A 272,842-nucleotide genomic window follows, 5' to 3' on the forward strand; every position below is an offset into this window, starting at 1 on the left:
TATGCAACAACGTAAGCTAGTAGTAAACTCCTTGGGCTTATAGCACACATACAATTGTAAAACCTAAAGAAATTTATAAAATAAACACGAAAAAGTGACCAAACCCAGTATAATTCAAGTTGACATCTCCTGGGATATGGTGCTGTTGTGCGTGAGAATACCGCTGCCTGTCCCCGGTGCAGTCTCCACTGCTGGATGTGACATGATGACTTTTTCGCCACCACTGGTCTCTAGCAAACTACAGTGAAAGCTTCTCACATAGAGGTAGCTTTGACAGTCATTTGGCCTTTACTGGGCAGAATGCATCATCTCATATTCATGGTATCCTCCCAGTTCTTGTCTAATTATTTGAGGCATTTAATTTCTGTCACCAACACATCAATAAACACATGTAAATATGGTCACTCAAATCCCACCGGCTAGCAGGACGTCATTCAAATATTCATGAATTCATCAAGAATATAGCTATGTATTTTTAAAGAAGGTGAATAATGGAAATGAAAACAAAATTAATAAATTTCCATAGAACATTCATAGATATTCCAAAACAAATTTAAGGAACATAGGGTTGGGAGTCCAGTTTGAGAAACATTGTTATTGGCTATTCTTTGATGCATTTAAAAATATATTGGTTTCTTTTATGTTTAGACATGGCTAAGTGCTACATTCAAAGGGAAAGGTGAGTGGGCCTGGGGAAGAGGACCCCAGCAGTCAGTTCAATGTGAGAATGCAGTGCTAGAGTCACGGTGCCACAGGAGTGCCAAGTAGCCTGAATGGCCCAAGAGCAGAGCAGTGAGAATAAGCTTCACGGGAGGAGCAGCTGAATGGAGCCTTAGGCAGACAGTACAGAATGAAAGGGGGGCTCAGGGCATCCCAGGACTCATAGAGAAACACCACACAAAGAAAGATCTGGTATGGCCATCAGAGTAATGATGCCAAGGCTATGCTCAATTTTGATCATTGAGGTCAACATATTTTACCCAGTCAATTAAATCAATGACTTTCCTTCACCCCTTCTTCTCTCTACCCAGTGAATCAACAACTGTGTAGCAAGCAGAATTAACTGACAGGTTGCTTTGCCAACTGTAGCCCTTATACCACATTAGACCATATTAGATTCAATATTCTACCCCCAGCAATCAGGTTCCTGGGAAGAGTAGCCATGACCGTGCTTTAGGAATGCGTGGTCCTCTTATGTGTTACTTCGTAGTGAGTGAGTTGGGAAAAGTCCTTACCGGGTGTATTGGTTGTGGTCCCAGGCATTGAAGGTTTGCCAATGACATCAACACAGGGACTTGATTAAGGTTTCTAAAGCTTAGTTTCAGCTAATACTGATTAAATTCTTAATTTTCAAGCTTTAATTTTTTGAATAGGCTACACATTTATATGGTATAACATTCAGAAGATATAAAACAATATTTAGTGAAAAATCTTCTTTCCACTGGTGTCCCTAACCACTCATTTCCCCTCCCTGGAGGCAACCAATATTGCAGTCTTGGTCTCCTTCCAGAGATAATTTATGCACAGACAAGCAATCACATATATATTCTTAAAGAAAATAATTGACTAGCATCAGATTTTCTTATTGTAAATATTAGGAATGTATTTTCTTTCATTTAAGGGGGAAATGGTTATTAGTTTTTCAAATTCTAAAATAGCACATATTTATTATAGAAAATCTAGAAACTACAAAAAGGAAAAGGAAGAAAATGAAAATTCCCCATTATCATACCATTTGGAGATAACCTCTGCTGACCTACAATGATTTATACTTCCTTCTAGTACTTTTACTTGGTACACACAATGTATTACGCTGAGGTCTTTTTGTTTTCACTTATGATAGTGTTTCAACCTTTCCCAGTCATTAAATGTGACTTCTACACACCGTTTTTAATGGCTTGTTTGTGTAGACCATAATTTATTTACCAAGGCCTCTTGTTTGCAACTCAAGTTGATTACAATTTTACACCATTATAAACCTTCACTTGTTATATGTTTAGTCTTTATTGATGACGTGGTAATTTAGGTGCAAGTTTCCTAAGGGAAAAACTGTGCTTATCTTGATTAGTTATCTGCCTACAGCACAGTGCCTGGCTGTGTGAATTTAACTAATAAAAGACCAAATTTGCAATAAAAATGCAATTTTAAGGGAAATTAAACCTCAAAAAGTATTTATCTAAGTGAAATTAAACATCAGAAAAGATTAGTTTTCTGATTTCTTATGTAAATTGCTTTTTGGATGACTGGACAGCATTCTTTCACCAATGGCTACAAATCCTGTTGAAGACACACCAAGGGTTTGCTTATTCTCTTGCATAAAAAGAAGAATTGTGACCAGGGCTCTTAAATACAATAACAAGGTCACAAAAAGGGTCTTCATTTTTGGTAAGCAGCACTCTCTGTGATTCTTACTGTAGTAGGACAGAAGGGTACACTTTACACCACTGGAATAAACAGGCTCTAGGGCACCCATATCAGCTGAAAACATCACAGAAAACACTCTCCACATATGACTGTAAGACAATGCCATTCAACACATTACAAAAAGCTACTTTCTCAAAACAATCCCCTGTTCCTCAGGGAAGGTCTGTTTTAAAAGATGGTCACTAGACAATGGTGGTCTTGTTTACTTTTCTTCTAAGCCAGGCAACTGACCCCTTTTAGCTTGTTCAGTCTGCAAAGAAATTTTTTCCATCCTTAACTGTGAGTCTCCGCGGTGGGAACAAAGAAGGATGCTTCCAGGGCAAAAGGCAGACAAGGAAAAGAGGAGGGCAGATAGAACAGGACGTCATGGAAGTTCCACTTGTGACTCAGCCAAAGGTTAACACCCGAAGTTAAAAAGAATGTCCGGAGACTGCCCGACCATGTGTTGACAAAGCCTTTGCCCGGCCATAAAGACATCCACAAAGACCAGGGACACTGAGTGCTTGGTGGTAACAACAGTGTCAGGGACCATGGCATTGGGGCTCCTCCTCTCAAGGGAAATGTGCACAGTCAGGCCCAGGTCTAGGTTTACCCCTGAGCATGTGAAAAGAAGTCCCCTGCAAATCTTTGACTTTGAAAACATTTACAGAGAGAGAAGAGAAACAATCGCAGGCTATTTTCTTCTCTGGCAACTAGACGTTTGACTATGCGTAAAAGGAAGCTCTTTCCTGCGTCTGTCTTTCCCTGAAGGTTATGAAAAGCACCTCCACTTCTCGTGAATTTTTTTATGATGATCCTTAAGATGCTGATAGAGAAATTTCCAGTAATCCCGGAATGATACTTTTAACCTTAACTTGGCCCATGTGTACCCCAAATGCATCTGACTTCACAATGGATCCAACACACCAGAGAAATTACAGTTCTGCCTCTGTCAGCAAAAGTTCATAAAGTCAGCTCTGTAAACTTTGAAACACGTGCCACCATTCTTTTTTTTTTTCAACTTTTATTTTTAAATAATTATAGACTCACAGAAAGTTTTAAAAATAGTAGAGAGTTCCCTGTAGTTTTCCCCCAGCTTCCAATATTAACATCTTATATAGCTATATCAAAGGCAGGAAATTGACATTGACGTTGGTGCTATTGCCACTATTCATTTTGACTTCTGACAGCATAAGAACTGAAAAGTCCTAAAACCTAAGAAAACGAATAAATTCCATCTTCTGATAAGATCTACTGCTACTAGGTTCAAGTTCTCCACACTTTAACCTGCTCAGACTACTTTGGTTTTGTAATACCCAAGCCTTCTTTAGGCAGAGAAATGCGGTTCTTATAATCCCTCATCTTGAATACACAGAGCAGACCTCCCTTGTTCCTCACTCCCTGTGCCCAAGAGAGCTTTCCATCGTTCTACCAGGAAGGGAAGGTGCAATCTTTAGGGAGGTCTCTCCTGGTGCTGTACTTTAATGGTCTTTTGCTTTTTAACATTTTTGGGGAAATAATTATAGATTCACAGAGAGTGGCAAAAATAGTACAGAGGAGTCCTTGGTACCCCTCACCCAGTTTCTCCCGGCGCTTACTTTAATGTTCATTTGTTAGGTTACAACGTTTGGAAAAGATAATCAATTTGTTTGTTTGTTTGTTTTTAACTACAAAACATAGAAACTTTCCTTTAAGTCCTTTCATCCAGTGAAAGAAAATCTATCATACCCAAGACTCTCTTATTCAAGAGACTGGGGCTAATTATTAACCAGTTAATTGAAAATGTTGGAACCATAAAACGATACACAGATCTTAGATACCTCATTTTAATTTGGCTCATGTCAAGATGTAAAATCAATCTTTTGGTATAGGGCTGTAGAAAAACTATTTGTACCTCAATGGAAAATGATGTGTTGCCTATAGTGTACTTTTCTGCCTTATCAGATTGATTCTGTAAATCTATAGTGTGGGTAACTGCTAGACATGCAAATTCTGTCCCATCTGGTAGAGATGGGCTTCCCCCTCTCCTGTGGAAGAGCCAGTCTGTGTCTATTTGTATATTCAATTCAAAATTACTCCATGTAATTTTAAAAAATTTTTTCTTTGAAGCAATTTCAACATCCACCTTATAACATCCACCTGGTTCTTTCATTTGATGAGTTTAATAGAATCTTAACGTGTGTTCATTTTTATATCTGAATGAGAGTCATGATTTTATCTTTTTTTTAGGGTCAAGGCTATTTCCTTTGAATATTTGTCCACTGTTGAGAGTTACTTCTCTTTTTTTCAAAAATCACACTCATAACATGTCACAGACAACAACGATTTCCAGTTTCACTCTCTGTAAAGTGGAAATAGAGCTTAAAGATTGGCAAGCTGAGTACTTCTAGATTTGTAGAACTGCTTGTCCCTTCCCCCAGTCATTTTCCCCCAGGGTGGGTTTTACCCATTCCTAACTCCATAGCAATGTTACTTAGTGACTCACCTCCATCTAGGACTTCCAAAGCATTCATCCTAAGTTTCACAGAAATAAGAACTTTTTTCTTTTGAGACAGGCTGTGATCTGGGACCTGGGACCCTTTGCTGCAGTGCTTGCACCTGGACAAATGTCTCCTCCAGCAACAGAATACAAAGAAACTATCAGGGACTAAAAATAACTGCACGCATGCGCAGTTGGGGCGAATTATGAACAACAAGATACAAAAGGTCACCAATCAACTGCCGCTTCTGAGGAGCTTGGAGCAAAAGCAGGGTCCTGCGCATGATCCCTGCGCACGGCACCACCAAGGGGGTGGGCAGACCACCTAAGCCACCCCTCTGGCCCCCACAGATCCACCCCTACCCTCGCCCCATTTAATGAACCAGCTCACCCCTCCCCCCGCCCCCAGGGAGCAAGCAAGGGCACCTGTTACTTGTTTTCGCTCCCTCCTGCTGCCGGGAGTCCTAATAAAGGCTTGCCTGAATTCCTCATCTGGCCTCTTATAATTTCTATTGATTAAAGAGTCCAATATAGATACGGCGTGAGGGGGGGGAAGGGGGGAGGATGAATTGGGAGATTGGGATTGACATATATACACTACTATGTATAAAATAGATAACTAATGAGAACTCTATTCAGTGCTCTGTGGTGACCTAAATGGGAAGGAAATCCAAAAAAGAGGGATATATGTGTATGTATAAGAGATTCACTTTGCTGTACAGGAGAAACTAATACAACGTTGTAAAGCAACTATACTCCAATAAAAATTAATAAAAAAAAATAAAGAGTCCAAGGACCCGTTCGGTAACACTTTTAACACTTATATTTCATTAATTTATAACTTATATTTCACTATCTGGGGAAAGAATATTTCAGGAGGACAAACAGTAAATATAAAGGCCTGTTCACTCAGGGTAAAATTCTACTTCCGTTACCCAGTTTAAAAAAATCAAATCTGGGTTGGGATGGGAGGAGGATTTTGTCAGTCACTGGGCCCCGAGCATGGCTACTGGTGATGTTTGCTTCCTCTGTTGCCCTCTGGACCAGCATCTTGGGTAGGTTCAAGGGCACAAGGAGACCTGGCCACGGTGAGAGTGGATTCTGAGCTGCTGGGAGTGTACCATCCAGGGCAGCCCTGGCAGAGTTGGCTTCACTGGGCCCCCACTGCTGGTGTCCATCGATTTGACTGTCTTCACCCTTCTTGCCAGGCTGTGGGACCTCCTTTAGTCTGTTTGCATTCCATCCTCTGGTTCACAGCCAGGCTCCTTCCAAGTCTGTTCCATGTCTGTCCTAGCAGCTTGGCGGACACCTATAGGAAACCCAGACTGACCAGCCCCTTCCCTGAACTTCTTTATTATCTCTCTGCAGCCCTTTTCCTCCAGGTGCTAATTTCCTTCCAGGTGTATGTCCCTGTGCTTTTCCCTTTGGGTCCGTACATTCAGGGTTCTCTGAATCTACAATTTGCTTTCTCCTCTGCAGCCATGCTCATCGCTCTGGGCCCAGAAAGAAGTCTCCTGACTCCGTCTCCAACTGAGCCCTCCTTTCTTCAAAGGCAATGAGCTGCAGTTAAAGGCCCACCTCATATGCACACACGAAAGTTCATCCAATTCCTGTCCTAGAGAGTTGAGTTCAGATACATGATGTTATTTTGTTATATAGAATTTAAGAAGGGTAGTTTGTTTTCTTTCACATTTGTACCTTACATCACCCTGGGAGGTATGAAGGCATGTATGTTTTATGATCCCTGTCAAATGAGACATGACACGTGAGAAAAATGATCAGAGACTGTAATTAACCTGACCAAGGTCACACAGCTAGTAGGTGTCTTTATTCAGTGCATGGGCCCCTTGGCCCATCATCTCTGATTCCTATACCCTACAACTTTCCTTTTGGTACACTTTGGATAGGATAGGTGTGGCCCAGGGGCATAAATTATTTTATTTTATTTTTTTTTAGAAATTATTTTATATTTATCAGTTTTCTGATGTTTGGTTTATAAGCCCCCTAATTGGAAGTTCTATTTAAAATGAAGGGTCGTTGATTACAATAATCAATTATGTAGTCACTGAGATACCCATGTGTATCGAAATAGATGAGGGAATAAAGAGCAATATGTCCCAAATACTGGGCACCTAATTTTATACAACTAACAGACACCTTTCAGTAAAGGGAGACACAATCACCTTTTTGCTTCTCTTATGTAAATAAATTTATTCTTTCACAGAATGGTTCTGTGGAATTTCTTTTTCACATTAGTCATCATTTACTCCTTGTCCTGTTCTTTCAGGAAATGTAGTTGGGATCTTAAAGACTTAGGCTTGCAGCTTTGCATTAGCACTTGGCCTTCATCAAGAAGTTGGAAAAGTTTTCAATAGAAGGAAGAAGGCTACTAATTATGTATTCTTTAGAAGCCATCCTTTCAGTTAAAGAGTTCTTCAAAAGACAAAAATATGGCATTCAGGTAATGACTTTCTGGAGTTTTGCTTAAAATTTCACTGCAGTTAAAAATCAATACTTCTCTGTCCATTATCTGCGAATGATTCAAGAACCAGGTTAATTTATCGGTCAGGAGGAAGGACACGTGTGAAACTGAGTGGGGTGAGGGGGAGAGCAGGCTCTGGGGCTTGGAAGGTGGGGGAAAATTCCTGCCAACTTGAGCAAAGAGGTGGGATCACCTGTAATTAACCTGACCAAGGTCACACAGCTAGTAGGTGTAATTCGTTTAATGTTATCCTCTTCCTCTCTTTCCTCTCTTCCCTTCACTCCTCAAGAAGTGTGAGTATTGATCTAATTGGATCAGATTTCAGGATGCTGCTGATGCCAAGGTTAGAGTGTGAAGCTGTCCACCAGGTATGTGGCTCCCTCTTGTGGGGGGGCTCTGGGTGAGTGAGGCCTGGGGGGCTCAGCTTGCCCCATGGAAGCCTCAGTCACAGAGGGATTCTCCACCTCCAGCAGGGTGGGGAGCTGGGGGAAGGAGCCTCAAGTAAAGAAAAAGGCAGACGCCTTTCTCCCCGGGACTTCTGAGCTCTGAAATCTGAGTGCCCATTGGCCCATTCCCAGAGGCGGAGCAGTCATCGTGCCCCACCTCATCTTGCAATTCCTGCTCAGCCCCTCCCAGCAACCATGCAGGCTTTGGAGGGCATTGTACAAAGATGCCTCCATTTTTCTGTCTAAGATTTTATTTATGCTCTTCTCACTTCTTGAAAGGCACCGAGCTACAGTTAAAGGTCCTTCCCACACACACTTTCAAAAATGTTGAGACCAGAGTAGAATTATAACAGTTGAGAGGTGAAAGATGGGAGGGAGGCCAATAACCTCAGAAAGATACTTTAGGTGAGCCTGAGGCATAGCCAGAAAAACCCCACAAACAAACAAAAAACAACCCGACAAGAGGCACACTTTTCCATAGCACTAAATTCCTAGAGAAGTTTGTAGGGCATTTGAATTGGGGCTTATGGCAACATAATGGTCTTTAATAGATACTTTTAGAACATATAATCTTCAAATGATCATTATTATATTAGCATTTTACAGAAGCCCTTGGCATATAATATTATAAACCCTGTCTCTGTGACAGCATTTCTATTTGAGTAAGAAACTCTTAGTATATAATTTTAGATGAAGCTGGACCGTGTGTGTGTGTGTGTGTGTGTGTGTGTGTGTTTTCTGATTTTCCGTATACTCCATGTGCCCTTGCTGCCACATTCCACCAGGCAGCCTCTTCTCTACTTTATTTCCATGTAGCACAGTGGAAAGTAGAGTGTGTTTGCCTGCAACTCTTTCTGACTGCTGTTCTCCAAAAGCCCAAGCCTTGGTTTATACGGCAGAGAGAAATTCCCACTGCCCAGTGATTATCCTGTGCTTCCCAAAGTTCCCCATCTCCTAGTAATGAGGTGGGGTCATGTGACTTGCTCTGGCCAATGAGCTGTGAGTGGAAGCAAACATATGACTGCCTCAATATAATTGTGTGTGTGTGTGTGTGTATACGTGCATATTAACATAAAATGTTTGCATTTGTTCTGTAACTTGATTAAAAAATAACTCAATAACATACCTTGGAGATCTTTCTACATTATTACAAATAAACTTATTTTTTTAAACTACTATATTACAATGAGAATATACCATAATTTCAACTACTTCCTTATTGATGGACATTTAGATGATTTCCATTATTTTGCTATTATAAAAACACTTTTACATATTCTCAAGGAAACCAAGTGGAATCGCTTGGTAGAAAAGTATGTACTTTTACAATTTTTTAAAAACTGATTTAAAAAATATTCTATTATATTCAAATTACTGGTATTTTACCTGGGATTTTCACAGTTAGATTCATCAGTGAGAATGTTGTAATTCGTTTAATGTTATCCTCTTCCTCTCTTTCCTCTCTTCCCTTCACTCCTCAAGAAGTATGAGTATTGATCTAATTGAATCAGATTTCAGGATGCTGCTGGTGCCAAGGTTAGAGTGTGAAGCTGTCCACCAGGTATGTTTCTCCCTCTGACACTTAGCTCTTTCGCAAAGGGGAGGAGAGGGCAGCAAAACCAGAGCTTACCTCTTCTGGTGGGCAGACCCTCTTCTCTCCTCCTCCCACCACACATTTGCCCCTCCAGGCTTGGCAAGAAGCTGGTAGAGAGATCTGAGCTTAGAAGGAGAGAGAGGCCCTAGCCTTGTGCCCAAGTCTTGTGCACACAAAGTGTTGCCAGGTCACACTGCCCTAGGGTTAGAGGGCCCTAAAATGAGGAAATGTCTTATCTCCCATTGCCATTTCCAGTTTGTCTACTCCTCTCCTTAGGAACCACAAGACAAGGATGACTCAACCAAGGCAAGATTCAGGCCCATTCCTGAATATCGCTTCCATATGATCAAAATCTCATCCCAGGAGTGTTGGTTTTGCCAGCTTTTGGTGTAAGTATCTATTTCGAAGAGTTATTTAAAATTTTCAAGTGTTTGGGACTTCCTGCTTAGATAAAATATTGTTGTTCAAGTCTTAATTCAGCTATTGGGATATGACTGTAGACTCAAAGGCATCCAGTTCATTGAAAAGCCACACTGAGTTGCAAAGGGGTTGATTAACAGGAAGTGTGGAAGGCAGAGGCAATTAGAAAATGGACCTGCTTTATGCCATTTAAAATTGAAATGTGTTCTGTTAAAAGCCCATTCAAGTCCAGTGAGGTTTTCATTGTGGCATTAATACCCAGTTCTAAATGAATACTGTACAGCTGAGACAGCAGAACATTTCTTTTGGAGAAAACTAAAGCCAACAATTGATCATCACAGCACGTAATTACGAGGGTGGGGTGTTGAGGCAGGCTGCCTGGGTTCAAATTCTCCAGCCCCCCTTTACTTGCTGAGTAGCCTTGGAGAAGTTGCTTGATCTTATGTCTCAGTTTCCTTGTCTGTCAAATGGGGATAATCATGGTATTTCCCTCCTGGAGTTTTTGTGAGGATTGAATGAAGTGATATATTTAAAGTGCTTAGAGCATTGTCTGGCCTTCAAGAAATTCTAGCTATTATTTTTAAATGTCGAGTAACAGTGAACATAGTAATTGTCAAGGGCAGAAGAGTTATCCTTAAAAGCTCTGTTCCTCATGAAAGGTGTTAGGTTGAGAGCCGCAAGCCTACATTCACTCCTCAAACAAAGAACAGTGAACTGAAGAACATCACAATATATACAAATGTCTGTTTGGACTTCGCCCACCCCAACTATCTCAGGCAGCCCCTGGGCAGCCAAACTCCCTGGACCAACAGTGCCAACCAAGGTTCAAGAGCAACTGCTGCCTGATCCAGGTGCTTCACTCCCCACTTCCTCCTTTCTATTTGGGAATGCTACTGTGTTAATTCTCTCTCAGACTCTTTCTCATACATACATACAATTCTCTGGAATAAACATTCTAATTTTTCTCTGGTTCCAGTTTTTGTGGTGGGCTCAGGAAAATTGCTTTTCCTCCTTTTTTTCATTTATCATCATCCCTGCCCCTTGCCCACCGAGATTCTAATCATGATCATAAGCCCAGCAGTGCCAGTGATAGGCTTGTTTAAGGAAAAGGAAAAACCATTCAACCTGAAAAGTAACCAGCACAAAGGTCAAATAACAATGTAAGGGCTGTCACAAGGCAGGACGCAGTGCCAGGAGTGTGGCACTGACAATTGATGCTCTGAGTCTGGACAGGTGGAAAGAAATGATTGGGGCTGGTGTGTACCCAAGGGCCAAGTGAAGACGGAGGAGCTTGAGCTCGCCCCGTAGGCCCTGGGCAGGTCTGTGGCTCCCAAGTTGTGGTAATTCAGGTGAAGGGGGTGTTGGAGTAAAGGCACGTGTGGTCAAAGGCAGGGACCAGGTTAGTCTCCCTGCTGAATGGAGGGTTTGAGTTGTGGACAAAGAGGCTGAAAGTACAATACGGGCCCTGAATGATAAACTCAGGTTAGACATTACTTTAAGGATGGGAGTGAAATAATAAATGTCAACTACTGAGTTTGATGGTAGGATACAAAATATCTGTAAAATGTAAATTCAAAACAAACGTGTGACAGTTCAGTCCAATGGCATATCACAACCGTGCTAAAGGTATTCTTATGCCAGACCAGCAAACAAAAATGAGGTGAACCATCCTGTGGCTGGCTGAACTGAAGTCCATATCAGCTTTGCAATACTTCAAAATGGCCTAAACTTCTGCTCACTTATCTGTCTACAATTTAAATAATTAATATTTAACATTTCCTAAGAATTTATGCTTATAGGCACATAAACATAAGTGACAGAAGCATAGAGTCATCTGCAGTGACTTGCATGTAATTGGCAAGTGTCCCAGGGAAGGGAGAAGGCATGGGGTGAAGGTGGAGACAGGAGCGCCTGGCATGACAGCTTGAGGCAGTGGGTTTGGCTCAGCGCATGCTGTGTGCTCCATCTCACCCACCTGACCCAGGAATATGAGTCTGGCAGGGTGTGCACAGCAGGGATTAAGGTGGCATTGGCAAACGTGGGTGTGGGCGTGGCCGTTGTGCTACTTGCCTTCTGAACAGAATCTTCAGTACTGCTGAGTTTTTGTTTGTTTTTTGGGGGTGTGGTTGGCAGATGTCATTTGCAGGGCCAATGGTACACAATCTACTACCTTTGCGTAATGATTTATGATCTGAGATCAAACCTTTCCGTACTTTTAAAGTTATAAAGGCATTAAAAGAATGTAGGAAAAGTAAACCCCTGTAGATGAAGTAGACTTTTCTGTCGAGGACAGAATTATTCAGTTCTAATATTAACTATGTTTTATTAGATCTTTGAGCCTACAAATAATCTGGTCACTTTTTGAGTTTTAAAATCTAAGACACAGTTTAATATCCCAATACATATAGTAAAACAATTCTTGCCTGTGGGATCTCCTCTTAAGGATTTAAAGACGCTTTTCACAAGCACAATTTTATTTCCGAGTGACTGAAAAATCACAGGCGCATATTTTGAGCTCTTTGCTTACTCGTTAAGGTACAAATAAAGTAAGAGAAAATAATGCCTATAGGAATACTTATATCCAAAGACATGAGGAATTTTGGTAACTGAAGCGCCCTCCCCCACAATTGCAAATTTGCAAAACTGCAGCTCAGTGTCCTTCCAATCCGGCTGTCTCAGCTGGACCCGGTACCCAATCCCGCGCCGCCCACCGTGGGAACCGCCTGGGAGCCCCGCCCCCTCCGCTCTGGCTCCGCCTCCACGGGGGCCGGCTTGGGAAGCCGCGCCTTGATTGGCGGTGTCCGAGCAACCGCGGCGACGCAGTGGTCAACAGGTCGCGCTCGGGTCACAGAGATATCGAAAGGCTGGAATCCTAACGCGCCAAGCACGGACCCTGCGCCAGCTTTATCAACCAACGGGATGCGTGGCTCGCCCGTCCTCTCGGGCCAGACGGCGCCCCGAGCATGGGAGGGTGGCTGCTGAACAGGAATCGCCTTGTCTTTCATCTGACAGGTTGCCTAGTAAGTGTGGGATGCTATCCCCTCACGTCAGAACCTCTGAGGTGCCGAGGTTTCCAGCAAGCTGCGTAGGGAAACCTTGGGATCATACAGTTTACGAGCTGGACTAGCCCCTGCTTACAGATGCGGAAAGAGGCCCAGAAAAGCGCAGCGACTTGCTCTGACTCACTTAACTAATTCCTACGAGGGTCAGACCCAGAAACAAGGAACCGACCCCTCCTATTTCAGAGCTCTTTGCACCATACCTCACTCCCAGGGAAAGCTCGGTCGCTCTGGTAGAGAACCAGCTTAGAAAATTTTGTCTGTACTATAGGCCAGCAGTAATAAGGTGAAGCAGGTAGAGTTTTCCAAATATTTAGCTGAATTGATGCATAATTAAGTCATGCACGGTCCCTCAACCTCTGACCATATAGGACTTGCTCTCTTAAGGCGTCAGGACTTCCACAGGGGCTCACCGCAGGACAGCCCTGGGGCAGCTCTTGGCCGCCTAGAACCGGCAGACCCTAGCAGCCCCAGGCTGGCTGTACATGGAGCCCCTAGTTACCTTGGTTGGGACCTTTTGGACTGTGCCAGCTTAATCAACTTTATATTTTTTCCCCAAATTCTGCCTGCCCGACCCTGCCTTCAGCTCAGACTTTCACTTCTTTTTTTTTTTCTTTTTTTCCATTTATACTTCCTCTTTCTATTTAGGAAACCCCTTTCTATTTCCCCAAACTTTGGCTCTTGGGATAGCTTTTAAAACTTAGGGAAGTGCTCAACTGGGATTTGTTGTTTCTGACTTCTGGGTTTCTCTATATTGCAATAACCTCAGAAGAAGAAACTGAATTATAATAGTAATAATAATAGCATAGTAATATCTGGGAAATGTCTGCTTAAAGAGACAGCTGTTTCCTGCCCTGAGAATCTTTGCCTTGTTTGAAGATCAGGATTCTCAGTAATTCTGAGTGATCAATTTAATTCAACTCAACACCTGTACAAAGTACCTGCTGTATATAAGGCACTTTGCTGAGGACATTCATGTAGTTTGTCCCTGTAGTCATTGAACCTTCTTTCAATCTAGGGAGGACAAACCTGAAGTGGCCAAGGCCATACGGGTGAAGTATCAAAGCAAAAACTAGGGCTTTCCCAGGGGGAGGATGCAGAAGGTTGGTGAGGGGATCTGGAGAGTCTTAGTGGAGGAGCAGGGTTGGAAATGGGCCTTCAAGGCTAAGATTCCACACAGGAAAACGACCTGAGAGCAGCTTAGATGTAGGAAAGCAGGAAGGCTGTGTGGAAGGGTTGCTTTGTCAGTTTACTTGACAACTTTACTCTCGAAGGCTTCCTTGCTCTGACAGAGTAGCTCTTATCCCATCTGAGTAAATGATCCCTTCTGTTGGAGGTGCCCTTTCTCTCCTTCCTTCTTTGTGTTCTCTGGATAAGTTCAACTTTCCAAGCTTTCATTTCCAACAAAATGGGTATGCTCAAGCTAAAAAGCCTGAAGAATGAAGATCTGAATTAGAATGACTCATGTAGGTTCTCTGATCCAGTAGAGCCAACCAGACTTAAAAAAAACTTTTATTTTAAAAAAATCTTTCGAGTACAAAAGGGACTGGGGCATACACCTTAGCTGGAGGATTCAGTTGCCTTTTGTTTGGAATTGAGAAAACATCCCTTTGGCTTATAAAGAAAAGCTATGACCCTTCTGAAATCTTCTTTAAGGTTCCAAATCCAGTTTAGTAGTCTCAGTAGGACAGTTTATGTAGCTGTGCTCCCTTTTTAACCTAGGGCGTGTAGCTTCCTCTAGTAAGAAGACTACAGGAGTTGGATGAATGTGTTTGAGACGGAGAAAGATTAACTGGAAATGGTGAAATAGTGAAAAATATTCTGGAACTTCCTTTTTCTTGTTTCTGTAGGAACCACTGGCCAGATTTAAAAGTTCTTCAGCTGGCAGTCTCTGTTGGACAGATCTCAAAAAGAGAGTAGAAGCATATTAGTCTGCCTTCCTTGCTCTTTTCATGTTCTGTGATTCTAAAGGAGGAGGAGGAGGAGCCCAAACTTCATAGCTCTGGGGACATGGTGGGTAAAAAGAGGCTTGGAGAAAAAGTGGGTATATGAAACAAAGTACTAAAGGGTAATGACTTTTTTTTTTTTTTTTTTAAGCTTAAAAACATCCATGTATTAGCTCACAAACATGCAGTAGTATAAAGGGTAATGACTTTTAAGGAATTTATTTGTACATAGTTCTTTCCAATACATCAAGTGCTCACCCACACGTAACTCATGTATTGCCACATTTGTTCCTTGCAGTGGACCTGGGAGTTAGGGTGTATTACCAATGTAGAAAGGAGGAATCGCTTGCCTACAATGGCAGAATGGACCTACACAGAGTTCTCATTCTAAATCTTCCCACTCCTACACGATGCTCTCCAGATACTCTTGTAACATTCCCATCAAATTGAGCCCTTGTAGAAAGATCTTCACCACTAGCATGAGTTTGTGTACCTTTGGAATTCAACATATATGGGCAATACATATTCACATAAACCTTCAAATAGAAATCATTATCTTTAAAAACTTGAAAATGATAAGCCAGGAAGCTTACTGAACCTGAGCTCTGATAATAAAGGTTAGTGCTCTGTCTTCAGTGAGGACCCAGGAGCCCTGATGGACAGCAGTCTTACTGGAAGCAATCCATAAGCTTGTACCGTAGGACCAGGCTGGAGGTCACTTATCACCATGGCAGAGTGGTTAAGAAATGGCTTTGACGTCTGCTTCTGCTTTACTGGCTATGGGTGCTGAACAAGTTCTTTAAATTCTTGAAGCTTCCAATTCCTCAAAGGTAAGTGGGGTGATAGCAGTGGGTAACGGATACCATGATGAAGAATTTGTGGGTAGTGTCTTTAAAAAGCTCAGTTCCTGGCCACCAAATGGAAGTTGCTGCAGTTGGTTTTATTACTGTAAAGTTCACAGAACGTAGACTCTGGAGCGGGTTAGAATCTCAGCTACACCCCCCACGGGCTGTGAGAACCGGGCAAGTTAGTTAAGCACTCTGTCTTGGTTTCCTCATCTGTAAGATGGGAATAATAGTACTACCTACTTCATAAGGTTATTTTAAGGAAAAGTATATACTACACAGAACATATATAAAGTTAAATAAATGTTTGCTAATAATAATACTTCTAACTTCTTTTCACAAAACCTCCCCAGCGTGGGTCCGATTGATTTCTGTTTGGCTGAATTTGCATGTCATAACACTGATACTTTCAGAAAATAGGGTTAGAGTTTTAGAAATGGGAAAAGCGAGTTTTTCCATTGTTGAAAAATGTTACATTCCAGGGAAACACATTTATATGCATTGCACATTCTAGATACAGAAGGAAGCAGAGGTTTCTACTCTTTCTCCAAGTCATCAGGCCCTGCCTGAAGTTGCAATGAGTGGGTTAAGATTACATTACAGTCAGGCTCTTCCTTCCCTGTGTGTACACCAGCTATGTTTAGGCAGGTCTGGATCAGTTCAGTGTGTTGTATATTGCATTGAGTCTGGTTGGTCCCAGAACAGCTGGCTACATGAGTCAGAACGTTTAAGTACAACTTTCGAGTGAAGTCCCAGAGAATGAAACATGGGACGGTGAGCCCCTGTATTCTATCAGGGCTGAGCTTCTGTCTGGTTCCCCCCGTGTCCCTAGCTCCCAGTTAGCCACTCCACCTGAGAAAAGGTTTGTTTCCTTTCAGCGTTTTATCCTCTTTATCCTCTTTGGAAGAGAGAGGTCAGGTGTGATTATAACTGGCATACTGATGTGTCATGAAGGTTCAGGAGCGAATGTTTATTTTCCAAAATGGAAGAGTTTTGTATTTTTCTGATTATAAAAGCAAATCTTGTTTTAGAAATGTTTAAGTAGTGTAAAAGTTTAAACAATATATAGAAAAGGCGAAGACTACACATGCTTCCACCACACAGAGAAAACTACTGTAAAAATTGGCATATATCTTTCTAGATGTTTTTCTGAGTGTCTGTGGGTATACGCCTGTAGATATTGAGTTTTATGGATACCTTTTAGCCATACACGTAGATATCTTCTGTGCCAACAAATATACAGTTTGTATTATAATTTTTACCTGATAGAATTCCACTGAATGGTTGCACTGTAATTTATATTAAACCAATCCTTGGTTGATGTTAGATTGTTTCCGAGTTTTCGGGAAGTCTGATGTTGACAATTGCGCTTACAGGAGGTCCCTATGACTTAGATCCTAGCTCAGAGATGGAGGTCCCAGGCTCATCTTCCACCATCTCTGAGCAGCAGCTGCGGCGGCAAGAGGGAATGAGCAACACCAGAACAGACTCGGCCAAGCAGAGTCTCATCTCTTCTGAGGAATGGCTTCAACTGCATGGGCTTAAGAGCAACAGATTGACCTTGAAACAGATCTTGTCACAGATTGGATTTCCACATTGTGAAGGTATAATACTCACAAAGCAACACTGGCTGGAAAACCCAACCAGCACGTCTCCCTTTAGCCTTTGAGGAGGTCGCATCAGTTCTGAAGTTCCCTCAAAAGCACAGGTCTCTGAGTTTATTTTGATCTCACATCCTTATGGGTAAAAAAGGTTTGTGCACGGACCCCCAATATATGTATCAATATGTTATTTAGATGTACAATCATCAATCCACATATTAAATATTAATAATACCTAATTTCATTCTTTCTTCTTTGAAAGATGAAATAAAAAATAAATAGGAGTTATACCCCTTGTACCCTGCAGATGTCTTGCTCACCCCCTGGCATATGCAAACCCTTTTGGAGGCTATTGATTAGAACAATAGCTGTGTGTGGTTTCAGGGAGAACGTGCTATTTTCCTGTTGTGACCTGCCTGTTAATGGTTCAGTATTTTCTTAAATGTCTTGGTTAGAATGTTAGTTTTCCACTCCCAGGAGTACCGCCCTCCAACAGGGAGTATGGAAATGTGTGAGGGTTTTTTTTTTTAAATGACATGTTGACTTGAGTCGCTACTGAAATGTAGGGCCTGGGGACCAGGGATACTGAGTGTCTTACAGTGTGTGATTGCCCACCCATTGGGACTGTGCTGGCCCACATTTCAGTAACACCCCACCTGAGGGGAACACTCCTTCAATCAGGGCAATTTTCATTACTAGGATTTTATTCTGAATTTGTCAATTAATTAATCAATTAAACATATTTTTTGAGCACCCATTAATACTGTGTTTTTCACATTTTTCACCAGTTCCCTTGACAGCTTTGTTCCATGCTGGTAATAAGGAAGATCTAGGGGATGTGGGTGTTACAGACTGATCTGGGGGCCCATCCTAACGGCAAGGCCTTGCTCTTCAGGGCTCAAGCTGTGCTTTCTTTTCTTTTTTTTTTTTTTTTGTGCTTTCTTATTTATCCTTCCACAAAGGCTAGTACAGCCGACCCTGTACCATCTAAATACCTTTTAGATGTGGGGGAGTCTGCCAGAGTCAGGGTCTGTGGGATTCCTGTATAAAGAAACAAACTGAAAGCAGTTTTATCTCATGTTTCAAATAATTATAATTCAGTCATTAATATTAGCAAAATAGCAATTCTTTATATTTTGTCAAGGATTTTTCCATTTAAGATCATGAAGGCTATTGCTCCATAATTTTCTTTTCATGTCCTTGTTAGGTTTTGGCATCAGGATTATGTGGCCTCATAAAATGATTTGGAAATATTCCCTTCTCCTCTATGTTCTGGTGGTGTTTGTATATGATTAGTACTATTTCAACTTTAAATGTTTGATAGAACTCACCAGTGAAACTTATCTGAGCCTGGAGTTTGTAGGAAAAGTTTCATAAGAAATTCAATTTCTGTAATTGACGTAGAACTATTCAGGTTTTCTGTTTCATCATGTCAGTTTTGGAAAGTTGTGTTTTTCAAGAAATTTGTCCCTTTCATGAATGTTTTCTAATATATTGGCAAAACATTGTTCAAAATATTCCCTTAACATTTTTTAAATACCTGTAGAATCAGTAGTGATGTTCCCTCTTTCGTTCTTGATATTGATAATTTGTGTTTTCTCTCACTTTTCTTGATAAGTCTTGTTAGGGGTATATCATACCTGTTTTCAAAGAATCAAATTTTGGGTTTGTTGATTTTTTTTTCTATCCCTCGTTTTCTATTTCATTGATATCTGCTTTGATCTTTATTACTTATTTCCTTCTACTTACTTTGAGTTTAACTTGCATTTCTTTTTCTATTGTAAGGTGGAAACGTAGATAATTGATTTTAAATCTTTCTTCTCTTCTCATATAGGTATTTAAAATTATAAGTATTCTCCTAAGCATTGCTTAGGCTGAATCACAGACATCTTGACACGTGGTGTTTTCATTATTATTGAGTTTAAAGTATTTATTTCCTCTTTTTCTTAGATTCATATTCTTAGATTTCTTAGATTCATAATCTTTTTTTTTAGATTCATATTTTGTAAGATATGCGTTTAATTTCCAAATATGTTAGGACTTTTAAAGATATCTTTTTTGTAGTTGGATTTCTAATTCACTTCTATTGAGGTCAGAGAACATCTATTAGTCTTTGAAATTGACTGACATTTAACTTATGGCCCAGCGTGTATCTTGCTGCACATTTCATACATGCTTGAAAAGAATGTGTATTCTGCAGTTGTTAGGTGGTATCTATAAAGGTTAATTAGGTCAAGATGCTTGATAGTATTGTAGAGATGTTCTATGTCTTCAGTGTTCTTTTTTTCTAGTGGATTTGTCCATTTCTCCCTTTAGTTCTGTCAGTTTTGTTCATGTAGTTTGAAGCTCTAAATGCATACACATTTAAGATTTTCATATCTCTCTGATGAATTGGCAAATTTTAATAATTTTGAAATGTCCATCTTTATATCACATGGTAGTCCTTGTTTTGACATTTACTTTGTCTAATATTAATATAGCCACTACAGCTTCCTTGTGCTTCATTTTTACATGGCATATATATTTAGACTCTTCACTTTCAAATTATCTGTACTCTCTGTCTTTAAAGAGTGCCCCTTTAACCCAGTCTCATAATCTGTCTTTTAATTGTAGTTTGGGTCTCTACATTTAATGTAGTAATTGACTTAGTTAGATTTAGGTTTACCATTTCTCTGTTTGTTTTCCATTTGTCCCATCACTTTCTTTCCCCTCTGTTTCTCCTTTCCTGCCCTCTTTTGGGTACATTGAATATTTTTGTTATTTCATTTAATTCCATTTTTATTTTCCATTTGAATTGCAATAGGATTTTAAGGTATACCATTTTTTTTAAAATAAAGTTTTTTTGTTTTTTGTTTTTTTTGGCTGTGTTGGGTCTTCGTTGTGGTGCGCGGGCTTCTCATTGCGGTGGCTTCTCTTGTGGAGCATTGGCTCTAGGCACGCAGGCTTCAGTAGTTGTGGCACACAGGCTCAGTAGTTGTGGCTCATGGGCTCTAGAACGCAGCGCAGGCTCAGTAGTTGTGGCGCGCGGGCTTAACTGCTCCGCGGCCTGTGGGATCTTCCCGGACCGGGCTCGAACCCGTGTCCCCTGCATTGGCAGGCGGATTCTTAACCACTGCACCACCAGGGAAACCCAAGGTATACCTTTTTGCATTGCATTTTCAGTGGTTGCTCTAGTGATTATATCCTTAACTTGTCATGGTCTGGTAAAAGTTAGCTTTGCACTACTTCATGTAAAATGTAAGAATCTTATAACAGTATAGCTCCACTTATCCCCCACACCTGTCCTTGGTGTTATTGTTTTAATATATTTTATTTTTACATATATCATAAACCTCACAATCCAGTGTTATAATTATTGCTTTAAAAAGTCATTTGTCTTTTAAAGAAATTGAGTGGGAAAAAATAGCATCTTAAAATCCACATATTTACTGTTTATAATATTCATCCTTCCTGTAAGATTTGAAATTCCATCTGGTGTTTTTTCCTAAAGAATTTCTTTTTAAGCATTTCTTGTAGTGCTGGTCTGCTGGTGACAGATTTTTCTCAGTTTTTGTTCATCTGATATTGTCTTTATTTTTTTTCTCTTTTTTTGGATGATTGAGTGATTGATTGACATTTTTTAAATTCTGAAGCGATATATTCACAGGAAGTTGCAAAGATAATATAGACAGATCCCACATACCCTTCATCCAATTCTCCCACTGGTTACATCTTATAAAATCATAGTATAATACCAAATCCAGGAATTTGACATTGATACACTGTGTGTGACTAATTCTATGTAATTTTATTTCCTGTTTAGTTTTGTGTAACCACCACCACAATCAAGACACAGAACTGTTTATCACCACAAAGATCTCCCTTGTGGTACCCCTTTATAGGCATACAGATACTCTATCTCCCAAAATCCTTAACTCCTGGCAACCACCAGTCTGTTTTCCACATCTATAATTGTTTTCCAATCTATAATTTCCACATCTATAATTAGAGACTGTTTATATATATGGAATCATATAGTACATGACCTTTTGGGATTGGCAGTTTTTTCACTTGGCATTATTTCTTTGAGGTTCATGCAAGTTGTTGCATGTATCAATAGTTTGTTTCTTCTTATTACAGAGTAGTATTCCATGGTATGGATGTACCACTGTTTGTTTAACCAGTCACCCATTAAAAGACATCTAGGTTGTTTCCAGTTTGGGGATATTACAAGTAAAGCTGCTATGAATAATTGTTTACAGGTTTTTATGTGAACATAAATTTTCACTTCTCTGGGATAAATGCCCAGGAATGCAATTGCTAGGTGGTGTGTTAAGTGTATGTTTTGTTTTTATTTTGTTTTGTTAAGAAACTTGCCAAACTGTTTTCCAGGGTTGTTGTACTATTCACATCAGTAATATATGAGGGATCCAGTTTTTCCACATCATATCAGCATTTGGTATTGTCACCATTTAAAAATTTTAGCTGTTTTAACAGTTGTGTAGTGATATTTCACCGTGGTTTCAATCTGTATTTCCCTAATGTCTAGTTTTGTTGAATACCTTTTCATGTGCTTATTTGCTATATATCATCTTTGGCAAAATAAATGTTTCTTCATGTCTTTTGATTGTTTTCTAATTAGATTGGTGTCTTAAATGTTCATTATGTATTCTAGACAGAAGTCCTTTGTCACATACGTGTTTCACAGATATATTCTCCTAGTCTGTAACTTCTTTTTTCATCCTTTTAACAGAGTTTCTCAGTGCACAGGTGATGAGATCCAATTTATTTTTTTTCTTGTATAGATCTTGCTAAGTCTCAGAGTTTTTCTCCCCCCTTTTCTTCCTGAAACTTTTATGATTTTACACCCTACATTTAGCCTGTGATTAATTTATTTTTTGTATAAGGTTGATTTTTTTCGACTATGGATATCCAATTTCTCCAGCACCTTTTATTGAAGAGACTATCCTTTCTCTTTTGAATTGCTTTTCTATCTTTGTTAAAAATTAGCTGGTTGTACTTATATGGGGCTATTTCTGGGTCCTCTGTTTTGTTCTATTTATCTGTATGTCTGTCTCTCCACCAAACCCCATACTCTTGATTACTAAAATTATATAATGTCTTGACATTGGGTAGACTGATTCCTCCCTCTTTATTCTTTTTCACAATTGTCTTAACTACTACTCTATTTTCTTTGCCTTTCCATATAAATTAGAATAACCATGTCTGTCTACAAAAATATTACTGGGATTTTGATAGGAATTACGTTAAACCAGTATATCTATTTAAGGAGAATTGGCATCTTTACTATGTTGAGTCTTTCAGTCCATGAATATGGAGTATCTCTTCATTTATTTACATCTTTGATTTCCTTCATCACCTGTCTTGTAATTTTCAATGTACAAGTATTGGACATGTTTTGTTAGATTTACTGTGTATTTCATTTTTCTGAGCAATTATAAATGAAACTGTATTTTTAATTTTGGTTTCCACATGTTCATTGCTAGTATGTAGAAATATGGTTGATTTTTTAATGTTGGTCTTCTATCCAGTGACCTTATTGAACTTGCATATTAGTTCTACGAGGTTTTCTTTGGTTGTTGTTGATTCCTTGGGATTTCTAGGTAGACCATCATGTCACCTCCAAATAGGGAAAGTTTTTATTCTTCCTTTCTGATCTGTATGCCTTTTATTTCCTTGTCTTGTCGTGATGGCTAGAACTTGCAGTATTATCTTGAATAGAAGTGGTAAGAGTAGACATCCTTACCTCATTTCAGATCTTAGGAGAAAGCTTTCAGTCTTTAACCATTACGTATGATGTTAGGTCTTTCAGTAGATTAAAAAAAAAAAATCAAGTTAAGGAAGTTCCCTTATATTTCTAGTTTTCTGAGAGTTTTTATCATGAATGGGTGTTAGGTTTTGTCAAATGCTTTTTCTGTGTCAGTTGAAAGGTTCATGTGATTTTTCTTCCCTAGCCTGTTAATTTGGTTGATTGTATTGATTTTTGAATATTGAACCAGCCTTGTATCCTGGAATAAACATGACTCCATAATGTTGTATAATTCTTTTTATACTATATATTGCTGAATTCTACTTGCTAATTTTGTGTTAAGGAGTTTTGCATCTGTATTCATGAAGGATATTGGTCTGTAGTTTCTCTTTTTTTATACTGCCTTTGTCAGGTTTTGGTATCAGGGTAATTCTGGCTTCATAAAATGAGTTGGGAAATGTTCCCTTATCTTCTATTTTCTGGAAAATATTGTATAGAATTTAATTCTTTCTGTGTTCAGTAGAATTATCCAGAGAACCTATCCAAGCCTGGGGATTTCTTTTTCTAGAAGTTTTTAAATTACAAATTTCTTTCCTTAATAAGGTATAAGACCATTCAAATGATCTATTTTGTATTGAGTGAGTTGTGGTAGTTTGTGTTTTTTGAGGAATTGATTCATTTCATCTAAGTTGTTTAATTTATGTGCGCAGAGTTGTTTGTAATATTCCATTATTCTTTTGATGTCTGTAGGGTTTTAAGTGATAGTCCCTGTTTCATTCCTGGTATCAGTAATTCATGTCTTCTCTTTTTTTATCTTTGTCAGTCTTGCTAGGGGTTTGTCAATTTTATTGATCTTATTAAAATACCAGTTTTTAATTTAATTGATTTTCTCTATTTTTCTTTGTTTAATTTCATTGATTTCTACCTTGATCTTTATTATTTCCTTCTGCATGCTTTGGATTTTATTTTGCTCTTCTTTTTCTAGTTTCTTCAGGTGGGAGCTTTAGATTATTGATCTGGGACTTTTCAGCTCTTCTTATGTCAGGATTTAGTGCTATAAATTTCTCTCTTGAGACTGCTTGAGCTGTGTCCCTCAAATTTTCATATGTTGTATTATCATTTCATTTCATTATCAATTCATTTCATTGTATATCATTTCAGTTAAGAAAGTATTTTTTATTTCTGTTGAGACTTCTTTGGTTCAAGGATTTTTTTTTTTTAGAAGCATGTTATTTAGTTTCCAAGAGTTTGGAGATTTTTCTTATCTTTTTGTTATTGATTTCTAGTTTGTTTCCATTGTGGACAGAGAACATACTCAGTTTCAATTCTTTTAAATTTTTTGAGGTTTGTTTTCTAGCCCTGGATATGGTTTACCTTGGTATATATTCTGTGGTACTTGTATGTGTATTCTTCTGTTGTTGTATGGAGTATTTTTTAAAATAAATGCCAATTAGATCCTGTTTATGATGGTGTTGTTGAGTATTCTTGCTGATTTTCTGTTTAGTTATTCTATCAATTGTTGACAGGAGTGATATTGAAATCTCCAACTATAATTGTGGATTTGTCTGTTTCTACTTTCAGTTCTATCAGTTTTTACTTTACATATTTGCAGCTCTATTGTTTGGTGCATGTACATTTAGAATTGCAAAGTCTTCCTGGTGGATTGACACTTTTATAATTATATAATGTCCTCCTCTATCCTTAGTAATATTCTTTGCTCTGTAGTTTACTTTTTTTACATTAATATGGTCAATCCTGCTTTCTTTTTTTTAATATTTACATGACTTATCTTTTTTGTCCTTTTACTTTTAACTTACATATCATTACATTTGAAGCAAGTTTTTATAGACACCTTATTATTGGGTCAGTTTTTAAATCCTCTTTGCCAATCTCTTTTAATTGTTGTATCTAGACCAATTATATTTAATGTAATTATTTATATGTTAGAGTTTGTCTGACATTTTATTTTTTGTTTTCTGTTTCTTTCCTCTGTTTTCCATTTATTTCTTTTTCTTGCCTATCTCTGGGTTACTTAAACATTTTTCAGAATTAAAAAAAAATTTATCTATAGTATATTTTGAGTGTATCTCTTCACACAGCTCTTTTAGTGGTTGTGCTAGGTATTACATTATAAATATGTAACTTATCAAAGTCTACTGGTGTCAGCATTTTATCAGTTTGAATGAAGAATGGTAACTATTTCCCTTTATGTCCCTTTAATCTCCTCATTTATAATATGCTTTATTATTTTTCTTCATACATTGAGAATCACATTAGGCTGTACTATACTTTTTTTTTTTTTTTAAGTATAGTTCTCTTTTTAAAAATTTTATTTATTTATGGCTGTGTTGGGTCTTCGTCTCCGTGCGAGGGCTTTCTCCAGTTGCGGCAAGCGGGGGCCACTCTTCATCGCAGTGCGCGGGCCTCTCACTATCGCGGCCTCTCTTGTTACGGAGCACAGGCTCCAGACGCGCAGGCTCAGTAATTGCGGCTCACGGGCCCAGTTGCTCCACGGCATGTGGGATCCTCCCAGACCAGGGCACGAACCCGCGTCCCCTGCATTGGCAGGCAGATTCTCAACCACTGCGCCACCAGGGAAGCCCCTGTACTATACTTTTTGATTCAACCATCAAGCAACTTAGAAAATTCAAGAAGAGAAAGTCTGTTTTATTTACCCATATTTATGCTTACTGTGTTCTTCCTTCCTGATGTTTCAAGTTTCTTTTATCATCTCCTTCCTGTTTATAGAACTTCCTTTATTTATTCTGTAAGAATAGCTCTGCTGGCAACATTTTTTTTTCTTTGTCTGACAATATCGTTATTTCTCCTTCATTCCTGAAGAATAATTTCACCAGATATAAGATTTGGGGTTGACAGTTCTTTTCTTTTAGCACTTAAAAGACATTGTGCCACTTCCTTCTGGCCTCTGTGATTTCTGATGAGAAATCCACTGTCATTAGAATTGATTACCTATATTAGTATGTAAATGTTTTTACCCTAATGTTTTTTTATTCAGTTCATTACATCTCCTTTATACACTTTCATATCATGTCCTCATTTTTAATCTCTTACAAGAATTTATGCATTTTACATCTGTTGATATTTATCATATTGGAAGTTAAAACTAAAACCCTTAAAAATATTTATTAATTCATTTAAAAGTAACAAACCCATTATATGTTAACATAACATTTTTAAGAAAAATATGTTTTTTAAAATAAAAATGGTAGTGAGAAGCGTGGCACTGTTTTACATTTTTGCAAATCCCTTTAATATTTGTCCCAATAGAAAACAGCTAGATTCTCATATCTGCTTTTTAAAAAATAACAGCTTTATTGAGATGTAATTCACATACTATATGATTCACCCATTTATTTATTTATTTATTTATTTTAACTGACAGGTAATTTTATTTTATTTTATTTTTAATTTTATTTATTTTTGGCTGTGTTGGGTCTTTGTTTCTGTGCGAGGGCTTTCTCTAGCTGCGGTGAGCAGGGGCCACTCTTCATCATGGCAATTCACCCATTTAAAGTGCGCAATTCAATATTTACAGATATGTGCAACCATCATCACAGTCAACTTTAGAACATTTTCATCACTGCAGAAAGAAACCGTGTACTTCTTAGCTATGCACCCTGCCCATCACGCCCCAGCCCAAAGCAGTCTACTTTCTGTCTCTATAGATTTTCTTGTTCTGGACATTTTATATAAATGGAGTCATATAATATGTGGTGTTTTGTGACTGACATCTTTCACTTTTTTAAAAATAATTAATTAATTAATTAATTAATTTTTGGCTGAGTTGGATCTTCGTTGCTGCACGTGGGCTTTCTCTAGTTGTGGCAAGTGGGGGCTACTCTTCATTGCGGTGCACGGTCTTCTCATTACGGTGGCTTCTCTTGTTGCAGAGCACGGGCTCTAGGTGCGTGGGCTTCAGTAATTGTGGCACACGGGCTCAGTAGTTGTGGCTTGCAGGCTCAGTCGTTGTGGCGCACGGGCTTAGTTGCTCTGCGGCATGGGGGATCTTCCCGGACCAGGGCTCGAACCCGTGTCCCCTGCATTGGCAGGGGGATTCTTAACCACTGCACCACCAGGGAAGTCCCTGACATCTTTCACTTAATGTGATGTTTTTCAGATTCATCCATGTTGTAGCATGTACCAGAACTTTATTCATTTTATGGCCAAATAAAATCAGGAGATGAATTGTATGGATATTCCACAGTTTGTTTATCCACTTACCAGTTGATGGGTGGAGAACTGATTCTTATTCTAGCAAGCAGTTAACTTGGTTGGACTCAGACTCCAAACTCTGCCTCCCTTATTAAATAAATGCAAATCTCACCAATTTCCTTTCTTCAAGGATTAATGCTACTCCAGTTTCTGCCTGTTCTTGATTGCTCTCTAGTGCCTTCAAGTAGCTATTTTAATATTTTGTCCAGGGCTTATAATTTTTTTCTGTGTGAGAGTTAGCCAATAAAATCTACTTCACCATTATTGGATGGGGAATTCACAATGCCTTAATTTTAATTGGCAATACAGCTATGGAGCCTTATATAGGTTCATCTTCTTCAATTCTCAGAAAATAGCCCTCTCTCCTGACTCCAGATAAATGTCTTAGGTAAAGAGAGAATGCTGCTGGTGATTTGAAGCTGCTCTGTAAATGTCAGTCAAGATGTTGAAATCTTAGAAATGAAGATTTTAAAGACTGAGAGATTTATTGAGTGAGGTTATTGCTGATGGGATTCAAGTATCCATTCTTTGCTCTTTACTATTATGGACATTGAACTTCAAGACTTGTGAATTTTATCATTCCTGGTGATTTGGGACCAAACCTGGTCTCTAAAATTCAGCCTTGCCCCTTCTGCCTTTCCCAAGTAGGCTGTGATCCTGCCTCCGTAGAAAGGCAAAGGAAAGGAAGTGTTGGATCGAAGAGTACCACCACTTTCTCTACCACCTTTGGGACTTAATAATACTAACAATAACAACAACAATAAAATAATTATCACAATAAAACAGCTCCATGAAACCTTACCTCATCTCTGTCCTGCCAAGTCATAATTAGTCCTTGAAACCTTCTGTTAGTTCTGCGAAGGAGTAAACATATGTTTCAGGAAGCACTGTACTCCCATTCTGTAAGCACTGTGTCTAGCACATAGCGGGTGCTCAATGAGTGTTTATGGGATGGATGTTGCACAGCTGAGCATATGCTCTGAGAAGAAAGTGGTCTTGACATCCTGTATGAGTGTTCTGACTCGATTCCCTACTTGCTTCAACTCACTCATTTATTCACGAATCCCCACTCGAGAGAACAGTAGATAATATCTAAGTTTAATTTTTAAAATTCTGGAAACTAAGCCCAAGTCCTGAATAAAAGATTTCCAGAATTAAACACAGTTTCTATGTCATCTTTTTGACCTCTGCCTTAATGATTCTGGACAAAAGAACCAGGAGACCAAGAAAAAAACCCTGTTCTTCCTCGCCGTTCATTCATGCATTACAGGATTTCACATGTCATAAACAGTCACATTTATCATAGCACCTAGAAATACTTCATTATCTAGAACAGAATACTAAGCATCACGGATTATTGGTGTCCCTGGGGATATAATCTGATGTCAGAGAATAGCATTTTGAAATAAAAATAAGTGTGGATAATGTACCATTTTGACTGCTTTTCTTTATAAACATGCAGATTATGTGACGTCTCTGGGGAGACTTGTGGCTTCCCGGTATGCAGACGGCCTGTTTCCACGGATCTACACAACGGAAGATGGCAGAGTGTACAATGTAAGTCAGAGTTCCCTCGATGGCCAGGTCCTGGGACACGCTGCTGAGGTCTACATGGAGAGGCAGGCAGGCCAAGGCCTTATCAGGGCTGGAGAATTTCTTCTGACTGTGTGTAGACAGTGGTGAATGTCACGGCCCAGGAACTGGGGAGAGAAGCACTTGACCCATTAGAGATGAGAGCAGAAAGGTCTTGACCAGAGGTGAAAACCTTTGCATATCAACACTTTGTTTTGCCTGGAAAATAAAGAAACAAAGTAGTATGACAGAAGTTAGCTGAAAGGCAAGCGCAAGCTGCTGTTCTCTGGTAGATGCTCTAGGAATAGAGGACCCCTGATGCAGGTAGTAGTGGACAGAGATTGAGCGGCACCTCTTACTGGAGTCCTTCATTCCCAGCAATTCAACATGTGATTCCTGCGTGCCCTTAACACGTCAGGCGCTGTGCACACCCCGGCCACCACAGGGAGCTCCAGAGACACACGTCCCATCATGTTGCTTCATGGATACTTTTTCATGTCACTGTACATTCATGTACCACCTGGATGGTTATTTCTTAACATTTAAAAACTGTACATTACTTTTATTTTTATTTTATTTTATTGTGGTGGCGCCGCGCAGCTTTTTTATCTGAACCACCTTAAAATCAATGTGGCAATGTTGAAAACGTCTGTCTTTGCCATCTAATTCCACCCGCATGGGCCCTATGACATGGTCCCACCCTGGTTTCTGTGTTATGGTAGAGGTGTGTAGTAAGTTCCGTGAACTCTGGTGAGGGAGTTAGGAATTCTGCATTAGGGAGCCGTGGAAAGCAGCAGAAGGCAATGCTGGTGCTTCAGGAATAAGCTTGAGAGACACGGGGGCGCAGGGAGGGGGCTGGGATGAGAACGAAAGGAGTTGAAGGCAGAGGGGCCAGCATGAAAATGTAGAATTATATGGTGTGTTCCGAAGACACATTTTCCTTAACCATTTAGGTGTTTGGGGGTGTTGTGAAGATTATTAAAGTTGTTTTTTTGTTTTTTTTTTAAGTACCAGATCTTTTAACGTCTGATTCTTCACAGCATAGGGCACACTTTTTTCTTATTCCTTTTGTCTGTCTCCTGCCTCCCTACACCCTGAAAGGCCTTGCACGATTTTGCCTGACCTGTGTGAACGATGCTTTATTTGTAAGTCACCTTTCAGGGGCAGCCCCTAGAGTGTTGGTGGCAGCTCTGGGTGATCAAGTAATCCAGGTACAGGGGAGCTTGGCCTGAGAGACAAGAGGACATAGGACAAAGGCTGTGAGCGGGAGGATGGGTAGTGGGGTGGCATCCCTTAGAGGAAGCCAGGCAGATGTGCTGGCATGTTTAGAAGCATTTTCAGAAATATTTTTGGCATATTATGCTAAGGCAGATGTTTCAGTGAGACTTTCTTTTTCATCTGCCTTTGCTGATCTCTCTTTTCTTCTACCTAATTTCTCCCCCAGCCCAACCCAGTTTTCTCTGGAGTCTGAATTTTATCTAGATTTGTTGAATACAAATTTTTTAAATTTAATTTTTATTTTTTATTTGAGTACATTGTTGATTGACAATGTTGTGTTAGTTTCAGGTGTACAGCAAAGTGATTTAGTTATACATATACACATATCCATTCTTTTTCAGATTCTTTTCCCATATGTTTTTACAGATTATTGAGTAGAGTTCCCTGTGTTATACAGTAGGTCCTTGTTGATTTTATATATAGTAGTGTGTATATGTTAATCCCAAACTCCTGATTTATCCTCCCCCCGCCACCTTTCCCCTTTGGTAACCATAAGTTTGTTCTCAAAGTCTGTTGAGTCTGTTTCCGTTCTGTAAATAAGTCCATTTGTATCATTTTTTAAAATTCCACATATAAGTGATACATGATATTTGTCTTTCTTGTCTGACTTCACTTAGTATGATAATCTCTAGGTTGAATACAAATTTGATGTCATTTATGAAATGATACAATTCAATGCCAGATGCAAATATGATACAGATGCATTTTTTGTTATATTCATTCATTTGTTTTACTTTTCAGATTCCACATGTGATTACATACAATATTTGTCTTTCTCTGTCTGACTTATTTCACTGAGCATAATACCCTCCAGATCCATCCATGTTGTTGCAAATGGCAAGCTTTCATTATTTTTTATGGCTGAGTAATATTCTATTTATGGCTGAGTAAAATTCTACCTGAAAAATATTCTATTCTATTGTGTGATATATGTATATATATATCACATCTCCTTTATCCATTCATATGTTGATGGATACTTAGGTTGCTTCCATATCTTCCATTATCTGGCTACTGTAAATAATGCTGCTATGAACATTGGGCTGCATGTATACCTACAAATTAGTGTTTTCATTTTCTTTGGATATATACCCAGGAGAATTGCTGGATTATATGCCAGTTCTATTTTTAGTTTTTTGAAGAACTTCCATACTGTTTTTCATAGTGGCTGCACCAATTACATTCCCACCAACAGTGTAAGAGGGTTCCGTTTTCTCCATTTCCTGAGCATTTGTTATTTGTGGTCTTTTTGATGCTAGCCATTCTGACAGGTGTGAGCTGATATCTCATTGTGGTTTTGATTTGCATTTCTCTGATGATTAGTGACGTTGAGCATCTTTTCATGTGCCTGTTGACCATCTGTATGTCTTCTTTGGGAAAATGTCTATTTAGATCTTCTGCCCATTTTTTCAATTGAGTTTTTTTTTAATGGAGATTTTTTTCTTTATTGAGAAACTTAAGACTTGGGTACATCAAATAAAACCAATTTCTGGGGGGGGAAAAATCAAAACTCACAATAGAAAAAAAAAAGTTAACACTGTCTGCACCATATCAGAACCAGAGAATATAATCTTTCAATTGAAAAATTCTAGGCGCTTCATAATTGACCTTTTGATACAAAATGACCTATTAAATTTGCAATTTGTGGTTCTTGGTGTTGAGGTCCACAGGACAAGCTAGGGCGTCTTCAAATCTTGAGGTGAATTCCATGAGGGTTTATTTGGCTTGTGAATCGTTTTGTCCTTGTCTAAGAGGTAGCAGCAGCAACAGCGCCCACCTTCTGGGCACCTTCTTTCTTGGCATGATGAGCCTGTAGGACCGTCACAGCTTCATCCACGTTGGAGCGGAGAGACTCGGGGACTCCAGCATGTGCAGCAGCTCCGAGCTGTCAATCTCCAGCAGCATCCCCGTAATCTTCCCGGCCAGGTTTGAGTGCATCGTCTGGATGAGCAGGAACAAACGTTCACCCAGCATCTGCTTCTGTTCCTGGGGGGGTGCTGCGGCCAGCATGGCGGCGGTCAGCGGCTCCTGCCCCTGCACATGGACCGCAGGCTGGGGTGCCTGCAGGGGCCGGATGGCAGGGTGAGGGCTGCGGACACCGGAGGCGTATTTGTAAGGTGCAACAGCCCGAGGAGCAGTGACAGCAACAGCAGCACGAGGCGGTAGGTTCTGCCCAGCTGTGGGAACACCTCCAGACTGGCAGGTGTCAGTCGGCCCTTGCTGGGTGGCACCAGCCCCACCAAAATCCATAGCCAAGCGGTCTGGGCACTCAGATCCGACTCTCTGAGCGGTAGTAGGGAGGCCGCGAGAGGCCGGAGCATTACCAGCTGGAGCCAGATGGCGAAGAGCTGGACGACGCCCAGACTGGCGTATAGCACTTGGCATTCCTTGGAAGCCTTGAGGTCTCCCACCTTGCTGCCAGCGTGGATTAGGCCTCATCTGTGCTAATTGGTTAGGTAATACGGAGGTCTTCCCTGAGCCTGTCGAACTGCTGGCACAAAGTAGCCCCCAGCTGCAGGCTGGAACTAATTTAAGATGGCATTGACGGGGACTGCTCTCATCCCGACCACCTGATGCATATACTGGTAGGTCAGGTGAGCCTTTCTCTCTTCCTTTCTCTGGGCCAGGGCGATATACAGTGGCTTGGAGCCCACGATGCGTCCGTTCATCTCTGTGACTGCTTTGGTTGCCTCTTCAGGGGATGAGAAGCAGACAAAGCCAAACCCTTTGCTTCTCCCATCCTCCAGCATTACCTTAGCACTGGTGATTGATCCAAAAGGAGAAAACTCTTTCCTTAACTTCTCGTCATCAGTGGCGTCATCCAAGTTCTTAATGTAGAGATTCACCCCCTGATAGCGACTAATTCTCTCCTGTTTCAGCTGTTCAAATTTTCACTTTAACTCGGCCTGCTGTTCCACTTTCTTCAGTGCACGGCCGACGAAAATGACTTTCCCACTGATTTCTTTTCCATTCATCTCTTCCACGGCCTTATTGGAATCCTCGTGCTTTCTGTAACTTAGAAAGCCAAAGCCTTTGGATTTCCCACTGGGATCTCTCATCACCTTGACACTTAGAGTCTTACCAAACTGGCTGAATAGCTCTTTCAGACTCTCATCATCCACCTCTTCCCCAGAGTTTTTGATATAAACATTGTTGAATTCCTTGGCTTTGGCTCCAAGCTCAGCTTCCCGCTCTTTTCGAGACTTGAATCTGCCCACAAACACTTTGTGGTCATTGAGAAGCATGCAGTTCATCTTCTTGATGGCCTTGTCGGCAGCCTCCTGGGTCTCGAAGTGGACAAAGACGTAACCCTTAGAGCCGTTCTCATCACACACCACCTTGCAGGACAGAATGTTTCCAAAAGCAGAAAAAGTATCATAAAGTGCCTTGTTATCTATAGATTTGTCCAGGTTCTTGATGACGTTTCCCATGCCAGATTTTCTCAAAGAGGGAGCCCTCTGAGACCACATGATACGGATTGGCTTTCTCTTAATCACATCAAAGTTCATGGTATCCAAAGCCCGCTCAGCGTCAGCCGGCTGCCGGAAGTTGACGTAGGCATAACCCAGGGAGCGGCGGGTGATCATATCGCGGCAGACCCAGATGGACAGCACAGGCCCCGCAGGACAGAACTTTTCGTTCAGCATGGCCTCGGTGACGTCCGAGTGCAGGTCACCCACGTACAGGGAGGCCATGGGTTAGCTGCTGGCCGCAGCGTTCATCTCCCCACCACCCCGAGCCCTGCCAGGAGGACTTCTTAGAGGGACCACACAGGACAAAGGGGGCTCCCCTCCGAGGCGTGGCCCGTGCCGCGGCTCACAGGTGGCAGTGAAGCTCAGAGAAGCTGGAGTTGGCTCCGCGGGCTGGAGAGGAGTCTGGGGGCAGCTCGGAGGAGACTGCCAAACCGCAGACAAAAGGCTCTCAAAAACAATATGGCCCTCCCTGGGAGTTTGCAATTTTCAGCTGTCCTGGTCTGGAAGCTCCTAATTTCAAAAAATGAAAAAAATTAAAACGGGGACTGTCCTCCAAATTACAAAAATTCTTCCAGAGGCAATCCCATGGTGCCCACGGCGGCCTCCGGAACGTGCATTTCTCTATAAATATAGGCCTCGGGCTCCCAGCGGTTTAAGATTACAGCAGCCCGGGGAAGAGGGAAACCAAATATTTGTCAGTGCCAACTCGGCAAGCCCCCGGGCTACCCGAACGCGCAGGCGCTACCCACGCGGGCAGGCGAAGGGCAGCGCGGACACGTGCAGCGCGGAGGCCGGCGCGCTGGGGGCGGGTGTGGCGGGCGCGGGGCTGTCACGCGGCGCTGCCGGGCGGCGGGCGGAGGCGCGTGGACGCAGGCGCGCGAGCGGCTCACCACCGGGCCGACGGGCGGGGACCGACGGACGCCCAGGGGCGGCGGCGGCGGCGGCGGCGGCGGTGGCGGCGTGGGGCAGGCCGGAAGCGTGCCGAAGTGACTTCCCCGCGGGTTCTCTGAGGAGGATTTGCCCTTTTTCTTTCTTTCTTTCTTTTTTTTTTAAAGAGTTAAAAGCGTTTCCGGGTTTTTTTTTCTTTTTTTATCTTTTTCTTTTTTTTTTTTCTTCAGGCTGGTAGGCCTGAAAGCGGCAGAGGCTGCGGCGACCCGGGGCGGAGAGTGAGTTGTTTGTTTTTTTGATATCGATTTGTATGAGTATATATTTTGGATATTAATCCCTTATCAGTCATATCATTTGCAAATATTTTCTCCCATTCAGCAGGTTATCTTTTCATTTTGCCAGTGGTTTCATATTCTGTGCAAAAGCTTTTCAGTTTAATTAGGTCCCATTTATTCACTTTTGCTTTTGTTTCCTTTGCCTTAGGAGACAGATTCAAAAAGATATTGCTGCGATTTATGTCAAAGAGTGTTCTGCCTGTGTTTTCCCCTAGTTTTATGGTTTCCAGTATTACATTTAGGTCTTTAATTCATTTTGAGGTTATTTTTGTATGCGGTATGAGAAAATATTCTAATTTTATTCTTTTACAAGTAGCTGTCTAGTTTTCCCAGCACCACTTATTGAAGGGAGTGTCTTTTCCCAATTATATATTCTTGCCTCTTTTGTCATAAATTAATTGACCATAAATGCATGGGTTTATTTCTGGGCTGTCTGTTCTGCGTCATTGATCTATGTGTCTGTTTTTGTGCCAGTACCATACTGTTTTGATTGCTGGCTTTGTAGTATAGTCTGAAGTCAGGGAACATGATACCTCCCGCTCTGTTCTTCTTTCTAAAGATTGCTTCGGCTGTTCGCGGTCTTTTGTGTTTTCATACAAATTTTAAAATTATTTGTTCTAGTTCTCTGAAAAATGCCATTGGTATTTTGATAACACTGGCATTAAATATATAGGTTGCCTTGGGTAGTATGGTCATTTTAACAATATTAATTCTTCCAATCCATGAACACAGTATATCTTTCTGTTTGTGTCATCTTTAATTTCTTTTTTTTTTTTTTTTTAATTTTATTTATTTATTTATTTATTTTTGGCTGTGTTGGGTCTTCATTTCTGTGTGAGGGCTTTCTCCAGTTGCGGCAAGCGGGGGCCACTCTTCATCGCGGTGTGCGGGCCTCTCACTATCGCGGCCTCTCTTGTTGCGGAGCATAGGCTCCAGACGCGCAGGCTCAGTAATTGTGGCTCACGGGCCTAGTTGCTCCGCGGCATGTGGGATCTTCCCAGACCAGGGCTCGAACCCATGTCGCCTGCATTGGCAGGCAGATTCTCAACCACTGCGCCACCAGGGAAGCCCTTAATTTCTTTCATTAGTGTCTTAATAGTTTTCTGAGTACAGGTGTTTTTACTTTTACCTCCTTAGATTTATTCCTAGGTATTTTATTCTTTTTGATGTGATAGTAAATGGGATTGTTTTCTTAATTTCTCTTTCCGGTAGTTCATTGTTAGTGTATAGAACTACAACAAATTTCTGTATACTAATTTTGTATCCTGAATTCATTGATGAACTCTGGTAGTTTTTTGGTGGTGTCTTTAGGATTTTCTATGTGTAATATCATGTCATTTGCAAATAGTGACAGTTTTACTTCTTCCTTTCCAATTTGAATTCCTTTTATTTCTTTTTTGTCTGATTGCTCTGGCTAAGACTTACAATACTATGTTGAATTAAAGCAAGAGCAGGCATCCTGGTCTTGTTCCTGATCTTAGAGGAAATGCTTTCAGCTTTTCACCATCAAGTATGCTGTTAGCTATAGGTTTATCATATATGGCCTTTATTTTGTCGAGGTATGTTCCCTCTATATCCACTTTGTGGAGAGTTTTTTTTTTTTTTTTTTAATCATAAATGGATGTTAAGTTTTGTCAAAAGCTTTTTCTGCATCCTTTGAGATGATCATATGATTTTTATTCTTCAGTTTGTTTAAGTGGTGTATCACATTTATTGATTTGCAGGTACTGAACCATCCTTGCATCTCTGGGATAAATCCCACTTGATCATGATATATGATCCTTTTAATGTATTTTTGGATTTGGTTTGCTAATATTTTGTTGAAGATTTTTGCATCTATGTTAATCAGTGATAAGCCTGTAATTTTCTCTTTTTGTGATAATCTGGTTTTGGTATCAGGGTGATGCTGGCCTGGTAGAATGAGTTTGGAAGTGTTCTTTCCTTTGCAATTTTTTTGGAATAGTTTGAGAAAGATAGGTGTTAACTCTTCTCTAAATGTTTGGTAGAATTCACCTGTGAAGACATCTGGTTCTAGACTTTTGTTTTGGGGGAGTTGTTGGGTTTTTTTTTATTACTGATTCAATTTCATTACTGATAATTGGCCTGTTCATATTTTCTATTTCTTCCTGGTTCCATCTGGGAGATTTGTGCATTTCTTCTAGGTTGTTCATTTTATTGGTGTATAGTTGTTCATAGCAATCTTTTATGATCCTTTGTATTTCTGTAGTGTTGGTTGTAAGTTTTTCTTTTTCATTACTGGTTTTATTGATTTGGGCACTCTTTCTTTTTTTCTCTATGAGTCTGGCTAAAGGTTTATCAGTTTTGTTTATCTTTTCAAAGAACCAACTCTTAGTTTCGTTATTTTCTCTTGCTTCTTTAGTCTCTATTTCATTTACTTCTGCTCTGATCTTTATGATTGCCTTCTTTCTACTAACTCCGTGTTTTGTTTGTTCACCTTTTTCTAGTTCCTTTAGGAACTTTCTTCCCCTCTGCCTTTGCTGATCTCTCTTTTCTTCTACCTAATTTCTTAAAGTACTCCTGAGCATTTTCAGATAAAAATAATTCTGTAACTAGAAAGATTAAACACAATCTGGAAACACATTTTTTTAAAAAGAGTGCTATATTTTTGAATAGATTTCATCACCATGTTTCCTTCTATGGGGAATTATCCAAGGGTTTTTCAGTTGAAAGATTGGAAGACTTCCTCCTGGATTATGTGGAGTTTGAAGGATCATCTATGAAACTGTTATTAATGTACAGTTCTTGATGGCATAGCCCATGACTCAGTGGGCCCTATTGTTCCTGGCTGCAGTGTGGTTCAAATGACTTGATTTGGTGTGCTTTTATTAATTTTATTTTATTTTGTCACTTTTATTTTCATTAAGTTGACAGCCAAATCAGAACTGATCTATCAGTATGTGGAACACTTAACACAAGCTGTGGAGAGCTACAAGCAGCGGATGGACTGGCTCACCAGCAACAGCCGGCAGATATTCGGTGTCATCTTGGAACAGTGCATCACCATAGTGCTGGATTTTGGCGGCATGCTGGAGGAGGAGCTTAATCTGTGCCAAGATGCTCTAATCATGGTCCTCCAGGAGCAGGTGGCTCACATAGCCAAGTTCAATATCATATGGTGAGTTCCCATAGGAAAGGAGTATTTCCCTGAAACTTCATGAGTAATTTTCATGTATTTGGAGTTAAGGAGCATAACTAACACAGATCTGTGGGGAGAGAGGAGCTATAATCTTGTAATTTCCTAGAATATATCATTCCAGCAGAAAACCCACAATGAATAAATCTTAAAAACTTTTATCTGCTTTGTATATGGCATCTTAGTTTTCAAATTAGAAGAGACTTTAAAACATTCTTTTCTTCAGTGTATGGTATGGCAAGGTCAAAATATAAGAATATAAATTGTTAAAATTAAAATTCCTTCACACGTTTTACACTTTAGGTTCAATAATGAATTCCAGTGTCACAAATTTCACTGCTTTTCAGATTGAGTTTGCAGCTCAAATTGATTTCCCCTGTAAGTTGACCCCCTTTAATCAGAGCAACAGGTGGCTGGCTTTATAGACTTTCCCATATTTCAGAGTTTTCACAATCAATTTTTTACAGATTCTTGGATTCAAGAGAATTTGGACTTCAGCACTGACTTCTCATGTGGAACAGTGGCTGTACTTCCCTGACAGAAAACATCTGGATGATAGGGACATCTATCTAATTGAGTTTTTCTTTTTTAAGTAAAATATTTTCAGCTAAACAGATGACACCTTTCAGGATGCTGCCTAATTGTGTTCTATCCCAGGTTTCTATTTCTGTCGCAGTTATATTATTGAAAGAATTAAGTGATTAAGTCTACAGTGCTTTAGCTTCCTTGGAAATGTGTGCTATAGCATAGATACCACTCAGCCAGATTCTCTACCCAATGGGCCACACAGAGGTAAGGCAGCCTCTGTATCTGGAGGTGGGCTAGGAGGGGCAAATCAGGCTGATTCATTTAGTCCAGCATTCACATAATTCTTATAATTACAAATTCATAAGTGATTCATAAAATTCATTTAATTATAAACACAGAGATAAACTCAAGTGGCCCTTGTTTTCTGGGGGTGTTCCATCACATTTCTAAGCTCAAATTAAATGATTGAATCAAAATGTCCCAGGATTTAAAAACTTATGCTCTGCTGAACTCAAAACAATACTATTTTTGATCCAAAAAAGGTAACTGATGGGAATCTTTCAGAACAATGAAAACAATGTAATAAAAGAATTAGAAGTAAAATTGTGGAGTAACAAAATTGTTGATGATTTGCAAATCTTAATGCTGTGAATCCTTATAAACTTCTATTCACAGAAGACAGTTGCATCTAAACCTTCCTATTTTTGAAAATAACGTTCCTCAATAATTTTTTTGACATTAAAATTTTTTTATTGAAATATAGTTGATTTACAATGTGGTGTTAGTTTCAGGTATACAGCAAAGTGATTTAGTTTTATATACGTATATATATATATTCCTTTTTAGATTCTTTTCCATTATAGGTTATTACAAGATATTGAGTGTAGTTCCCTGTGCACGTTCCTCAGTAATTTTAATGCAATTGTTAATGTTCGAATTTTTGAGATTTTTAAATTATCCTGTAAACGTTGTTTTTCCCAGTCAGTACAGCTTATGGAAGGTCCTAGTGCTTTGGAAACCTGCCTTAAACAGCTCGCCTGTTTTCTCGGTAACTTTGAGAGGGCTGGGAGCTGTGTTTTCTTTCTCTCAGCTCTGGTGACATTGGGTGTCTTGCTGCTCGTAGCTGTGAGACTGAGGGCTGACAGCTGCATTGACCACTGCCAGTGACAGCCCCATGCGGTCCCTTTCAGGGTTTCTCAAGAGCCTGTGAAATGGCAGGAAGGTGCTGTTCCTGTGACGGCACAATCCATAGCCGCTGCCATCAGCTGGGTTGAGAAATCGCCTTTTGAGCTGGCTCTGAGCCAGACTAGCCGCTTAGACGCTCTGCTGGAGGCGGGGAAAGACGATTCGGTAAGTGTGTGTCCGTGTCTGCTCCCACGTCACGAAGGTGGCTTCGTGCTTATTCCTTCACACTCAGTATCCGCATACTGCCTTCCAGCTGAGCTTGGGCCCTTCCAGTTGCATCCCACAGAGACTGCATCCTTGGCATTCAAGAGCCCCAGCAGTCTTAATCCTGTTCACCTCTGAATTTGGAACCAATTGATAAATAGGCGACAGGCCCCAGATGGGGATCAAAAGAGCATCTCTGGTGATGGCAGAGCTGGACCAACCAAAATGAGACTCTAACACCTGAGCCTGGCGGGGCTTCCCCTGGGGGGCGTCACTGGGGCCGCAGGGCAGACCCTCATTTAGCCGCTGCCAGGAGAGCCACGTGCTGCTCACAGCCCCCGAGCGTCGAGAAAGGAAGGGAGTGAGGCCGTCAGTGTGCATCTCTAATGCTTCAGTTCCACTCTTGCTCTCCTAACAATTAGACAAACCCATCTCTTACGGGAGGAGAGGTTGGAAGACTCCTCACTGAACCTTGAGGATGAGGAAATAGGGTTTCCCCAGCATCCATGCTCTGAATCTTTCCCAGTTCCTCTTCTTCACAGATGGGTCCATCATGTGCTTTCCAAGGTGAAGTGTATCCCAGCCAGTGTGTCATCCGTTCTTGAATGCTGATGCATTCACAAAAGCTTTTTGATAGGGACCTTTCGGATATAAAGCTTTACCTGGAAGAAGTGATTAACTGGTGGTGTTTTATATCTCTTTTAGCCACAAGAGTGTGTGTTTTTGTGAGCAGCTCTAATGGTGGGGCTGTTAAGGGTAGTGACAGGCTAGAGAGGAAGTACTCTGGGCACATGAGGTCCTTAGGCCAGCCTTACTCCCCAGGTAGGGATAGGTCTGCTTTCTTTTGGGATACAGATGCTTAACTAATCCTTACTAATTGATTAATATTAATTAATACTTAATTGCTTCTTCCACTCTGGAATCCCGGGGATTCTGCAGTTTTCAAGCTTTACTCTGCTGCATTAAGAAGTCCTTTCTTGGGCAAGGTGGCCATGTGCTGGCACCTTGAAAGGAGAGCTCCCAGTGGTCACCGGACTGTGTTTATTGATACTGAGGGTGATGGTTTGAAATTGGAAACATACTGTTTATCCTCAGAAAGCCAGAGGAACAAATGTTTCCCATTAAAGAAGAATGAAATGCAAGCAACTTTGTTCTTTGGCCTTTTAAGTTTGTTTTAACATCTGTAAAATTTCAAATGTTTGGACACCTTAATAAGCATTCAAGAAATGGAATATTTCACAGGCTCTTGGATGTGTGTGTGTGTGCGTGTGTGCGCGTACATGAGTGTTCTCCTTCTTTGTCTGTTCACCTGGCTCCCCGGTCATAGGTGGCTCTGGCAACCCGACCTGACTGCAAGATTTCCTGGTGACCTTGACTTTCTATTTTACTTCCCTCTGGTTTGTATGTCTCCTTTCTCTGGGAGGTTTTTCCCTAGCCCAGGAAATGTGTAACAATTTAGTGAGTTCCAGGGAAGTTCTGTAGAAGAGGAATAACCAAGAAGGTAGCTTCCAGGCACTGGTCATCAAATGCCACGCGAAAACTCTTGAGAAGAGACCACGGGGTATGAGAGATGCTAAACATATTCAGACCATGGTATTCTCCACCCAGAGCTTATATCTGGCTGTGGTCCTGAGGAAAAGTTTAGTAAATGCACCTGCCTCATATATAAAAATGCCATGCTCTGTGTCTTATGAGGAGTAAAGAAAAGCATACATGAGGACTTCCCTGGCAGTCCAGTGATTAAGACTCCGCGCTTCCACTGCAGGGGGCACGGGTTCGATCCCTGACTGGGGAAGATCCCACATGCTGTGCGGTGCGGCCAAAAAAAAAAAACAAACATAAATAAGATGAGACTTTAAAAACAAAAACAAAACTATTAAAAACTGGAACTTCCCTGACAGTCCAGTGGTTAAGACTCTGCGCTTCCACTGCAGGGGGCATGGGTCTGATTCTTGGTTGGGGAACTAAGATCCTGCATATCTTGCAGAGCGGCCAAAAACAACCCCAGAAACGCATGCATGTGTTAGGGGTGGGGAGAGAAACGGTTCCCATAAAGACCTGCTGCTCTGCCCTGAGCCCCTCATGTCCACCCCAGTGAGTTTCCAGTTGATCCATGTGGCTGCAGTTTGCTATGAACAGAAAGGATTTAAGGCTTAAGAAATGTTTTGAACAGTAAATCTAGAACCCCAGTCTTTTCCTGCTCATGATAACCTGCTTTGAGTTTTCATCTCCCTCCGTGAGTGGATCCTGAGAGGAACTGAGAAAGTGGGTATTGTCTTGTGTTCAAAGATTAACAGGGAAGTAGGGTTTTTGTACCCGTTCCACGTGAAGAGGGAGGGCTGACTGTTGTGCTTGGTTACCATGGAGGAGGATGCCCAGAGGCCACTGGCCTCCAGGACTGGTCTTTGTAACCGTGGGTGGGCCAGGAAGATTTACCAGAGACAGATGACAGAGTGTGAGCCTTCGGGTCCAGGAAGAGCCCGGGCAGAGTGTGGGGTCTGTTTAAATCGTGTATCTCATAGCGGCACATGAGGAGCACTAGTGATGCATGAATTACTGGTGTACCCTGTAAAACAGAACCTGGTTCATGGGAAGGGCAGCCCGTGGAGTACTGAGGAGATGTTTAGAGGGGCTGGTGTTGCTTTCAGAGCCCAGGCTGTGTCTGGCACAGGGTTTCTACTCTGCAGCGTCCTCTGGTCTCTGGATGCGTCTTTTGGAAGTTGGTAGCTTCCCTGGCCTTTTTTTTTTTTTTTTTTTTTTAATTTTTGGCTGTGTTGGGTCTTCGCCTCTGTGCGAGGGCTCTCTCCAGCCGCGGCAAGCAGGGGCCACTCCTCATGGCGGTGCGCGGGCCTCTCACTATCGCGGCCTCTCCTGTTGCAGAGCATGGGCTCCAGACGTGCAGGCTCAGCAGCTGTGGCTCACGGGCCCAGCCGCCCCACGGCACGTGGGACCTTCCCAGACCAGGGCTCGAACCTGTGTCCCCTGCATTGGCAGGCAGACTTCCAACCACTGCGCCACCAGGGAAGCCCTTCCCTGGCCTTTTTGAGGAGGGCTGCTGTGTCAGGAGGCCCTGGATGGCCTGCTGACCCAGGACGAGAAGGGTCCTTAGGAAAGAGATGGCTGTTTATCCAAAGCCCCAATTCCCAGCTACCTAAGGGAGGGACCTGCCTTCTGCTTTCAAAGGCACCTGTATTTCTCTTTGTGTTCTCTCATCCTCTTCCATCTACCTGATAGGCACAAATTTGTTTACTTTTTTTAAAGAAAATCATATTGACTGAGAGACTAAGTGGGTGAATTAGAGGCAGACCTACATGATTCCATAAGGAACCTTCACCATTGGGCAGTGAGAAGGACTGGCCGCATCAGTCATGACCCTGGCATTTCATTTTCTTCCTTGCTGCGGCTCAGACAGGCATCACATCTTTTCATCTTTGCCTTAGCATTGCCTAGCAATGGCAGTGCCTAGCATGGGCTCAATAAATGTTTGTTGAACAGTGAAGGAATTAGAAAGGAAATAATGTCGATATTCTTGAGGTTGGGGGTTAGAGGTGGATCCAAGAGATTCCCATCCCCAAGCTATGGTACAGATTTGAGTTTTTTTGAATTGAAGGGAGGTGGCCTGCATGGGACCAGGTGGGTGAACTTGCTGAGCCTTGTATGCCTGTGATGGGGATGTTGGGTTGGAATAGGGGTCCTGAAGCCCAGGAGGCCGGAACGTTGGTGGTGGTCAATGGTGTTAGGAGGAATCTGAGAAGGGAGCTGGCTTAATAGCAAGGGGCAGTCACCACCTTGGGGGGGGTGGGGGCGGTCAGAAAATCCAAATGGGCTGAACCAGGGAGGGCGGCCACAGGCACAGAGAAGATCTGGAAGTTAGATCCAAGCTCTGGAGTTGGTCAACACTGTTGTTATGGTCAAAGTTATATGAAGGATAAGACAGAACTTGCCGGACCTCTCGCTGCTGTTCTGGGTGACTTCCATTTTTGTTTCCTTGCAAAGTGGGAATTTTTACACCCGGAGGCCTTGGGAGCTTCTGACAGGCTGGAGCAGACGGCGGGCAGAGTGGAAGCAGCTGCTCCCAGTTTGGTTCTTCTTTTCCCCAAAACCCATGTCTGGGAAGATGACAAGGCCTCCTTGGTCAGGTGGATTGCAGGTTACCTTGGGAAGCTGCAGAACATGTGGCCCGACAGAATAAGACATTTCAAGTGAAAACATAAAGGCTCCAACCTATTTTACGTAGTATAAAGTGGCAAGAGTTTTTGAGTCATGGTTAAATAGCTGCATGGAACCCAAATATTTTCTATGTCTGGTGTTACCAAATTCGGTACAAATCAGCATTTAAGGCGATGCTGGTCAGTGAAGAAGCTGCTCCAGGTCCCCTTGCCCTCAAGGAGCACAGAGGTACCGGTTAAGGAGTGAGGATTCCCATGAGGGTAATTCCCTTGAGCCAGACAACCTCCTGGACCCAACTTTTGGTCAGTGGTAGTGAGATTGGGGGTAGGAGCCTTGGATGGTGTGGGGACCAAGGAGATGAAAACAGCACCCACCCCTGGCCACCTTCTTGTCGCATGATCTCGCCTCTCCAGTTCTGGGATTCACCGTCATCTCTAACACATGAGGACCAGTCTTGCCATGATGAGCTGACAGAGTGCAGTGGCTGAAAAAAGCAAGGACAGAAGTTCGTGAGGTCAGGCAGGCTGGGTTCACTGGCTGCTCACCCGGGTCAAATAACCTGTCCAGGCCTCAGTTTCTTCATCTGTAAACTGGGCATGATAACAGGAATTCAAATTTATGTTAGCTTATCATCCCCAATAGCAGACGACCTCAAAGCCATTTCACTTTCAAAGGCATTTTGCCAAATTTGGGGGGACAGTAGTAGGTGGCATATTTATCGTCCTCTCTGTTTTTCTAAATGTCATTATGCGAGCAGAAAGGAGAGGCAGAAAGGCAGTGTGCAGATGGCGGTGAGGTAGCTGGTCTCTGCGAAAGCATATCCCTGGAAATCTGGAGCACGGATAACTGAGAGTTGACCGAAAACACAGGCAACTAAGAAGCTGAGTAAGGACCTTAGTGAATAGTGAATAACCCCATAGCCTTAATTAATGAAGGAAAGGAAATCCTGACTCACTGCTGGCTATAGCAATTTCTAGTTTGCTGAAGTCTCGAGGGAAAAAACATCTCTGCGTGAGGATTTCAGGCTCTTGGGTTATTGCCAGAGCAAAGAAGCTGTGTTTACACAGCATGTGCTGGAGACAGAGGGAGTCAGAAGCTGCCGACAGACCAGCCAGAGTTGTTTGTCCTCACTCACTTCCCTGTTGATCTACCAAACCCTAGAATATGCTCCCTGGGTCTGTTCCCCTGTCTTGAGCCATGTGTGTTCTTAGACCCTCTGAGAGGATGAAGCTGTCCTCATGCTAAACTTGGGCACCAACACAGCTGGAAAACTAGTAACTGCAGCTCAGTGGAGCCTATTCAAGACGTCTTACAGAAGGTAATGTCTAACACCGGGAAGAGAACAACATAGAATGCATTTTCTGGAAGAACAGTATTAGTTGTATAATTAGGAATCTGGAGAACACTTTCTTCCTCCTGTCAGTGTTTTTTCTGCTTCTCAGGTGACTGACTGGGAGAAATGTACAATCTTCCTCAGTCTTTACCTCCCATGAGGTACTTTTGAAAATCAGGGACTTTGTGATGAAAGGCCTGAGAGAGAGTGTCATGGGGGCAGGAAGACTCTTTGTGCCCAGCCTGGGGAGGAATGTTGCTGAAGTAGGCTGGGCTCAGCTCCCACCCCGGCCGTCTCCTAACTCCCAGCCTGCCCCCTGCTGCCACAGACCGGGTGTCCTAAGCAGCTGCGAGCTGACCCTCAGCCCACCTCTCTCTGGGCCAGGTAGCTTTAAGTCCCAGCTTTGAAGTCGAGGTGAGGTAATTGACTGTTTACCTTCAGCTAACTGGGGATGTGTGATTAGAAGCTCATGAATCCTAAAGGGCTGGTGACATCTGTTTATCCCTTAAAACACAATACAGGGACTCCCCTGGTGGTCCAGTGGCTAAGACTCCCCTCTCCCAATGCAGGGGCCCACTTTTGATCCCTGGTCAGGGAACTAGATCCCACATGCATGCCGCAACTAACAGTTTGCATGCCACAACTAAGACCCAGCGCAGCCAAATATATAAATATTTTAAAAAACACAATATATTTGCTGGGGGTTTCTGCCCCAGTTATCTGTGGAGACAATCACTTAGGGTGCTTTTAGGGGCAGGTTTAGATGATACGTGTTCCTGGCTTTACCTGTGGTTTTACTTTCTGTGATTTATATACATACATAAGTGTACACCATCTTGTTTAAGCTCAGTCATGAAGTCAACTGCATAATCTCCCTTTTCACAAGTGAAGAAACTGAACCTAAACCACTTGCCCGAGGTTACAGAACTCCTCAGTGGCAGGGGAGACCCTTAGAGCAGTGTGGTTAAGGGTGGGGCCCAGTGGATGGCATCGACATCTTTAAATTAAGCAGGGACCACTTTGGCACCGTCTTCTACCTGGGTGAGGTATGCATCTCCCAGGTTCCTGGTTTAAAGCTGGTGTGTGTGTCTGTGTGTGTGTGTGTGTGTTTCCTGACTCCTGGCCTGGCGTGGCTCCTGACTGGCCGTGTGAAGTCAGGACAGCCTCACCTCCCCAGGCGAGTGTGTGTCCCGGAGGTGAGACCAGCTGGGAATATGCCCTCCTTCCCACACGCGGCCTCAGACTGAGGATGCCTGAGCCGGCACTGCAGAATTCTGGCACCGCCATAGGGAATTGCTAATAAGCTTCCTGCCCCCAGTGGCCGGGCCGACACTTCCTTCATTCGTGGACTTGAGAATAGCCGCTCCTGACCTGCATAATTTATTCGTGGGCTCAGAGGAAGCTCTTCTCCAAATCCACCAACCATATCCTTCCCATGCAAAGCCTGACACTTCTTAGCACCGGGCCTTGAATATCTTACTTCCTGACTTTGGCCCCAACACATCGTCATGAAACATTGAGCAGTGCTGCTCTTCTTTCTGCCCACTTTTTTTTTAAAGAGGCAGCTTTATAGAGAGTATATTGCTGATGAGTCTGGTTCACGGCTAGGGTGCGTCAGGGAAATAAACTGTTGGTGTCACTGTTCTGCAGGTTGAATCCATTTATTACTTTGTGGTGGGGGATGTTCCAGAGGAATCCAAGGAGCTTCTCCTTCAGAGGGCTTTGAAGGTCCCATATCCTGTCTGCACGGTGTCCTTCAATGCCAGACGAGAGGGCACGACAACTTTCTTAAAGGATCTGAGTGCCAAGACCCGAAGCAGGTAGGCAGAAAACGTGCTCTGGGAAGACCACGAGCGAGCTGCGTGCTTGCACGTAGTCGACAGTGGGTCTTGATTCCTAGCGGTCTTCCTGACCAGTCGGTTGCTGTGTTCTCCTCTTTCCAGTAGTCTTTAGTCTCCATTCACCTTTGCTCCTCTACCTGGCATTAATCCTGCCTTTTTTTCTGATGCTTTGACATTTTGGGGTCTTGCTGACCCTGGACAGACCGTGCCTTCCAGGTTAGCTGATTCCTAAAGACAGTAAAAGACTCACCTGGGACGGAATGCACCTTTTATGTGCAAACTAACCAATCCAGCCCACACTCTCAATCCAGGCTCACATACCCTAAGCACTGTCCCCTGTCCCAGTCACCCCAGGGCCAAGTACCAGACAGCTCAGGACAGCCCCTACACTCCAGCACCCGCTGAAATCATTCAAACTAGCCAATCCTAAGCCTGCTTACTCTGCCTCACCCATTTCTTTCTGCAGAATCCACAAGAAAGACTTGCCCATGTTTTCCCCTTGTTCTCTCTGCTTCCTGACCAAACCTGGGGCTTCCCTGTGTGACCCTGTGTGGTGTGGCATGCCCCCATCTCTTTGGAAAAATATTAGTCAGTTCTGGCTGCCACAATAAAACACCACAGACTGGGTGGCTTAAATGACATATTTATTTCTCACAATTCTGAAGGCTGGGAAGTCCAAGATCAAGGTGCTAGCAGATTCTGTTTCTGGTGAGAACTCTCTTTCTCTCTTGTAGGCAGCTGCCCTCTTGCTGTGTCCTTCCATCCTTCCATGGAGGACAGAGAGACAGAGAGAGAGAGAGGGAGACACAGACAGAGACAGAGAGAGAGGGCATGTAAACTCTTTGGTGTCTCTTCTTAAAAGGATACCAATCCTATTGGATCAGGGCCCCACCCTTATGACCTCATTTAACCTTAATTACCTTCTTATAAGTCTTATCTCCAAATACAATCCCATTGCAGATTAAGGCTTCAACACAGATATTTGGGGAGGTGACAGGCAGAGGCACAATTCAGTCCATAGCAGAAACTGTGAGTGGCAAACTATCTTTTCTTTTTTTTAACATCTTTATTGGAGTATAATTGCTTTACAATTGTGTGTTAGTTTCTGCTTTATAACAAAGTGAATCAGGTATACAAATACATATATCCCCGTATCTCCTCCCTCTTGCGTCTTCCTCCCACCCTCCCTATCCCACCCCTCTAGGTGGGCACAAAGCACCTAGCTGACCTCCCTGTGCTATATGGCTGCTTCCCACTAGCTATCTGTTTTACATTTGGTAGTAATAAGTCCATGCCACTCTCTCACTTCGTCCCAGCTTACCCTTCCCCCTCCCCGTATCCTCAAGTGCATTCTCTACTTCTGCGTCTTTATTCCTGTCCTGCCCCTAGGTTCTTAAGAACCATTTTTTTTTTAGATTCCATATGTATGTGTCAGCATATGGTTTTTGTTTTCCTCTTTCTGACTTACTTCACTCTGTATGACAAACTCTAGGTCCATCCACCTCACCACAAATAACTCAATTTCATTTCTTTTTTATGGCTGAGTAATATTCCATTGTATATATGTACCACATCTTCTTTATCCATTCATCTGTTGATGGACACATAGGTTACTTCCATGTCCTGGCTATTGTAAATAGAGCTGCAGTGAACATTGTGGTACATGACTCTTTTTGAATTATGGTTTTCTCAGGGTATATGCCCAGTAGTAGGATTGCTGGGTCGTATGGTAGTTCTATTTTTAGTTTCTTAAGGAACCTCCATACTGTTCTCCATAGTGGCTGTATCAATTTACATTCCCACCAACAGTGCAAGAGGGTTCCTTTTTCTCCACACCCTCTCCAGCATTTATTGTTTGTAGATTTTTTGATGATGGCCATTCTGACCGATGTGAGATGATACCTCATTGTAGTTTTGATTTGCATTTCTCTAATGATTACTGATGTCGAGCATTGTTTCATGTGTTTGTTGGTGATCTGTATGTCTTGTTTGGAGGAATGTCTATTTAGGTCTTCTGCCCATTTTTGGATTGGGTTGTTTGTTTTTTTGATATTGAGCTGCATGAGCTGCTTGTAAATTTTGGAGGTTAATCCTTTGTCAGTTGCTTCATTTGCAAATATTTTCTCCCATTCTGAGGGTTGTCTTTTTGTCTTGTTTAAGGTTTCCTTTGCTGTGCAAAAGCCTTTAAGTTACATTAGGTCCCATTTGTTTATTTTTGTTTTTATTTCCATTTCTCTAGGAGGTGGGTCAAAAAGGATCTTGCTGTGATTTATGTCCTAGAGTGTTCTGCCTAGGTTTTCCTCTAAGAGTTTGATAGTGTCTGGCCTTACATTTAGGTCTTTAATCCATTTGGAGTTTATTTTTGTGTATGGTGTTAGGGAGTGTTCTGATTTCATTCTTTTCCATCTAGCTGTCCAGTTTTCCCAGCACCACTTATTGAAGAGGCTGTCTTTTCTCCATTGTATAGTCTTGCCTCCTTTATCAAAAATAAGGTGACCATATCTGTGTGGGTTTATCTCTGGGCTTTCTATCCTGTTCCATTGATCTATATGTCTGTTTTTGTGCCAGTACCATACTGTCTTGATTACTGTAGCTTTGTAGTATAGTCTGAAGTCAGGGCGCCTGATTCCTCCAGCTCCATTTTTCATTCTCAAGATTGCTTTGGTATTCGGGGTCTTTTGTGTTTCCATACAAATTGTGAAATTTTTTGTTCTAGTTCTGTGAAAAATGCCATTGGTAGTTTGATAGGGATTGTGTTGAATCTGTAGATTGCTTTGGGTAGTGTAGTCATTTTCACAATGTTGATTCTTCCAATCCAGGAACGTGGTATATCTCTCCATCTCTTTGTATCATCTTTGATTTCTTTCATCAGTGTCTTATGGTTTTCTGCATACAGGTCTTTTGTCTCCTTAGGTAGGTTTATTCCTAGGTATCTTATTCTTTTTGTTGCCATGGTAAATGGGAGTGTTTCCTTCATTTCTGTTTCAGATTTTTCATCATTAGTGTATAGGAATGCCAGAGATTTCTGTACATTAATTTTGTATCCTGCTACTTTACCAAATTTGTTAATTAGCTCTAGTAATTTTCTGGTAGCATCTTTAGGATTCTCTATGTATAGTATCATGTCATCTGCAAACAGTGACAGCTTTACTTCTTCTTTTCTGATTTGGATTCCTTTTATTTCTTTTTCTTCTCTGATTGCTGTGGCTATAACTTCCAAAACTATGTTGAATAATAGTGGTGAGAGTGGGCAACCTTGTCTTGTTCCTGATCTTAGTGGAAATGGTTTCAGTTTTTCACCATGAGAAGGATATTGGCTGTGGGTTTGTCATATATGGCCTTTATTATGTTGAGGTAAGTTCCCTCTATCCCTACTTTCTGGAGGGTTTTTATCATAATTGGGTGATGAATTTTGTGAAAAGCTTTTTCTGCATCTATTGAGATGATCATAGGGTTTTTCTCCTTCAATTTGTTAATATGGTTTATCACATTGATTGATTTGCATGTATTGAAGAATCCTTGCATTCTTGGGATAAACCCCACTTGATCATGGTGTGTGATCCTTTTAATGTGCTGTTGGATTCTGTTTGCTAGTATTTTGTTCAGGATTTTTGCATCTGTTTTCATCAGTGATACTGCCTGTGGTTTTCTTTCTTTGGGACATCTTTGTCTGGTTTTGGTATCAGGCTGATGGTGGCCTTGTAGAATGAGTTTGGGAGTGTTCCTCCCTCTGCTATGTTTCGGAAGAGTTTGAGAAGGATAGGTGTTAGCTCTTCTCTAAATGTTTGATAGAATTCACCTGTGGAGCCATCTGGTCCTGGGGTTTTTTTTTTGTTGAATGATTTTTAATCATAGTCTCAATTTCAGTGCTTGTGATTGGTCTGTTTATATTTTCTATTTCTTCCTGGTTCAGACTCGGAAGGTTGTGCTTTTCTAAGAATTTGTCCAGTTCTTCCACGTTGTCCATTTTATTGGCATATAGTTGCTTATCGTAATCTCTCATGATCCTTTGTATTTCTGCAGTGTCAGTTGTTGGTTTCCTTTTTCCTTTCTAATTCTACTGATTTGTGTCTTCTTTTTTTTCTTGATGAGTCTGGCTAATGGTTTATCAATTTTATTTATCTTCTCAAAGAACCAGCTTTTAGTTTTATTGATCTTTGCTATCGTTTCCTTCATTTCTTTTTAATTTATTTCTGATCTGATCTTTATGATTTCTTTCCTTCTGCTAACTTTGGGATTTTTTTGTTCTTCTTTCTCTAATTGCTTTAGGTGTAAGGTTAGGTTGTTTATTTGAGATGTTTCTTGTTTCTTGAGGTAGGATTGTATTGCTATAAACTTCCCCCTCAGAGCTGCTTTTGCTCCATCCCATAGGTTTTGGGTCATCGTGTTTTCATTGTCATTTTTCTCTAGGTATTTTTTGATTTCCTCTTTGATTTCTTCAGTGACGTCTTGGTTATTAAGTAGTGTATTGTTTAGCCTCCATGTGTTTGTATATTTTACAGATTTTTCCCTGTAATTGATAATCTAGTTTCATAGCATTGTGGTCAGAAAAGATACTTGATATGATTTCAATTTTCTTAAATTTACCAAGGCTTGATTTGTGACCCAAGATATGATCTATCCTGGAGAATGTTCCATGAGCACTTGAGAAGATAGTGTATTCTGTTGTCTTTGGATGGAATGTCCTATAAATATCAATTAAGTTCATCGTGTTTAATGTGTCATTTAAAGCTTGTGTTTCCTTATTTATTTTCATTTTGGATGATCTGTCCATTGGTGAAAGTGGGGTGTTAAAGTCCCCTACTATGATTGTGTTACTGTCAATTTCCCCTTTTATGGCTCTTAACATTTGCCTTATATATTGAGGTGCTCCTATGTTGGGTGCATAAATATTTGCAATTGTTGTATCTTCTTCTTGGATTGATCCCTTGATCATTATGTAGTGTCCTTCTTTGTCTCTTGTAATAGTCTTTATTTTAAAGTCTATTTTGTCTGATATGAGAATTGCTACTCCAGCTTTCTTTTGATTTCCATTTGCATGGAATATCTTTTTCCATACCCTCACTTTCAGTCTGTATGTGTCCCTAGGTCTGAATTGGGTCTCTTGTAGACAGCATATATACGGGTCTTGTTTTTGTATCCATTCAGCCAGTCTATGTGTTTTGGTTGGAGCATTTAATCCATTTACATTTAAGGTAATTATCCATATGTATGTTCCTATTCCCATTTTCTTAATTGTTTTGGGTTTGTTATTGTAGGTCTTTTCCTTCTCTTGTGTTTCCTGCCTAGAGAAGTTTCTTTAGCATTTGTTGTAAAGCTGGTTTGGTGGTGCTGAATTCTCTTAGTTTTTGCTTACCTGTAAAGGTTTTAATTTCTCCGTCGAATCTGAGTGAGATCCTTGCTGGGTAGAGTAATCTTAGTTGTAGGTTTTTCTCCTTCATCACTTTAAGTATATCCTGCCACTCCCTTCTGGCTTACAGAGTTTCTGCTTAAAGATTAACTCTTAACCTTATGGGGATTCCCTTGTATGTTATTTGTTGTTTTCCTCTTGCTGCTTTTAATATTTTTTCTTTGTATTTAATTTTTGATAGTTTGATTAATATGTCTTGGCATGTTTCTCCTTGGATTTACCCTGTATGGGACTCTGCCTTCCTGGACTTGATTGACTATTTCCTTTCCCATGTTAGGGAAGTTTTCAAGTGTAATCTCCTCAAATATTTTCTCAGTCCCTTTCTTTTTCTCTTCTTCTTCTGGGACCCCTATAATTCAAATGTTGGTGTGTTTAATGTTTTCCCAGTGGTCTCTGAGACTGTCCTCAATTCTTTTCATTATTTTTCTTTATTCTGCTCTGTGGTAGTTATTTCCACTATTTTATTTTCCAGGTCACTTATCCGTTCTTCTGCCTCCGTTATTCTGCTATTGATTCCTTATAGAGAATTTTTAATTTCATTTATTGTGTTGTTCATTATTGTTTGTTAGCTCTTTCATTCTTCTAGGTCCTTGTTAAACATTTCTTCTATTTTCTCCATTCTATTTCCAAGATTTTGGATCATCTTTACTGTTATTACTCTGTATTCTTTTTCAGGTAGACTTCCTGTTTCCTCTTCATTTGTTTGGCCTGGTAGGTTTTTACCTTGCTCCTTCATCTGGTGTGTGTTTCTCTGTCTTCTCATTTTACTTAACTTACTGTGTTTGGGGTCTCCTTTTCACAGGCTGCAGGTTTGTAGTTCCCGTTGTTTTTGGTGTCTGCCTCCAGTGGGTAGGGTTGGTTCAGTGGGATGTGTAGGGTTCTTGGTGGAGGGAACTAGTGCCTGTGCTCTGGTGGATGAGGCTGGATCTTTTCTTACTAGTGGGCAGGACTGCGTCCAGTGGTGTGTTTTGGGGTGTCTGTGACCTTATTACGATTTTAGGCAGCCTCTCTGCTAATGGGTGGGGTTGTGTTTCTGTCTTGCTAGTTGTTTGGCATAGGGTGTCCAGCACTGTAGCTTGCTGGTCATTGAGTGGAGCGGGGTCTTAGCGTTGAGATAGAGATCTCTGGGAGAGCTTTTGCCATTTGATATTCCATGGAGCCGGGAGGTCTCTGGTGGACCAATGTCCTGAACTCGGCTCTCCCACCTCAGAGGCACAGGCCTGACACCTGGCTGGAGCACCAAGACCCTGTCAGCCACATGGCTCAGAAGAAAAGGGAGAAAAATAGAAAGAAAGAAAGAAAAAAATAAAATAAAATAGAATAAAGTTATTAAAAAATTTTAAAAAATTATTAAAAATAAAAAAATTAAAATGTAATTAAGAAAAAGAAAGAAAGAAAGAAGAGAGCAACCAAACCAAAAAACAAATCCACCAATGATAACAAGTGCTAAAAACTATACTAAAAAAAGAAAAGGACAGACAAAACCCTAGGACAAATCGTAAAAGCAAAGCTATACAGACAAAATCACACAAGGAAGCATACACATACACACTCACAAAAAGAGAAAAAGGAAAAAAATACATATATATATATATATTTAAAAAAAAAAAAAGAAGAGAGCAACTAAATCAAGAAACAAATCTACCAGTGATAATAAACTCTAAATACTAAACTGAGATAAACATAAAACCAGGAACAAATTAGATGCAGAAAGCAAACCCCAAGTCTACAGTTGCTCCCAGAGTCCACCACCTCAATTTTGGGATGATTTGTTGTCTATTCAGGTATTCCACAGATGCAGGGTACATCAAGTTGATTGTGGAGATTTAATCTGCTGCTCCTGAGGCTTCTGGGAGAGATTTGCCTTTCTTTTCTTTCTTCGCACAGCTCCTGGGGTTCAGCTTTGGATTTGGCCCTGCCTCTGCATGTAGGTCGCCTGTGGGCGCCTGTTGTTGGCTCAGACAGGACGGGGCTAAAGTAGCAGCTGATTCGGGGGCTCTGGCTCACTCAGGTCGGGGGGAGGGAGGGATATGGTAGTTATAACTGGAATGTGGGGCGAGCCTGTGGCGGCAGAGGCCGGCGTGACGTTGCACCAGCCTGAAGCGCGCTGCGCGTTCTCCCAGGGAAGTTGTCCCTGGATCACGGGACCCTGGCAGTGGCGGGCTGCAGGCTCCCGGGAGGGGAGGTGTGGAGAGTGACCTGTGCTTGCACACAGGCTTCTTGGTGGCTGCAGCAGTAGTGTTAGCGTTTCAAGCCCGTCTCTGGTGTCCGCGCTGATAGCTGTGGCTCATGCCCATCTCTGGAGCTCGTTTAGGCGGTGCTCTGAATCCCCTCTCCTCGCGCACCTTGAAACAATGGTCTCTTGCCTCTTAGGTAGTTCCAGACTTTTTCCCGGACTCCCTCCTGGCTAGCTGTGGCGCACTAGCCCCTTCAGGCTGTGTTCACGCCGCCAACCCCAGTCCTCTCCCTGGGATCCAACCTCCAAAGCCCGAGCCTCACCTCCCAGCCCCCACCCGCCCCGGCGGGTGAGCAGACAAGCCTCTCTGGCTCATGAGTGCTGGCCTGTGCAGGAATCTCTCCGCTTTGCCCTCCGCACCCCTCTTGCTGCGCTCTCCTCCGTGGCTCTGAAGCTTCCCCCCCGCGACCCCCCGTCTCTGCCAGTGAAGGGGCTTCCTAGTGTGTGGAAACTTTTCCTCCTTCACAGCTCCCTCCCCGAGGTGCAGGTCCCGTCCCTATTCTTTTGTCTCTGTTTTTCCTTTTTTCTTTTGCCCTACCCAGGTACGTGGGGAGTTTCTTGCCTTTTGGGAAGTCTGAGGTCTTCTGCCAGCATTCAGTAGGTGTTCTATAGGAGTTGTTCCACACATAGTTGTATTTCTGATGTATTTGTGGGGAGGAAGGTGATCTCCACGTCTTACTCCTCCGCCATCTTGAAGGTCTCCTTGTAAAGTATCTTTTCAATGGTAGCTGTCTCCTGATCTGTTGGCCTCACTATACCTAAATAATAATAATAATATCTACATTTCAAAACAACCCCGTTTGTGCATGTGAGAGAGTTTGTGTCTCTTGTAGAGAGAGACCAGCTACTTATGTGGTTACAAGGAGAATGACTGAGTTCTTTCCTAAGTCAGCCTGTCTAAAATGGGTAAAATGCCCACTCTTGAGCGTTTGTTCTCAAATTTAGGTGCTCATCATATTGGCCTGGGGAGATGTGGGCTTCACCTTGCAGGCTGATTTTGCACAGTAGAGGGGACTCTAGGAATATGCAGTTAGGCTTTCACTTTGCAAAGCCTTTCACTACCTAGGAATCTTGATTAAAATGTAGATATCTTGACCACAGTCCCAGAGATTCTAATTTTCAGGGTCTAGGGAGGAACAGGGATATGCATTTTTAACAGGATCCCTGGTGATTCTGAAGACCCCTGCTCTGGCTGCTCATAAAGCGCTTTGAAATCTTTTAACAGCAGGTGCTTGGCTTCAATTCTGGGCTCTTGAAACCCCCAAATACAGAAGGGGCTCACTGCCCCCACTTTCGCTAGTGGAGAGAGAAAAACCCAGCTGGCCGGGCCACCTTTCTTACTGGTCCTCTGCTCAGCTCATGTGGAGACCCTCTGGGAAGGTGAGAGGCCAGGGAGTAATTTAACACGGGAGAAGCTGCAGTTCAGCCCCTGACTTTCAGGCCATGCTCCGTGGCGTGTGGGTTCTGCATAAGAGGACGGGGTACACCCGGGCCCTTGTGTCCCTCCTCTAGTCCCGGAAAGTGAGGCCAACCCACGACCAGCAGTGCCGCTGCCTGCTCTGCTACCTGCCAGCCCACCTCCTCCCGGGGGTCCTGGATGGTCTCAGTGCATCTTTTGCTGTTCAGCCCCAGCTGAAGAGCAGTTATTATCAAACTGTAAAGGGCATGTCCTGAGCATTTCAGCTTGCAGGGAGGCTGGACTCTGTGTCTGGACAGAGCCACCAGCTCTCAGGCACAGCGCTACACTCCTCAACTCTCCAAAGAGCCTGTCTTAATGGTGATATGCTTTCTGCACAAGCGAGGCTGTATTAGCCAGAGGAAATGTCTGCCCTGTTCTCTTTCCTAATCTGGAGAACAGATCAGAGTAGAAAATTCTGGGCAAAGGCTTTGGCACTCAGAGTGTGAGGCCTGTCAGGACAAACCTCGATCATCCCCCCATCTGTCCTGCAAGGAGGTCATGGTGAGACAGGTGGGGACCTGGGACCCTTTACTGCAGTGCCTGCAGCTGGACAAACGTCTCCTCCAGCAACAGAGTACAAAGGAACTATAAGGGACTAAAAGTAACTGCATGCATGGGTAGTCGGGGCATATTATGAACAATAAAATACAAAAAGGCCAAAACCCAGCTGCCACTTCTGAGGGCCTGGGAGCAAAAGCAGGGTCCTGAGCATGATCCCTGCGCACAGCACCACCAAGGGGGTGGGCACACCACCTAAGCCCCCCCTCCAGCCCCACCCACTGATCTGCCTCCATCCTCACTGCTTAGCAAGGGAACCTGCTACTTTTTTCATGCCCTTGTGCTGCAGCAAGAGTCCCAGTAAAGCCTTGCCTGAATTTCTCGTCTGGCCTCTTTTATCAATTTCTATTGATTAAAGAGTCTGAGAACCCAGGATGGTAACAATGGGATGAAGGAAACTGGGCATTTCTGTTTTGGAGGAAGCCCCTGCTTTCATTGTCCCATTGTCACCTGAAACCCTTTAGAAATAGACAAGACTGAGGCCTTCTATGGCCCAGGGAAGGCCCACAGACCTCTCCCGCCATCTGCCCATCCTGTCCATCCCAGCTCGTGTTTCAGGATTCTTTTTGCATCATGAGTGGCGATAGGCAGGGGTGGTACTCTTGAGAGGCTGGAGGAGCATTACTCAGAGATCTCCTCTGCCATCTGAAAGAAATTTCCTGCTATTACTGATTTTTTGGTTTCCAGACAACTGGCTTTGAGGGTGCGATTTAGCCCATCATCACCTGGAACACTACACCAGTGCTTAAAAAAATTTTTTTTAATTGAAATATAGTTGATTTCCAATGGTGTGTTAGTTTCAGGTATACGGCAAAGTGATTCAGTTTTATACACATATATGTGCATATATGTATACATGTATATATATATATATTCTTTTTTAGATTCTTTTCCATTATAGGTTATTACAAGATATTGAGTATAGTTCCCTGTGCTATACAGTAGGTCCTTGTTGGTTATCTATTTTATATACAGTAGTGTACATATTTTAATCCCAAACTCCTAATTTATGCCTCCCCCCCTTCCCTCTTTGGTCACTGTAAGTTTGTCTTCTATGTCTATGAGTCTATTTCTGTTTTGTAAATAAGCTCATTTGTGTCTTTTTTTTAGACTCCACGTATAAGTGTTATCATATGATATTTGTCTTTGTCTGGCTTACTTCACTTCGTATGATAATCTCTAGGTCCATCCATGTTGCTGCAAATGGCATTATTTCATTCTTTTTTATGGCTGAGGAATATTCCATTGTATGTATGTGCCACATCTTCTTTATCCATTCATCTGTCAGTGGACATTTAGGTTGCTTCCCTGTCTTGACTGTTGTGAATAAGTGCTGCTATGAACATTGGTACGTGAGCGCTTTTTTAGCTTCGCTGCTCATGAATGCCCTGGGGATCTTGTTAAAGTGCATATTCTGCCTCGGCAGATCCAGGTGGGGCTGCAGGGAATGTGCATCCCTAGCCAGCTCCCAGGTACTGCTGCTGCTGCTAGGACCACACTTGGAGGGGTCGCCTTAGAAACGTGCCCACACTGAGTTCTTTTCATTAGTGCTGATGCTCAGGTCCTGGGGAAGTGTGCATTTGCCAAGTGGAAGTTGACTGAAGCCCATCAGCAGTGGGCAGATGAGCCAACGCTGCCTCTTGTCACCAGCTTTCAGCAGTGAACCCGCAGGGCTCTGGGCACTGTTGGGCCCCTCATTAGCCTCTGGGCTTGTCAAAACTGTGTTTACATGATTGAACCCTGGGAACAAAAGAATAAGTTTAAGCACAGGGTATCATTTTTCCAGGGTCGATAAATACCATTTGGTTGAGCTGAGTATCCTCTAATGAACAGAAGAGTCATCAGTTAAAATCCCAATGGCTCCTCAATTCTCTGGTGTCTTCCACCTTCCTGTCTTTTGTTTGTGGGAATTGACAAGGCACAGGGAAAAGCAGTGAACACTTGGAAGATGCTTAGCACCACAGAAGAGCAAGTTCACAGTCTTGGGAGAATGAATAGTAATGCGCAGATACCACTTACTAACCTAATGTGGCATATCTCTTCCTGTTTCAGATTCCATGCATTTGCAGAGAGAACAGAGTGCGTGGAACTTCCTGTCTTCCCCATTAAGGATGGCGACAGTGTAATTACTTGGAATTCAAGGAAACTGAAAGGAAAACTCCCTCCAGGTACCTGGGATGGAAAAGAAACAGTGTACTTTATGTCTTAATAACTTCAGATGATCCCTAGCCTTAGCACTAGGGCGGGACTCACTGTATCTTTTGTATTATTCATGTGGTGCAAGGGCAGAGTTCATGGATGTTAATGGGGAATTTGGCAGCCTGGCAACCAGGCATAAGTGTATGACCTAGGGAAGTGGCCTCAGTGAGATGTGTTTCCTAACTTGGGAAACTTCTGGAGACGTGGCCCCAGGCGTGTCAGCGCACTCTTAGTTCTTGGCAAGGCAGAGCTGCTCTGTTGCCCAGGTTGGCTGGAAGCTGTAGCGAGGATGCCCGCACTTCTTGTGGGTTTTCTGCTGCCTCCCCATCAGTGATGGCGGTGTTTCTAGATGCACATGAGGGATGGACCTGCCTCCTGTGAGGGCCAAGGCCACACAGGAACCTCTGTGGAGGCTGAATGAACTTCCCCTTTCATTCAAAGGATGTGATCAGAGAGTTTAACAGGCGTAGAGAATGAGGTCAGGAAATCAGTGAGAGGTAGTTCTGTGATTCGGGAAACCAGGACTAGAAGGTTCCTCAGAAAGCAGGAGATGGGAGTTTCTTTGGGGAGCTGATGAAATTGCCAAGTGCCAAATACACTGAGTAAACGCCACCGAGAAGAGCAGGGAAGGCAGCTCCTGTGGGACTGTGGCATGCTGCAGCGCAGGGGTAGTTAGAAGTCTGAGAAAGCCCATCCCCTCCTCCACCTTGCTGCTCATTTGTACTAATCAACAGAAGGATTTCTAGCTTCAAACAAGGCAGGAATTACTCTTTGGGGGTTGTCTGGGGCTGGGGGAGAAGCTGCAGGGTACACGTGCTTGCAAGTTTCCTCTGTTTACATAACAGTGTTGCAGAGGCTCCTGGGAGAAGGGCCCTGGGACTGGGTAGGAGGCACTTGCAATCCTGGGCTAGGGGGTCAGGTGGAGACCCAGGCAGGGGGTTGAATCACAGAGTGTGTCCTAGACACACACTTTGTGGATTCAGATTCTTAGTGCCCCAAAGCAGAGCTGGGGAGAGGTTCCCGTCGAGCCCATCAGGGCCGCTACCTTAGGTAACTTACAGCTTTGCTCTGATGGTGAGGTGGACATCTCCAGGGAATTTGAGAAAATGTCAGTTGATAAGCAAGATTGATGCTAATCTAAGAAAAAATATTATTTAGGATATATGCCATGCCTTTGGAAGTAATTTACAAGATTAAGCCTAGTGTGCAATGAATCAATGAAGGTAAAGAATGTGAGATGTCACCAGCTCCCCAAGGTGTGCCAATGACCATAAATGGGGTTTAATTTGGGCCTATGTGTTCCTTGGCAACTTAGTTATAGAGGGAAGCATGTCTGGCTGCATAGTTTACATTTTCAACAACTACCATCTTTCCAACCCTTGTGAAACATACAAATCAAATTACAGATAAAAACATTTTTCTTAGAGTGAAGTGCTCAGAGCGTGGCCTGCCATTCTAATGCCATTTCAGTGATCACATGTTCTGAATTTAGGAAGAGTGTCCCAGATCCTAAATATGTGATCTTGTCTCCTCAATCCATCAGAATGTCCCAGAAATGCCAACATTTCAGAGCCTACCTCTCCCACTCAAAAACTGGCCAGAAATCCTTGAGACGATTTTTGTTTGGAAAATGTGTGGTTTTCAACCTCACTCAGGCTCAGAGGCAGTTCTCCAATCTTTCCCTGATCAGTTTCCCCTCCCTGCTTCTCCATCATTTGTCAGTATGAGTTTCCTCAGGCCCTCTCTAGTTTGGGAAGGGAGGGTGTCTCCTCGGGAGATAATTTTGCCTTCTGTGGTGTAGAAAAGACAGACTATCAAGTGAGGGGATAGAGAAGCATTGCTCAGAGAAGTGAACTGGCAACTGAAAGAAATGTCCTGCTGTTTCTGACTTTGAGGTTTCTAGGTAATTGGCTTTTTAGCCTGTGAGTTACCATCACCCCATGTACCACATCAATGCAAAAAACCTCTGTAGTCAAAATAATAGTTTTAAAAATTGTTGTGAAATGTACATAACATAAAATTTACCATTGTAACCATTTCTAAGTGTTAAGTATATTCCCTAAATTCAGTAGTGAGGTGTCAAGTACATTCACCTTGTTGTGCAACCCAGTCTCCAGAACTCTCTCCATTTCGGAAAATTGAAGCTCTGTACCCATTAAACAACTTCCCATTTGTCCCTCCCCACAGCCCTCAGCACTTAACATTCTACTTTCTGTCTCTGAATCTGACTGCTCTAGATACCCCATATAAGTGGAGTCATACAATATTTGTCATTTTGTGACTGGCTTATTTTATTTAGCATAATGTTCTCAAGGTTCATCCATGTCATAGCATGAGTCAGAATTTCCTTCCTTTTAAGGGCTGAATAATGTTCTGGGGTGTGTGTGTGTGTGTGTGTAGGGTGCAATATCTCATACTACCTCATGACATGATCCCAGCCATCCACATCTCCTGAAGCAAATCTCTCGGTTTCTAGAAAGGAATGGCTTCTCACCTGCACGAGGGTGGGGCTGGATCACTGGCTTGCACCGGGATCCCAGGACGTTGGCAGCACTTGGCTGGGTGGGTCATAATCTCAGGCTCCCAGGAGTTGAGTTCATGAACCTGGGCACTGAGTAGACTTCTCCCCTTTCCCTTCCAGGGATGACTTTCTGCCTTAGAAATTCTGCTTTCTTCCGGCGCAGGCTCCATCCCATGTAGGAATGCTCCATCAGCCTCGGATGGATTCCCCTCACTGCGGGGAGCAGGATCTGTGATTTAGATGTAAGAAGCATGGGGGATTTAATAGGGCAGGTGAGGCTGACCTGAAGCTGTAGCTCTACACTTTTCCTCCTCATAGCCATCCTTCCCCTTGGCTTTCTGCCCAGAATTGGCTGGGTCCCTGCTCATGTTTATATTCACGGGGCATACAGCAGGGGGATGGCTGCTCTGTTGTGTAGCCAGCACCTTCCATGTAGGTGTCCTTGCCTCTTTCTCTGTTTAACTACTCTCTTTGCCTATTTACTGGGGAGGGGAAAGGGTACCAACAGAGCCTAGATTGCTATGGAACCAGAGTGATGATGCTACCTTCTGGAGCTCCTCTGTGCCACCCAACCCCCTGAAGTTTGGCTTTCCTTCCCTGTTAATGAGTGTGGGTTCTCTTCACAGTCTCTGTGTACTGTGAAATATTCATCTCACTTATAAGCAAAATAAAACAGAGGCATGTTGACCTTCCCTGAACTCCAGGCATTTTTCCTTGGAAAAGATTTCTCTCCAGGACTGAGCAACACTTTCCCCATTCTTGCCCTGGGTCTGGGCTCTCCCTCCCCCACAGTCTCCTAGCAGTCACTGACCGCAGGTTAAGGAGCAGGCCTGATGGGCAGGTAGCGGGGGTCTCCTTGTCTTGGCACCTGGCTTGTAGGGATCTGTGGACAGTGCGCCTGCCTATCTTCCTAAAGTCTTTAAACGTGGTGTTACTGAATGCAAGTTCATGTGCCTGATCCATAGTGAGGCCAAACAGTACTGAAATGTCAGAGTTTGGAGCAGAGAAAGGTTTACTGCAGGGACACACAAGGAGATGGGTGGCTTGTGCCCAAAAAAACCCCGAACTCCTTGAAGGGTTTCAGCAAAGCACTTTTAAAGGCCAGGTGAGGGAGGGGTGTGGTTAGTTGTTGCAGACTTCTTGGTGTTGTATTCCTTTGCTCTTGCAGCTGTCCACATAGGTCAGGTCACGATGTTCCTGTAAACCTCCAACAAGACAAATGTTATTCTCTGTTCTGCAGCTTTTTATCTCTGTATGAATGGACTCTTAAAGGTCAGAGCCCTGAGAGCAGGGTATCCTGTATGCTTCAGGCTATAGGCAACATTCTTTTACAAAAGGTGCAGAGCCAGCATGATTAAGCACAAGCAGCAAAGCACAAAGGGTTAAAGTAAAAGGAACAGATCTAACATGGAGTCAGATTTGTTCTTCCCTATTACAGTGGCAGCCAGGGCTTGGCTGCAGTGATGGTCTTCATCTGTCCTGTCTAGTAGAGCTTTGGCTGCTGCTGCTGCTGAAATAGTCCTTCTTTCCTCAGAGTCTGAAATAGTGGCCTGAAAATCATCTTCTACACCCCTCTATTTCTGGGTCTTCTCAGGGAGTCAGGGAAACTAATCATTTAAGCAAACTCCAACAAGTGGTCTTTTTGCTGATTGCTTTGTGTCTGATCAGGACTTAAAAGTATTCTGTGATATTCTTTGAAACTCGGTTTCATCCCAGGCCACCGGTGTTCCCCAAGTCAGCAGTGACTTCTGAGAGGGCACACCCCTCACACTCCAGTTCCTCCTGGGTTACAGCCATCCACTGGAGATGAAATGGCTCTGGTGTAATGGTTTGTGGGGGGACACTGCCCACTGCTCCTGGCAGGCTCAAGTGAGGCCCCCTAAGTGGCAGATATGAATGTCTGGTCACAAAAACAAGTCCAGCCAGACACTTTCTTTGATTTCTAGAATTCAGTTTAATTTTTGATTCCAGTGCCCTTCTATCCCAGTGCATTGGGGGGAAATTAACCCCAGTCATTCCCAGGGACTCCTCCTGAGCTTTTCCCACAGCTTGGAGATCCTAGGCAGTGCTAAGGCATCGGGAGGGGTCTCTAGTAATTAGACATCTCTTCCTGCAAACCGCCCTATAAATACCTATTGTCCCTGTCTCACGGCCACTCCAGGTTGAGCAGTTCTCTGCTGCTCCCACGCTGGCTTTGGATGTGGGAGTCGTTTGCAGACTCTGCCCCACCCCCGTTCACCCTGCGCCTTCCTCCCAAGGTGCTGCAAAGACACGGAGCCAGTTCCCACCCTCTCCTGGGATGCTCTCCTCCTCTCCCCCAAGCCAAGGGGAACCTCCTTCTAATCTGGGATGACTCCTCTCTACCTCCTGCTTCTTAAAGCTGCCTGCTCTGTAAACCCCAGCGCCTCTCCTCAGGGGTTAGGCTTAAAAAGAAAAAGCCAGAATGTCTTGCAGCCTATTTCATCTTTCTGCTCTGCCTTTGGGGCAAGGAGAATGGCTGCTTGAATGTGGAGGGAGTGGGTGGGGAAGAGAAAGTATAGGGAGAACAGATTACCATCAAAAGTATGATCCAACGACACGCATAAATACGACCTTTTTATAAGAGTGAAACCCTAACCCCAGGATGGGTTTTCTGTGGAGGTAGATAATATAACTAGTTACTTTGTTTTTTGATTTTATAAAATAACACTTCAGGAATCAATGTTGGAGAATGGAAAATGGAGAGTTCGTGTGCTATTAAGTTGGTGCCACATGTAGCTTTGGAGCTGCTCTGTTAAATATGGGAGCCACTGACCACATGTGGCTACTGAGCACTGAAATGTGAGTCCAATTTGAGATGTGCTGTAAGTATAAAATACACCCTGGATTTCAAAGACTGAGTGAGGAAAAAATGTAAATTATGACATGAATAGTTTTTAATATAGATTATATGTCAAAATGATAATATGAACATATGGGTTATATCAAATATATTAATAAAATTAGGTTTTTTCTAAGATTTGGCTACTAGAAAATTGGAAATTATACATGTGGTTCACCTACTATTGAATTAGTATTGGATAGCGCTGCTCTAGAGCCATGCTAGCTGCCCCGTCGATTAAGTAGCTGTGTAACTTTGGGAAAGTTATTTAACCTTTCTGCTTCCTTTCCTCATCTATAAAATGGGAATGATAGATTGTTATTATATTCTATTATGCTATATTATATTATATTATATTGGTTGTGTTAAATGATGAGGAGACAGGAATAAGGCACTGTCCTATGTTCAATGAACTCAAATGCAGTAAAATCAAGAGGCTGGGCTTTGGAGTCAGGCCTGGGTTTGGATTTGTCACTTAGCTGTGTGATCGTGGTTAAGGTACTTAACTAATCTGAGCTTTAGCTTTCTTATTTATGAATGGGGATGATGATGTTTACCTTATGGGTTGTTAGGAATATATATATATATATATGCGTGTGTGTATATATGTGTATATGTGTGTATGCACTGTATGAAACACTGTGTGTATACACACACACACACACACACATACACAGTGTTTTATGTATTACCTGGCACATAGTTAGCCAGTCAATAATTATAACTGCTGTTATTGCCATGACCATCATCATCCTGTGGGTTACCCTACTGTTATTACCACTAGGTAAGCAACTTAAAGACTAAGTTTTTTTATCACCTTTACTTTTCTTCTGTCATCCCAATTCTCATGTTTGTTTTAGTTTTAGTTCTGCTATTAAGTATATTCTGTTCTCACTTGTAGTCCATCTCCTTTGGTTTCCCCAGCCATCTCTTGGTTGGCTAAAATTTATCTTCTAATAGTTTCCTCAAGGAGGGAATCAGAGGAACAATAGTCCCAGGGTTTCCAAATGTTCTTTTCTACGTCTTTATACTTAAAGGACAACTTGGCTGGATAGAAAGCCCTTGGCTCACTTTTTGTTTGTCTTGTGTGTGTTATGGGTTGTGCTGCGGTGTCTTCTCATAGTGTGTGCTGCCGAGAAGAAATCCAAGGCCAACTTGATTTTTTTCTTTTGTAAGTGACTTTATCTTTTTGCCTGGTTGCTCAGAGGTTTCTTTTATTCCACCAGCTTTATTGAGATAAAATTGACATATAGTATTGTGAAAATTTAAGGTGTACAATGTGATGAGGTAATACACATATATATATTGTGAAATGATTATCACAATAAGCTTAGTTAACACATCCATCACCTCACATAATTACATTTTTGTGTGTGTGGTGAGAACATTCAATTAGCAACCTTCAAGTGTATAATACTGTATTGTTAAATATAGTCACCACGCTGCACATTAGATCCCCAGGACTTATTCATCTAATAACTGAAAGTTTGCACCCCTTGACCAATTTCTCCCCATTTCTCTCAGCCCCAGCCCCTGGCAACCACCATTCTACTCTCTCTTTCTATAAGTTTGGCTTTTTTTGTTTCCACATGTAAGTGAGATCATACAGTATTTGTCTTTCTCTATCTGACTTATTTCACTTAGCATAATGCCCTCAAGGTCCATCCACGTTGTTGCAAATGACAGGATTTCCTTCTTTCTCATGGATGAGTAATATTGCATTGATATACTTCAAATTTTTATACCCATAAAAAAATATATAAAATCACATTTTCTTTATCCATTCATCTGTCAGTGGATGCTTCGGTTACTTCCATGTCTTGAATATTGTAAATAATTCTGGAATGAACATGGGAGTGTAGATATCTCTTCAAAATAGCGGTTTCATTTCCTTTCGCTATATACCCAGAAGTGGGATTGCTGGATCATATGGTAGTTCTATTTTCAATTTTTTTGAGGAACCTCCATCCTGTTTTCCATAGTGGCTTCACCAATTTACATTTCACACCAACAGTGCACAAAGGTTCCCTTTTCTCTACCTCCACACCAACACTGTTGTCTCTTGTCTTTTTGATAATAGCCATTCTAACAGGTGTGCGGGGATATCTTTTGCATTTCCCTGGTAATTAGTGATGTTGAGCACCTTTCCATGTATCTGTTGGCCATTTGTATGTCTTTTCTGGAAAAATATCTATTCAAATCCTTTGTCCATTTTAATTGGATTGTTTGTATTTTGCTATTAAGTTGTATGAGTTCCTTATATATTTTGCATATTAACTTCCTCTAAGATAGATGGCTTGTAAATATTTACTTCCATTCTGTAAGTTGCCTTTTGTTTTGCTGATTGTTTCTTTTGCTGTGCAGAAGATTTTTAGTTTGATGTAGCCCCACTTGTTTATTTTTGCTTTTGTTGCTTGCTCTATTGGTGTCATATCCAAAAAAATTGTTGCCAAAACCAGTATCAAGGAGCTTTCCCCCTATGTTTTCTTCTAGTATTTTACAGTTTCAAGTCTTATGTTTAAGTCTTTAATCTGTTTCAAGTTAATTTGGTAAGTGGTATAGTATAGGCGTCCAATTTCATTCTTCCGCATGTGCATATTCAGTTTTTCCAACACCATTTATTGAAGAGACTATAATTTTTCTATTGAGGATTCTTGGCTCCCTTGTCAGGTATTAGTTGACTGTATATGCATGGGTTTATTTCTGGGTTCTTTATTCAGTTCCATTGGTCTGTGTGTCACTTTTATGCCAGTACCATATTGTTTTGATTACTATTCTGTTGTAATAGAGCTTAAAATCAGGAATCATGATGCCTCCAGCTTTCTTCTTATTTCCCAGGATTGCTTTGGATATTCAGGGTCTTATGTGGTTCCATATGAATTTTAGGATTGTTTTTTCTATTTCTGTGAAAAATGCCTTTGGAATTTTTTTAAATTAATTAATTAGTTAATTAATTTAATTTTTGGCTGCGTTGGGTCTTCGTTGCTACTCACGGGCTTTCTCTAGTTGCAGCGAGTGGGGGCTACTCTTCATTGCAGTGCATGGGCTTCTCATTGCGGTGGCTTCTCTTTTTGGGAGCACAGGCTCTAGGCGCGCGGGCTTCAGTAGTTGTGGCACGCGGGCTCAGTAGTTGTGGCTCGTGGGCTCTAGAGCACAGACTCAGTAGTTGTGGCGCACAGGCTTAGTTGCTCTGCGGCATGTGGGATCTTCCCGGACCAGGGCTAGAACCCCTGTCCCCTGCATTGGCAGGCAGATTCTTAACCACTGTGCCACCAGGGAAGCCCCCTTTGGAATTTTAATAGGAATTGCCTTGAATCTATAGATGGCTTTGGGTAATATAGACATTTTAACAATATTAATTATTCTGATTCACAAACGAGATATTTTTTCATTTATTTGTGTCTTCATCAATTTATTTTATCAATGTCTTATAATTTGTCAGTGTACAGATCTTTCGACATCTTGGTTAAATTTGTTTCTAAGTATTTTATTATTTTTGATGCTATTATAAGTGGGATTGTTTTCTTTATATCTTTTTCAGATAATTTGTTGTTAGTATATAGAAACACAACTGATTTTTGCCTGTTGATTTTGTGTCCTGCAACTTTACTGAATTTGTTTATTAGTTCTAACAGGTTTTTTGGTGGAGTTTTTAGGGTTTTCTATATATAAGATCATATCATCTGCAAACAGACTATTTTACTTCTGCCTGTCTGATTTGGATGTTTTTTTTTTTTTTTTCTTGACTGATTGCTCTTGCTAGGACTTCCAGTACTGTGCTGAATGGGAGTAGTGAGAGTGGAAACTCTTTTCTTGTTCCTGATCTTAGTGGGAAAGCTTTCAACCTTTCACCACTGAGTATGTTAGCTGTGAGTTTGTCATATATGGTTTTTATTATGTTGAGGTATGTTCCTTCTGTACCCAATTTCTTGAGAGTTCACTTCGTGTTCATTTATCACGAAAGAATGTTGAATTTTGTGAAATGCTTTTTCTACATCTATTGAGAGAATCATGATTTGGTGTATCACATTTATTAATTTGTGTATGTTGAACAATCTTTGCATCCCAGGGATAAATCCTACTTGATCATGGTGTATGAACCTTTTAATGTGCTGTTGAATTTGGTTTGCTAGTATTCTGTTGAGAATTTTTGCATACATATTCATTAGTGATATTAGTCTATAGTAAACTTTTCTTGTAGTGTCATTATTTGGCTTTGGTATAAGGGTAGTGCTGGCCTCATAAAATGAGCTTGGAAGTGCTCCCTCTTTTTCAATTTTTTGGAAGAGCTTGAGGAGGATTGGTATTAATTCTTAATCTGTTCAGATTTTCTTTCTTTTTTTTTTTTTACAATTTAGATTGGTTTAATCTTGAAATGTAATCCAATAAGACTAAAAACTAAACATTTCAGGTCCTGTACCAAATAGTAAAATACTCGAAGGCCTTCAGGATCCTTCGACTGATTAAACATCAATAAGAGAACCTATTTTTGATGTGGTAAAAGAAACGTGTTCATCTCCAATTACAATTTCAACCTCCTGCTGGCCAGCCCTGTCAGAGGGAGGCCACAAAGCATCATCTTCTTTTGTAATTTACTGTCATCAATAATTCTCTTCAGTTCTTCCATTACACTCTTGTATACATAAGCCTCCCTTGTGATCATGACATCATTTTTATAATTGCTGTTGTTGGCATATCTAAGTTTTCCATCCGGCCAAAACTCAAACTCCAGAAACTCATATCCAAACTTGCCCTTGTGCCCTACATAGTAGCGTAGGTACAAATCACTGGCCATAGCCATCCTTGTCCCCGAAAAGCCCACTGAAGGCCCAGCCGATGTGCCTCCAGGCACCTGGCCCAGATTTTCTTTTTCTTCATGATTCAGTGTTGGTAGTTTCTATATTTCTAGGAATTTATCCATTCTTTTAGGTTATCCAATTTGTTGGCATGTGATTATTTGTAATAGTCTCTTATGATCCTTTGTATTTCTATTGTATCATATTTAGATTTCATTTCTAATTTTATTTGAATCTTTGCTCTTTTTTGGGGGGTGGGGGGTGGGTCCATATAGTTTATTGAATGGATGGATGGAGAGAAAATGATGATGATGAGCAGCTGCCAACTCAAGAAAAAAACTCTTGGTTATTGAAGTCATCCAGGCACAGCAGAGGGACCAGGGCCAGCCTTCCCTGTCCACGGCTCTCCAAGGGTACTGCTGTCAGGACTCAGAGCCAGCCAAAGGGGATGCCAAGCCCCCAGTCACAGCGCTTTGCCCCTGATCTCTCATGCTGAGTGAACAGTTCTCCTGTGATGCTCTGAGCAGGCAGCAGGGAGCTCTTCACGTGGAGACCTCACTGTCCATTCTCTGCCCCACTGGTGTCCACGAACTATAGGAATCTTGGGGAGAAATACCAGCAATCCCAGATCCCAAGTCACCCCAAGGTCACTGACTCATGGGACTTCCTCAGCAATCTCCAGATCTAAGGCTGACCTGTTATCTGGGAGCCAGACATGCCTCTTGGGGGCACCATGTTGCATCTGTGGATTCTGCTAAGCAAAGGCACTGTCACAGGGTTTCTACCTCCCACCGAACCGATCTGAACTCGTTCCAGTGTGAGATCCAAATATAGATGTATTGACTGGTTTCTGCCAAGAGACTCCTTAACTTCAAAGACAAAGTGAACCCCTGCAATCTGGGCACTAGCCTGGTCACCATATCACAGGGGGGCCAGCAAAGGCCTGAGCTCTGAAGGGAATGGCAGGAGAAAAAAGATAGTGTGTGAAAGATCCAGGGTTTGGAAGGGACAACTGGGCCCTTCAAACATGGAAAAATGTCTTTCAGTAACTCCTCTCCCTGCACTATCGATGACCAGGGCACAGGCAACCCATGATCACTGAGTCTTTGCTCTTTTTTTCTTAGTCTAGCTAAAGGTTTGTCAATTTTATCTTTTCAAAATACCATCTTAGTTTTGTTGATCTTTTCTATTGTTTTCCCTGTCTATATTTCATTTATTTCTGCTCTGATCTTTGTTACTTCTGCCATCTTTGGACTCATTTAGTTCTTTAGTTCCTTGAGGTGTAAAGTTAGGTCATTTTTCTGTGATCTTTTTATCTTTTAAATGTAGGTGCTGTTGCTATACACTTCCCTCTTAGAATGGCTTTTGCTGCACTCCATAAGTTTTGATATTTTTTTTTCTGTGTTTCCATTTCTATTTGTTTTGAGATATTTTTTGATTTCTCTTTTGATGTCTTCTTTGACTCATTTTTTGTTCAGGAGTGTGTTGTTTAATTTCCACACATTTGTGAATTTTCCATTTTCCTCCTTTGATTAATTTCTAGTTTCATACTGTTATGGTTGGAAAAGATACTTGGTATGATTTCAGTTTCCTTACATTTGCTAAGGCTTATTTTGTGACTTAATATATGATCTATCCTGGAGAATGTTTCAGATGCAATTGAGAAGTATGTATATTCTGGTGCTGTTGGTGGTTTGTTCTGTATGCGTCTCAGGTCCATTTGGTCTAAGGAATAGTTCAAGTACAGTGTTTCCTTATTTACTTTCTGTCTGGGTGATGTAACCATTGTTGAATGTGGGGTATTGAAGTTCCCTACTATTATTGCATTGTTATCTATTTCTCCCTTCAGTTCTATTAATATTTGCTTTAAATATTTAGGTGCTTCAATGTTGGGTGCATATATATCTACAATTGTTATATCCTCTTAATGACTTGGTCCCTTTTTATATAACGACCTTCTTTGTCTCTTGTGACCAGTTTTGATTGAAAGGCTATTTTATCTGATATAAGTATAGCCACTTCTGCTCTCCTTTGGTTACCATTTGCATGGAACATCTTTTTTCATCCCTTCACTTTCAACCTATGTGTGTCCTTAAAGCTAAAGTGAGTTTCCTATAGGCAGCATGTTGTTGGATGTTTTTTTTAATCCATTCAGCCACTTTGTGTCTTTTGATTGGAGAATTTAGTCCATTTACATTTAATGTAATTATTGATAGATAAGGACTTACTATTACCATTATGTTATTTTATGACTTTTTAAGTTATTTTGTTCCTTTCTTCTTCTCTTACTGTCTTCCTTTGTGATTTATTTTTTGTAGTGGTATGCTTTAATTCCTTTATCTTTATTTTTTGTGTAACTACTAAAGGTTTTTGTTGTATTTTTTGTACATGTGTGGCTACCACAAGGCTTACATAAAACATCTTGTAGATTAAACAGTCTATTTTAAGCTGATAACAACTTACTTTCAATTGCATACAAAACCACTACTCTTTTACTCTCTCCTCCCCACATTTTATGCTATTGATCTTTTTATCTGTGCATCCATTAACAAATTATTGTAGCTTATATACTGTATATAATTATAGCTTATACATATTGTAGCTTATTATAGTTGTTTTTAATATTATTGTTTAACTTCTGTGCTAGAGATAAAAGTGATTTACACACCACCATTACAGCATTTGGGTATTCTGAATTGAACTATATAATTACCTTTACCAGTGAGTTTTATACTTTTATGTATTTTTAAGTTGTTACTTAGCATCCTTTCATTTCAACTCCCTTTAGCATTTCTGTAAGGTAGATGTAGTGATGATGAACTTCCTTAGCTTTTGTTTGTCTGTGAAATTCTTTATCTCTCCTTCATTTCTGAAGGACAGTTTTGCTGGGTATAGTTTTCTTGGTAGGCAGTTTTTTGCTTTTAGCACTTTGAATATTTCATATCATCCCATTCCCTCATGGCCTGCAGACTTTCTGCAGAGAAATCTGCTGATAGCCTTATGGGGTTCCCTTGTTCATGATAAGTCATTTTTCTCTTGCTGCTTTCAAAATTTTCTCTTTGTCTTTGACTTTTTACATTTTGATGATAGTGTGTCTCAGAGTGATCTTCTTTGGGTTGGTCTTGCTTGGGGTCCTTTGAGATTCTTCTACTTAGATGTCCATATCTCTTTCTAGATTTGGGAAGTTTTCAGCTATTATTTCTTTAAATAATCTTTCTGCCCCTTTCTGTCTTTTCCTTCTGGGACTCCTATGTTGTGAATATTCATTTGCTTGAAGGTGTCCCATAATTCATACAGGTTTACTTCACTTTTTTTCATTCTTTTTCCTTTTTGTTCTTTTAATCGGCTAATTTCAAATGATCTGTCTTCAAGTTTTCTGATTCTGCTTCACGATCAAGTCTGTTGTTGAGGCTCTCTATTGAATTTTTCAGTTCTGACATTGTATTCTTCAGGTTCAGGATTTCTGTTTTGGTTCTTTTTTATGATTTCTATTTCTTTATTAAACTCATTTTGTTCATGCATTGTTTTCCTGATTTTGTTTAGTTATCTGTGTTCTTGCATTTCACTGAGTTTCTTTAAGATGATTATTTTGAATTCTTTTTCAAGTAATCTGTAGATCTCCATTTCTTTGGGGTCAATTACTGGAACCTTATTAATTCCTTTCATGGTGTCATCTTTGCCTGATTCTTAATGATTCATGTAGCCTTGCATTGGTATCTGTACATTTGAAGAAGCATACACTTCTTCCAGTCTTTACAGACTGGTTTCCATAGGTAAAAACCTTCTCCTGTCTGTTCCCTGGGCTGATGGACTACCTCTGGAATCTCAGTTGTGCTGAGTTAGACTCAGTTATATGGCTGTTGCTGGGTATGTAGTGGGATCTTCAGTTGGCAGGCTTGTTATCAGGGGCTGGGACAGGTGTGGATCCTGTCTGGTCTCTGGGTGAATGGGACTGCCTCCAGTACCTTGTTCAGTAGGGTGTTCTGGGATAAGGATCCTCTTCAGGTTCCACAGTTGGGTCCTTAGACAGCAGGTCTATTACTAGGTGTGCAGGGGGCATGGCTCCCACTAGATCCCTGGGAGGACTGATGCCTGGTCACTGGATGAGCCCCTAGGTGGGCAGGACTGGCCCTGGACCATGGCTGGGAGGGGCTGGAATGGGGCCCCAGGGTTGTTTGAGATTCTATAGCCATGTTTGAGGTCTGCAGACCTGGCCCTGGAGGCACAGATGCGTATGTCTCCCACCAGGTCCCTGGGCAGGTTGGGCTCAATGGTGTGGACTGAGGCTGGGAGGGCCTGGAACTGAGTATAGGTCCTTTTCAGAGTCTCTTGGAGCACAGACAGTAGTGTGTACTACTGGGTCCCTTGCTGGCAGGTCTGCTGGTGGGCTGAAGCTGTGTTGAGGTTGGAGCCCAGTACAGGGCCCTTCTGGGGGTTCAGACTGGAGTGTCTCCCACTGGGGCCCTGGACCCTAAGGACTGCTGGCAGACGGAGGCTGTGAGGGGGTTAGAGGCAAGTATGGGGCCCTTTCTGGATCTCTGGGTATAGACAGGTATGTCTCCTGCAGGATCCCTGTGTCAGCAAGACTGTGGACAATGGCTGGGATGGGCTGGAGCCCAATTACAGGGCCTATTCAGAATCTACAGTCTGACTGAGTTTGGGGGTTTACCTCCAGGGGCTCCCAGACTGTGGCCAAGAGGGGCTGGAACTGGTTCACGGGCCAATTCAGGGTCCACAGCTGGGACCGAGGGCTGTATGTCTATTACCTGATGCTCGGGTGAACATGGCTCCTCCTGGGTCCTTTGGCATATGGTACTGGAGACAGGACCAAGCCAAACAGGGCTGTAGTCAAGTCCTAGGGGCACAAAGCTGTTTCTGTTTCTGTAGCGGGGAGCATGGTTGGTAAGTCAGCAGCATGGGGCAGACCTGCCTTCTCAAAACACCTCTCCTTGGTCTTGGACTTCACAATCTCCTACCTGGATCCCAAAGCTCCTATGAAGGCACTTCCAAAGCTCCTATGAAGGCACTTTTGTCCGTGGGTGGACGCCAAATTATTGTTGTTGAGGCAGGGATATGATCAAGGGATATCTTATTCAGCCATTTTGCTCCAAAGGATTCTTTTTTTTTATCTTTAAATCCATTAAGTCCTAGGATATGTCTCAACGTTGACTGCTGTGGTTGATATTCCCTGGTATGTAGTGTGCCCTTTAATATGAACATCTAAGACTTCTATTTCAGGCAAGTTTCCTTGAACTATACTTTAAAATACTTCTTCTGCTCCGTTGTTTTATTTATTATTATTTTTAAATTTAACAAACACTTGGACATTGCTTGGAATATGCCAGGCACTGTTCCAGCCTCTTACCAAATTTTAACTCACTTAAACTTCCTAATAGCCCTATGGAGTAGGTACTAACATTATCCTCATTTTAGTGATGGGGAAACCAAGAAAGAAAGTGGTTAAGAAATTTGTCCAAATTCACATTCACTTCATTGACATGAAGTCAAACACTTCATTTTCTTAACCGTTGTGCCAGGCTGGTTTTCTTCTTTGGTGACTCACTTTATGTATAAAGTATGATAGCTCTCCTTTGACTGTCTCCTATTATTTTCTCTCTACTGTTTTAGAATACTTTATTTCTGCTTGTGTTCGCCTTGTCTAGTTTCTTACAGTGAGTTCCAGCGTATATTTTCTTTGTTGATTTCCCACCATTTTCATCTTAATTTCTGTGATTTTTTTTTCTTCTTTCCTGACTTTTTCATATTTCATCTCTTCCTGTTGTCTTGCCATCACATTCTTGAGTTTTTGCATGTCTGCTTTGTTTTCTTCCTTCAAGGAGATGATAGCTTCTTATATATTTTTAAATTCATGGTGAAATATTGGATCATAATTTTCATGTATTCCCTGATAACGTTTTTAGTGAGTGTTATTCATCTCTTGATAATTTTGCTGCTCTTTCCGTCATTTTTTTCTTATGTTCTTCTTCGGATGCTGTGTGCTGGCTTCCTCTTTATTATTCACCACTGAAAGGACACAAGATAGGTATCTGCTGGTGGTTCATACGGGAGATGGGGTGGGGAAGGGGCTATGCTTCATGGCTAAAGGCACTCTTCTTTGCTGTTACTGAGAGTGGTTCCTGAAAATAAGTTTTCTCTGGGTGATAGTTTGTGACGCTCTCCCTCTTGCCTTTCTGAACCAAGTCGGCAGACCCCAACAGATAAATGGGCAAAAGAAGTTAAATACAAAAATGTTCAATTTCACTACTGTTCACTACTAATTGACATTAATTTCTTTATCAAAGCAAATTCAGCTGGAAACAGTGAGATATTATTTTTATGCTAATTCAGGTTCAGTGAAATGGGTATTCCATATACACTGCTGATGTGACTTATATTGTCTTAAAACTTTTTTTGGAAAGCAATTCAGTGTGAGAGATTACCTCAAAATGTTTAATCATGTTGATCCGGTATTTTCACTACTAGAAATCTATCTCCCCCAGAAGTCTAAAGTACAGAAGGAAATACAGCACCAAAAAAGATATTCACACCATTCACTTACTAACCTTTCTTTCTCCACTGATGTATGTGGATTCCTTTGCAAAATATCAATATTACATTCCTGTATGTGATGGGCTTGCCCTGGGCCATCTACTCTGCTTCATTGCCCTGTCGCACTCTGCTCTTGATTGGTAATGACCTTTTGACATTCAGTTTGTTTTTCTATCTGCCCTGTATATTTACTGTAGATGTGAAAAATGGGTTTGATGTTATCCGAATAAACCTTCATTTTGTGTATTGCTGAACTGAATATTCTAAGTGGTGAGCACGTATATTCTCGGTTTCTGTGCTGTCTTATTCAACACACACTTTTTCAACACACACACATGTGAGCACATGTATTCTTGGTTTCTGTGCTGTCTTATTCAACACACGCTTTTTCTCATAATATACACTGGCTTTTAAAGCTTTTTACTTTTTGCCCCCAATACATTTTCCTTTCTTCCTTTCTCTTTTTTCTTTTCTCCACTCCTCCCCTACCCTGTTTCTTAGTATAGATTTGGGTAGGTCCAGTGATATAATTTGAAAGCAAATAAAAGATTGAGTTGTGAGGAGACCTTCAAGATGGCGGAGGAGTGAGGCCTGGAGATCGCCTTCTTCCCCACAAATACATCAGAAATACATCTACATGTGGAACAACTCCTACAGAACACCTACTGAATGCTGGCAGAAGACCTCAGACTTCCCAAAAGGCAAGAAACTCCCCATGTACCTGGGTAGGGCAAAAGAAAAAAGAAAAAACAAACAATAGAATAGGGATGGGACCTGCACCAGTGGGAGGGAGCTGTGAAGGAGGAAAGGTTTCCACACACTAGGAAGCCCCTTCGCGGGTGGAGACTGCGGGTGGCGGAGGGGGGAAGCTTCAGAGCCACGGAGGAGAGCGCAGCAACAGGGGTGCAGAGGGCAAAGCGGAGAGATTCATGCACAGAGGATCGGTGCCGACCAGCACTCACCAGCCTGAGAGGCTTGTCTGCTCACCTGCTGGGACGGGCGGGGGGCTGGGAGCTGAGGCTCGGGCTTCGGAGGTCAGATACCAGGGAGAGGACTGGGATTGGCGGCATGAACACAGCCTGAAGGGGTTAGCGCACCACAGCTAGCCGGGAGGGAGTCCGGGAAAAGGTCTGGAGCTGCGGAACATGCAAGAGACTTTTTCTTGCCTCTTTGTTTCCTGGTGCGCGAGGAGAGGGGATTCAGAGCACCGCTTGAAAGAGCTCCAGAGACGGGCGTGAGCCGCTGCTATCAGCGCGGACCCCAGAGACGGGCATGAGACACTAAGGCTGCTGCTGCCGCCACCAAGAAGCCTGTGTGCAAGCACAGGTCACTGTCCACACCTCCCCTCCCAGGAGCCTGTGCAGCCCGCCACTGCCAGGGTCCCGTGATCCAGGGGCAACTTCCCTGGGAGAACGCACGGCGCGCCTCAGGCTGTGCAATGTCACAACGGCCTCTGCCGCCACAGGCTCGCCCCGCATCCGTACCCCTCCCTCCCCCCGGCCTGAGTGAGCCAGAGCCCCCGAAGCAGCTGCTCCTTTAACCCTGTCCTGTCTGAGCAGAGAACAGACGCCCTCAGGTGACCTACATGCAGAGGCAGCACCAAATCCAAAGCTGAACCCCAGGAGTTGTGTGAACAAAGAAGAGAAAGGGAAATTTCACCCAGCAGCCTCAGGAGCAGTGGATTAAATCTCCACAATCAACCTGATGTACCCTGCATCTGTGGAATACCTGAATAGACAACGAATCATCCCAAACTGAGGCGGTGGACTTTGGGAGCAAGATATCACAAAGAAAGAAAACTACAGGCCAATATCATTGATGAGCATAGATGCAAAAATTCTCAACAAAATACTAGCAAACAGAATCCAACAGCACATTAAAAGGATCATACACCATGATCAAGTGGGGTTTATCCCAGGAATGCAAGGATTCTTCAATATACACAAATCAATCAATGTGATACACCATATTAACAAATTGAAGTAGAAAAACTGTACGATCATCTCAATAGATGCAGAAAAAGCTTTTCACAAAATTCAACACCCATTTGTGATAAAAACCCTCCAGAAAGTTGGGATAGAGGGAACTTACCTCAACATAATAAAGGCCATATATGACAAACCCACAGCCAACATCATTCTCAATGGTGAAAAACGGAAACCATTTCCACTAAGATCAGGAGCAAGACAAGGTTGCCCACTCTCACCACTATTATTCAACATAGTTTTGGAAGTTTTAGCCACAGCAATCAGAGAAGAAAAAGAAATAAAAGGAATCCAAATCAGAAAAGAAGAAGTAAAGCTGTCACTGTTTGCAGATGACATGATACTATACATAGAGAATCCTAAAGACGCTACCAGAAAACTACTAGAGCTAATCAATGAATTTGGTAAAGTAGCAGGATACAAAATTAATGTACAGAAATCTCTTGCATTCCTGTACACCAATGATGAAAAATCTGAAAGAGAAATTAAGGAAACCCTCCCATTTACCATTGCAACAAAAAGAATAAAATACCTAGGAATAAACCTACCTCTGGAGACAAAAGACCTGTATACAGAAAACTATAAGACACTGATGAAAGAAATTAAAGATGATACAAACTGATGGAGAGATATACCATGTTCTTGGATTGGAGGATTCAATATTGTGAAAATGACTATACTACCCAAAGCAATCTACAGATTCAATGCAATCCCTATCAAACTACCAATGGCATTTTTCACAGAACTAGAACAAAAAATTTCACAATTTGTATGGAAACACAAAAGACCCCGAGTAGCCAAAGCAGTCTTGAGAAAGAAAAACGGAGCTGGAGGAATCAGGCTCTCTGACTTCAGACTATACTACAAAGCTACAATAATCAAGACAGTTTGGTACTGGCACAAAAACAGAAATATAGATCAATGGAACAGGATAGAAAGCCCAGAGATAAACCCACGCACCTGTGGTCACCTTATCTTTGATAAAGGAGGCAAGACTGTACAATGGAGAAAAGACAGCCTCTTCAATAAGTGGTGCTGGGAAAACTGGACAGCTACATGTAAAAGAATGAAATTAGAACACTCCCTAACACCATACAGAAAAATAAACTCAAAATGGATTAAAGACCTAAATGTAAGGCCAGACACTATCAAACTCTTAGAGGAAAACCTAGGCAGAACACTCTAGGACATAAATCACAGCAAGATCCTTTTTGACCCACCTCCTAGAGAAATGGAAATAAAAACAAAAATAGACAAATGGGACCTAATGAAACTTAAAGGCTTTTGCACAGCAAAGGAAACCATAAACAATATGAAAAGACAACCCTCAGAATGGGAGAAAATATTTGCAAATGAAGCAACTGACAAAGGACTAATCTCCAAAATTTACAAGCAGCTCATGCAGCTCAATATCAAAAAAACAAACAACCCAATCCAAAAATCGACAGAAGACCTAAATAGACATTTCTCCAAAGAAGATATACAGACAGCCAACAAACACATGAAAGACTGCTCAGCATCACTAATCATTAGAGAAATGAAAATCAAAACTACAGTGAGGTATCACCTCACACCAGTCAGAATGACCATCATCAAAAAATCTACAAACAATAAATGCTGGAGAGGGTGTGGAGAAAAGGGAACCCTTTTGGACTGTTAGTGGGAATGTAAATTGATACAGCCACTATGGAGAACATTATGGAGGTTCCTTAAGAAACTAAAAATAGAACTACCATATAACCCAGCAATCCCACTACTGGGCATATGCCCTGAGAAAACCATAATTCAAAGAGAGTCATGTACCACAATGTTCACTGCAGCTGTATATACAATAGCCAGGACATGGAAGCAACCTAAGTGTCCATCGACAGATGAATGGATAAAGAAGATGTGGCAATATATACAATGGAATATTAGTCAGCCATAAAAAGAAACAAAATTGAGTTATTTGTAGTGAGGTGGATGGACCTAGAGTCTTTCATAGAGAGTGAAGTAAGTCAGAAAGAGAAAAACAAATACCATATGCTAACATATATGGAATCTAAAAAAGAAAAAAATGGTTATGAAGTACCTAGGGGCAGGACAGGAATAATGACGCAGATGTAGAGAATGGAGAATGGACTTGAGGACATGGGAAAGGGGAAGGGTAAGCTGGGATGAAGTGAGAGAGTAGCCTTGACATATATACACTACCAAATGTAAAATAGATAGCTAGTGGGAAGCAGCCGCATAGCACAGGGAGATCAGCTCGGTACTTTGTGACCACCTAGAGGGGTGGGATAGGGAGGGTGGGAGGGAGATGCAAGAGGGAGGAGATATGGGGATATATGTATATGTATAGTTGATTCGCTTTGTTATAAAGCAGAAACTAACACACCACTGTAAAGCAATTATACTCCAATAAAGATGTTTACAAAAAAAAAAGATTGAGTTGTATCAGCAGTTTGCTTACTGCAGCTTTCCTTGCCAATGTATTAAAAAGCCTTTTAAAAATTTCGACCAATTATATTGCATTTGTGCCCATTATCAATTCAAGATTTAAAAGGCTATAATTATTCTCTAAAGTTTCCGAAGTCCTTTGGACTACTCCAACTCAGATTAGTGGAGACTGGATAACTTAGATAAATGCATAGCTACAAGTTCTTATTTCATTTAATTTTGATGTGTGATACTTGTTGATAAATAGATATTTGTAGGAATCTGCATTTCTTGTAATGGGTTTGATAAATGAATTGTAATAGTATCTACAAATAAGTTAATTATGTGTGAATTTTAATGAACTTTTAGGCCTCATATTTTGGGGCATATCCTTACGTCATCCTCTTCCCCTCATAGCAAAAAGTAGTTGTAGGCTGAGAACAGTTTTGTCTTGTTTCTTGCTTCTTTGCAAAGACAGCAATAGATATATCGTGTACAATCATTTCTTTATTCTGTGCTTGCTTTGGATTCTTATATGTACTTGGAAGAATTTCCCCCCCAGATTGAATTTTCTCCTGTTTGCTCGTTTTCCCAGGACTGCTCTTTTTGGGTGACAGAAAGCTTTTCCAGTGTTTTGACACAGGCAATGTGTGCTACTTAGGGTGGTACATTAAATAGTGCATTACATTAAAATTTTTTTCTACATTACTTCCTAAGAGTTCATGGGCAGTTTTCTCTGGCTGTCAGGAATGTTTAGAGAGAGGACAGGAAGAGGACTAAGGTTCATGGCACCTACTGCGTCAGCCCCTCTGAGCACTTGTGCAGATGGTGGTGCCTGCCCACCTCAGGAATCAAGAGTAAATTACCTCTCATCTCTGATTCTGTGGCCAGGTGCTGTCCAAAGACCTTCCCCTGGATTTCTGAGAACTCTTAGGGGAGGGGGGATACCCTTCTATTCTCCTTGCCCTCTGGGATCCTCTGTTTGCCTGGCGCTGTGTCTGGTTTGTCCATGCTAGTCTGGATGAAAATTCAGCTTCTCTCTTTATTCCCTCCCACCATCCTCCTCGCATACTCTTCATTAGGTGTGATTTTTTTTTAAAAAAATATTTATTTATTTATTTGGCTGCGCCGGGTCTTAGTTGTGGCGTGCGGGATCTTTAGTTGTGGCATGCAGGATCTTTTTAGTCGTGGCATGTGGGAATCTTTCAGCTGTGGCATGCATGCAGGATCTAGTTCCGTGACCAGGGCTCGAACCCTGGCCCCTGCATTGGGAGTGTGGAGTCTTAACTGCTGGACCACCAGGGAAGTCCCCATTAGGTGATATTTTAATAGCTGCTGCTGAGACACTGGAAGAGGAAAGAGTGACATACATCCTCCCTGGCTCCTCCCTTCTGTTTCTCCCTTTCGCCTCCTGAAGCTTCTCACCATTTCTTTTCAAGAGCAAAGCCTGCCACTGAGTCTCCCCTCCAATCCTGACGGCTGTGTCTTGTACTTGGGGTTCATTGAGCTTCTTGGACCTGCTGGTTTATAGTTTTCATCAATTAGTAATACTTTCGCCATTATTTCTTGATCACAGGTCTACAGGTCAACTGCAGATTGATTAATTGAGGAGGGACGTGTCCTTCTTTAACTAGTGGTCTCCAGGATATATTTCTGTTGTGGCAGTCAGCATGAGCCGTGAGCACAAGCGCCAAGCCAAGCCATGCAGCCCTACTTAAGGCCTCTGCTCATGTCACACCCACTAATATTCTGTTGGCCAAAGCAAATGACATGACCAAGTCCACATCAAGCAGATGAGGACATCTACTTCACTCACACTGAGATGGGGAGAGAGATGAATATTTGCTAAACAATAATGCAAGCTCTCACAATGTTTTGTTCTTGAATAATTCTTTTTTTGACTTTGGCAAACAGTGTTTGCTGGAAAGTGAATCAACTTTGGAGTCAGACCTGGATTCAAACCCTAGTTAGTTTTGCCACTAACTACTTGTGTGACTTTAGGTAAGTTACCTAACCTTTCTGAGCTATGTTCTCTTAGTTGTAAAAATGGGAAAAATAACATTTACCTCATATGATTGTTGGGGGAATTAAGGCATATAATACCCATGGTAATGTTTAGTACAAAATTGACATTCAATTAATATTAGTTTCCTTTTAGGATTCCAAGTGGGCTTTTATTGTAGACATTGGCTCTAGAAAGTAAAATAATCCAACAGGATAGTGAGCATTTTCAGGCTAGTTACGATAGTAACCAGTTCATTCGCATGCATAGTGATGGATGGGAATCGGAATTTGGGAGCAGGAAGTGAATACTGTACTGATTAGCTGCGTCCCGATTGGAGGTGGATCCATTTTCAAGGTTTATATTAAGGGTAGGTGACCAGGACCTTTCTAGAGGAAATCAGGAGCACCTGTTCATCTACTAGCAGTGGTACATAGGATTATACTGCAGGGCCCTTTCTGGGCATGACTTTCCCCCACTTCCCTATTGTCACATTGGGCGCAGTGAGAGGTGTGAATGGTGCAGGAATATTTGTCAGTTGGACGTGGTAATTTTCAGTTCTCATAAGCTTTCATGATTGGATGGGATGGATTGTTCTGCATGGGAGCTGGGTTATTGCTGACTTGGGAAGGAACTTTAACTGCTGGTCCTTTCCAGGGACTGTATCTTTAAAGGGTACAGTCCTAATTCCATGGGAAGCTGCTCCTTAAGTTGGGAAAGCCTTGTAGGCCCAGAGTGAGGGGTCTACGTAGTGGTCTGGGGGCTCCCTCTTAGGAAGGAAAAAGGCTTCTGATCTCTAGGGTTCGGAGCAGACCTCATCTTTTACTTTGGTTTTTCTCTTCCTGTTTTGTCCTCAAAAATTTAATTAAACTGAAATAGTAAGCATGGACTGAGAAAATCACATTAGAGTAAAATTTTTCACTGAGGACCTGGCATCAGCCTAAACAAAAGTCAATAATTTTGGCATTGATGTGGCTAGCTCGAAATCCGGACTCATCGGTGAAGCTGACAGTGGACTCATTTTCCATGCCAGGCTCTTCAGAATTGAGAATGCAAGACATCCAGCGGTAGGATGAGCACCCAGGCTGATGGCCGTGGTTGGAGTTCTGAGCTCCCACTTCAAGCCAGAGCTGGTATCTTATACCAGAGGAGGAGGAAGGGGAGGGGAGGGGGGGGGAGGGGAAGGAAGAAGAAGAGGCAGATACAGACACTGGAGAGGCAGTCTTAACTTTAGCGTGTTTCATATATGCAACCACAACCCACAGCTCAGGACCCCCTCATGGTTCCAGATCAGGGTTGGGCAGCTCAACACCTTTCACTTCTAGCCCCATCTCCCGCCATCAGCCATCATTAGTAGATCTGTGATCGCCTCTTCCTTCTGAGCCTGGACTCCCCTCAGCCAGCTCAGCCCAGCATGCTGGCCAGCCTCTGCTCCTTGAGCAGAAGCGGCAAGTAGGGTTCAGTGTGCTCATCACCATATTTTGCTCATGGGATAAGAGAAAGACTGCAATGAATAAGTAAAAAGGAGTGAGTTTTGGAAAAGATGAGAACTCTAATTTGAAAAGATACATCTACTCCAATGTTCATAGCACAACTATTTACAATAGGCAAGACAGGGAAGCAACCTAAATGTCCATTGACAGATGAATGGATAAAGAAGATGTGGTACATATATATGATGGAATATTACTCAGACATAAAAAGAATGAAATAATGCCATTTGCAGCAACATGGATGGACCTAGAGATTATCATACGAAGTGAAGTAAGTCAGAGAAAGACAAATATGATATCACTTGTATGTGGAATCTAAAAAACGGATACAAATGAACTTATTTGCAGAACAGAAATAGACTCAAAAACATTGAAAACACACTTATGGTTACCAAGGGGGAAAGGATTGGAGAGGGATCAATTAGGAATTTGGGATTAACAGATACACATGACTATATACAAAATAGATAAACAACAAGGACTTACTGTATAGCACAGGGAACTATATTCAATACCTTACCTTGTAATAACCTATAATGGAAAAGTATCTGAAAAAGCATATACACACACATATATGTATAGTATAACTGAATCACTTTGCTGTACGCCTGGCATTGTAAATCAACTATACTTCAATTTTTTTTAAATGGGGAAAAAAGGAGTGAATTTCCGGTAATAGGAAAAGACAGTGTTTTTCTGAGAGTGTTTTTGTTTGTGTCCAGTACTCCTGGCAAAATGGTGTTAGAAAATCTGTTCTGTTCAACAGTATTATTCTGAAGTCCAAAAATGGTGTAGCTGTAAAAATTTGGCTGATTCTACCTTTGGAAACTGCAATTTTGTGTGTGTGTTGGTAGAGAAAAATGCATGAACGAAACTCAATATTACAAAACCAAAATCTATTTGTTTTAAGGTATGTTCAGGCTGACAGGCTTAAGGAGAAAAAACAACCAAGTCCTCATTCTTGGAAGATACTTGTGATCTTTAATTAGATATTTAAAGTTTGCTGGCCCATCACTCAGGCTTGGTTTGGCTTCTTTGTTTCTAAGCTCTAATTTAATTTAGAAACACTGACTGGTGCCTGTTTATGGGTTACTGAGAGCAGTTCTCTCAGAGGTCTCCTTCCTGCTCCCTAGAACTCAGTTTAATTCAATGGATGGAGCTGGAGCAGCTGCACTTCCAAAATTGTTGCCGCATTACAGTTTACAAGGCTGAGACTTTATCTCCGAAGTCCTGCTCCTTCTAATAATGGCTTGCCTTGGATTTCTTATTACTGCTCTGAGACAGTCCTCTTGTTAGCAAAGCATTTATGAAACGCCTTCTGTGTGCTTTAGTGTCTCACTAGGGGTGAGGAGGAGATTCAGAAGGAATAAAAGACAAGTTTCCTATTCAGGGAACCCTAAACTCTTAGGATATCAATTATGCTTCTGCTTGATGATTTCAAAAGTTGCTCCTTCACAAAAAGGAGGGGATATATGTATATGTATAGCTGATTCACTTTGCTGTACAGCAGAAACTAACACAACATTGTAAAGCAACTCTACTCCAATAAAAACTAATTTAAAAAAATAATAAAAGCGGGAAAAACAAGGTGCTTCTTCCCATCACAACTGCAGGATCTCAGTTTAGGATTTAAGAATTGCCCACCTACACTCAACCCTCTTGTTCCCTTAGTTCAAACCTTCACCTAACGGTTAGGAAGGTCTAGTTTTCCCCACCCGAGAGTAAGTCTCTTTAAGGGCAGGGACCCCCTGTATTTTTTTCCCCCATAGTGGGTTTAAATCCTGGGTTCCTTGTTTATTCTTAGCCTGTCACCAGGACCCCTGCACTGCTCGCTGGAACCCTCTCTTGGCACCGGGCAGTGGTGGGCTCAGCCCAGTTCTTTAGTCACCAACATAATCAGTCTCTTAGGATCACACTGAAATAATCAAGTGGGTTCAGACATCCTGCATCACCTAACAAAACATTGAAACATAGAGAAATCTCTGAAAAATCTTTTTAAAATTAAATTGAATTACTAGGAAAAAAGAGCTAGTGTAGATTTCTGATTACATTTGAATACGCTTGTTCTGATTTCAAGGTGAGGGATCTACTCCACATATATTATTTGAAAGTGGAGCATTGTGCTGAGCTCTGGGGTTACAATGATGAAAAAAGGGGCTCCCTCTCTTCAAGAAGCTGATGTTCTGGAGCAGCCTACAAGGTGTCAGGGATACACCACAGAGAGCAGTTACAAAAAGGGATAAACGTAGTTCTGTCCTCAAAGTAATAACAGTTTGATAAGGGATGCAGTATGCCGATAGTAGAAGCTCAACACTGGAGAGCTCTCAGAGTTAGTAAAACCCATCGGGCCTGCCTGTGGGTGACCGCCAATCCCAGCGCAGGTAGATTACAGCTAAGCCAGCAGGTGTGGGCTACAACTCAGTAAAGTGCAGCATTAGGTCCTGACCTCAGTGTTACAGCTCACCAACCATCATCGTCTACAGATCAGAATTACAAACTGGGTGGTTTCCATACCAGGAAGAGATGAGCCTATAAGCCCCTTGAAGGAAACTAAAAACAACCAGTACATAACAGATGAGGTTTGCTTACACAAATCCTGCATTGTGGTAATTTTTGAGGATATACAAGGACAGTGCTCCACATGGAAAGAGTATGGGGAGGGGGAGTTGGAGACAGACAGACCTGAGGCTGAAGGCTGACTTCATCACTTGTTAGTTGTGTGGCCTTGGGCAAGTTCCTTAATTTCTCTGAACCACAGTTTGCTCATCTGTTAAGTGGGAGTGATGAGCCCTACTTGGGTGATGGTTGTAAGAACAAATGAAGTAGTATGTGTAAGTGCCCAACACAGTGGCTGGCACATAGTAGGTACAAAGTCAATTTTACTTTCCCCCTCTTCCTCCTTCTTTACGTATCAGCAGGAAGCAGCCATTATGAAATACATCTAAAATAAACGACACTCTTAGAAACAGTAGAATATCATGAACCATATCAATGAGAGTGGCCTGGAACGGGTATCTGGAAGATGGTATGTCAAGGACTCTCTGACACCTTGAAGGTCAGACACAAAAAGAGCTTTGACTCTTTAGGAGCATTTCTTAAGGGCAGAAATAGGGACATCAGGGTATTAGAATATTGTTCCCAGAAATCACCCAACTTTGTTCTGTTTTTTCTCCAAGCATATGCTGGATAGAAATAATTTGCGTACATGCCTGACTTGCCTAAGAGACTAAAGCTTTGCACACTTTTGTTGCAAGAGAATCACAGGGATGCTTGTAAGAGTACAGTTTCCTGGATTCCCACCCTCGGAGTGAGTCTGGGGTATGGCCTAGGAATCTGCATTTTGATAAGCTGATTGGGGGTTCTGACACAAGTTCTAAGGACCACACTTTGGGAAGACCACCCTGGAGGGGGAGCCTCTTCAAAGCTCACACTGTTTCCTATTCACTCTGTATTTCCAGTGCCCAGATATCATGGGCGTTGGTTGAGTTTTGTTGAAGAAATGAATGAATGATGATTCTCCGAGAAGATGTCCTGTTGTGAAAAGGATATTTTTAAATGATTGGCTTCCTGGTTTCTAGGTTAGTCTCTTGTGAGTTTGAAGAAATAATGAGTCTCCTAAAACTTACTCATTCCTGAATGACCTGGCAGAGCTGGGAAGAGACCCCTCTATGTGAGTGAGACCCAGTCCCCAGTAGCCCATGTGACCTACCATCCCCAAAACGGGTTTCCATTGAGGGCAGGAGGCAGAGCAGATGCTAGCGTGGGATCGCTCCCGCAAAACAACAGTCCTAGCCTTACTGTTTCTCTCTTGATTCAGAGTTGGTTGATAGAAATCAGTGAGCAGCCCTGTGAGCATCTTATAATTCTTTTTGGGCACTGTAAGTCCCTTAGAACCAAAAGAAGTGCAGGCCCTTTATGTGATTGGAAAAGCTGAAAAACAAAAACTTTCATAAATTTGCTCTAAAGGAAACTCATAAAGTTCCTTCGAATTTACCATTTCATTAAAACACTTACCTTTGAGTTGGTGTCTTCTGAATGGCATTAGCGATTCTAACTAGGATAGATTTATCCAACTAAACTTTATTCATGGGCATTTTGGGCATTTTCTCTTTAGATATTGCTTCTCTATTCTTGTACCTGTGTCTTTATCACCTGTTTGCTAGTAGCCCCCAGAGTCTGGGGTCATGCTTCTTACTGAGTTTTGTGGAACACTTGCTCTCTATCATGGGGAGAAGAGTTATGGTTTTTATACAGGTTTTCTATGTGAATATTGGACAATTAGACTGCATTCCATTTGCATGTTACAGTGTTACACTTAGAAGAAAGAGGCCCCAGGAGATGGTACCATAGCCGCCTATTAAGAGTTGTCCATACTTGATATTTGAAACTGCTTTTAAGGCATCATGATGTTTGTGAAACACATATATTCATTGTCCCAAGAAAACGTTAGACATTTATCAAGATGGTGAAATGACTCTATTTGCTTTAAATTAATTAATGGTTAATTTCCATAGGGCGAGACTGAGCAAAATATCTTAATATGTCATTTAACACAAGGAACTGGGAATGCTTCCATTACAACGAAAACTACTGATTTCACCACTTTCAATCCCTTTATGGATGTAATATACACCCTTTTACCAGATGCATATTATAATTTTAGGTCTCTGGGGATTTTAATTACCTCATTGCTCATTATTATTTTTAAATGTTATATCACTTTCTGAAAATAGAAGTGCTGTGTTTTCCTGAAAATACTGCCTTTTATAGTCATGTTCAACTCTTTCAGATCCTCAAGACTGAGTAGGCATTTAGGGCTCAGGCAGTCAGCAGAGTCTCCACCCAGGGGGGCCAGTTCTTCCCCCAGGAGTCCTGGGTGATGGGGAAAGGGCCACAGCAGGACCCAGGGGATGGTCTGGGATTCACGGTTGCTGAGGGTGGTTTTAATTTAATTTAATAGCCCTTCCCTTCCTGCCCCTGGTATTGCTAATATTTCAGATATGGGGGTGGGGGGTAGGGACCTTGCCTTGCTGTGGCACAAGGACCTAAAAAGAAATTACTTACTGCTCTAGGGCATGTCACTGTTAATGTCTGGAACACCTAGGGCATAGCCATACGCTCAAATGATATAAGTCTGTTACATACCATTCAGAAGAGTTTCTTGCATTATTGGGGGTTGTCGGTTATGAGACAGAGCAATCCCTTGAGGAAAGAACGCATTAGGTGTTCCGTCATTGTTTCTTTGTAATAAAGAAAAATGAAAAGAAGGAAGGATAGGAATCCTTACTGGAAACCCTGGATCCTGTGCTGAGTGCCGTGGAGGATACACAGAGAGAAGAGACATTCTGCCCTTGCAAACACAAACCGTAATCCGACACAGCAGGCTGATACTGTAGGAAAGCTGTAGATCACAGCTCTCGGCCCCAGGATGGCCCTGGACCCACGGCTGAGTGGTGAGCTGTGTTGTAAGCAGCTGCTTACTAAAAATAAAGCCTCGTGTTTGTGAAGGATTGGCTTCAATTAGCCTGGATTCAAGGTCTGGATACACTAATTCACCATCCCCGGCTGATGCTTCTTTATGCTCTTTGGAATTGGAGGTTGGCCTGCCAGGCAGCCAGGAATTGCATATGGCGCCAGCCTCTTTAATTGCATGTGGCCTGAGAGTGTGTCCTGGCAGCAAAAGCACCGAGAGCAGTGGTTGTGGCTGGTTCATTTCATGGGAATTGAAAAGGAGCAGGAGGCAGATCGCTGTTTCCTGGGGTGGCAGGGCAGAGTTTGATGGTGGAGTCAGGCTGCTGCCTTGAATGAAAGGTGGGGCTGGGTGAGTGCAGTGGAGGGCTCCGAGCCCCCTGATAGGGAGCACAGGGGAGTGCAGGGGCCCTGGAGGGCTGGGAGGACGGTGCTCTTACTGGGTTCATGGTGGCAGACTATTAGAGGGGGTGTCATGGCGGGGGCCTTGAACCCTGGATTTGAATGCCAGCTCAGGGTTCTCTGGCAGTGCCCACACACCACATATACCACCCACCACATATGCTCAACAGATATTTGCCACGTGAATAGATCAATGACTTGGACTCTGACAACTGGACTTTATCCTACAAGTGAGACAAGGAAGATTTAACAGGGAGGTGGTGTTTGGTGGCAGGTGGGCTCTTCCCCTGACACATCCAAAGGTATCTGACCTGGGTCTCATTCATATGTTAAACAAGCCAGTCAGTACCGGGTGCTAACAACAAACAGCAGCTTGATGTGACATCACCTCCAGCTAGTGTCAGCATTCTGTGAGCCTTCAAGTGGTTACCACAAGGCCTATGGGGGATGTCAGGGGTTGGTGTGGGAGGGGGCAGTTGGGGTTGGAGGATCTTTTAGGTCACCTGGGTGTCTGTATGAGGAACCATATCCTGTCTCTGTGCGCGGCAGGATCCGCTGTGGTTTCATCTCCTTTCTGGTTTGGCCTGGAGAACTTCAAACTCACAAAGCTCTCTGAATACTGAAATCTCCTGTGCCTTGTCCTCCGCGCTCTTCTGTTTCCAGTGGGGCTGTCCCCCTTGGCTGCAGCTGTCTGATTTCCCAGCTAAGCTCCTTAGAAGTGACCTGGATAAATATGGCAGCCCTTCCTGACTGCCTGTCAAATAACTTGAAATAAAACCTCTACCTTCTAAGTTAGGCTTTTTATTGCCTGTGGTTTTTCTTGTCTGCTAGCTGGTTTTGTTTCATTATGTTTTGTTTTTAAAGCAAACCAAGTTAAATGGGTAGTTTTGAGTTGTTTTGTTTTCTGATCACCAGCGTAGGAATCTGTAGCTGCCTGATTATAACGACTAAACCAGTGGAGTGAGAGTCTGATGACTACTTGCTCAGGAGAGCACATCCCAGGTCACTGCTGCCCCTTAAACGCACTTTCCTGTCCTTGGATCAGCGAGCAGCAACTGTATTTCCTTGGAAGTTTTTCCTTTGAGGCTGAAGGAGTAGTCTACTCCTTCTTAAGATGTTATTGACAAGCTTGAGGGAAATGGAAAGCCTTGACTCATTTGAAACTTTTAAAGAGAGAATTCTGCTACTTAACACCTCCAGGCTGAAGCAAGCAGCTGGAAGCCAGTTTTGCTTTCACAGGGTCAGAAAATCCTATGGGCTCCAGGTTTGCAATGGGCAGCAGCCTGCGATATTTTTGGAGTTCCAGCGTGGAGCTGGGTACTCATCACGTTTCACTCCTCGGGCTATTGATGGCTGTGGAGCCCTGGTGGCCATCCATCTCTGCCAGGGCTTGTCACTTGCTTCTTAATAAATATAGCTATTAATACTCTCTCACTTGATCTGGCCTACTTCAGGAGGGCCAGAGCTCTGATTTCCCTTAATTCCGCCCCACCCTTCTGGACTACATTTTAAAAGTCAGAAACATCAACTCTGGTCTGCCCTGGTAGCTTAAGGTCAGTCTTTTGGCCCAGGGTGGACGAATCTCCTGGGGCGGCCCCTACACCTGATGGCTATTCTCTTTCTCTGTGGTTGTGGGATCTCAGGCATCTGTGGACTGTTAAGTGGGATGCCATCAGCAGCTTGGGTAGGGACCTCTGTAAACCAGCCGTCCCTTTTCTAGGACACCTAGTCAGGGTGGCTGAGTTGGTACAGTTACACCAACTTGGGTTTGACACCCTGCTCTGCCACTCTTGAGGGTATGACCTTGGACAACTAACTAGCTCCCCCTCAGTTTACACAGCTGTGAAATGGGGACAGGAATAGAATTTGCCTGGAGAATTGTCGTGAAGAGAGATGAGAAAATGTTTCGAAAGGCCTAAGCACAATGCCAGGCACATAGCAGGTACCCCAGAAAGGTATTTCTCATTAGAGAATCGGGACTCAGCTTACTTAAGTAATAGCAGCATCAGTGTTCTCTGAGCCGACTGTACACAGTCTGTGAAGTAGATTTCTTGTGAATGTTTGTTTTTAAATAAACTTTTATTGGAATGGAGTCTTTAAAACTAGAGAATACGTCTGCTAAATTCTTGTCTGAACAACCTTTTAGAAGCACCCCAGAGCAGGGACTCCTCTATAGCCCCCACGATGCCATGAGTGGTGCCAGGCTGGTGGCTGGGCCTGCGGCTGCCACTGAAAATGGGTGATCGGCATCTTCTAAGCATGGTTGCCTGTTGGGGTCACTGCTGGCCTCGTATGCACAGCAGCCTCTGGCGGAGAGAACTGTAGGTTCACATACAGTTGTAAGAAATAACAGAAATGCCCACATGCTCTTTACTGGGTTTCCCCATGGTAGCATCTTGCAAAACTATAGGACGGTATCACAACAAGGATGTTGATATTGATGCTCTCAGGATACCACCGCAGGTTCCCGCGTGTTGCATTTTATAGTCATACCCATCCCCCTCCTGCTCCTACACCCTCCTTAACCTCTGGAAATTACTAATCTATTAGAGCCAGGATCTTGGTGGAGGCAGAGCCTCTGTCCCAGCCTTGGACTTCTTACCCATGGGATGAACGTCTATTGACTGATTGCTAAAATGATATAAATATCTATATTAATTAAGCCATATCATTTAAAAAATGTCGTACAGCCAAACCAAACCCTTAACTGAGACAGGAGAGGTCCAGAAAAGGAGGCCAAAGAATTGTTATTACATTAAGGAAAAACAGAGTTGTGAAGGTGGTTTCAAAGAAGCAGGAAATCTCGGCTTAATCAAGAAAGGTGAGGGGTTGTTACTTTCATATACCATTGAGTTTCCCTTGCCCACAGTGATCACCCTGGCTTTTATTGGGTGCTTTTGAATATTTTTATTCTTTATCTTATTTGAGTATTATCAATAAATTCATCTTAAAATATCCTGGCTGCCACAAATATTTACTTTATAAGGATTTATTACCTCCTAAAGTCTGCATTTATGATTTCTTGTGATGACAGCATTTTCTTAGGAATTTCACTTCTGAATCTCAAAAAGACATTAGTGGGGAAAATGGAAGTTGATGTTCAGAAATATTCTAGAAACTTGGCCAGGGTGTGCCAGGCTTGCTAGGACCACCAGAGCGTTCTGGGGCCTTCTACAGCTGCCTGCTCACACGTGTTTCCCTTCCAGGAGCTGGGGTCAGAGAGGACGTGTTTCTCATCTGGAGGGAGATGCAGGAAGCCAGCAGCACGTTGGCCCAGATCCAGAGTCTGGTGCCTGAGCCTCCCAATACCGACGTGGCCACAACAGACCACGGTGAGTGCTGTTTACGGGCATGAGGGTAGAAGAGTCATAACTGCTACTGGTTGGGGATGGGGGCTGTTTCCATGTTCCTTACCAAGGAGAGCTCCTTAGCCCAGCTCCTGAGGGGACTCTCCAGAGCTCTGCTGTGCTGTGTGTGTGTGTGTGTGTGTGCACATGTGCGTGTCTGTAGGTTGTCAAAGCAAAATCAGAGTTCTATTCAGGGACTATTGCAAGAGGGGAAAACAGACCTCAGTATGGAAGTGGGCTCAGTTATGAGTAAACATGGACCAGTGGGGATTTACAGCCAAGGAGCAGGGTGGAGGGTTGGTGGGTGGAAAATTACCGAGAAGAAACATCAGGGTTAAAAGGGGATTTCTGGCTAAACCTATCTGACAGGATTCTTGCTGAAGGCAGGCCGGGGTGATCAGACATCACCTGGGGGACAGTGGGGTATGAGGAATTTTCTCAGGTATGGGGGATCCTGGTGAACTGTCTTCGCAGGATTTTTGCTAAAATTAGGCTATGCAGAGACAAACACGGAAGTCCATAGGTCAAGATCCAGTTGAAAAGAGGATTCAGAGGAGGCTGAGTTTGGAGTGAGAAATCTGGTTGTAAATCCCAACTCCATCACTAGATTAACCTGAATCTATCTCTTTGAGCCTTAATTTATTCTCCTGTTAAATAATGATAACATCAGTCTTAGGAGACTATTGTAAAAATTAAGTAAAATAATGCATGCTTTGCACCAAGCAGGTACTTGGTAAATGTTAGCTCGGTCTTTTCTCTTTCACAGTTAGGGCAGTGAGAATACTGATTCTTCTTCCTGAGTTCTTGAGTTAGTAAAGGATTTTCCTCTGTAGGGGACTGGTTTCATTTAGGGCACGGCTGGTAATAACAGTAGTTAACAAAGCACATACCTTACATGTCAGGCACTGTTCTAGGCACTTCACAAGTATTAACTCATTTCATCGTTACCACAATCTTATAAGATACCTGCTACTTTTATCTCCATTTAAGATTAAGTAACTTGCCCAAGGCCATGCTAGAAGTAATGAAGCCGGGATTCAAAACCTAGTTCCCCAGTAAAAATACTGATGTCTGGCTCCCAACCCAGACATTCTGATTTAATTCATAAAGGATGCAATCTGGACATTGGGAGTTTTGAGAGCTCCCCAGGCAATCCTAATGTGCAGCAAAGTTTGGAAGCCCCTGCCATGCTGTATTGCCTCCTGGTACCCTGCCTGTGTTACAGAGGCATCAGTGGGGGAGGAGAGCAAGAAGGCCAGGCTGGATGGGGTCAGGGATGCAGTTGAAGAGGAGAAGCAGGGAAGGGGACGTTAGTAGAGGGAGGAAGAGGTAGAAGGCATGGGTGAGCTTGCCCTGTGCGACTTAATAAATTCCTGGCAACAGTGACTTTTTCCTGTGAGTGGGTGTCCTGACTTGGGTCTGGGACAGCAGCAGCTGCAGTTGCTTCGCCAGGACCAGCTGTCTGGGGTTTCCAAGGAGGGGCCCAATCAGGCTTGTCTGGAGGGGCTGCTCACTTGTAGTGACACCCGTCCCCTCCTCAGCGTGAGCTTAGAGTCAAGAACTCAGAGAGTCCTCTGTCATCCTGAGAGAATGAAAATGAAGCAGGGGACCTGGGATAAGGCAAACATTCATGCCAGACAAATACTTGCTGCTAAGGTGTTTGTTTGGGGGAGTGCTATGGACTGAACTCTGTCTCCCCAAATTCAGATGTTGAAGCCCTAACCCCAGTGTGTCTATATTTGGAGACAGGGCCTTTAAGGAGGTAAAGTTACATGAGATCGTAAGGGTGGGACCCTAATCTGATAAAACAGGTGTCCTAATAAGAAGAGAGACACTGGAGACCTCTCTCTCTTCACACATCACATGAGGACACAGCCAGAAGGTTGCCATCTACAAGCCAGGAAGAGATGCTTCACCAGAAACCAACCCTGTAGGCACCTTGATCTTGGACTTCCAGCTTCCAAAACTGTGAGAAAGTAAACTTCTGTTGTTTAAGCCACCCGGTCTTTAGTATTTTGTTATGGCATACTGAGCAGACTAATAGAGGGAATATTGAGGCTTGGGGTAATCTTGAGGGTTAACAGAAGGTTTTTAGATGTTGTTTCTAAAGGAAACAAAAGAGCTATTGGCCTCCGTAATCTTTAGAAGGATAGATTGTCATCCCTTTGTTTCAATCTAATACACACACACACAGAACTAAAAACCAAAATAACTCCAAGCATAAACTTTCAAAACATGCTTTTTTCTTTTTTTTTGGCCGCATTGGGTCTTAGTTGTGGCACGCAGGCTCTCTCGTTGAGGCGCACGAGCTCAGTAGTTGTGGCACGCGGGCTTAGCTGCCCCGCAGCATGTGGGAACCTAGTTCCCTGACCAGGGATTGAACCTGTGTCCCTTGCATTGGAAGGCGGATTCTTTACCACTGGACCACCAGGGAAGTCCCAAAAGATGCTTTAAATGTACCATTTCTATTCTTTTAAAATTTATTTTATTTAATTTATTTTTATTTTTGGCTGCGTTGGGTCTTTGTTGCTGCACACTGGCTTTCTCTAGTTGCAGCAAGCGGAGGCTACTCTTCGTTGAAGTGCATGGGCTTTTCATTGTGGTGGCTTCTCTCATTGCAGAGCATGGGCTCTAGGCGCGCGGGCTTCAGTAGTTGTGGCATGTAGGCTCAGTACCTGTAGCTCGTGGGCTCTAGAGCACAGGCTCAGTAGTTGTGGTGCACGGGCTTAGTTGCTCCGCGGCATGTGGGATCTTCCTGGACCAGGGCTCGAACCCGTGTCCCCTGCATTGGCAGGCGGATTCTTAACCACTGCGCCACCAGGGAAGTCCCTACCATTTCTATTTTAAAAAGGAAAATTTGGTCAGGACCTTTCCACTGTTGGATACCAAAAGAAGCTTTTGTAACCTTGCTTTGGCCCCAAAGGCCACATGTAGCGTCTGACTTGCTCCCGTTGCTGCCCACAGCCCAGTGTTATTGAAGCAAAGGCTGTGTCAGCCCAAGACCCTGCGTCTGCTTTGTGTGAAGGCAGCAGCCATTTTCCATGTTTGGCTGCCCAAGGCCTGCAGGCCAGAGGAGATATGGTAACCATCTGGAGAGGGGAAGGGTAGGATGGAGGAGATCAGGTGAGCTGTCATTACACGTGGAACCTTCATGTGAATTAGACAAAGTCTTCCTTCCTGGACATAGCGGCCCCCACCTGCCCCCTCGGCTGGGTGCACTGGTTCAGGGACCAACTGGCACCTATAGGACCAGGACCGGGAGGGCAGTTTCTGGCAGGGATGACTCATCAGCCTGATTCCTGGAATAAGAAGATGGGGAGGCCACACAATCTGGCCGTTAGTAATTTTGACCTCTTTTAATTACCAAGAGCAGTGCATGAGAATTACCTGAGGGGGAAAAAAAAAACTGACAAAAATATATGAAACATTGGTTTTTAAAGGCGCTTGATACCAAGCAACAAAGGCCAGTGGTCTCTGAGATACAGGAGAATCCAAGGTAAACTCTAATTGTCCCAGCTTAATGCTTAGTGCTTTGAGAGAGTTTCCAGACCATGATGTAGGGAGAAGGATCCCAGGTAGAGCACAGCAAACTTCCAGGTTTGAGAGATAGAGTTAGGAGTCCAGGGAGATCAAGATATCAAGATTTCACAGGACAAAGTACCAGAGAGGAGAGAGGTGCACAGAGAGAGAACTCTGGAAATCTGCAAAGAGCCCCTCTTGTGATTTCTGCTCAATATTGATCATTCTATGAGGAAATTAACTGAGGCTGGGGAAGATCCATTGGAAAGAATTAGAAAGAAAGGGTTTAGAGCTCACACAGGGCCAGGAACAGTGCCTGTTCTTACCAGCCTGATTGGAAAAATTTATAAGTCACAGAGCACTGGGTAGACTACTTGGGAAGGTCTTGCCTCAGTAATGGGGACTGACTAGCCTTAAACTGAGCTCTGGGCCCTTCTAAGAAATCATCAAAGCAAGACATGAAAGTAGAGAGTTCTTTATGGGTAACTTAACTGCATCTCAGAACAAAGCTCAAGAAGATTTATAAGAATATAAAAACCTCCAGTACCCAACAAGGTAAAATTCACAACAATTGGTATCCAATCAAAGTTTACTAGGCATGAAAAGAAGAAAACTGACACAGATGTTAGAATTGGCGAAAAAAGATATTTAAACAGTTACAACTGTATTCCATATGTTCAAAAAGTTAAGTGGAGACAGGGAGGTATTTAAAAAAAATACATGTTGAACTTTTAGAGATGAAAATTTTTAGGGAAGAAAATATCTTACTTGAAAACATGCTGAATGGGATCAATGGCAGATTAGACATTGCAGGGAAAAAGATTAGTGATCTTGAAGACATAGCAATAGAAACTATCCAAAATGAGACATACGGAGAAAGAGAAAACAATAATAAATAACAAACAAATAAAAACAAATAACAAAAGAGCGTCAGTGAACTGTAGGGCAACTTCAAGTAAACAAATATACATGTAGATGGAATTCATAAGGAGAGGGGAGGAGGGAGAACACAAATATATTTGGAGAAATAAAGATTGAAAATTTTCCAAATTTGATGAAAATTATAACTTAGAGATCCAAGAAATTCGATGAATGCCAAGTACTGTACCAAAGGACATCATAATCAATTTGCTTGAAACCACTAATGAAGAGAAAATGTTAAAAGCAAGGAGAGCAAAAAAACATTTTCTGTAAAAGGAACAGAGATAAGCATGACAGCAGATTTCTTGTTGCAAGTGAAAAGACAGTGGAGTAACATCTTATTTTTTTTCATTCAGTACCTTAAACTCTCAATCTAGAATTCTATATTTTGTGAAAATATCTTTCAAAAACAAAGGCAAAATAAAGGCATTTTCACATGTACAACAGCTGAAGGACTTTATTATCAGCTCATCTGCACTGCAGGAAAAGTTAGAGGGAATCCTTCAGGCAGAAGGAGCATGTGATACTTTTATATGGAAAGAAATGAATGGCGATATGGTTCTACACAAAGGAATTAAGGACACTGGAAATAACTGCATGGGTAAATAGGTGATATTTTTCTATTCAGAGACCTTTAAAAGACAGTTGACTGTTTAAGCAAAAATAATAACAGTGTACTGTGGGTTTATACCATATATATAAAAGTTAAATGTATGATAATAGTAGCATAAAAGGCAGGAGGGGAATAGCAGCATTATTCATAAGTTCCAAAGATGAACAACCCAAAAGTCTACCAACAGATGACTGGATAAACAAAGGGTGGTATATACAGACAATGGAATATTATTCAGCTTTAAGAAGGAAACTCTGACACATGCTACAACATGGATAAACCTTGAAAACACTATGCTAAGTGAAAAGCCAGACACGAAAAGTGGTTACCAGGGGCTGGCAGGATTGGGGAATGGAGGGAGTCATTTAATAGGTACAGAGTTTCTGTTTGGGATACTGTAAAAGTTCTGGAGTTGGATGGTGGTGATGGTGATTCAACAGTGTGAAGGTACTTAATGCCACCTAAAACTGGTTACAATGATAAATTTTGTGTTATGTGTATTTTACCACAATTGTAAAAACAGCAAACCACTGCATTGCAAAAAAAAAAAAATCCAGGAGGGGAGAAATGGAAATATGCTATTGTAAGGTTCTTATACTATGTGTGGGGTGATATAATATCAATTGAAATTAGACCATGATACATTGAAAATGTGTGCTATAAACTAAAATAACCACTAAATAACAAAACAAGCCAACAAACAGGATAAATTGGATTTGAAAATACTCAATCCAAAAGCTGTCAGGAAAAAAAGAGAGAGAATTAAGGACAGATGGGGCCAATAGACAACAAATAGCAAAATGATTGACATAAACCTAACCATGCATATGGCAAAACTTACCAGTTTGTACATTTTAAATATATATGGTTTATTGTTATCAATTATCAATTATACCTTAACACAGCTCTTACTAAAGTAACACAGGAGGCTGTGCATCTCTCCTGAAGTGCTGAGCTGTTCAGAGACATTGGTGTTGGCATATCCGAGCATTCTATATGTGTGTGTATGTGTCTGTGTGGGTGCCAGGTATGGCTCTCAAACGATAATATGGCCTTTCTCAGAAAACATTCAAGAATTTGTCCAAAGTTAGGGAGACTTTACTCTTCTTTGGATGATGCTTCAGCTCAAAGCATTTCAGGAACTCTGCATTTGCAGTAACCTTCACAGACATTTTATGACTCACTAGAGATAATTAGTCTAATCATGTTGTGTAGCGATGCCGAAATTGGACTCCGCATACTTGGTTGGTTCAGAATATCAAACTCAATGTCAAAAGACAAGGAAAAGGCAAAAGGTCCATTCAGGCTCTGTAGGAAGTTCCATCAAGGAGCTCTACGGGAGTTTTGAGCATTTTTTTTAACAAGTGGAGAAAGAGATAATGCTCATTTTTATTGGCATTGTATTAAATAACTGGCCAGATTTCTCTGTAGTCATTGGTGATGGTGAAGTACACAGGTTTGGAGTTACAAAGACATTAATCTTGGCTCTGTCCACTGCTGTGTGACCCTGGGCAAGACATTTATTATCTGTGCCTCAGTTTCCTTATTTGCAAAATTAGGATAGTGATAATACCTAATAACAATGCGCTGTTGTGAGAATTAAATGAGAAAATATATGTAAAACACTTAGAACTGTGCTGACACACAGAATGTAATGATAGCATAAAAAAAGTTTGATCCATTTATTTATTCTTTTGTTTATTGAATACTCACTATACGTAGCTCTGTGCTAGACAGTGAGTATAATGATGAAAAACAGACATGGAATGGCCCCTAATAAAGCAGGCTCTTGTACCATTTCTTGTTCAGGAAGGGTAGAAAATCAGAAGCACATGGAAGTGTAATTCCCACCTGGGGTAGTATGACTAAGGAAAGGTGTGAGCTCCTGAGGTTTTTGGGGTAAAGGAAAGCCTCGCTGAGGAAATGACATTGGAGCTGATATCTGAGGGTTGAGGGGGTGAGTTAATGAGATGAAGGGTGGGAGTAAGGGAAGAATTTATGCTAGGCAACAATAGCGCATGCAAGGGTCCTGAGGCAGGAAGGAGCATGGCACTTTAGTAGAGCTGGAAAAGATGAGTGTGGCCAGAGCTCAGAATTCAAGTTAGCAATTGGCCTGTGATGAGTCTGGAAAAGTACATAAGGACCAGACCATGCTGGGTCTGGAGTCCATGGCATGAGAAGTCAGTTCTTAATTTCAGACCAATGGGAACCCAGTGGAAGCTTTTAAGCAAGGGAATGATAAGATCAGATTTGCATTTAGAAAAACACCACTTTGACTATTGTGTGGGAAAAGATTGGAGGGGAGGGACCAAGTGAGGATGAGGGAAGAGAGTTAGGATGTTAGTATAGACAAGAAATGAAAGAATATTGGACTAGGGTGATAGTATGTGAAGATGATGCTAAGTGGGCAGATCTGAGGGAGAATTCAAATATTGAACCTGGCAGGACTTAGGGTTAAAGAAGTTACAGGTGTCAAAGCTAAGCTCCTAGATGAATATTGACGAAGCTGATTAATAAGCAGCAAGTGAGAGTGCTAGAAAGGGCCAGTATTTTGTTTAACTCAAGCATACGTTTTCTCATGGGTAGTGAGCTCTGTATTTTCCAGACAAAAAACACAAACATAAAAACATCTGCATAAGAGTAGCATGTAATGCTTCCACAAATCAGTGTTAAGGCTCTCACTGAAAAAATCCCCCCAAAATGTGGGAGAAGAATTATTTCATTAGGATTCTGTAGATGTGGTGCATTTAATTCAGGAAGGTTATTGGAATGTAATACAAGATATGATGAAATGTCAAAGCTAGAATCATGTTGTTAGAAAGTGACTGTGTTAAATGAAAATAAAAATTCAACTTATCAAGATTTGCGGGATGCAGCAAAAGCGGTGCTTAGAGGGAAATTTATAGCATTGAATGCAATTAAATTAAAAGATAAGACAGATCCAAAGTCAATAAGCTTCCACCTTAGGAAACTAGAAAAAGAGGAGCAAATTAAATGCAAAGTACACAGAAGAAAAAAATGATAAAAATTGGAGCAGATATTAATGAAGTTGAAAACAAAATCTGTAAAGAAAATCAACAAAATCCAAAGCTGGTTCTGATTCTTTGAAAAGATCCATAAAATCAATAAGCTTCTAGTCAGGCTAGCTAAGAATGAAAGAGAAAACACACAAATTACAAATATCAGAGACGAAAGAGAAAACATCACTAGGGATTCCATATTAAGAGGATAATAAAGGAATATTATGAACAACTCTGTGCCTACAAAATTGATAACCTGGATGAAATGGACCAATTCCTTGAAAGGCACAATCTGTCAAATCTCCCACAAGAAGAAACAAACAATCTTAATAGGCCTATATCTGTTAAAGAAATTGAATCAATAACAAACAACTGTCCACAACAGAAAGCACCAGGCCCTAAAAGTGACTCCTGAAAGCATCAAGAGACAAGTGACTCATCACATGCAAGTGATCCTCAGTTCAATTAGCAACTGATTTCTCATCAGACACCATAGAGGCCAGAGGCAGTGGGATGAAATATTCAAAGTGGTGAAACAAAAAGTCTGTCAATCAAGAACACTATATCTGGGAAAATTATCCATCAAAAGGAGGAGAAATTAACACATTCAAGATAAACAAAAACTGAGAGATTTCATGGCTAGAAAACTTGCCCTATAAAAAATAATAAAGAAAGTCTTTAAGGATGAAATGAAAGGGTATTAGAGAGTAACTTGAATCCACATTATAAAGATAACTACATGGGTAGATATGAAAGACAGTATAAATGGAGCTTTTGTTTGAACTTATTCTCCTATTTGATTTAAAAGATAACTGCACATAGCAATAATTATAAATATGTGTTGATGGGCACATAATGTATAAAGATATAATTTATATGAGAATAACAGCACAAGGAGTGGGGAGAGAATGGAGCTATATAGGTGCAAAGCTTTTATGTACCTATTGAGATTAATTTGGCATTTATCCAAACTAGATTGTGGTAAGTTAAGATGTTAAGTGTAGTCCTGAGGGCAGCCACTAAAAATATAACTCAAAAAAATTTAGTAAAAGAAATGCCAAGGGAATTAAAATGGTATACTAGAAAATATCTTTTTTGACACAAAAGGCAGTAATAGAAGAATAGAGGAACAAAAAAGATTTAAGACATATAGAAAACAAATAGCAAAATGGCAGATGTGAATCCTACCATATCATTTACTATATTACATAATAATGAATTATACACTTCAGTTAAACAGCAGAGATAAACAGGATGGATTTAAAAAAAAAACATGTTCCAACTGTATGCTGTCTACAAAATACACACTTTAGATTGAAAGACACAAATAGGATGAAAGTCAAGGATGGAAAAAGACATACAAATAGTAACAATCAAAGAGCTGGAGTGGCTATGCTAATTTTGGACAAAATAGATTATAAAACAAAAAATTTTTACAAAGAGACATCTGATAATAATAAAAGGGTCAACTTACCAAGAAGGTATTATAATTGTAAACATATATGCACCTAACATCAGATCTTTAAGCAAAAACTGGCAAATTGAAAGGAGAAATAGTTCAACAATAATAGTTGAAGACTTCAATATCCTACTTTCAATAATGAATGGAGGGACTTCCCCGGTGGTCCAATGGTTAAGCCTCCGTGCTTCCATTGCAGGGGGCACGGGTTCGATCCCTGGTCAGGGAACTAAGATCCCAAATGCCGCAAGGTGGCAAAAAAAAAAAAAAAATGAATGGAATAACCAGGCAGAAGATCAATAGAAAACTTTAACAACACAATAAATCAACTAGACTTAATAGATATCTATAGATATCTGTTCCACACAACAGCAGTATAGTACACATTCTTCTCAAATGCACCCAGATTATTCTCCAGAAGAGACCATATGTTGGACCATAAAATAAGTCTCAATAAATTTAAAAGGATTAAAATAATACAAAACATGTTCTCTGTTGACGCAAGATCAAAAAAGTGGCAAATGTTTTAATTTACCAAGCGAAGCAGATTCAGATCTCTGTCTTGGTTTAATTCTAGTATTCCCACTCTAAAAGTTGCCATTCTCACTACTGCAAGAATTTCAGGTTCTTAACCTTAAATTCCCAAACTCCATTAATCCTTTTCTCATTTCTTAATCTTGATTTTTCCACTTTATACCAAACATCTTGAATTGGTCTGTGTTTCTCTTGCTGTGTCATGCTATCTTTTAAAGAAATAGTTGCCTTTGGTATAATTTGTTGCCTATGGCACTGATCCTCAACTATTTTCAATTTATTTTCAATGTCATTTTAGACATAGACACATGAAATGTGTGGCTTTCAAAATTCTTCTCTTGGAGTCTGTGCTCTACTGGTGGGTTCTTCTTAGCCTTCATGCAGGTTTGTCATGAGCTATTGCTCCTTCTCTCTCAGTGACTAGTTGCAGGTATCATCAGAAAGTAAACATTCTTCCTGCAGCTGCCTCATCCACAGCCTACTTGTAATTTTTTTTAAGTTTCCTTCTTTCAGAATCATGAGGCAGAAGAAAAAAAATTAGAAAACAGAACGATATCTTTGAGAGGCATTAGCTCCTCTCCCACATCCTATCCATTATCCATGCTTTATGTTCTTTATTTTTACATCTGCTTCTTTTATGCCTCTTTGTTCATTTAACTTCCTTCCCCTCCTGCTTACACCCCCTGAAGATTATAGGAGTTAGAGAACTCAGGGTTGGGATCGTTTTTCTGCTGGTTTATAGACAAGTTGCATAAACCATGGAACCCTTCTTTTCAACAGAGATTCTACTTTGATTTTTACAAGCATTACAAGTAGGAAGTAAAAATCATTTTCAGGGGAGAAAAGGCCTAGAATTCATCAAGATTCTTTCCCAATCTCCCATGAACGTAATGGTTGCACACGCTAATCGTCATTCCCAAGATTATTCAACAGTCCACTCGGGGCAGACTCTATAGCTGCCAGTTTGGACTCAGGCACATATTAGAGATGTGACTTCAGTCACGTCACTGCATCTCCTTGTACCCCTGTCCTCGTGTGTGCAACCCCTGGGGCACTCCAGAGAACCTTTACCCCAATCTGCCAAGTGAATCAGTTGTGCAGAATATCAGTGGGTACCTTTCTCTGCCCCTCCATCTCCTCCTCCCCCTGGCTTGGCTCCCCTCCCAGTGCCAGGCAAACATGCTCAACCCTCGGTGCTTTAACAAGTGTAGATGAACAGAAAATATCAGTCCGTCAGCAAGTGCAGTGAACCAAGTGCGTAACTGCCCGGAGACAGTCTACTCTCCTGAGCCACGCTGTCAACACCTGTCTCTTGGGCGCCCGACCCAGGTGGGCCTCATCATCCCACCTTCAGAGAACCCTCAGTCCTACCGGCTGCTGCCTGCTGAGCCTGTTGAAATCTCACCCATCTCACCAGCAGGAGTGTCCGGATTTCTTTCCCTGACAGTTGCCCCCTTTCTCCTTCCTCTCTCTCCCTTCCCAGCTGTCCTCAATTCTTCCTCCCTCCCTCTCTCTCTTTCCTTCTCTTCTCTTCTGTTTCCCTCCTTCCTTCCTTCCCTCCCTCCCTCCCTCCCTTCCTTCCTTCCTCTCTCTTTGTCTTTCCTTCTCTCTCGCTTGCTTGCTGTTGGACACCACTTCCAGCTTCTTCGTAACTGTTTCACAGTGCCACTTCCCACATGGTGTGCCACTTTTCCTGTGCCACTTCCCACATGGTAGCCAAGGGTTGGTTTACTGTCTCATGACACTTATGATAACAGGGATGTTGGACAGTGTGTACCAAGATGTGATCTATCAAATAAAAACCCTACAAAATGTTCTGTGGAGAAAGGGCCTAGACTAAATGCCTTTAGGAAATACTATTCATGCCTCTGCTCATGGTGAGACCCACTGCTGAGTCCTACAACAAAGGCTTAGACAAGTCCTTCGTTGAAAAACCTGTTGAAACTGTTTATTTTCAAGCTCTCCAAACTTTTTGCTAAGGAACCCTCTTTCTGAGTAATAGCCACTGACATGCAGTAGAAGTAGAGTCTGTGGAACACACTGTGGGAAACATTGAACTTGATGCTCTGTGAGGTTGGTTCCAGATCTAGAGCTGTAGTTTAGTCATTAGCTGACTGTTCCCTTGAAAGGCACATGGACCATGGCAGGAATGAGGTGCCGGACAAGTAACTTTCAGTGGAGGAGGATGGGCCTCTTAGTCATGGTTCTTCAGAGACACAAAACCAATAGGATATGTGTATATATAAGTGTGTGTGTGTGTGTGCATGTGTATGTATATATGTGTGTATAGAGAGAGAGAGATTTAAGGAATTAGCTCACATGACTGTGGAAGCCAGCATGTCCAAAATCTGCAGGGCAGGCCAGCAGGCTGGAGACCCAGGGAAGAGCTGGTATTGCAGTTTGGGTCTAAAAGCAGAATTCCCTCTTCCTCAGGGGACGTCAGTCTGTCTTCTACTAAGGCTTCAACTGAATAGAGATGCCCACTCATAATATGGAGGATTATCTGCTTTACTCAAAGTCTGCTAATTTAAATATTAATCTCACTTTTAAAATACCTTCATAGAAACCTCTAGAATAATGTTTGTCAGATATCTGGGTAGTGTGGCCCGGCCAAGTTGACACATAAGATTAACCATCGCCAAGGGGAGGGTAATTATGGTGGCTCTAAGTCCTTGATGGCTGTGAGCCTCTAGGGGAGGAGTGGGCGCTGGTGGAATGTGTCCAGTTTGTCTTTTTGCTGTGGCCCTGGCTGTAGCTGTGATGTTTCGAAAGCACTGGCCGGTAGGTCTTACTTGTTGAAAAATGTTCCGAGATTGATAAGTAGGACAGGGGCCGGGTGGCAGGTAAGTTATCCTGTGACATGGATGTGATCTGCCCATGGATTAGAGAGAATCTAGGATGCATTGTGAGGCCACATCTCTGCCATAAATGAAGGTATTATCCTTGGCTCCATAGGTGAGAATTTATGTAGCACTTTTAATTAAGATAACTGCAGGGGAATGGGAAGGACCCCTTAGTGAGTGACTCTAATGAATGGATGACTCCCTTGCCACTCCTCTCCTCTCCCTGGGAAAATGAGGCTCAGATGGGGGTGGTGTAATTAGCACTGAAAGTGAAAAGATTTCACCCTTTCTCTCCTTTCTTCAGCTTTGGGGCACCTAGGCTCTTTGGTTTTGTATGCTTGGCTGCCCCTTCTTTCCTTTATGAAGTTCAAGTTGCTTTTCGGTCTTCCTCCAGCCCCTTTTCAGAGGGTAATTGGGAGCCTGAATCATACCCTCAGGGTGATGCACTGCCTGGTCCTGGGTGAAGCTACAGTCAAAACTTGGTCTCTGGCTCTTTAAAAATCCCTTCTTAGAATTTGTTTGATGTGTTTTTAGGAAATTCTTTTATGATTGGCTTGAATTCATAATTGATAAAAGGCTCTTGTCTTTTTAACAGAAAGCAACCCAAAACAGAGCAGAGCATGTAATAGTTGTGTGTGTTGCTATGGAAATAATTGAATGAAAAGTTTATTTCCTACTACACCTATTGATCATAAAGGAGGGAGGAGAATAAAGTAGGAGTAAAGAGGAGACAAAGGCTTAGAATGTAATCAACAATAATTGAGGAAAAATAGTCGCCCAAAGGGTTTCTCCAAGGAGGCTGACCCCACTGACAAAAATGCCTCCAATTTCCTTTTGCTGTTTCCCTGCGATGCAGGAGAACTTGCAGGAGAACCTTGGGATCAGAAGCTCTGGGAAACCTCTGATTTCAGTCCCCTGTGCAGATTGAAAAGACACTTTGTGAATCATGTAGAAACCAACTGCTGACATCGGGGATGGTGCCCAAAGGGGCTTTTGATGCCAGATTGGTTTAAAGTTCAAAAGCCAAAATCAAGCTTCTTTGAGAAGTTCCAGCTCCAGTAGGTTTCAGAGTGCGTTATTTAAAAGCTGTTCTATTAAAATTTGAGGACATATGTAACATTAATGGACAGATCCTTTACGTATTATTGAGAAATAATTGGCTCTCAAGTGTTTTATTTCTTCAAATATTATTCTAATTATATATCCCCTTAAATATAGTAATGGATAACTATGGGTAATATTTTTGTTTCCCCAACAGTGAGTGCTACTTTTTAATTAAAAGTATAATTTAACTTGAATCTGTCTGATAGAAGCATAAATGGAGGGATCACCAAATCATAATTTAGAAAGCTCTTTTCATCTTACCCTAGTGCTTGGCTGCACAGTATAGTCACCTAGGGAACTTTGAAAAATCTCAGTGTCCAGATCAGTTAAAACAGAATCTAATGCATGGGGCCCAGGCATCAGTATATTTTAAAACTTCTCAGAGGATTCCAGTGTGCAGGGTTGAGAACCACTGATCCAAGTGAAAATAAACTCTGTAGGGCTGGTGGACCTAATACGTGGTAGTACCCGTTTTAAAAACCACCTTTCTGCACAGCACCTTCTCCCGGTTCTCCTAAGGCTCTACTGGTCCCACTGGGGCTAAGAGCTCAGGGTCCTTTCTGCCTTCCTTCCAGGGGCATGCAGACAAATGTTATCAACCACTCTCTGGAATAAGAAAGCCCTCATTTGTAGCATCTGCTGATTTTCAGATTTTGTAAATGCTCCCGGCAGGCATGGTCAATTTCACCATGCGCTACCACTGAGCCTGGAGTCGGGAGGGAAAGGGGCACAGTCAGCTCTCACGGGCCAGCTCCAGACACCATGCCTCCTCTGTGCCCACCCTCAGATACCCCGCTCTCCCTTAGGTGGCCATAGGGGTTTTGAGCCACACGGATAGATACTTTGCTGTTTGTATGATAAGCTGGCTTCTCGTGTTCTGCTCAGGTAACATAACACCTCCTCCCACTTAGAGAGTACAGATAAGATTTGGAAAACACCAAGGGAATGCGCCTAAGGCTAGGGATATTTGGGCAATTGGCCTTCTTGCTGTAATTGGTCATGTGAGCCTAAAGTGAGTCATAGATACAGCTCCAGGCGCCTGAGCTTACATGAGGTTCTTGAGCCTGCAGAGTTGAGAGCCAGGCTCTGAATCAGGATAAATTCACCAAGTTAACAGCGGAGCTCCTGTCCCTGATTCCCCTCCCCCCTCGTTACAATGCACTTTCACATAACTTTTCATATTGAATCACTTCGACACCCTTAGGAAGGCCAAGCAGATGCTATCTGCAGGTGAAGAATTCCACTGAAGCTCAGAGAGGTTAAATGGGGTGACTCACCCAAGTTTGAGCAACTTGCCCAAGCTAGTAACGGGGCCAGGACTTGAACCCAGAGCTTCTGACCCTACGGTTAATGCTCTCCTGCCTTGCCTATCAGCCACCTCCCCCTCTGCATGGGTCCAGTCAACTTAGGTAGCAGAGGAAGTGAAATGAAAAGTAGCAGATTCCTGCCTTCCAGTCTTGTGAACCAATTCTCTGCCAGTCCTGCTTTGGAAAGCATGCTTCCTGAAAAGAATGAGCTAACAAAGAACATGTTTCTTTAAAATTTTAAGTTGAGGATGACATATGAAAGTCTTGTGTCATATGAACGGCTGATGAATTGTGATTCCAAAACTACAATTAGGAGCAACCTCTGCCGAAAATGAGTCGAATCCAGAGGACGCCTGGGACTCTGAGAAGTGGCTACAGAAATATGGTTTGAAATCCCAGAAGCTGTCATTTTATGATGTCATTGCTGACTGCTCCTTCCGCCATGCTGATGGAGTTGTTGATATAAAAGCCAAACCAGAGAACGAGTCGGTGCAGACCAGTGCGGTAAGTGAAGTGAACCCCTAGACGGGGATGCCCTGGGAGGGGGCATCTAGGACCAGGGCTGGACCCAGGGCAGGACCAAGGTTGAAAGGCAGCATGAATGCTGCCTTTGAAGAAGGATGCCCCTCTGTTCCCTGCCTTACACTTTTCTGAATGCTACTTGTGGGAGTGGAGCTCAAGTCTGAGAATGGCTTCTAGATATAAGTGAATTAGACAATAATTACACATAAGCCAGGAGCTGTGCTTATAGAAATTTAGGCATTGTGTCAAAAAAGAAGCCCTTTGTTTCCCCGTATTGAATGGAAGAGAGAAACTGCTGGTGAATATGCCCCAAAGCAGGCATTTCTACGGTCCTCTTGTACCGTCACTGTATTGGAGCTACATTATTCAAGTGGCTACCAGCCAGCATTTACTGGATTTCCAGTAAACATAAAATTATATTCTCTAAGGGGTTATAGCGTGGTAAGGGTCTATACTGTAAACTTTTGAAAGGTGTAGTTCCATTGTGGCAATGGGTCTGAAAGGAATACAGCTTCTCAAAATGCCTGACTCTGGCTCGTAGTGGAAGGATAATGATCTGTAGTAGTGGCTCCTAACCTTTAGTGTGCATGAGTCACTGGGTTTGAGGCCGGGCCCAGGAAAGTGCATTTATAACAATCCCCAGATGATGCTGAAGCTGCTGATCTGGGAGCCACACTTTGAGAAACACTGGTGTGTAGAACAGGACCCAGAAGACTGTCCAAAGTTTAGAATTATAGAAAGACTAAAAAGTGTCTCCGTATGAAACAGAAAATCAGGGTAAAATGAATATTGTAAATTTGTAAAACTGAGGGAAATCTCTTTTAGAAGGTAATGAAAACCCAGGTACACACTGAAGTGAGAGCTAAAATGCAAGCCACAGAGCAGACATGCCAGTCACGGCAGCCCAGCAGAGACTACTGGGAGAGGAAATCAAGGTCCTTCCCAAATGCAGTGTTCCATTATGTATTCTCTAAGGCTCTGATTCAGTGTCAAGATCATCACTGCAGAGTCTCTCAGTCCTACAGAGGTGAAACCCCAGTCTCTTTGACACTCCTTCTTAGGCTGCATGGCCACTGGGCGCCACACGTCCACCTGAGGAAGCACTGTTTTTCTTTGGGGCCACATTAGCCACATGACGTTGTGTTTTTGCCCTCTGATTGCCGTTTACAATGAACTGCAAGGAGGAGAATATCAGAATTGAATGAGAAAAAAATGCAGAATTGACGCAAGACTTGTTTCCTGGCTTACATATTGGGATCCAGAGTAATTGCTACATTGCAGGGAAATCTCATTTGTGGGTTTCCTCCCCCAGTACCGTTTTCTGATTTTGTAGACCTTATTCAGTAATGTTATTAGTTCAGGAAATCATACCTAATTAAATTTTCATTTTTAAAATACATTAGGTCCTGGATATTTTAAAATATGAATTCGTGTCAATTTGAACATAGTTTACTGCAGGCTCCCAGCAGTGTGGTATGCACAGGTCTTCTCTAATACTGATTTTTTCCTTTGCTTTCTTGACAAATTTAAATGAAATTTTACAGGGATGGTTTGAAGAATTTGGCTTTATAAATGAGGAATTTTACCTCAAACTTCTGACACTAACAAATTATAATATAGTAAAAGTTGAGAAGTGTATAGTATAGCTATCCTCGTTCGCCAATATTGATGAAAAAGGGACAATTTCATTTTTAGTATTTGGGGCTACATATCTGAAACTGGATTTATACCTAAAACTGCGATGTGTGTATAAGGTAGAAAGAAACTGAAGCTGTGAAATAGGTTGATTCTTTAGGGTTCCCCCAGACTCCCACTGGGAAGGACCCCCTAGACTTTTAACTATAAAAACTGCTTTGTAGGTATGGATCCAGGAAATTGAGACACAGAGAAATAAACGACGAAAAATGCCTTGCTGTGTAGCATTTCTAAGATGGATGAGCAGGGGAGGGGAGGAGACAACAATGCATTTCTAATTAGGGAATTGCAGGCAAAGTCTAGTAACTTGATGTCTTGGGGCACCCCTTGAAGTCACGTGGCATTCATGGCCACTTATGTTGCTTGAGCACAAAGCCAGCCCTGATGTTCAGAAACCCACTCTAGTCTCATCACTTATTCCTCCAACACATATTTATTGAGCCTTCACTATGTACCAGGCAGTGTGGTATGGTGGAAAGTACACCAGATTTGAATGAGAAGACTTGCGTGTAAATACTGCTTCTACCAGTTACTAAATATGAGATGTTGAGCAAATAATTTAACCTGTTTGAGTCTCACTCTCCACATCTGTAAAATGCGTGGTGTAAAGTCTAAATTTGAAAATTGCACGTATGAGCACCATGCCTGGCACTTAGGAGATGCCCACTAGATGTTACCTTCCTTGTTTTCTTTATTACAAACATGGTGAGTGAGAAAGGAGTATTTATGGAATGCCTACGCACTTTATATGCAAGGTGAATATTTGTGCTCTTGTATCCCACATGAGAAAATGAAGTCCCAGGGCCTCCAAGGGGTTAGACGACTCAGCTGAGATCTCGTGGCAGGTAGAGGCAGGGTTTGAATTCAGATCTGTTGGGCTCTCAACACTGTGCTTTTCCCATTTGGACACTCTGGTGCCGGACACCTGTGTTCTCGTAACTTCTGGTCTGGTGTGTTTCCATTTGGAAATGCACAAGGCACAGTTGGGAAATGCCACGTGATGGGATTCAGAGTAGGGAGCACATGGTGAGACTGAGAAAGAGGATGTGTTTCTCCTTCCATCTTTGCACTGCGGTGGAGACACGGTTCGCCTTCCTGCCTGCCTTGAGAACATCAGGACTGATCCCATTATGTGCTTCAACCCTGCCTACATCAGTCACCCCTGGACCCCTGGATTCTCATCCCTGTGTGGCTCTGGCATCCCTTCTGTGAGCCTCTTCCATCCCCCCCTGACTCCTAAAACCCCTCCACTGTGCCCTCTGGAACTGGAGGTCATCAGCAAACCCTCTGTAGCCTCACATACTCTGAAATGTTCCCTTCACCTGCTTGTCTGGGTTCTTGCTCAAGGACCCTAGTTTCTCTCCCATTCTCCCTGGATCTGTGGGCACAGAGGTGGGTGGTGACCTCCTTGTTCCTCTTTGCTGTTTCTTGATCATTCTCCCTCCCTCTTCCCAGGTCATCAGAATGTACCACCCAATGTACCTTCTGTATCTGACACCCACTGAGCCTCAGGTCACCCCCATCCATCCTTGAAGATTATAGCTTCTGGCTTGCTGTCACTGGCTCCAACTGTTTCAATCCTTAGTGATGTCAGTTCCTTGTGGATAACCCTTCCCATACCCAGACCTTTCATTTCTCTGACCTGTTCAGTGACTTTCTCCTCCATTCCTTCTCTTCCATCCTGCCATGGCATACCCTTGACCTCATCATTGCAAATAACTGTGTAATCATAACCCACATAATCCATTCCAAAGGTCCCACTCTTTTTAGGTCATTTGCTCCACTACCCTAATTCCAGTCTTTCAGCCCCATGGGGATATACAGCTTGTTGTTTCTATGACCTTTTCTCTGTCCTCTATCCTTTGTCCCTCTCATAATCCTCAGCTACTCCCCCTGCCTTACATTCTTGGACTCATCTGGCAAAACCCCAACCTTTGTTAAACCCAGCTTTCTGCCTTATACCCGTGCAATTGACTCTGATGAAGGAAACTGGAGAAAAACACACAGCCACCTGGTTTCACTTTAAATTCCTGACGTCTGATTTCAGGCGGATCTTTTGTGCTGCTGCCCAGCATCCTGCTCGGGTTTACAATCCACTCTGACTCCTATTCTCTAAGATGCCTGCCTTCTGTCTCCTCACACCTCCAACACCTCCTCCTCCCCACCCGCTCTCAGCAGGAGACCTTGCTTCGCAGTTCACTGAACACTGAAGTGAACATTTGCCTCCACGTTACAAATCCCCGGGCATCTGCACCTGTACGCTCTACCCCTGTTTCTTCTAGGATGGCTGAATTGTCCTCACCAACCAACCCTTCCACGTGTGCACTGACCCCTATCCCCTCTTTCATCCATTCTCCCCCTTTCTAGTCTGTGTCATTCATATTGTCCTCATTTCTAGATCTTTCCTGTCAGCATAAAAACATGGCAGTACGTCTCCCATCTTAAAAATACAATTCTTTGACCCCCATCTTTGTCTCTGGCTCTGCCTCTTTTGCCATATTCCTCTGTTCATTTTTGGAACCCAATGCCTCAGTAGTTTTGTAAATTCTTTTTCTCTCCTTCCATAGTTCTCCCATGCTCTCTTGAATATACTCCAATCAGGCAAAGGTCTCACTCTTTCCGAGGATCCCTGAATTGCTAAATTCAGAGGTTAATTCTCAGTCTCTTTCTTACTTGACCTGTTATCACCAGTTGCTATTGTTGGTTACTTCCATGAAATTCTTTTGCTTGCAGAAAATACACTGTCTTGTTTTTCTGCCTAGCTCACTGGCTAATCTTTTTTTTTTTAATCAGAGAATTTTATGAAACATTTTATTTTTTAAAAAAATTTTTATTGGAGTATAGTTGCTTTACAATGTTGTGTTAGTTTCTACTGTACAGCAAAGTGAATCAGTTATATGTATACATATATCCCCTCTTTTTTGGATTTCCTTCTCGTTTAGGTCACCCCAGAGCACTGAGTAGAGTTTCCTGTGCTATACAGCCGGTTCTCATTAGTTATCTATTTTATACATAGTATCAATTGTGTATAAATGTCAATCCCCATCTCCCAATTCATCCTGGCTAATCTTTCTCAGTCTTTCTTGTTATTTCTTTCTCATTTTCCCAATCTCTATCTGCCGAAGGGCCTCAAGGCGCAGTCCCTGGACCTATTCTCTATCTGCTCTCATTCTCTGGATGACCTCATCCAGCCCCGTGGCTTTTAATACTGTGTGTGTGCTGGTGACTTCCAACTTTAAATCTCCAGCCCTGAGTCCTTCCCTGACCTTTGCCGGACTACTTGCCATGTTACTGGGATGTCTAATAGACATCTGGAACCTAACACATCAGACACTGAATCCCTATCTTTCCCTTCAAGGCTGCTCTCCCATAATCTTCCTCCCATCAATTTATTGCCACTCCACTTTTTTAGTTCTTTGGGCCAAAAACCTGGGAGTCATTCCTGACTCCCCTCTTTTAGCTCATACCCACATCTGACCTCTCATTAAATCCTGTCAGTTCTACCTTCATAATATATCTGTAACTCAGAATCTGGCCACTTCTCACCATTCCTACCCCTGGTCCAAGCCGCCTCACTGACCTCCTGACTCTGCCCTTGACTATCTAGTCTATTCTCAGCAGAGTATCCACAGTTATCCTTTAAAATGAAAAAAGGGGGCTTCCCTGGTGGCGCAGTGGTTAACAATCCACCTGCTAATACAGGGGACACAGGTTCGAGCCCTGGTGCGGGAGGATCCCACATGCCGCGGAGCAACTGAGCCCGTGCGCCACAACTACCGAGCCTGCGTTCTAGAGCCCGCGAGCCACAACTACTGAGGCCGCGTGCCACAAATACTGAAGCCCGCGCGCCTAGAGCCCAGGCTCTGCGACAAGCTACCGAAACGAGAAGCCCATGCACCATTCACTGAAACTAAAGCCTGCGCACAGCAACGAAGACCCAATGCAGCCATAAATAACTAAATAAATAAACTTATTTTTAAAAAACCCGAAAACTATTTAGAAATGAAACTTTTAAATTGTGAGTAAGACAAGTATAAATTGTGTCATTTTTCTAAGAGAATAGATCTGGAAAGTTCTCATCACAAGAAAAAAATTGTAACTATGGGGTGATGAATGTTAACTAAACTTATTGTGGTGATCATTTCCCCATATATCCATATATCAAATCATTATGTTGTACACCTAAAACTAATAAAATGTTCAATGTCAGTTGTACCTCAATTTAAAAACATTGTGTTGCTTCTTATGTTAAGGCCCTTGGATGGTTCCTTTTTTCATTCAGAGGACAAGCCAGAATCATTTCCATCAGTGAGCAAGCTTTACAGCATCTGCTTCCTGGTCCTCCTTCTCCTATTTCCCTGGCTTCATCTTGCTCTTTCCCTCACTCACTATGTTTCGGCTATACTGCCCTTCCTAAAAGTCTACAGACATGCTAGGCAAACACTTACCTAAGGGCTTTTGTCCTTGCTGTGTCCTCAGACTCCCCCCAGACCTCCAAAGGGCCACACGCTTTGTTCCCTCAGGTTTCACTCATATTTCATCTTCTCTTTGAGGCTTTCCCTTCTAGGTGTTAACTTGCCCCTTCCCCTCCCCTGTCTCTCAACATTGTCTCTTCTCCTTCCTTGCCTTATTTGTCTCCACAGCATTTGTCATCCTCTGACCTGCTAGATGAGTATTGGTTTATCATCTGGCTCTTTTCCTGTCATGTGAGCTCCATGAAGGCAGGGATTTGGGTCTTCTTTTATGGATTGTGTTCCTGGTGCCTAGAACAGGGCCTGGCGGAGTGGTGCTTGATGCATTTATAAACTGGTTGGATGAGTGATAGAGACAGTCCTTCGGAAAGCTCTCTTTGTGGGAAGACTTTGTCCTTGGGCCAGTTCCGTATGTCCAGGAAGGATGCTAGATGTGGCATGGGGTTCTTTACTACTTTTCTTCATTTGGGGCTGGGAGTAACAGTGGAAAGATGCTTGGGGTGTCTTAAGTCCCACCTCCTCTAGATCTCTCTGACCCTCTAGTCCATTGTGAACTCTTCTTTGCCAGAACTTGCCCAATCATTACTGTCTCAACCCAGGACCAGGTACTGGGTGCTAGTGTTCTACATTGCTACTTTCTGTGTGTTTGTATATGTAGGTGTGTGCCTGTGTGTGTGCTTAGCATCTCCCTGCTGGAAACATTAGCTTCTCTGGGCACAAATGGGATTGCCCATGTCTTTCTGACCGTCATTCACAACATCCAGTGCAGGGCTCCATATGGAGTAGGCCCTGGTAATATGTTTGGTTGAACCAACTGTTGGATGATTTTATGGTGGGAGTGAGCGCTAGGAGCTGTATAAATAAGGCAGAGGTGGAGGTGCCATCTGGGGACTTTTCTTCTTTGAATGGTTTCTGAGTGGCTTCTGTCCTATGTCTTTTCCTTAGGAGACCAACAAGAAGACAGTGCATGCGAAATACTGCAGCAGATTTGTCCATGCTCCCTGGAAGGATGGGAGCTTGGTCCACGTCTGCATTACCAAGGAGAAGTACACATGGTACAGTGAGAGAATTCATGCAGTCCTGGCTTGGATCCAGAGGAGGTTGGTGTATTGCATGAGGGTACATTGCATGATCCATTTTCTCTTGAAATTTAAGTCTGCTTGAGCTCTTGGTAAAGCTCAACCAAGAGAAATGGCCAATAAGCATTGTTACGTCAAGGTTGCCATCTGATAGTTTGCTGTTGGCCTCATTGTTAATAACCAAAGGGGATGTTTGGATGCAGATTCTGAGCTGCCTTGATGCCAGTGCAGACTCTGAAAAACAGCAAACAAAGATGTAGTTATCATGTTGATTGTGCATCACTGTAGGAGGCAAAGGAACACTTCTGCTTATGTCTTGCATTTTTTGTGGGCCTCAGGTATATAGCAGACTGTATGACACCTGTCCTCTGTACTCTTGAATATTACCTTTCAAGGCAACTGTTACAATGTTGTGAAACATTTATATGCAATGGAATAATATATATATACATATTAGAAATCTGCTAAAAATAACTTCATGTGATCCCTCTCAACCCTGCTGGTTCTTAAAATACGGTAATGCTCATAAGAGTCTAGTGTACTAGGCTGTGACCTCAACATCAGCTCCATGGGGTGACCTAGCTCAATGCTTTCATCTCACTGATGCCAAGGGAGGTGCTCTAGATGATGCTCTAGAATATGAAGACCACGTCCATTTAGGTGCATGGGCCCTAAGGTCAGATAGAGCTGGATTCTAATCCCAGTCTGCAATTTTCTGTGACCCTGGGCAGGTTAGTCAATGTCTTTGTGCATCAGCTTTCTCTTTTATAAAGCAGGAATGATAATGCCATTTACAAATGTGTTCTGTGGATTAGATTAGATACTAAGTCTAATGAGTTTAGGCTAGTACCCAGCCTGTAGTAGTCACTTGCAATCAGAGCTTTTTCCCTCCTTCCATGTTTTCTGTTATAAACCACAAGCTGCAGACACCTGTCTCCCCCCATATATACCCTGCAGAGCCCCAGTTTCTCAAAACCCAGCTGGTGATGGGTTACTCAGAAAAAGTAATCCTTGCTTCTGGAGTCTTCTGTGCTTATGGTTTTGGGATTGACTCCACAAGGAGAGTAGTTTGGATTTCAAATCTGGGGAAAGGGAAGCTGCTTAGAAGACACCCCACCTGGCAGCTTCTGGGTCTGTTTATACCTCTCCTCCCACCAGGTATCAAGGGTTGCTGGGAAGGTTTCTCCCCTCTTGTATTTTCTGGAAGACTTCATGGAGAATTAGTATCATCTCCCCCTTAAATGTTCATGGAATTCACCATTGAAGCCATCTGGGCCTGGAGTTTTTCTTTGTGGGAAGGTTGTTTTTTTTTTTTTAACTCTGCATTCAATTTCTTTAAATATACTTAGAGCTGATATTGGTCATTTATGTCATCTTTATTTTCTAAGTCTGACTGGAGGTTATCCGTCCTATCAGTCTTTTCAAAGAACTGGCTTTTGGTTTCACTGTTGTTGTTGTTGTTTTGTTTTGTTTTGTTTCTCTGTAGGGTTTTCTCCTTTCTATGCCATTGATTTCTACTCTTATCTTTATTATTTCCTTCTTTCTCTTTACTTTGGGTTTAATTTTTTTAAGATAGATACTTAGATCACTGATCTTGACCTACCTTTCTAATATAAACATTTAATTTTATAAATTTCCCTCTGAGTAGTGCTTTAGCTGTCTCTCACAAATTTTGATATGTTGTATTTCATTTCATTCATCTCAAAACATTTTCTAATTTCCCCTTTGATTTCTTCTTTGACCAAAGGGTTACTTCCCAAGTATTTGTGGATTTTTCCTGATAGCTTTTAATTTCACTGTGGACAGAGAAATACTGTATGATTTCAGTTCTTATAAATCTGTTGAGATCTGTTTTGTGGCCCAGAATATGAAGAAAAAACCACTTTTGTTGGGTGGAGTATACTTTAAATATCTCAGCTCAAGTTGGTTGACAGTATTATTCAAATCTTCCATATTATTACTGATTTTCTGCTTAATTGTTCTATAAATTATTGAGAGAAGAGTGTTAGAATCTCCAACTATAGTTGTGTATTTGTCCAATTCTTCTTTCAGTTCTAAAATTTTTTCTTCATGTAATTTGAAGCTTGATTAGCCAATACATGTACATTTAGTGTTGTTAGGTCCTCTTGATGAATCAACTCCCTTATTGTTATGAAATGTCCCTTTTTATCTTTGGTAATATTCTTTGTTATGGAATCTGCTTTGTCTAATATCAATATAGCTACTCTGGCTTTCTTTTGTTATTTTCTGCAGGATTTTTCTTTTTTCTGTCCTTTTACCTTTACCTATATGTATCTTATATTGAAATAGGCTCCTTGTCAACAGAATATTTAAGGATATTATTTTTAATCCAATCTGACAATCTCTGCTTTTCATTGGGGTGTTAAGATCATTTATATTTAATGTGATTATTGATTTAGTTGGACTTAAACCTAAGATCTTGTTATTTGTTTTCTATTTGTTCCACCTGTTCTTTGTTCCCTTCTTACTCTTACTCTGCCTACTTTTGTTTGAATAATTTTTACAATTCCATTTTATCCCCACTATTGGCTTGTTAACTCTACCTCTTTGTTTTGTTTTGTTGTGGTGTGACTACTTTAGCATTTACAATATACATCTTTAACTTATCACAGTCTAGCTTCAAATAATAATATATTGCTTCACGTACATCATGAAAGTCTTCAGCTTCCATTCCCTTTCTGACTTGTCTATTGCTGTCCTACACTTTACTTCCACATATGCTATAAACCCAAAATACATTATAAACAATCAATTGTCTTGTAAACAGATTTAAAATGAGAATAAATGTTATTTTGTGTTTATTCACATATTTTTGATTTCTGTTGCTCTTTACTCTTTTTGTACAGATCCTAGCACAGGTCTGTTGGTGATGCATTCTCTCAGCTGTTTTAGTCTGAAAAACTCTTGAATTTACTTTTATTTTTGGAAGGTATTTTTGCTAAGTATAGAATTCTAGGTTTACAGTTTTATGTCTTAATACTTTAAAAATCGTTCCCCATTCTTTTTGGCTTGCATGATGAGAAGTCATCTATTATTCCTATGTTGTCTCTGGTTCCTTTTAAGATTTTTTTCTTTATCACTAAATTTTAGCCATTATATTATGATGTGTCGTGGTTTTTTTTTTTTTTTTTTTCTTTCTATTTGGGTTCTTTGAGCTTCTTGGATCTGTGGGTGTATTGTTTTCATCAAAACTGGAAACATTTGATTGTATTTCTTCAAATATTTTTCTGTCCCCCTTGCCCCCTCCTTAGTGTCTAATTACACGTGTGTTGGACTCCTTGATATTGTTCCATGGGTTGCTTATTCTGTTATATTTTTTTAACCTTTTTCTCTCAGTGTTTTATTTTGAATTGTTTACTATTACTATGTCTTTCTTAAAATTCCCTGATCTTTTCTTCTGCTAGTGTCTACTTCACTGTTAATAGCATGCAGTGTATTTTTCATTTCAGTCATTGTATATCTCTAGACGTTTCCTCAGAGGATTTTTTTTTTTAGATCTTCCATTCCTCTCCTCATTCTGTTCCTACTTTACCTTCTTGAACATATGGATTATGTTTGCAATAGCTGCGTAACATCCTTTTTTGCAAATTCTATCGTCTGTGTCATTTTGAGGTATGTTTCTTTTGATCTGTCTTTCTTCTGGTTATGGGTCATATTTTCCGCTTCTCTGTGTACCTGGTAATTTTCTACTGGATGCCAGATATTTTGCATTCTACATTGTTGGGTACTGGATTTTGATGCATTTTTTTATGTGTGTTCTGTGATACAGTTGTTACTTGGAATGCAGTAAGTTACTCTGGGGCTTGCTTTTAAGTTATGTCAGCGTAGGTGCAGGGGAGCCTTTAGTTCAGGACTAAGTTGGTCCTATTATTAAGGCAATACCCTTGTGAGGACTCTACTTGAGGCCACATGCATTATGGAGGCTTTTCCACTCTGGCTGATTGGAAGATGAACTATTTCCAGACTTGTGTGAGCTCTGAGGGGTTGGTCCATCTATTACTTTTTTGGTGATTTATTCCCTGGCTTCAGTAGTTTCTTCACACACATGCCCTGATCATAACTTAGCCAAAATCTCCAGCACACCCTTCTGCAGATATCTGGAGCACATTCTCTCTCCCTTTCAATATCTCTTTCCATCCCTCTCTGACGCTCTTTATCTCCTATGTAGTGATCTCCTCTTCAGTGTTTTGCCCTGTAAAGTCTAGTTGACTGGGCCTTGCTGAACTCTGAACTCAGTTTCAAGTATTTTTTTTGTCTGCCCCACCCTCTCCCCCAGGGTTTGCCTGCAACCATGAATTTAATCTACATCCTGTGATGGGATCCTGAGCCTGGACCACAGAAGCAGTCCTGCTTACATGACCACCTAGCGCTTGGTTATTACTGGGATCTGGGGTTGCTTGATTCTATCCATAAGCTTCATTGAAGCTTCAGAAATGTGCTGGCATCACTAGCTTGACTGCAGTCAGCAGGGTTAGAAGAATAAATGGTGTGAAGTCATAGCTAAAGGCCTCAAAAATATCAGATGACTGGAAGTAATTTACTTTTGGCTTTGGAGCCCAGTATTGGGTTTATTTTTCTGTCCTATTGATTTTCCTCTGTAGATGTATCATTAAGTTCTTAGGAAGATGCTCTGAGTGCCACAGGCTCTAACCATTCCCTTTCAACTATTTCCTGCCTAGGATTAAATGGCTACAGGATGGGAGTCAAGTCCTTTTTGGAAAAGTGCCTAGTGATTGTGTCTACATTCTCATTGACACATCTCGCTCAATGAAGGGGAAACTGGACCTGGTGAAGAGCAAGATCATCCAGCTCATACAGGTGAGATGGAGCTGTCGGGATCAGGCACCTGGGGGCCTGAGTATCATGAGTGCATCTCCGCCAGTCAACACCTGTAGTGGTTATGAGAGATGCACAGGCCAGGTTTGCACTCAGAAATCACAGAAAAGCCACTTCAGAAAAAGGCTCCCTTTGCCAGTGAGAGCATCATCAGTTCTTTGCAAGCAGACCCTTCCTCCTGTGGGTCCTTCCTATAACATATACGGGTTGCTAAGTAAATTGCTATGTCCATTGCCCCAGGTTTTCTCTATCCTGGAATCTGTGGTGTGCACACACCTCCATTGTTTTCCAGTTACTCTTCAGCTTGGCATGCTTATTTTAATTACCAGTGCGTGTTAGGGATGCTGCATGCACTGGCCCCAGAACTAATGTGTGGGAGGAGCGTGGGCTGATGGTCAGGAGCTTCTGGTCCTCATTCCACCTGTGCTGCCTCTGAGTTGTACTACCCAAAGCAGGCTGCTAACACTCCCTAACTCCTAGTTTCCACACATATAAATGGGTATCAGAGGACTGTCATGACTTGGTAGTATTGATGTGAGTATGAACCATAGAAAACAATGGCAGGGAGTATTTGACAAATACAAAATAGAATTTTTAATTGGATGAACTTCTACTGGAGAAACATGAGCTGATTGATGGAAGGCAAGTGAATAAATCTGTAACCAAATAATAGCTTTACCAAAAAGATGTTGACCAAAGCGATAACACTGTTTTGGATTCTTTTAAGCATTTAGTGTGCATATTCGGTATACCATTAATGTCAGTATTAAACAAGATTTAATATCACATTATATATATAAACTTATACATATATGTGATATATATATATATGTTTATACATATATACATTTGTAAATGTTTAATAACCAAACTGTGTGTAAATTTTATTTAAATGCCTTTTGAACTAGAAAAGATTTTCTCTATTGAATGTAGTTTTTAGCTTCTAGAACTGAAAAGAGATATCAAACTATTAAAATGTATCAAACCATGACCTGTCCTAATCTTTTTTCACACATAAGTGGTTTCATGGCTAAATAATAATTGTCTCTTACAGGAACAGCTGAAGTATAAAAGGAAATTCAATTTTGTGCAGTTTGATGCTCAAGCCGTTGCTTGGCGGGAAAAACTTGTTGAAATTGATGAGGATAATTTGAAAGGGGCGCAGGCCTGGGTTAGAGACATTAAGGTAAGAAGGAGGCTGGGTCTGGGAGAAGAAGGATAGAGATCAGGGTAGAAATGCTTGAGAAAGTGCTTTGAACGCCAAGGATAGCCATGGCTTCACATAGACCTTCATTTTGCTTACAGAGGTCATGTTAATTCAATCTTTTCTGTCAATATCTAACATTTACATAAGCTTCTATTGACAGCACTGCTCTTGACTCAAGTCTCAGCACTTTTATGAAAACAAATTTCAAAATATAATTTTTTTTTACTTAAACATTCATATTTGTTTCTTCTGACGCTTCATTCTTGCTTCAAATGATATATTACAGCTGTTTTTAACAGTGGACTTTGTTCAAAAGTAATGAACTTGTGGAAACATACAGTACAGTGTGAGTGGTAAAGGCTGAAAGCAAGGAGAGAGATAGGGCAGCAGGATATCATGAGAAGGTGAAATACTTTCTTCAGGCCTGCATTTTACTTGGAGAACTTTAAAGCTGCTGCTCTTGGCATTTACACAGACTACTGGGGAGAATTTGACTTTCCTCAAATTTTCTCTTGTCTTGAACTTAATTTTAAAAGTTCTTTTTCTAGAACCACATAGCATTCCAGATATTTAAGATATACTAAAACTGAGACCAGGAGTTATTCTTAGAAGTCCAATATGGATCGCAAGTATCTTTAAAATAGTTCAGTGCCTGAGTTTAGAGTCCTGGATTTGACAGGAAGCCACACATGGGCGTTTGTGACGCTCCCTGAACATTAACCAAGCAGAACTTGCACTGTCATTGGGACGTTCTGGAGTTCCCCTGGGATTTGTTTTTTAAAAGTGGGAGGAGGGGGAATTCCCTGGCAGTCCAGTGGTTAGGATTCGTGCTTTTACTGCCAAAGGCCCGGGTTCGATCCCTGGTTAGGGAACTAAGATCCCACAAGCTGCACAGCACGGCCAAATAAATAAATAAATAAATAAATAAAATAAAAATGGGAGGAGGAAATCTATAAGAAATATTAATGCCTGTAAAATTTTGTCCTAACTGGCTACCTTATGCTGGGAAAGAATATTAAATTCATAACCAATTTGTTAAGTGTCTAGGATTATCCATTGAAGTTCCTTGGGACATATGTTGTCTTCTTTTACAGTAGGAAATATCTTAATTCAGAGCCCACTAATTTAGAGTTTGTGATAACAAGATATTATATATGTAATCTCATTGGGTAAAAACATAAGTGGGTTCTGCTTTGTGTAAAAATCACTGATGAATAGTATCAGCCATCTAAGTGGCTAAAAATATATCAGATCATTTTTTTGTAAAGTGTGATTCTGCTCTCTTCAAAAGTCTTCATTGAAGAACCCTTGCTTGCTTGCTGAATGTGCAAAATTCATTTTCAAGAAGACCAGATTCCTCTATTATTCTTTGGACTAGTTTGGTCCAGGAATCAACCCAGTAAGTTCAGGACAACACTCAGACGTTCTGAGCCTGCCGTGTGCTGGTGTCACAGAGCAGTGGTCAGCTGGCATAGCCAGTCCTTGAGTCAGAGAATTTAAAAAATTTTAGTTATTGTTATTTTTAAGTTCTAAAAGTTCCATTTGGTTCTCCTTCGTGTCTTTTTTTTTTCTCTGATGAGACCTTCTTTTTCTTTGCTGATGCATTTTAGTTTTCATTTGTTTCAATATTGTTGGTAATTGCTAGCTGAAATATTCTTTTCATGGCTAATCTAAAATTTTTGTCGAATAATTCTAACATATTTGTCTTCTTGCTGTTGGTATCTATTATCTTTTTCATTTCAGGTTGAGAGCTTCCTGCTTCTTGGTACGATGGACTGATTATCAATTGAATCCTAGACATTTTTGTTTTACGTTATGAGACTCTGGATATTCTTCTAGCCTTCTATTTAGTTGGCTCTGTCTCACACTGCTCTGTCAGGGAGATGGGTGGGCCCTGCCTCATACTTCCAGGTGCAGGCTGAAGTTCAGGTTCCCCACTCGAACTCTGTTGACACCTGATGGGGAGGAGCACCTTGTTACTGCTGGGTGGGAGTGGACATCATTGAGCAGGGAGGACGTGGTACAGTTGGTGGGGATGAAAGTCCCAGCTCACTACTTGGCTTCCTTGTATACCACTCTGGCAGAAGTGTTAGATGATTTATTTTATTTATCCTACTTGGTGTTATCTGACCTTCTTGGGTCCATGGGGTTATGTCTGTCATTGTTTTGGAAAATTCTCAGCCATTATTTTTTTTTCAAATATTTCTTCTGTCCTGTTTTCCCTCTTCTCCTATGTTTCCAATTAAGCATATATCAGACCATTTGATACTGTTCCACAGCTCTTTGATGCTCTTTTCTGTTTTGATTTGCTCTTTTTTCTCTTTGTATTTTAATTTGGGTAATTCCTATTCCTCTTTCTTCACGTTCACTAGTTCTTTCCTTGGCTGTTTTGAACCTACAGTCATTCCTCTGTATCTATAGGGTCCTCATTCATGGATTCAACCAACCCCAGATGGAAATTTTTTTTTAATTCCAGAAAGTTCCAAAAAACAAAACTTGAATTTGCTGCATGCTGGCAACTGTTTACATAGCATTTGAACTGTATTAGGTATTATACATAATCTAGAGAAGATTTAAAGTATATGGGAGGATGGGACTTCCCTGGTGGTGCAGTGGTTAAGAATCCTCCTGCCAATGCAGGGGACACGGGTTCGAGCCCTGGTCCGGAAAGATCCCACATGCCGCGAAGCAACTAAGCCCGTGCGCCACAACTACTGAGCCTGCGCGCCTAGAGCCTGTGCTCTGCAACAAGAGAAGCCCGCGCACCAAAACAAAGAGTAGCCCCGGCTCGCCGCAACTAGAGAAAGCCCGCGTGCAGCAACAAAGACCCAATGCAGCCAAAAATAAATAAATAAATAAATTTATTTAAAAATAAATAAAGTATATGTGAGGATGTGCATAGGTTATATGCAAATACTATGCCATTTTATATAAGGGACTTGAGCATCTGCAGATTTTGGTATCTGTCAAGAGGAGAGTGTCCTGGACCAACCCCTGTGGATACCAAGGAACAACTGTACTCTGAACTCTTTGAAAGACTTCTTCACCATCCTACTGAGTTTTTTATTGTTAGCATTTTTATTCTATTATTTCTTAAGGTTACATCTCTGCTGAAATTACCCACCTGGTCTTGAATGTTGTTCACCTTTGCCATTAGAGGTTTTAAATGTATGAATCACAGTTATTTTAAATTTTCTGTCAGATGGTTTCAGCATCTGTGTCATATCTGTGTTTGTTTCTGATGAGTACTTCTGTCTCTCGGTAGTATGTTGTTTACTCTTCTATTTGTATGCTTATTTTTTGTTAAAAGCTGGACATCACGTGCAGTATATAGAGACTGAGATAAATATTTTTAATGCCTGGAAATGAGCATGCCTTTCTTTGTGGGGTGGGTTAAAATTACTCTAATTAGGAGTTGGGCTGGGTTTGAGGTTTGTTTGTTTGCACCATATCCCTCAAATTCTTGTAGCGATACTTTGTGTTAGGGTAGGGGATGACGTGCCAGAGGGTTGTCTGCTTCATCCTCGGCTTTTGATTTTTCCCTTCATCCTGGGCCTCAAAGAGAGCGTTTCTCTTGAAAGTTATTTGTTAGTTGATGTTTCTAGGGGAGTGATGGGGGTGGGTGTTCTCTGAATAAGCCTCAGTCTTAATCAGGCATGGTGTCCAGGAGCCTCAGGCGTGTGGCCTTCTCAGTATCTCTGAGCCCAGCATGTGGCCCTGCTCCTTCTGCTGGTGTAGGGAGTTTGTTGTTTCCTCTTTCCTTCCCCCAGCCTTCCTGGGTTTTGACCAGCGCCCTAGGGTGAGCGTGTTCATTGTTGCCCCCCCCCGACCCCCGACCCCATATACACACACTGATTAAGGCTTTTGTTCTGCCGGGGAGAGTGGGGAGAGGGTCTCTATGCAGATTCCTGTGTCTCTCTCCCCCAGTTCTGCACTGTGAAGGAGACTTTCTCTAGACTCTCCCAATCTATTCTGTGAGCCCCCTGTGGGGTTTGTGGCGAAACAGCCTTCAAGAGAGCGCCAATGCCCCCATATCTGTGGCCTCTCGCCAACATACACCTGGCAGCCTCCGCTGATTCACCAGTCACCCCAGCCCAACTCTTCTTCTAGTGTCTGGCTGCATCCTGTCCCAGAATGCCAGGGCTGGCCTCTTGCCTGACTCTCCAGGGGCCCATCCCTCCCCAGATTTGGGGCCAGTTGGTTGCCCTGTGACCTGAACCCTCTCATGGGCATAACAAAAGTCATGTACTTGCTGTGTGTCTGGCTTTTTTTCATTCTGAGTTTTGGAGTGACACCTTTGCCAGTTCTGTACCTCCCTAGGCAGAAACTGCGGGAGTTTTACAACTTTACAGTTTCCTGTACCTCCGGATTGCTCATGACACCACACTCATGTTTGCTGAATACTGGGTGTCATGAATCAATCCTGGTTGGAAACTAACATGGTCCCCGCCCGGGTGTATTCAGGCTGCATGTTTAAGCCGTTTCGACAGCTGAATGAACAGTTACTGAGTTAGTGCCTGCCACAGAAACACACAAAGATAAAATTGAATTAAGAGCTCTGTCGTCAGGACAGGAAATCCATCGTCCTGGCTTCTAGCTATCCTGGGACTGTCTGCATAGATGCTTTTATGACATATCCAGGGATTTGTCTTCTTGGAATTCCTGGACTTAAATTATTATCTCAATCTAATTTAAATGTATCTTTTATTTCACAAGTACTTTTCTTTTTGGAAGCAGAGAATAAGTAACACTTGTTTGTGAGACCTTTTTTGAGATTCAAGTATGTACTTGGTATGTCTCTCTCTCTCTTTTCTGTAGATTGGAAGTTCCACAAACACCCTGAGTGCCCTGCAAATTGCTTTTGCTGATAAAGAAACACAAGTAATCTACCTTTTGACAGATGGGAGACCTGACCAGGTACTTATCAAAGTTGGGAACAAAGAGGGACTCACTAATCCCCTGAAAGTGAATGCTGAGAGTGGGTTTGGGGGACCTTTAACACTGCCACTAAAAAGCTGTTGAGAGATACTTGCTTGGCTTAGGGACGCAGAACTGAGGTAAAAAACACACACACACTGAGAAATTCCTTTGTCTACTACAACAGTGAGGAGAATTTAAGTGACAGTGAGTGTTGTTTGGTTAATTTGATGCACAGCCATAGACCTGGAAACCAACCCCATGAAAGGAGATGTCTGCCTTCCATGGAAGACTGGTTTATATTTTATTATAAACTAAGAGTGAGGAGATTCTTTTTGATTTTTTTCCTTTGGGGGACGCTGAATCTAAAACATGTCACTGCACAGTGTCCTTGGTTTTATCCCTAATTTTAACTTAGTAATCATTTAAACAAAAGCATGCCTTTCTGGTGAAATGTTCTTTGTTTTGTTTAGCCTGACTGGAAAATATTTGAAAAGTTTTAGTGGCGTCTGTTCATCTTCTTTTGAGCTTTGTGAATGAAGGACTAATGCTCTGGGCATTAAATAAATATACGGATGTGCAGGCCAGTACAATGTAAATTAACCGCTAAAGTGAATTAGTATCAACTTGTTTCCTTCATTGTGAAGTGTCTGCATGTGAAGACTGCTAGGCAAATATCCAGGGCTTAAATACTAAAGCAACTGGATTTTACTACAGTGTTAGATTTATGGCCGAGAAGTTGTATAAAGTGAAATTTTATTTGGAATGATTTTCCTATCAACTTCACTACACTTTCTATTCAGAGGCAATTTATTGTGCCCTGTGTATGCTCCTTGTGTGGCGGCTACACGTTTGAGGCTACGGAGATGAATAATATCCTGCCCCAGGGGAGCGTACACGTTGGAGGATGCGCTAGCGTATACAGTTAATTCTGATAAGATATAGGGAGTGGAGTTGCCTGTGCTACGGGCTGTATGGGAGCAGAGTGATGAATTCTGCCGTACACGATGGAGAGAAGGCCAGGCAAGGTTCCACCGAGGAGGGCGCATTTCAGCTGTGTCTGGAAGGAGGAGAAGAAATTTCCTAAACAGGGGAGATTACTGGTATCCTGGGCAGAAGGAACAGAGGTGTGAAAATATGTGGGCTGCTCGGGGGAACAACCCGAGAGCAATGAATGGAAAAGTGTCAGGGCCGAGTCTCGGAGGTTTGGTTGGGGGAGATTGTGAAGGTCCTTGAATGTCACACAGAAAGGATGGGCTTTACCTCAGTAGGGACTCTCAGAGGAGCAGATGGTCCCATCCACCTGTGCGTTAGAGATATGCCTCTAATGCACAGGTGGATGGGAGAGCCAGAGAAAGACTAGATCTTGGGCTGGTGAGGTCCCACCTCAGGGAGGAGTAGCAGAAATGCGGAGGAGGGGACCCTTCAGAGATGAGATCATGGAAGTAGCATCAAAGGACTTGGTGGCCAGTTTGGGGGCAGGAGGTGGGGGGCTGGGTGAGGAACAAGGGAGAAAGGGCTCAAGATGACTGATTTCTGGTTTCTAGTAATTGTTATTAACTGATTGAAATCTAAAGAAGGAGAAGACCTGGGGGTTTCTGGTGGAGGAAGCTGAGTTTGAGCTCCTGGAGTTCATGGCTGTCCAAAAGCCCCTAGAAGGATGGGGCTGGCATTTGGGGGAAGAAGTAGGCTGCAGGTTCTGACTTGCAAGTCATCTGGACAGGGGATCTTTTTCTTGTTAATAAACCCTAACTGATTTTATTGTAATTTAGAAAATATAAGTAAGCATATAATCATAAGGAAGAATAAGATGTAAATTGTTCATAATTCAATTTTCTGCTCTTTCTCATCTAATATATGCAGTTTTTCCAAGTCATGAGAAATTCTTCAGAAACATCATTCTCAATGAGTGCATCATATTAAATGACATAGATTTAATAAAACTACCTTAAAAATTGACTTGATTTAATTTTTGAATAGTAGTACATTCACATGGTACAAATGACAAGGGTACGAAAGGATAGAATGTAGAGAAAATCCTCCCTCCCACCTCCTTTCACCAGCTAGGAGGCAGGTGATATGTATATTACCAGTTTCTTGCATCTTCTTTGAGAGATAGTTTGCTATGCAGACAGATATTTGTTTATGTATATTTCCTTTTAAAATACATAAATGGTAGCATATTACACACACAATTCTGCAACTGTATTAATAAAACAATATACCTCGGAGATTGCTTAATATCATTTCATAAAGAGCTTCCTCATTTTTTCTATAGCTGCCTACTATTCCATCACACAGCTACTTAGTCATGTCCCCCGGTGATGAATGTTTAGGTTATTTCAATCTTCCTGTTATATACAAGGTTGCAGAAGTAACTGTGCGCATATATCATTTTGCACATGTATACCTGTAGCATAAATTCTGAGAAGTGAACTCAGTTAAAAGGAATATGTTTTGATAGATACTGCTAAATAGCCCTTGAAGAAGATTTACCAAGTACCACTGTACCAGCAGTGTGTTGGGAAGGATTCTTGGTCTACAGTCCATCATAGACTTACGAGGGTCTGGAATCTCCCAAAATTATATAAAAAATGCACTCATACATTTCTCTGGGGAGAAGATCAGTAGCTTGCCCCCAAATTCCCAGAGGGTCTGTGGTCCACTTCACGATGAGGCAGTAGGGAAATGAACGACTTGGAATCAGAAATATGCAAGTTACTGAAAAAGTGATTTATAAACTCTTATTCAGGCATTTCATATTTGTATCTGCCTTTTCCCCACAAGCAATCTACTTATTTTGCATTATTCCTCAGACTCTCAAAAAAGCAAATGGATATTTGATATTCATGTTCTATGTAGAGGACATTAAGATGTACCACTCAATCTCGATTTGTTTTTGAATTTTCACTGACTTTGTAAGGACCTGAATATGTAAGACCAATGTCACTATTCCTGGTACTCTGCAGAATTTTCTACTTGGAAGAACACACAGAGATACTGTTTAGGATTCAATTCCATGAACATCAGCGTGCTGCTTGTTTATTAAGTGTCCAGGGCAGAATTATATAGAAGACAAGTCTTTTAATTAATCAAGTTCAAAGGGTTCTTCATGAACCTGGGATTGCTAGGTGTCCTTTGGTGGGCATCTGTAGGTGCAGATGGACACTGCAGGGCCTCTGTCAGGAGCAGCCCAGCACATCTTTGGCTGTGGTTATTTTGGGACTTCTTTGAAGTTAGGGACTCACCCTCGCAAGAATGGACGTGAGGAAGGTATCTGCACTGTTCTAAACAAAAACGGATGGATAATAAAGCCCCACGTAGGGTATGTGAGGGATGGGGGCAGGGGAAGGCACAGGGTGACCCCCTCTGCACAAACAAACCTCCTTCAGGCTGTTGGGAGAACGGTCCCTGCCTTTCTTGGCACCCCAAGTTGACCTTTGTGGTGAAAGGAACATCTGGCTGCACACCTGTTTAGACTCGGGGACGAGGGCAGTGGGAGAGAGTGTCTCAGGTGTGCTGCTTGGCCCCATCTTAGGGACCGACGGGACCTCTGAGGGGAACAGACTAAGGAGTCCTGGGCTGAGAAAGGCTTCCTCGGTGTCCTACAGACGTGGCCCCCGCATTCCACAGCCCTGCGAGCTGAGCTACTATAGTAAGTGGCTGGGAAGAGTCAGGGTGACTCAGGCTGTGGTGGTGAAAGGCTTACTTCAACATACTGAGTCTTCTTTTAAGCTGTGAGGACACCCACCAGCGAAAAGGATCCTTGGGGGCTGCAGGGTTGGGGCAGGAGGACAGGCGTGGCTCTCTTCCCTTGCAGGGATGGAGCTCCTTCTGCAATCAAGGTGCAGCCCGGCCTTCTGCCCAACTCTCCACCACCACGCTGGGCACTAGAACCTCGTGCCAGTTTAGCAAACACTACCTGGGGCTGTGTGCTGGTGGGGGGCTCACAGCGAGACACGTAAGAGACTTTCTCATGCTCATGCTCTCTTGAGCTGTCAGGACTGATGGAAATAAACAGCTTTAGAGCCAGAGACCTGGGTTAGAGCTCATCCCCAGCACTGCCCATCTGAATGACCTTGGGCAAGTGCCCCCAATGTGAATTTCCTCATCCGTGACTTAGAGCTAATGCTCCCTCCTCACAGGGTTGCTATGAGTGAATGAGGTGATATTCTCGTGAATGCATTACATGGAGATTATACATATATATATATATATATATATATATATATATATATATATTTTTTTTTTTTTTTTTTTTTTTTTTGCCACCCGGCATGTGGAATCTTAGTTCCCCCACCAGGGATCGAAACTGTGCCCCCTGCAGTGGAAGCACGGAGGCTTAACCACTGGACCACCAGGGAAGTCCCTAAACACTGGGGGGTTTTTTGCGGGGTGGGGGTTGTTTTTGTTTTTGTTTTGGCATTCCACAGATATTTACTGAGCACCTTTTATGTGCCAGGTACTGCTATCAGTCTGGGATACAGTGGGGAGCAAGATAGACAACATACCTGCCTTCAGTGAAGCTTCTGTTTTATGGCGAGATAGGCAATGAGCAAATGACTATATGAAATAATGTCAGGTAGCGTATGAAAGATGAAAATGCTACCCACAGTCCCTGGCACCCACACTATTGGCACTAAATCAACGTTAGTTTCTTTCCCTTCCCAAATATCTCAGCTGTAAGTCAATATAGGAGTAATTTCTAGCTAAAACCCTATCTATCAAATTAACAGAATTTAGGTCTAGCATCTCCAGTCTGGTATATGGGGCTGAGGGGCAGTGGCCAGGAGTCCTGTAAGAAATGAGGATAATGATAGTACCTTCCATGGTGGGTTGTAGGGGGGATGCAGGGAGAGAGCACAAGCAGAGCCCTTAGTGCCCAGCACATGGTAAGTCCTCAAAACGGAAGCTAGGTTGAAGGAAGAGCAGGCAGCAGAGAGGGCTTTGCTCTGTCCTTGAAGTTGACAAGAGGGATGGGATCAGCCCTCAGCTAGGTTAGGTTGCTGTTTGGTTAGGAACCAGCCGATGGGCAGAGGGGAGGGGAGAGAAGAGAGGAGGAGAAGTGTGGGTGGGCTTATGGGCAGGGACAGGCTCAAGGCTGGTCAGATACAGAGACTGAAGCCGTGTGTAAGTGGTGGCTGGAATGAGACCAGTCTCTGGGGGACCACTCAACTGGCCATCTCCCAGTGGTGAGTCCAGAGACCTCCCTCATCCCCCTGCCTCCCCAGGGCTCATAGCAAACGTATAGGAAGGGTCAACAGTCAAGGGATAGGAACTGGGGGTGGAGAGTGGGAACTGGCTGAAGGAGCCAGCAAGTTGGGTCCATCAAAGAGGGACTGAGAAACACAGAGGCAGTGGAAGCAAGAGAATCAGAGGCACTTCTGCGGGTGCTCAGCTGGGTGTGGTGGTGCTGGTAGAGAGGTGGCAGGGCAGTTCATCAGTCATCTTTCCTGAGAGCCGGGTAGTGTTTACGGAGAGCCAGTCCTTACCAAGAGACGGTCTTTATTGCAAATGGCGCGGAAACAAATAGTCTGGCATTGCTTCTAGCAGTAGAAACTCTTTGAATCTAGCCTTACCACTTAAGAGGTTGATGACCCTAGGAAACTTAATCCTTCTGAGCCTCAATTTCTCCATCTTTAAGTGGAGTCCATATCCATACCTACTGTGCCAATTAGGGTTTCATGTGACTGCGGAAAAAAGCAAAAGAGCAGACCAATGATGGCTGAAACAATGGAGAGATTTATATCCCTATGGCTACGAAGCCCAGCGGAAGGTAGTCTAGGTTATGCAGCTGTTCAAGGATGTCTCCAAGAAATAGGCTTCCTTTAATCTTTATGCTTCACTGTCTTTGTGTGTGACGTCCACCCTCATGGTCACAAAAGAGCTGCTCCACTTCTAGGCAGAGTGTCCACTTTCCAGGGGGCAGGGGTGAAAAGGGAGAGGATATTAGCTTTTTTTGTTAAGTCTTTGTCTTTATATTGGCAAAAAAAATCTCTCCCTTGAGACTTCTGCTTATATCTCAATGGACAGACCTGGCCACACCTAGCTGCAAAAAAAGTGTCAGAAGATGAGTTTGTATGTGTGTATGTGTTGTGTTTGTTTGTTTTTAACTAAGTATGTTGCTACCATGAAAAGAAAACCAGGGCTCTGACAGTAAAAAAAGGAGAGGTAGGCAACTAGCAGTCTTTCCAAAACTCTCTCACAAGATGGTTGTGAGGATTAACTGGGATATTATGTCCCCAACAGAGTGCCCAGCACATGGAAGGACCCTAAATCAATGTCTCTTTTTTCACTCTGTGGGAGACACATTGACGGTGGTCTAGAAATTACTCTTTGGGAGTAGATGCTTTGGAAGCCACATGGAGATCTGGTGGCCTCACTCTGTAGAATCCCAATAGCCAAGGTGTATTACCCATGACCCTAATACTTTAAGCACTCAGAAGTATAGCCCAGCACTTTAAAAGCATGGACTCTAGGCTTAGGTGCACTGAAATTGAGTAGTTTGGTTAGTCAAATATTTCTCCCAGATTTTTTGCCACCAAACTGTGAGCTCTCAGAGGGCAAGAACTGAGTCATTGGTCTTCATACTCTCACTATCTGGCAGTGTTTGCTTTGTTTATTGAATTGAATTTACACCTTTCCAGGAAGTCACTCTCCACTGTATACAGGATTACTATTTGAGAATTTCACTATCTAGAGCAAATACTAGGGATTTTCACGTCTTTTTTTTTTTTTTTTCTGTCTCTTCCTCTCTCTTTCCATCTCCCCTTTTTCCCTCAAAATGTATCATTTCAGCCACCTGAAATGGTTATAGAGCAGGCCAAAGGTTTTCAGAAAGTTCCTATTTACACCATCTCCTTCTGTTACAATGATGAGATTGCAAATGGATTTTTGAAAGAGCTTGCTTCTTTGACTGGAGGAGAGTTCCATTCTTACAGTTTTGGTTACAAGGATCCCTGTCCTCCAGAGGCTGTTCAGGTAAGAGCTTAATGGGCTGAGAAGAGAGTGTTCACTTATTTCAGCACTAATGGCTGGAGGCCCATGGATGAGACTTTAATTGGGAAAACAGCAACCACAAGGACAACTAAGTTGAGAAAATGAATCACTTAACAGTGAGTGTACTACAAAATGTGGTCTAAGGACCACCTGAGCTAAGGCACCTGTGACAATGCAGATTCCTGGGTCCTACTTCAGAGCTACTAAATCAGACTGTAGGCATAGAGGCCTAGGAATCTTAATATATTTTGTTTTTTTCTATGCTTTTTATTATGGAAAGTTTCAAACAAACACAAAAGTAGAAGAGTATATGGACCATGTACCTATCAGTCAAATTTAACAATTATCAACATTTTGCCAAACTTCAGAAATCTGTATTTTTAACAAGCATCCTGGGGGTCCATACATAAAGTTTGTTAACCACTGCCTGTTTACAGACATTTGTGGGAAACTTTCAAAAAATTCAGATGTTAGGTAGTTGTCTTCTGACTTCTCAGGCTGTATAACCACGTGACACCTGATAAAGCAATCCATTCTAATGCACTAATGGGAGAAAGTAAATAAAATTCTATGCTCCAGTCTTCCAGTCTTGGCCTGAAGATATGCATTTCAAGAATGCCCTTCTATGGGCTTCCCTGGTGGCACAGTGGTTAAGAATCCGCCTGCCAATGCAGGGGACATGGGTTTGAGGCCTGGTTCAGGAAGATCGCCCATGCCGCGGAGCAACTAAGCCCGTGTGCCACAACTACTGAGCCTGCACTCTAAAGCCCGTGAGCCACAACTACTGAGCCCGCACGCCTACAGCCCGTGCTCCGCAACAAGAGAAGCCACCGTAATGAGAAGCCCACACACCGCAACGGAAGAGTAGCCCCCACTTGCCACAACTGGAGAAAGCCTGCGTGCAGCAACGAAGATCCAACACAGCCAAATAAATAAATAAATAAATAAATAAATAAATATAAAATCCTTTATAAAAAAAGAAAAGAATGCCCTTCTAGAGAATGTGGTTTTTGACTTACTGTCTGCTCTGAGGAGTGACAAACCAGAGTACTGATCAATGCTTACACGTGAGGAAACTACCAGAGTCTGGGGAATGAATCATCCAAAGGAACTGGAGGGAACAGTACTCTGAGCTCACACAAAGCAGAGAATACTGACTACTTCCATCAGTTATATTGGAAAACCTCATAATCTTATGGGCATTGGGTAGAATTTAAATAATGATCTTCCCTTAGCAGTGGGAACAACCAAACACTGCTCCAGTTCTGTCTAGAAAATCTTAAATGCAAGACCTGAAAGGATCAGTCCATTTCCAAGGAACTTAACTGCATCCCTGAACAAACCCCAAGAATAATTATAGGAAAACAAAAATATCCACCACTCAACAAAGTAAAATCGACAGTTTCTGATATCCAATCAAATAGTACCAGGTATGCAAAGAAGCAGGGAAATACAGGTCCATAACGAGGAGAAAAAACAAACAGAAAAATTGAAACATGTAAAACTGACTCAGATGTTAGTATTAGAGCATGAAAACAGTTATTGTAACTGTATTTGATATGTTCAAAAAGTTAGGGAGAGACATGGAAGATACAAGTAAGACACAAATCAAACTTCTGGAGATAAAAAAGTACCATGTATGAGATAAAATAATACATGTAATAGGATGAACAGCAGATCAGACATTGCAGAACAAAAGATTAGTAAACTGCAAGATAGCAATAGAAATATCCAAAATGTAACGTAGAAAAGAAAGAGAATTAAAAGCAAAAAAACAAACCAGAAAAATAGAAAACAAGGCATCAGAGAGCTGTGGAAAAATTCAAGTAGCTTAAACATATATGAAGCAATAGTGACCAGAAATTTTACAAGTTGGATTAAAACTACAAATCCACAGATCCAAGAAACTCAATGAATCCCAAGCACAATAAACATGAAGAAAACTACACCAAGTTACATCAGAATCAAACTTCTCAAAAACAGTGACAAAGAGAAAATTTTAAAAGAAGGTGAATTATATACAGAGGAACAAAGATAAGAATGACAGCAGATTTCTCATTAGAAACAATGCAAGTGAAAAGAGAGTGATGTGACATTTTTAAAGTACTGAAAGAAAAACAACTGTCAGTATAGAATCTATACACAGAATATATTTCAAAAAGCAAGGTTAATAAAGATGTATAAAAACTGAAATAAGTCATCACCGATAAACCTGCAGTACAAGAAATGTTAAAGAGAGTACTATAGGTAGAAGGAAAATCATACCAGATAGAAATACAGATCTACACTAAGGAATGAAGAGCAAAGGAAATGGTAACTGCATGGGTAAATATGTAAGTTTTTTTTCCTTGTTATTTAAATCTAATTATAAATAACTGGAGGGATTTCCAGTTCCAGCAATAATGGAGTAGCCCCATTCCTCCTAGGTCCTCTGTCTTACAGCTTAAAAGCCCTGGACATAACACAACAAACAAGCAAAGGAAGACTCTGAAAAGTAGAAAGAAGGAGGTGGAATGCCTGGGGACCTCAGACCTTAAGGAATGACATGGCATGAGTTCTGTGGGTTTTGTTAATTGTCTTCCATATACCCCAGATGGGGCACTGCCAAAGCCTCCAACCTGGAATCCCTAACAGGCACAGACCCAAAAAATGACCCAAGAACAACCTATTTCCCCTAGCTTAGCCAAAGACCTTTTTGGCAATACCTGCCCTACTCCAGCCATACACCAATGGGAGGACTACATCCCCTTCCCCAGGATTTCAGTGGAGCTGAACAGGGAGATGATCTTCCATACCACCCACCTGCTCCATGGAAGGAAGTGATGGTGCTCTGATATCCCTGTCAGGTGGTATCAGTATATCTGCCCAGAGAGCTAATATTCCAGCCCCGACATGGTGGAAGCCAGTGGCAATGCTTCTCTGCTGGTGTAGTGTGAGTGGGGCTGAATGGAAAGGTGATTCTCCAAACCCCACCAAGCAGAAGCAGGTGTGCTGCAAATCCTGTGCTAGGGTAGTATCAGAGGATTGAGAGGGAAGCTGATCATCCATCCCGCCCAACTCCAGCAGAAGTAAGCAGTGCCCTCATTCCCCAAGCAGGGTATTGTCCAAGGCGTCCAGTGGCAAGCTGAACCACTGTCCCACCAGGCAGCACTGAGACTTAAGAAGGCACTGTGAGGTCAGGGGCGTCACTTCTATTCTTCACCACAGCCTTCATGGCAGTGGGATCAGCAAGGAGCTAAGCTTCCACAAACACCCAGCATCAATGAAAATGAAAAAGTAAGTGTGGGCTGGGGATAGGTGACACTCCACTTTCCCCCATCCCTTGTGTCAGTGAGGCTTGGTGGGAAGCTGCCTCCACAACACCCACCAGCATAAGATAGATGAGGTAGTGTGAAATAGGACTAACCCCACAGCGGTCCTCCCCCAGTGGAGAGCTGAGCCTCTACCTCTACCCAGCATCAACAAGGCCAAAGGAGGTGTGCTATGTGGGGCTACTCAGTGCTCTGTTAACCCCTACCCTTAGGAGCTCTGACTGTGAACAAAGTGGAGATAACTGTCCCACGAAAAGAGAGCTGAACTCCTGACTCTGGCCACTGTGACAGTTCGCCTTGATGAAGACAGCTGAAAAAAAAAAAAAGAATCACCAGATACGCAGGTATGCCCAAATGAAAATGAACTTTAGTTATAAAAGTTCCCAAATATATAAAACATGTACCAGAAAAACAGGTTTACTGGAGTAAGTGAGAGGACTAGCCAAAGGGACACAGCCACAAGTGGCCCCCTCTGGGAAGCCTCTTTATCCCCATGGTCCTGAGACTCCACCTCTGTACAGAGACGCCAGAGTGGGAAGGAAAAATAGGCAGGAGGGACCCAGCCCAAGCAAATGGTCCACTCCAGGAAAACCCTTTATCAATGGGTCAAAGAGAAGTTCTCAATTTGCTTAGAACTGAATGAAAACAAAAATGCACATCAAACTATGTGGAATGCAGCTAAAACAGTGTTGGGAGTGAAATTTATAGCACTAAATGCTTATGTTGGAAACAAGAAAACGTATTGAATCAACAATCTGCGTTCTCACCCCAAGAAACTAGAACAAGAAGAGCAAAATAAACCGAAAGCAATCAGAAGGAAGGAAACAATGAAGATAAGAACATAAAAATCAGTGAAATTGAAAATAGTAAAACAGTAGAGAAAATCAATGAGACAAAAAGCTGTTCCTTTGAAAAAAAATTCTCTCAAGAATTTGATAAAACCTCTCAGAAGGCTGACAAAGAGAGCAGACACAAAGCACTAATATCAGGAATGAAATAGGGGACATCACAGTAGATCTCACAGTCATTAAAAGATAATAAAAGGAATACAACAAACAACTTTGCATTCATAAATTTGACAACTTAGAAAAAAAATGGACTGCTTCCACAAAATCCACCAACTACCAAAACTCAACCAAGATAAAATGGACAATGTGAATAGCACTAAAATCATAAAATAAACTGAATTTATAATTTTAAAACTTCTGAAAAAGAAATACCAAGGCTCAGATGGCTCCATGGAGAATTTTACCAAACAGTTAAAAAGTAATTAAACCAGTTTATTTCAAGAAATAGGAGAGATCACTTTCTAATTCTCTTTATGAAGCCAGTATTGCCTTGACACCAAAACCAGAAGACAGTATTAAAAAAAAAAAAAAAAAAATCCACAGACCAATATACCAATGAACAACGATGCAAAAATCCTCAATAATGTATTAGTAACCTGAATCCAGCAGTGTATAAAAGAATTATACATTATGACCAAGGGGGATTTTATTCAGATATACAAGGCTGGTTTGACATTAGAAAATCAATCAATGTAATCCAGCATATTAACTGGCTAAAGAAGAGAAATCATATCGTCATATTATTGTGCACAAATATCCTTGACCAAATGCAACACCCTTTAATGATAAAAAACTCTCAGCAAAATAGAAATAGAGGGGAACTTCCTCAACTTACATCAACTTAATACCTACGAGTAAAATCATACTTAATAGTGAAAGATTGAATAATTTCCTCCTAAGATCAAGAAAGTGGCAAAGGCATCCACTCTCACCACTCATATTTAACATACTACTGGAAGCTCTACCCATGACAACAAGGCAAGAGAATAAACAAAAGGCATACAGATCGGAAAGGGAGAAATAGACCTGTCCCTATTTGCTCGTAACATATTGTCGACACATAAAACCTCAAGGAGCTAAAAAACAAAACAGAACTCCTAGAACTATTGAGTTCAGCAAGGCCACTGGTTACAAGATCAGCACACAAAATTCAGTCACATTTTGAGAAGTCAAAATTAAATATTCAATATTAGTTACAATTGCTCCAAAGAATATGAAATACTTAGAGATATATTTTAAAAATATGTACAAAAGTAGGCATAGAGGGAACTTTCCTCAACATAATAAAGGCCGTATATGACAAACCCACAGCCAACATTGTCCTCAATGGTGAAAAACTGAAACCATTTCCACTAAGATCAGGAACAAGACAAGGTTGCCCACTCTCACCACTATTATTCAACATAGTTTTGGAAGTGTTAGCCACAGCAATCAGAGACGAAAAAGAAATAAAAGGAATCCAAATCGGAAAAGAAGAAGTAAAGCTGTCACTGTTTGCAGATGACATGATACTATACATAGAGAATCCAAAAGATGCTACCAGAAAACTACTAGAGCTAATCAATGAATTTGGTAAAGTAGCAGGATACAAAATTAATGCACAGAAATCTCTTGCATTCCTGTATACTAATGATGAAAAATCTGAAAGTGAAATTAAGAAAACACTCCCGTTTACCATTGCAACAAAAAGAATAAAATACCTAGGAATAAACCTACCTAAGGAGACAAAAGACCTGTATGCAGAAAATTATAGGACACTGATGAAAGAAATTAAAGATGATACAAATAGATGGAGAGATATACCATGTTCTTGGATTGGAAGAATAAACATTGTGAAAATGACTCTGCTACCCAAAGCAATCTACAGATTCAATGCAATCCCTATCAAACTACCACTGGCATTTTTCACAGAACTAGAACAAAAAATTTCACAATTTGTATGGAAACACAAAAGACCCCGAATAGCCAAAGCAATCTTGAGAACGAAAAATGGAGCTGGAGGAATCAGGCTCCCTGACTTCAGACTATATTACAAAGCTACAGTAATCAAGACAGTTTGGTACTGGCACAAAAACAGAAATATAGATCAATGGAACAGGATAGAAAGCCCAGAGATAAGCCCACGCACATATGGTCACCTTATCTTTGATAAAGGAGGCAAGCATATACAGTGGAGAAAAGACAGCCTCTTCAATAAGTGGTGCTGGGAAAATTGGACAGGTACATGTAAAAGTATGAAATTAGAACACTCCCTAACACCATACACAAAAATAAACTCAAAATGGATTAAAGACCTAAGTGTAAGGCCAGACACTATCAAACTCTTAGAGGAAAACATAGGCAGAACACTGTATGACATAAGTCACAGCAAGATCCTTTTTGACCCAGGTCCTAGAGAAATGGAAATAAAAACACAAATAAACAAATGGGACCTAATGAAACTTAAAAGCTTTTGCACAGCAAAGGAAACCATAAACAAGACCAAAAGACAACCCTCAGAATGGGAGAAAATATTTGCAAATGAAGCAACTGACAAAGGATTAATCTCCAAGATTTACAAGCAGCTCATGCAGCTCAATAACAAAAAAACAAACAAACCAATCCAAAAATGGGCAGAAGACCTAAATAGACATTTCTCCAAAGAAGAGATACAGATTGCCAACAGACACATGAAAGAATGCTCAACATCATTAATCATTAGAGAAATGCAAATCAAAACTACAATGAGGTATCATCTCACACCGGTCAGAATGGCCATCATCAAAAAATCTAGAAACAATAAATGCTGGAGAGGGTGTGGAGAAAAGGGAACACTCTTGCACTGTTGGTGGGAATGTAAATTGATACAGCCACTATGGAGAACAGTATGGAGGTTCCTTAAAAAACTAAAAATAGAACTACCATATGACCCAGCAATCCCACTACTGGGCATATACCCTGAGAAAACCATAATTCAGAAAGAGTCATGTACCAAAATATTCATTGCAGCTCTGTTTACAATAGCCAGGACATGGAAGCAACCTAGGTGTCCATCATCTGATGAATGGATAAAGAAGATGTGGCTCATATATACAATGGAATATTACTCAGCCATAAAAAGAAATGAAATGGAGGTGTTTGTAATGAGGTGGATGGAGTTAGAGTCTGTCATACAGAGTGAAGTAAGTCAGAAAGAGAAAAACAAATACAGTATGCTAACACATATATATGGAATCTAAGGGAAAAAAAAAAAAAAAAAAAGAGGTCATGAAGAACCTAGTGGCAAGATGGGAATAAAGACACAGACCTACTAGAGAATGGACTTGAGGATATGGGGAGGGGGAGGGGTGAGATGTGACAGGGTGAGAGAGTGTCATGGACATATATACACTACCAAATGTAAAATAGATAACTAGTGGGAAGCAGCCGCATAGCACAGGGAGATCAGCTCGGTGCTTTGTGACCACCTAGAGGGGTGGGATAGGGAGGGTGGGAGGGAGGGAGATGCAAGAGGGAAGAGATATGGCAACATATGTATATGTGTAACTGATTCACTTTGTTGTAAAGCAGAAGCTAGCACACCATTGTAAAGCAATTATACTTCAATAAAGATGTTTTAAAAAAAAATAAAAATAAAAATATTTACAGGATTTTTATGCTGAAAATTACAAAAGACTGAAGAAAGAAATCAAAGAAAACCTAAATAAATGGACAGGCGTATACCTTGTTCATGGATTGGATGACTGAACATATTAGAGATCTATTTGATTTATAGATTTAATTCAATTCCTGTCAAAATCCCAGAAAGGTTTTTTACAGACATGGTCAAGCTTATTCTAAAATCTATATGGCAAGTCACAGGCCCTAGAAAACCCTACAAATCTTGAAAAAGAAGAATAAAGTGGGAGAAATAATTGCAGTATTAAGGCTTACAGTGTAGCTGCATTAATTAAGGCAGTATGGCTTTGGTGGAGAAACAGACACCTAGACCAATGGATAGAGTATAGAACCCAGAAGTATACCCACACAGTATGCCAAACTGATTTTTGACAAAGGTACAAAAGCAATTCAATGGGAGAAGGAGAGCCTTTTCAAAAAATGGTTGGAGCAATTGGACATTCATAGACAAAATAGTGAACCTCAACCTAAACCTCACCCTTCATGCAAATATTAACTCAAAATGGATTATGGACTTAAATGTAAAACATAAAACTATAAAAATTCTGGAAAGAAATATGGAAGAAAATCTCAAGGACCTTGGGCTAGGCAAAGAATTTTTAGTCTTGAGACCAAAAGCATGATCCATAAAAGAAAAGATTGATAAATTGGACCTCATCAAAAATAAAACCTTTTGCTTTGCAAAAGACCCTGTTAACAGGATGAAAAGACACTGGGAGTGTCTGCCTTTCCCTTGGGACAAACTGGATGAAGAGTACATGGGATATCTCTGTATTATTTATTACAACTGCATGAAATCTACAGTTATTTAATTTAAAAAAGACAATTTACTGGTAAAGCAAAAAATAATAATAAATTCAACATCTAGTGATAAACTGCTCAAAAGACACAAATTACCAAAACTCTCTCAAGAAGAAATAGATAACCTGAACAGCCTTACATCTATTTAAGAAATTGAATTTGTAGTTAAAAACCTTTATGCATAGAAGCCTCCAGGCCCAGATTGCTTCACTGCTGATTTACATCAAACATTTAAAGGAGAAAATAATATCAGTTCTACACAAACTCTTCTAGGAAAATGAAAGGAGGGAATACTTTCATATGAGGCAAGCATTAACCTGATACCAAACCCTCACAAATACCATCAGACAAGAAACTTATCTGCTAATATTCCTTACGCATACAGAAGTCGAATGCATAATGACGAAGTTGGGTTTATCCCAGAAATGCAAGTTTTGTTTAACATTTGAAAATTGATATACAATTCACCAAATTAACATACTTTATTAAAAACTTTACAATCATCTCAATTTATGCAGAAAAAGTTTTGACAAAATCCAACACACTTTTCTAATGAAAGCTCTCAGCAAAATATGAACAGAACAGACTTCCTCATTCTGATAAATGGCATTTAGGAAAAACCTACAGCTAACACCATACTCTAATAGTAAAAGATTGTACGGTTTTCCCCTCATATCAGTAAAATGACAAGGTTGTCTGCTTTCACCACTCCTTTTCAACAGTGTAATGGAAATTCTAGTTAGCCCAATAAACCAGAGGGCAGGAAAACCATCCAGAATGGAAATGATGAAGTAAAACAGTCTTTATTTTCATTCAGCATGGTTATGTATGTAGAAAATCCAATGGAATATACAAAAATGCTGCTGGAACTAATCACTGAATTTAGCAAGATTGTAGGATACAAGGTCAACATACAAAAATGAATTTTGTTTCTACATATTAGCAAAGAAAAATAAAAATTATCATTTACAATAGCATCAAAAATATGAAACATGTAGGGACAAATTTGTCAAAATATGTGAAAGGGCCTGTATACTGAAAACTACAAAACATTGCTGAGGGATGTATCTTGTTTACGGGTCAGAAGACATCACAGTGTTAATATGTGCGTTCTCTCTCAATTGATCTTTAGAGTCATCACAATCCCAATCAAAATCTCAGCAGGCTTTTTAAATTAAAAATTGACAAACTAATTCCATGGAAACTTTGAAAAAGAAAATCAAAGTTGGAGGACTAATACTACCTGATCTCAAGACATATAAAGCTATAGTTATCAAGACAGGGTGGTATTAGTATAAAGATAGATATATAGATCAGCAGAACAGAATAGCAAAACCAGAAATAGACTGACACATATGTAGACAACTGATTTTCAACAAAGATGCAAAGGCAATTCAGTGGAAAAAGGATATAGTTTTTTTTTCCCCAAAAAAATGGTGTTGGAGCAATTGGACAAAATAAACACAATTTCCTCCATACATTGTGCCATATTCAAAAATTAATATGATACATGGATCAAAATGATACATGGATCCAAATGTAAAATCTAGGTCTTTTTCCAACTAGAGGAGAACATATGAAAAACCCTTTGAGACACTGTGTTAGCCCCCAAAAAATTTTTAATAGGATATCAAAAGCATAGTCTATATAAGAACAAACTGATAAATTTGATTTGATCAAAATTAAAAGCTTCTCTTTAAAAAACAATGCTAAGATAATGAAAAGACAAGTTGTAAACTGGGAGAAAATGTTTTCAAATTGTATATCTAATAAAGGACTAGTATCCAGAACATATAAAGATCTCTCAAAACGCAAAGAAACAAAAAATGAGCAAAAGATTTGGACAGACACTTCATCAAAGAAGATATATGCATGGCAAACAAGATCATGAAAAGATGGTTATCATCATTCGTCATTAGGGGAATACACGTTAACCATGATGAGATACCACTACACAGCTATTAGAATGGCTAAAATTAAGACAACTGACCTCATCAAGTGTTTGCAATTATATGGAGGAACTAGAACTCTCATTCATTACTGGAGGGAATGTAAACTAGTACAACCATTCTGGAAAAGTTTGATAGTTTCTTTAAAAGTTCAACATCACCAACCATATGATCCAACCATTCCATTCCTATTTATTTACCCAAGAGAAATGAAAGCAGATGTCCATACAAAGACTTGTGCACAAATGTTCACAGCTTTAGTATTTATAATAGCCCAAACCTGGAAACTCAAATGTCCATCCACAGGTGACTAAATTTTGAATTCGGTATGTAATAGAATACTACTCAGCCATAAAAATGAGTGTACTACTGATTTATGCTACATCATGGGTGAATCTCAAAATAATTATAAAAGTAAAGCAAGCTAGACCAAAAAAGGGGTATATACTATATGAGTCCATTTAAATAAAATTCCAGAAAATTGAAACTAATATAATGACAGAAAGGAGATGAGTAGTTGGTTGGGGGAAGAGAGGTTTTGAGGCAAAGGAAAGGCAGATCTACAATGGGAAACTAGGAGACTTTCGGGGGTAATGGATATGTTTATTATCTTCATTGCAGTGATGACTTCACAGGTGTGAATGTCGAAACTATTCAAATGGCACACTTCACGTACATTCAGTTTATTAAAATATAAATGAATTATACCTCAATTGGGCTGTCTAAAAAAGGAATAATATAAGAACTACATGAAATTCTTTAGATTCTTCTTTTCCTGATACAGTTTGTTTTCTGTTAGAAATGTTTGAAATCTAAACTCTAATCTCGTAATGCATTAACTTATTTTGGCAGAATGAAGATCTGACTCTTTTAATTAAGGAAATGGAGCAGGGACACAGTGACCTGGAGAAGGTACAAGACCTTTACTCGGAGTCCTTGGTCATGGACTGGTGGTACAACGGAGAAAAGGATGGAGACAAGTGAGTACAGCAGAGCTCCCACTTCCCCATCGCAGGGGGTCCTCTAGGATGCTCTGCTGGATCTCTTTGCCACTTCTTTCTGCAATGCTTTGTGAGATTTCTTTTAAAGAATCACATAGTATGATTATGTTAGGATTTTTGTTTAAGCAAAGGGAACTCATAATCTAGTAAATTAATAATGATTGGCGGACTTTCCTGGTGGCGCAGTGGTTAAGAATCCGCCTGCCAATGCAGGAGACACGGGTTCGAGCCCTGGTCTGAGAAGATCCCACATGCCACGGAGTAACTAAGCCCGTGTGCCACAACTACTGAGCCTGCGCTCTAGAGCCCACGAGCCACAACTACCGAGCCCGCGTGCCACAACTACTGAAGCCTATGCACCTAGAGCCCATGCTCCACAACAAGAGAAGCCAGCACAATGAGAAGCCCGTGCACCGCAATGAAGAGTAGCCCCCACTCACCACAACTAGAGAAAGCCCAGGCACAGCAACGAAGACCCAAAGCAGCCAAAAATATAAATAAATAAATAAATAAAAAATTTTTTTAATATATTAAAAAAAATAATAATGATTGGCTTAGAGAGGTCACATAGTCATCCTTATATGTAGATTCTGAAACCCTTGCATGGGCCCTAAGGATGTCTCATTTCCACCCAGTGTGTACAATACCCCCCACCAACCGAAGCAGTGACAGAGCAGAGCAGGAGTGCTGTGTCATGAAGGAGATCTGACTCAAGGTCAGGAGGCCAAGGTCCAGACTTCACTCTGTGTGACCTTGGTGGATCTCCATATTGTCCATTGCTATGGGTCTCAGTTTCCTCATCTTTAAAATGATGGCTGTGGTGGTAGGATTTGGGATAGATGATTCCTCGGGTCTTTTCCCATCCTATATTCTAATATGTTTATTTTGGGGTTTTTTTTGTTTGTTTGGTTGGTTGGTTGGTTTTGGGGGTTTTTTGGCCGTGCCACATGGCTTGTGGGATCTGAGTTACCCAACCAGGGATTGAACCTGGGCCCTCGGCAGTGAGGGCGCAGAGTCCTAACCACTGGACCGCCAGGGAATTCCCTCTAATATGTTTCTAACTAGTAGTTCTTAAATAAAGATCAAAACCACCCTAACAAACACTCAGAAAATGTGTCAAATCTTATTTAAATGATTTCACATTGTACACATATTCAAGTATCACAGCTTCATATAAATACCCCATCAGGAGGATGTCTTTTTATTTAAAAGAGTGATAGCAAAATGGAAAGAAGTTGAAAATACATATTAATCAGGATTTCTCCTTCTTCTAAATTTATTGTCTTCCTCTTAGCAAACTAAGCATTTAATATGGGGTGGGGGCAGGGCATGAGCATGGAATCAGTAAAAAGATAAATATTATACCAGGCATCTCTTATATAATGAGATTTTACAGCATTATTTTTTTTTAATTTGTTTGGGAAAGCTTAGATACATCTCCTAAATCTGGAGAATTTAAGCAAATAAACTAAGAAATAAATGAGCAGCACATCAGTGTCAATTATCTTCTCTATACTTTCAGCTAGTACCTTACCTGTCTTCTTCCCCTTGCTTAATCAAACTAAAAAATCTCAGGACAACATGACCAGCTATTGCTTGGAAGTTGGTTTGGTCACTTGACTGTATCTCCTACTGATTGACTAGTAGATGTATTCTTGAATTTTTATATGTATATATATTTTAGGGGCTATAAGGAGCAGGTTCTAGAGTCATGCAGAGGAGTGTTTTAATCCAGGCTTCCCACCATTACATGTTAGTAACTTTGGGCAAGCTGCTTAACCTCACTGAGCCTCAATTTCCTCATCTATAAGAGGGGAATAGTGGTCATCATAGGGTTGCTGGGTGGATTAAATGAGGGCTTACGTGGCACATAATAAGAGCTCTGAATTAATATAAAGAAAAGAGTAAAATGCAGTGCCTCATTCTATAGATATTATGCTTCTGTAGTTCCTTATAACATATCATTAGGAAAAGTTAATTCGCCTACCTAGCTGTGGTCGAAAACAGATTGAGTTTTTTACCAGGTGAAATAAATGTTACAGCCTCCAAATCTCATCTCCCTTCTTTCTGTTTTCAAACATTTACTGAGTACAAATCATACGCCAGGCGAACTGGGGTGCACAGATGAATGTAAGCCTGGGCCCTTGTCACAGGATGCAGTGTGGTGGGGCATCATGGGACACTGGGCGGGTGCTCCGTGGAGATGGGCTTGGAGGGGGAGGTGAAGGAAGGAGGGCGTGCTTTACAGTGTTGGAGCAGGAGGTTGTTCTGGAAACTCCTTTCTGTGGCTGCTGTGTTCAGAGTGTCAGAGAAGGTGTGTCTGGGAAAATATTTAGGAATTTTTGGGGATCCCTCCTGGCCCGAGATCTTCAACAGAATGGTTTGCCATGATCTGGTGCTGGCAGAGGGTTCAAGGCAGGGGTTTCCCTTCTCTGGCTTTTATAAGAGCTAGCTGTTCAACCCTTTAGTTAGAGAAAAGGGTTTCTATAATGCTTTCTGCTTTACAACAGACTCTTTCTCGAGTTAATCCTCTCATCAGCTCCATGCTGTTAGGGCCCAGCTGATGTTTCCTGCAGTTTGTGGGTGAGGGAAGTGATGAAATTTAGAGGATTGAGCGACTGCACTTAGTCACATAGCTGGGAAGGAACAGAGCTGTGATGTGAGCCAGGGCTGGGCTCCTGTCCACTCTTCTGTGAGGGCAGAGATAAATGACTATTCTTATTTTAACCAAATATAAGGGGAGAGGCTCACTTCTTAAGCTTGCAGCGTTCAACACGATTGTATTGACCTACTCTGCCTTCTTGATGGAAATTTTGTTTCCCCCTCCTTTTTTTTTCTTTCATCTTCTTTGTCTACTTTTTATCTAAAACAGGCATCAAAAAGAAATCTGTTCCATTGTTTCAACCCCAGAAAAATGTGCAAAATCTCACGCTGATGTCGAATCAACACGAATGTCGAAAGTACCAGAGGACCTGTCAAGTCAAAAGATTCAGAAAAAGAAAGTCCTCCACGCAGGTATCAGTGAACAAAATGGTTTGACTCTCATTACCAGTTTTCCTTCAATGCAAGAAGGTAGAATAAAGCTAAAGCCCCATAATATTTTAAAAGAAGCCTAAACCTGTGTTTTTTAAATTGAAATTTTTATCGAAGTGATTATACATTCACATGCAGTTATGAGAAATAATACAGAGAGCTCCTGTATATCTGCTCTTCACCCAGCTTCCCCCAATGGTAACATCTTGAAAAAATAGTACAATTTTGCAACCAGGAGATCGACATTGATACAATCCACAATCTTACTCAGATTGCCCCAGTTTTACATGTGTTCATTTATGTGTGTGTGTGTGTACTTCTATATGATTTTATCATATGTGGTTTCATATTTCCACCATCACAGTCAAGATACAGAACATCTCCATCACCACAAGAATCCCTCGCATTGCTCTTTTATAACCACAGCCATCTCCCTCTGACACCCTTTCCCAACTCTTGGGAACCACTAAGTTCTCCATTTCTAAAATGTTGTCATTTCAAAAATGTTATATAAAATGGAATTATACAGCACATAACCTCTGGGTTTTGGCTTTTTTCACTCAACATATTTTCCTTGGGATTCATCCAGATTTTTGGCAGGTATCAACAGTTCAATCCTTTTCATTACAGAGTAGTATCCTGTGATAAGGATGTACCAGAGTTGGTTTAACCATTAACCTGTTGAAGGACATCTGGGTTGTTTCCAGTTTGGGGCTATCACGAATACAGCAGTTATAAACATTTTTGTATAGGTTTTATGTGAACATAATTTTTCATTTCTTTAAGATAAAGCCCAAGGGTGCCATTGCTGAGTCATATAGTATTGAATGTTTAGTTTTATAAGAAACTGCCAGACTATTTGCTGGAGTGGCTGTGCCATTTTATATTATCACAGCAAAGAATGAGTGATTCAGTTTCTCCACATTCTCGCCAGAACTTGGTATTGATTGTCACTATTTTCTATTTTAACTGTTCTGATAGGTGTGTAACGTCTCATGGTGGCTTTTACTTGCATTTCCCTAATGACTAGTGATATTGAACATCCTTTTATGTGCTCATTTACAATATATCCTCTTCAGTGAAATAGATATCTTCTTCCATATATCCTTTTCAGTGAAATGTCTGTGCCCATGTGCTTTGCCCATTTTCTACGTGGATCGTTTGGCTTTTATTGGTGAATTTTGGGAGTTCTTCATGTATTCTAGATACTAGGTCTTTATCAGATATGTCGTTTGCAAATGTTTTCTCCCAGTTTGTAGCTTGTCTTTTCATCCTCTAATTAGGGTCTTTTGCCAAGCAAAAGCTTTTAATTTTGATAAGATCCAATTTATCAGTCTTTCCTTTATGGATCATGGTTTTGGTGTCAAATCTAAGAACTCTTTCCCTAACCCTAATTCCTGAAGATTAGCTTTTATGTTTTTTCCTACAAATTTTGTAGGTTTATATTTTACATTTAAGTCCATGATTCACTTGAGTTAATTTCTGTATAAGGTGTGAGTTTTAGATCAAGGTTTTTTATGTTTGTTTGTTTGTTGTTTGGCCTATAGATGTTGCTTCGGCAGCATTTGTTGAAAAGGCTATACTTACTCCATTGAATTAATTTTGCACCTTTGCCAAAGATCATCTGGGCATATCTGCGTGGGTTAAATCTAGATTGTATGTTCTGTTTCAGTGATCTATGTGTGTATCTCTCCACATAGATCACTGATCAATGTCTTCATTAATGTAGCTACATGGTAAGCTTTAATATCAGATACAGTGATTCTTCCAACTTTATTTTTCTTTTGAAAAATTATTTTAGCTATTCTAGGGCCTGAAATTTCTGCTTAAATTTTAGAATATGTTTGTCTGTGTTTACTAAAAAACCTCTCAGATTTTGATAGGAATTGCATTAAACCTATAGATCAATTTGGGAACAACCGACATCTCTACAATGTTGATTCATCCAGCCTCTGAATGTGGCATGACCCATGAACATGACCCCTGACCATGACCATGTATTTAAATCTTCTTTGATGTCTTACAAGCAGCATTTTGTAATTTTCAGCTTACACATCCTGTACATATTTTGTTAAGTATATACCTAATTATTTCATTTTAGTATTTGGAACAATTACAAATGGTATTGGTTTTTTAATACAGGTTGCCGTATGTTCATTGTTAGTGTATCAACATGTGATTGATTTTGTGTGTTGATCCCATAATGAACAACCTTACAGAACTCACTTAATGGTGCTAGGAGTTCTTTGGGTTTTGTGGGTGGTTTTTTTAAAATTTTGGTGTGTGTGTGAATTCCTTACTGTTTTCACATATACAGTATGTTATCTGCAAATTTGGACAGTTTTATCTTCTTTTCCAGTCTTTCTGGCTTTATCTCTTTTTCTTGCCTTGTTGGCAGAAGCTAGAACTTCCAGCACTATGTTTAATAAGGGTGATGAGAGTGGGCATCCTTGCCTTTATCCTGGTCTTAAGGGGGAAAGATATTCAATCTTTCACCAGTAAATATGATTTTAGCTGTAGGTTTATTGTAGATATTCTTTATCAAGTTGAGGAAGTTCCCCTCATTCCCAGTTTTCTGAGAGTTTTTATCATGAACTGGTACTGGATTTTGTCAAATGCTCTTTCTGTGTCAAATGATATATCATATGGTTTTTCTTCTTTAGTCTATTGATATGATGGTGGATTACATTGATTGCTTCAAATGTTGAAGCAGCCTTGTATGTCTGGAATATCTTCCACTTGGCCTTAGTGTTTATTTGCAGTGCTTTTGAGTGTAACTCTTTGTATGGTTTTTGTAATGGTTTCTCTGGGTATAACAGCATATAAATATGACTTATAACACTCTTCTGGTATCAACATTTTACCACTTTTTGTGAGTGTGGACATCTTACTTCAGTTTAGGTTTCTTTGCCTTCCCCAGTTTTAAATATCATTGTCTTGAGTATCAGGTGATGCTACAATTTTTATTTAAATCATCAAGTATGATTTATAAATCTCAAGAGGAAAAGATAATCTATTGTATTTACCATATTTTTGCTCTCTTTTGTTCTTTCTTCCTTCCTGATTCTCCAAAATTCCTTCTTTTATCATTTCCTGTCTGTTTGAGGAACTTCCTGTGTTCAGTCTTTAAAGGTAGGTCTGCTAGCCACAATTATTTTTTATTTTTTCTTTGTCTAGGAATGTTTTTATTTTCTCTTCGTTCCTGAAGGACATTTTTGCCATATTCAGAATTTGCAGTTGATTGTTCTTTCCTGTCTGTAGTTGAAAAACATAGTGCCTCTTCCTCGGGCCTCCTACTTTTTAAATGTGAAATTTGCTGTTGTTCAAACTGGTGCTTCCCTCTAGGTACTGGGTCCTTTCTCTCTGGCTTGCTTTAAAAAATTTTTTCTGGGCTTCCCTGGTGGCACAGTGGTTAAGAATCCGCCTGCCAATGCAGGGAACGTGGGTTCGAGCCCTGGTCCAGGAAGATCCCACATGCCGCGGAGCAACTAAGCCCGTGCGCCACAACTACTGAGCCTGAACTCTAGAGCCCGCGAGCCACAACTGCTGAGCCCTCATGCCACAACTACTGAAGCCCGCATGCCTAGAGCCTGTGCTCCACAACAAGGAAGCCACCGCAATGAGAAGCCCGCGCACCGCAACGAAGAGTAGCCCCCGCTCGCCACGACTAGAGAAAGCTCTCGTGCAGCAACGAAGACCCAAAGCAGCCAAAAATAAAAATAAATAAAATTAATTTAAAAAAAAAAAAGAAAAAAAAAAAATTTTTTTTCTTTGTCTCGAATTTTCAATGTTTAACTATAACGCATCTTGGCATGGATTTCCTTGGGTTTACTCTGTTTGGGGTTTGCACAGCTTCTTGATTTGTATGTTGTATCTTTCACCAAACTGGGGAAGTTTTCGTCTATTACTTCTTCAAATGGTCTCTCAGTCCCACTTTTTTCCTCCCTGTCTTGGGACTCTGATAATATGAATGTTGGGTATTTTGCTATTATCCTACAGGTCCCTGAGGCTCTGTTCATCTTTTCTTATTGTATTTTCTCTCTGTTGTTAAAATTGGCTGAATTCTATTTTTCTGTCCCCAGAGTTCTCTGATACTGCCCTCTGCCATTTTCACTCTACTACTGAGCTCATCCAACAAGTTTTTTTTATTTCTCTTATTTTATTTTTCAGTTCTACAATTTCCACTTGGAAACTTTTATAAATTCAATTACTTAGCTGAGATTTTCTATTTGTTTATTTGTTTCAAGAGAAATTGTAATTAATTGCTGAAGCATGTTTCTGACAGCTTCTTTGAGATCCTTGTCAGATAATTCCAGCTTCTGACTGATCATGGTATTGGCATCATTTGATTGTTTTTTCTCCATCAAGGTGTGATTTTTCTTGATTCCTGATATGATGGATGATTTTTTTACAGTATCCTGAATGTTTTGTCTATTACGTTAGGGACCCTGGATGCTGTGTAAATCTTTTATTTTAGGAAGCAGTTGTCCTGTTTAAAGTTAGCCCATAGGTCATGGCCTGCTCTTGTGGGTTGTGGTTCCAATGGTAATTTCGTTTTCACAGCCTTTGTGGTGTTATCTTGGTGCTTGGTTTCCTGGTGTCCCTGGGGGTCCTACTGGTGCTGCCTGAGGGAGCAGAGGAGTATCCCAGGCCAGGATTGCTAGATGCCTCTCAGTGGAGGAAGGTTGTGGTGGCTTCCCCTGCCACACACACACTGTCTTTTGCATGTCCCCATGTCTCTGGGCAGGAGAAGAGAGCCTCAACCCCATAGGGACCAAGAGGCATTGGCTGAAGCTTGATCCCTCTTGCATGATCTGTCCATTTGCCCTGGCGTCTCTGTCTTAAGCCCATGGGGACAAAGAGGATTCCCATACTGGGCCACTTGTGCAGCAGCATCCCTTTTGCCAGTCCTGCCTGCCCATTCCAGTAAACGTGACTTTTGCTAGAAATGCTACTTGCCACTCATCCTGAACATTTTAATGGCCTTTTGTCATTTGTACCATTTCACTTAGATTTGGGATTGTTGCTATTGGTAGGCATCCCTGTGCTGAGTTTTTATTCTGTTTCAATTTTTAATTTAGAAGAGTGTTGAAATGTGATGACTGACTGTACAGAGCTGGGGGAGTAGTTAAATGCTTGAATCCACTGCCAGATCAATATACTTTTACTCATTATTTGCAAAGTTTGGGAATAGTAGAGTTGTTATGTTTGGGGACTTTGGGAGCTAAATTTCATTTTCATTTGGACACACCTGTTGTTTTTGCCCAGCGATTTTTTTTTTTTTTTTTTTTTTTCCCCACTGTGTTGGGTCTTCGTTTCTGTGCGAGGGCTTTCTCTAGTTGCGGCAAGTGGGGGCCACTCTTCATCGCGGTGCGCGGGCCTCTCACTATCGCGGCCTCTCTTGTTGCAGAGCACAGGCTCCAGACGCGCAGGCTCAGTAGTTGTGGCTCACGGGCCTAGTTGCTCCGCGGCATGTGGGATCTTCCCAGACCAGGGCTCGAACCTGTGTCCCCTGCATTGGCAGGCAGATTCTCAACCACTGCGCCACCAGGGAAGTCCTGCCCAGCGATTTTGATCAAGGTGGCCTGCTGGTGTAGTCAGGGGCAGGAGTTCAACTCTCCTATGTGGATCATTCATCTCTTTTGCTCACAGACATAGCTCCTGAGAAAATTTATCCTTCTTAATTCTTTGTTACAGAGGCAACCAAAACAGGAATCACCCTGTTTGTTGCCTAGAAAAACAAATAACACATAGCACACTCCTAACTCCATGCATGGAGACCACTGGTGTTATCTTTCTGTGCAAAAGATAGACAATGCAGATTATTAGCTAATTTTCACTCTAATTGTCTAATTTCTTGTAAGAGAGGGTAAGTCCCTTCTTGTCGAAAATAGGACGCATTTCATTTATGAATACTACATAAAGCCTTGGTACTACAGAAGGCATCCAGGTCGTGAAGTACAGAACACATTTACAATTAGTGTGGTTTCTGTGACCACATGGGAAAAGTAATCAACGTGTCTTGGTACAAACTTATTATCCTCTAAAGCACACAGATTCAATGTCAGAATTTGATAAGTGTCTACTTGCTAGTTGAAAAGACCCAACAGAGGGTAGAAAATAATATAAATAAAGGCTTAGACAGCAACTGTGGTTAGCAGAGTTTCTAAAATGAACTACAGAGATGTCCCGCTCTAAACCCTGCAAGCTGTGAATGTGATGGGGCATCACTCCCATGATTCTGGGAGTGATAAGAGTGTTATGTGACCTCGGCCAGGTTCTCTAGGAGAGCCCAGTGTACTCATGTGAGCCCCTGAAAGCAGGGTCTTTTACCAGCTGGTGGCAGAAGAGGAAGTCAGAGAGATTTGGGGCATGAGGGGCATCGGTGTGCCATTGTTGGCTTGAAGATAGAGGGGGGGGCTTCCCTGGTGGCGCAGTGGTTGAGAATCTGCCTGCCAATGCAGGGGACACGGGTTCGAGCCCTGGTCTGGGAAGATCCCACATGCTGCGGAGCAACTAGGCCCGTGAGCCACAATTACTGAGCCTGCGCGTCTGGAGCCTGTGCTCCGCAACAAGAGAGGCCGCAATAGTGAGAGGCCCGCGCACCGCGATGAAGAGTGGCCCCCGCTTGCCACAACTAGAGAAAGCCTTAGCACAGAAACGAAGACCCAACACAGCCATAAATAAATAAATAAATAAAATTAAAAAAAAAAAAAAAGATAGAGGGGGCCCATGAGTAGGAATGGGGGTGCATAAGGAGCTGAGACAGGCCCCCAGCTGACAGCCAGCAAGGAAATGGGACCTCAGTCCTGCGACTGCAAGGAAATAAATTCTGCCAACAACCTGAATGAGCTCGGAAGCAGATTTCTCTCCAAGAGGGGCAGAGTTTGAACTCAGATCAGTGGAACAAGCCATTACCGCAGCATTTACTTGGTGGCAGTACTGTCCCTCTGAGGGTTGGGAGACTGAACTTTCTTTCTTTTTAAAGGATCCAAGAATGTAGTTGCATCTCATGAAATACCTCCTTCCAGCCCACATTCCTTTAACCCTTCTCCCTGTGGTACCCACAGAACCAACCAAAACCAGCCTGCTCAGGAGCCAGCTGTCCACCCTCAGGAGCTCAGCTTGCAGTGAGAGGAAGGACGGCCTTTCCAATTCCAGCAGCTGGAACACTCCAAGCGACAGAGGCAAGCCAGCAAGGGTCTCTATGTCAGGAAGCGCAGGGTGGTCTCCTCTCCCCATTGTGTCTGCTCCTGAAAGATCTGGGTAGAGGTACTTTGGGGGGAAACAACTCATTTTTCAGTGAGTCCAGATAGCTTCCTCTTCAAAGGACTCCCTTGTAAATCAGGTCGGCTTGCTTTAGTGAACTGGATTTTCTTAGGGTCAGACTTGCATATATGGTGCCTGGGTGTTTAATATACCCGTGGCTCGTGTAACCGCGGCACTAGTGGTGATGCTTGCTGTCACTCCGTGGTTTGAATTTGAAAACCTAATACTTCATAGTTGGTTTATTTTCTTCCCCTCATTCACAGGTGGTGCCATCCGACAAGCCCCTCTCTGATCCATATTGTCAGCCTTTTGGGGGCTAAATGTGAGGAAAACGAGACTTTTCCACTCAATTGTTATGACTATTGATAATATCATTATTCTTAAAATAGTAAATTTTAAGAGTACATTTCCTAAAAGTTTAATTCCTGTAGCACTTTTCCCTATCTTTCAAAGAGGTGATAAATAATAAACCCCCAGCTAAACACACACATCCACACAAGCCCCTAAGTAGTAGGAAGCACCTGAGGGACAAATTTACACCTGTTGTTACTGAGCCATAGCTTAATCAAACCCTGTGTTCTTCAGTGCTGATCCGTGTGATGCCTTTTCCTCTGTTTCAGTTAACCTGCCCTGTTTCCTAAATCTGCTACGTGCACAGTCCTTTAAGGGGCTTATCCCACGATGATTGGGATATGATTTCTTAGGCATTTAACTAGCTCACTCCCAAACACCCCTTCCTTCTACATGCTGCTGATTCAACTAGCTCATATCCCTTTTCATTTATGAATCCAGGCTTCTATAAGGATATACATTAAAAACTCCAAACAACATTTTCAATAATTTGAAAATGTGAACTTATAACTAAACAGGACCTAGTAGGGATGTTGGTTTACTGCACAGAGCTGAGGAATTACAGAATAAACTCTCGAAACCTTAAATGTTGAACAAGGCTCTGCTGTGTAATTTGGGGGGAGTCTAATGAGGGCCACATTGAACAATTATTGGTTCATGGTATTCTTACTTGACATTTTAAAAACATGTTTTCTGGAGAATGAGTTTGTCTCATCCTTTTATGGAGAGAGATCTCAATGGCTATGGGATGAGATAGATTAGCAAAGCAGTGAGAGTACCCTATTCACTCTTGCATTGGTCTTTAGTGTCCATTGCAAATGAATCTTGCCTAGAACCCCCTCTGACAGATCAGTTCTGGGAAATACAGTCCATTAATTAGCCCTCAGTCACAACTGAACTCAGAGATAAGTGTGATCCTTTTGCATTTTGATATAAACCCCATATATGAGGAAATTATACAGCTGCCATTTCCCTTTCCACAGAAATGGGCATACTGCTGACAAATGAGTTTCCAGATGACAAGTCATTAGAAAGATTGACTCGAGAAGGAAACCAAGTTTATGACCAAGAGTGAGTAATTTTACTGGGACAGTTTTGTTGTGTTTTTGTTTGATATAAGTTTTAAAACGTCACAGTCTCGTGTTCTTAGTTCTGCAGGAATGTCTTCAGCAAACTGGCTCAAGATCCATGGCTTGGCGGCCAAGAAGCTCACCATCATGGATGCTTTGTCCATGGCCGCCGTCCCTCACAGCCCCACCTATGTCCCCATTCTGGACAAGCATGTCGTTTCCAAGGTCTTTGATGAGGTAAAACTGATTTTCTATATGTCCCTGCTTGATGTAGTTTTCATTTCCTGCCTAAATAAAGAGTAGTCCACTTGATGTCTTGTACAGTTGTAACAGAAATGTATTTCAGCCATTGGGAAAAAATTATTTGCAAAGTCAGTAAAAAGGAGAGAGAGAAGCTCTTAAGCATTTTTGCTTCTAAGCTGAGAAGAACAATTTCTTCTTTGTTGGGTTGGCAGTTCATGGCTCGTTGCTGATGGGTGGCATTGTGGAGCTGCAGAAATGTCTGAAAAGCCTCTAGGTCAGAGTCATGAGTCACGAGTGAATATCAGTCTGTATCAAAGGACAGGGAGAGCTTGTGAGAGATTATGTCCATCCTTTGCTTACCTTCTCTTCCTAAATACAGTGGCATCTTTTCCATCATAAAAGTCTCCAAAGGAAAAAGTCAGAAAGAGGGAGGGAGAGAGACACAGAGACAGAGATGCAGAAAAAGAGAGATATTGAGAGAGAGGATCGGGAGTGAGCCAGAGCACAAGAGCCATGAGAAAGTGAGAGTCATGTCCTGGAAGGAGAAAAAGAGCTTCCAGTAGGAGGGCGCAAGTTGGGGTTAACTGTGGAGGAAAGCCAAGCACTGTAAAGTTTGCCTTGAATTGGGCAACTGGAAAGTCCTTGCCCTACGCTAGAACGGATCCAGTGGAGCAGCCAGATTGCACAGAGATGAGGAACACAAGAGAAACAAGAATAGGAAGATTGAACCCTGGTGCTTCCCGGCAAATATAGCAGCAACTAGTGATTTAAATAGGAATGTATCAAGCTTTACAGTCACTAAATTGAAATAATATCCTTAAAAGACCTTATCTCATGCTGAAATTTTACAGAGGGTATGTAGGAAATTTGGGGTTTGCTTCCAAATAATCTGGATGGTAGGAGTAGTTGGGGGAAGGGAGGAGTAGATAAAGCAAGATTGGCCATGAGCTGATAATTGTTAAATTTGGATAATAAGAATATTGAGTGGGGAGAGGGTCATTCTACTATTCTCTCTGCTTTTTTACGTATTTGGAAGTTTCCATAGTAAAAAGTTGAGAAAAAGCAAAGGCAGGAAATTTTTTTTAAAAAAAGGCTTTATCTAACTGGTCTTGCAATAGCTGAAATTTGATGTATTTGGAAGAAGCAGATGAATTGGTGGACTTTTTCTGTTAGTCACATTTAAGCGATTATACCCATGGAGTTTGATATGCATCCTGGTTTGACATGACCAGCAGTTCTTGCTCTGGGGGTTGGGTATAATACCTCTTAGGCTGGGTTCCTGATGACTTTGCCTCAAGGTGAGCGGTCCTATCCCTGGCTGTGACCTTGTGACTGGAAGATTCTATTTCTACCTTCAGTGAACTCTAACCTGATTAGTCAGATACCGACTTATCTTTTGAATTTGACTTCTTCCAAAAGCAAGAGAGAGAAACTGAATGCTGATTTATTCCTTCTAGGAAGTTTGGTGACAGCTTCTCATATTCTGTGCACTTATTTTATTAATATTCTTGAGTTTTATTTGAAAGAAAATATATTTGGTGAACTATCCCTGGAAATAGAATTTTCTGGTACTTATCATGTCTCCTTCTAAGCCTCCCAACAACCTGAGATACATTGAAAAGTAAATTCTCAAAGAACAAATATGAGAAGGTAGGAAAACAAGCACATAAAATCAAAGGAAAGATTTATAGATTGAATACATAAAAATGTTATTTTGCATTAAAAACATATAAATAAATTGAAGGCAAATCTCAGAAAAATATTTTTAACATATACAACAAAGAGTTACAGGAGTAATATCTTAAATATGTGTTTGCTTGTGTGTATCCATGTAAGTTAGCACGTGCATGTGGGGTGTGTGTGTGTATAAATTAGGGTTCAGTATACACACAAACATGCATATGCACCATACCATAAAGGAATAAGAAAATGATAAATATCCCAGTGGAAAATCTAGGGGAAAAAGTTTAAAAGTAAAATAAAAAGTCAAAAACCACATACAAAAATATTTCTTACTGGTAACCAAATATATGCATTTTTGAAAACATGCAAATTAAAAAAAAAATTAGACAACTCCCCCCCATCATCAAATTTGTAAGGTTAAAAAATACTAATAAACAGTGATGGTGAAAATAGGATGAAATTGGAACTTTTACATCCTGCTGGGGGGAGTATAAGTTGGTATAACCTTGGCAGTATGTTCAGAGGTGTTAAGGGCTTACAACTTTTCCTCCAGCAAATCCATATGTAGATATTCCATAATCTACAGAAGGAAATAATCAGAAATACTGAAGAATATATTCAGAGAATAATTATTGCTGTCTTGTGTCTAACAATGAGAAAACTGAAAACGACCTAAATATCCAATAAGTACACCCATATGATTGAATGTAATACATTCATTAAATATCATGTTTCTGAAGAATAAGTAATGACATGGGGAAAAGCTCTCAATACAATGCTAAATGAAAAAATCAGGGTACAAAACCGCATAGATAGTACATTAATTTGGTTACATATGTGTATGATGTAGACATAGCACTCTTTCTCTCTCCCTTTTCTCTTTTACCAAAATGTTACTAGTGTTTATCTGAGGGATGAGATTATTGGAGATTTGGGGGTTTGTTTATATAATTTTTAGTTTTTGTTGTAGTTCTTTCAACTCTGAACATACATTAATGATATGCTGAGAAAAAAAAAGTTAAGAAAAACAGACCTAAAACAAGAGATAAAATAGTTTAAATGCAAAGGACACTTGATTTTTAATTAATTTATTGGTTTATTTTTATTTGATGAGTAATATATGAGTACATTCTTGTATAGAATGACCATTTAGAAGTCTTCAGAGGAAAATGTCAAAGCTTCTCTCTCCACCAACCTCATTTATGAAGGAAACACTGAATAATTTGGTGAATATCCTGCTGATCTTTTTCAAGACACACACACACACATATATATGAATACATTATATATATTTTTACACATACACATAACAATTTTAATATACAAAACAATTTTAATAAGGTAATACCATATGGATTTGCTATTTTATCTTTTAAAAAAATATATCTTAGAGACTTTTCTATGTGTGTAGATATGGGTCTATCTCATTTTTGTTAGTTGCAAATTTCTTCCCCATTGTTCATGGACATTTACATTGTGTCCTTTCTCCCCCTATTACAAACAATCCTGTAATGGATCTCCTTGCACAGAGACTTCTGGGCACCTCTATAAGTCTATCTTTGTGATAGATGGATTGCTGGACCCAAAGGATGTGTACATTTAAATATTTGACAGATTAAACCAAATCACCCTCCAAATAGATTCTATATTTCCACTAGTTTATATTCAGAAAGACAGCCATTTTCCTAAGAGGAACTGTATATCATACTTGTTGATAAGCATTAGTTCTACAAGTATAGAGATACTTTGAAAACCCTAAAAATAGTGTGCAGACCTGATATCTTATTCAACTTGTCCTCTCCTCATATTTAGAAGAAATAAACATAGTAACTCACTGCAGCACTTTGAAATTTGCTCTCCAGGCTGTATGCAATGTATCTGGACTCTGGGGATAATAATATACCTACTCTGAGACTGTTATACTATGTATAATATAGTGAATATATATAGTATAGGTATATATATATAGTATAAAAAGAAGTAACGCATATAATGGGCTGCAAGCACTGAATAAACGTTGGCTTTTATTATAAAAATATTCAATAAATATTACATTGCCTACTGTATGCAGGCTCTGAGCTGGGCTAGACTACAGCCTGCCCAATCACAACTTACAATCTCATGGAGGAACTAGCAATTAAAATAAGAAGTTCTAGTTAAATGTGATGAGTGGGCAGAGCAGAGTGAAGATGCCAGAGAGGCCCGTTACCACCTTGAGTTGGCAGAGAGGGCTTTGGACCTGGCCTGGGAAGTTCAGACCTGGGGGATCTGGTCAATCCAGGTTTGGACCTAGGGGAGGAGGAGTTATGAGGGTGATGAAGTGGAGGGGAGTGAGGAGTGACCTAGGGGGAAGTCTAAGGGTCAGAGGAAGTTTGTCATTCCAAAGAAAGTTTAGTGCAACTGGAGGAAGGTGTGAAGGCTGGTGAAGGTCGAGTTAAGGATTTTTTGAAGGTCATCCTGAGGGAAACCAAAGGGTTTTTAGCAGATGACAGAGAAGATCAGGTTTGGTCTTTGGCTACTATGTGGAAAAGGGTTGTAGAGGTTCAAGGCTGGGACGATGGGGGGCAGTCAGGAGGCAGGGCCTAGGTGGCTGTGACCCAGGTGACAACCCTGAGGATGGACCCAAGGCTCTATATAAAGTTAAGTCGACAGGACTAAACCACATGGGGCTGAGAGAGAGAAAAATGTTGAGTGACTTCCAAGAAGGAAAAAATGGAAGAGTAGTGAGGGTCCTGTTTTTTTGGAGAACCTGTCTTCTGACCCCAGAAAGCAAAGCCAAGGGAAGAGGATGTATATTTTTTCACATGCATTCCACCATGGGCACCTGTGCTCGTGCCTTCTGTGGCTTTATAAATTCTCATCACAAGCCTGTGGGTACGTAGCACACGACATGCTCTCCCCCCACCATTATTGCTCATAAGAGCAAGAATCATGATGCTGAAGGAAATATACTGCAATAAATTCCAATTTCACCCTTAAAGCACACTTACATCTTTTATTTAATATTTTCTCTGATGGAAAGAATGGGAAAACAATGATCGAAAAATACAATCCCACTGAGTGAGATATATAGCTTTTTGAGATTTGGACCTAACAGTTTTTTGAAAAAGTAGACAAAAGTAGAATGGAGCTGAAAAGGAAACATGAATCTTAACCCACTTCACTGAGAATTGTAATTGACTTTTACTCCTGTGTTCTGTGTGCAGCCACATCTGTCTGGGTAGAATAGTAAAGCAGCATTTGGCTTTATCCCCAGCTGCTTGTTTCATTCATGACTTATGTATGGACCATTTCTTCTTCTGGAACACAATGCTATTTTGGTTTTCATGTTTCTTGGACCAGCATCAAATCTGTCACCTTGGAAATGAAGTGTTGAGCAGAGAGGTTGCCCTAGCAACTCTTCATTACAAGATGCTAACTGGCACTTTCAGTTTTCAGTGGACCAGATAAGCTTAACCTTAGCTCTTTCAAAAAGGTTAATTCATCACCAAGTCATATACAGAGTAAAACTGATTTAGTTGTTTGATGAATCTGGACTTTAAAGCTCTTTATTGCCAATGGCTTCGAAAAAAAAGAAACAATTTGGGAACATTAGTTTGCATCGTTGAAAAGTCCACTACATCACCACCACCACCATCATCATCATCATGTCTTACCAGCACTGCATCAAGGCTTCCTGCTTTGCCCTAATCTGGGTTCAGCACATAGCTTTGTGATCAGGTAGCCTGGGCCTGCACCCCAGCTCTGTCACTTACTCCTGATGGGTCATGGCAAGGTCCCTAATCTGATACGTAGTGAGCCCTCAGACTAGGTTTTGAGAAAAACATTTGATCTCATCAAAGTATCTGATGGAAAATTTAGACCAGCGTAGTGAGGTGGCTTTTTATCTCATCATTTAGCTGACGAGGAATGTTAGGGATGCTGCTAAGGGCATGGCATTTTGTTGCTTTCAAATATAGTAGCAATGAAAACGATATTGATAGAAAAGTTTATTTTAATTAAAAAATTTTAAAGGACAGTTAATACAAAAGCTATATGTATTCATTGTGTAGAAAAATTAGAAAATACAGATAAGTAGAAAAGAAACAACAGAATATAATTCCTCACAGATGAGTTGTTTGGTGGTTATCTGGCCAAAGTTTTTTCACTACATATATATCCTTTGTTCTTTGTTTTTGTTTTACCAAAATGAAGTTGAACTAAAGATACTCTGTGCCTTGATTTTTACTTAACAGTCTATTTCAAACATTATTGCATGCCAGCAAATACTCATTTACTATACCAATTAAAATGCTAATTTTAGAGAGGAAGAAACAGAAAATATGAACAGACCACTAGCATTTTAATTGAAATTTACATTTAAAAATTTTATTTTTATTTTCTGAAAATTTAGATTGAAATATAACCTACACTGTAGTAAGCAACATATTTTCATGGGTTTATGAATGATCTGATGGACACTTCTCTTTCCCAGTTCACTTTGTAGCCCCACCTTCAATTTGTTCTGTGGAGCCTGGAGATGTTTCTGTTGAAACAGAGGCTTAAGCTTCAGCACTCAGCAGTTTGCACAACTATAAAGTCACTGCACCTTGTTCAGGGTCAGCCATGTGGGATTTGCCCAGCCTTTGCATTTTCATTACTCACATCCAATCAGACCTCTCCTTGGCCAGTCTGACAGCAGGCTCTGGGATATTTATTGGAAGAAATGATTTAGTTGAAAAACAGTGAAGTTGGTGAATTCAGTTAGTGTTGAGTGATGACTATATAAACACCAGTTTACACTATTTTCTCATTTTCAAAATGTTGTGGGATTGCTTACAAACACAGCCAGAATGTTTTCAGGTAGAATTCTTCCTGTACTACTTTAACAGCTAATAACTGTGTGTACAGTTCTGTATCCCCCTTTCTTCATTTAGCGTATCTTATGAACATATTTCCCTGTAATGACCAATTTTGGATGAATTTTAATGGTTGTGCTAATATTCAGTAACATGAATTACTGCAATTTAACTATTCCCCCCATTATTGGGCAGTTTACTTGGAATTTTAAGAGTGCCTATTTTCCTACATCTTTGCTGTTACTTAGAGCAGTAACATTAAAAAAAAAAAAACCTGCCAATTGCTAAGTGAAAATGGTATTCAATTTTAATGTTTTTTCTTTTATTGTTTGAGAATAGTTTTCTTGTGTAAGCTAAATATATCTCTTAAAATCTTGGTTACATCATTCACCTTCTTGGCAAACACCTCTTTTAAAATAGCAAAGGTACGCTCATCTCGTGCCTCAATCACCAAGAACTCAAATTTGGTAGACTCCAAACACAATATTTTACAATAGAGATAAACTTTTAAAAATGTTGGAGCCTCAGCCATTATTTGAATTTATATAATTTTAGTCTTTTACGTATTCAGTAAATGGTTACTTTGTACATGCATTCTGCTAGAAACTAGTATTTTTTAAAGGAATAAAAAACTAGAGTTCAGTGGAGAGGAAAACCAAATAACAAAACTGCATTTCAATGTATATATCTATAGAGGAATTGAATGAGAAAATATATGGATTGCCTAGTACTTGGCAAAGAGTAAGAGATAAACACTATTATCATTTTTTTTTAATCAGTCATCAGTTTTATACACATCACTTTATACATGTCAATCCTAATCGCCCAATTCAGCACACCACCATCCCCACCCCACCACAGTTTTCCCCCCTTGGTGTCCATACGTTTCTTCTCTACATCTGTGTCTCAACTTCTGCCCTGCAACCCGGTTCATCTGTACCATTTTTCTAGGTTCCACATACATACGTTAATATACGATATTTGTTTTTCTCTTTCTGACTTACTTCACTCTGTATGACAGTCTCTAGATCCATCCACGTCTCAACAAATGACTCAACTTCGTTCCTTTTTATGGCTGAGTAATATTCCATTGTATATATGTACCACAACTTCTTTATCCATGCGTCTGTCGATGGGCATTTAGGTTGCTTCCATGACATGACTATTGTAAATAGTGCTGCAATGAACATTCGGGTGCATGTGTCTTTTTGAATTACGGTTCTGTCTGGGTATATGCCCAGTAGTGGGATTGCTGGGTCATATGGTAATTCTATTTTTAGTTTTTTAAGGAACCTCCATATTGTTCTGCATAGTGGCTGTATCAATTTACATTCCCACCAACAGTGCAAGAGTGTTCCCTTTCCTCCACACCCTCTCCAGCATTTGTTGTTTGTAGATTTTCTGATGATGCGCATTCTAACTGGTGTGAGGTGATACCTCATTGTAGTTTTGATTTGCATTTCTCTAATAATTAGTGATGTTGAGCATCTTTTCATGTGCTTCGTGGCCATCTGTATGTCTTCTTTGGAGAAATGTCTATTTAGGTCTTCTGCCCATTTTTGGATTGGGGTGTTTGTTTCTTTAATATTGAGCTGAATGAGCTGTTTATATATTTTGGAGATTAATCCTTTGTCCGTTGATTCATTTGCAAATATTTTCTCCCATTCTGAGGGTTCTCTTTTCGTCTTGTTTATGGTTTCCTTTGCTGTGCAAAAGCTTTGAAGTTTCATTACGTCCCATTTGTTTATTTTTGTTTTTATTTCCATTACTCTAGGAGGTGGATCAAAAAAGATGTTGCTGTGATTTATGTCAAAGAGTGTTCTTCCTATGTTTTCCTCTAAGAGTTTTATAGTGTCCAGTCTTACATTTAGGTCTCTAATCCATTTTGAGTTTATTTTTGTGTATGGTGTTAGGGAGTATTCTAATTTCATTCTTTTACATGTAGCTATCCAGTTTTCCCAGCACCGCTTATTGAAGAGACTGTCTTTTCTCCATTGTATATCTTTGCCTCCTTTGTCATAGATTAGTTGACCATAGGTGCGTGGGTTTATCTCTGGGCTTTCTATCTTGTTCCTTTGATCTATGTTTCTGTTTTTGTGCCAGTACCGTATTATCTTGATTACTGTAGCTTTGTAGTATAGTCCGAAGTCAGGGAGTCTGATTCCTCCAGCTCCTTTTTTTTCCCTCAAGACTGCTTTGGCTATTCGGGGTCTTTTGTGTCTCCATACAAATTTTAAGATGATTTGTTCTAGTTCCGTAAAAAATGCCATTGGTAATTTGATAGGGATTGCATTGAATCTGTAGATTGCTTTGGGTAGTATAGTCATTTTCACAATGTTGACTCTTCCAATCCAAGAACATGGTATATCTCTCCATCTGTTGGTATCATCTTTAATTTCTTTCATCAGTGTCTTATAGTTTTCTGCATACAGGTCTTTTGTCTCCCTAGGTAGGTTTATTCCTAGGTATTTTATTCTTTTTATTGCAATGGTAAATGGGAGTGTTTCCATAATTTCTCTTTCAGATTTTTCATCATTAGTGTATAGGAATGCAAGAGATTTCTGTGCATTAATTTTGTATCCTGCAACTTTACCAAATTCATTAATTAGCTCTAACAGTTTTCTGGTGGCAGTTTTAGGATTCTCTATGTATAGTATCATGTCATCTGCAAACAGTGACAGTTTTACTTCTTCTTTTCCAATTTGTATTCCTTTTATTTCTTTTTCTTCTCTGATTGCCGTGGCTAGGACTTCCAGAACTATTTTGAATAATAGTGGTGAGAGTGGACATCCTTGTCTCGTTCCTGATCTTAGAGGAAATGCCCTCAGTTTTTCACCGTTGAGAATGATGTTTGCTGTGGGTTTGTCATATATGGCCTTTATTATGTTGAGGTAGGTTCCCTCTATGCCCACTTTCTGGAGAGTTTTTTATCATAAATGGGTGTTGAATTTTGTCAAAAGCTTTTTCTGCATCTATTGAGATGATCATATGGTTTATTCTTCAATTTGTTAATATGGTGTATCACATTGATTGATTTGCGTATATTGAAGAATCATTGCATCCCTGGGATAAATCCCACTTGATCGTGGTGTATGATCCTTTTAATGTGTTGTTGGATTCTGTTTGCTAGTATTTTGTTGAGGATTTTTGCATCTATATTCATCAGTGATATTGGTCTGTAATTTTCTTTTTTTGTAGTGTCTTTGTCTGGTTTTGGTATCAGGGTGATGGTGACCTCATAGAATGAGTTTGGGAGTGTTCCTTCCTCTGCAATTTTTTGGAAGAGTTTGAGAAGGATAGGTGTTAGCTCTTCTCTACATGTTTGATAGAATTCACCTGTGAAGCCATCTGGTCCTGGACTTTTGTTTGTTGGAAGATTTTTAATCACAGTTTCAATTTCATTACTTGTGATTGGTTTGTTCATATTTTCTGTTTCTTCCTGGTTCAGTCTTGGAAGGTTATACCTTTCTAAGAATTTGTCCATTTCTTTCAGGTTGTCCATTTTATTGGCATAGAGTTGCTTGTAGTAGTCTCTTAGGATGCTTAGTATTTCTGCAGTGTCTGTTGTAACTTCTCCTTTTTCATTTCTGATTTTATTGATTTGAGTCCTCTCCCTCTTTTTCTTGATGAGTCTGGCTAATGGCTTATCAATTTTGTTTATCTTCTCAAAGAACCAGCTTTTAGTTTTATTGATCTTTGCTATTGTTTTCTTTGTTTCTATTTCATTTATTTCCACTCTGACCTTTATGATTTCTTTCCTTCTGCTAACTTTAGGTTTTGTTTGTTCTTCTTTCTCTAGTTTCTTTAGGTGTAAGGTTAGATTGTTTACTTGAGATTTTTCTTGTTTCTTTAGGTAGGCTTGTATAGCTATAAACTTCCCTCTTAGAACTGCTTTTGCTGCATCCCATAGGTTTTGGGTCGTTGTGTTTTCGTTGTCATTTGTCTCTAAGTATTTTTTGATTTCCTCTTTGAGTTCTTCAGTGATCTCTTGGTTATTTAGTAACGTATTGTTTAGCCTCCATGTGTTTGTGTTTTTTACGTTTTTTTCCCTGTAATTCATTTCTAATCTCATAGCGTTGTGGTCAGAAAAGATGCTTGATATGATTTCAATTTTCTTAAATTTACTGAGGCTTGATTTGTGACCCAAGATGTGATCTATCCTGGAGAATGTTCTGTGTGCACTTGAGAAGAAAGTGTAATCTGCTGTTTTTGGATGGAATGTCCTATAAATATCAATTAAATCTATCTGGTCTATTGTGTCATTTAAAGCTTCTGTTTCCTTATTTATTTTCATTTTGGATGATCTGTCTATTGGTGTAAGTGAGGTGTTAAAGTCCCCCACTATTATTGTGTTACTGTCAATTTCCTCTTTTATAGCTGTTAGCAGTTGCCTTATGTATTGAGGTGCTCCTATGTTGGGTGCATATATATTTATAATTGTTATATCTTCTTCTTGGATTGATCCCTTGATCATTATGTAGTGTCCTTCCTTGTCTCTTGTAACATCCTTTATTTTAAAGTCTACTTTATCTGATATGAGTATAGCTACTCCAGCTTTCTTTTGATTTCCATTTGCATGGAATATCTTTTTCCATCCCCTCACTTTCAGTCTGTATGTGTCCCTAGGTCTAAAGTGGGTCTCTTGTAGACAGCATATAGATGGGTCTTGTTTTTGTATCCATTCAGCGAGCCTGTGTCTTTTGGTTGGAGCATTTAATCCATTCACGTTTAAGGTAATTATCGATATGTATGTTCCTATGACCATTTTCTTAATTGTTTTGGGTTTGTTTTTGTAGGTCCTTTTCGCTCTTATGTTTCCCGCTTAGAGAAGATCCTTTAGCATTTTGTTGTAGAGCTGGTTTGGTGGTGCTGAATTCTCTTAGCTTTTGCTTGTCTATAAAGCTTTTGATTTGTTTGTCAAATCTGAATGAGATCCTTGCCAGGTAGAGTAATCTTGGTTGTACGTTCTTCCCTTTCATCACTTTAAATATATCGTGCCACTCCCTTCTGGCTTGTAGAGTTTCTGCTGAGAAATCAGCTGTTAACCTTATGGGAGTTCCCTTGTATGTTATTTGTCGTTTTTCCCTTGTTGCTTTTAATAATTTTCTTTGTCTTTAATTTTTGTCAATTTGATTACAAATTGTTTCTCCAATTTTTCTTCAATTCAGCATGTTTCTCCTTGGGTTTATCCTGCCTGGGACTCTCTGCGCTTCCTGGACTTGGGTGGCTATTTTCTTTCCCATGTTAGGAAAGTTTTTGACTATAAGCTCTTCAAATATTTCATTGGTTCCTTTCTCTCTCTTTTTCCTTCGGTACCCCTGTAATGCGAATGTTGGTGCATTTAATGTTGTCCCAGAGATCTCTTATGCTGTCTTCATTTCTTTTCATTCTTTTTTCTATATTCTCTTCCATGGCAATGTTTTCCACCATTCTGTCTTTCAGGTCACTTATCCATTCTTCTGCTTCAGTTGTTCTGCTATTGATTCCTTCTAGTGTATTTTTCATTTCAGTTATTGTATTGTTCATCTCTGTTTGTTCTTTAATTCTTCTAGGTCTTTGTTAAACATTTCTTGCATCTTCTTGATCTTTGCCTCCATTCTTTTTCCGAGGTCCTGGATCATCTTCACTATCATTATTCTTAATTCTTTTTCTGGAAGGTTGCCTATCTCCACTTCATTTAGTTGTTTTTCTGGGGTTTTATGTTGTTCCTTCATTTGGTACATAGTTCTCTGCCTTTTCATTTTGTCTCTCTTTCTGTGAATGTGGTTTTCATTCCACAGGCTGCCGGACTATAGTTCTTCTTGCTTCTGCTGTCTGCCCTGTGGTGGATGAGGCTATCTAAGAGGTTTGTGCAAGCTTCCTGATGGGACGGACTGGTGGTGGGCAGAGCTGGGTTTTGCTCTGGTAGGCAGAGCTTAGTAAAATTTAATCTGCTTGTCTGCTAATGGATGGGGCTGAGTTCCCTCCCTGTTGGTTGTTTGGCCTGAGGCAACCCAGCACTGGAGCCTGCAGGCTCTTTGGAGGGGCTAATGGCAGACTCTGGGAGGGCTCACGCCAAGGAGTACTTCCCAGAACTTCTGCTGCCAGTATCCTTGTCCCCACGGTAAGCCACAGCTGTCCCCTGCCTCTGCAGGAGACCCTCCAACACTAGCAGGTAGGTCTGGTTCAGTCTCCTATGGGGTCAGTGCTCCTTCCCCCTGGGTCCTGATGTGTACACTACTTTGTGTGTGCCCTCCAGAGTGGGGTCTCTGTTTCCCCCAGTCTTGTCGAAGTCCTGCAATCAAATCCTGCTAGCCTTCAAAGTCTGATTCTCTGGGAAATCTTCCTCCTGTTGCCCAACCCCCAGGTTGGGAAGCCTGACGTGGGGCTCAGAACCTTCACTCCAGTGGGAGGACTTCTGTGGTATAAGTGTTCTCCAGTTTGTGAGTCACCCACCCAGTGGTTATGGGATTTGATTTTATTGTGATTGTGCCCCTCCTACCATCTCATTGCGGCTTCTCCTTTGTCTTTGGATGTGGGTATCTTTTTTGGTGAGTTCCAGTGTCTTCCTGTCGATGATTGTTCAGCAGTCACTTGTGATTCTGGTGCTCTAGCACAGGAAGTGAGCACATGTCCTTCTACTCCGCCATCTTGAAGCTACAATCCCATTATTGATAAAACTATTCTTAATAGAGTTGATAAAACTGTTCTCAACTATTGACAAAATTAGTGGTTAAGGTGTATCTCTGGTCTAACACTGGGAAAAATTCTAACAGAATCAGCCCAAACTAGGGCTGTCCATGTATTCCAGCAATTATGGTCAGTATCTCTCTCTCACTCTCCGCCTCCCCCTGCCACCCCCTTCCTCCCTCTGCCCTCCATCCCTCACAGTTAAAATCTTCTCACACAGGGTGTGATTAGCATCAATTTGGTAAGGCTTCTAGGTTAACCTCAAGGGAATTGAAGTAGGTAATACCTTGAGGCTCCCTTTTATTATCAAACCCTGTCCAGAGGGGTCTCCCATTAGTTGGTAATGCTTGATTTGCATTATAAGAAGTAGCAAGTATCTTTGACCAATAGAATGAAACGGAAGCAAGGGTATACCAGTTCCAAGCCCAGGCATTAAGGCTCCTTGGTTATTTCTGCTTACTCATTTGTGCCTGGGAATATGCCTGGTCAAGCCTGCTAGAGATACGTGGAGCAGAGCCAAGTCCCCGCAATCATTCCAAGAAGTCATTCCTAGATCAGCCAACAGCTAGTTGGTTGTTCCATTATTTTGTTTTGAAAACATAAACAGTTATATATATGTATTCATATCTCCATATTACTTTCCTAGGTTTGCTGTGACAAAGTGTACCACAAACTGGGTGCTTAGAAATTTGTTTATTCTTTCACAATTCTGGAGGCTGGAAGTCTGAAATCTAAGTGTTGGCAGGGCCATGCTGCCTCTGACTGCTCTAAGGAAGAGCCCTTCCTTGACTGTTCCTAGCTTCTGGTGGTGGAATCCTTGGCATCCCTTGGCTTGGAGCTGCATTACTCCAGTCTCTGCCTCTGTTATCACATGGCCTGGCCTTCTCTGTCTCTGTGTCTACATTTCCCTCTTCTTATAAAAAAAAAAAAGAGGTAACAAGTAAAACATGTTCAGGAGGTGTGACCAGGTGCTTTCATTCCCTCTCAAATAGTGTCAGTTTCCTCATTAATCACACTCTCCTCCCCACCTGCTTCCCTGCAGAAGCTGGGAAGCCATGATTCTGATCCCCCAAGTCCCTGTGAGAATGCCCCTTATGACCTCATAGTCACACTAAACTTGACATCATAAAGAGAATAGCCCATGGGACCTCCACGTGACCACCATGTTGTAAAAACTAAGACCACAGACTGAAGGTGTGGAGTATGACTTTGTCTTTCCCTAAATCTGCATGCAGAAAGGAATGAGAGTGGGTGCACATGAGCCAAATTTGAACTCCTACCACGCTGAAGTCCATGATGGCCATGCAAGGCATGAGATCCAAATCTACCAAAGAGGGAGGTAGAACATTAAAACAGTGGGTTTTCTTTACGCACCATCAGTCAGGCATCCAGTGGATCCTGGTAAAATGGTATAATGCTGCTAAATATTTCGTGGTGTTGATTTGCAGTTGAGCCATAAGCTGGCAATTTGCAGAGCTATTTATAGACTTCTAGAGGGGTCTTTTTCCCAGGGGAGATAAATATGTAAGGGTCTTTCATTTTGTTGAGACTGATTATTTTTCCTCTGAAAGTTTATGTGACATTTTAAGAGATGGTGTTTTTTGTTTGTTTGGTTGGGGTTTTTTTTCCACTTCTGCAAATTTCATTAAGTTTTCAAAGTCCAGTCAACTCACCTTTTAACCCACTGTTCTGGCTTCTTCTCTTTGACAAAGATTGCTTAGAAGCCACATGATGAATTCTTGTGTCTGACAAGTAGCAAGGTTTGACTATTCAGCCAGACTAAATTTCTTGCTTTTCAGCCTTCTGAATCTTTGGCTATTTTGTTTGTTTCTTTTGGTCTTGATGTTTTAATTGCAAAATTATGTAGTTTTCAATTTCAATATCTGTTTTTTTACATGATTTTATTTTATTGTTTAAAATATTATTCTTTTTCTCATCCATTTGTTCTTAACGGCACTCTGTTCTTACACTTTTATATGCCTGTTACATCTTTGAACAACCTAATCATACTTAATTTTAATCATAATTCATATAATGTTATTGTTAGGTGGCTCGTGAAATTAATTTCTACTCACGTGAATTGATGTTCTGATTGTTGATTTGCTCAGCTACTGTTTTTAGCATTTTTGTGTGTGTATTTAGGAATTTTAGTACATTGGCACATTTTGACAAGATTTTTAAAAATCTGTTTTTTTCTCTGTCTTCTGTTTTGCAGTTACCTAAATCCATCTCCTTGTACCCCAGTCATTGGTATTTAGAGCTGTTGTCCCATGATGATACCGGGATAGTGTAGATTGAGGGTGGCTTGGTTCAGTTCTTGGTTCTTAGACTGCACTAGTGTCCTCTCTCACCAGGCAGGGCCTTCTTGCAGGGGTGAGAGAACCTCATACTAGTGCTGGCTTCAGGCACTGAGCCTGACTCAGAGTCCCACTTGCTTTCTGGGAGTTGAGCTCCCACCGCCCCTGCCATCTTTGCCCACGAGAGTCAACACACAACTTCAGCCCTGCTGACTTATTCAACTTTTTGTCTCTAGAAATATATCAACCATGCATCTTTCTTTTTCCTTCTCTCCTTCTTCCTTTCCTTCCTTTCTTTTTATGCATTTTTTTCCTTAAATAACAACAATACAATTTTTGTATGATTTTGAAGGCAAAGGGGAACATAAAACATGAGCTCTGTATCATCTGGATTGGAAGTAAAAATTTACTTCTTAAAAGTGATTCCCACATTTTTTTAAATTAACATATCAATTTATTGAAATTACTGATAGAAAATATTCTGAAAGTAAATATCACAGGTCCCTGTTGTCAAGGCCAAAGCTTTCTTTCATCTTATTATGATTAATTGGTTTTTTTAAAATTAATTTTTATTGATGTATAGTTGCTGTGATTCCCCACATTTCTAAAATGCCTACATGCTCCTCGTGGTTGGAATCATACACAGTATCGAAACACTGTTAGACCTTGTATTCTCCCGTTAGACTTCTTATTTTTATGTAAATATTAAGATATGGAATAAGCCTTTTTGCAAACATACATTTATTCATTTATCAACAGATATTTGTTGAGGGCCACGCACTGTTCTAGGTGATAGGAATATAGCAGTGAATGAAACAAAGTAATATGCAAACAGGTAAATATAAAATATTACAGGTACTGTTAAGATAGCATGGAATCAGAGGCATCCCCAAACCCAGAAGCAAGCATCAGACACAGACAGAAAGAACTCAAAAAGATGCCCTCTCATTCTGGTACTCTGCTGTTCTTACAGAAATTGGTTTCATTGATCACTAAGCCTTCTTTATTTGACATGTATAAGGATCTCTTATAAATTGATAAAGAAAATGGTCAAAAGATATTAACTATAATCAGATATTCTTAAGAGAAAATCAAATTTAAAATAAATATGTGAGAAAGATGTTTAACCCAACTAGTAATTTACAAAGTAGCAACAATGAGATTCTATTTCTTATCGCCTATGCCCTTCAATTTGACAGAGGCTTATTAAGATAACACTTGATTCTGATTTGGGTTTCCTGAAACAGGTTTTTTTTGGGGGTGGGGGGTGGTATTTTTAAAATATATAGTTTTAAAAATTGGAAGGAAAAGGTTAGCAGTGATATCTCTGATTCTTATTTTTTATTTCTGTATTTTCTAATTTCTCTACAAATATAATATATTGATTTTATAGTCAGAAAAACATACTGTAAAGCCATTAGATCCATTTTTGAAGGCACGTGTTAACCTATCAAGTGACCCTTTCCTTTGGCATTGGCATATAGGTGTTCCCTCTGGCACATGTGTGCAATGACACAAATAAGATGACTTTAATTAACCCCCAAGGAGTGAAGCTCAATATCTACAAGCAAAAAGTGGAACAGGCAATTAAGTCCTATGAAAAGTGAGTATTACACCTGGCTACTCTTTAATGGATGTGGAATTTGTTTTGGCTTGTTTTCTCTTCTTTTAGCTTAAATTTTTCATCTGGCGCAGCTATTTAACAATGGTCCATAAGGAATATTAACAGCAGCAGCAGCTAACATAAGGGGCTTCCTCTGTGCCAGCACTGCGTTAAGTACTGGGTTGGCCAAAAAGTTCATTCGGGTTTTTCCGTAAGATGTTACAGAAAAACCCGAGCAAACTTTTTGGCCAGCCCAATACTTTACCTGAGTATGTCCAACAGGGTTTTCAAGAAACCATCTTCCCTTTCCAAACTCTGTAGAAATCTCATGTTTCCATGAACTCTTTAAAGCTTTCCTTTTAGCAGAGTGAATTGGACCATTTTAGCATCTAACATTCTGTAAAGTGACACCACACCACAATAAAGAGATAAAACGCCACAATAATGAGATAATTTATTTAAGCAATTTTTATATCAAAATCAAGAAGATGACCAAGTTGACTACAGTGAAAACTGTACTCTTAAATAGCCACTGTGTTAGTACTGAGTTACGGGGCCTTTTTTCCCAAGGGCAAATAACCCAGGGTTTGCCAGGCAACTGCCAGGCTGGAGAAGGAGACCCAGGTGGGAAGGAGACCCAGGGTCCTTGAATCCCAGCCCCTTCCTGGGGCCTGGCTCCTTCCGGCCCGACCCGGGAGCCCGCCTCAGAGTGTTGGTGGAGAACACAGCTCTGGGGCTAGAATCTCACCCTCTCCCAGCTCTCTAATCACCTCCGCACCCGGCCCCTCAGCACTTAATTAGTCCTTGGTGCACATGCTTAATTAAACTTTGAGCTACCCAGCTCCTCCAGGCAAGCCTATTCTTGGTTCTGGAAGCTGTGCAATTGGGTTTTCATTTACCACCATGTGGTCGGGAAAAAGGTAATAAAGTACGCCAAAGTGAACAACGGGGCCCAGGCCAGCATTTACTGATCTGCTGTCATTTTGCAGTGTGTCTAGTGTGTGTTCAAAAAAAAGTATAAAGCCTGACTTCTGTTGCCTGGAGTGCACGACCCAGCGCAGAGGCTGGCCTTTCCGCCCCATGCCCGTCACAGTCTTCTCCGAATCTCCTTACACTTGAGCCTCCTCCACTGCCCTTGCCTGAGAACTGAGGCTGTGTCGCATGGGCTCCTGCAGCTGCCTCCACGGGCTTCTCAGGACTTCTCTGAGTCTTTGTGGGCCCTTCGTTTCTCTCAAAGGCAGGCTGAACTCTGCCAAGGCTCGCCCTCCCCTGTGGGCCTGAGACTTTGCTCTGTAGGTACCCTCTTACTGGTGCTGGCCCTCTTCTCCGCCTCCCCACCCCTGCACCAGGCAGTCCTTCCCTTGCCTTGAAGCTCCACTGCCCCTCTTCCTGCCCCCTCCCACCAGCTGTCCTCTTTCTTCCCTTCTTGCCTCAGCGCCACTGGCCCTCCCCAGAGAGGCCTTTCCCCAAAGACTCTGCACCACCCACCTTGCGTGTGGCCCTCGGAGCGCTCACAGCTTCTGTACAGGCCTGTCCCTTCCCTGCGAGGATGTCGGCCCCTGAAGGCAGGGGCTGGGCTGCTTGCTTTCCCCCTGGTCTCCTCTTCCTAGCAGGTGTCACTATATATATATATATATATATATATATATATATATATATATATATATATATATATATATATATATATATGTATATTTGACTGTTGGAATTTAATTTGAATTTGATCTAATTCAAGTTTACTTATTAAAATTGATCCAATTCAGTTATTCAAAATGAAATATAATAATATCATTCATACTGTAATTTAATTTGCTTGACTAATTCAAATATTTGAGTGCTGTAATTACCTGGTCTGTGAAAGCCTGATGCAAGGCCATGAGCTGGGGCTTTGAGGTCAGATAGCTCGGGGGTTTCATTCTTGGCTCTGACAGCTACTTGACAGGTCATATGACACTTGTGAGCTTCATTTGCAAGATCTAGCTCATGGGGCAGTTGTGAGGGTTATGTAAATTATATATAAAGAGCAACTAATGTTAATTATTTCCCTCTTTCATTCCCTATATCTGCTGATGCTAAAATAACCATAAATACATGGAATGGAAGGGTCACACAGCTCTTCCCACTGAGCTGACCCTTTCCCGAGAGTTTCCAGAAGGACAGGGACCCTTCCTTCCCAGGCAGAAGAGAGTCCTTCATTAATGGCAAAACCAAAATACAGACATAGTAGTGATTTGTTCCAGTTCTTACTTCCAATGAGTGAATCCGGAAAAGCCTTTTAGTACCCTTAGAGGAATATTATACTATATTGTTTATTAAAATGATATTAATTTAAATATCATTAACATTTATTTTAATATGATTAATATTTGATATTATTGATTGCATTAGTATTAATTATTTGGTATTAATAACTTGATGTTTATTTTAAATGAATTATTTAATATTGTTATTTAATAATATTAACATTAATATTATACAGAACAAAGCTTCCTGATCTTTTGTATTCAATAGTATTTAAGAATTTTGCTGGCATAAATGTCAGTTCCCTTTTCCATCTTGCTTCATCTTTCTAAAGATATGCAGAATATGAAAAGATGAAAAGTAATTAATGAAACTTAGTTTATCCCCATCTCATCCCCAATAAAACGTTTCTAAGGAGTTCCCACCACAAGTAAGCCAGATAGAACCCTAAGTCCGTATGGTTAGGGGTGACCAAATGAGTGGGAAGCTCACAGTCCTCTGGCCAAAATAGTGACATAAACTAGCAATTTTGGTCACACTTAGTGCCCATGTGTAGGAGTCCTTCTGGTTCAATATTTTAAGAATTGCAGAAGCAGTTTTGGCTTTGTGTGTCTGAGCATAAGCTCTGAGTGAGGATTACCAGGGTTGGCTGGATTCTGGGGCGATTTTTCCACAGCTTGTGTTGTGAATCTAAGGTCAAGGTCTCAGCCCTCAGATCCACAGGAGAAGCATCAGTTCTGGCTCAGGGACCAGGCATAGTAACCTCTGCTTATCATCGATTTGCTTGGGCTGCTGACTAGACTTCTGAAGTGTCATTAGTTACAAGTTGCTTTGCAAATGAGCCACTCGGTACAAGTAGATTTGCAAACTAGAGGTAGAGAAAGCTAGTAAACGCTACGCTCAACCAAATTTCAGTCTCCTAAAACAAAGAGGAAAACTGTGGTTTGTCAAATCCCAGCATCCCACAAGGACTGCCCTCGTCCCGCACGCTTAGAGGCTTTCCCACGGTTGCCTTCCGGGATTACACTAAGCGGAGCCGGGATTCACACACTCTCTGCTGCCCTCAGCTCACACCCACTCGCTTTTTCTGCCCTGTGTGCTTTGAAATAGTTCAGTGAAGGCAGAAAACAGAGGAATAATAGAGGTTATGAAAATACCCTCTTGGAAAAATATTTTCTAAAGAACCGAATTAAAATTAAAGACATGTCCTAGCTAATTGGACCCACATTCACCAACTGTTTCTGAGTGTCTAAGCCTCACCCTCCTTCAGAAGCTGGAGGGAATGAGCCTTAGTTATTCCTGGTCACTTTATACATACAGCTCACGTAATCCTCGCAACTCCAAGGGTAGGTGGTGTTATCTTTGTTTTATCAATAAGAAAACAGTGTTTCAAAAAGTTATGTAACAGGTTCACACAGCGGCAAAGTGGAGATGCTGAGATTTGAACCCAGACCCACGTAGCTCCCAAGCCCTCATCACACTCCCAGCCTCCCTACTCTACTGCCTGCACTTTCAAGGTTTAGACTTAAAAGGATTTACAGTTTTGTTTTGTTTTTTCCCCAGAAATGCACACAAGCCTTAGAAGCCCTGATCATTGTTTCATCAACCACATCATTAAAGAAAACCATTTCCAAATAGGCCCCAAAGAACCAAAAACATCAAGAGACACAGGAGCAGAGCTGGCTTGTTTCCTACTTCCTGACTCTGTCACTTACAGAGCATTTACCTGTGTCAGACACAGTTCTGTGTGCGGTGCACATAGAGTCTGCACTGCAGCACAGGGAGGGAGGTACAGTGATTACCCCCTTTCTACAGAAAAGTTGGCTACTGGCCCAAAGTCTCCCAGCTAATAAGAGGAGGAGCTAGCTGAGCTTTGGACCCAGGCAGTCTGGCTCCAGGGTCTGTGCTTTTCACCACCGTGCCAGACCCTCTTTACATGATCTCACCAGGCCTGTGATGGGAGATCAGGGCAGGATAACACCACCCAAAGTGTGCTCCCAGAGCCCTGTGCCACGGACGCTGGGTCCAAGGATTAGAAGCATGTCTCCTGGGGAGAGGCAGTATTCTCCCACCCCATTTTATTGAAGCTTTTTTGCTTCATGGAACACCAGCTCACAACCTGTGGAGCCAGTGTTCTGTGCCCTGTGCCCTAGTAAGCCTGATTTGGGTGATGATGTAGCACTACAGAATTGGGCTGGAAGCTCTGGAAAAAGCACCACTGATTAGTAACAAGAAAAGGAGCTGTAACTACCTGATAGAAAGCACTGGCTCCAACTTCCTCCTTTCTTCTTGGGTTGCCAGCATCTCTCTGCAAACGCGTTCGGTGAGCTTTAGTCTCAGCCCCACCAACTCTCGGTGCTGGATAAGTAAGGCGCTTCATCTGTCTGCCCCTCTCAGTGGCTGCATTTGGAAAACAAGGAGATCAGGCTGGTTGATCTCTAAAGTGTGTCCCAATCCTCTTATTTATGACCCTATTAACCTTTTTTTTTTTTGCTCTGAGAATCCAGACAGAAGAATGTCTACAGAAGGTAGGCTAAGGGCACACATATTTTTCCTTATGAAGAAAAGCAGTGGGTGTTTAGAAATATCTTCATGCAGGGATAATGAGGACCAGTTTGTTTGCTGCCTTTTCTCAGCCCGGGTTTTACCTGATCCAGCTGAGAGCTGTGCCCTCCTTTAATATTTAGCATGATTGCCACAAAGCCATGAGGCTTCTGCAGTGATGCTGAGGGTGGGAGACACTCACATCCAATCTCTTTGAGCGAGTGGCAATGACATGGTCCAGCGGTGGTGGTGCTGCGTGGCTTGGGATCTCCCTGCGCGGGGTCAGCTTTTTGTCATGAAATGAACTATTGCTACTAAATAACTATTGTTGATTTTTTTTTAAACAGGCACCTGAATAAAATTGTTTGGCAAGCATTATCTCAAGAGGAAAAAAAAAAGTAAGCCAGTTTCTTCTCACTTTTTAAAAATTTTTAAAATTTTGGTGAAATTCACATAACCTACAATTAACAGTTTTTAAATGTACAATTCAGTGGTATTTAAGTTATTCAAAATGGTGTGCAAACCACCACCTCCCTCTAGTTTCAAAACTTTTTTATCATCTCAGAAAACACCTTGCACCCATTAAGTAATCCTTCCCCATTCCTCTCTCCCCCTTTGGTAACCACCAATCTGCTTTCTGTCTCTGTGAATCTGCATATTCTGGATATATCATATGAAAGGAATCATATATCATGTGACCTTTTGTGTCTGGCTTCTTTTACTTAGTTAACGTAAAAATTTAATGTTTTCAGGGTGCCTCCAAGTTGTAAGCATATGTAGTATTTCCTTCCTTGTTATGCCTGAGTAATGATCCATTGTATGTATATACCACAGTTTGTTTATCCATTCTCCCATTGATGGATATTTGGGTTGTGTCTACTTTGGGGCTTTTATGAACAATGCTGCAAAATACGTAGAAGTTTCTGTGTGGACATGTGTTCTCATTCCTTTTGAGTACATACCTAGCCATGGATATTCTGGGTCACAGAGTAATTCTGTGTTTAACTTTTTGAGGAACTGCCAGACTTCTCATTTACTTTCCGCAACTGCATCTTTTGACATTCCGACCTCGTACATACAGCAATGTATGAGGGTTCTTGTTTCTCCACATTGTTGCCGACACTTGTTATTTTTCTTGTTTTAAAAAACTGAAGTCGGGCTTCCCTGGTGGCGCAGTGGTTAAGAAACCACCTGCCAATGCAGGGAACATGGGTTCGAGCCCTGGTCCGGGAAGATCCCCTTAGCAGAGCAGCTAAGCCTGTGTGCTACAACTACTGAGCCTGTGCTCTACAGCCCGCGAGCCACAACTACTGAGCCCATATGCCACAACTACTGAAGCCCGTGCACCTAGAGCCCATGCTCCACAATAAGAGAAGCCACCGCAATGAGAAGCCCACGCACCTCAACCAAGAGTAGCCCCCACTCACCACAACTAAAGAAAGCCTGCGTGCAGCAACGAAGACCCAATGCAGCCAATAAATAAATAAATTTATATAAATAAATAAATAAAAATTAAAAACTGAAGTCATCCTAGTGGGTGTGAAGTAATATCTCATTGTGGTTTTCACTTGCATTTCCTTAATGATCAATATTGTTGAACATTCTTTTGTGTGCTTGTTGGTCATGTGTACATCTTCTTCGGAGAAGTATCTATTCAGGTCTTTTGCCCATTTGTAAATTGAGTAGTTTGTATTTTGTTGTTGAGTTGTAAGAGTTCTAGATATCAAACCTTATGAGATATATGATTTGCCAATATTTTCTCCCATTCTATAGATTGTCTTTTCACATTCTTGATAATGTCCTTTTTTTGCCCAAAAGTTTTTAATTTCTAGGAAGTCAATTTATCTATTTTTCCTTTCATTGCTCATGATTTTGGTGTCAAATCTAAGAATCTATTGCCAAATATGAAGTCATGAAGATTTACCACTGTGTTTTCTTCTAATACTTTTATGGTTTTAGCTGTTACATTTAGGTCATTGATCCATCTTGAGTGAATTTTTGTATATGGAGTGAGGTAGGGGTTCAACTTCTTTTTTTTGCATGAAGATACCCATTTTTTTTCTAGTAACATTTGTGTAAGAGACTATTTTCTAGTACCATTTGTTTAAGAGACTATATTGAACAGTCTTGGCATACTTGTTGAAAACCAATAACCATATATATTTGCATTTATTTCTGAACTCTCTTTCTATTCCATTGGTCTACATGCTTATTTTTATACCAGTACCACACTCTTCTGACAACTGTAGTTTTGTAGTGAGTTTTGAAATTGGGAAGTGAAAGTCTCCTAACTTTGTTCTTCTATTTCAAAGTTGTTTTGTTATTCGTGGCCCATTGAAGTTCCATATGAATTTGAGGATTAGCTTTTTCATTTCTGCAAAAAAACCATTGGTATTTTGATAGGGATTACACTAAATCTGTAGGTCACTTTGGAGAGTATTCCCAAGTTAACAATAAGTCTTCCAACTCATGAACATGGGATATATCTCCATTTATTTAAGTCTTCAGTTTTCCTCAGCAATATTTTGTAGTTTTCAGTGTACAAGTCTTTTACCTTTATATTATTTTATTCTTTTGGATACTATTGTAAATGGAATTGTTTTCTTAATTTTATTTCCGGCATATAGAAATACAACTGGTATTGCTAGTATGTAGAAATACAACTTATTTTTGTGTGTTGATCTTGTACCTTACAACTTTGCTGACTTTATTAGTTCTGGTAGTTTTTCAGTGGGGGGAATCTATGGAATATTCTATGTATAGAAATATGTCATCTACAAACAGAGATAGTTTTACTTCTTTCCAACTTGTATGTCTTTTATTTCTTTCTCTTGCTTAATTGATTTGAGAATTCCAGTATAATATTGAATAGCAGTGGTGAAAGAAGGCATTCTTGTCTTGTTCCTGATCACAGGGAGAAAACTTTCAGTCTTTTATCATTGAGCAGGATGTTAGTTGTGGGTTTTTCATAAATGCCCTTTATCATGATAAGGAAGTTCTCTTGTATTCCAAGTTGATTGTTTTTATCATGAAAGTGTGTTTGGAATTTTGTCAAATGCTTTTTCTGCATCTATTGAGATGATCATGTGGGTATTTTTTTCCTCTGTTCTATTGATGTAGTGTATTAAATCAATTGATTTTCTTAGGTTGAACCACCCTTGCATTCTTGGGATAAATCCCACTTAGTCATGGTGTATAATCCTTTTAATGGTCTATTGGATTTGTTTTGCTAGTAATATGGTGAGGCTATTTAGTTCTATATTCATAAGCAGAAATGGTCATGTAGTTTTCTTTTCTTTAGCATCTTTATCTGGCATTGGTATCAGATGAATCTTGTCCTCATATAATGTATTCGGAAGTGACTCCTCTCTTCTGTTTTTTTGGGATTGAACAGGATTGATGTTAATTGATCTTTTTATGTTTGGTAGAATTCAGCAGTGAGGCCTTTTGGTCCTGGACTTTTCTTTGTTGGGGGATTTTTGATTACTGATTCAATGTCTTTATTATAGGCTGTTGAGATTGTCTATTTTGTGTGAAGTCAGTTTTGGTAATTTGTGTGTTTCTAGGAATTTGTCCATTTGTATAGATTATCTAATACAGTTGTATCTAATACATCTAAAACATACAGTTGTTCATATTATTCTTTATAATCCTTTTAATTTTTGTAAGATCAATAGTAATGTCCTTGCTTTTGTTTCTGACTTTAATAGTTCTGTCTTTTCTCCTTTTAGTCAGCCTAGCTAAAGCTTTGCCAATTTTGTTGATATTGTCAAAAACCAACTTTTCATTTTGTTGATTCTGTTATTTTTCTATTCTCTCTTTTGTTTATCTCTGCTCTAATCTTTAATATTTCCTTCCTTCTGCTGGCTTTGGGTTTAGTTTTCTCTTCTTTTTCTTGTTCCTTAAGGTGTACACCTAGGTTGTTGATTTGAGATCTTTCTTCCTTTTTACTAGACATTTACAGCCAGAAATTTCCCTCTGACCATTGGCTTTGCTGCATCCCATGTGTTTTTATATATTGTGTTTTCATTTTTATTTATCTCAACGTATTTTCTAATTTCCAATTTCTAATAGTGATTTCTTCTTTGACCCATTGGTTGTTTAAGAGTGTGGTGTTTAAATTTATACGTATATACTTCCAGTTTTCCAGTTTTATCTCTGTTATTATTTCTAGCTTCATTCCACTGTTCTGGAAAAGGTACTCTATATGATTTGATCTTTAAAATATTTTGAGAATTGCCTTATGACCTAACATATGGTCTATCCTGGAGAATGTTGCATGTGCATTTAAGAATACTTATCCTACTGTTGTTGGGTGAGGTGTTCTATATATAAATATAGTTGTTTTATAGTGTTTTCTAGTTCTCTGTTTCCTTTGTGATCTTCTGTCTGGTTGTTCTGTTATTGAAAGTGGGATATTGAAGTCTCCTTTTTGTACAACTGTCTATATCTTCCTTCGATTTTGTCAGTGTTTGCTTCATATACTTTTGGGCTCTGTTGATAGATACATATGTATTTACAGTTGTTATGTCTTCTTGATGATTTGACATTTTTATTAATGTAAATAATGTCCCTCTTTTTCTCTTGTAAAAGTGTATGACTTAAAATCTATTTTATCTGATATTAGTATAGTCATTCCAGCTCTCTTTTGGTTATTATTTGCATGGAATATCTTTTTTCATTCAACCTATTTGTGTCAACCTATTTGTGTCTTTAAGTCTAAAGTGGGTCTCTTTATAGTAGCATATAGTTGGATCATGGTTTTTTTAATCCATTCTGCCTATCTCTGTCTTTTAACTGGTGAGTTTAATCCATTTACATTTACAGTAACTACTGAGAATGAAAGACTTACTTCTGTCATTGTGCTATTTGTTTTGTATATGTCTTGTCTATTTTGTTTCTCAATTCCTCCAATATTGCCTTCTTTTGTATTTGATTTTTTTTCTAATGTATCATTATGATCCCTCTTCATTTCCTTTTTTGCATAGTTTTTCATTATTTTCTTATTGATTACGTGGAGATTACAGTTAACATCCTAAATTTATAACAAAGTAGTTTGAATTGATATCAACTTATTTTCAATAGTGTACATTATCTCTGTTTCTATCCAGTTCCATCCCCTCTTTATATTGTTATTGTCACAAATTACGTCTTTTACATTATGTGTCCGTTTATAATCATTGTTCTCTGCATTTGTCTTTTAAATAATATAGGAAACAAAAGAGGAGTTACATACCAAAAATACAAGAATATTAGCTTTTATATTTACGTATGTAGTCATCTTTGCCAGTCATCTTTATTTCTTCATATGGCCAGTGTAACTTGTCTTCCAGTGTCCTTTTATTTCATCCTGAAGAGCTCTCTTTAGCATTTCCTGTATGGGGAAGCCCTACTAGCAACAAACACCCTTGGCTTTTGTTATGTGTTAACAAATGTGTTAATTTCTCCTTCATTTGTGAAGGATAGTTTTGCCAGATATAGAATCCTTGCTTGACAGTGTTTTCCTCTCAGCGTTCTAAATATACCATATCAATGGGACTTCTCTGGTGGTCCAGTTGTTAAGACTCCGCACTTCCAATGCAGGGGGCATGGGTTCGATCCCTGTCCAGGGAACTAAGATCCCACATGCCATGCAGTGTGGCCTAAATAAATAAATAAATAAACAAACAAACACTATCACTGCCTTCTGGACTTCATGGTTTCTGATAAGAAATCAGCTGTTGATCTTATTGAGGATTTCTTGTTCATGAGCCACTTTTGTTCCTTTCAAGAGTCTCTGTTTGTCTTTGTCTTTCAACAGTTTGATTATAGTATAGTGTCTTGGTATAGCTCTCTTGAGTGTATTCTGCTTTTCGTTCACTGTGCCTCTTGGATTGTGTAGATGTATGTCTTCCATCAAATTTGGAGAGTTTTTGGCCATTATTTCATTTTTGCCAAATATTTTCACCCTTTTCTCTCTCATTTCCTTTTGGCACTCTCATAATGCATATGTTGTTAAGCTTGATAGAATCCCATATGTCCTTTAGACTCTTCTTCATTCTTGTATTCTTTCTGCTCCAGAGACTATGTAATCTCATTTGATCTATCTGCAAGTTTGCTGATTCTTTCTCCTGCCTGCTCAAATCTACTGTTAAAACCCTCTAATGAATTTTTCATTTCACCTATAGTACTTTTCAGCTCTAGAATTTCTATTTGGTTCATTTTCATAATTTCTCTTTATTGATACTGTCTAGTTGCTCATATATCATTCTCAGGATTTCATTTAGTTCTTTGTCCATGGTTCCCTTCACCTCTTTGAGCATATTTAAGACAGTTATTTTAAAGTCTTTCTCTACCAAATCCAGTGTCTGGACTTCATCTGTCAGTTTCCTTTTTTCCATGTGAATGGGTTATATACGTCCATGTTTCTTTGTATTCTTTGTAATTTTTTATTGAGAACTGAACATTTTGGACATTGTAACGCAGTAACTCTGGAAATTAGATTCTCTACCCTCCCCAGAAATTTCTTTTGTTGCCTGATGAAGCCTGCAGTTGTCTGTTTAGTGTCTTTCCACACTAGTTTTGCAAAGACTATATTCCTTGTCATGTGTGTTCACTGAAGTATTGTTTCATCTCTGTGGTCAGCCAGTGACCTGACAGAGATTTCCCTAAATGCAAGCCTCTCTCTTCATCAAGCATTTGCCTGGATACTGTAAGTATTCAACTAGATTCCAGAGTTCCAAAATAGCTAATTCTATCAATAGTTGTTTTGGTGAAAAGACAAATTCCTTGATTTCTCTACTCCACCATCTTTCATGACATCACTTCCCTCCTTACTATCTAAAGCAAGGTTTGAGTAAGCTATGAGGCCTTTATTATATTGAGATAGTTTCCTTCTCTTCCTAGTTTGTTGAGTGTTTGACTTTTTAATCACGAAAGATTGTTGAATTTCATCATGATTTTGCTGTATCAATTGAGATGATCAAGTGGTTTTTTTCCTTCATTCTGTTACTGTGATGTATTATATTGATTCATTTTTGTATGTTGCATTCCAGGAATAAAATCTCACTCTTCATGGTGTATAATCCTTTCATAATATGCTGTTGAATTTGGTTTGCTAGTATTGTGTTGAGGATTTTTGAATCAATGTTCACAAGGAATATTGGGCTGTAGTTTTCTTGTAGTATCTTTGTCTGGCTTTGGTATCAGGGTAATGCTGGCATCGTAGAATGAGTTTCAAAATGTTCCCTCCTCTTAAATATTTGGAAGTATTTGAGGAGGATTGGTGTTAATTCTTCTTTGATTGTGTGGTAGCACTCGCCATGGAAGCTACATAGTGCTGAGCTCATGCTTGTTGGAAATTGTTTGCTTACTGATTCAGTCTCCTTACTAGTTATAGGTCTGTTCAGATTTTTTATTTCTTCCTGATTCAGTCTTAGTTTGTTATAATTTTATGGGAATTTATCCATTTCTTCTAGGTTATCCATTTTGTTGGTGTATAATGGATCATAGTAGTCTTTTATGATCCTTTTTATTTCTGTGACAACAGTTGTAATGTTTGCTCTTTCCTTTCTGATTCTAGTTATTTGAATCTTCTCTTTTTTCCTCTTAATCTAGCTAATAAGCATTTGTCAGTTATGTTGTTCTTTCCAGAATCTAACTCTTAGTTTCATAGATTTTTTCTATTGTTTTTCTATACTCTATTTCACTTATTTCTGCTCTAATCTTTATTTCCTTCTTTTTGCTAACTTGGGTTTAGTTTATTCTCCATTTTCCCAGTTCCTTTAGGTGTAAAGTTAGGTTGTTGATTTGAGATTTTTCCTCTTTTTTAATGTAAATATTTAGTGCTATAAATTTCCCTCTTATGACTGCTTTTGCTATATCTTAGACGTTTTGATATGTTGTATTTTTATTTTAAAATATCTCAAGATACTTTATAATCTCCCTTATGATTTCTTCTTTGACCCATTGGTTGTTTAAGAGTGGGTTGTTTAATTTCCACATATTTGTGTATTTTCCAGTTTTCCTTCTGCTACTGATTTCTAGTTTTATTCCATTGTTATTGGAGATTATACTTTATATGATTTAATCTTAAAAACTTTTAATACTTGTGTTCTTACATGTGGTTTATCCTGGAGAGAATGTTCCATGTGCACTTAAGAAGAATATGTATTCTGCTGTTGGCTGGTGATGTGTTCTGTATATGTCTGTTAGGTCTAATTAATCTATAGTGTTTTTCAAGTCCTCTGTTTCTTTATTGGTCTTCTGTTTGGTGGTTCTATCCATTATTGAAAATGGAAATTGAAATCTCCTCCTTTTATAGTGTTTCCTTCTATTTCTCCCTTCATTTCTGTTAATGTTTGCTTCTATATTTGGGAGCTCTGAAATTAGGTGCATATATATCTATGATTGTCATATCTTCCTGGTGGATAGACCCTTTTACCATTATATAATGTCCTTCTTTGTCCTTGTAACAATTTATGACTTAAAATAGTCATAATTTGCTAATTTATTTCTTCTGATTGACGAAGTATGCTTTTGAAGCTCTCTAGTGAATTTTTCAGTTATTGTATTCTTTTTATATATATATCTTTATTGGAGTATAATTGCTTTACAATGTTGTATTAGTTTCTGTTGTACAACAAAGTGAATCAGCTATATGTATACATACATCCCCGTATCCCCTCTTGAGCCTCCCTCCCACTCTCCCTATCCAACCCCATTAGGTCGTCACAAAGCACCAAGCAGATCTCCCTGTGCAATGCAGCAGCTTCCCACTAGCCATCCATTTTGCTCAGTTATTGTATTCTTCAGATCCAGAATTTCTGTTTGGTTCTTTTTATAGTCTCTATATCTGTTGATATTCTCATTTTGTTCATGCATCATTTTCCTGATTTCATTTAGTTGTCTGTATTCTCCTTAAGCTCATTGAGCATTTTTAAGACAGTTATTTTCAATTGTTTGTCAGGTAATTCATAGATCTCCTTTCTTTAGGGTAGATTTCTGGAGATTATTTTGTTCCTTTGATTGGGCCATCTTTCTCTGTTTCTTTGTATGCCTTAGTATCTTTAGGCAATATTTGGGCATTTGATAAAACAAACACTTCTCCCAGTCTTTACAGATGGCTTCTTACAGGGGAAGCCCTTTACCAATCATTCTGGCTAGAGATTCTGGGACCCTGTCACACCTTTTCTGGGGATATGTCTTCTCTAGGCTTATGCATGTCATTTCCCAGTTGAGGAGGTTTTGCCCGTTTTTTTCTCAGGAACCCGTAATCTCTTGCTCTCCATGGTGTCTGTCTTTGGTACTGCAGTATCTCTGGTGCTGTAACCACCCATGAAATTTGCCTTTGTTCTCAGCTGCCCCAACCTGGCATCCAAAGTATACTGCCATTTTTATCAACATTCTGAGTCAGGTGAGACAGAAGCCAGTCTCTCGGGCAGCCCCACAAAAGACCAAAATGTTGGATACATGTTGAATAGTTTTCTCCCAGTTGCTCTGCAATGTGGCAGGGAAGGGGAGGGGCTTGGCCAGACAAAATGCAACACATTTTCCTACTCGCTTCAATGCCTAATCTTCTTGGCTTTGTGATCCTGGAGGGCTGGTACGTTTTAACTGGTTTCTAGAATTCTCACAAAGGCAGTTTGGTCTTTATATGGTTAAGTCAGCGTCTTTGTGGGGGAATGAGGGCCTGGGGTTTCTCATTTCACCATTTTGCTGACATCACACCAATTTAGATTTTTTAATAAGAATTTTTGCTGTCTTCTGTTGACAAGTTTGTTTGTGGATTGAGTCCTGTGACTGTACTGGTTTAACAGTGTGCTCTTCCAACACCCAACATCTAAAACATGCCATGACATTTTCAGCAAGAAGAGAATGACAATTATGAAATGTTTTTCCTCCCCCATGTCCCTAAATCAATCAATCCCTGTACCCTCTTCCATGAGTATCTGACTCAGAAGTACTGGGACTGGAAACAGAATCCAGGACTTGGGACCTCCACACCCCACTGGGTTCCCCTGGAATCACACAGCTTGTTCATCAGCTGATAGAAAGTTTGGCTTCTGTTCTTTGTGTACCAAAACAGTGAACCCAGAAAGTTTAGGCCTATTTAGGCTTATAAGAGGAGAGAAGATAAAAATAGCTAAAATGAGCTAATAGGAGAATTACTGCACTGAGACAAATATTTGGGTTTAGTGTTTCCTTTGTTTTCCGGAGTCACTGCTAGGCATAGTTGTGTGAAATTTCTTTGAAACTCACTGTTGGTTCTGCCAAATGTTAGACCTAGGGAGAAAGGAATGGGTTCCAAATACGCTGAAAAAATTGTTGAAAAAATAACTTATGTGTATCAAACTTCTATAAAATCAGATCATCAAATTAGGTAATGGGGAAAAGTGCCTACCATGACTCGGAGATGATTGTTTCTAACTTGCATAAACTACCAAAGCCCTGACGGGCCAGAAGGCATGGCTGTGATTCTGTCAACTGACACCTGACATCTGCTTTGACAGATGTTTCTCAGGGGAGGGTTTACAGAAAAACCATCTTTCCATATGTTTTCTATTATGATCACTTTATGTTTCTCTTTCTTCTTCTTCTTTTTTTAGGTTAGGTGCAAACAAACCAATGCGTTACTTAGAAAACAAGGCAGCTTTAAACAAGGCATTAGAACGGTTGAATTGGCCCATTTCATCGAAGGAGCTGTCAGTGCTGGAGAATGAAATCCTAGCTGGGAAAATGTATGTGCAGCAGGCCATGGAGCTCCAGGAGGCTGCCAAGAAGGAGAATCATGTGAGCAGGGCGCTTGAAGAGGTGTGTACCTTGGAGGTGTTTGTATTCCCTCCCTCCCTCCTATCCCAAGCCCTTGCCATCCCTGTGCTGGCCTCCCCTCTCTCCCACCTCCCATTGCACTGATTTCTAAGAGTTATAGCCAACCCACTTAAGGTCTCAGGACTTCTTTCAACAGAAAGGAAATGCCATTTGATTTTACTCTGGCCTTATTTTTTAAACAATACATGCTTTAATTGAAAAATAAAGCTAAACAGAAGTATTGTGTAGTGATTAAAAGCCTGGACTTTGATATGAGCCAGACCAAAGTCCGGCCTCAGATCTGCCACCTAATCCCTGTGTGATCTTGGCCAGTGACTCTGTCTCTCTAAACCTTAGGGGTTTTTTTTAATCTGTAAAATAAGAGTGTTAATAGTATCTGCCTCATAGGCTTGTTATGGAAGTAAAATGAGCATTTAAAGTACTTAGTATTGAAAGCTCCTCCCATAAGTGTTTGCAATTATTATTACTAGTAAAACAAACCTTCTACAAGGAAAATTTATTTTCTGGCAGCCATATTATTTATTACTACTTTGTATCATTTACTTTTAATTGTTTTTCTTCCTTGAATAAATTTTACACATAATTGCAGTTAGAGTGTCCATAATCATTTTATGGTCTGCTTTTCAATTTAACATTGTCTCATATATTTTCTCTGTGTTTTTGCTGAATCATCAGACTGATATTTTTTGTGGTTACATAATATTCCATGGTGTGTAAATACCCTGATTTGTTTAACTCTTCACTGGATGTTGGACATTTGAGGGTTTTTTCCAATTTTCTTCTCTTTCACATCATGTTTTAATGCTTCTGTAGTGCATATAGTTGAACTATTTTGCTAGGATAAATTCTTAGGTGTGGAATTCTAGGACCAAAGGACATGAACATTTGGGGGCTCTAAATACTTGCTGCCTGTGTAATATCCTCTTTCTGACTATAGTAGGGTGTATGTAAACCTGGAACAGTTCATCCAGAATCTTACTGAGTTCTATATAATTTTCATATATTCACCATATTATAGTCTAAAAGATATATCCAAGGAAGTGACCTTTGAGATTCATCTTTTTTGATTTCAGTCTTTGCTAAGTGATACCAGCTTTGCCTGGTTTTAAATTCTGTATTTGCTGTTCTAGATTCTTGTGTTTTATTTGCTTATTTTTATTTAATTTTATTTTTCCCCAGCAAATGGCTTTTTTTCCTTCAGTGTAGAAAGCTATTTCTTTTGTGCAGAGTGCAAAAGTTTTATCATATCTTTATTTTTATTTATATTTTTGTTTTTATTTATTTATATATATTGGGAGGGGGGGTGGTTGTTTTTATTCAAAGTGACCTCCTCAAAGAGTTGTTCAGTCTTTCCTTGGAAGGCACCCAAGGCATCTGATGACCCCAAACATGTGGCTGTCTGTTGGCCTTCCTCACGTAGATGCCCTGTAAACACCAAGAATCAAGAAGACTGAAAATGAATTAACTCCCTCTCCCTGGAAATCTGCTCTTCGTTTCCTCATGCTTCTTCCTCTCTGTTCTTTCGTTTATTCATTGAAATATGTATGAGCTCCTATGAGGTACCAAGCCCTATTCTAGGCACTAGAGGTACCTAAACACATGGACCAAGTCCCACTTTTATTCTGGTTGAGGTGAACAGATAGGTTCTAAATGATGGACTTTCGCATGTTGAGCTCTGGTGACATTACTGCCTAACAGCAGAATTTGCAAGCATTATTCTTTTATCTATACTTTATATTAAATGTTAAAATGGGAAGTGTTGCTAATGGAGTAAAAAGAAGCCTCTTGTGTTTCAGAACGTAGTGTAGTCTCCTGAATTTGTGGGAATCAAAATCTCATTGTTCATGGGATATGAATTAATTGCTCTATTTCTTTATTCCCTTGTCCACAGAGTGGGAATTAAAATAATTTCCACAATTTCTTCATCCAGAAACATTTGTTCACTCCCTACCGTGGATCAGATTCTGTCCTTGGCACAGGTGGTCTCAGCCTGCCACAATCTTCTCTCTTTCCTTGGGGCCTCCCAAGGTGATACTATACATTGGACACAAAATAGGGGTTTGTTAACAGCAACGGAGACATGGACCCAGCCTAGTGGGGGAGACATACTGGCATAGAACATAACCTCTGTGAGAGCTGAGATCTTGTCTGGCCTTACTTGTAGCTGTATCCATAGCTACATCCACTGAGAATGATGCCTGGCACACAGTGGACACGCAAAAATATTTATTGAAGGAATGAAACCCAGATCCTTATAGCAGAGTATTATAAATATGACAACAGAGGCATAGCCATAGAACAACTGGAAGATGGGAAAAAGCGAACGATTCTGGCTGAGGGGTTGAGGAAGTCTTCATGGAGGGGATAATTGAATTTGGTCTGGAAGGATGTGTAGGAATTTGAGGAGGGGAGTGTGAGAAATGTTCTGAGTGAGAGAAACTGTTTGTGCAAAGGCAGGAAGGTGGAAAGAACATGGCATGTTCACCAGGGGCGTGGCAGGAGACAAGACGGGAAAGGGAAGATGGCCCCAGAATACAAGGAACTTGGAAATCTCTCCTAGGATCAGGAACCAAGCCTGTAGGAAATGGATACCAGCGAGAGATTTTCAGCAGGTGGAGGACATGAACAGATTTGTGTCTTGGAAAGATTATTTTGGCAGCAAGATGAGGCTCAATGTAGGGGGGAAAGACCAAAACCAGGTGCAGACTCCACTGAGAGGTGTTGAGTCCTTGAGTCAAGCCGGTACAGTGGGGAGGGAATGGGTGAAAGAGATATCAGTTGGTGGAAAGTGAATGTGTGGGGTGAGCCAGAGGGCAACATTGAGGATACCCACAAACGTCCCGTCTTGGACAACTGGGAGACAGAGGCACGGTTGGTTAACCACCACATCCGTGTGACCTCTGCTCCGCAGAGAGACAGCCCCTCTAAACACCCTGTCATTCTCTAACCCCTTCCCACATTTTTGTTTTCTTCACAGCACGTTTCACCACCTGATATTATGTATGTATTTGTTCATCATCTGTCTCCTCCACTGGAATGAGGGTGGGACTTGGTCCGTGGTGTTCTGGGTATTCCTAGTGTTGCTGGAATATTGCTCGGCACCTTGTAGGCACTCCCAGGTATTCGAATGAATACATGAATGAAAGAACAAGAGGAAGAGGTACCATGAGAGGCAGAGTGGATTTTCAGGGAAAGGTAACTCACTTTAGGTCCTCTTGATTCTTAGATGTCCACAGGGCATCCCGGCGAGAAAGGCCGATAGGCAGCCATGTGTTTGGAGCTTAGGAGAGAAGTCCATGTTAAAGAGATAGATTTGGAGGTCATTTGAGGTGCTGAGAAAGGAAGAGGAGACTGTGGAAAGGGCCAAGACAGGAAAGCTAGAGGAGCAGACGGCCCAGGGTAGGGAGCTATGATGTCAGAGCCTGAGGAGGAGACATGGCAAGAGCCCTGGGTCTGGAGTCAGAGAGACCTGAATGCAAGTCTCAGCACTTCCAGATGTGGACCTTCCTTAGGCACTGTAAGCCTAGATCCCTCATCCTTAAATTAGAAAAATCACAGTAGCCACCTGCAAGATGGTTGTGAGACAATGCGCATACGATGCTCAGTACAGTGTGCCGCGCTAAATGCTCAACAGGAAATGCCCTCAACACACCTTGCCCATCATTGCTATTTCCATTGTTAAAATATTACTGAGGAGTTTGGAAAGTCATACAGGATGATGTCTGAAAACCATTTGATTTTCAGGAGGGAGGTCGTTAGTGATCTTAGCCAGAACAATTTCGGTGGCATTTTGGGAGTGGAAGCCAGTGTGCACCGGATGGAGAAGTAGATAGCAGTGGAGGAAGTAAATACAGGAAGTGAAGACTTTTTTTTCAAGATCTTCCTAGAAAGCAAAGGAGAAAAAATGGAGGGAACTTGATGTGGGAGCCAGAGTGAGGAAGACACTGAGTTTGTGTAATGGTATTGATGAGTCCACTGCTGCCCCCTTTCTTGGTCAGGGGCTAAGGCTGTCCTTTCACTGCCCTGTCCCTACATAGGGTGACCAAAGCCCCCACTGTCAGTTCAGGAAAGCACCCATGTGCCCAGGACAATAGTCGATAGGTAATGAATGGGTGGGGAGGGGTTCATAGGTGGCAGCACATCTACAGAGTTCTTTCCACTCTCAGCATGGCCCTCTGCAATGGAAGATTTTCTGTATTATTTTCTTAAAACAGTACTTCTCCTTACCATGTGTGATGTATTGTGTGGTATTTTTATTCCATTTTTATCATGCTCTGTTGAGTTGATTTCACGACCTGCTAACAAGTATCATCCTTCAACGTGAAAAATGGTTTGGACCAAAGCTCAAGATTGCAAGGCCTTTTGAGATCCTGCGGTGAAAATCCATCACAGAAGCAAGTCATTTTTATTGATTCATATTAAAAAAGTCTCACTTTAAATTTTTTTAGCAGAGGCCGAAGATTTTGATCAATGACTGTAATTTGGAGAGGAAGGAACCTTCTGTTTTTCATTAAGACCCCCTGAAGTTTATTGATAACAAGTAACAAAAGGTGTTCAAAGTTGGTCGGAATGGGATGCCCAATCAGAAATGCCCACGTGTGTTCAGAAGGGAGTGGTCACTATTTGATCCACTCCAGAATATGTTATGGAGTCTGGAGGTCTGTGGCTTTCTCATTCTTTCCCCTGCAGTACGCTGGCACCCAAAGTAGCTGCCGCATTGGTTCCTGAGTTTGGGACAGCTTCATGATTTTTCTGTTGGTGAGGATCAGAGGTGGGGAGAAGTGGCTATACATGCCAGTGTCTGGCTAGAATGTGCCCTGCTTTTTCCACTCAGGCTTTCACTGGCAGTCCCTTGCTGGCCCCAGGATCAGACGTAGGGCAGGAATCATTATCCCACCTGCTCTGCCCAGCACCTTATACTGGGCACATCCCATGATTAATTGTCCCTCCCTATTTCTGTAATCCACTAGTTTTGTGGCATCCCTGGAGACAGGTGCTTGGCTTACTGACTACATAATGAAAGATCTTAATTCTGAAATTGTAAATTCCACTTGAAAGCTCCCTTCACCAGCACCCCTCTTGTTGCCATGATTGCAGAGTCCAACGTCATTGGCCAATCCTGAGCCCTCAGAGCTGCAGTATGGTGGAAATCACCAAGGGCATCTGAGTTGTAATTAACCTTCCCTAGTTTTCCCTGGGAGCCTGATCTAGGGCAGCTCCAGCTATGTTGTGCTGCAGCATTTCCTTAGTAAATAAGGATTGTTCTCCAGAGCAAATCCCACAGAATCCAGGCCCAGAAAGATCCAACAGGCTTTCTGCACCCAACCTTGGCTGCCTTGAAAAACTCGGAGGCAGAAAATCTTGTTAAACTCTAAGTAGCTCTAAACAACCCTACTAGAGGCCTTGGAAATGTACTTACACAGCTGGCTGCACGTGGTTACTTTTCCAAGTTGAGACTGGCAAGGAATGTGGAGTCTCTAGCTTTGAAGAATGACTAATTGAGTGCTCCACTCCATGGAAAACTGTCCAGGAGAAAGAGAGTGTTAGGAAAATGCACAGCAGGAAGGAGGATATGGGTGAGGCTGGGTGAGATGGGAATGGGAGAATGAAGGGATGAAAAGAGACCACTTGGATTTGAAAACATTATATTGGGTTGTGACTTTGACACTACACAGGAGAACATTAGTTGGGGAGACTTAGAGAGAAATTTCTTTGAGTTGTATATAAAATGAAGTCAGAATAAGTAGCGTCATTTGTTATATTTGCTCCCAAATAATAATTGGACCAGTTGTCATTCTTGCATTGTAACCCATCCTTTTGCAGCTCTCATTATTCCCTCTTTAAGGGGAGAATGGAGGCATCACACCTTAACCCTTTATGACTAGCCAGCCTTTCTCATTCCACAAGTAAAACCTTTAGTCTCTTCTGCTGATAGTTGGGTCTGGTAGGAGGACTGACTCCTTAGTGACAGTGACACAGAAGATCCCCTGGTGCAAGGGTGGGGAATTAACAGGTGTGGGTTGTGCATCAGTGATGCCATCACACAAAGAATGACACGTGCACATTCAGGCCAGTGCCTTGGTGATACATTAACATATGGAAACCAGACCCCCAGTGGGTTCCTGAGAGATAATGGTAGGACATGTGGCCAGGGTGGGACTGAAATTCCAGAGAGAGTGAGGTGCCTGGATGGGATGGGCGAGGATGCCAAAGAGAAGATGCTGCCATGTCGTGATCGTGCCACAGTTAGCTGGGGATTTAAGGAGAGTATTCTGCTCAGGAAGACCAGCCACTGAAGGAAATTCACAGACGGGAAGAAAAACTCCCACCAACTCTAAATAGTATCCAGAAAGGTTTCTGTCTAGTATCCTGATGTTTAGGAGTGGGAAGGGGGGGGTATCAGCTCCAGGGACAAAAATCACTGCCAGATTGTCTTTTCATTCTAAAGCTGAAGACAACCGTCTTGGCTGGAGATTTCAGCTGGGTGGACCCTAGCACTCTTTTGCCACAAGGCTCATCTTTTTTCATTGGCATAAATTCTACCCTAAACAGGTTTGGGGATGGTCATTGACCTCCCAATCTGAAGGAGGAGAACCGAATGTGGAGGGCTTATCAGGAGGGTCCAGGCAGGAAACAGAATCCCATTCAGTCACTCCAAGTGAAGAAACATTAATGAAGGGACTATTTGCAGAGGCGGAGGCAGGTCTAAGGCAGCCGAAAGGGGACTTCACCCCAGCACTGGCAATAGCAGGAAGTTGTCACCACCCCCAGACTTGAAGGGTGCAGGGAAATAGTGCTACTGGAGCCTGTAAGAGCGGAGGCCGCTAGCCAGAGTAGGAGGTATTCCTAGAGAGACAAAGGGCAGGGAGGGAGCACAGAGCCAATACCCCAGTCTTCCTCCCCCTGCTCCCCTCTGACCTCTCGCCTCCCATTGGCTCAGCCTATTGGAAAGTCAGCCAACAAGAGAAATTGGGTCATGTTGTCCTTGGGGGTCAGCCTCCTGGGGCATGGAGCAGGGCAGGGCAGAGAATGGACCTGGGGGCAGGTGGATGGCCCAGAGTAACCAGCACAGAGATCTCTTGAAAAGTTTTCTTAAAGGCTCAGCATTTCTTTTTATGCCATCACCTCGTGTGAGGTATCTGTATACAACCACAGCAGACAGCTGGCGGTGGTCCACGCTCCAGGCAATGACACAGAAGTGGCTCCAGTGTATGGCTGTGGTGCATCTCTGGAGTAGCTGCCTGTAGATAACGATGTCAGTAGCATCCGAATTGCAGGCCACAGCGCTGCAGTAATTTTCAGGTTTAAATACTTAAAACATTTCAAGTTTTTCTCTCTTTGATTCTTCCCTAAAAGAGCAACAAGGGAATAGTCCCTGAGAAGATGTTACAAGTGTGCTCTTCAAGCTAGGGAAATCGTTCGAGTCAGCATCTAATGCATATTTATTAGGTTCCTTTGCTACTACCAAAAAAAAAACCCACCCAAAATAAGTTCACCCTCCCACAAAAGCCCTTTGAGTTGCTATTGACTGAGATTTGACTGGAGATTTGACTGTCAGAGTGGTTAAGTCTTCTCCCTTGCCCAGTGCTGGGGACCTGTCTGGGGGCTGTCTGGTAGTTCAGGGCATCATCCTGTAATTGTTTCCTGTGCTTCCAAAGCAGCCCGTCACACAGCACAAGGAACCACACCGGGAAGAGGGGAAGACCAACCAGCTCACCAGTCCCTGATCTGCTCAGGAAGCAGCCCCCGGAGAGGGGAAGTGGAAACCCGCACAGAAGTTTTGGGGACACGTGTTGCTCACGCTGTGTTTCCTAAAGTTGTGATGTTCCCTGAGGAGGAGGGGGAAACAGCTCGGAAAAAGCACGTCCCTATGCTGCTTTGGATTTTAAAGCACGGCTAAGCGCCTGAGGCTTCTGAAAGGGGACGATAATTCTCTCTGCACGTCCTCCTGGCCGCAGCTTCCGCCTTAAGCCTTGGGCTGACGCACGGTGTCCTCAGTGTCCCAGGGAGCCCAGCGCCGACCTGCTGTGCTTGTGAGAGATCTTGCAAGGAGTCTTAGCTTCCTCTTCAGACCGGAGGGGCTGAGGCAGGATAGAGCTTCACTTCTTTGGCCTTATGGTTTGACTCCTGTTAAAATGCAAATAGCCTAGGAAGGAAAGCGCTCCAAGTCCTTTCAATTCTTTACCATGGGTCGGTCACTCCGCTGCCTAGAGGGGCTGGGCAGGAGTTTGCCACCCATGATTTACATTTTCCTGTAAGGTCTTTTTCTCATTTTCTCTCCAGAACCCATTTCTAAAAGGGATGCAGACCCTGGATACTCTAGTGGTGGAGAAACCCCTCTAAATCTAAATGAAGGGAGAGATAGTGAAGGTCAGAAAATGCTCCAGGCTGGCTCTGTCTTCCTCACCAAGGTTTTAAAAAGAGTTGAATTATTCAGAGACAGTTTGAAAATATTCTGGTCTTATAGTTAGGTATCCTAGCGAGAGGAAAGGTCAGAACATGCCTGACACTACGTGTATTACCTTGATTAGCACAGTCACAGACTTTACTTGGCTTTAAGGACAAAACATGGACAGACAAGCCATTGGAACTGCCGCTAGTACAGTTTGGGGATTGGGTCCAGCAGAGGCCCAATTGGGGCAGGAAAAAATATAGTGGTTTTATGACAATATTTTGAGCCAAAGACTAGTTCTAGTTACATCATGGAAGTGCATTCTGTACCTGATGTGAAAACATGTTGTTTGTTAAATGGAAAATTCTAAAGCATCAAACATTTAGTAACTTTACTCCACCAATGCAAACCTGAGAGCATGACCTTGAAACTAAGTAATGAAATGAAAGGAGGGTAGACCATGTTGGATCCTGATCTACATCACTTGATAATGAATCTGGCAAAGAAGTGAATTGGATTCTCTGAATTTTGGAGACAAGGCAAAATCAAATTATCCAGTGGACAGCATCCCTAACTGCCAGCATCATTGCCTATCTGACTTCCTCACTGAAACTGGCATGCAGCTACTCCCAGGCACCTGAACCTAGAGATGGGTCGGCTTGTTTATTTAGTGCTAGCATTTCTTGTTCTCTCATTCTCCATCCCCTCCGACTCTTGTCCTCCATAGATTTCTTTTCTTTTTTGGTAAAGAATGTTATTTTATTTTATTTTTTTTTTAATTTTTTTTTTTTTTGGCCGCACCGTGCAGCATGTGGGATCTTAGTTCCCGGACCAGGGATCGAACCCGCACCCCCGGCATTGGAAGTGCAGAGTCTTAACCACTGGACTGCCAAGGAAGTCCCCATAGATTTCATTTTAAAGCCCAGTAGCATGCTTGTATTGTGCACGTGCATAGGTGACTGATGGCAGGAAAGGAACAGGGCAGCTAATGTCCTCTAGTATGGGCTGTACGAGGTCTCTAAAGTCTTTGGCAAGACTCAAAAACAGCGGGATATCATCTTTCTGGAAAGGTGCTGTCAACTTTGTGGCTGAAGGGATGGTGTGCCTAGCTGCCCTGATCAATGTCCTTCCATCCTGGGAGACCAATGCTCTATTTCTGTGAATGAACCATTGTATTAACGCTGGCCCTGTAGGTTTTGTTTCGCCATGGCTTCTCTGCTCTATCTGTGGTGTAGCTGAGTTGCCTCTGCAGGGATATGGAAGAATCACTGAGTGTACAGTGAACAGTTCCTTCCATAAAGCTACGTGCTGTGGAAACAGCCAGAAATGAATTCTTGCCAATAGTAGTAACTGTTGGAAACAAGAGCAGAGTGAATGTGAGTATGCAAAGCCCTTTAGTAGCTGTAATGATTCTTTCAGGTAAACTCACAGATGTGTGAATGACTCGAATGGGGGGGGGTGATACTTTTCAGCGATTTAAAAAGGCAGTTTCTTAGGTGGCATTTTCAGTGTGTTAAAAATGAACACCGGCAGCCCTCTGTATCGCTTCCGTTCATTGCTGCTGCCCTTGCAGGGAAGGTCCTCACAGAGTGAGTGGTTTTCCTATATCAGATGAATTGGGAAGTGAGTGACAACTATGGAAAAAAAAAAAAAAAAAAAGAGCTCCCTGGTGATTTCTGGCAACTGACTTCACAGATTTGTACATGTGAAACTGTAGAAAGCAATCACATTGGTTAGCTTCTGGCTAGGATATTGAGAGAATCAGTATTTGGAATCTAGAGATAAAAGGGGGCTATTTAAATAAATTATGTGATTATATTCATTTAGAATTTTGAAAAGGAGTTTTAAATGTATCTAGGCATAGGTTCTAATAAATGTCTGGTCTGTTGATGAAATCTAAAGGGGAAAAATGGCTTTCTGGAATCGATGTGGACATCTTTTGTAATAACAGGTTGTTACCGATCTGGAGGTAAGACTGTCTGATGCCTCAGGGACCAACAGCACCTCCCTGGCTGATTGGTCTTTGATGTGAACACTGATGGTGTGAAGTAAGGTGGCTTTGGAAGTTCACTTTATGTACAGGTGAGGTATTTATGCAACAGCTGATTTAATTTGGCTTATTCCAAATTCTCAAGATTCTAAATTCTATCAATAATGAGAATATACTGTACATGGAATCTTCCATTGAGGAACTGACTGTAGGAAACTGTGATGTGGGCATCTCTTTGGACTATTATGATGGAAAACACTGCTATTCATGTCACAGTTCTGGCGATTACATTTCCCTTATATTGTAAAAACTACATGCAAGGGTATCATGCTTGTGTTCCTGTCCGTGTACACACATAGCCTGACGGTTTCTCCAGCACTGCAGAAAGGCTAGTAAGGCCTAGACTCTCCTGGACAGATACGAGAGGATGTTAGAGATCATTTATTTTATCCCCTTATTTTGCACATGTAGAAACTGAAGCCCAGAAATGTTAATAGACTGCCCGAAGTCACACAGCCACCTGGACAGCACTCAGTCCCATTTCTCCTGTCCCCTGGTCCAGTCTACTCCCTTTGAGGCCATTTCAGATGGGCAGGAGGTCATTCTGATTGCCCACAGAAAGGAGTGCTTAGGTTTCTCCTCTGGGTGAAGCCCAGGAACAGGCAGATGACATTCACCATCTACCAATGATGTTGGGCCATCCTCTTTGACGTATTGAGTACCTCGGTAAAAATAGAAATTCCATGAGAATAGAGGGTCCCCAGCAAAATTCAACTAGATGGGAACATCATAAACAAAAGGGTGGTGTTCATCTTACATTTTTGTCTGTGGCCACATAGGCTACAAGCAACACAGGTCTGAAGACTTGATCATATCCCACCATCCTGCAAGAGACCTTAAGCCCTTAGTTCATTATTTCTTCCCTGAGGACCTAGCTCTAACTTTTCAGCTCCCAGGAAATAAAGCATACTCCCACTTCTTTTAGTGAACCTGAAAAGTATCACCAAACAGATACAAATGATAGATGGCTGCAAAATGCTCAGTTATATCAGGGCACCAGGGAAATGAGCTGCAGGTTTCAGGAGCCCAAACCATACTGAACATGAATCATGACCCAAGAGTAAGTGGTGTTCACACCACCTGAAGTTATTTAAATTTTTATTGTCAATTGCCTCATAAATTAGAGACTTGCTTAAGTGAAGGCCAGCAGATGAACTCATAAAATATGCATTGAATACTTTATTGATGATATAGCTATAGCAGTGCAAAAAGATGGCATCAAAATGCATGTGAAAACAGTTTATATTGGCTTTGTATCATGGAGAAGAGGGGCACTTGATGGTCTGCAAGATGAGAAGCTGGTGAATGATGTCACTGGGTGCTTTGATTGGGTTGGAGGGCTAATTTCTTTGAGAAATCCAAAAATTAATAAGTTAAGGGTCAAGAAAGGAAAAAAATGAAAAAAATCTGGGTGAGAAAACCCCTATTTTCTACAATATAGCAATTTGAAGAAAAAGGCCTATTTTGTTTATTTTTTGATTTAAGAGTAGATTCAGAAGCTTCTATGTTCATTCACTTCTTCAGCCCACTATCTGCAAAATACCATGAGCAGTTACACAGAGGAAACAAGAAATAGATGGCTGCCTATTTTAACCTTTTTTAAAAAGGCAGATGTGTACAAATATAATTTTCACACTGTAAAATTCGCCTGTTTCAATTCAGTGATTTTTAACAAAACTGACAGAGCTTCAACCACCACTACAATCTAGTTTCAGAACACTTCCATCACCCAGAAAAGATCCCTCATGCCTATTTGGAGTCAGTCTCCATTTACACCTCAAGCCCCAGGTAACCACTAATCAATTGCTGTCTCTATAAATTTGTGTTTTCTGTAAGTTTCATATATAAATGGCTGAGTAACATTCCATTTCATTGATATACCACATTTTGTTTACCCATTTCCCCAGTCCACTGACGTTTGGATTATTTCCACCTTTCCATTACTGTGAATAATGCTGATATGAACATTCACATAAAAGTGTTTGTGTGATAAAAATTTCTATTTCTCTTGGCTAGATGTCTAATAGTGGTATTTCCAGGGCATACAGTAAGTTTATGTTTAATTTTTAAAGAAACTGCCAAAAGCTTTTCCAAAGTGTCAAAAATCAATTGACCATAAATTTAAGGATTTATTTCTGGACTCTGAATACTGTTCCACTGATCATATGACTATCCTTAATTCAGGACCACACTTTCTTGATTACTGAAGCTTTAGAGTAAGTTTTGAAATTAAGAAGAGTAAGTCCACCAAATTTGTTCTTTTTCAAAATTATTTTGGCTCTTCTGGGTCATTGACATTTATGTGTAAATTTTAAGATCAGCATCTCAATTTTGGCAAAAAAAAAAAAAGTTACTGGGATTTTGTTTGATTTATGTAGAATCTATAGATCAGTTTGGTAAAAATGACTATTTTAACAATATCAAGTTTTCTCGTCCATGAACATGATATTTAACTTCTTAGATCTTTCATTTCTCTCAGCAGTGTTTTATAGTTTTCAGTGTATGAGCTTTTCATTTATTTTTGATAAATTTATTCCTTAGTCTGTTCTTTTTGATGCTATAAATGGAATTCTTTTCTTAATTTTATTTTCAGACTGTTCATTATTAGTACATGGAAATACAGTTTTTTCTTTTTTGTATATTTAACTTGCATCATGACATCTTGCAAAACTTGTTAACTCTAGTAGTGTTTGTGTGCTTTCCCCAGGGTTTTCCACATATAGGATTATATCATTTATGAAGAAAGACAACTTTACCCGTTCCTTTCCAATCTGGATGCCTTTATTTTTTTCTTGCCTGACTGTACTGGCTAGAACATCAAGTACAATGTTAAGTAGAAGTTGCAAGAGTGCCTGGCCTGGTTTCTGATCTTAAGGGGAAATCATCCCATATTTCACCATTAAGTGTCATGCTTGCTGTAGGCTTTTCACAGATGCTTTTCATCAAGTTGAGGAAGTCTCCTTCTGTTCCTGGTTTGTTGAGAGTCTTTATCATGAAAGGCTGTTGGATTTTGTCAGATGCTCCTTCTTCATGCATTAAGATAATAATATGGTTTTATTCTTTACTATATTAATTTGGAGTATTACATTAATTGTGGATCCATAATTATGGATGTTAAATTAGCTTTGCATTCCTTGGATAACTCTTACTTGGTCACTGTGTATAATTCTTCTCATATGTTGCTGGATTTTTTGCTGATATTTTCTTAAGAGATTTTTGCATCTACATTCATGAGGAATATAGGACTGTAGTGTTCTTTTTCTTGTGATGTCTTTGCCTGTTTTGGTATTGGGATAATACTTGGCCTTCCCTTTTCTAATATAAGTGACCTTCCTAGTAATTTCTGGTTTCCTAGGTTTCCTCTTTTCAGTCCTTCAGCCAGAAATCCAGAGTTTTATGTCCCTAACTCAGTCGCATGCTTCCACATATTGTGCTTGCCTTTGGGACCAAACAGAGGCTAGATACATAGAGAGAACAGTGGGGGTTCACCCACCCTGTTGGAGCAAGAAGATTCCACTCCTGCAGAGTTTTGACTCCTCCAGGCTCGTATTGCCAACACTGCTGCCACTGCACAGAATTGCTTAGGGACTGAGGTCTGAGTATGGAGGGAGAAAGGGGAGAAGGATTTCTGTATTCTCTCCAAGGGTTAGGAGTTCCTTTTCCCATTCCTCAAGCCAGAACTAGAGGGCTTCTTTTAGAGCTCTCTCTGTCTATACCCTGGAGCCCACTTCTGTGTTTTGGGCTGTCTTGAGGTCAGGCCAGGGAATACCAGAGGAAAAAAATGGTAAACACCCTACCAATTTGGTGGTACTTTGAATTCTTGTCTTCTTTTCCAACCCATTTGCTACCAGTTGCTTTTCAGAATTCTTAAATAGATTTTACCTAGAAACCCAAACACTGTATGTCTGTTTTTTATTTTGTTTTCTAGTAATTCATTTTAAATTTATTTTACAAGATCGTTGGTCCTCAAATTGATTGAAAATCAAAAATAATGACTTTTCTGGATGATGGAATGATCAGTCATCAAGCATAGAAAATAGGACTTTAGATAGAATTGGACTTTACAGATCAAAAATGAAGCTACCCGTTTCTTCTTGTAGTGGACACAACAATCACATTCACTCAAAGCCTTGATTCATGTGGTAGCATTTGGAAATAACAGAGCAGTACTTTCCTTTGTTTTTTCTGTAATTGCCTGGGGGTAAAGTCTTCCCAGAGAGATTATAACTGAGCTGGGCTTTGAAGGGGTTATCTGGAACAGGAAGGCCCTTGCTCATTTTTAAATATCTTTTTTTCTCTGTTCTTCAGATTGGATGATTTCTGTTCATTTGTCTTCAGGTCTCTTTCCTCCATTGTATCAATTCTGCTATTTAGCCCTTCCAGATATGGTTGTTTTTTTTTTTTTACTTCTAAAATTTCCATTTGGTTATTTTTTTATAGTTCCTTTTTCTCTGCTGAAAACAACTACCTTACTGTTCATTTCAAGAGTATTTACCTTTACCTCATGTACTATGATTATAACTGCTGATTTGCATCTTAATCTGATTATTCCAACACCTGAGCCATCTAAATACTGTGATCTGTTGATTTCCTTTTACCTTGAGAATTGGTCATGTTTGCTTGCTTTTTTTGTATGTTTCATTTTGGATCGTGTATGCATATATTGAATATTATAGTTTAAAACTCTGGATCCTGTTTAAATTCTCTGAAAAAGGCTGCCTTTTTTTGTTTTGTTTTAACAAAGCTTGATTAGATTTAGACTGTAAATTCTGCCTCATTTTCTATGTGCAGTGTTTCCCATATCAGTTCAGTTTTAAAAGCCTGTTCCCAACAGCAAAGAACAGAAAGTACTCCAGAGTGAGTATACAGTATATGCATGTCCTGTAATTCCTCAACAGTGTGATTCTAAGTAAAGAATCGCATGCTATCCTGTATCTGTGACTTTCACTGTCTGCACTTACTTTTTCTATCAACTATTAATGTGTTGTTTTTTTTTTTAGCAACAGAAAATTCAAGGAACTCCAACAAAGAAAAACAAATCCAAAAAATTGGATCCACTCAAGGGCCAGAAGGTTATTGCAAGATGTGATGAAAATGGCTTTTATTTTCCAGGTAGGTATTTTATTTTGTAAGATTCCTTTGTTACATAATATGATATTGGGAACCAGAAGTTCTCAAACTATGCTTTCCCTAGCACACTGACACTTCATGAGCTATGCTGAGGTATTCCACTTCTAATATGAAATGATGAAGTTTCTCCCCATATTTGTGGGGAAGTAACAACCAGAAAAACTTACTTTAATCTTTCATTTGTTTAGTAAAGTTTTCCTACATACCTACTATGTTCCACGTATGTAATATCCCTAAGGTGCTGGTCTAGCGTAGTGAGCAAACCCCAGAAGAAAATCCTTGTTTTCATGAAGCTTACATGCAAGTAGAGGAGACAGACAAGCAACCAAATAAGTAAAATACGTAGTGTGTCAGATACAGGGCTATGAAGGGAAATGAAGCCACGAAGAAGGTTGAGCGTGTCAAAGGTGAAGCTCGCGATTCTAGATATAGTGGTCAAGGAAGAGCTTCCGGGGAAGGCAACATATTAATAAGGACTTTAAAAAGGAACCATGAGATTATCTCGGGGAGAGTACTAAACACAGGGAACAGCAGTACGAAGTCCTGCGGATGGAGGGCCCATGACATCCTCTTCCTTGAAGGAAGAGGCCAGTGTGACTAGACCCGAGGGGTTTGCCCAAGACTTTCTGGGGCATGTGATCCTGAAGGAATCAGCCAGGTGAAGTTCAGCAAGAGCTTCATGAATAATGAAAATGATATGTGTGAAGATCTAGAGGTGAAGAAAAACATTTTATGCCTGGAGAAGTAAAATAGATTATGGCTGGAACCTAGAATACAAAGGAAGGGTAGAAAGTGAGAAAGCTCTTCGGAGAGGTAAGTGTGCGGCTGTTCATAAAGGGTTATGTTAAGAACTTTGAACTTTATTGGAGAGTCACATTTAAAGCAGGAAGAAACACAATCACACTTGAAGTTTTTAAAAGATCCCTCCCAGCGCTGTGTGAAGAGTATATACGGAGTGGATTAGGATGTCACTCGGGTCCCTGGCTTGGGTCATAAGGTAAAGGATGGTACCTATAGGAGATGGTGGTATGGACAGGAAGATAACGAGGTGTGTCTGGGACATGACGAATTGTAGGTGCACCACAAGACGCTAAAGTTGTCAGAGAAGCAATTGGAGATAATGGGTCCAGAGTCTGGGGGAGGAAATCTGTTGGGAGACAGAGATTTTTTACACGTCAGCACAAAAGTAGTCATTGAAATCATGGTAAAGGCCTATTGGGAAAGAGAGCTTAGAGAAAGAACCCTGAGGAAGAGCTGTCAAGCAGAAAGACTGTACCTCAAACTATAGCTGATCTTAACGTAGGCATTATCTGTCAATCACCAGTTAAGTAGTTCTTTATTAAACTTAATTTAATCTGCTTTTTAAGTGAGAAAAATACTTCATCAGGAGTTTGGGTTTCCAGCAGGCATATGTGTAGAACTTATAACTAGGATATTTTATTTGAAATTTGGTAAATGTGCTTTGAAATTGACTGGTTGAGAGAAAAATGGATCCAGGCATTTGAGATGAGCTCCTAGGCTGAGGCATGAAACTCTTCTTTGCAAGAGCAGGGCCTGAGAACCTCCTATTTCTCTGAGGCTTAGATTTGCTGAGAGGTGATCATAGGAGGCCACCCCTGCTTGGTTTTCTGAATCTGAGCCACGGAGCAGGATCCAAGGCTACTTCAGCAGTTGAATGAAAATGCTGAAAATGACAGGATTCCAAATGGCTGGACTAGGGCTTGAGATCAGTTTGCCGGCCAGGGTCCCAGAAAAAAATAGTATTGCTCAAACTTTTCCCCCAACCATCCCTGTGTGATAAAGAAATGCAGAAGACCCACAGCTGCTGATCTGGGGGAGTAGAGGAAACAGGTAACACATAGCCACATGTAATACCTAAGACCATGCCAGCAATGATTATTGCCCTGGTTGTTTTTAAATATGCAGCTAGAAGCAGAGAGTACACAGTCCTAATACCTCCATGGGATTTGGCCATTTGGGAATTTTTAATCTGTGGCTCAGATAAGTCATTTGAAAGGTAATAAATATTTGATGGGAATCCCCTGGCAGTCAGGTGGTAAGTCAGTCGGCACGTTCACCGCCAGGGCCCGGGTTCAGTCAATCCCTGGTCAGGGAACTAAGATCCTGCAAGCCGCGTAGTGCGGCCAGAAAAAAAAAAAAAAGGTAATAACATAATAAACACTTGCATTTAGTCATATAATCAGTTATTTTGATTAGTGGCTAGTTAGTAAATATTGACTCAGCTGAATTAAATGATGATGCATCGGTTACGGAGGGACTTAGTTTCTGTTTTCCTCCCCACAGCCCCCCTTTACACTCCCCTCCCCCCCCACAAAGTCAATGTATCTTTTCTTTAACTGGGAACTTCAACTCTATTTTACCCTCATAGAGTTATTTTTTCATAAAAAAAATTTTTTTAACTTCCAGAAAATTTGCAAGAATAATAGAGAACTCCTGTATACTTTTACCCAGATTTACCAATTTTTAACATTTTGTCACATTTATTTTACCAATCTATTATTTTATTTTTCCATTCTCTCTCTCTCTGTCTCCTTCCCTCTAACATAAGACACACATTATTTTTTCCTGAACTATTTGAGATTAGGTAACATCATGCTCCTTTGCCCCTTAATACGTGTATTTCTCAAGAACAAGGGTATTCTCTTAATATTACCACAGTCAAGTTACAAAATTCAGGAAAGTTAATATTATATAGTTTTATCTATATATTTCAATTTGGTTAATTGTCCCAAGAATAGCCCTTATAGCATTTTTTTTCCTCTAGTATAGGTCCCAATTCAGAATTGTTATTGCATTTCGTTATTTCTCTTTAGTCTTCTTTAATCTAGAATCATTCTCTAGCCTTTTCCATCATCTTTCATGATACTGACATTATTTAACAGTAAGGCCAATTATGTTATGGAATGTTCCTCAATTTGGGTTAGATTAGATTCAGGTTATGTGTTTCCAGCCAAAATGTTATGTGATATCATTGATGCCACATCCCTCTCAGGGCAACCCATCCAAAGGCACATGATGTCCTTGTGCCCTCATTAGTGATGTTCATTTAGATCACCTGGTCACTGCAGGTTACTATTTTTACTCCTTACAAAAAAGAAGGCCAAATAGAGTTTTGTGGAGCACAGGCATCATATTCACTGATGACTCCTTTTCTGATAACTTTTGTTCAAAACCTCCTAAATGTTTTTAATGACAAATAGCTTTAAAATGTACCTGAGCAGAAGGTGGCTTTGAAGCAATGGGATCAGAGCATCCATCGCTCAGGGCCAGGTCTGCACTGGAGCAGAGCTGGCCCAGTTGTTGCTGCCGTCCTTGGGAATCAGGGCAGGGATTTCCGTATGGCTAACTCTATTCAGGGGTCAGTGTGGATTCACTAGTTGAGGAAGGATTGCGCTGTGCAGAACAGAAGGGACAAGCTGATAGCCTGGCTTATTAGGATGCTGAAAGGCAAGGAGGCAGACACACTTCAGAACCTTATTTTAAATCGTTATTTGTAGGAATTGGGTCATCCTTCCCATTGTTCAGCAAGAAGCAGCATTTTATCTGAGGAAGTTCACAGTGATGAAAAGTCTGGGTTGCAAGATTTCTGCACTATGTCGTTGGAACAAGTTATAATGGAAGAAAAAGGCTGAGGCAGGGGAGGACTGAATACTTTCTCAGGGGTCATGATTTAGGGTCAGACAATCCTAAGTTTTTATTTATTCGAAGTCTGCTTCTTGCCTCTACCAGCCATGTGACTGGAATCACTGAAGTTCTCTGAGCCTGTTTCCTTATCTTTCCAAATGAGATTTAAAACAATTAAACCCCCCATAAGATCATGGTGTAGATTAAATATGATAATGTACAGCATCTTGAAATTGGAAAGTGTTCATTACCTGTAGAGTTTTTCTATTATCTCCTCTTGGGAGATATAAACAACTCGCCTGGGGTCCTCACCTGGGGGTAGAGAGAGCTGCAAACAGCTCTTTAACAACAGTTTTAAAACTTTAAGAGCAATTTGAAAACTTTAACAACAGTTTTAACAACAGTTAAAACTTTAACAACAGTTTTAAACTTTAACAACAGTTTTAAAACTTTAAGAGCAATTTGAAAAGGCAAAAACCAACACAGTGGGCTATAAAGGAAACCTCTGAGACTAAAGAAGAAGAGAATGTGATGACTAGACGGGTAGGCTGGCATTCAGTGGAGGGGGGCAGGTGGAGGGGACACTTCTGGTAGAGCAGAACTGATGCCTTTTTCAGGAAATGGGATTCGAGCCGGACTATGAATATCAGAAGGTTCTTATAGCCAGAGGTTAAAAAAAAATCCACTCTCCAGCCTGAGAAATTCCTGTTTGGAGTGAAGATTGAAAACCATTCCTGCTTCTTTCACCAAATGAACTCACCCATGCTGTCTGCCTAGACTGTTTCTTCACTCCCCTGACCTCTGGGCATAGGCAGTGTTTTTGTTGAGGGTCTCAACTAAGGTGTGCCCCCTTTTCACCCATATCTGGGTACAGGAGAGCCCCATGGCTGAGGTGAGGAGGCCGACTCATACCCAGGAAGATGACGGAGTAGAGATGCTTCTTTCTGCCTGCTGGTCCAACCTCCAGAGCCCAGTCCCCTAACATGGTCCCAGGAGACGTTTCAGAGCAGGAAACACCATCTCACCTCTCGGAGGCTGAGGGCAAAGAGAAACTGCAGTGTAAGGGCAGCCAAAAATTGGAAGCTGATCTTGAATCAGGGCCTAGAAATGGTAGCAACTCCTTAATGAGGTGGAGAAGGGGTAAGTGCAGAGGCTGAGCCATGACCGAACAGGCCAGCAGCTCTGGGTCCTCCCGCCTTGGAGGACAGCCAGGTGTCAACACTGTGAGGCTGGTTCTAGAGTTAGATTGGAAGAAACTACATTAATTTCTGGAGGCGAACAAAGGTCCACATCTGCAGAGATTGGAACATAAAAGAGCTGGTAGTCTAAATGCCCATCGACAGACGAATGGATAAAGAAGATGTGATACATGTATACAATGGAATATTACTTAGCCATAAAAAGGAACGAAATTGGGTCATTTTTAGAGACGTGGATGGATCTAGAGACTGTCATACAGAGTGAAGAAAGTCAGAAAGAGAAAAACAAATATCGTATATTAACGCATATATGTGGAACCTAGAAAAATGGTACAGATGAACTGGTTTGCAAGGTAGAAATAGAGACACAGATGTAGAGAACAAACGTATGGACACCAAGGGGGGAAGGCCGCGGGGGGGTGGTGGTGGTGGAGGGATGAATTGGGAGATTGGGATTAACATGTATACACTAATATGTATAAAATAGATAACTAATAAGAACCTGCTGTATAAAAAAATAAAATTCAAAAAAAAAAAAAAGAATACAAGGCACTAAGTGAGCTATTTTGCTTGTTATCAGAATAAAAGATGAGGAAAGAGTTTTTAAAAAAAAAAAAAAGAGCTGGTAGTAACATACCAAAAGTCTAGGTCTAATGATCTCGAGCAGGGGTCGGCAGCCTTTTTCTGTAAAAGGCAGCCGATACATGGCTTAGACACCGCGGGCCATACAGTCGCACAGCTACTCAACTGGGGCAGTTACCTGAAAAACTGCATCCCAGGTTTAAGACTGGATTCTGCAAAGTCCCAAAGGCTAAGAATTTGTGGAGGGTCCCACTGGCCAACAAGGTCATCTTGGCAGCCCAGACCTTTACCCCTGCCTGGGGCAGGGCCGGGGTCGGGGTAGGTTGGGATGGGCTTGTGTGCTGGGGATGCTAGGATTCTCCTCAACTCAGAAGGGTTCTTTGTTTTCATAGTAGGAATTCCTTCTAAAAAGTAGTGTTAGTTTTCCTAATTAAAAGGGTAGAGTCAGTTTATGGTAGAAAATGTGTGAACCACGTGTAAAGAATATTTCAGAAACCAAACCGAACATTTAGTCCAATAAGAAAACAGACAGTGTGAAGCTGGTTTTCGTGTATGTGTGGTGTTTTTTAAAAAAAATAAGTTTTCCCTTTCTTTGGCCGTTTAAAACAAGACACCTGGACTTGAGATGAAAATCAGCAGCCGTTTCTTTGCCACCTGAAAGCACATAGGACTTTGTCAACGCCGGTCTGTGAGCTGGGACGAGGATGCCGGGCACTCACGCTGTGGGAGCCCAGTGGGGACGAGCACATTTCTGTCTCAAACTAGGGGGTCCAAGTGCAGCTGTTACTGCCGGGGAAGTCAAAACGTGCCCCCAGTATTTATAATCCCTTTTAAATGGGAAAATATAATAAATTTCAACTAGGATAAATGACAAAATATGTGAACCTTAACACCAATATTTTCTTTTCCTGTTATAATAATCTCTGCACGTAACTAAAAGACAAGAAAACTTCTTGCTTCTTTTTTTCTTCCTTTTTTAGGGACACTGTGGGGTGTGTAATATTAGATGAAAAGCTGAGGATGAAAATATGAAATTCATATTTCCTTTCACTTTCACAATTTAGCAATGATTTTTCTTTTTTTAATTTTTATTGGAGTATAGTTGATTTACAATGTTGTATTAGTTTCAGGTGTACAGCAAAGTGAATCAGTTATACATATACCTACATCCACTCTTTTTTAGATTCTATTCCCATATAGGTCATTACAGAGTATTGAGTAGTGTTTCCTGTGCTGGACAGTAGGTCCTTATTAGTTATTTATTTTATATACAGTAGTGTGTACACTAACAACGATTTTCTGTCTCCAAGTATTATAGAAGGAAATATGACTAAAATAAATAAGGGAATCAGACGGTAGGAAGTGTCCAGGGAAAGGATATTTCTAGGAACAGTGTTCCCAGCAGGATGGCTGCTGGTAATGCTGGTTGAACAAGTTTCCACGCATTCTCTTAGCTTCCTGGCTCAGCTCTAGAGCAGAGCACGGCACTGCACTCTGAGTTGGTCAACCCCAGCAGGCATCATAGAGTATCCAGTGTTATCTGGTGGAGAAACCAAGGGGCACACTGATGTAAGCAGGCAAAGTGCTGTAACGTAGCTTGACCAACAGGATGGGGCAAGCCTAAAGGAATAGGCATTGCCTTTCTGTTTTATTTTAAATGTGATTCCTTACAGGGGTTGTGAAGAAGTGTGTGAGCCCTACCCACGCGCTCGTGGGCTTCAGGTATGGAGACACCAAGGTCGTGCCCATCTCGTTCATCACACCTGTGGGGGGCGCCATGCCCTGCCCACTGCTCCAGGTACCTGCTCCAGCCATCTGTTCCTGGGCCCCTTTTCACCGTTCCTAGAGCTCTGGATAACAGTGACCCCTCTTCCTATGACCCCTTGCCTAGCAATTTCTTTGCTCCTGACCCTGATCTGCTAACGCCCTGTTAAGTAGCTCAGGACTGCACAGGCCTGCTTGCATTGCCCCTTGAGGCTCTTGTTGCTTTACAGACAATAGATGGTCGTGGGGCGGGAGTTGCTGTAACTGCTGGTGCTCTTGAAGCTTTCAGTGCAGAAGATTATACTAAAACAGATTTAATAACAAAGGCAGAGGTAGCCCTTTCCTTGACACTGTAGTCAGTTGATGCCAGACCTTGATGCCATGATGCAGTTACCCCTGAACATGCATTCCAGGGGTGAGCCAGGCTGATGTGTTCTCATCTGCTTATAAATTCATCAGAGCTGTGCCGTGTCTGGCACATCCTTCTGTGCTATCCTCATCCCCGCACCAAGGCGAGAGTGTAGAGAGAAAACCCCCCCAAAGCTGCACTGCTGCTGTTTCTTGGATAGTGTGAGCCAGGAGGAAGAGTGCTGAGGAGTGCTCATAGGATTCACATTGGTTGTCTGTTCCCACCTCCCCTGGGCAGACTCAGAGGGCACATCAGTTTACTTTCCCCCTGACCGTGAATCCTCTCCATCTGACAGATGCCCTGCAGCCTTGTATGCCCCTTCACAAGACTTTCTTTCTGCTGGAAGTTATCTCTTGTGACTTTTTCCCATGGATTCCAGGTGTGAGCTTTGGAACCACATTAAACAAATCTGCTCCTTTCCTCTGTCCCTGATAACCCCTCAGACATAGGAAGGCACCGTCCATTCTGTCCCTGGTCCTCATGTGAAACATTACAGCTTCCTTCACCCAGTCTTTGTAAGATATGGTTTCCAGACCCCTCACCATCTTGCTGGCTGTCCCTGAGACCCTTGTCAGGGGAAGCCCTGCTAAAATGCGGCTTCCCCAAACTGGTCACAAAATTCCAGCTATGGCCCAATGAGCCCAGAGAATTTTGGAACTAGCGACTCTTTCCAACTGAGAAAAAAAAATATGTATTTGAATTCTAGCATCAGTACTTGCTAGTCATCTTGGGGTGTTTTAAAACAAGCTTATATGAATATTGTCTCTAAGATGGATAAGCAAAATATTTGCTGTGAAAGATGTTCTCATCTACAGGTTGGAGATTATGTGTTTGCCAAAATTGTGATACCCCGAGGATTTGACTTCTATGTCCCCGCCATTGTCATAGCAGTTCCAAATCAAGATGTGGCTGAAGATAAAGTCTACACAGTTTTAAAATGTAACAACCGGAGAGTAAGTAGACTTTCACTTAGAAAAGAACATTCTTGCTAGGCAGAAAGTGGCTTCCCTTTACCCCTGCCTTTCTTGCAGGCAATGCCTGGCTCTCTCCTGGCACCGCCAGACGTCTCGAAAGAGCGATCTCCCTGGCTGTTTCTATTCCCCCTGTACATCCAGCCCCTGTGGTTAGAGTTCTGTCCGCTGTGCAACACAAAATCCGCCTTTGCTAAGGTCGCTGTGGCCTCCTAACTCCTCTGTCAGATGGTCTTTGGGGCTCTCGTTCCACGTTTGGGGTCTGGGGAGGCTCGCTCCAATTCTGGCTTTGTCAACGGCCTCCCCAGGCTCTTACAGCCCCACTCTCTCTCTCCCTCTGTATTTTTCCTAAAAGTTTTAGAAAAAAATCATTATCAGTTTACAAATCTGATGATGTCACTTGCCTACCTGATGTGCCCCCTCTCCGCTCACCCCCCTACACACACGCACACACACACACTTCTCGGCAACCTCAAGGAAAAGCCCAGCCCGACCCCCGCCCAACCCCCCGCCTGCCCTGTGAGCTTGGCTACCAGCCCTATGGAAGGCTCACTGCTTCCCGAACACAGTGGGCTTTCCCAAGCCCCTGGGTTTTAACCCTTCCTGGACCGCCCTGCCCATCTTCTTTCCATAAAATCTCCTGTCACCGGAAGACGCTGCCTGATTTCTGCTGAGGCCCTCAGGTTCCCCTGCACACTGTCCTGCCTTCCTCCCACCCTGGCTCCCTCACCAATCTCCCAACTCCTTAAGGCAGGGACCGGGTCCTATCCATTTTTGCATCCCTGGTACCGCTGCTGATGAAGAGCAAGTTCTCACAATTGCTGTATAAGGTACTTGAATGAATGATGTTTTCTAATGGAAATAACATTGTTTTGATGGCCCACTTAATACGCCTGGAAAATGGATTGGCAAGCGAAAAGTAGCAAATGAAAGAGTCGTGCTAACTTATTCAGCACTTACTATGTGGCACAGGTACTAACCCAGGTGCTTCACACATAGTGAACAGCTGGCTGCTCAGAACACTGTGAGGTAGGTACTCTTATCCCCATTTTCAGATAAGGAACCTGAAGCAGAGAGGTGAAGTCACACCCAGGGTGAGCGGTGTTACAGGCATTTGAACCCAGGCAGTCTGGTTCCGTGGCCTGCACTCTAAATGTCTATGCCCAACTGCCTAGTAAACGGAACAAAAATATCTAATCAATTCTTTTTTTTTTTAACATCTTTATTGAAGTATAATTGCTTTACATTGTTGTGTTAGTTTCTGCTGTATAACAAAGTGAATCTCTAATCGATTCTTGACTGTAGCATGGGGTATGTCCATCAGGGAAGGGGTCATGGTGAATGAATTTTAGGATGAAGGGATGAAATGTAGGATGGATGAGTGAAGGCCCTCAGAGCCAGTGGCCCCAGGAGCACTGTATCCCATCCGACAGAACAAGAGGGAGAAAGGGCACCTTCTCATCAACCCAGGAAAAACCGTGAGAGATAATGGACTTTCCTGGAGCTGTTTGGATGACATTGAAGGAGCCTGGAAGGGCAGCGGGTGGGAAGCATCTCTGCCAGGTGGCCCTGCTCTGGGGACATCTACCAGGCAAGAGAGGAGAAGGCAAATCAAGGGACGTTTGAGGAGATGCCTGTGGGTGGGTCCCAGGTGTGGGGAGAGATGAAGCTGGTGACCCAGGATCCCTGAGGAAGAGCCTCAGAGCCCAGGAAGGACTTTGGAGGTTACCCCCCTTGGCAGTGGGGCCCTGGACTAGACAACATGGTCTTGGGGATGGACGCTGAGGACAATTCTGATAGAAATTCTGGGAGACCCAGGGGCTGACAGTGGGACATACAGCATGGGGTGGTGCTGATAGTTTATAAGTCCAGGAAAGAGATGGCCAAGGCTGGAATTAAGCTAGAAAGGAAGGTGGTTATATGAAGATGTGTGTCTGTGTGTGTTTGTGTGCACGCGTGTACATCAGTGGATGCACGTTGCACACACACACACCTAGACAAATGGTGGACTTGACAAATGATCCAGGATGTGGAGAAATGACAGGTAGGACTCAATGATGACTTTTATTCAGCGTAAAATTATCCAGCTAGACTCTGCATTTACGCTGCCCTCTTAAGTAACACCAGAACAGGATAATGGCTGGTAGCTATTACAGTGGGTTGAGCTAGATTAAAATTACATCTGAATTGTGGACATTTCTGATTTAAATTGAATGAACTCTTTTGGTATTATTACAGGAATTTTGCCCTCGGAGTGCACTTATTAAGATCAGCCAAAACAAATATGCTCTCTCTTGCGCTCATATTAAGTCACCCCCAATTCAGGAGGATTCAAAAGTGTAAGTGGACCCAACTTTCTACTTTCTGAATTTTATTTATATCTTTGCACTTTTAATCTGTTTCTGAGTTGAGATCCACGATCTCTACATACTTGGGGAGAAAAGCAAAGATGGAGGACTTCCTACCAAAGTGCAAGTCTATGATGATTGTTCCTTCAACGTCACAGCTTTTACCTGCTGGTTATTTGTGTATCTTGTTCTAATCTCAAGTTCAACATTATGTATTTTACTGACCCTTCAGCAAAACTTTCAATCCTGTCATGACTCTGAAGGAATTATTTCCCTCTTATTTGTAAGGATTCAAGGTCTTCTAATGAAGCCTCACTATAAAGCACAGGTTAGATTAAGTTGCACTTGGGACTAATCACTCATCACCTCTCCCTGTTGGGGGTGAGAGTGAGGTGCTGGCCCTGGCTTGCCTGTGCCCAGGTGAGTGTGGGTGGGTGAGTGGTGGTTTCCAGGGGCGACAGTGGGGTAAACACATTTGCATCTGAGGCAGCAGGATGGCTAACAACTGGAAAGGTGGATTAAAGCAAAATCAGTAAGAAAAAGCTGAGGCCTGAAGAGCAGGCAAGACCAAGTCCATGGGGCCAACGAGGGGCATCAGAGTTGGAGTCAGAGCCCTGACCTTGGAGGTGAAGGTGGATTTTGAGCACGGGTTGAGCCGTCTTTGGGTGCCAACCTTCAATCTCCCAGTGGCCTCACCCTGTGCTTCATAAACAGAAACCACCAGACATTCTCTCCCTGCGCTGCTTTCCTCACCTCTGGGCCTGTGGAAGCCTGGATCTCTCCCCCTGATGTCAGAGTCCCTCCTCATCCAATGCTGCTCCGTCCAGCAGGCCTGTCCCCCCCTGCCTGGGTCCTTGCTCTGTGATTTATCCCTGGACTCTCCTCCCCTCTCTCCTTAGCTCCTCTCCACCGATTCCTTCACCTCTGCAAAACCCCAAAATTGCCTCTTCTGTTTGCGCACACACACGCACGTGTGCACACACGATCCTAAATAACTAGAGCTCCTTGCCTGCTGCAGTGTGACCCAGCACCCTCCTCTCCCTTCGACACCCAGATCTGAAACCGCACAACTCAGATTGGGACTTGAACCCACGGGCTGGGACTCGAATCCAGCCAAAATCCAGACTGGGAGTTGAGCCCACTGTATTTTAACTGAGATCACACACCTGGTCTCACACACCTGGAAGCTCAGGTTCTTTATGTCGCATCACAGAAAGAATTCAGTGAAGAGACAAAGTGATAGGTAAGAAGTGGATTTATTTAGAGACATACACATTCCATAAACAGCTTGCAAATATTTCTCAGCTCAGCTGCACAAGTGCTCTCATTTCCTGAGGCCTCCTCCTCCCACCTCCTCCTGCCCTGAGGTCCCGCCATCTCCCCTAAGTGCTGAGCAGAGGAATCTTCCTCACATGTAAATCTGCTCTTGCCCCTCCCCCATGAACCCCCCCCCATCCCTCTTCTTATCCTAGCTTAGCCTTTTGTTGGCCTGAACCAGGCCTGCCTAGCTGGCCTTACTTCTCCCCTAGCCACTCCCCAATAAACCTCCCAAAAGCCCCTCTGCACACTAACCATATTAAATTTGTAAACTAACCATTAAAAAAACTTGCAGTTTTTTTCCCATGCTGTGCTTTTTCAAGGCTCTGTGCCTTTACATAGACTAAGTATCTCCTCCCTGGAATGCTATTCTTGCCCTTGGCCACCTGGGGAACTCCAACATTGAACGCAAGCCTTGTGTTCCAGGACTCCAGCCCTACGTGGTGAGGTGATCCCACTGCATCCTGTAGACGTTTTCATTATAGGAATTTTACCTTGTGTTGGGCCATGTACTTTCAGGACCATCACTCCTACTAGGCATCAGTCCTTGAAAGCGGGGGCAAGGTTCTATCTGCTTCTAAATCCTGGTTGCCAGGGTCCAGCCCACAGGAGGTACCCAAGGACTATTTGGAGAATGAACCGATGAACACACAAATACTAGGGGATGCCCAGCAAGGCTCCTTGAGGGGTATGTAGTTCCACAGAGAAGCTTCTATTAGGTATGATTGTTGAAAATATATTCTACAATCCTTCAGTCTTTTTCTAGATGAATATATCATTTTAAATAATAGCACTTTTGTTGGTCTCAAAATCCTACTCAAACAATATGATATCTAAATTACAGTACATTATAAAGGAATATGGATACTTGTGTCTAGGTACTGTCTTCACTAAACTCAGTATTATCAATCACTATTTTAGAATTAAAATTCAATTCTTTCTATGTTGAGAAAAACCTTTCATTCTTTTCTACCTTAGTACTACCCCAGGCCTTATTTAAAACTCTGCTGCTAGTTACTTACCCCAGCTCCTGGGGCTTTACACAGCGGAAGCGTTCATTGACCCCCTTGTCTCCCATTGTAATTTCCACTGTTTTGTTGCTCTAGCTGCCTCTCTGCTAGAAAGAGACTGCATTTAATTCTCCTAAGCAGAGGTCACATCCAGCCCGCTACGTTCAGAGCTTAATCTGTCTCTGTTTCCATAATCAGGGCTGGTACATGTGAACACACAGAATAAAGGCGTAGGTCTTATTTTGTATCTACACTGGGATTTCCTTCTGGTAGGTCCTTTCTCATCAGAAACTCTTTCTCAGTTCCTTTCTAAATGTGCCACCTCCGTTTGGTTGTTCTTTAGTAAATCTTCACACTATTACCCCAGATGAGACCATTTAAAAAAAAAAAATGGTGCTTTCTTCATGGGCTAATTAAAGAAATGTACTGTAGGTTACAACTTCAGTGGGACATCATATGGCTAAATTTAATTTTAAAATATTGAATCCACTATAACCATCCCTTTGGGGTTGGTAAGACCAGGGGTATATGGCCCCAAACAGCTGTGGACCAGGATGCCAGACATCCAGCTCTTCACCCTCTGCCCCTCCTCTTTTTCTGCCTTCTTGGGGTCTTCAGTTTGGGGTGACTGAGAGTATTTTCTAGAAGCCCCTCCTCTGGTTCCTAACAAGGGTGGTACACAGTGAAAGGCAGGAAGAAAAGTATTTGGAAGGTAAAGGGTTCAAAATTGATTGAATATGGCCACAGCTGATACAAATTTTCATTTTCAATTCAAAATTTGACACAAATGATTCTTGAAGACTTACAGCAAGGTTGTCTTGCAAAATATGTTACCCATTTTGCTAAATTCCAAATAACTAGTCCTTAAAGGAGAGAGTTTTAGTATTACCATGTTTGTCATGTGAGGTCAGGTGAGGCTCTTCCAATTTTCTCTTTCCTTTGAAACCTGATGATTGCATTCTCTGACAGCACCACTGAGAGAGGTGTGTCTGGTGGAGGGAAATGATTGCTCTTGCCTTGCCTTACCTTCAGTAAAGTCCCTGAGCTTTTTCTGCATTTCGTGCCATCAGAGATGTCTGTTCTGAATGAAAATATTCCCTAACCTGTCAGTAACTTTCTCCATTTAGAGAACACACATGTAATTTCTCCTAACTCCAAAAAGCAAGGGGGCCAGAAGGAATTTTCCTTCATTTTGGCATCCTCCCTCCTTGCCAGGCAGGAGATTCACAGCACGAGGTCTTCCCTGACTACCTCCCCTGGGGTCCTGTTCACATCAGAAGGCTGTGGCCTCTGGCTCCTTCAGGGAAAGCGTGCTTGGTGGGCTTAATGCTCTGACTTCCGGTTTTCTCCATTGAAGGGAAGTGCCTCTAGCAGCTGTTACTCAGCCACCCACAGGTGAGGACCACGTGCTCCTCTGGGCAGGGCGCCTCTGGTGCCATGTAACTGGCAGGAAACCCCTCCCAGCAGAGCTGGAATCCATCCTCCCTTCCTTCTTGACAGAACAAGGCTTGGGCAAATTACCTTCAAGTCTCCTCTTTAAGAAGATTCACCATAGAGGGAGTTTGATTTCTTGAAAAAATTAACAACATTCTAAATGGGATCACAGGAAAACCAGATTGGACTAATCATTTTCTCTGTGCTCCGGAAAAATCATTGGGCATCTGAAGGAGGTTGGTGGGCAGTGAGATCCTGAAGACAAGAGTGTTCTTCCCTTGATGCACGATTATAACCGTGTGGTCTTGGGGACGTGGCTGGGTAGGAGAATCCTGGAGGGGAGAGCCCCCTCCCAGGTTCTGATGTGGTTTGTCTGTGTCTGCAGCCAGCTCTTAATTCCTATTACACAAAATATTAGCCTCTCATTACCTTTCTTTGAGCAGTTTAGCAATTTTCCATCAAGCTATTCGGATTTAGGACTGTGCCCCCAAAGGAAATGATAATTCCCATATTGTTGAACCCTCCTCCCCTTATCCATGTAGCATGGCCTCACATTGCCTTCCTGACAGCAGGGATATTAAGTCATCGATTAAAACTTCAAGATTCAGTGCTGCCTCTGAGATGAATCACTTCCCATCATCTCACCCGGTCACTACTGACTATTTTTCCCTTAGAAGGAGCTGTGCCTCTGGAAATCATTAAACCTGTATATGTCATTAGCTCCCTCAGTCCCTTCTGGTCAGATCAGGAGCCCCATTTCCTAAGGCCTGGAAAACAAGCAGTTCCGCCATAACCCTGTCTGTGAGTGTCCTACCTTATCCAGAGGGTCAGGTGCCATTACCTGTCCTCAGAAGGCGTGCTGGTACTTGGGACAAGAACACAGAGAATCATGGTGATTCGTTACCCCTGAGGGCCAGTGAGAGCAATCTGGATAGCCAAAACTGCCTTTTCTTATCAGTCTCTCCTTTTTCTGCCCCTTCCATTGTTAAAACTCAGGGGCCTCCTGGTCCTCATCAAATGTCTATCCGGTGCCTACCCCAGACGTCCTCCTGTTCTTCATGTTCTAAGATGGCCTTGCCAACAGAGACACACTTAGGGCAGAATAGACATGAGGCCTCAGGGAACCGGGCAAGCTGACAGTGCCCGGTCAGGTGAATGCGGTGGATTTTGACCGAAGGAGAGCACGGACAGGATGCTCATAACTCTTCCCCGCAGTGGAACGAGCTGCTCTGAAGAGCCAGTGAAGGCACAGTGCCTGGCTCGTCCACGATCCCTGGCAGTGTTGACCAACTCTGTAGCCTAAAATAATTAATAGGGCACTAAATCTAACTCGGTTTTGGCATGAAATAGGTCAAAAGAAAGCCACTTAGCAGGGCCCTTCCAGTTGTGCTGGTGGAGAATGTCCACTGGCTGAAGTCGGGAGTGTGGCCGCCCTTCCCCTTCCCACAGAGCAGAGTGAGGGTGCGTGGGGGGCCGGGGGCGTGGATAAGAGCTTTCACATCAGATTCACACCTACCCTGCTCCCCCATCCCATAAGGTGACATTTCCTTGTGGAATATCTTGAACTTGGTCGACATCAGTCATTCTGGAGAATATAATAGGATGGCTTAGCAGCATCTGCTTGGTTGATGTAAAGGCTTTTCCTTCATCAAAATCCCAGCCCATTTTTATTCGAATCATGATAACTTATACTGTTTTATTCTTATTCAAAAAGTAATGCATAGTTAATATAATTTAGGAATTAAAAGCACAAAACAAAAGGAATATAAAAACCATCCGTAGTTCCACATTTCAAGAGTAATCACCATTTGCATTTTGATGTATATCCTTCTAGAGTGTTTTCTCTGCTATTTTGCTTCTTTTTCCTCAAAATAGAAACCTTTGTTTCTCTTAATCATTTATGACAGTTGAAAAAAAGATTTCTTAATGTGGAGAAAGTGACAATTCTCCTGGAATCCGTTTCTCTGAGGCAACTATTAAGAGATGGATGTGAAGGTTTCCAATCATCCCCCATATTCACAATCTTAATAACAGAAATGAACATGTAACATACATTCTGTTTTGCACCATTTTTTCTACTTAATATGTTACTTGCATCTTTACATGACAAGGGCACTTCTTGTTCCATTATTGCCTGCCTCGAATTTAATTGTCCAGGTGGTCCACCACTTATGTGACCAACCCCCTACTGAGGGAGGGCTGGACACACATTGCTTCTTGGTCTTTCATATGCTCTTCTTCCTGGGTTCCTTCCAAGATCATCTCCTAGTGTCCTTCAGGTGGGCAGGTAGGCCTCTCCTCTATCTTACCCTTTGGGTGCCTTTAGTACACCCGGAAAACTCTCTTCTTCGCATTCCTTCCTTGCTGCTCTTCTGTCAGAGAGCTGATAGGTTATAGACTGTGACCAACTCTAATACATGGGAAACAGAGAAAACCCCTGAAAAGGAAATAGTATGTGTCAACTTAGGCTCCTCTGGAGCAGGGTAGCGATTTGCGGGAGAATTGATGGTAGTGTGGTGGATAAGATTTTAGATTTCAAAGAACAAGGTTGGTGATTCCAGTCTTGTAGCGTGATTTCAAGTTGAGTCTCTGAGAACCTGGCCTCACAGAACTTACCCATCCACACAGGCGCTGGCCTCATATTTAAAGATCATCTTGTTGGTGGCCTCCTGGGAAGCCTTGTTCCAATGCTACTGCTGTTGCTCAGGCCACCTTTTTTATTGTAGTAAAATATACATAACATAAAATTGACCATTTTAACCATTTTTAAGCATGCAGTTCAGTGGCATTAAGTACATTCACATTGTTGTGCAACCATCACCACCATTCATCTCCAGAGCTTTGTTTCAATTTCTCGATTGAAACTCTGCACCTACGAACACGGACTCCCCACTCCCTCTTCCCCTCAGCCTTTGGCAACCACCGTTTTATGTTCTATCTCTGTGATGTTGACGACTCTGGGTACCTCATCTACGTGGAATCATAGTGTTTGCCGTTTTGTGACCGGCTTATTTCACTCAGCTTAATGTTCGTCCATGTTACAGCAAATGCCAGAATTTCCTCCCTTGTTAAGGCTAAACAATATTTCATTGCATGTATATATCATATTTTGTTTGTTCATTTATCTGTCCATGAACACTTGGGCTTCTTTTACCTTTCGGCTATTGTGAATAATGCTGCTATGAACATCAGTGTACAGATATCTGTTTGGGTCCCTGCTTTTATTCTTGTGAGTATATACCCATAAGTGGAATTTCTGGCTTATATAATTCTATTTTTAGTATTTTGAGGAACTGCCACACTGTTTCCCACAGCAGCTGTACCACTTCACATTCCCATCAGTGCATAAAGATTCCAGTTTCTCTACATCCTTGCCAACACTTGTTACTTCCTGATTTTTTTTTTCTTCTTTTTTTGGCAATAGCTATCCTAATGCATGTGAACTGGTCAGGCCAATTTTTTAATGTCTCTTGGAAATTACCTCCTGAGTCTTTGAGCCAATCTTTGAAAAGTATCACATGTGGTGAATCTTGATCCTTTGAAGAGGAATTTGATTGATGAACTTTTCTATTTAAAAGTAACTAAAGGGCTTCCCTGGTGGCGCAGTGGTTGAGAATCTGCCTGCCAATGCAGGGGACACGGGTTCGAGCCCTGGTCTGGGAGGATCCCACATGCCGCAGTGCAGCTGGGCCCGTGAGCCACAATTACTGAGCCTGCACGTCTGGAGCCTGTGCTCCGCAACAAGAGAGGCCGCGATAGTGAGAGGCCAGCGCACCGCGATGAAGAGTGGCCCCCACTTGCCACAACTAGAGAAAGCCCTTGCACAGAAATGAAGACCCAACACAGCCATAAATAAATTAAAACAAACAAACAAACAAAAAAACTCCTTAACTGTCTCTTTAAAAAAAAAAAAAAGTAACTAAAAATCTTTTTCCACTCTACTAATTTTTTTCTTGACAATTTCCAAAAGGATCTGAAGCAGCCATGGTCAGAGTTACTCAGAGTGAAAGCTGGGTGATCAAGGTAGCAGGTACTGATTATGGGAGCAAAATAAGGTTGAACAGCTGGTGTCCTTACTTTACCCTAAAGGCCCTGAAAGAGGCAAGTTCCCGAAATGGTATGCCATGATGGCCTGGCTGAGATGGGGTCGTGGTGTTGCCAAGATGCCTTCTTTGAAGGATGACACTTCTAGATAAATAAACTGCCTGATATATTGTCTTTTATTTTTTTATACCCTTTGACCAACGTCTCCCCATTTCTCCCACCTCCCCAGCCCCTGGCAACCATCATGCTATTCTCTGTTTCTGTGAGTTTGGCTCTTTTTAGATTCACATATGAGTGAGATCATACAGTATTTGTCTTTCTCTGTCTGACATATTTCAGTTAGCATAATGCCCTCAAGGTCCATCTATGGTATCACAAATGGCAAATTTCCTTCTTTCTTATGGCTAAATAATATTCCATGTATATCACATTTTCTTTACCCATTCATCCACCAGTGGACACTTAGGTTGTTACCATGTCTTGACTATTGTCAGTAATGCTGCAATGAACATGAGAGTGCAGATATCTCTTCAAGATACTGATTTCATTTCCTTTGGATATATACCCAGAAGTGGAATTGCTGGATCACATGGTAGTTCTACTTTTAATTTTTTGAGGAACCTCCATACTGTTTTCCACAGTGGCTGTACCAGTTTACATTCCCACCAGCAGTGCATGAGGGTTCCTTTTTCTCCACATCCTCACCACACTTGTTACCTCTTGGCTTGAACATTTCTGTAGACACAGCAGCCATCAAGACCAGGATAACCCTGATCTCTCTCTCTCTCTCTCTCTCTCTCTCTCTCTCTAGGGAAGACATGGAGATAAAGAACTCTCTCCTAATATGGCCAATCAAAGAAATTAACACTGGGGATTTACAAGCACTAAGACAGGAGAACCCTAGAAGGAAGAAAAAGAAAGCCACCAAGAGGCTACCTCTCCAGGAGATGGTCTCCTCGGACTCAGATGACTCTTCCCATGGAAACAGGTCCCAAGAGTCCTACCCCAAAACACACCCCAAGCCCAGGCTGGGAGAGGGACATCATCATTTCTCTCAGGAACACCCTGAAATGTCTCTCAAGGATAGTGCACTTGAGATCACTCCCCAGTTTCCGGGCCAGTTTAGGCCCCAGGACAGCAAAAACTCTAACACCCTTAAGTAACGCTGACATCCACTTGCCCAGAGAAGGTCCTCAGCCTGGGGTCTAAGAGTCAACCAGCCACGCCATCGCTCCCACACCTCTACCTCGAGCAGCCCCGCCCTGCCCTTATAAAGCCACCCACAGCAGCAAAGGGCTGAGGAGCATCGCTGAGAAACCTGAAAGCAGTCTTGTGGCAACCATGTGTAAGAGAACCAGTGTTCCTCCTGGGCTGCCCTCAGCCACCTGACATTGTGGAACTAGCCCCTCTGCTGAGGTAAGGCCATGCTTCATTCTACCCCTGCCTTCCCCGGTTGTAACAAAGGTAGACTTCCCTGCCATCCTTCACCTGGATCTGTTTGAGCTTATTAGTTCTGGCTTTTCTGGACCATTCTTTATTCTTTTCCCCGCCCCCACAAAACTGATTGAATACCGTCTTCTGGTAGACTCCCCACACCCAGAAATTTAATCTGATAGATTACCATCATAGGATTTTCAAATTTTTTGAAATCTGTAGTTCTAATCTTGAAATTATGTAGTTCTAATCCAAGCCTGCAGTCTTGTTTTAAATTGATTATCTCATCAGAATTAGAGATTTTATCATTAAATGTTAGGACTGAAATTAAGACCTAGTAACTTGTCTGAGAGCTGCAAGACCGAACATTGCCTATTTTATTGTTTTCTGAAAATTTTTATTGAGCCCTCCCTAATTAGTTTTGTCTGTAGTCTGTTGTAGGTACCTCTGAGCGTGGAACCAGAATAAAAACTCTTACATTGGAAACATTTCAGAACTATTGGGCTGTTACTGTTTTCTTTGAACACATTTTAGCAATGAGGTACCAAAGTATTCACTCAAAAAAATTTTAGTAAAATTAGCGTCATTAATTTAAAAAATGAAATAGTCTCCCAAATTGTTTTCTTCTAGTCAATAATAGCCCTAGGGCTAGATAATAATAGAGTACAGATTATTAATAAGAAAAATATTGGATGCTTTTTGCAAATAGAAATGATAGGGCAGCGTTGTGATACTCTAAAATCCACAACCTAATTAAGAGTGATACTTACATTCTCAAAAGCTAGGGGGTCACCAGGGTTATGGTGAAGAATTTATCCACTTCCAAAAATCTGTAAGAAGAAGGGACATCAGCTCAGCATCAGGCTAAAAGTAGTAAGGCAGGGAGGAAGAAATTGAGGAGTGAGGAAATGATCTGGAACAAGGCCAGGGACAGTGTCCTGTCACTGGACATCCTGTCACCCAGAACCCAGGCAGGAAAGCTCTGGAGCAGTCGTCTGGGTTTGGTCTGCACAGTGGAGAATTGGGTGGGGGGGGGCGGGGGCGGGTAGGAAAGAATCCATTCACCCAGTCAAAGTGATTCATTCATGCATGAGTGCATTCATGTAAGCCTGCATGTATTCATTCAATTATTCAACAAGCAATTGAGTGCTCACAGTGGGCCAGGCTGCAGAGAGACCATTAGACTATTCTACCCCTCTTCATCTCCACGGGGATGCAAGGATGAACCACAGGACAAATATATGAAATAGTGTATTGATATTACATTACAAGGCATGATATGCTCAATGACATTAAGTGATATGTTCAGTGTGTTGTCCTTCAATGATAATGCCCAGTTCTATGTGTTAGGGAAAACTGCAATAATGACTGCGTATTTCCACTTCCAGCCAGCATGGAATAACAGGAACTGGATTTCCACCCCAACCCCCATCCCCCGCCTGAAACAACTAAAACACCTGATAAAATGTATGTAACAACAGTTTCCAAAACATTGGACAGAAGCATTGATCTCTGAGAAACAAACGAAGTGAGCCCTGTGAGTGCCCGACTTACTGTCTAGAGACAGTTTCCAGGCTGCAGCAAATGGAGGGGATGCATTACCATCCATCCTTCATGTGCATCTGTATGCATTGCCTCAGGTAATTTGTGTATTTGATTTTCACTGAATAAATCTGCACTTTTAGCGTATGACAGAAGAAGTAATAAAAGGGATTCAATCTGTGAAAAGTAATAGCTATGTATCCAGATTTTATAGCCTACCCTAGATAATTGGCCTGGATCATAAGCCAGGGGCAGAGGCATCAGGATGGAGTGACTAGTAGCCACACAGAACTATGTGGAATGCCTACAGGGTGATAAGCTCTTATCAGAAGAAAGGGTACAGATGGTTCAAGAAGAGACCGGATGACCACTTGAATGATGTAAAAAAGATTCATGCATCAAGTGGCAGAATCACCAACATTACCTCTAAGTTCCTTTCAACTTCAGGAATCTATGGATCAATAACCTAGTCCGTTTCCAACTCAGAGCAGTTCAACACAGATGAAAAACCATCCTTATAAAAGGGGGGAGGAGTTGTAGCAAACACGATTAGATAAGAAAAATTAATTAGGGGAATAGAATTGAAAAAGAAGTAAAATTATATTTGCACATGATAAGAGAATATGCCTGAAAAACCTGAAAGAATAAATAATAATACTGATTGAAACAAAAAAATAATTCAGTGAGGCAGCAGGATAGAAATTTAATATACAGAAATCAATAGTCTTCATATATACAAATAACGATCAATTAGAAGATATATTGGTAATGAAAACATCATTTACAATAGAAACATAGAAAATTAAATATAGTCATTTCTCATAAATCTCATTTTAAAAATGGCAGTTCTATTCTATAAAGTCATCTCTAAAACTAAATTTAGCAAATACTGAATTATGGCCCTTAGGGATTAGGTTCCTGTGAGCCTCTGGTCACATCATTTCCACCAACTGATCAATATCTAACCTTCTTTTATGTGTGTTTCTGTCTAAAGATACCTTATTTAATATGTATTATTGAATTATTAACATAGAATTCTTGGCCAACAGCACTATAACTCATGCCTGAAGGAAACTAACACATGTTTTCTTTGTAAGGCACATCACAGCCTTCTTGCACTTAAGAACACTAGACAGCCCTTCAACACTACTTCATTTTAAACAGTGAAATCACCAATAGTAAACACAAAAATGTGAAAAACATGGCACTAAATATGCCATGAAAAGGACACTATTTTACAGTGAGAGAGCTGAAACAAGAGACAGAAAGGGGACTCAAATTTTCACCACTCTGAGCATATGCATATCTACAAAATACTTTGAGTATTGATTTTGGAGTTAGGAATAAGTTTTAGTGACTAGGTGAATCACAAATATGGAATCCATGAATAATGAGGATCAACTGTAGCTTGAATAAACTTAATAAACAAAAACAGTATGGGAAAAACTTTAAAACACTCCTGAAAGACACAAAATTCGACTTAATAAATATCCCTTGTTTTTAGATAGAATGGCTCAACATCATGAAGATATTAGTTCTCCCTGAGCTCATTTATTTATTTATTATAAATTTATTTTATTTATTTATTTTTGGCTGTGTTGGGTCTTTGTTGCTGCGCACGGGCTTTCTCTAGTTGCGGCAAGCAGGGACTACTCTTTGTTGCGGTGCATGAGCCTCTCATTGCGGTGGTTTCTCTTGTTGTGGAGCACGGGCTCTAGGTGTGCAGGCTTCAGCAGTTGTGGCTCACAGGCTCTAGAGCGCAGGCTCAGTAGTTGTGGCGCATGGGCTTAGTTGCTCCACAGCATGTGCGATCTTCCCACACCAGGGCTCGAACCCGTGTCCCCTGCATTGGCAGGCGGATTCTTAACCACTGAGCCACCAGGGAAGCCACTGAGCTCATTTATTAAGGTAACACAATCCCAATAAAAATAACGGCAAATATTTTATAAGGCTTGAAAAGTTGATAATAAAGTTCATATGGAAAAATAAATACGTGAGAGTAACTATAAAATACTGAAAAAGAAAAGCCATGAGGAGGGACTTGTAAGAACACATAAAACACTATAACATCTTCATGCTTAAAATTGTATGGTGCTAGCACAAGAAAAGACAAATAGACCAATGGGATAGAATAGAGTCTAGAAACAGACCCAAATAAAAATGGAAATTTAGTATAGCATAAAGAGTTTAGTATTTCATAAACTCTTAAAAATTGAGGGGGAAAATGACCAAAAACATGGCAGAAAAACAGGCAAAGGACATCGACTATTTGCAAATATATAAACCTAAAAGTTTGAAGAGATATTTAACTTCACTCATGTTAAGAGAAATATAAATTAAAACTACATTTAGAGAACTTCCAGAAATGTGGCAGTGTGAAGTGGCAATCCAAATCCCTTAACTAATCCCTTAATTAATCTTAATTTTAAGACCTGAATAAGATGTTTTTAAAAGTCAGCAAGTATTTAAATTCACAAGAAAATGTTCAAAAGCATACAGAATGTGGAGAGTTTATTCTCCAAAACCTGCAACTGGAAGAGGTAAGAATTGTGAGGTGGTGACACTCTGGCCTAAGGGCACTCCACAGTTTTCATGGCCAAGGCCACAGAAAACTACAGCCTGACTGGCTCAAGGTGCCAGAGATAAGAGTTCAAGGGTAGAGGCTTCCCTGGTGGCGCAGTGGTTGAGAATCTGCCTGCCAATGCAGGGGACACGGGTTCGAGCCCTGGTCTGGGAAGATCCCACATGCCGCGGAGCAACTAGGCCCGTGAGCCACAATTACTGAGCCTGGGCGTCTGGAGCCTGTGCTCCGCAACAAGAGAGGCCGCGACAGTGAGAGGCCCGTGCACCGTGATGAAGAGTGGCCCCCGCTTGCCGCAACTAGAGAGAGCCCTCGCACAGAAACGGAGACCCAACACAGCCAAAAATAATAAATAAATAAATAAATTAAATTAAAAAAAAAAAAAGTTCAAGGGTAGAAAAGAAGTGAAAATTTAAAGACGACATCTTGGCAGCAAGAAACCACAGTAAGAGTGAGTCATGAAATCTAAATATAAACTTTTTATTCCTGGCTGATCACTAAACTATTTAAGCATGTACAGGGGAGAACCCAGGGAGCCCTATTCAAAACCAAAATAGGCAGAAAACAGAGGAATTTCGTGAGATAGAACTGCATGGAGCAAAGTCTGTGTGTTTGCTCCTTGTTAACTTAAATGTATTTCCAAATCATGTACAGCTTGGGCAGCAGTAATCTAGTCCTGTGGGATTATAGTGTCAGGGGACAGACTCCAAGGCTGGCAATGCAGTTGAAAATTTAAGGAGGGAAATCACTGAAAGAGTGAGCTCCAAAATCTGCCACCAAATTATGTAGCCATAGAGGAAACACCCAAGGTGCCAGGATTGAAAAGCAGCAATGACAAACCATAAGAACAGAATTAAAATGTGAGCTGCTTCATATTACAGGAGAGAAAAGTTTGCAGTTTGAATACAGGCAAGTTAACTTCCTACTAGAATAGGAAAAAAAAAAAAAAATCAAGCAGACAACAGACCAAAAATAAATAAACAAAAACCTTGAAGAACACAATAGACTACAACATTGCTAGAATATACTGCCTACAGTGTCTGATTTTTTAATCAAAAAACTTAGACATGAAAAGGAGTGGGAAAATGTGTTCCATTCTAATGGCTAAAAGTCAATAGAAACTTTGAATCCAGATATTGTATTTAACAAACTTCAAAGCAACAATCATAAATATGTACAGAGAATTAAAGGAAAATCAATGAAGAAATGGATAGGGAATCTCAATAGATAAATGAAGGTATTAAAAATGCAAAAGGAAAATTCTAGAGCTGAGAAGTACAACAAAACATATATTAAATGGACTGAACAGCAGGAGGAGAGATCGGAAGAATCATTGAACTTGAAAATAGATTAATAAAAATTATCTAATTCAACAAAAAGAACAGAAAGGGGATTGGAGAAAAGTAAACAGAACCTCAGAGACCTGTGGGATGATTTCAAAATATGTGAAATTGAAGACCTAGAAGAAAAGGAGACAGGAAAAGAGAAAGAAAAAACATATTTGGAGACAATGACTGAAAACTTCCAAAATGTGATGGAAAACATTAGTAGATCCTAGAAGCCTAAATAATCCCAAGCATGATAAATACAAAGAAAACCACTCCAGGTACGTCACAGTCAAACTGCTGAAAAATGATAGCAAGAAAATCTTGAAAGTGGCCAGAGAAGAACAGTGTGTTACATTCCAGGAAACGATGACACAATATCAATGACTCCTCAACAAAAACTATGGCAACCAGAAGATATTGGGACAGGAAAGTGCAGAAAGAGGAAAATAACAAAAGTATGTAACAAGGAATTGTATATTCAGTGGAACTAACCTTCAACAATAAAGGCAAGAGAAATTCCACTTCCAGTACGTTTGAAAATGTAAACTCTTAACACAGAACCCTCTGACAGAGAGCATACAAATAACAACTACCCAGAGATCCTGAAAAGTGACCAAAGACAGGCAGATTCTGATGTAGTGAGTTTCCTGTTATTATATTTTTTTAGCTGGAGGGAACCTGAGGCAGGACCTGGTCAGTACCATATGGGCAGGTTTAATCTCTGAATGAAAACATATAGTCTTTCTGGCTTGAAAAACCAGAAAACAGAGTTTGGAGAAACTATAGCTTCTGAAAAGTGCAGAGAGAATCCCAGCAAGGAGAGAGCCAGAGACAGGGAACCAAAAATATTGTGTATACAAACTCTTCCCATATTTCTGACTGACATCTTAACCACACATGCACAATCAGGTTACAGGATCACCAACCAAGGTTAAAAAATTACATGGAAATTTGATCTGCCACCAAAGAGGCAGAAATTTCCATTTAAGTTCAACGAAGTTAACGTCTGTTAAAACAAAAATATCTAGGCTTCTGAGGAATGTTACAGAATCCAGCATCTCTACAAGCTAATATGCACAAAGTCTGAGATACAATTTTAAGTTATTCAATATATAAACATGTGATCCAGTTTCAAGAGAAAAGGCAATAAACTAACCCTGATATGACCCAGATGTTGGATTATCAGACAAGAACTTTAAAGCAGCTATTATAACTATGTCCATTAAGGTAAAGAAAAACATGCTTATAATTAATGAAAAGACAGGAAATCCCAGCAGAGAAAACGACTGTTAAAAATGGAAATTCTAGAACAAAAAATTATAATATCTTAAGTTTAAAAAAAAAAAAAAACCACTGACTGGACTTATGAGCAGAATAGACCAAGGAAAGAGTTAATGGAACGGAGATTGATCAAAGAAATTGTTCGGTCTGAAAAAGAGATAAAAGACTTTTCTCATGGACTTTGGGGACTTTGGAGAATATCAAAAAATCTAATACCCTTTGTAACTGGAGTTTTAAAATGAGAGAGAGGAAGGAAAGAATATTTGGAGACACACTGGCTGAAAAATATCACAAATTTCTTGAAAGATACAAATTTATAGATTCAAGAAGTTCAGTGAACCCCTAAGAGAATAAATAAGAAGAAAATTACTCCGTCATGGTTAAAATGTTGAGAACCAAACATAAAGAGAAAATTTTGAAAGCTTCCAGATGAAAAATGACACATCACATAAAGGAACAATAACTAGAAATCACTGACTTCTCATCAGAAACTATAGAAGCTAGAAGGCAGTGAAACAACATCATTAAATTGTTGAAAGAAAATAAAACCTCTCAACCCAAAATTCTGTATCATCTGAAAATATCCTTCAAAAATGAAATAAAAATAAAGCCATTTTCAGATAAAAGTAAACCAAGAGAAGTTATTATGAGAATACTTGTATTGTAAGAAATGCTAAAGGAAATTCTTCAGTCTGAAGAGAAATGATGCAATATAGAAAATCAGATCTTAAAGATGGAATGAACAGCTTCTGAAATGGTAAGTATCTAGGAAATATTTGTTAACTATTCTTCCTCTCAGTTTCCATGGTATACATATAGATATAATACATATGACAACTATGGCTTGAAAGGCAACTGGTAGAGTGGTAAATGGATTTACATGACTGCACGGTTTCTACATTTTACATAGGTGTGGATACTAACTTTTTTCTTTTGGCACTTAAGTAGACTAAAATAAAAATTAAAAAATAAAAATAAAATAAATTAAAATAAACAAGATTATCTTAACCACCTCGACTTAAATTCCAAATCCTGGAAAACTTTCTTTTCCAACATGTGTAGTAGATTTACCAAGATAGCCCATATGCTTGGCCATAAAATAAGTCTCAATAAATTTAAAGGAATTACAATATCATACAGAGCACGTTTTTGGACCACAGTGAAATTAAATGAGAAACCAATGGCAATAAGATATTCATTAAAATCTCAAAATATTTGGAAATTAAACACATTTCTGAATAATCGATAGAACAAAGAAGAAACTACAAGGTAAAATGGCAAATTCTAAAGTTAGTTCTTTGAAAAAAAATCAACAAAAGAGATAAACCTCTAATTAGTAAGACAGAAGAGAAACAACACAAATTAACACGAAGAGGAGTTATCACTAGAGACCCTACAGGCATTAAAAGCATAATGAGAGATTGCTTCAAGATGGTGGAGTAGAAGGATGTGCGCTCACTCCCTCTTGCGAGAGCACCAGAATTACAAGTAACTGCTAAACAATCATCGACAGGAAGACACTGGAACTGTTTTGGTGACAAAAAAGATACCCCACATCCAAAGACAAAGGAGAAACCACAGTGAGATGATAAGAGGGGCACAATCACAATAAAACCACATCCCATAACTGCTGGGTGGGTGACTCACAATCTGGAGAACACTTATACCACAGAAGTCCTCCCACTGGAGTTAGGGTTCCGAGCCCCACGTCAGGCTTCCCAACCTGGGGGTCTGGCAAGGGGAGGAGGAATTCCCAGAGAAACAGACTTTGAAGGCCAGTGGGATTTGATTGCAGGACTTCAACAGGACTGGGGGAAACAGAGACTCCACTCTTGGAGGGCACACACAAAATAGTGTGCACATCAGGACCCAGGGGGAAGGAGCAGTGACCCCACAGGAGACGGAACCAGACCTACCTGCTTGTGTTGGAGGGTCTCCTGCAGAGGTGGAGGGTGGCTCTGTTTCACCGTGAGGGCAACGACACTGGCAGCAGAAATTCTGGGAAGTACTCCTTGGCGTGAGCCCTCCTGGATTCTGCCATTAGCCCCTCCAAAGAGCCTGCAGGCTCCAGTGCTGGGTCACCTCAGGCCAAACAACCAACAGAGATGGAACTCAGCCCCACCCATCAGCAGACAAGCAGATTAAAGTTTTACTAAGCTCTGCTCACCAGAGCAGCACTCAGCTCTGCCCACCACCAGTCCCTCCCATCAGGAAGCTTGCACAACCCTCTTAGATAGCCTCATCCACCACAGGGCGACAGCAGAAGCAAGAAGAACTACAGTCCAGCAGCCTGTAGAACAAAAACCACATTCACAGAAAAGTAGACAAAATGAAAAGGCCAAGGACTATGTACCAATGAAGGAACAAGATAAAACCCCAGAAAAACAACTAAATGAAGTGGAGATAGGCAACCTTCCAGAAAAAGAATTCAGAATAATGATAGTGAAGATGACCCAGGACCTCAGAAAAAGAATGGAGGCAAAAATCAAGAAGATGCAAGAAATGTTTAACAAAGAGCTAGAAGAATTAAAGAACAAACAGAGATGAACAATACAATAACTGAAATGAAAAATACACTAGAAGGAATCAATAGCAGAATAACTGAGGCAGAAGAACGGATAAGTGACCTGGAAGACAGAACGGTGGAAATCACTGCCACAGAACAGAGTAAAGAAAAAAGAATGAAAAGAAATAAAGAAAGCCTAAGAGACCTCTGGAACAACATTAAACACACCAACATTCACATTATAGGGGTCCCAGAAAGAGAAGAGAGAGAGGAAGGACCCGAGAAAATATTTGAAGAGCTTAGAGTTGAAAACTTCCCTAACATGGGAAAGGAAATTGCCACCCAAGTCCAGGAAGCTCAGAGAGTCCCAGGCAGGATAAACCCAAGGAGAAACATGCTGAGACACATAGTAATCAAATTGACAAAGATTAAAGACAAAGAAAAGTTATTAAAAGGAACAAGGGAAAAACGACAAATAACATACAAGGGAACTCCCGTGAGGTTAACAGCTGATTTCTTAGCAGAAACTCTACAAGCCAGAAGGGAGTGGCATGATATACTTAAAGTGATGAAAGGGAAGAACGTACAACCAGCATTACTCTACCTGGCAAGGATATAATTCAGATTCGATGGAGAAATCAAAAGCTTTATAGACAAGCAAAAGCTAAGAGAATTCAGCACCACCAAACCAGCTCTACAACAAATGCTAAGGAACTTCTCTAAGTGGGAAACACAAGAGAAGAAAAGGACCTACAAAAGCAAACCCAAAACAATTAAGAAAATGGTAGTAGGATATACATATTGATAATTACCTTAAATGTGAAAGGATTAAATGCTCCAAACAAACACAGGCTCGCTGAATGGATACAAAAACAAGACCCGTATATATGCTGTCTACAAGAGACCCACTTCAGACCTAGGGACACATACAGACTGAAAGTGAGGGGATGGAAAAAGATGTTCCATGCAAATGGAAGTCAAAAGAAAGCTGGAGTACCAATACTCATATCACATAAAATAGACTTTAAAATAAAGAATGTTACAAGAGACAAGGAAGGACACTACATAATGATCAAGGGATCAATCCAAGAAGAAGATATAACAATTATAAATATGTATGCATCCAACATAAGAGCACCTCCATACATAAGACAAATGCTAACAACTATAAAAGAGGAAATTGACAGTAACACAATAATAGTGGGGGACTTTAATACCCCCACTTACACTGATGGACAGATCATCCAGACAGAAAATGAATAAGGAAACACAAGCTTTAAATGACACAATAGAGCAGATAGATTTAATTGATATTTACAGGACATTCCACCCGAAAACAGCAGATTACACTTTCTTCTCAAGTGCACACAGAACATTCTCCAGGATAGATCTCATCTTGGGTCACAAATCAAGTCTCGGTAAATTTAAGAAAATTGAAATCACATCAAACATCTTTTCTGACCACAATGCTATGAGATTAGAAATAAATTACAGGGGGAAAAAAGGTAAAAAACACAAACACATGGAGTCTAAACATTACGTTACTAAATAACCAAGAGATCACTGAAGAAATCAAAGAGGAAATCAAAAAATACCTAGAGAAAAATGACAATGAAAACACGACAGTCCAAAACCTATGGGATGCAGCAAAAGCCATTCTAAGAGGGAATTTTATAGCAATACAATCCTACCTCAAGAAACAAGACAAATCTCAAATAAACAATCTAACTTTACACCTAAAGGAACTAGAGAAAGAAGAACAAAACCCAAAGTTAGTAGAAAGAAAAAAATAAAGAGCAGAGCAGATATAAATGAAATAGAAACAAAGAAAACAATAAAAGTAAAAGCTGGTTCTTTGAGAAGATGAACAAAATTGATAAAACTTTAGCCAGTCTCATCAAGAAAAAGAGGGAGAGAACTCAAATCAGTAAAATTAGAAATGAAAAAGGAGAAGTTACAATGGATGCCACAGAAATACAAAGTAGCATAAGAGACTACTACAAGCAATTCTATGCCAATAAAATGGACAATCTGCAAGAAATGGACAAATTCTTAGAAAGGTATAACCTTCCAAGACTGAACCAGGAAGAGATAGAAAATATGAACAGATCAATCACAAGTAATGAAATTGAAACTGTGATTAAAAATCTTTCAACAAACAAAAGTCTTGGACCAGGTGGCTTCACAGGTGAATTCTATCAAACATTTAGAGAAGAGCTAACACCCATCCTTCTCAAACTCTTCCAAAAAACTGCAGAGGAAGGAACACTCCCAAATTCATTCTATGAGGCCACCATCACCCTGATACCAAAACCAGACAAAGATACTACAAAAAAAGAATATTACAGACCAATATCACTGATGAATATAGATGTAAAAATCCTCAACAAAATAGTAACAAACAAAATCCAACAACACATTAAAAAGATCATACACCATGATCAGGTAGGATTTATCCCAGGGATGCAAGAATTCTTCAATATACACAAATCAATCAATGTGATACACCATATTAACAAATTGAAGAATAAAAACCATATGATCATCTCAATAGATGCAGAAAAAGCTTTTGACAAAATTCAATACCCATTTATGGTAAGAAAAACTCTCCAGAAAGTGGGCATAGAGGGAGCCTACCTCAACATAATAAAGGCCATATACGACAAACCCACAGCAAACATCATTCTCAATGGTGAAAAACTGAAAGCATTTCCTCTAAGATCAGGAGCAAGGCAAGGATGTGCACTCTCGCCACTATTATTCAACATAGTTTTGGAAGTCCTAGCCACAGCAATCAGAGAAGAAAAAGAAAAAAAAGAATACAAATTGGAAAAGAAGTAAAACTGTCACTGTTTGCAGATGACATGATACTGTACATAGATTATCCTAAAGATGCCACCAGAAAACTACTAGAGCTAATCAATGAATTTGGTAACGTTGCAGGATACAAAATTAAAGTACAGATATCTCTTGCATTCCTATCCACTAACAACGAAAAATCAGAAAGAGAAATTAAGGAAACAATCCCATTCACCATTGCAACAAAAAGAACAAAATACCTAGGAATAAACCTACCTAAGGAGACAAACGACCTGTACTCAGAAAACTATAAGACACTGATGAAATAAATCAAAGATGACACAAAGAGATGGAGAGATGTACCATGTTCTTGGATTGGAAGGATCAATATTGTGAAAATGACTATACTACCTAAAGCAATCCACAGATTCAGTGCATGCCTATCAAACTACCAATGGCATTTTTTACAGAAGTAGAATAAAAAATCTTAAAATTTGTATGGAGACACAAAAGACCCCTAATAGCCAAAGCAATCTTGAGGGGAAAAAAATAGAGCTGGAAGAATCAGATTCCCTGACTTCAGACTGTACTACAAAGCTACAGTAATCAAGACCATATGGTACTGAAATATAGATCAATGGAACAGGATAGAAAGCCCAGAGATAAACCCACACACCTATGGTCAACTAATCTGTGACAAAGGAGGCAAGGATATACAATGGAGAAAAGACAGTCTCTTCAATAAGTGGTGCTGGGAGAACTGGACAGCTACATGTAAAAGAATGAAATTAGAACACTCCCTAACACCATACACAAAAATAAACTCAAAGTGGATTAAAGACCTAAATATAAGACCAGACACTATAAAACTCTTAGAGGAAAAATAGGAAGAACACTCTTTGACATATCACATATCACAGCAAGATCTTTTTTGACCCACCTCCTAGAATAATGGAAATAAAAACAAAAATAAACAAATGGGACCTAATGAAACATAAAAGCTTTTGCACAGCAAAGGAAACTATAAACAAGACAAAAAGACAGCCCTCAGAATGGGAGAAAATATTTGCTAACGAATCAATGGACAAAGGATTAATCTCCAAAATATGTAAACAGCTCATGCAGCTCAATGTTAAAAAAACAAACAACCCAATCCAAAAATGGGCAGAATACCTAAATAGACATTTCTCCAAAGAAGACATACAGATGGCCAGGAGGCACGTGAAAAGCTGCTCAACATCACTAATTATTAGAGACCTACAAATCAAAACTACAATGAGGTATCACCTCTCACCGGTTAGAATGGGCATCATTAGAAAACCTACAAACAACAAATGCTGGAGAGGGTGTGGAGAAAAGGGAACCCTCTTGCTCTGTTGGTGGGAATGTAAATTGATACAGCCACTATGGAGAACAGTATGGAGGTTCCTTAAAAACCTAAAAATAGAATTACCATATGACCCAGCAATCCCACTACTGGGCATATACCCAGAGAAAACCATAATTCAAAAGACACATGCACCCCAATGTTCATTGCAGCACTATTTACAATAGCTAGGTCATGGAAGCAACCTAAATGCCCATTGACAGACAAATGGATAAAGAAGACATGGTACATATATACAATGGAATATTACTCAGCCATAAAAAGGAACGAAATTGGGTCATTTGTAGAGACGTGGATGGACCTAGAGGCTGTCATACAGAGTGAAGTAAGTCAGAAAGAGAAAAACAAATATTGTATATTAACGCATATATGTGGAATCTAGAAAAATGGTACAGATCAACCGGTTTGCAAGGCAGAAATAGAGACGCAGATGCAGAGAACAAACATATGGGCACCAAAGGGGGAAAGCAAGGGGGAGGTGGTGGTGGGATGAATCGGGAGATTGGGATTGACATATATACACTAATATGTGTAAAATAGATAACTAATAAGAACCTGCCATATATGGCTTCCCTGGTGGCGCAGCGGTTGAGAATCTGCCTGCCAATGCAGGGGACACGGGTTCGAGCCCTGGTCTGTCTGGGAAGATCCCACATGCTGCGGAGCAACTAGGCCCGTGAGCCACAACTACTGAGCCTGCGCGTCTGGAGCCTGTGCTCCGCAACAAGAGAGGCCGTGATAGTGAGAGGCCCGCGCACCACGATGAAGAGTGGCCCCCGCTTGCCGCAACTAGAAAAAGCCCTCGCACAGAAACGAAGACCCAACACAGCCAAAAATAAAATAAATAAAAAAAAAGAACCTGCCATATAAAAATAAATAAATAAAATAAAATTCAAGAATAAAAAAAAAGCATAATGAATATTATGAGCAAATTTTTTCCTGAAAAATTCAAAAACTAAGAAGAAATGGGCCTTGAAAAATACAACAAATCAAAACTGCCATAAAATGAAGCACAAAATCCGAATCATTTTATCTATTAAAGACATTTAATTTGTTATCAAAACCCTTTCTACAAAAGTAGCTCTGGGCTCAGATGGTTTCACTGATGAATTTTGTCAAAGATTGGAAAAATAGCACCAATCTTAAAACAAACCGTTTCAGAAAATAGAGGAAGAGGTTAACACTTTTCAACTTTTATGAGCCTAGCATAACTCTAACATCAAAACGAAAGTTAAAGCAGAGGCAAATTACTATATTAAGCTAATCAAATCCAACAGTACATAAAACAGATGCTACCACATGACCGTGTCAGGTTCATCCCAGGAACGAAAGATTGTTTTAACAATCAAAACTCTGTGAGTAGAATTCAATTCATTCCAACATAAAGGATCATCTCTCTAGATGGAGAAAAATGTATTTGACATAATTCAGGATCCATTCATGATACAGAGTTTCAAGAAAATAGGAGATGATCCTTTATGTTGGAATGAATTATTTCTGTCTAGGAGAAACCCATTAGTTCAAGAGCCTACTGGCACCAAACTCAAAATTTTGCACATCTAATTACTTTTAAAATAGTCCAAACAAGCATATTCCTAGCTATTTAGACCCTGCCTGCTTTGCATACCCCATGAAACCTCACTCAACAGCTGTTCCCTACCTATTGATATGTTAGGGCGTTGCAATTATTAGGTCCCAAAAAGCTGCTACCCTTTGGCGGTCTCCCACCCGGAGACTCCCTCCCTGCCTTGTTGCTGAGTGACTCCACCTAGACACATAAGCCCTCTCTCCGACCTTCCTCTCCCCAGCCGGTCCCTTGCCTGCTTTCTGGACGTGGTCCTCACTGTAAGCCTTTGAATGCCCTCATGGTGTGAGGGACTTTCTCTCATTCAACCCTATCCAAGTGTCACCCACTTGGATAGCTTGTTGTGGTGTGTTACTGCCTCCCCTGATGATTTCTTTTTTCTTGATCAGTCCCCAGATCCCTCAAACCCTGTACAGACATCTACCAAAAAAACAAAAAAAAACAAAAAACTGCAGCTACCATCACACTTAATGGTGAAAGAATGAACGCTTTCCCCTATAACTGGGGACAAGGGAAGGATCCTCATTCCACCACTTCCATTAAACATTGTGCTGAAGTTCCTAGTCAGTGCAATAGGCAAGAAAAAGAAATAAAAGTCATGAAGATCAGTAAATAAGTTAAAAAAACTATTCTTAAAATTCTATTTAAAATAGTGTCCAAAACCACAAAGTACTTAATATAATAAATTTAACCCAAAAAATAACAACCTCTATGTTGTAAACTATAAAACATTCCTTAGAGAAATTAAAGAAGACCAAAATAAGTAGATATACCATGTTTATAGATTGGAAAAATCAAGATTATTATGATGTGAATTGTCCTCAAATTTACCTATAGATTCAATGTAATTGCACACATAATTCCAGCTGGTTTTTTGATAGAAACTGAGAATCTGATTCTAAAAATGGATGTGGAAATGTAAAGGAACTAGAATTTCCAAAGCATTCTTGACAAGGGACAATGTTGAGTGATTTAAACTACCTGATTTCGAGGCTTAGTCTAAAGCTACAGTAAACAATAGTGTGGTGTTGGTGAAAGAATAGCCATATGGCCAACTGATTTTCAACAAAAGTGGCAAGGCAATTGAATGAGAAAAGAAATTATTTTCAACAAATGATACTGGAAATACTGGATAAGCATATGGAAAAAAAGTGAACAGCAACCTTTCCATCATACCATAAATAAAAATTAACTTGAAAGGGATCATAGACCTAAATGTAAATTCTAAGACTAAAACACAGCTAGAACATAAGATAAAATCTTTGTGACCATGAGAGGAGGCCAATATTTCTTGGCCAGGTCAAGGTCACAAAAGCAATAAACATAAAAGAAAAAATTAATAGATTAATTTTCATCAAAATTTAAAACTTCTGCTCAATACCAAGAAGGAAATGAATAAATATGCCACAGATTAGAAGAAACTATTTGCAAAACATATTATGATAAAGAACTGGTATTTAGGATATCAAAGTAACTCTTACAACTCAATAATAAAAAAGCAGACCACCCAATTTTTTTTAAGATTAAGATTTTATTGTGTAAAATATCACATATATCACAAAAGGAGATATATGATTGGCCATAAGTGCATGAAAAACTGCTCAACATCATTAGTCATCAGGGAAACTCTGATGGTCTTTTTTCTTGTGTCACCTTGGCTAAGATACAGTCCCCAGTTATTCAATCAAACACTAATCTAGGTGTTGCAGTGAAGATTTTGGGGTTTTTTTTTTTAATATTTTGAAAATATTGGGATGTGAGATCTTAGTTCCCTGACCAGTTCCCTAATTTCTTTTCTCATTCAATTGGCTTGACCAGGGGGCTGGGATCGAACCCGAGCCCCCTGCAGTGGAAACCTGCAGTGGAAGCATGGAGTCTTAACCACCAGACTGCCAGGGAAGTCCCTGAAGGTATTTTGTAGATATGATTAAAGTCCATAACCAGTTTTCCATAAGAGAGATTATCCCAGATAATCTGGGTGCGTCCGATTCAATCAGTTGAAGGCCTTGAGAGCAGAACTGAAGCTTCCTCGATGAAGAAGAAATTCTTCCTGTGGACAGCAGCTTCAGCCAGTGCCCAAGGGTTCCAGCTTGCCCTTCCTGACAGCCTGCCCTTTGTGTGTCACTTTGGCTGGACCAGAGAGATCAGAGGTGAGGACTGGGCAGGGTGTTGTCTGGCAACACGTCAGCAGACCCTGGAGGAAACAACCATCTCCATCTGAAGGATGCTGTACTGTGATCTTTAGATCTATAAGAAGGCAGAAATAACACATATCCTGCTGCATTGTGGGGCTGCTTCTCCCTTGTGGGTTTCCTGAGACAGTGGGCTCACCATCTTCCAAAAGACGGACCACACTGGGATATTCAGGGTTCCAGGAATATTCTGGGGCTAAATAGCCAACCTCAGACTCTTGCTTATATCCTATTTCCAACCCCCAGCATCCAAAAGACGGTGGTGTCTAACTGGGAGGTCTTTTTCTTTCTTTCTTTCTTTCGTGTCTTAGTTGAGGCACACGGGATCTTTCACTGCAGGCTGCAGGCTTCTCTCTAGTTGCAGTGTGTGGGCTCTCTAGTTGCAGCTCATGGGCTTAGTTGCCCCGTGGCACGTGGGATCTTAGTTCCCCAACCAGGGATCGAACCCGCATCCCCTGCACTGGAAGGCAGATTCTTAACCACTGGACCACCAGGGAAGTCCTGGGAGGTCTTTTTCCTTCACTTTCCCACGGGCTAGGATTTGGAGGTTGGTGGTCTGGGGACTTTTAGTTCTGGGATTGCTCTGGGAGGTTAATTGAATAATGCTCTCTCCTCCTCCCTTTTCACATCTCCTCTCTTTGTTAATATATTTAACCTACACCTTGCATCCAGCAGAGGAACACAGCTGTTGCTGTGGCTGAGATCCTGACAAACACATCAAGTTCTACCAACAGCCCAGTTCCCAAGGCACATCTCACATCTCTACTCCCTGGGCAATGATCTATTTACTTTCTCTATGAATTATCTGTATGCATGTTTGAATTATTGTAGACACCTCTGGGGTTTCTGCTCACTTCCCATGACATCCCCTTGAGTGTCCAGGCAAGGTGGCATTTAACCAGGAGTCTGCATCAGGCAGGCCTTCTCTGAACCCTGCAAGAGTGTGTCACTGCAAAAGTTTTGCTTGTGATGCAAAGGCTGGGATGACTCAATCTCCTTGAGATGGCCCTTTTCACTTATAAGCAACCCTGCCATCATTTGGATTTACGCTCTGATTGCTGGAGAGTATCATGAGGTTTCAAACCTCTCTCTCCGGGATTTTTTGGAGGCACAACCTAACAACCCTACCTATGTTACCAGGAACCTTCATTTGTGTTCCTCTGCTTCCAGAATAAATTTGAATATAAATGATTCACCTCCTGCCAGGAATACAAAATTATATTCCTTATATGTGAGTCTTCCCAATACTCCACCCTCTCCTGTAGAACAAAGTAGAAACTGTTCAAGGTAGGAATTACACCCTACAGTGGAGACTTGCAACTTTAATATGCCTATAAATTGCCCTGTTGAAAATGCAGAATCCTTGGCTCCACTCCCAGATGTTCGAATGCAGAGGGCCTGGCATTGTGTATTTTGAACAAGCTCCTGGGCAGGATCTCAGCAAATCACACACAGGGAACAAGTACCTGAGCAGGTGATTGGAGAGGAGATGCTCCAGCCCATTATACTTCTTCCTCCCAGGTCTGCGCCCCTAACACCCTCCATCCAGGGCCAAGGAGAGCTTGATGGCTTCCAAGACCCAGAGCCAGTTCACTTCTTGACTGTTAGGCTTGTGGTCCCTACAGAAGGTCCTTTGGGCACCTAGAGGGAACACCATGCCTGCCTCACAGGCTCTCGTGGGGATGAAATGGATAGACAACTTAGAACAAGGTGTGGCACACAGAACTCAGTAAATCTTAACTGTTCTATAATCATGACCATTGCTACTAGCATCAATAACACTCCCACGGAGAGATGGCAAGGAGCCTCCTAAATCCCTCCACCCCCGTACCTTGTGAGGAAGAGATCACCACTCAGAACAGCCAAGATCCATGCAGGACAAATTATAACCGTGAGCTCAGCACCAGCACCAAACTCCTTTCACCTAATCTCCCTCGCACTGGGAGACTTCTCTGGGGATTTCACCCTCTGCAGCCCACCCGGCAGAGAGCTGTCCTCCACTGAGAAGTTACCATCCCATCATCCTTCTCCATGAGTTTCCTTCCTTTGTGCCACTGTAATCCCCAAATACATCTCTGTCATTCCAGACATGCACGGTGGTCCCACTCTCTTCTAGCTCCCTCCTTCCAGGCATCGAGTGGCTGGTGGGGGAACCTCACCAAGCACCCCTTTGAGACAAAGTGCTATGAATCTCCCCCAAGACACCAATGACCGTATTGAGCTCTAGCACACTTCCTGGTGTTCCCAAAACAGTCCTTCAGAAGCAAGTCAACCTTTGTTCCAGGGAGAGAAGGGCTGTGTCTTACATGACCTTGAGGCTTTGCCCCTTTTGTGAAAAAGGGTAGGAAGTCTTTTTCAACGTGGCAAGGTGAGCCAAGCACATAGTAAGTACTCAATACATATTCGTGAAGTGGATGGACCTTTAGGCAACCTTGCTCCTGGGCTCCAAAATTCCCTCACAGGGGTAGGTGTATGTAGAGAAATAACTCACTCTGGGCCTCAGCAGTGGCCAGCATGGACTGGCGGGTGCCTCCCCAGCACCCCCTGGGGCACAGGGATTGGACGGGGTCTCTGCATTACCCAGAGTCTGCAGGAAGGCTCTGATTTGGCCTTCCATAAAGAGGCACATGGAGCATGGCCTGGCCATACCTGTCCCCTCACACCAGCTGTTTGGTCCCTATGTGATGGTATTTTGCGTTGTATGTCCAATATCCTCTGGCTAATGTAACAGGTGAGCCAGGTGCTACAGTCAGGAATGAAATGGGTCTGGCCCAGGAATACTTTCTGCCAGTTGGCCCACTATTAGGTATGATTATCTAAACCAAAAAGGAAGATGCCCTCATCTCACAGCTGATTTCTGTTTGCGGGCAACCGATGAGATAACACGGGGGCTGTCAACCTCATCAGTGATGGGGAGATGAGCATTTACTGAGTCCTCAGTAGCTAACCCATCTGAAAGCTGGCCATTCAAGATAAGGCCACAGTGACCTCAGCTTGCTTCTTCTGAGACAGGCTGGGACTTGGGACCTGGGACCCTTTGCTGCAGTGCTTGCACCTGGACAAACGTCTTCTTCAGCCACAGAATACAAAGAAACGATAAGGGACTAAAAACTGCACCCATGCACAGTTGGGGCAAAATATGAACAATAAGATACAAAAAGGCCAAAATCCAACTGCCACTTCTGAGGATCAGGGAGCAAAAGCAGGGAACTGCGCATGATCCCTGCACACAGTACCACCAAGGGGGTGGGCAGACCACCTAAGCCCCCCCTCTGGCCCCCACAGATCCCTCGCCCCATTTAAGGAACCAGCTCACCCCTCCCCCCGCCCCCAGGGAACAAGCAAGGGCACCTGTTACTTGTTTTCACTCCCTGGTGCTACAACAGGAGTCCCAGCAAAGCCTTGCTTGAATTCCTCGTCTGGCCTCTTATCAATTTCTATTGATTAAAGAGTCCGAGCACCCAGGTAGGTAACCCTCCCGCCCTGTTAACCTTCACAGTGACTCTGCAGGGGGGTTGGATGGACTGAGAATGTCACAGACACGTCAACAACGATTGTGGCCTGAGGGTTCACACCCCTCTGCCTGGGTGTCTGTTGGGAGAATTCTGAGTCCCAGAAGGACCTGGGGGCCCAGTTTCCTGGTGTGACAGAGACCCCAGGAACCCAGCTTAAATGTTAGCTAAAGAACCCACCACTGTGCCAGCCTAGCTCTATGGTAGTGGACACCTCTCCTGTGCCTCAGTTTCCCCCTTTGTTGTTATGAAAAGTAAATGAATTGATTTACAAGTGCTTTGCAGTGTGTGGCTCAGAGTATGTGCGGTGAAGGTGTTAACTATTATCACCAGCAGGGCACATGTTTTCTCAGCACCTCTCTCTAAATAACGAGCAGGTTTATAACGTATCTTCTACGAAAAGGGCAAGCTTTAGCTCTCCCAAAGCACAAAGCCGTCAGTTTGTTTGATCCACAAAATTCTGTGCTTTCTTCTTAATAGGCTGAAGGCATGACAGGGGACATGAGGGGCAGGAGATCTGGCTGGAAAGAGAGCCAGAACCTGATAACAGAAGTTGGTCATTGGTGAGTTGCAAAACAAACTCTCCATTTAAACTTGAGCTAGGGAATTCCCTGGCGGTCCAGTGGTTAGGGGTCCATGCTTCCACTGCAGGGGGCACGGGTTCGATCCTTGGTTTGAGAACTAAGATCCCGCCTGCTGCACAGCCTGGCAAAAAAACAAAAAAACAAAACAAAACAAAAAACCAACTTGAACTAGTTACTCCCCACTCTGGGCCTAGTTTTCTTATCTGCACAATGGGCAGTTTTGAGGAATGGGGTCAGGTAGGTGGGAGGAGATCTCCTGCATCCAATGATCCCTAAAGAACCTCCCATATTTGCCTCCTACAATCTCCTTCCCCACTCTCCTTCCACAACCAAAACAAGCATTTGTGGTAACCGTGGGACCCATGCAACACACAGAGGATGTGAGCGCACACGGGGCAGGAGAAAATGGTGGAGATACCGTTATCCCCAAATGGTAGGTGGAAGCCAGGGTGGGGAGGGGTTGGAACAGAGAAGAGAAGTGAAAAGGAGGGAGAGAAAGGAGAAAGAAAGGAGAAAGATTGAAAGAAAAACAATGGAAGGAAGGAGGGGGAGAGGGGCAGAAGAAAAAAGATAAATTCCTTTATCTAGCCACTTGGTAAGAAATCAGAATTTTATAGAGAAGACAAATTCAAAAGCCGCACTTCACAAAGAGTCAAATGGAAATGTAAAATACCCTTGTCTCCTCTAAAAGATATTATTCACTGCTCTGTGCCACGGCCAATGTGTACTGTGTCCACTGACAGATAAGCAGGATACACTTGCATAATTTAAATGTCACCCTGATCTTGTGAATAATAAACTGTGTGAGGTCATTCCAGAGGGTCTGAATCACTTCCCCTGGAAAACTTTACTTCATCAGCTCAGCCTCCACTTGAGGGTTTAAAATTCTAGGTGCTTGTGACTTCTTGTTGAGCTGTTCATTACTCTAATAGGGTCAAAACAAACCATGTTCCCTTCATCAGTGGCTTTCAAACACCTCCAGTGCATGGGGGCCACTTCATCATATCAAATAAGTTAGACCTCGTCCCTGTTCCCCCAGGAATTTTAACGTCCAGCATTGAAACAGGCATGATAATAAACATCTGCAGGATGAGAAATAAATCAGGTGGTTATTGACATGTAGGGGAAATGAGGACCTTCTTCCAGAGAAGCATTCACTGGAATTTGAGCATTTTGACATATATCATCCCCATTATCTATGTGGTAGGGAAAAACTCCTCCCCCTAGTTGCATTTCTGGAGCTTGGTACCCAAAGCTAGGATTCACACACTTAGCATGTATTTATTGAGTTGCTACTATGTGCCAGACTTTATTCTTGGCACTGGGATATGTAGTGATAAATAAAGGAGATAAAAATCCCTGTCCTCATGGTGCTTACAGACTATGAGGGTGATAGAAAATAAACAATATATGTAGTATGTCAGAGAAAAGTGTGATGGAGAAAAATAAAGCAGGAAAGGGAGATCGGGAGTGTGGGTGGGAAGGAATAGGGGTCTTGATATTTTGAACAAGGTATTCAGGAAATGCCTTCTTGAGAAATTATATATGAGCAAAGACATGAAGGAAGTGAGAGGGGGAGCCACATGGATGACTGTGCCAGGCAGAGGGAGGAGCGGGTGCAAAGGCCCTGAGGCAGAAATGTGCCTGGCTGTTTGACAAAGCTGATGAGGGGCAAGGGTGGAAGCAGTGGAACCTGTCAGGAGGCAGCTGCAGTGATCCAGGCCAGACATGACACAAAGGATAACATTGGAGGTGATGAGAAGTCCTCAAGTCTAGATTTTTTTGAAGGTAGAACAGGTGAAATTTGCTCCTGGAGTGGGTGTGGGTTATAAAAGAAACAGAGGAATCAGAGATGTCTCTAAGGTTTTAGTCCTGAGCTCCGAAGGTTGACATGGCCATAACAAGAACAGCTTCAGTAACACAATTCAAATCAGAGCATCATAACACTCCCAGGAAGTGAGTCGTGGAAGAGGGAAAAGCTGGGACCAGACTCTGGAGGATGAATTCCTACCCTTCTTCACCCATAGGCACCAAACATATCCCATTCTCATCCCACTCTACTCCCGTTTTAGTGGTTACTGATTTTTAAAAAATATTTAATACAATTTTTAAATGAGGTATAATTTATATATAATAAAATGCATAGACTTTTAAAATTTTTATTTTATTTATTTTATTTTTGGGTGTGTTGGGTCTTCATTGCTGTGCACGGGCTTCCTCTAGTTGCGGTGAGCGGGGGCTACTCTTCACTGCGGTGCGCGGGCTTCTCACTGCGGTGGCTTTTCTTGTTGTGGAGCACGGCCTCTAGGCACGTGGGCTTCAGTAGTTGTGGCATGTGGGCTCAGTAGTTGTGGCTTGCGGGCTCTAGAGCACAGGCTCAGTAGTTGTGGCGCACGGGCTTATTTGCTCTGCGGCATGTGGGATCTTCTTGGACCAGGGCTCGAACCCGTGTCCCCTGCATTGGCAGGTGGATTCTTAACCACTGTGCCACCAGGGAAGCCCAAATGCATAGATCTTAAGTGCTCAGTTCAATGGGTTTTGACAACTGTAAACACCCGTGACAACAACACCCCAAACCAGATATAGAATATTTCCATCACCCCAGAAAGGTCCTTCACACTCAGCTGCAGTCACCTCCACCCTGACCCCCAGGGAACTAATGTTCTGATTTCTCTGTACCATGGATCAGTCCAGCCCATTCTAGGACTTCATGTAAATAGAAGCGTACTGTGTGTTCTCTCGTGTCTGAATTCTTTTCCTCAACATAAAGCTTTTGAGAATCATCCCCACTGTTGCCTGACTCAGTGGTCTTTCCTTCTCCTTGCTGAGTAGTGTTTCATGTTTTATTACAATCTGCTTATCCCTTAATCTATTGATGGACATTTGGGTTATTTCCAATTTGGGACTATTATAAACAAAGCTGCTATGAACCTTTGTGTACAAACCATTTTGAAGATGTATGTTTTAATTTCTCTTGATAAAATATCTGAGTGGAAATGCAGTGTTGTGAAGTAAGTGTACAGTTAACTTCCTAAGAAAGTGCCACATAGTTTTCCAAAGTGGTTGCATCATTTTACTTTCCCATGAACTATGTGTGTGTTGCTCCATATTCTCTCCAAATCTGCTGTCATTCTTTTTAACATTAGTCATTGTAGTGGGTGTGTAGTAGTATTTCATTGTGGTTTTTATTTACATTTCTAATTTGTAATTTGATTACTAATGACATTGAGTACTTTTCGTTTGTGTATTTGTTATCCATATATATTCTTTGGTGAAATGTCTTGTTCAAATATTTTTCCCATTTTTTAATTGGGTTGTCTTTTTATTATTGATTTATAGAAATGGTTATATACTTTGGAAATGAGTCCTTTGTCAGATATATGTATTGTGAATATTTTGTCTATATACTTCCTTTTTAAATATTTATTTTGAAATAATTTAAGACTTGCAGAAAAGCTGCAAAAATAGTCCCCAAAATTTCCATATATCCTTCACCCAGGACCCATAAATGTTAACATTTTACCAATCACCATGTCGACTTTATCAGTCTCCCCGCCCCACATGCGTGCACACACACACACACACACACACAATAATTTTTTTTCTGAACCATTTGACACTAAGTGACAGAGATGGTGCTTCTTTATCTCATACTTCAATGAGTGTTATCTAAAAACAAGGACATCCTCTTACTTAACCACAGTACAGTTATCAAAATCAGTAAATTAACAGTGACACACACTATTATCTAATCTATAGATCCTGTTCAAAATTCATCAGTTGTCTCATTACGTCCTTGATAGGAAAAGAAAACAATTGCTAGAGTCAGGATCCAAACCAAAATCATATTGCCCTTAGTTGTCATTTATCTTTAGTCTTCTTTAATCTGGAACAGTCCCTCTGACAGGCAGACAGACTGCTTGTCTGTCCATCTGTCTGCCTGTCAGTCTGTATGTTATTGAGTTATTGTCTTTCATGACCTGGACAGTTTTGAAGAGTATGTACCATTTATTTTGTAGACTATCGTCTTCATTTTCCTAATGGTATCTTTTGATGAGAAGAAACTTCTGTTTTGATGAAGTACAATTTATTATTATTTTTTTTATGGTTAGTGACTTTTGGTCCTGTCTAAGAAAATTTTGCCTACCCCCAAATCATGAAAATATTCTGGTTTTTTGTTTCTATGCATTTTGGTTGCAGCTTTTATATTTAGGCCTATCTATGATCCATCTCAAATTAAATTTCCTGTGTGGAGTGAGATAGGAGTTGAGATTTGGTTTTATTCATACATATCCTAGTTGTTTCACCACCATTTCTTAAAAATGAATTTTCTTTCCCCACTGAATTGCCTTGGCACCTTTATCAAAATTCAATTGACCATATATACATGGGGTTTTACTGGAGTTTCTACTTTGTTCCACTAGCCTGTTCTCAGGCCAGTACCACACTGTTTTAACTACTGTAGCTTTACAGTCTTGAGATCAAGTGGTATAAATCCTACAACTTTGTTCTTTTTTTTTCAAGATGATTTTATCTAATCTAGATCCTTTGCATTTCCATAAAATTTTAGAATCCAATTTCTTTAAATTAAAAAAAAAGCCTGTTGGGGTTTTGATTGGGATTACATGAAATGTATAGATTAATTTGAGGGGAAATCTTTAAATGATTGAGATTTCATAAACATATACCATGACATGATATATATTTACTTTTATTTAGGTCTTCTTTAATTTTTCTTAGCAACGTTTTACAAGTCTTGCACATAGCCTTAGATTTATTCTTAAGTAATTATGTCTATGATGCTACTGTAAATGGTATTTTTAAAATTTCATTTTCTGTTGTTTGTTGCTAGAATATATAGAAGTACAATTGAGTTTGTATATTAACTTTGTATTCTGCAATCTTATTAAATTCACTTTTAGTTCTAATATTTTTATAGATTAAATAGGTTTTTCTACATACACAAACATGCTTTCTTTGAGTAATGACAGTTATGTTCTCATCTTCATGCCATTTGTTTATTTCCTTTTTTTCTGTATTGTACTGGCTAGGACTTTCAGTACAGAGGTGAATAGAACGGCTGAAATTGAACATTCTTGCCTTGTTCCTGATCTCTGTCTTCAAATTAAGCATGATGTTAACTGTAAGCTGTTCTAAGATGACTTTTATCAACTGAGGAAGTTCCTTTCTATTCCTAATTTGCTGAGAGTTGAGGGTTTTTTCTGGTTTTTCGCTTTTTGTGGTTTTTTTTTTAACATGAATGAGTGTTGAGTTTTGTGACAGAGACCATCTGGCCCGAAAGCCTAGAATATTTACTCTCCAGCCCCTTAAGAAAAAGTTTCTGACCCCTTCTCTAGATAAAAATATAAAAGACACCCTGGTTCATAGCACATTTATCAATTTGGATCTAATCAAGAGACAGAAACCACACAATAATTTAAACAGGATAACATTAATATAAAGACCATTAAACTACGATAAAAGGGTAACCGTAAGATGTAAGAGAATCTGCATGACACCCAGGGCTGAAAGGGAGTAACCAAGGAAGGACAAACTTGGAATGGGACACGCCCCCCCTCCCCAAGGCTAACATTTAGACTTTTTTGGATCTGGCATAATTGCAGCCCAGTAGATGGCAGAGAAGTTCACTGGTTTGCACAGGCCTGAGCTGATCTGCAGTTGCTGGGCCAGCAAGAAGCAACTCGCAGAATGCAGGTGGGGTAAGCCACAACCAGTGGCTGGCCACATCGGTGTGCAAAGAAAGTGGGGGCACCAGTGTAAGATGGAGATCTGGAGCTGTGGTGCTTGTATCAGAAGGGTTATGGCGCCAAAAGTCCCAGGAGACAAACCTGGGGGGTGGGGCATAGGGAAGCATATGGAGTTGGAGCACCAGTGCAGGCAGGATGGGCTGCAGCATTCGGTGTCCATGCTGAGAGAGCTGCAGGAAGGCGACCACCAGCTCGGGCTGAGGCTGAGACATCATCAGAGAACTGTGTGTTCTAGGCATATGCGGGGCGGGGGGAAAGCACCACTGGTCATTCTCACATCCTCATTGCTGACCGATGGTGCAGCCGCCAGAAACAGCAGAAGAGTCCCTTCCTGCTTCCTCTACTGAGAAAGCTTAACATCTTGCACTCTGTACAAAACAAATGCTTAAAGTAATACCGGGGAGCAGGTAATACTGGGGAGCTAAAAGGTAATGAATTGATAACAGACATAGTATGGTTGAAGAACGAGGTATGCTGGGCAATCAAGTATTTGACCCACCCAATATTCTATTAGAGCATCTTGGAATAAAAGTGAAAACTAGGTGCTTTTTTTTTTTTTAACAGATGAAGAACCCGAGTCCCACATTAAATTAATTGCTCAAATTTACAGAGATTTTAAGTAAAATTCTAGACTTTATGTCAAAATAAATCCAGTTGTATTATAGAGTTAATATCAAGAATAAAAACATATAAAACCATCAAAAGAAAAAAGAGTAGACATCATATGTGTAGTGGAATTTTGCTTCTAGGCCTTCAACTAATTGAATGAATCTCAGTGGGAAATGTTTGCAAGTCTGTAGAATAAATATTATCATAGCTCAAATAAAAAGGCAAACCAACTGGGGAAAATATTTTCATCAAATAAACCAGAGAGAATCTCTCTCAGTATTGCACAAAACCTCATGAAAATTGAAAGGAAAAACATCAACTTTAATGTAAAGTTGGACATGAACAGATGATTCACCAAGAGGAAACACAAGTAACCAACAGACAAGAGAAAATGTTCAACTTTACTACCTCTTATTGAGATGCAACTTAAAACTATAGTGGGGTACAGTTTAGCATGAAATGTGAAAAATAAAATAGAATGCTGGTGGAAAAAAACGGTGGAACTGGCAAATGTTTGATGGCAATAGAAATTGCTAAAACTTCTCTTGAATTCAGATGTTTATATCTCTGGAGTAATCCTACTTCTGGGAACCTAAGGAAATAATAATTCTACCTTATAACCTAAAATAATTGCAAAAAATAGGAAAAGGCTCTATGCATGTGTTTTTGGCAGTCATTCAAAGGATTGAAAAATGGGAAATAATTTAAATGTACGAAAAAAGGTCAATAATTGTGTAAATCATTCTATTGATTATATAATTCATTTGACCATGATCATGGCCAGTGATAAAAGATTTGGCCATGACTAAAAAGCATTGGAAACTAATGCAGCAAGATAGGCTATTTCTCAAGATAATTAAAAGCAGAATAACAAAATTGTATTTACATGTTATTATGACTGTGAAAGAGAATATGTGTATGTGAAGAAAATCTAGAACATAACATAAAATGTTATGTTCTCACCTCTTTTCTACGTGATCTGTTTCTATTAAGTCAGCTTTATTTCTCCTTAACTTTTTGCCAATTTTGTGGAGACACATCATCCTGAGGCTTAGCGTCACATTGAATGAGGTCTGCTGAGCCACGTCTCCTCTTCCTGTACTGGGGTGGCTGATTTTTCAGGACCCTAATGCAGAACCTTATACTTGTTCCCGTTACATTTTTTTCTTGGTCTGTATTTTCAGCCCATTGCTGAAAGCGCTCAAGATTATTTTGGATCCTGATTTACACCCCTTATTTGCCATATTTCCTGAGTGCATGTTAGCCATACATTCTATCTATATTAAAATGTACAGGAAGACTCCATATGTTTACCCCAGGCCCTGATGAGAATGTGGTCCTGAGTAGCACTGAGCTCCAGGGTACATCACATCTATTAATGAGCACCTGTGATGACATTCATGCTACCATCCACTAGAACAGCCTTGCATCCAGTACACATTTGCCAGCTTTAACAATTAGCAGAGGTAATTGTCCCCTTTTGTGGGTGGAAAATGAAGGCTTTAGGCTTAGAGGAAAGCTCGTGTGATGTTCCCAGGCCAGAGCTAGTCTCGGTTGTAATGGGGGCCAAGTTCGCCTTCAGTGTCCAGTGTCTGTTATCTGGGCCCTTGACCCCTCTGATACCACCCACCCCCCTGCCATGGCATCCACACCATCCCACCCTCACTGGTCTCTAGCATCATCAGATGCTCTCCTCAGTCTTATCAGAACTTTTTATTTGATTCTTTATCCACACTCTATCACCTGGAGCTATCTTCATTTTAACAGGGATCAAAGTTTGAAAATAGAGGGATGAAATTCTGAGGGTGGAATTGCAGGCACTGGTGGTCAGAGAGAGGAGATGGGGGCCTTTTTGGCAGCCCCTACCTGTCCACTGCCTGCAAGGCTGGCCTGAAGGGGGTGTCTCCTGGGACAAGGTAGATTAGACCCCACAGCACCACGGTCCTCCTCAGGCTTTTAATGATATTTAGACAGAATTCATAACTCTTCACATTTCATTCATTTAATTTAATTTTCCTTCTATTCTTCCAACTGCCAGGTAGGTGAGGGAAACATGTCATCATCATTGTCTGAGAAGGAAACAGGCAAAGTGAGCCTTAAAATCTAAAAACAACTGCTTCTTCCCACCTCGGGGACTTTTCTCCCCAGATGACTTTGCATTGATGGGAGAATTTTTGCTGGGGAAATTGGTTCATCATTGCTTCTCATGTGAACCTTGCCTGCCTCTGCATAAATATTTTATTTCCTAAAAGCCATTCCTACAAATTGCCTTATCATTTACCAAGGATCTAGACCATCTGCCAGGGTAGGCCCACACCCTCCCCCTTACTGATAACTGGGCTTATCTGTTTGCATTTCTACTTCTCATCTGCTAGTCTGGCTTATCTCCTTATCAGATTGTGTGTTCTTTAACACAATGGACACCATATGGCCCCCAGCAGAAGTAGCTGCCTTGTTGCCCACCTATGGGCACAAATTATGTGCCTTCCAACCCTAGCCTATAATTATCAGGTCACCAGGACATCTGAAATTTGTTTGTACTGGGCAGATTTTACATAATTAGAATAGCAAAAATTTAGTTCCTCTCCCCAGTTTATAAAATCAAAGTTCATCATGTGCACCCAGAATAAATAACAAATTGTATATTTACAGAGTAAAACTGAAAGACCTAAAGCTACAAGAAACATCACTGAATCTTAATATTGATTGAAAAAAAAATCCCAGAAGACTATATAGACCATAATTACACCATCTCTAAATTTTAAAACAAAAACTACATATCATTGGGGAGTCCCCTAAGCCACACCCATACAGGCTCATACTCGGACTCAATCCTTCTGGGCATGGCTAGTATTTATCCTTTCATTTCTCTGGCATTGAAATCACAGGTGAATAGAACTGGTCTCACCAGGTTCCCTGGGGCCAGCCTTCCTCAGCTCCTGATGGCTGGGTGCCACCCTTTTCCCCACAGACCCCTTCTCATTTCTTTAGTGAGTCCTGGCTGAGGCTGAAACAACCTAGGATTCACCTAGCCCTCCCCCTCTCCCAGTCTCACCTGCCCCATCAGAATGAGGAAGTGATGCCTTCTCCATAGCACCCTTCAAACTGTGGACTCCCTCTTCTGGCACAAGGCTTTGGGTTTCTGAAGAGCCCTCTGCTGGGTGTCTGGATACCATGGACCTGTTAGGACATCCCGCTAACTTGTCTGGGATTGCCTGGTGCTGATAGTGTCCTGCATCTTGATAAAGGATTGCTGTCCCTTCCACACTGTGCCACACACACCTGCTTGTACCTCAGATGAAGCTTATTAAGCAATAGGACAGGCCCCCAGAGGCCACCGCACTCAGTGTGCCTTTGGACAGATCTGGACCTTCCATCCTGGCAGCCCAGGATCTTGCTGCTGGATGCCTTTCCAGGCAGATTCACAGATATATCTTCTCCGGGTTCTTTCTGCTCATTTCCAGTCTCAGTTCATCTGTTTCCACACTTCAGGTGCCAAAAGTTCTTCAGTGATAACTCTAGCCACCCACATAATTTCCTACAGGGCAATTATGGGCTCCGTCCTGCAGTGGGTGTTCTACTTCATCAGATTCAGTGCACTTGTCCATTTTATAGTCAATTTTGTAAGGTCTTGCTTTCCCCCTCATATCTTAGAAATGGTCTGCATTTCAAAAGCAAAGTCCAAATGGATTTTTCATTTTTAGTCTTATGCCTTAAAATTGTCTCAGGATAACTACTACTTTCTCCAAAATCAGTATTTAAGATTCTTTAGAAGCTCTGAAATATTTCTGGGCAACAGAGGATAACCACCTGCTTCCTGTCTTCCCTGAGGACAAGCCAACAGGAAACAGCTTTAACTTGTATGGTAAATTACAGGGATTAGAGGAAATACAGCATTTCCCAATAATGAGGGCTGAAAAAAAAAAATTGCACAGGGTAACTGATGTATGTTGGAGACTCTGGATTAAGGAGACTAAAGGTCTTAATGAGGTCATAGTCTCATGAATTATGTTTTCTCATGTGTCACTTCATATTTCTTCCAGGAGCCCAAATGATAAAACAAGAACTCTCCTCCAACTTCTGTGGCTTCAGCTTTGTTTTGTTGATTCACCACTTCCATTCATTTGCTTTCATATAACCAGAATCCTTTGAATCTGAACGATTAAGCCTGACTTTTCAAGGAAATTTTTGGTAGGCTTTACTTTCCTTCTCTAAGATGAATGTGTGTACATGTGCACGTGCCATTCTAATTCTTTATTTCTCCAGTGAATAGTATACACTTCATCTCTCCCTTGAAATGTTGCATGAACTTGAAAACTTGTCTTCTAAAGACAATTTTCTCCATGAATAGACAGTCTGATACGTATGTTCAAGAAATGCTACATACTTGAAGCCCTCAGAGAAACCTCTGGTTTTCAGGCTGCTGGGGGAACTGCTCTTTCAGAGTTTCTTCCTATAAGAGTGTCACTCATGGGAACCTAGAACCCAGAGGCTTCTTGTCCCAGCCAAGAAGGCTCCTGGGACCTGTTCCTTCCATCTAGGACCTAAGTGAAAGGGAGGTGAGATTAGGTCTTCATCCTTGATGTGTCCTCAGATAAATGACTTCTGTGGAGAAAGTGAGTTTGGAGAAATGCAGAGGCTTTGTTAAAGTTATTTTCTTCTAAAAGAGTTTAAGAAACACATAAACTCTTCCATAGAGGGCAATGAATACCAGCTGGATTGGTGGGTTTTAATTTTTGATTCGGGGAATCTGTGTTGTCCGGTGTGATAGAAGGAAACCAACATTCTGCAAGGAGAATACACAATATCCCTAAGAGACATTTGTTTCTAAAACCCTCCTCCTAAGATTGTAAATGAGTTTAAGGGGATATACATTCCCACCTTTAAACTTCAAACTCCCAGATCTCCGCTGTGTCCTCAGGCCGCATGGATTACACTACTGGTAAAACATCCCAGGAAGGAGTCCAAGGAGGCCGTTCGCGGTTAGGGGAGAGTCCAGATTTGACAGACGGACTTTTCTGCTTTCTTGCTCCTGGCTCGCCCCTCTTCCCTTGGAGGGCACGGTGATGCGAACGAGTGGCTTCTGCCTCTTCCGGGACCGCCTTTGAGGCTCCAGAGCCTCACCTGACTTTCGCAGAGAGACGTGGGCAACCGGCTCCTTCCGCCACCTGAAGAGGAGGGTCCTGGGGCCCGAGTGTGTGGGAGGGAGTGAGGCCGGAGCTGCGGCCCAGAGCGAGGAGGAGACGCTCTGCCAGACACAGGCGCGCCGCGGAGAGCTCAAACTTTGAAGTGGGGTAAGGATTTTCGGGGCCCTTGAGCTGGTTGTTCTTGGGGCGCTGGGAGGTGCGCGGGGGACGCAGACTCCAGTCACCGTGTGCATTAAAGAAGTACGCACAGGGCAGTGGGGTGGCGGAGCCCTAGGGCGGGCGCGGCGCTGTCCGCACCCCCCGGTGCTGAAACGGGCCACAGCTCGGCAGGAAAGGAAGGAGTAGAAGCAAGAGGCAGCTCTGGCATCTGCTCGCACCCCAGGCACGCACACACACATCCCTCCAGCAGGGATCAAAGGACTAGAAGGCGTCCCCTGCGCCTCCTGAGTCTATCGCACCCCTTTCTACTCACGTCCCGCAGACGCGCTGGGCCGAGTCGGGCTGAGCCGTCAGGGCAGGAGGCAGAAGAAGCTGGACTCCCTCAGCAAAAGGATGTCCAGCCTGACGCCACCCCCGAGACACCTCCCCAAGAGACCCTGTACCCGGAGGCCGCGCCGACTCGTTCCCCGGGCTCCAGATCCGGGTCCCGCGCAGAGTCTCCCGGAGTACGCGCGGCGCGTGGGGAGGTTGTGTCCATAGCTTGGAGGGAGCCAAGGGGAACCCCGCCGGGGGTCGAGGACTGCCTCCGCTGGGCCCTACTCAGCCGTGAGGGTGCAAAGAGACAGGTGGGCTGCGGAGGCGGCAAAGAATGAAAATACTTTGGGGGAGTGAGCACTCTTTTTTTTTTTTTTTTTTTAATGACAGAATCATAATCCGCGATCTTGGCTGCTCTGGCCTTAGGGACTTAGTGCTCAGGAGCGAGGAGAAGGGGCGGGGCGGGGGGGGCCTCAGATCCTTTGCAAACCCCTAAGCGGATAATCACACGGGCCCTCTGTCCTCGTCCTCCGGCTTTTCTCCCCAGCTCAGCCCTCACCCCCGCTCCTGACGCCCCGAGGGGGGCGCGGCCAGCAGCCCCTCGCGCTCCGGCAACCCTGGGCAAGGACTGGATGACTGGAGGAAGGGCCGATTCATTTTTCTCTCCGTGTGATTCCCCAGTTCACAGCTGCCCTAATTTATGCTGTTGTTGAGACTAAAATTTGTCATTCTGAAGTGGGTATCTCTAGTTAGACACGGCATGTAGCCGAGGATGAGTGGGGCAAGAGCAGAGGGGACCCGGAGCCCGCGGCTGGGACCCCGTGGCGGTGGACGCGGTGCCGGGGACACGCAATTCGCTGGCTCAGGGCTCTCCCTGCGAGCGGTTCCGCCGGCGCAACCCCTCTCCTGGAAACCCGACGGCCCCACGGTGGACGCTCCTCACCAAATGTTCCGGAGGGGCGAAGCTGGAGCCGGCGCCTTCCCTGGTACCTCACACCCTGGGGCAATGACTGGCTACCTGGGTTTGGGCTCTACCCCGGAGTGTTCAGTCCAGACCCCGGTCTCTATGGACCCGTGCACCAGCCCCTCCCCCGCACACACACGCACACACACACTTTCATTCATAAAAACAGGCAACGACATCGTTGTCTAGGCATGGGGTGACATACTCCCTGAATGAGAAATCACTGGAGGGGGCGATGGAAAGCCGGGCCGGGAGGAGGGAGGTGACCCCTGTCACGGCCACTCCCTGAGCTAGGTCCTTGAACGCCAAAGTCCCGGATTCTTGACAATTCTGCTAGGTCAGGGAAACGAGTTAGCATTTCACCGAGCTAGCGGGACTCCCTTGGCGGGGAGCGGGTGCGGCAAGAAAGATGCGAACTTCCCTTGTTTCGCAAGAACGCCCGAGCGCACGCACTTTTCCTTCTTAGCCTCTGTTCTGTCATAAACTGGGCCCTCGTCGGGCGTGGGATGCCAGGAGAGAGTGACTGACTGGTCCCCACAAGATCTCAGTCACTTTATCTGAGACTTTGGCCGGGACTGCGTGTGCCGCTTGCCTTTGATGCACCTGTGTTTATGCCTTTTCTGTCGTCATTCACTATCTGCCGGCGATTGCTGCGGCTGGTTAATAATGGGGTTGCCATGGCGACCAATTTACCGTCGCCATGGTACCCAGGAGGTAAACAGTTGGAAGCCACAGAGGCTCTTCAGTAGCTCCCCCCCAGATCTTGCACAGGCTGGGGGTTTCCTGTGGTTGTGAGGCAGGGATGGCAATGATCAGGTGCTATGGTCCCCTCTTCCCTCCCAACCCACACTGTCTAGCCGCCTGTTCACCTGAAACCCTCTCTAATCCCTGCTAATCACTGCGGCCTCCAGGTTGGGATGGGTCAAGCTTTTACCTCCATCCCCCAACTGCTACAATGAGGCCGGGGTAAATGGTTTTCCCTCTGACCTAATTCATGTCAGCTGCACACTGTCTACTCCTGAGTACAAATGACAAGCCTAAGCCCTGTGGGAGACAAAATTAAACAAACACGGTGCCTGGCCTCTGGACATCATGGTGTAGAGATGGCCTCTGCTCTGGGCTGCAATAGGGGTGATAACAGTGTCCCAGAGTAGAGAGAAGTGGGAGTGACAGAGCCCACCCCCCCAAGGGAGGCCATAATGGAGTTGAAACTAAGGAATTTCAACTGCTGAGCAAGAGGGAAAACGTCTCTCTAGGCAGAGGGACTAGCAGGAGCAAAGATGTGCGTTTGCTCAGGAGAGGATAGGCCCTGCTGTGGTAACACACAGACTCGTAATAGGGGCAGAGCCGCGCGCAGCCCTGAGCGCACGACCAGTTATCGCGAGATCCTGAGCACGCGAGACCCTGAGTGCACGAGAGCCGGAGCGCTCCGCGCGATTGGAGGTCTGGCTCCCGCGAGGAGCACAGCTGTGGTGTTCCTCGTAGCAGAAAGTGTGGCGAGAGGCGGACCTTGGCCTTCTCCCCTGGGCCCTCCAGGCCCTCCGGTCTCCGAGCCTGAGGGTGAGCTGGGGCGGGGGGGGGGGGGCCGGGGACAGGCTGAGGGCTGTGTCCCCCAGAGCGCCAGGGCCCTCACCACAGCCGCCCACTGGCCGGGCCCAGGCCTTGAGGCAGCAGCGAACCCCTCCCCCATCCCCGCCTCCGCGACTTCATGGCGGCGGCCGTCTCCGTGGGTCGCACTCCCTGGAGGCCTCGGCAACGGGAGTGTATGGACACAGCCATGAGGTAACAGCTTCAACCAGCTTCAGTCTCCGTTCAAGTTTCAAACCTTGGTCCAGCTTAGATCAGTTGTCCACCCCTAGGAGGTGGCCGGAGGTCAGGGTTAAATTGCAAGGACCTTGCACGTCGTGACCGCAGGTCCACCTCTGTGGTGGGGCTGTTCTCCAAGCAGGGCAGTTGTGGTGAGCTGGGCATTCACCTGATTGGTATTTGCTACAACATGTGTTCCTATGGATGTTCTACAAATGATTCTCTCCAGTTTAAATGAAAAGTCTGAGGGCCGACTGGGCGCGGCGTGCCTGGCTCCCTCAGTGATGACGGCTGGGCGGGGTCTGGGGCCCTGGCCCCGAGGGCGCCGCCAGCTGAGATCCGCCTCCTCGGCGGAGCCTGGGCATTGGCGGGAGGACCCAGACGGGGCGCTGGATGGACACTCCCGGGCAGGGTAAGCGGCCTGCACGGGCTCCTCTTAGCCAGGACCTGGACCTCGGAGGGCGGAAGTTGAGCCTTGGGACCTTGCCCTTTCTTGTCAGAATAGAGGAAGACATTTGTTTTTGGTGGAGATTTAGGGGAACATCATGACCTGACCGAGACCCGACCTCAAGAACAAAGGATCGGACACCAAGAAGTTAGCAACAACTAACCACGCCCCTCCCTCACCTTTCCTACAAAAGGGCTTTGCTGAAAGCTCTCAGGGAGTTCAGGGTTTTTAAGGCATGAGCCACCCGTCTCCTTGCATGGCCCTGCAATAAACCTTTCTCTGCTGCAAACTCCGACATTTTGGTATTTGGCCTCACTGTGCGTCGGGCACACGGACTTGCGTTTGGTAACAGACCCAGAACGTCTCAGTGGCTTAGCCCATGGCCTATGCGATGTCTGAGGTTCCGAGGCACTGGGGGGCCCTGCATCATGGGGGGGACTCTGCTGGCCAGATCCTGCCACCCAGCCCTCAGCTGGCCTGGAAGGGGGACTGAGAAATACAGCCAGTACTAGGGTGGGCTTTGGTGAGCAGTCTCTGCCACCAGGTGGGATGAGAAAATTCTTGCCACTCTTAAGGGAAGGATGAGTAATTTCATTTAAATAGAGCATCCTTTTTAGGCTAATATGATCCAGGTTACAAAAAAGTCTTGAATGTCAGGCTAAGACTGCATGCTGGAGGAAATAGGCAACCTCTGAAAGTTTCTGAGTGACATGATTAGAACTATTGTGTAGAAAGACCCCTATGTTAGTGTAGAAGGTTCATTCATTCTTTCATTCCACATTCTGAGCACCTCCTGAGTGCCATGCCTTGGATGAGTTGCAGAGGTGAAACTAAAGATGGGAGATGCGCAAAAGGAATTGTTTCAACAATCCTGGGGAGTGGGAACAGGGCCTGGACAGAGGTGGGAGCAGAACTCAAGGAGGCCAAGAGCTGTCTCTGGCTTGTTTGAGCCCTGGCACATGGTTAGGGCTCAGTGCATTTCTGACTTAGTGAATGGATGAGTGGAAGGCAACAGAGGGGACAGATAGTTGGTGGTGTAACTGAAGGACTTGGTGATGGTGGATCTGGGGAAGTGAGGGAGAGGGAGGAGTGGAAGCTTATGCGAGTCTTAGCTGGGTGATTCGTTGGCTCTAGGTGTCGTTCATGGGGCATTAACCAGAATAAGACTCGGGAGGAAGGGCATATTTGGGAGCAGTTGGGATGGTGCCATTCAGGACATTTAGTTTTGTACCAACAAAAACTTCCTGGATATACTGTATCCTCCTCACATGACCCACACCTTGGACCTCATCTGATCCCATTTTTGAGGAACTTCACACATTCCATCTTGTACTATAATAATGCAGTGTAGGCATTTAAAAAAAACAAAAAACCAAACAGGCTTTTGTTCCCCAGTTCTGCCACTGGGTGACTTTGAATAAGTTGTTAACCATTCCAAGTCTCAGTTTCTTCATGTGTAAGTTGGTAGTAGTAGTTATAACATCTGCCTCATTGAGTTGTTGGGAGAAGAAATGAAGCAATTGGTGTGAATTTCTTAGTACAGTGCCTGGCATGGCAAGTGCTCAGAGTTGGATATGACCATCTTATAATTTCCTATAATGACAGTGTATTACTTTTATAATCATATCCCAAAAGTTAATTAAGGGAAAAAACACGCTTTACCTCCTGTGTCTGCAGCTAGCCTTGGGGAAACAGTCCTTGGGGAAGGAAGGGAGGTCCTTTGCCTGGCCTTGATGACTGTGTGTGTGTGTGTGTGTGTGTGTGTGTTGGGAGGTGGGAGGAGAAGATGGAATTCTGGGCAGAGCATCTATAGGGCTGGCTACAGAGATCCGGTTTCTCCAGCCCTAGATACATCTGGAAAGCACTTTCATCCTCTTGGAATCTCGACCTGAGCAGCTGAATCCTATTGCAAAATAGTCATTTAGAAACTGAGTGCACTTAAAGCTCAGGAAACCAGAGTCCCATTAGTTCTGAGTCATCTCTACAGAAGACCAAGACACTTTCTAGGCATGAGGCAAGCCTCTGTCTGGTGGTTGAGTAACATAATTGATAACCTTGTTACAATTTCCCTGCGCTCTCTTTTACCCAGAATCTCTTCCTGTCTGGGGGAACAATGTTAGCTTTTCTTCTCAGGAAGGAATTGAAAATCTACACCTGGTGTGTGCAAGCTTCCCTTTGCTTGTGTTATAAAAGTGCACAGAGTTGAGAAGAGGGAGGACTCCACCTCCCAGCCATTCAGAGGTTTCCTTGAAAAACAAAATTCAACTCTCCTAACTCAGACTCATTCTTCCTATCTTGGTGCAGTGACATTCCTGGGTTTGCCTAGCCTCTACTCTGCAGAAAAGGGAGAACAGAGATTCTGACTTCCATTTCCCTTCATGAACCGGGAAGCTCAGCTCTGAGCACAACTGGACACATCCTCATGGTCTAAGACCTGAGCTACCCTTTTGGACATTCCTTGGGCAGATGGAGGAAATTTTGATACTTACTGGTCCCAGAAATTGGCCTCGTTTCTTGAGAGGCAGTGGATTAAGCTTGCAGGCTTTACTGTTAGATTGCCTGCTACAGTCCTGGCTGTGTGAACTGTGTACCTTGGTTTGCTCATCTATAAAATAGGGGTAATAGTTGTACTTACTTCATAGGGTTATTGTGAGAATTAAATAAGTTGATACATGGGGAGAAGTACCTAGCATCATGTAAACTCTCAAAAATGTGATCATTATCAGTATTTTTATTAATATGATATTTCGACATTTCTCCCCTTTAGTATATTTATGTTTCGTGAGTTTCTTGTACCAGACATTGTGAATTTTGCGTTTGAAAAGTGTTTTGATTTTAGATTTAACACTACTTCTTTTTTAGGTATAACTCACATGTGATGAAAGTCTTCTAAAGTATATATTTCAGTTTTTTTTAGTATATTCACAGCTGTGCAACCATTAACTCGATATAATGTGTAAACTTTTTGTAGGGCCTGGTCACTCAAGATGGCTGTTCTCTTGCCCTCTGTTCATCCCCTGCCCAACCAATGCCTGCTTCACCTGTATCTTACACACCTGACTGACCTTCCTACGTACTTGCCCCAGCCCCAGCTAGTGATTATTCTTATGGAAGGGGTGGTGAGGGGCGTGCCCCTCTGCTGGTTTCCCTGGTAACTAATGAGCCCACCTGCCGTCAATTCTCCTATAAATGGTAATTCCCCCCTTCCCTTTGGGGGCGAAGACTACCACCACATCCTGTCTGCCCTGAGCCACACACAGTGGGGTGTTGCTCCAGGACCTTGCTTCAGACGTGTAAGGTCCCCCCATCCATTAAACCATTGATGTCTCTGTTGCTGACTCCAGCCTCTTTGTTCGGTCTTAAAGCTGGGCAAGCGCAGGCCTTGTAGGCCTGCGGGGTGCAGCCTAACACTTTTCAACACTCCAGAAAGAAACCCTGCACCCGTTATCAGACATTTTCTTTTCTGACTCCCCTCCCCATCCTTGCCCCTAGCAGCCACTAATCTATTTTCTATCTCTATGGATTTGCCTATTCTGGACATTTCATATAAATGGAATTATACAATATGTGGCCTTTTGTGTCTGGCTTGTTTACTTAGCATAATGTTTTCCAGGTTCATCCATGTTGTAGCAGGTATCAGTATTTTATCCTTTTTAATTGCCAAATAAAATTCCACCTGAATAACATTTCATTATATAGATATACCACATTTTGTTTATCCAGTTATCAGCTGATGGACATTTAGGTTGTTTCCATTTGGGGGCTATTATGAATGATGCTGCTGTGAACATTGAAATACAAGTTGTGTGGACATGTTTTCATTAGGTATATGCCTATGCGTGGAACTCCTGGGTCATATTGTGACTATTTTTAGCATTTTGAGGAACTGCCCTGTTGTCTTCCAAAGTGGCTGCACCATTTACATTCCCACAAGCAGTGTGTGAAGATTCCAACTTCTTCACATCCTTACCAACACTTGTTATTGTCTGTTTTTTTAATTATAGCCATCGTAGGCAGTGTGGAGTGGTTATCTCATCATGATTTTGACTGACATTTCTCCATGACTAAATATGTTAAGCATTTCTTCATGTGCTTGTTGAACATTTGTAATTTCCTTCAGAGAAATGTCTGTTCAGATCCTTTGCCCATTATTTAATTGGGTTATTTGCCTTTTTATTATTGAGTTGTAGTAGTTCTTTATATATTCTGGGTACAAGCCTCTTACCAATATATGATTTTAAATTATTTTTTCCATTCTGTGGGTTGCCTTTTTACTTTCTTGGTGGTATCATTTGAAGCACAAAGGTTTTGTGTGTGTGTATGTGTGTGTGTTTTAATGAAGCACAATCTAATTTTTATTTTAGTCACTTATACTTTTGGTGTAATATATAAGAAACCATTGCTTAATCCAAGGTCATGAAGATTTACTCCTATTTTCTTCTAGGAATTTTATAGTTTTAACCCTTACATTTAAGTCTATGATCTATTTTGAGTTAATTTTCATGTATGGTATATATTCTTTTACATGTGAATATCCAGTTTTCCCAGCAACATTTGTTGAAAAGACTATTTATTCTTTCCCCCATTGAGTTATCTTGGCACCCTTGTTGAAAATCAGTTGACCATAGGTGTATGAATTTTTTTTTTTGGACTCTCAATTCTATTCCATTGACCTATATATCTATCCTTACACCAGTACCGCTCTGTCTTGATTACTGTAGCTTGTAATAGGTTTTGAAATCAGAAAGTGTGAGTGAGCCCTCCAACTTTGTTCTTCCTTATCAGGATTTCAAGTTTGTTTTGGCTACTCTGGGTCCCTTGAATTTCCATGTAAATTTTAGAATCAGCCTGACAATTCCTGCAAAAATTCCAGAAGGGATTTGATAAGGATTGTATTGAATCTGTAGATCAATTGGGGAAGTATTGCCATCTTAACTATTAATTTTTCTAATCTGTGAGCAGGAGATGTCTTTCCACTTATTTACATGTTTTTAATTTCTTTCAACAATTTTTATAGTTTTCAGTGTACAAACCTTTCATTTCCTTGATTGAATTTATTCCTAAGTATTTTATTCTTTTTACTGCTACTAAAAATGGGACTGTTTTCTTAATTTCATCTTCTTATTATTTATTGCTAATGTATAGAAATACAACTGATTTTTCTATGGTGATCGTGTATCCTGCAATACTACTAAACTCAATTAATTCTAATAGTTTTTTAGTGGACTCCTTGTGATTTTCTATATACCAGATCATGTCATCTGCAAATAGAGATAGTTTTACTTCTTCTTTTCCAATCTGATGCCTTTATTTATTTTTCTTGCCTAATGGCCCTGGCGAGCCATACCATGTTGCATAGAGGTGATGAGAATGGATGTCTTTGTCTTATTCCTGATCTTAGGGGGAAAGCATTCAGTCTTTCACCATTATGTTGTTAGCTATGGCTTTGTCATAGATGCCCTTAATCAGGTTGAGGACGTTTCCTTCTAGTCCTAGTTTATTGATAGTTTTTAACTTGAAAATATGTTGGATTTTGTCAAATGCTTTTCTTGCGTCTGTTGAGATGATCATATGGTTTTTACCCTTTATTCTACTAATATGTTGTATCATGCTGATTGATTTTGAATGATAAATCAACTTTGCATTCCTAGGATAAATATCACTTAGTCATGGTGTAAAATCCTTCCTATATGTTGCTAGATTTGGTTCACTAGTATTTTGTTGAGGATCTTTGCATATTAATATAATTTTCAAAATGCCCTCTCACGTTAAGTTCTGATATTCAAGTTATTTATACTTATATTGTGCCATGTCCAGAGAATATTAACATTATATAGTTTTTTCCCCTTTCTGTTTTTGAAGCTCTGGAATATTTTTATTTTCTCCACATAGGATCACACTCACAGAAAATATGAGAGGACCCTCAGGTACAATATTTGCACTGTAGAGTTTTGTCCCATCATGGAACTTCTGAAACAGAAGGACCTTTAATAATCAACTTGGCCTTGGTTTTCAACTCTGTTCCACAGAGTTCCCTAAGGTATTCTGTATGCATTTTAAGGTTTTTTTTAAATGTATATTTAAGTATTTTAAAACCCCAAATAAATAAAGATAGCATTGATTGACATGTATTCCATACCAAACTTTACTATATTGGATATCATGGTGAAAATTAACTGATGTCCCACTGATTGTCTTTATAAAATTACAAAATACATTTGAATAAAATACTACAAGTGAATGTTTTATGCATTGGGTTCCTATGAAAGATTTCATCTGCAATAAGTCTATGTCCATCATTAGATAAAGAAACTAAAGTGCTGGGTCACTCACCCAAATTGGAGGCTGAGCTGAGAAGAGACTCCAGCTCTCCTTTCTCTCAGTTGAGTGCCCTTGACTGCCTATATTGTCTTTCCAAAGTCATTTGTCTCAAACAAAAGGTATTTTACTCAAGGGACTGCTTGAAAACACACAGCCCTCGTCATTGGGTTAGTGTAGTGACGTCTGTTCTGGTCCTTGTGTTTGTTCTCTGGCTGGTTTGCAGGTCTCAGAGTGATTCAGTGCCTCAGCATTGGACATTTTCCCTTAAACCCTGAAGTTCTCAGATGGAATAGGAAAGAAGGGAAAGGCAATTAGAAGTGTGCTTTAGACAAAAGTTCCAAGGCATGCAGACCTTGTGGGAGTTATTGATTTATCTTTGGAGTTTAATTTGACAGAGTGAGCCTGTCCAGCCTCCTACTTACTGAGAATTGGCTGAGTGCTTTTGCCTAGAGCAATGCTGAGAAAGTTGAGTTGTGGAGGATTGCAATGGATGAAGCCCAGAGAGAGGTTACTTCTGAGAAGAGCAAAGACCCCAAGTGGTAAAAGTGGTCCATCTCCATTGGAGAAGACAGAGACCTGGGCCAAGAGTGCACATCCAGCAAGACTATGGGGCTCACCTCTGATTGGGGTTCCCATTTATTTGGCATGGCTTTGTGTCTAGACTTGGTGCCTCACTAATTGGACCTGCCAGTCCCTGGCTGAATAGGAGTCATCACCCAGGATAATGATAATTCACAAAGACCTCCAGTGGGTTAGATGGGCATGCATATTGGGCTGCAGGCACCTCTCTATTGATGAGATACATTCAGGGTTTGAAAAATGACAATGTTTCAAATGACACAAATTGAACCAGGACTGGTTTTCATGTTTAAGCCATAATAAAAAAGAGGACAGAACATGGACAATATTTTTTTAGTATGAAAAGTTAGTCATCATAAGTGGGGACCAAGATTTTTTTTCAGAAGCACACTTCAATTTAGAAGAAAGGGTTTCACATGTTTTGACCTCCTTTGTTGCTTACTTGCTCTCTCCCTCATAAATTCCCATCCATTCTTAAATAGGATAGAAATGTTCAGTGTGACTCATTCACAGGAGTGTTGTGAGGATCAAGTGAGTTAATACACACTTAAGCTTTCAGAACAGTACCAGGCAAAGAGTAAATGCTAGTAAATGTACTGTTGTAATTATCAGTGTCATCATTACAGTTACTCACCTGGTCCTCCTCCATTTATGCCACCTACTTTTTATTACCTACCATGTGTATATGCTGAGTATTTTGGAGGATAAAATAGTCTAAGTAAAAGGAAACAATTCTTGCCTTCAAGGCTTTTGGAGTTAATAAAGGAGTGAAAAAAATATAACTGGAATGCAGGCGAGCTTTGTTAGATTCCTACCTACTTAGGTGTCCAAGCCGAGAACAGTGGAGAGAGTTAAAGATATGCACAAAAGGGGCTTCCCTGGTGGCGCAGTGGTTGAGAATCTGCCTGCCAATGCAGGGGACACGGGTTCGAGCCCTGGTCTGGGAAGATCCCACATGCCGCGGAGCGACTAGTTCCGTGAGCCACAATTGTTGAGCCTGAGCGTCTGGAGCCTGAGCGTCTGGAGCCTGAGCGTCTGGAGCCTGTGCTCCGCAGCCAGAGAGGCCGCGGCAGTGGGAAGCCCGCGCACCGCGATGAAGAGTGGCCCCTGCTTGCCGCAGCTAGAGAAAGCCCTCGCACGGAAACGAAGACCCAACACAGCCATAAATAAATAAATAAATAAAAATTTTTTTAAAAAAAAAGATATGCACAAAAGACAATCAGATCCTTAAAGGCGCACAGCACAATGGCTAACACATAGTACATGTTGAATAATGTTAAATAATTATTGTGATTGCTCCTCACGTGAGGAGCCTTCTCAGACCTCAGTGGTCCCTAAGGCAGAATTAGTACCCCCCATCCACATTGTTCCCCATCATGTCTCTGTCTCTATTTCAGCACCTCTCTTTCCTCCCCCCGCTGTTTACATACCTGTTTTCCCATGCAATTTTGTGCTTTCAAAGACAGGGACCTGTCTTTTTCATCGTAATCCTCAGGGCCAGGTGCAATGCCTAGGACACTGATGGAGTCAATAAGTGTGTCAGTGGGAAGAAAATATGTTGGGTTTAGTGATGTTGTAAAGAAAATGGGAATTGTCTGAAGTGGTATGTCCTTAGTTCCCAGTCAAGCCCTAGAAAACACACATTCATTTGGGAGATGCTCAAAAACCACTCAGGCCTGAGATCCACTTCAAGGTCACCCTGGTACTTGGCGGGATGCATCTTCTTCCCGTGCTTGAAAATTAAAATTATATTTGTGCACTTCTCATCTCCTGCAGCGGGCGTGATATTTTTTTATTTATTTATGGCTGTGTTGGGTCTTAGTTTCTGTGTGAGGGCTTTCTCTAGTTGCGGCCAAGTGGGGGCCACTCTTCATCGCGGTGCGCGGGCCTCTCATCATCGCGGCCTCTCTTGTTGCGGAGCACAGGCTCCAGACGCGCAGACTCAGTAATTGTGGCTCACGGGCCCAGTTGCTCCGTGGCATGTGGGATCTTCCCAGACCAGGGCTCGAACCCGTGTGCCCTGCATTGGCAGGCAGATTCTCAACCACTGCGCCACCAGGGAAGCCCCCAGCGGGCATGATAAACAAAACAAAACAAACCACAACACAGACTGCAGGGTCAGACAGACCCTAGCCTGCATTTCCTTACCTGCAAAATCAGCCTCACTATTACCCCTTGGGGTTCCTGAGGATGAATGAGTAATGGATATGCAAGTGCCTCACACTCAGGGGGCTCTGGCTGGATGGCAGTTTCCATTTTCAACAGAGCCTCAGGATCATCTGTTGTACTTTCATCATCTCATTTGTGAGTTCTCCTAGAGTTTATGGGGCCGGGAGATGTGAAAACACTCTGGTGGTTGGGGAATCACTTAGGATGTCATGGCTTACAAGCTAGTAAATAAAGGGAAAGAATTAAGTGTTTATTCTGCCTTTCCTGTATGAACCATACCACTGAGCAGCCAAATAATAAGTCAAATTTTCTTTTTTAAGAATATTTCAGCTAACTGATGAAGATGGAATGATAGAATATCACCAATTTGCAACTCCTAATAAATCAATAGATCCAGTCAGTGATCACCAATGGCTGCTAAAATCACCCAAGAAAATATGGAACCCAAATTTGAACAAGCCCTGAGTACAACTTCCAATTTACAGGAAACATTGTAGAGTTGGAATTGGCAAAAATCCATATTGTGGGAAATTCTATAGTACAAACAATTACGTTTCTTCCATAAAGAGAAAGAAGAGAAATGCATAGAAACTTTAGATTTAAAAATACCAATGAGATACATCAACCAATCAGAATATATAGACTTTGTTTGGGTCCTGATTCTTTTAAGTAATTTTTTTAAGACAACCCTTATGACATTTATGAAACAATTAGGGGAAAAAAGATCTTAATGATTTATCTTAAACTAACATTTTCCTTTAATGATGTACATTTTGCCCTGTCCTACCCAATCTCATTCTCCTGGATAAAGAATATAGAATTAAAAAGGAAATTAGGTTACTTCTAACCCTTGAGGGACCTGGGTCAAGAGTGCACAGGGCCCACTTACCATGTCTACATAACTAAAAAGCATTCTCTTAGCTGAGGTAATCCCCTCCTCCCACCATTAAAAAAAAAAAAAAAAGAATTTTTTGGGTAAGAGCATGCTGGCAGGCAACCTTTTTGGGGAGTGGTTCCAAGGAAGAGAAGTAGGGGTCTTGCAAGAGAAAACAAGGGAAGCAGGGGAAACCACCCCAAGTGTACATTATCAAACTAATCACCACTCTGGGCAAGTGGTTTGATCCTTCTAGGGCTTCTCCAAAGAGCCATGTAGAATATATGTCTGAATTATCTTCCTGAGGGGACAGAAAAGGGGAATATTTACCCATGGTTCCAGGCTCTGTTAGTCAAGGGTTGCCCAAGGGGAGTTAACTCTCTAGCACTTTGGGTTTGCACGTGTGTCAGAATGGCCTTGGAACATGGTGGCATGGGGACATTTGATCTC

The 272,842-nt window shown here is 41.5% G+C and overlaps 1 protein-coding gene, 1 non-coding gene and 2 pseudogenes across 2 annotated transcripts; 1 reads left to right on the plus strand and 3 right to left on the minus strand.

Annotated features, from left to right (window-relative positions):
* Positions 1 to 17,063: 17,063 nt before the first annotated feature.
* On the plus strand, positions 17,064 to 225,801 carry VWA3B (von Willebrand factor A domain containing 3B). The gene is made up of 28 exons (XM_061211052.1): positions 17,064 to 17,278; positions 28,720 to 28,814; positions 37,689 to 37,939; positions 39,676 to 39,835; positions 47,028 to 47,197; positions 58,934 to 59,049; positions 92,782 to 92,916; positions 100,497 to 100,505; positions 108,559 to 108,746; positions 115,877 to 116,031; positions 120,711 to 120,849; positions 121,922 to 122,053; positions 126,893 to 126,991; positions 133,790 to 133,972; positions 145,409 to 145,536; positions 148,430 to 148,572; positions 155,661 to 155,777; positions 157,194 to 157,281; positions 157,361 to 157,517; positions 174,495 to 174,613; positions 179,746 to 179,796; positions 189,985 to 190,189; positions 205,650 to 205,761; positions 212,879 to 213,003; positions 214,194 to 214,331; positions 216,588 to 216,688; positions 225,314 to 225,529; positions 225,663 to 225,801. Exons 1-28 carry the CDS (start codon positions 17,083 to 17,085, stop codon positions 225,709 to 225,711), a joined length of 3,777 nt encoding a protein of 1,258 aa, XP_061067035.1. The 5' UTR covers positions 17,064 to 17,082; the 3' UTR covers positions 225,712 to 225,801.
* Positions 31,855 to 33,836, minus strand: LOC133105128 (polyadenylate-binding protein 4-like; annotated as a pseudogene).
* LOC133105372 (protein mago nashi homolog 2-like) lies at positions 68,816 to 69,262 on the minus strand (annotated as a pseudogene).
* Positions 70,238 to 70,360, minus strand: LOC133074873 (small nucleolar RNA SNORA71). The gene has a single exon (XR_009697275.1). It is a non-coding gene; the product is annotated as a small nucleolar RNA SNORA71 (small nucleolar RNA).
* Positions 225,802 to 272,842: the final 47,041 nt, after the last annotated feature.

Source organism: Eubalaena glacialis, chromosome 14, assembly GCF_028564815.1.
Source record: "Eubalaena glacialis isolate mEubGla1 chromosome 14, mEubGla1.1.hap2.+ XY, whole genome shotgun sequence".
NCBI lineage: Eukaryota > Metazoa > Chordata > Mammalia > Artiodactyla > Balaenidae > Eubalaena > Eubalaena glacialis.

Bases quoted from the DNA above. Each gene is read 5' to 3' on its own strand.
- VWA3B (XM_061211052.1), top strand. From the start codon at position 17,083: ATGGAGGTCCCAGGCTCATCTTCCACCATCTCTGAGCAGCAGCTGCGG. The intron at 148,573-155,660 runs GTATCAGTGAAC...TGGTACCCACAG, and splicing joins AAAGAAAGTCCTCCACGCAG to AACCAACCAAAACCAGCCTG. The intron at 174,614-179,745 runs GTGAGTATTACA...TTTTTTAAACAG, and splicing joins GCAATTAAGTCCTATGAAAA to GCACCTGAATAAAATTGTTT.